This window comes from Falco rusticolus, chromosome 1, assembly GCF_015220075.1.
Source record: "Falco rusticolus isolate bFalRus1 chromosome 1, bFalRus1.pri, whole genome shotgun sequence".
Taxonomy (NCBI): Eukaryota; Metazoa; Chordata; class Aves; order Falconiformes; family Falconidae; genus Falco; species Falco rusticolus.
This window is the reverse complement of record NC_051187.1, coordinates 60,470,985-60,713,619: the sequence shown is the minus strand read 5'-3', so window position 1 is coordinate 60,713,619 and position 242,635 is coordinate 60,470,985. Positions and strand designations below refer to the sequence as shown.

At 42.8% G+C, this 242,635-nt stretch overlaps 7 protein-coding genes and 1 long non-coding RNA gene across 28 annotated transcripts; 4 read left to right on the top strand and 4 right to left on the bottom strand.

Moving 5' to 3' along the window:
• Window positions 1–2,334: 2,334 nt before the first annotated feature.
• Window positions 2,335–50,029, bottom strand: CSGALNACT1 (chondroitin sulfate N-acetylgalactosaminyltransferase 1). 7 transcript variants are annotated; one of them, XM_037381376.1, is made up of 12 exons: window positions 49,873–50,029; window positions 49,342–49,488; window positions 24,561–24,607; window positions 22,941–23,197; window positions 21,378–21,450; window positions 20,373–21,289; window positions 10,243–10,459; window positions 8,942–9,043; window positions 7,969–8,147; window positions 7,459–7,553; window positions 4,279–4,360; window positions 2,335–3,915 (listed from the first exon to the last, which is right to left on the bottom strand). In XM_037381376.1, the coding sequence occupies exons 6-12, from the start codon at window positions 21,004–21,006 to the stop codon at window positions 3,632–3,634; spliced, it is 1,593 nt and encodes a 530-aa protein (XP_037237273.1). In that variant the 5' UTR covers window positions 21,007–21,289; window positions 21,378–21,450; window positions 22,941–23,197; window positions 24,561–24,607; window positions 49,342–49,488; window positions 49,873–50,029; the 3' UTR covers window positions 2,335–3,631. The 7 variants fall into 7 exon arrangements, with proteins under 7 accessions (XP_037237273.1, XP_037237263.1, XP_037237292.1 ...); XM_037381366.1 differs by lacking the exon at window positions 21,378–21,450; XM_037381395.1 differs by lacking the exons at window positions 21,378–21,450; window positions 49,342–49,488; window positions 49,873–50,029 and adding exons at window positions 25,679–27,007; window positions 30,735–30,814.
• A 6,382-nt stretch (window positions 50,030–56,411) lies between these two features.
• INTS10 (integrator complex subunit 10) lies at window positions 56,412–78,105 on the top strand. 9 transcript variants are annotated; one of them, XM_037381295.1, is made up of 18 exons: window positions 56,412–56,583; window positions 57,650–57,717; window positions 57,975–58,078; window positions 58,914–59,053; window positions 60,408–60,489; window positions 60,793–60,933; window positions 61,360–61,531; window positions 61,944–62,110; window positions 65,533–65,666; window positions 66,423–66,576; window positions 67,232–67,314; window positions 68,171–68,323; window positions 69,397–69,505; window positions 69,885–69,964; window positions 70,452–70,614; window positions 71,685–71,778; window positions 75,707–75,784; window positions 77,727–78,102. In XM_037381295.1, the coding sequence occupies exons 1-18, from the start codon at window positions 56,455–56,457 to the stop codon at window positions 77,881–77,883; spliced, it is 2,208 nt and encodes a 735-aa protein (XP_037237192.1). In that variant the 5' UTR covers window positions 56,412–56,454; the 3' UTR covers window positions 77,884–78,102. The 9 variants fall into 9 exon arrangements, with proteins under 9 accessions (XP_037237192.1, XP_037237182.1, XP_037237164.1 ...); XM_037381285.1 differs by having other exon boundaries at window positions 66,420–66,576; XM_037381267.1 differs by having other exon boundaries at window positions 56,413–56,583; window positions 61,941–62,110; window positions 66,420–66,576.
• A 98-nt stretch (window positions 78,106–78,203) lies between these two features.
• HGSNAT (heparan-alpha-glucosaminide N-acetyltransferase) lies at window positions 78,204–90,844 on the bottom strand. Its single transcript, XM_037381342.1, has 17 exons — window positions 90,581–90,844; window positions 90,157–90,296; window positions 89,503–89,636; window positions 88,520–88,589; window positions 87,818–87,887; window positions 86,614–86,720; window positions 86,062–86,138; window positions 85,412–85,442; window positions 84,382–84,542; window positions 83,894–84,009; window positions 83,093–83,214; window positions 82,398–82,524; window positions 82,204–82,290; window positions 80,969–81,046; window positions 80,782–80,852; window positions 80,530–80,642; window positions 78,204–79,502 (listed from the first exon to the last, which is right to left on the bottom strand). Exons 1-17 carry the CDS (start codon window positions 90,821–90,823, stop codon window positions 79,321–79,323), a joined length of 1,929 nt encoding a protein of 642 aa, XP_037237239.1. The 5' UTR covers window positions 90,824–90,844; the 3' UTR covers window positions 78,204–79,320.
• Window positions 90,845–91,189: 345 nt separating this feature from the next.
• POMK (protein O-mannose kinase) lies at window positions 91,190–95,220 on the top strand. Its single transcript, XM_037381355.1, has 2 exons — window positions 91,190–91,503; window positions 92,036–95,220. The coding sequence occupies exons 1-2, from the start codon at window positions 91,216–91,218 to the stop codon at window positions 92,807–92,809; spliced, it is 1,062 nt and encodes a 353-aa protein (XP_037237252.1). The 5' UTR covers window positions 91,190–91,215; the 3' UTR covers window positions 92,810–95,220.
• A 5,690-nt stretch (window positions 95,221–100,910) lies between these two features.
• On the top strand, window positions 100,911–103,355 carry SMIM19 (small integral membrane protein 19). The gene is made up of 3 exons (XM_037381254.1): window positions 100,911–101,118; window positions 101,260–101,384; window positions 102,471–103,355. The coding sequence occupies exons 1-3, from the start codon at window positions 100,955–100,957 to the stop codon at window positions 102,536–102,538; spliced, it is 357 nt and encodes a 118-aa protein (XP_037237151.1). The 5' UTR covers window positions 100,911–100,954; the 3' UTR covers window positions 102,539–103,355.
• Window positions 103,356–103,999: 644 nt separating this feature from the next.
• SLC20A2 (solute carrier family 20 member 2) lies at window positions 104,000–163,051 on the top strand. 6 transcript variants are annotated; one of them, XR_005103306.1, is made up of 14 exons: window positions 104,001–104,107; window positions 104,681–104,754; window positions 122,963–123,106; window positions 129,028–129,578; window positions 134,304–134,444; window positions 135,686–135,771; window positions 137,824–137,920; window positions 139,942–140,058; window positions 140,734–140,937; window positions 142,373–142,961; window positions 154,672–154,857; window positions 155,562–155,646; window positions 156,155–156,239; window positions 161,350–161,457. XR_005103306.1 is itself a non-coding variant. In XM_037381226.1 (13 exons), the coding sequence occupies exons 4-13, from the start codon at window positions 129,290–129,292 to the stop codon at window positions 161,512–161,514; spliced, it is 1,959 nt and encodes a 652-aa protein (XP_037237123.1). In that variant the 5' UTR covers window positions 104,000–104,107; window positions 104,681–104,754; window positions 122,963–123,106; window positions 129,028–129,289; the 3' UTR covers window positions 161,515–163,051. The 6 variants fall into 6 exon arrangements, 5 of the variants coding, with proteins under 5 accessions (XP_037237123.1, XP_037237099.1, XP_037237138.1 ...); XM_037381226.1 differs by lacking the exon at window positions 155,562–155,646 and having other exon boundaries at window positions 104,000–104,107; window positions 161,350–163,051; XM_037381202.1 differs by lacking the exon at window positions 156,155–156,239 and having other exon boundaries at window positions 161,350–163,051.
• Window positions 163,052–164,402: 1,351 nt separating this feature from the next.
• Window positions 164,403–181,003, bottom strand: LOC119145093. Its single transcript, XR_005103293.1, has 3 exons — window positions 180,838–181,003; window positions 176,807–177,026; window positions 164,403–165,459 (listed from the first exon to the last, which is right to left on the bottom strand). It is a non-coding gene; the product is annotated as an uncharacterized LOC119145093 (long non-coding RNA).
• A 5,752-nt stretch (window positions 181,004–186,755) lies between these two features.
• Window positions 186,756–204,927, bottom strand: FAM241A (family with sequence similarity 241 member A). Of its 2 annotated transcripts, XM_037381186.1 has the most exons (3): window positions 204,762–204,927; window positions 190,410–190,553; window positions 186,756–186,998 (listed from the first exon to the last, which is right to left on the bottom strand). In XM_037381186.1, exons 1-3 carry the CDS (start codon window positions 204,855–204,857, stop codon window positions 186,915–186,917), a joined length of 324 nt encoding a protein of 107 aa, XP_037237083.1. In that variant the 5' UTR covers window positions 204,858–204,927; the 3' UTR covers window positions 186,756–186,914. The 2 variants fall into 2 exon arrangements, with proteins under 2 accessions (XP_037237083.1, XP_037237075.1); XM_037381178.1 differs by having other exon boundaries at window positions 186,756–190,553; window positions 204,762–204,922.
• Between the last annotated feature and the right edge of the window lie 37,708 nt (window positions 204,928–242,635).

The window sequence follows — 242,635 nt, the reverse complement described above, 5'->3', positions numbered from 1 at the left end:
GAAAGGTCATTCAGAGATCCTAGAGAAAAGATAGCATCTGTTCTCATGTGAAGAACATGCCATTGCTGCTGTCCTGCTGGAGAGAAATCATGAAGTGTTTTGTACACCTATGGGCTAGTAAAGACAGGGGACACAGTCTCCTTTAAAAAGGCAGTTTCAGAAGCAGGGTGTTTCTGGCATGAACACAGCAGAACTGCATGACAGCAGGACATGATCAGTTTTAGCTCTCAGATCTTAGTAGAACTCCTTGGGGTTTGACCTGGTAACCAGTGGACCACTAGCTTCACATACCTTTATACATACTCATTTCCAAATGTTGGCTTAGTAGAGCCTAGAGAAAGCCACAATCAGTCTTCACAGCTATCACACATTTGAGAATCATGCCTCTTTTTTGAAGTTTTTTAAAGACTCCCAGTTTCACTTGTTTGCTGTGAGGGAAGAAACCTGAAGTTTTATACCACCACATTTAGATTACTGCACTGACTACTAAGACAGCATCCTTGCCAGAACCAACGGCCAGAACAGAACCCTCAAGGTATGCTTAAAAAATCTAGTTACCCTGAAATTCTGTGGAGCAAGGATGACTTGCCATGGTCATTAAGGAAGGGTGCTGGCTTGTCTTTGGGGGTTTCTCTGTAGAATCTTCCTTTCTTCAAGGGATGCTGTGCAAAGATTACAATTTAGTCACATTTGAAAATTGCTTGCTGGAGAGATCATGACACCTGGAAGGATACTGCAATTTTTTTTGCTCAGTGCCTCTGTGCCTTTAACCAAAGCATGCAACAGTCATAAGAAATTAAAGCAAGGAGTCCCTGCATGGCCTCCCCATGTATGCAGAATGAGCTCTATTCCCCCCGCAACTAAGATCCAGGCAGCTGCCATTCTGAGAAAGATCACAAGGTGTTTCTGGGACAAGGAAGTTTGAGAGCTGCCTGGCAAAAGCTATGGTTCTCTTGGCTGCTCTCTTTGGTTTTAATCTTTTTCTAACTGGTCTGAAAGACCTGTTACAGCCCCATTTGGCTCACAGAAACATAGCTAATAGCAGCTTCCCTTTCTCATACTGTTCTTCACCTCTCCTATCAGTGCAGTCTCCACCTTTAAGAGAGCCCTGCCAGACTTCTGCTCTAATTAGATTCTCCTGCACATCACTGAGGTGGGCAATGACTGTGAGCTGGCTTTCTACATCATTGATTCAATCCTACCTCTTGCCAAACTGGCTTCTGCAGCCAAGGAACAGGAACTGCATAGACAGTATTATTCCTGGCAGAAGGAACAGCATCTCTGTGGGAAAGAATGTGCAAGAGTCACAAAGGTGCTATTTAAAAACATAACTTGTGAAATTCTTGACAGGGGCTGAATGACACATTTGCTAAGGTACCCAAAGTAATGAAGTGTTGAATTTACATATGCCCAGCGCTTAGAATCAGAGACTAATACAGGTTTGAAGGAACCTCTGGAGATCACCTGGTCTAGCCCTGCTCTACAAGTGTGTCCAGTCTCAAAGTTACATTAAATTGCCGAGGGCTTAGGGAAACCTAAGGGAAGATAACAAAAAACCATCATGGAAATAGTTAAGGTTGGGCTTGAGGCAGGTTATGATTATGCAACTTCCATAATATACACCACTCAGTTTTAAATTCTGGTTAAGTGGGACTGTAGGAACAACTATTACCTTGGAGCAGCTCAGTTACTGTAGCTCTCATATGCATTCAACGAGCCATGCCTGTCTTCTCCTACTGCATAATATTTGTAAAGTTACTTTATCAAACCAAAGCTCTTTATAAACAATTTATCACGTATTCTGAGAATGAAAAAGTTCTTTGGAGAACCTACTTGAGTTGTTGATGTTTTTACAGTAAGTGATGTATCTGGGGGTTGGATTTTTTAAGCATACAGAGTTTCCATTCTTTTTGTACTTTTGCAGTGGTTTTGGACATTTTCTGATTTGCAAGAGAAGTGCAACGCATATCATTTGCATCCAACAAAAGACAAATATATGTAAATGTGTCAAGGGAAAAGGTACTTACAGTAGCATGGTCTCTGCAGATTCTGCATGCAATGCTTTCAAAAGAATTTCATAAGCACTCTTCCTACTGCACAGTGGCACGACAAATAGCATTTTATTCATTATTCAGTGCTACCTTGCATATTTCTTCCTGCAGCTTTTACAAGCCAAAACCCGAATTAGAGTCTGGTTTCAGACTGCTTTGAATCTGCAGCTATAAAACAAAGAGACCTCCTAGAGAAACAGCATTTAGGCAATCAAATGGGATTTCCAAGCCCATGCAGTTTTTGTTGGCTAGTATATACTAAAATGATAAACAGCAGTCAGCATTAAAATTAAATGCTTTATAAGAGCAGTAACTCCTGCTTTCAACAGTTTAAAAATCTATTAAGAAGGAGATTAATTTTTAGGATGCACCTGTAATTATCATACGAGAATTTGCAGGGTCCTGTAAGCCATCACAAAATTTTATTTTGTTAATTACAAAAAGCTTGCTATGTCCTGGGCAAGATTCTATATTTGGTTTAGAAGGAATACTTTGGTATAAAGTCAGAAAATGTTCATCGATTTTGGTATCTGACATGCAGAGTTTAAAGTCTCCTGCTAAATCAGAACTGCAAGTTGATATGTATTTCCTTTTCTTCAGCATGGTAAAGCTTCTGCCTTTCAGCACCCAGGCTGTGTAGAAAAATCACTTCACTTATCTGAACTCACTTCCCATCCACAGGAGACACAGATCTGCAAAGCATTTTCCAAGTGTTGGAAGGCTTTACTGTTTCCTAGTAAGCCTAGGAGTAGAAAACCTGAAGTATGGCAAAATAATTCCCAAGCAAAATCAACTTCATTCAAAAAGAAATCTTGAGATACTTATAATATTCGGAAGCAGAAATACACCATCTAATTCATGTGATACAGACATGGCTCATTGCTTTTGGTTCACTGTCCACAGAAGAGAACAAACACTACCCCTCTAGTGTTTTTGAAACATCAACACTTGACTGGTAGGGCTTTCTCTTTTTGAATTTTAGAAAGCACTTTCTGAGAAAGCCTCTTGTCTCTGAATGAAGCAGGAATACACTGTTAGTTACTGCTGCTGTCCCCCCACCCCAGCCCCTTAAGGGAAAGATTTTTGGTCACTCCAGCTTAACTATCATTAACAACCAGATGTCCTTCTCAGAGCAGGAAGCTCTGTAGTTATTCAGAAATAGCCCTTTTTACATGTCAGATTAGATGTAAAAAATAACTCATTATTATTGGCCCACCAAAGGGTCAATCCTTTAAATAACTGTACACATCTTACAAACATTTTGTCAGAAGAGCACACCCATTCGTTACTGTGAATACCACACTGTAATGTTCATTGTCTCTGTGACCTTGAATCCCATCAAGTGTTCAAGTCTTCCCGAGAAGCAAGTGCTGAACGGTCAGGCTGAGGGAGTATTTAAAAGCCCAATTAAGGAAAAAAAACAGAAGAAGGGAGGAGAAGCACTTTCCCTCATCTTTCTTTTGCTACCATCCTGCTGGATTCTCCGCCCTCTTTCAGTCTCATCTCGTCTTTTCTTGTTAGCAACTCTTCAAGAAAAAACTACAGTCCAATTCAGAGGCTTTTTGCCTCACTTTCTGGCTTCATGTCTTCTTACTGCTCAGTTTCTGTCTGTGCAGGTGTGTCTCAACCTCTTGTTTGAAAACAAGCATCCCAAGCTGTCCGTGAGAAGCTTCATTCATGGCCTTGGACTGCATGCACATTTTGTACTGCTCTGGGGTTAGCTCATCCAGACATTGCTTTTCATGCCACAGATGGAAGAGACCCCTGACAGGTGTTCGGATCACAATGAGGTTGCTGTGAAGGTATTTGCGGTACAGATGTACATCTTCACCACCCCAGCCTTTAATGTCCAGATCAAAGCCACCTGACATAAACAAAATCCAAAACAGAACTAGAAATATGTACTAGTAAACTCAATGCTATTAATTGCACTACAGCTGTTCTCTGGCTCCGGTCAGCCCTCTAAACCAGCTATGTTTTCTGCCAACATCAAAGTTCTGAAATTTCTTAGTTTCAAATCTTTCACTACTAGGCAAAATTGCTTTATTTGTGCTGAGCAGTGCTTGGATTCTGGTAACCTCTATGGCACCTACAAATAGTCTGAACACCTAACCAGAGCACTGCTGCAAATTAGAGCCACAGACACACTGGCCAAGGAAAGGGAAGCTGATAACAATTTGGTATGTTTCAGTAAAAAGGCAGACATATTGGAGTGTATTTTTCTTACCTATATTGATAAAATCAGATCTGTACTGGCAAGTCATCCCAAAACCAAAGTCTCTCCAAAATCCAGTTTCTTTTTTAATAACCTGCAAGGAGGCAAAGGAATGTTTATATGGGAGCAGAAATGTTTTCAGTGTGAGCAGCACAGAAGTCCCTGAACGTGGTCAGAAATAGGAGCAACTTCCCTCTTATTCTTCCCTATGTAAATCCATGGCTGATCCTGAAACAGTTTTTGTAGATATTCATTGCCTGTTTCTGCCCCCCAAAAACAGCCGCATCATTACCTAGCATGGATAAACTCCCTTGATACAGAACTATCAGGTTTCGTTCCACTCCTGCTGTTGTAAATCAAGTGGAGCAATATCACATCACTCTCTGGAGTTTGCTTCTTCACAGGCAAATCCAAAATTGTTAGTTTCTGCTAACAATCCAATGTAAGAAACATAGTGGTAAACCAGGGAAGCCAGACTCTGCTGTAGAGGAGACGGTGGTATCTGGATTGTGGACCACAAGAGCTCTGGAAGAAAACAGTGGTTCTAACCTGATTGCATAGCCGACAGCTTTTTGATTACCTTAATTTTGACAAAAATTAGGAAAGCGGTAAGACTAGTTCTCCATTACAGAACTGCTAAATCAGCTAAACTTGATGTCCAGAAATGTTAGGTGGAGATATACATCCCATAAAAGCCTTTGTAATAATGAATGTTCAGTCTACATTATTGAGATGGACCATGAAAACATGATGTATTACAGATAGAAAATCAGAGCAGTGAGAAACCATGGCTGTCAATTTCAAAAGCAGATATCCAAGTACAGATCCCTAAGGTCCTAAGCCACGTGAGTGACTTGAGAGTGACCTGGTGAGCCATCCGCGAGTTTCAAGGGACAGGGACAGGTATTTAAATCCTTTAAGCAAGTCAGCAGTACTTCACACTTTTGAAGGTCTGGTTACAAACCTACCCCTTGGCAGCTATTTTGAAAAATTTGGCTTCATTTGTGACAAAGTTACGAAGATGAGGAGACAGAATTTCCGTTTCTAGATTTACAAATCCCAGTGTTACCTTTACCAAAAAATTCTTTTCCAAAATAGTCTCTCCTGATTTCTTGTTCATGCCTTCCCTTTTTGTTCATAACCCTTGACACTCCAATGTCTTTTTTTCATTTTACTGCTCGCATTGCTCTCTCTTTTCTCTTTTCTCATTTCTCATTTCTCCTTTCCTTGAAAAAGCAAAGCCACTGCAAAAACCAATTAAAAGGAAACAAGACTGCATCTTTCAGGTCTGTACTAAGAAATCCCCATGATGATGCCCTTACAGTAAGCTACTTCTATGCATTAGCATTATTATTTCCCATTACTGCAAGTGGCTGCTGCACAAATCAAATTATTTCAAAGATTTCTGAAGGCATTTTTTCTCAGCAGCTTGAGTACCAAGACAGAGACCTAACACTGTCTTGTTTTAATGGCACAGATCTGGCCTCATGCCTGAGAACTAATGTGGGCTGAAAATATAAAAATGTACATAAAAATGAGATTGGCAGTACTAATTTAAACCAAGAAGCTTTTCTGACATAAGCATCATATTTTATGATTCAAATATTAGCTATAACTATTTGCAAAATCCTGATAATATACTTTGTGGAATTTATGCTAGCTTGAGAGCTAAACTCTGTTTCATTTCCTAAGCACAGTGCTTACAAGCCTAAGGATCCCTGATGGGCTCTCATCAGAGAGAGAAGAGCTAATATAAATCCCATGGTATTATCAGAACATGTCTCCTCAAGAGAAAAACAACAACCCACAACAGAAAGGATTTTCCAGACTCTTCAGTAACAGACTTTCTAGTTACCTGTTGGATAACACAGGGAGCGGTAGACAAAAAAATATTTTGAATGGACTTTTCAAACTCTCATTCTTGATTTTTCTAGAGTGACTGCACAAGGTGAGGGTAGAGATGACAGAAGACTGGACTCAGACCCCTAGTGATTTTCTTCAGCTGTGACTGTTGCTGGGCTCACAACACCCCTAATTTTTACCTACTGAGAACAACAATCAAAGCTGGGATGCTCTGGGGACAGTGTACAGCCTGGGACAGGATGAACCCTGACAGGTGCAGTGCCTGGCAGTAAGAGGGGCAGCTGTGGCAGGCTGGGACCTGACCCAGAGGAACTGAATGAAACTGCATAGTTGGCTGATGCTTCAATTTGAAAATTCAGCCACTTAACAGAACTAGCGGGAAGAGACCTGTGACCTGCTGACTCTGGAGAGAAGCGAGTGTGGAGGGTGTGGATAAATGGAAAGCCACCACTTGGATCACTCCTTCAGCTTCAAGACAATGCAATGCCACAGCACAAGAGAATGGAGAATAGCATCTGCAGCAATGCCAAGCAATAGCAATAGCTCTGCCACTAGCACTGATCTGAACCTCTAGTCTGCGTACTCTGCTTCTTCCTCACAACAGCTTCCTCTTCATCAAGGAGATTCACCTGGGTCCAACTAGATTTTTAATCTTATGTCTTATGGTGATGGTTTTACAAATCTTTGTTCTCATATCAAAGATAAGCAGGTGAGATGGAAATCAGTGGAGTTATGCTGTGTTATATCCATGCCAGATTAAAGCCAGAAGGGGCAGCTCCAAAAATGTCATTTGACTCTGAGACAATGTGGTACGCTTCAGAAAGTTTAGTCATGAACTGTGGGATGGGAAAAGCCATTGTAAGTGTTCAAGTGGGGGAATAACTGTGACAGTCCCCAGTATTCTGTTTTCACTGACTTTCTAAGGGTAACTATGCTTTTTACAAATGTCAGCTCTTCAAGATGCAAGCAAAAAAACTATTCAGTGCAAGGAAGACATGAGAGCAAGATCAGGGACTATGATCCCAAGACGGCAAACCATGGAGGAATTGTTTGCTAATTAGAAAACCCCTTCTGGTAGAGAAGCAGACACAGTTTAAATTCTTAGTTTCCATGTATAAAACACCAAACCAGGGTTAAAATAAATGGTACTAAGATACCTCCCTGAGATACTTAACTGCAAGAACTCACAGTAAGGTGACTGCTGTGTGACACTGCCTGTGTGGTAGTCACTGTGCACAAGGAATACGGAAATGCTACTCAAGAGCACAAGTACCTTTAAAAAATACTGTGTCCAAATAAAAGCAGACATTCAGAGAAGCATGTACTTACCAGCTGCTGTTCTAAAGATGGGATGGAATCATGGTGGCCATAAATTATACTGGGGTTATACTGGCTGAAGAGAACAGGATAAAACACCTTCTTCCCTGGAAATGACAATTGGTTATTTTTTTTAAAAACTGTATAGAACACACTTCTCTCTCACACAAGATGCTGTCTAGGCCAGACCAAATCCAGACAAAGTCACACTTGTTTTGGACTGAGCCTATGTTCTTTGCATGAGAATGTGAATATAAGGATATAATTAACAAAAGATCCTGTTTCAGAAAGCACCGGTGCTGAAGGCAAGAAATTCAATCACAGTGGGAGCGGGAGCGTCATAACTTTTCAAAAGCCAACCAGCAATGGAATTTTTATACATGTCTTAATTAGTCCTGTGAGTTTCAAGAATGATCTACAGCAGTTTCGTTACCAACTCAAAGGCGAGAATACTCTGGTGAAGGCTGTTACACAATAGGTAAAAACCTGTTGAAAGATAATACACTTCATGAGTATCAGTACCTGGCTGTGTGTTCAATCTACAGGAGTTCAGGAATTCAGCTGTGAAGTATATGTCCACGTCACAAAAAAAGAGAACAACATTGTTTCCTTTCCAAAATCGAGCACCAACATCTAATCCTTTGCCCCTGGAAAATTCTTCATTCAGCTGGATGAAGGTGAAGTTCTTGAAGTTGGCTGACCTAGAAGAAGGAAAATATTCAGCAACTTACCCTGTCCTTCCAGGTGTTAATAGAAGGGTGGGGCAGGAACCCAATATGAAACAATTCACCTAGAAATCCATAGTCTCACAGAGAGCAGTTTGAGGGAAGACATGTCCTCTTCTAGTCTTGAGATTTCCACTATATCTACATTCAAAGCTGGATTTGTGCACTCCTATGCTAGCATTTCTATCACAGACATTTTTCGGGCACACATCACAAAAATCCCCACAAGGCTTAGATGGACAAAAATATCTTTAGTAGGCAAATATAACATACCTGTGGTTGTACTACTGTATCTATACAAGGGTCTTCTTCCCACGTGGAGATGATAACAAAAGGCTACATTGCCACATGATCTTGACAACACAGCTATGCAAGCAAACACGATAGACCAAACCTGGCCAAAAGCATCTAGTTCCTTGTGCTCTACCAGTCTGCACCTGCCTTTGGAAGTCAACTTTCAGTCCTAACAGTTAAGCCACTTTCAAAAGCACTAAAGAAGTTACCAGTGTGAAAAAAAAAAAAAAAAGAAAGCAAGCTGCACAGAAGCAAATTCAGTAAAATCTCTGCGGTTCTAAAAACCAACATCACAAAACCACAGATATGGGGCTCAGGGTAACACCATTTTTATCTGACACAAAAGAAAGCAAGCTGTTTTCTCCAGTACAGTTTAGAACTTTGTGGCACAACTATGAGTTTGGACAGCTACCTGGTCTCCAATTCATGGTACAATTCCTGTGCATGAACAGCACGTCACCTATTTAGGTACTTACTTGGAGGTATTTTCAAGTATTGATTTGACTTCATTCATTTGTTCTTTCCCGAAGTAAACTACAGTGAGGTGAATTCTCCCATCCTGCTGCATGCCCATTTCCCTAGAGAATAGAGACAAATTTGTGACTTGTCCCAGAAGATAGTTTTCTTCAATAACCTGCACCTACTGGGGAAGGCAGAGTAGGGTGAACCTTGGAAGGCATTCCTGAGGGCACAATTCACTGACAGAGATCCTGGTCCTGATAAAAGGGCTCACTGCCTCTTGTCAGATGGGACAGAAGACTATCTTTCAGGCAGATTAGGAAAAAACTCTCTAAGTAGTGTTTGTTATATTAATAGGAGGACTCTGTTAAAACAGCCCATCCAGCTCAGCAGTAACTCCAGCACTTAGGAGAATATGAGAAGGGGAATTTTAAAGAAGCTATACATACCCTACCTGTTAACCTTCATTTTTTGTAACAGATATTCCAGAGGATCTTTGGCATTCTGCTATGAAACATTTACTAAAATCTGAGTATCAACCAGAGATCAAGCCAGTAGCCTAAGGGTAGGACTAATCTGAACAAATGCTAGACATCATGCCTCACTTCCACAAAGTTTAGTCAGCAAGGGTTCATCTATAATCAGCAGAGAAATCAGCATGACCAGAGGGTAATTTCTCCCATCTTAAACCAAGCGTCTATCAGATGGCTAATTTAGACAAGGAGCCTATTTTTAGGTGGCTGTAATTAGGCAAAACAAATCCAATTGTAAAAGTCAGTATCTGTTGCTAACAGTCTTTTCTGGGCAGCTATTTAAACTACATCTCAATTACATTCTCTCTCCAAACATCATCTCCGTGCTGAAAAATAAAATAAATTTAAAAGCAACTATTTCTGTTGTTCAAATACATTTCCTTCTTGCCTTTTACTGCCTTAATTTTTTCACTAATAGGCCTTGGCAAAGTGTCTGGAAGCACTAATTCCCTTTTTCCTTAGAAATGTTGCTTTACAGCTAATGGCAGTAAATTCTCATGTTGCCACAGTCACATGTGCCCCAACAAAACAGACTGAGACACATAAGCCAGGTACATACAAACCAGAAATCCTGATGACAGGAATATAATTGCTTTTACTGCTAATCACAATGCATTAAGCAGCCAAATGCCTTTCAGTCTCTATAATCTTAAAAATTACTTAGTGGCACAATGAAACGTTATGTGAAAGTAACATGATTTTTACTGAGTGAGGCCTTAATAACTCCTGAAATTGCATCTTTCCAAGCAAGAAAAAGCAAAGGCAGCACTGGAACGGAAACCCACCTGAAATTCTGCATGAATTGCCGAAATTTGCTGGCTCTCTTGGCCAATGGCACGATGACATTAATGAGTGTGTCAGCCATATTGACATTTTCATGTTTCACTTTCATTACAGGACCAAATGGCCGGAATAAAACAATCTTCTTGAACTGATGTTTTGTGTCTCCTTTGAAAGACAGCTCATACAATGTGCCTTTGTCTTTTTCTGTGCGGTAGATCCCTTTGTGAAAACAAAAGAGAAGAGGTTTTGGATTAAAGTTGGGCTTCTGGGGAAAAAAAAGGTGCAGTTATCATGTGTTACACCTAAGCTGAAAAGGCAGAAGAGGCATGAGGTACTTACTTTTAAGCCAGCACACAATGTGCCACCACTTGAAGGAGGCTGTCACTCTGGCAGGGACACAGCCCTGGGTTGCAGGAGCTATTTGGTATTCTTACAGGCACATTCCTAGGCTTGGCTGAGTTGCAAACCCCTGAAGGTTACCAATTGCTCACACTCAGAATAACCCAGCAGACATACTGTCCTTATTTTTCAGACTGCTCCAACTGCACACTGCAGGCATGCATGGTAATGGTGATGAAGAGAGACTGCGAAAGGCAGCCTACCTCTCTGCAATATGAATTATTAGGCCATCTCCCAGAAAAGCAATTTCCTGATGAGCACATTCATTTCCTCCTCTCTGGGAGGTTCTGTGGAAAGTCCCCTAATAAAACTATGTAACCAGGCCCCAGCAGCCATCAACTTCACCCACTGCCAATCAGGAAAAAAACTCTCCTGTTACTCAGTTTTCAAGGGACTTTTATTTCCTTTGTGGCAACGATGCCCAGTCCTGCACAAGGAATGGTCTGCAAGGACGACACTATGGACTTTGTCAGAGGTTAGACCCAGGGCACAATCCTGCATTAGACAGTCTTCAGGGATATTTAATTCATACAAGCATATACTTATTTCCTTTATGGAATAAACTTTTAACATACTTGATGAGTAAAATTGGTCCCATGCTGAGGGCTGGCATGAACTATAAAAGTATTGGTCATGCCCCGCCAAAACACTATTCTGATACCTTAAATGAAATTAAGTTGGCAAAAAGGCTATAGGTTTTACCCCCTCTAAATGACACTTCAGTCCCTACAGTGCATACTGAAATAATCTGTTGGGAATCTGTTATGGGCCACCCACCCAGGATGAAGAGACAGATGAAATATTCCACAAGCAGCTGGGAGAAGTCTCACGATCGCCAGCCCTGCACAGCCAGTCAGGGAGTCAGCCAGGGGGATGCCCCGCGGGACCTGCTGTTTACAAACAGGGAAGGACTCGGGTTCGATGTGGTGGTCAAAGGACATCCTGGGCACAGTGACCATGAGATGACAGAGTTTTTGACTCTCAGAGAAGTAAGGAGGGGGGTCAGCGAAATCCACTTTGGACTTCCAGGGGGGCAACTCTGGCCCGTTTAGGAGCCTGGTTGACTGTCCCTTGGGAGGCAGTCCTGAAGGGCCGAGGGCACCAGGAAGGCTGCACGTTCTCCAAGGAAGTCTTACAGGCACAGCAGCAGGTCGTCCCCATGTGCAGAAGGATGAGCCGGCGGGGAAGACTGGCCTGGCTGAACAGAGAGCTCTGGCTGGAACTCAGGGGAAGAAGGAGAGTCTGGCACCTTTGGCAGAAGGGGCAGGCAGCTCCGGAGGACTGTAAGGATGTCACAAGCTTATGCAGGGCAAAGATCAGAGGTGAAAAGCCAGCTAGAACCTGGGCTGGTTGCTGCCATAAAAGGTAACGAAAAATGTTTTTACAAATACATTAGAAACAAAAGGAGGGCCAAGGATAACGTGCATCCTTTCCTGGATGCTGGGGGTGGGGGGGGAACATTACCACCAGGAAAAGGCTGAGGTACTTAATGCTTTCTTTGCCTCAGTCTTTAACAGCAAGACCAGCAAGTACCCTCTGGGTACTCAGCCCCCTGAGCTGGAAGGCAGAGACGAGGAGCAGAATGAAATCCCCACAGCCCAGGAGGAAACAGTTAGTGACCTGCTGCTTCACTTAGACATGAATAGGTCTATGGAGCCAGATGGGATCCACCCGGGGGTACTGAGGGAGCTGGTGGAGGAGCTCACCAAGCCACTCTCCATCATTTATCAGCAGTCCTGGCTAACTGGGGAGGTCCCAGAAGACTGGAGGTTAGCCAGTGTGACACCCATCTACAAAAAGGGCAGGAAGGAGGATCCAGGGAGCTACAGGCCTGTCAGCCTGGCCTCAGTGCTGGGGAAGGTTATGGAGCAGACCAGCCTGAGTGCCATCATGCAGCACATGCAGGACAACCAGGGGATCAGTCCCAGCCAGCGTGGGGTTATGAAAGGCAGGTCCTGCCTGACAAACCTGATCTCCTTCTATGACAAGATGACCTGCCTAGTGGATGAGGGAAAGGCTGTGGATGTTGTCTACTTAGACCTTAGGAAAGCCTTTGACACCATCTCCCACCGCATTCTCTTGGAGAAACTGGCTGCTCATAGCTTAGATGTACTCTGTGCTGGGTTAAAAGCTGGCTGGGTGGCTGAGCCCAAGGAGTGGTGGTGAATGGAGTTACTTCCAGCTGGTGTCTGGACACAAGCAGCATTCCCCAGGGCTCAGTACTGGGGCCAGTCCTGTTTAACAACTTTATCAACGATCTGGACAGAGGGATCAAGTGCACCATCAGTAAGTTTGTAGATGACACCAAGTTACAGAGGAGTGTTGATCTGCTTGAGGGTAGGAAGGCTCCGCAGAGGTCAGGCTGGACAGCGGGGCCAAGGCCAACTCTATGGAGTTCAACAAGGAGAAGTGCCAGGTCCTGCACTTGGGTCACACCAACCCCACACAGCGCTACAGGCTTGGGGCAGAGCGGCTGGAAAGCTGCCCGGGGGAAAAGGACCTGGAGGTGCTGGCTGACAGCCGGCTGAACATGAGCCAGCAGTGTGTGTGTCCAGTGTGCCCAGGTGGCCAAGGAGGCCAACAGCATCCTGACTTGTATCCAAAACAGTGTGGCCAGCAGGACTAGGGCAGTGGTCGTTCCCCTGTAGTCGGCACTGGTGAGGCCACACTTCAAATACTGTGTTCAGTTTTGGGCCACTGCAAGAGGGACATTTTGATGCTGGAGCGTGTCCAGAGAAGGAAAACGAGGCTGGTGAAGGGTCTAGAGCACAAGTCTTATGAAAGGCAGCTGAAGGAACTGGGGTTGTTTAGTCTGGAGAACAGGAGGCTCAGGGGGGACCTTATTGCTCTCTACAACTGCCTAAAAGGAGGTTGTAGACAGGTGGGGGTTGGTCTCTTCTCCCACATAACAAGCAATAGGACAAGAGGAAATGGCCTCAAGTTGCACCAGGGGAGGTTTAGATTGCATATTAGGAAAACTTTCTTCACTGAAAGGGTGGTGAAGCATTGGAACAGGCTGCCCAGGGAGATTGTGGACTCACCACTCCTAGAAGTGTTTAAAAAACACATAAGATGCAGTGCTTAAGGACATGGTTTAGTGGCGGACTTGGCAGTCCTGGGTTAATGGTTGGACTTGATGATCTTAAAGGTCTTTTTCCAACGTAAAAGATTCTCTGATTCTATAAAGCTTTTTCATAGTTTGATCTGTTAGGTTTAAGAAGGAATAATTAAATGTTAATTCTAACTACTTGTTAAACCACTGTAAATATCCTAACAACTTCATCAGTAGAAGAGTATAGTTGCATTGTCTTCCATTGCTTACAGAAACTCAAGAGACAAGCAAAATATGTCTGGAAAAAAACTCCTACGCTTGACTTGTTTCTTCTTTTTTTCTCTCCCCAACTGGTTTTGAAGGACAGCTTGATGAAAATACTGGTTTTTGGGGTTTTGTTTGTTTTTGTTTTTTTTTTTTAAATTCTTAGTCATTCCTTGATATGTAACATCGCTGTGCATCTAACCCATAGACTGACAGTTCTGCCTATAATTCTTGTGAAGGTCTGGGTCAAAGGTTTCTTTGTACAGCAGCGTAACATAAGCTCTTAATCTTGTATTGTAGCTTTTACATTGGTATGCCCAGAACATCTGAAAGATTAATGAGGTGTGATTTTATCTGGCCAGGTTCTGTGCACTCTCTTATCTTCACTATCACTCCATAAGTGTTTTATTTTTAATGAACACTTCAGTTGGTTAATACTATATGCAGATTTACTGATCTGTTATTCACTTCATGTTTTATTTTTAATATAAGCTGATTCAACAAATACTCCAATCCTGCCTCCAGCATAATGGATTAATCTAGTGAGACAGCAGTTCCATCATTCTTGTACTGCTAGTCTTTTAAAGCCGTGCCCTTGAATTCCCCTAGCTTTTTCGATACAGTCTGCCCAAGGTGCAGACCATGAACTACATCTGTGACTGAACTTGAGCCTGCACTTGAGATCATCTGAATGGTGACCTAATAGTCCCTGCATTTCCTTCTCCTGGTGGCCAGAGAATGGAAATCTGCACCTTTGAATTCTGCTCACCCATTTATTCTTACAGAGAGCCTGCTGATGGTCCAAGTGTGTTGCTGGGAGCGCTCATTTACTCAGGCACTTTTTGAACACAAGTCTTGCCAAGGAAGTTAGTATTGTGGAAGGTTAAGGTAGCCTTTTGACATTAAACTGAACAGAAATCTATATTAAATCTGATTTGCATTTTCTCTAGAGAGAAATACATAGGACTGTTTCACATGTTTGACAGCAAAGTGACATTTTTCATAACAAAGACCCAAATTAAATTAACCAATTTAATAGTATCTGCCATGCAACATCTCAAAGTCTTTGCTTCCACACCCTTTTCTACTCCAGACAAGAAACAATGACTCCACTTCCCCAGAGATATGTAGCCCATTTGTGGAATAAAGGAAGCTTTGCCAAATAAGCAAGAAACACCTTCAGAGCAGAAAGTACATTGTGACCCAAGGTGTCCCTCCTAGTGCTATACACACATCAACAGAGGCTGCTTCTAACTCTGCAGTTTTGTTCTTGTTGAGAACTTCTACTACAGCTAAAAACAAGCAACTTAGGTGAAGGCAAGGTTCCCTTGCACAAAATGGTAATCCAAGAATTTATAATCCTCACATACCATCTTGAAGAGAACTGTATGCAAGTTTAATGCATGTAATTAAATACGGTTATTCTTGACGCACATTTAAACCATTTGTTTTCCTTTTTGAAGTATCTTCTTTCCTTTTTAAAATATCTTCGAAGCAGAGAACAAAGTGATTTGCCCAAGGTTAGGCAGTGAGCCTTGGAAATGAGCCTGAATGTCTTGAGTCAGTCTGGGGACTCGCCCAGCAGAACATCCTGCCTTTCACAAGATTTTTTCATTTCCAAAGGTGCTACTTCACTTGTGCCATCAGGACTTATTATGATACAGAAAGATCATCAAGCAGCCTCATTTCTAAGAGATGAGCTACAAGGAGGGGAAAAAAGTAGTCTCAAAAAAGTAAAACAAAAAACCTTTTCCTGAAAACGTTTTTCCTGAAATGAAAGCCTCGGAAAGGGTAGATGTTCACTATAAAAGAAGGTTAATTGATCATCTATTGCTTCCATTACAGCAGCTGCATTTCAGAATATGCACCATTCCTTTCAGAAACAAGGAGAAAAGTCAAAGCCTTTGGAAACCTAACGTAAAAAAGTGAACAGGAGCTTTGGATCAGCAGAGACACAGGTGCTGAAATGAAGTAAAAGGGCAAGTGAGAAGCAAAACCACATCTGGGCTGAAGGGTTGACTAAAGCGCTGTAAGTGTCCAGTCTTCAGGGCAGCAATTCCCAGGGCTCTCTATACCTGATCTCTATTCAACAAGGCAGGCAAACAAGTTTCAGACACGTGGAACTGATAACTAGCCAACAGCCATGCAACCTTAACAAAACACTGTTGAGTAGATGACAATTTTAGGCCGTTCCACAGAACAGATCATATGTTTCAGGTCTTCCACTATTAACAGAAACACTCCCTGGACCTGTGCTCACTACTTATATTCTATTGGACGTTGTAGGAACCACTATTAGGATCTACCAGCATTCATTGTCCCCATTTTAACTCAATATTATGGTGGTCATCTCACTACACATGCAGTAAAATACAACACCTTATCCTTTAAAGAAGAGCATCACCCTTTCTCCCAATAAGCTTCCAGGGCAAAACTGCATCAGGTAGCCCACCACCAGTAGCTATCAATTTGAGAAAGCAAAGCTATTCCTCTTCATTTGTCTCCAAGACCTTATTTAAAATGCCAGTCACTAGACAGCCACATACTTTAGGTAGGAAAACTTATGATACAGCATATTTGACAGTGCCATGGCAGGGCATTTCTGAAGCAATCGGGGATTTTTTGGAACTGTTCCTGTTGGGAAAGAATATCACCAGACAGTGATTACATTCACTTATGGAACACACTACTCAGGCTTGTCAGTGAAATATTGGAATAAAAATTCCAAATTATCATCTCCATCTTTGAGAAAATGAATTACTTCCCAATCTATTCAGCTTTGCTGCCATTTACATAAATTAATGACCAGAGCTGTTATTCTGCCCACTGAGCAACTGGCTTTCTATTGGAAACAGAAAATTCCTTTGCCTGCTTATAATACACAGAAATTTCTCATCTTTTCCATGCTGTTTCTTACTAACTCCTCGTGGCAGAAAACCACTGAACTTGGTATACAAGTGGAAGGAATAAGGGGGAGAGGGGAGGATTATAGCAGCTGAACAGCTCAAGTGCCTCTGTGAAGAAACAAGCAGAACAGCAGCCAGACGGATACGTTTCGGGCCCCAGGGAGAAGGTGTGGTTCTCCTAGTTTTGAATAAGAAAAAATGGAAAATTCCACCACATGTCTCCTGGAAGGAGAACTGTCTGAGAATTCTATCCAAATTTCATGTAACAGCAAATCTGCTGAGAAGGAGTTTAGCTCAGATGTAAGATACTAGGGTCACAGTCTAATTCCCACGCACAAGTGGTTCTGTCTAGAAACTGCAGAGGATGCAACACTTATTTTAAGAGATCCCAGCCACAGAGACAAAACGATTCTCCCTAAATGTAAGAAATGTTTGAAGAAATATTTTCCCTCTGCAAAGACAAGAATAAAGGCACAAAATGGAAAAGAGGAAGACATCCAGACCCTAATCAAATTTATTGCACTCACCACCACCCTGCCTGTTGGAATGTTAGTAATGAACTAATACTGATAGCAGATACCAGATGTGACCCACAAGAACAGAAAAATCCACAGAAGAGGCCCAAAACAAACAAGAATAACTTGTATCACTCTATATGCTAGTAAGACTCAGGATCAGCAACATGCTTGAGTAAAGCCAGTGTCATAGGCTTTGCTGAGCAGGGCAGCAACAAAGACACAAGTCTCACGTATCAAGGGCAGCCGTTCAGGTTTTGCATTCTGTCTCTGACCCCAATTACCTGATTTTCATTTCAGTACATCCCTCCACCTGCTCAACCTTAAGATGAGGGCAGTAGCCCACCTTTAACATATGAGATGCATACAGCTTTTGCGTGCTGTTACTGCTAAAGCAGCTGGAAGACAAAAAGCTTACAGGATTGAGGGTACTACCCAGTGCAGACCTAAGCCACACCTCCCAGAAAGCTCCAGCTACCCTGGGCAGTTCCAGAAAATGAAAACAGCTGGCTTTGCTGGCTGGTAACACCACTCACAGTTGCTGTGTTGCTGGATTGGTACAAAGCTGCCAGAAGCTGCCATGGAATCCAGCCTGTTACTAACTTGTTGTGTAGGCAGTGGCACCTGCAGAGCACTGTCCCCAAAATAAGTTCTGAGTTCAAACCATACTTGAAATGTACAACTGGAATAGAAAACTCAGTCCTCTCTTCTGCTCAAGTTATACAGAGCAATGATTTGTTTGTGCTTTGATCCACAGTTTTGGATGTTCTCAGAGAATGGAGGATGGGGGAAAGAGACTGAGAAGAGATGACAGAGACTTTCAAAAGAACTCTGCAGGGAAATCTGCCTAGTCAGCTCTTTGTTTACAACCCTGATGCATGGATCCCTGCATTTGCAAACAAATCAGTTTGCACTGCTGAGTAAGAATGAGAATTTCTTACCTTGCCCCTACAGAACCAAAGGCCTGCCCTGCCGGGGAGGACACAAGGAAGGTTTCTTGAGCTGAGACTGAGCTGTACACAGGGCTCCAGTTTCTTGATCTCCAAGTTATGTGCAGGGCTTCCTCCCTCTGGAGTACTTCACCATGTATGTGAAAGCCAGCAAGGCCATTAGTGCATGAATAACCTCCACAGACCAGCACTGCAGTGTGCGTCCCTTCCCCATGCCTTTCCGGACACCAGATTCTGTTTTGTTCCCCAAGGACAGCACTAGTACCCAGACAAAGACCCTTGATTGTGCATGAAGGCAGGCTCTATGCAAAAGGGTAACTTTAATGGAAAATTAAGCAAAGCTGGTAAGAAAACATCTCCTTTCCCCTCACCCTCTCCCCACGAAAGAGCTGGTGCCAAACAGTCATACATGCCTGTTTGGCTTCTACAGTAAACAGTAGAAGCATATTTTGAAATGATACACTGAACAACAAACAGAAAGGAGGAGACTGGAAGCACGTACCTCCACGATGCATTCAAATACTGGCATCCAGCAGCACTTCCCAGTTCCCTGTCTGTGCATCAGTGCCACCTCTGTGCATGAGGAATTTGACTGGTGTGGAGGAAGTGCCTGGACCAGAGGGGAGCCAGGACCTGCCTCAACAAGATCTCCACAGTCTGTCTAAACAATTCATGCCCCTGCTGTGGGAGGCACCTGTCTGACTGTCAGGTATATCCCAGCATGACCTCAAGAACCTACTGTCTCTCGATACCACGACTGCTGGAGAAACATATACAGAAAGTAGAAATTAACAACCGGCCATTGCACAACAGCCATAGTTTGTCCCCACCACACGGAGGATGTATTTTGCTCTGCTCTATTCATAAATATCAGATGAAGAAAACAATCCACAGCAAAATCACTAGTGATGTGAGATAAGCATGGCGGCTTGTGTTCAGCACATTAGAGCAGTCACTCCATAAAAGGTAGGCATCTTACCCACATGCCCTCTAAGTCTGCAGCACAAACACCTGAAGATGAGGAAGACAAGTTCTTCCTCCTATATGAAATTCAGCTAGGTCAGCTGTGGATTAAATCTCACTTATAGACAATACTATTGAACAACAAGAAGGGAACATGCCGGTTCCTAGGAAGTGAAACTAGGACAGCCATATTACAAGTAAAAATGTAGCTCTCTTGTTGAATGAAAAACAGTTATGGGCCCTTGGAAACAAGATCTGTGAAATCTTATGTCACATCATGTTTCTGCCGCACATGTTCCTGCCCTTTTAACTCAGAGCTGCTGTCAGCAGGGGCTAACCTGAACAGATATCAACCACAGAGACATCACAACTCCTGGAACACATCTGGTGCCTGTGGCTGGCTGGGAAAAAGCAGCCCAACTGGAAACAAGCACGTACTTTGGATTTAGTGACAGAAGACATGAAGTAAAAACTGGTTGCTGTTAAAAGTGGCACTTTAAAAACCCACACTTTACTGTCTCAATATTATGTGTGAGAGCAAAGACTGCTCAGCTTATTTTAGAATCCAAGGGCTAAGATGGACCACTCCCAGTATAGGAGACACCCTGTAACGGCTAAGCTTTCCTAGTCATTTGAAGTTACAGGTGATACCAACTGAGTTACTGAGCTCCTCAGCTGCTCTTAAAACCTATCTTGCCACTCTGACAGAGCTGTTCAGGTGGAAGTAAGAGTAATATTAGCGTTTGGATTTAAACTGCAGTTGTCAGTCTTAACACTGGTAACAGATTTGTGATTGCAGCCTGGTCATTCACTTCTTGCTTTGTCAGTTCTGAGGCAAGCGCATGACTAGAGAGCTGTGAGTACACATTGGTGGTCACCACAAGAGACTGGGAGGCTCTGCTGTCACAAAGTTCTGTTCCCCAGGAAAGCTGCCATTCTGCAGTTGTGCCTGCTGGATCATAGCACTAGCACTGTCCCAAACATCTGTGCTCTGAGATAACACCCATCTCCCTCAGCAACAGTCACACCTGAAACCCTCACCAGCACTATGTGGACCTTCCAACCTGCTGTCTGCATACAAACCTTCAACAAAGTCAGAAGCTGTGTACACACGGTGCTTTGCGTTGCTGTCCCCCTCTGGATTGTTCAAACTCCCAACAGCTAACTCGATCACCTCTATCAACTCATCTCGCTTATCCTTCCTTACGGGTTTCTCTTCTGGATGGCGTGTCAGCCCTGTCTCCAGCTGGTACACCTTCTGCAAGGTAAAGCTCTCAAAAGGCACGGCTGCATACTCTGTGGACAGCTTAACGCCGCTGTGCACCTCTGCTTTGTCTATTTGGGAACGGAGAAAAGCCAGCAGGTTAGCCTGGGCCTTCTCTGGGTTACTGTGGTCAAGCCGAATGTCCAAGGGGTCTGGGTACTGCTCCTGCACGTTCTTAAGCTGCTCACTCCTGTGCTGGAGCTCAGCCTTCAGCTGGGCAATTTGTTTCTTCAAGCTGATGATGTAGTTGCGGTGTTGTTCTTCCTGCTCTTGCAGAATGGCTTCATATCCCTCCTTCACAGTTGGACTGTGCGCCCTGGGCAAGGCAAGCTGCTGGTTGTCAACCTTGGGTGTGCAAGCCAACATATAAACAATAGACACTGAGCAACAGGCCACCACCAGCAGGCCTACAAGTCGGGGAAGAAATAGAAAAAATCCTCGTCGGAGCATCATCTCTCAAAAAGCACAGTCTAACCCTACGCATGCAACAATTCTTATGTCCATGCAGTGCCACAGAGGCCCCTGGACTTGGAGTACTCTTACACAGATGCATGTATGTGCAGGAACTGGCTTGTCAGCTCTCTTAAAACATGTGCTCTGCCTCTGTATTGGGCTCTCTCTGATGTTTACCCAGCAGGACCAAAAGACAAGCTGTGAAGTAGACAGGACACCTCCTCATTCTCATGGCAACACCTACGCTGCTGCAATGTGATCAGCTGGTGGTTGATGGAGCCACCTGAAAGACAAATGACAAGGACAGTCATTCAGGCATGTTAGAATTTGGTCACTCAGTCCAGACCATTGAGAGTGTTGTAAGAATTTACCTCATTTCTCAGCTGCTCTGGCGGATCTCAGTTGTGAAGTGTTTGTACTAAAACCCAAAAGGTGCCAAGACTCCTATGGGAGAAATCCTGTATGCATACATTTAATTTTAATAACATGACTTGGCCCATTGCCAGTGAAAAACTAGTCCAGGCCTCAAAGTCTGCCATGCTTTAGAAATATTAGGAAGTCATCATCTGTTACTTTCTGGTCAGATGTTAAGGTGCTCTGTTCATTCGAGCAACAATGGCCCTCCAAGTATTCTCAGCTCTTGGAGAGCTCTAATTTTGAAGGCAGGCAGTCCCACAGCTAGTGCATACATTTCAGCCTCCAGGCATGTTATTCCAAAACACTGTTTGAACATATGAAGCCTGACTTGGAGCAGAAATTTGATAACCAAGAAACCAGAAACTGTTATCATGGCCAATTGATGCAACTAACATTGTTTGACATATCCTACCAGATGCTCCCACAAAACCCAAACAACTAGGGCCAAAATTTTTTCAGAAGCACTCGGACCAAGTCTTAATTTGGATCAAGATCCAAAATCAGGAGAAACTTTGTTTCCATCTAGGAGACAGCCACCATTGCACACTATGTTATTATTTTAAGGCCCTCTTCTGTTTCTGATAACGTTATAAAAAGTCTTGCAACAATGTACAGTACTACTGTCTTTCCCACATAAGCTCTCTGCCCAGGACTGAAGACCACAGAGAAGGTTTAGGGAAAGCTGTCTTAGGTATTTTTAAAATAAGAGAAGTTAAAACTGGGAACATTATTATTTTTAGTAAGACTTCCTCAAGTATACTTAGAAACAGAAAAGAAAAATTAGATGACTGAATAAAAATATTTATCTAGCTGTAAGCTACATTAAAACAATTGCACTGAGAACACTGCCAGTGTGATTTTCAAAATCCCTCAGTTTTGGCCCAAATCCATGCTGATGCAAGGAACTTCATCATTTATTCAGCTGACAGTAGACTTAGGCCAAGGCTGAGTACCATTCTAGATTACACAGTGATGCTGCATTGTTAGACTCAAACACAATCAAATTAACCCCTTGACACCCTCCCCTTGGATGCATGCTGACATCTTGACACTGCTTTTGACAATAGATTCATAGTCCTTTTAATCACGCATCCTTGCCAGCAGACCCTTCAGTAAAAACAGTTTAAGAGTTTCAGAATTTTCAGTTATTTCTAATCTTGAGTCAAAGTCTTCTACAGGACTTTTTATCAATTGCTACATGACTTCCCCCACCCTGTGTCTTGATTATTACTCTACATACAGCAATTATGTAGGGATATTTCTGATTTTTGAACTGTTATCAGTATTTTATCAGTCTGAAGAGCTTCTAGAAAAAAACCCCACACTTTTAGAGTAGGAATTGAGGGGGCTAGAGTAAGCAATAAAAGTACTGCTGTGTTTTTCTCAAAGTAATGCTGAATGGCTATTATTTATAGGACTCTCCAGAGCATGTCAGCATTTTCCAAGGAAGAATTGTTCATGTTGAAGAAAATATTCAAGCAGCAGGAAAAAGGACAGGATGAAGTTGATGTCCTTACCTTTTTGTTGTGATCTTCTCTTTGAAACACCTTGGTCTGCTACAGCTACTTCTCAGCTTGCCACAATCATCTCCTGTTTATCTCCCTTCTTATGCCCTTCCCAGAAAATGCACGTACTATAAAAAGCACTGTCAGCCTCAGAACACCTCTTCATTGCTTTCACATTAGCCAACTGCCTACATCTTCAGTCTGTCTCCTGTGTGGTGAAAGGCTGTAGTGGAGATGCTTCCTATGGATGCACTATAAAAGCTGGCCTCCTGCAATGTAAAGGAGCTTGTCAAAGCAGGGAAAATTAATCTGGGCATTTCTAACTCTACAACAGATACGGCTAGAAGACTGCAAGAAGGTAGTGTGCAGTGAGACAGGGTCAGGAAGTGGTGAGATGTAGTACATAACACACTGCTGTGCTTGTATGCTTCACTTCACACAATTAGTCCATTGACTGAATTGGCAGAAGCTGAACATCACTGAAAGGATTAGTTGTGCTAACATGGTATAAACTGAAATTACATCTCAATGGCTTAGATAAACACACAATTTCACTTCTATAACCTGCAACAGATTCGAGTTTTGGGTAAAGAGCTCTTCAAATGTTGACCTTAAAATATATGTCTGTGTATGTATATAGCTATCTTCACTAAAACATACTGGGTGTCTCTTCAGGGTACTTTTTTTTTTCTCCCTAGTTTTTTGGTTTGTAATCTCACCCATCAAAGATGCATATTTAAACCCACTTCAGGACAGTAAATTAACGGAGCTACTCTGTCATTTGAACCAGCATTGTTATAACAAGAAATTCAGGCCATGGGGATTTCCACCTTCTTCATGATGACTGGAAGCATCCTGACAACAAGCACTCATTACTTGTCTGTTGCTAGATCTTTCTTGTTAAATTGTACTGGTGGCTTTGGTGGCATTGCTTTACAGTGACTGACATTCAAATATACAGCTGTTACTGTAGTACTATCTCATGGGCATGCTTGTGAAAGCAGTCCCAACCCATGTCCGTGCCAAAAAAAGCAGATTATTTTAAGTCAGCACTGAAGGTGGTCACAGCTAAGGCATCTCAGCTGCACAGACAGTACCAGAAAGCCAAGGATGGTAACTCCTCCTAACAACTGTTCTGTTGATTTCATCAGACCTACACAGTTTCACACCAACTGAGAGAGCCTGAGATGAAGGGGACACAAACTGAAATGTCAGTTTTTTTCCTGGAACTGATAAAAACACCTCTGTATTTCACAGCAGTCAGCTGCACCAAGTAGTATTAGTCTATTTGCAAAGAGAAGCTTTAACGAATACACAGTGGTTAGTCTGGTAGCCGAGGAAAAGGACATTAATTCTAAAAAAGCCTCTGTTTGCAAAACCATCTTCAACCTCAGCTCGACCTGTTAGCCCAGCCAGAGGTCAGCCCAGCGCACAGAGGTGCCTTTTACTTGTTTTCGAAGAGCCAGGGCCCAAAAATATTCTAAACACAGAAACAGGTTCTGTCATCACTGTAAGTAAGCACTGTGTAAACAGCTCTGCACAATGGAGGGTGCTGCACCCATAGGGAGTGGCAAAGAAGAAAGTTGGTTGATTTGAAATTTGGCATGGTATGCACCCACCACTGTTACTCACCAGCATCTGGATTTTTAATGGACTGTAGAGATACAGGAAATCTGTCTCTGCACAGAAAAGACAACATATTTCAAGCTTGAATTTTTGACTCCCAAAAACCAAACTGAGAATTTGCACAGAGGAAAGGGACTCAGAACAATATATCTCTGTATATGTGTATATGTATCTCCCCTCTGAGCTCCACATTATCCTTCCTCTTCAAGTTGAAGACAGAAACGAATGGCAAAAGTCACGTTCAAAGCAGCAGTAATCTCTCAGCACATATGGCATGGCCAATGCCAAATAATTCCATATTTTCAATACTTTATGACACAGCTTCCTATTGCAGGTGTAACTCAGACTGGCAACTACCATTTTAGCTCACAAAACTTTTTGAAACTCCTTTTTTTTTTTTTTTTAATAGAGGCAGTGAATGGCAGAAACTGCAATTAGTTTTCGTGTAGGCGTTTGAAACATCTTCACTGAAAAGCGGCACAAGTCATAGTGAGATTTCACTAGAATCATATTAAATCTCCAAAATGAGGAGGAAACAGATGTTTCACCATACAAAAAAAAAAAAAAAAAAAAGACGTTCTGCAGCCACTTGGCATTTGCCTTGAACTTTTTAATTACAAGGACTGTGCATAGCCCTGCAGACAAATCAGTCTGCTGTAAATGTTAGGGACAAGATTTTTTCCCCTTAGCCCCCCAACAGGAATTCAAGCCACTCAGCAGAATGGGACATGTCACAGGGATTAAAATTTAGTCTCACACAAATGTTTAAGGTGCATGTGGAAGAAATGCAAAAAGAAATTACTTCTTTTCAATGCCAAATCATGATTTTCCAATTACTTCTCAGCCCAGTTCATCTGCCCAGGGATGAATTAAACAAAAGGCTGAATCTAGAAAAGAACCTGTCTGATAAACTAACTGGGTGCCACCTTCCTAGCCTTCCTGTATTGTCCCCTGTTAAGAACCACACCACTGCTCCCTCTTGGGTTGACACACATCCCAAACAAACCACTTAAAATCCTAACATCTGTTTTGCAATTGATAGAGCACTCTGAAGATATTGTTAAGAAACAGTGTCCAGAATCAAAATTCTAAATGCCAATATCTGAAGACAGTAGACAACTTACTGTAAAAATCTTCATTTCCTAATCTTTGATTCCAGAGTCATCTTCAGCAGATGATCTTACTTGGATTGCCACATATACTCTCAAAAAGAAAAGGCTCGGCATCCTGCCCACAGAAAGACAACTACACTGCTCCCCTCTATAATTAACAATTACAATGTGATCATCTTGCAAATAGGTTACAATAACTATTAGAAGCATCTAAAACAAACCAAGAAACCCTCAAAACCATTAATGTTCCTGGAAATACTGTTTTCTTCTTGTGAGGGAACTGGGAAGTGGCTGGTTTTACACTCAAGATACAGTTACAGACTTCTCACTGTGAAAGTTACAAAACCAATGCAGAAGCTATAACTTTTCCCTTCATTAGTACTCTAGACCCTGGTGATGCTAATTTAATTGGCTCCCTCTTATCAAGGTAAATCAGTAACTTCACCTAACAGCACCATCTGCCATGCCACTTCAGCTGAGTTCTGAGGTCCATGTGTACTTGCATTGGACCATCCACTTAACACGCGGTCTCAATGCTCGTGAAAGTGACTTTCCCAAAGGCAGTCCAGAACAGAAATCAAGCAGCACTCTGAAAGCCTTCCGCTGTTACATGCAGTAAACATGCCAGAGTTGTTTCAGCTTTTACAGTAGTCATTATTTCTATTACAGTAGAAATTCAGTAATAATAATTTATTTTACAGTATCATTATTTCTATTTTAAAAACCTCTCAAAGGGGTCTCTCTGTCCTCCCAGTGCATTAACTTCATTGTTTATTATAAAAAAGAACTCTTATTTTAAATAACTGTAACAACACTCCCAGAACTGATTTCTCTCCCCCAGAACAAAGTTATCTGTGAAAGACTTGGCAGTTTTCCACAGGTAAATAACCAGGAATTGCAGGAGTCTATATTAGGAAGGTTATTTTTTGTATAAGATACTCAGATTTTCACCTTATAATCACAACACACTACCCCTCTTTCCTAAATACACTGGCTTGCTGTGTATAAACCCATACATCCTCAACAGAATTGTTAGATGGGGGCACTATAGCACACTTTCAAAAGCCTTTACAGAACTTCCCTGGAAATTTCCACCACTGTATTTATCCTCCAGCAGGCAACGTGACAGATGCATGCCTTGTCAAGCTCCAAAAAGAAAGCACAGAGAAGAGATAACAAGGATGCACATCTGCTTCAAAGATGCTGTGACTCTCAAAGACCAAGTCAATGCTGCAGCAGGAAAGAAGCGATGATACTTTTCTCCAAAGGACCATTTCTCATTAGGAAGCTCTGACCTGAAGTTTTAGGAATGCAGCTGCTCCAAAAGTGTTTTGAACTTCACTAAAATGGAAATGAAAATATGCATTTGAGTTGAGCTGGAGTTCAGCCTGCTCTTTTAAGAGCAGATTAACAAACCATCATAGATGCCAGTCCTAAAAATTACTGGTTGGGCTGGACAGCTGAGATGTCCAACTTGGCTGGAAGAGTGGCACATTCTGAACCTGACCTTCAGTTTAATTTCATTTAGGTAAGTGCCATCTCAGTTTTGTAGATGTGTCAAAGAGGAGCATTTTCCTCCAGTCACATGATGATGTAACAGCCCTATGCAATATCAACATAACAGCATGCTAACTGAGAACAGGTTCTTTTTGCAGGAAACTAGCTAACCAAACATGGACAAGCTACAGCCAGGGAACAGCTAAAAGAAACTAATTTACTTCATTTTAAGATCTAATTCAACTACTGCTCTGCATACAGAGGGCTTCCAGAAAGACTAAACTTGGTTTTAACATAACACAAAGCTATACCAGTTCCTGAAATGGGTCAGTCAGTCAGCATAAGATAGATAGAAAGCAAAATCCTTCAGTATTGCCTGATTAAAACAAAGAATAGGATAAATTTTGCTTAGCCATTTAAGTCTGAACCTGGAAAAAAAGCTGTTACTTCATTCTGAAATGTTTACACATGCATACTCACTGTTCTACACAAGCAAGTGAAAACTGACTGCCACCACAGGAATGAATGTCATTCCTTTTGAGAACAAAGATGACCACAACCTTACAAAAGTAGCTCAGGTCAGCAGCAGCAAGGCCTGTAAAAATAAATGGATCTACACCTATGTAGGGACACACCATGAATGTTTGTGGGTTTAGACCCATATCTCTTCATGATTCTGTCACATGATTGTTACTTCAAATATTTTTTGTACGAAGTACATACTGATGTCACTTTATACCAGGAGCCCCATGGATTCTGCCAGATGTACATCACACAGTACTATTGCCAGACTTTCAATGAAAACGAGCCTAGTGCATGCACACAAACCTGTGATGTAGGTCATGAAGTCAGTGAAGGGTTTAGCATGTATCTGATTAAGCAGGAGAGACATTTATCCACTAATCACTAATAAAAATGTGCAAACATGCATGACTAAGTTGTGTTCAGAAACAGGAAAACCGAGCTAGGCTGAGCTGCAGAGTGGAAAGCAGTTTGTGCATGTCACAGTATCTACCTAGGACTGCTTTAGTCAGGGCTATATAAGGGCTCATGTTTCACCACCATACCAGCCTTTTGCCCGCACCTGCAAAGTGCAATGAAAGTCCACTGCTTTGAGAAAAGTTGTTAGGTGATAAAGTACAGTAACAGCGACTTAAGGTCCCTATCCTATCAAAGTCCTTGTAAGGTAGCAATATAAAATTGAGATGTCTGAAAAATTCAGTCTGACCTGGAGATTCCCTCCTCCTCTCCTTGTCAGAAATCCCCTGGTATAGCTAGAATCCCCAGTAACAAGCTAGATGGTGGACTTGAATGTTATTAACTCCATCAGAGTTGACAGCAGAGGAGGTTTCCTCCCTCCTGAGGTCCAGCACGTGGGAACTGAGGTGAGACATCTGGCTCCCACAAGTCTAACGTTATATTCTCATGGTAATGCACAGTCCAAAATTTTGTGCTCCCTGTACTTCAAATGAAATTTGCTGGGTAGCAGTGGTATCAAGACAGTGCTTCAAATAAATAAGAGCAAAGGGGACAAGTGAAAAAACATCTTGGTAGACAAGCTATAAAGGGTTTGGTATGTTATCCAGGCTGAGCAAGAATTATTAGCGTAGTGACTAATATTGCTGACCAAGTACTGTTCAAGAAAATCAAGTTTCAGGTACAAACAGCCAGGAAATTAGAAAATAACCAGCCTGGTTCAGTATTGAGACAGGTTACCCAAGCTCCACACACAGTTCTAAAACATGCAGCATTAACAGCTCTCATAGCTCACATACCAACCCCCAAGCTCTGCTGATCTGCATTTCCCTATCAATCTGGTCTGTACTCATCCACAGGAAGAGGCTAGTCCCCTGACTCAGCCCCCATTTCCTTCCTCCTCCAGGTTAGCGCTTACTACGAAACAACACATGCCACAGTCCCGTTTAGTTCATCACCACTGTTTTGATATGTGGTTTTGGTCAAAAGCCTAGAATTTCCTTGATATATCAGAAAAAATTATCTCTAGATATTTTTGTCTCCTAGCAGTTCTTTGAAAAGCCCAATTAGATATTGTCTCCTAGCAGTTCTTTGAAAAGCCCAAGCTTTTTTAGTTGTTTCAGTACAACAGCCTTTCTCTTTCTAGAGAAAGTTTCCAAATATCTTTTCCATTATTCCATTAGGCTCACAATATTTGAATCTCACTAACTTCACTTTCATCATTAAACTAGCCAATGCTTTATTATGGGAACTTGAAAAGACAAATCACGGCAAAGTCTCTTACAGAAAAGGTCCATGCAGAGGGGAAAACGACAGGAAGGTTTTGTATATTTAATATTATACAGTCTGTCTACTTGACCATGAAATTCTTCTTCCAAAAAGGAATTGAAAAAAGCCCTCCAGACAACAAAAAAGTAAAGCACTATCTTGCTAAGCACAGCTATCGACAAAGTTTCACTTAGGTCTATTCATTTCAACAGAATTAAGATGTTTATCTTTGTAAGATACTCTATCACTTATAAGGATCTGTTTTTAAATAAAATATTTCAATACATGGAGAATGCCTACTTTGTTTTAACTTAAGAAATCACAGTGCTTCAACTTTCCACTTCATGTCAGGTTTTTCTGGGTTTCTTTGAAAATGCCAGAATGCACATAGGCCCACAGAAAACACCACTTTCGGTCAAATGGCTATAAGAAAAAATACGTTTTAAATTTTACTTCAAATGTCATCACATTTCTATATCTTTAAGTAATCCAAGCCACATTGTCAAGTGTTAATGAGACACCTGCTCACAGTTACTTCAGTTTCTAAGATTTCATCTCTGATCTTCAAATCATATTGAAAATAGGATCTATGCTTCCAATTTCTTTATAAAATACCTCAATTCAAACAAGTAGTCTGATATACTGATTTACAGCTGTCTGATATATTAATTTACAGCCATAAAGATAATTTCAGTTCTCATTGGTCATCAAGAAATTTCAGTTCTCTCACCGAACTTGATTAGTATTTGGGATTAAAACTGTAGTTTATTATGGAATTTTAATTGCAGTTATTGCATAGTTGTCAATAGCTCTTAAAAACCAGCCAACCATTCAGCTAGAAATGCGTTAAGTGTTAACAGTTCATACAAGAGGCATCCTGGTTCTCTAACACAGAGCTGATTGATGACATAAGTAAAGCCAGTTTCCCTTGCCAGTAAAAGCTATCTTTTTTTCCCCCTTTTGTTACACAGGAGGAGTACACCCCGCAGTCAGGTCAGCATTTCCTGAAAGGTTCCAAAGAGCCTATCTCTTAAAACAACAACTTCAGGCTTCAATCAGAAGCGAAGCATGTTTCATGCAAAGTTATGAAATAACACACACCGTTAGACTATAACATTTTTTTTTCTTATTGTACAACAATGGGATCTGGCTTGGTTTGATTTAACAAGTCATGTATCAAAGTTGATGTAAACCCAACTTCTTTTTGTTTAATTAGGATAGCTCATCTTTTCTAAAAAAAAAAAAAAAGTTTCCTGATATAAGGTGCATTTATAAAGCTTTTCAGAAAACAGGAATAGAAAAAAAAAGTGTAATTCTCACAACCTACCAGAATATTTGAAGAAAAGGGATTTCCTTATGAGATGAAGCTTCATGCTACTGAGCCTTTTTTTCTGTTCATATGGAAACCTTCCTGCAAATGATAGCATGTTTTATTTTAACAAAGATTGGCTAGAAAGTGTGCTACTCAAGCTAATGAAATAAAGAGAAGAAATTGCTGCTGTGCCTTTACAGATTTTTCCCTTCCCCTCCTTTTTATAGAGTTTTCTGCAGAATATTAAAATCATACAACTTTCAATGAGAACCCATGGCAGTTTAACTCAGAGGAACATATTCCCACCCCCAAGCCAATGTCCTCTAGTCTGCCTGTCTTCTAACCTGTGGAAAAGGAAATGCAGCTGTTTCTGTAGTTTCTTACAAGTGTACATTGTCCCATTAACTTCTCTGAAGGGTTTACTGTAATTAAGCAACACATTCTGGATTACAGGTCTAAGATCTTATAACCGATTACTCCTAGTGATTTAATTGTTAATAAGCTGTAACGCTCAGCTGAATAAATAAAGTTTCTGCAGTCTCAAACATCACAGATGTAAACCCTGTCACACTAATGAAATACCTGAAGGATTCAATATAAACTGGGTGAAACCTATATTTGTTTTATCATTACCCCTCCACCAGCTTCTTTCTGTATGTTGTTCTGTTATCACAGAATTAGTTCAACAAGGGCTACCAGAAACAGGAACAGAATGTCTCACTAGAAGTATTCCAATGGTCCCTAAAAGAATAATCGTTCTCCTGTTGATGGGAAAGCATCTCCTTTCCCTAGCTGCAGTCAATTTAACGGGCAGTTTTCCAGAACTAGCATCTTCAGAACAAATAACAAGAGAATTTAACACTTTCTTGCCTAAAAGAGGAAGGAAAACAACTGTTGGTAGAAAATATTGGTTGGAAAAAAGCAGCTAAAAGATCCTATAGGAAAGAATGACATATAAGCAAATGGTGTCAGCATGTGGACGTTGAACAAGTGAAAAAAGGCAACTCATAACTGAAATAAACAAAACTCCCATAGAAAGGGAATTTTTAAGTGCTAGGTAAGAGCATGCATAGGGGGATTGCGGTGGTTTAATTCTCTCCTCTGGTATGTACCCTTGGCAACAAACTCTGCTTGACTTTGCACTGAAAGCATGACAAACAACTCATCAGTAATGTAGAAGTTGATGAAAATCACTGTGTTTTTAAAGGAAAATATAGGTAAGAGAAGTTCCTTGAAGAGCAGATCAGATCAGCCATCCATTTAATGGTCTACATTTCCTCTCATAAAAGATACCAAGTGCTTCGGAAAGTGTGGAAAAATCTTGTAGAGCAGAGAAATATTTCTAACCTTTGTAATTTTGACGATCAACCTATTCCCTAAGCATAAGTTTGCATTTTATAACAGGCAAGCACAAGAAACAATGTCCTGTTTGGGAAACGTTACATTTCTTCATTACTCCTTTGAATTTTTAACATGGTTTTGACCGTCCACTGCTTCAAATTGGTATTCTACCATCTCCTCCCTTGTCAGAGAAGCCACACAGTTCTAGCTGTTTAGGTACTACTATTAGCTGTTTCTGAAGGGAGACAACCATTTCTAACAGCTGCTCTTCTTGATTAGTACTTCAGTTGGTTCTGTTAAGTTGCAGTCAAAAAGGACAAAGAAAAGCATAGTCCCTCAAAAATAACTGGAAATTTCAAAGAACAATTATCTTACAGATAACCCCACTGGGCCAAGGATACAATCATAGGCAGAACTCTCCCTTGTTTACTGTAAGTGACAGATCTGCTCACATTACCTGAGGTCAGGCTCCTGCACTTAGCTACTGAATTATCTCTCCAACTCCATCTATATACAGCAAGAACCACATTCCTGCTGTGAGCCCAAGGAATTTACCTGCTTGACTTAACCAACTAGCTTGCCAGATGCCTATAGATGGCTGGGAGGCAAATGCTCCCCCAGACCACCTATTGCACATGATTATTTCACTGAAGCGTTCTGCATAAGCATCATTGTACTAAAGCCAACCAACTTATTTTACATAATTACAGCATATTCATTCCTGCAGAAGACCACAGCTCAACAGACGGAACATGCCAGGAAGTGGGAACCCTCCTGATAACTTTGACACACTGACTTGCCTCCTGTAAAACCAATCCAGTGTCCTACTGTTTATTCATTTTATTTCTGACTTCAGCCACTTGTAAGGATTACTGGACATCACACAGCCTGTGCAGTGCAACAGTACAGTACGTCTCCAGTTGAGTCCAACACACCCAAGATGCACTCAGAAAAGGGAAAGAATATAACGAAACCCAGATGTTCTTAACCTCCCTTTTGGTTTTATACACCTGCTTCTGCTTTGTTCCAGATATTCTACCTCAAAATATATAGCTGAATTGAAATATAAGAAATGCAAGAACCAGGCACTAATCTGAGTTAACAAGCTGCTTGCTAACTGAGGAGTCCTGCATACTTCCATTATTACAGGTCTAAAAATAGCAATCCTTTGAGAAGCTGTTAGAACAGCAAAATGTGGCATATGGATATAAAAGTAATCTGTGGATGAAAGAAAAAGATGTTGAGAATCTATTGTAAACGAATGGTTAAATAAAGCCATTTAGTCCCAGCTTCAAGTAGCAAATATTGCCATAATTATCAGTGATGTCAGAGCCAACTGCTCCACATGGGGTCTTGCTATATTCCCTTCAGAACAGCTAGGCTCCCAGGCAGTGGGGTCTGCTCCAGATGAAAGCTAGGCAGATTCCTAGCACTCTCTGACCACTCTTTAGGTCTTATTTCTACCCATTTTGTATCTCTGCATGGTAAACCTCACCAGAACAATGATGTTGCTTACTGTTCAACACTTTGCACAGTGGAAATCAGGTCCAGTTGGGCCCACAGTGGGCCTGTTGTGACAGCAAGGCACCAAATATCAGATAGAGGCCCACGGCTGCTTCATTCTCCCTAACAGATGCACAGGCTGTTTCAGAGGCCCTAGTATTACCAGCCTGCCTGGTCTACTGAAACAACATATTAGGGCTGGCAATCAGCCCAGAAAGTTTAAACATGGTACAAACTATAGCTCCAGCCCAGAGGAAAAAGAGTAAGAAAACAGTAAATACCTTGAAATTAGGACTCCTCCGGAATTTCACCTTAGCCTTCAAAATTAGGAGCCTAAAACTACATACTGTGCACATACTGCACCTACACAGCGAGGTTCCTCAGCTGTTGGCATATCTGGAATTTCACATGAATCTGTCACACGGGGCAGAGAGAAGGAATTTGAGAGGCAGATGTGAGGCAAACACCTTGTCAGGATCTCACAGCATCATTTTGCATTTCTTTCTTTTAAAAAGTGCATGCCCTCAGGATCACTATTTTGATGTGTGTACCTTTTGCTGGGTGGATGCTTTACCCACTCCTTGACTTCCAGAGGAGATGCCCCAAGAATTCACTCCCTCCAAGCACACTCTTCTTTTTAAGTGCAAAACTGATTCAAGGAGTACAGCTACAGAGAAAAACTCCAGGTGCAGTTATAGGATGGGCCCTTCCATCAGCACAGGAAAAAAAGGATTCACAGTCTAAAGGGAGGCAAGAGGAGCAGCTTCATCCAATGCTGAACTGCACATGGAGGTCCCTCCAGATATGGGTCCCTAATATCCAGCCAAAGGGAGGCAAAAGTAGAGACAACTCACTGTAATGGGTAGGAAGACTTGCTTTTAGGCAGCCTCCTTTTCCACAGTAATTAAGAGTCATTTCCTGAGAACATACCCCACTAGAGGCTCATGCAATAGAGCATTTCTTAGCAGCACACTTGATGGCCTGCAAAGATATAAACAAAGTTCAACTGCTCATGCTCCAAAGCACTGGCAAAACCTAGCCCTCCCTCAGCCCAAATCCACATTTTGGCACAATGCTGCAGAACACAGGCTATATTCATTAAACAGGTGGCTTCTCCGGCTTCACTGTAGTCTGCAAAGCTGTCAAAAAAATCATGAATTGACCAGAAAATGCTTCCACAATACCTGCAGAGGACAGCCCAGCTTGTTCAGTTTCAAAACTTTCTACACCAAAAGCCTGTGATTTTTAAAGACACGCCCATTTCCTGGTGTTAAAACCACCTGATCAATCTCAGCTGAGAAACACTGTATCTGCACTGAGAAAGAGGTCTAAAGGACACCACTTTTTTCACCAGTGTAGCAATGGTATAAGTAGATGAGGTTTCTCACACAACTAACACACTGCACAGTCAGCCTGCTTGAAACAAAGGACTTGCTAAAAGGAGATGGTGTAACGTGAAAGCAGAGCTAGAATCTGCATTTCATTAGAGACATGGAAAACATGTAAGGAAAAAAAAGTCATCCCACAAAAAGGATATTACTGGGACGCTCACTGGAAATGTTTTCCTTTGGAAAAGGGAAGTTCACCAAGGGGTTAAGGTAACGATGGCATAATACTTAAGAGAGGAACGTTTGTAATAGGTAGCACTAGCTCTACTGTAACACTTCCATGTGCTGTAGATAAAATACACTGGACAAAGCAACTCTACGCTATTCAAAGAAACAACGTAAAGAATGCCGGCACTACACCTTATTAACACTTGTCAGATAACATGAGGAAGTCACGCAGATGACTTCAGTAATTCCTGATAAATCGAATGAGAAAGAATTTACAAATTATAATTTCCTACTGAAAACAAAGCTAGCTGTAGTGATAGAAAGCAAACCTTTTTGCACCTCAGATTTTATGCCTCCTAAGTAGATTTCAAAGGCACAGCAGACAACATGAAAATTATTTTCAGAGCCTTATACCTGGATACATGTAGTTACCCTTTGCTATTTTTTTCCTGTAAAAATGAACTTTCTCAATAATTTTCCCCATTTATTCTGGAATGCCATCAATCTAATCAGGCATCAGGACGCTTTGGATTCATCTTATTTCCCAAACCACTTGGAAGAAAAAATAAAGAGCGTATCAACGTATGAGTTAAATGGAAAAATTATTACTAATGTCATGATGATTTATTGTGGAAGTTTTAGTTTCATTTTAAAGGAAAAATTTATTGAAGTTGTTTCCAAGGCTTAGAATAGTATTAACTGCCAAATCTCAATCTGTTTTTCAGGCACTGATCATTTGTAAAGTATTGTGTCAGTCCAGTAGTAGTAACTGCTATTAATGAGCATTGCAAGTAGACCATCTGACAAAATGCCACAGCCAGGCACTGTTATTTAGACCAGTCCATGCCCTAACTTCATTGAAAGATACAATAACCTTTTTTTTTCCTCTTTTAATTAATCTATTCAATATCAAAATGTCAAGTTCCTCCGATTAGCTCAACACATACACTGTAACAGGACATCTGAAAGCAGCGTCAAAGAAGACCAACTTGCTTTGTGCCTTTCCATTACATGCACACAGTCATCAAAGAACAGAAACACAAACTTTAAAATTCATTACCAAGCCTATGCCATTTAAGCTCAGGAATTACAAACTTTGTGTATGCAAGAGAGGAGATGGATTGCCTGCTAAGATGACATTTATACTCAAAGTAAACAGGTAGCACAGCCTAGATTTCCTAATGTGGCAGGTTGTTTACAGGCTCTGATTTTCAGGTGCTGAATGCTCTGACCGCATGCATGCAAACCAGCTGCATGCTTGTGAAAACACAAACCACATGCTCCAACCTGAAACCTCTGTTCCAGGAAACAGAAGGGACTTGGTTAAATTGTAGATTGGGCTGTCCTCAAGCATTCCTCCCAGTCTGGCCATTAGCACTGATATATTGGAGTTGGGGACACACAATTCCCTTTGCTTTGCTGAAGGGATGGAAAAAATGTGTTTAAAAGGAAGAAGTGAGAAGTAAACAAGTAGAGAAAAAAGATGAGGGTGTCTGTGGGAACCACTTAGAATCATGTTGTTGCTAAAAAAATCTTGCAATATGAAGAAATTGGCTGTGAGTAGGTTTGCAGCTACGAAGAGATACAAAACCTCAACATGGTTTGAAGCGGTTTTGAAGAGGAGCTGTAGCAGCTGGCTTGGATTCTGAAGTGTGTTTGCAGGGGAAAAAAACAAACAACCCATGTGTTCAAGACATACATATCTGCAGAGAACACTGAGAGAACCTTACAGAGCACCACAGGGCCTGGACCAGAATCATACCTCTTCTCATGAAGGAGTGAGGAGCGGACTGGGAGCCTTACTCAAGTGACTCTCCTATTTTCCCTGTGCGGTCTGTACCAGCAAGGGACTCTCAGCTTTTGCTCTTCCCAAAGGTAGGCTGGGTTAGGAAGCTCTTAGCACCCCTCTTTCCACCAAGTATATTTATCTCAGCAAGTCCCAATGGGCCTGAATCCAGCTACAACAAACTTTCTGGGCACTTGTGACTGTTATGAAATGGAGTGACTCAGCCAAGCTACATCAGAAAATGAACATCTTTTATTTGTTCACAGAAACTTAAGAAGCCAAGGGCAGAAAAAACACAAGTGTCAAAAAAGACACATCCCAACATATCTTCATCTTACAAAGCTTAGCCCTTCTCTCTGACCTTAGTTGCTATCTGGTTTTCTGTATCCCCATACACTTCTGAATGTTCTGCCTCCTTCCCCAGACCCACAGCTTTGTGCTTAAGGGAATCAGCCATCTGTCCAGTGATGCTGTTGAATCAAAGGTATCAGTGTTTATTTACCACCATTTACCAGCATTTCCCCACTTATGTTCTTATTGCCATGGTGAGCAGCGAGAGAGCCTGAAAGATAAGGTCAAAATATAGCCTAGATATCTCCCACAAGCCATCTGGAAGAATCATTTTCTGAGGAATTCTCTGGCATGGATTTGCACTTACTTGGTGACCAAAAGCCAACATCAACTCATCACTCTGGACTCCTAACTGAGCTCCTGGGACATCTGGGAACAAGAACCATCCCTAAAAACATTGAACCCAGATTCCTCTCCAGGAACTGAAGAGGAACCTCCCAGTTCCTTATATATTATCAGTGTTACCTCTCTGGTCTGTGTCAGCCTCATTCTGTTTCCTTCCACAGTGTGGGACTTCAGGTCCCTGCCACATACCTGCTTTGCTGAGCAGCCCACCATCACTTCATAGGAACTGATTATTATTTCCCAACTTTCAGAAACTTTTCAGCCTATCTTTGCACAAATTACAACGGTAACGTATGACAATATATGTTGCATCTGAATATTTGTGCAGATGCAGCAGATCTCTTCCCCAGTTACTATACCGCTGAAAATCAAATGTCAGTCTGCATGTCTTATATTACTCATGGATAATGCAATTAGCATCACAGTACAGTTACGTAAACTGTTAATCAAACATCTAGACAGAGGAAAAAAGAGATGTCAAATGAATCCTGGAAAGAGACACAAAGTACAGGCTGTCAAGACTGCGCATGTTGAAGTGCTGCAGGAAGGATGAAAATTATTGTGGTGCATCATGATTTAGACCTGCTTAAAAGGGAGGCTATCCACTTGGTGAAAATCTGGACCAACGCAGATGTTCAGCATGAGAGATTGTGTCCTGGAGACAGTTATGAGGACACAAAGTATGGAGTACTAAAAAGGCTGACATAATACTGACATACAACCGCCCTCTGTCCTGTCTCAGCAGGAGTCAAACTTCAAACACTGGGACCTAACAGAAAATTGGATTTCAGTAAAAGTTGACATTTCTCAGCATTAAATAGAATTATTCAAGACATGAGAACACAAAGTGCAGTACTGACAATGGTGTCAACATATCACAATGGTGATATCGCAATCCAGCCTGGCATCCTAGACTTAGATGAATTATGCACTGGTCAAGACCAAAGCTTTTCACTCCTGTGTTATCTCCTGTATCAAATGAGCCACGGTCTGGATTAATTTTAAGAGAGCTATTTTGAGACTCTGCTACATTAAAGCAAAAGTAGCTTCATGTCAGTTTTAGCCTGGGAGACTGGCTAAAATCCAGTTCTAACTACAGACTATGTGGAACCAAATGCAGACTCAGGCCTTAATTTTGACTTATGTATCACAACACAGAGACATCAGCTGGTTTTCCCCTGTGAATTGCAAAAAGCCTTCTCTGCTGATGAGTTTTGATGTCCTAGCTGCTTTCTGATCTGAAAAATAACAATGCAGTTTGGAAATTCTTCCCCTCTATCTTGAAACACACTTTTGAATAGCCTAAGTGAAGGGTTCATTTTAATCTGGATCACCAGCAAGATACAATACAACCAAAAAACCAGATCAAAATTAAGAAAAAGACAGTGTACTGAGGAAAACAATTAAAGATTTAACCAGAAAATAGGAATAACTCAAAGGAAACTGCCACAAGTAATGGAGAAAGCATCAGTGAAGAGTTGTGAGTAATTCTTGCCTGCTTTTCTCACTTCAGATAAAAAACACACTTCAATGTTTTCTTGCTTCAGTCCCAAGAGATCTGAAATGCTTGCCTTGAGCTACTATGGACCGTACAAATCAGTTCAATAGAAAAGACCAAAAGTTTATTAGAAAGTGCATACCATAAGCTTAGGAGCAAGACCTGTGTCATTCAGTGAGCATACTACATCCCCTCACACTTGGAACTAAGCTCCATGCAAGTAAACACTAAAGGATATCGTAAGGGAGAGCAAAAGTGCTCTCACTGCATTGAGGTGACTAGCATGCAGCACACCAGAGCTTTCCAAAACACTACTGTACTTTCTAGGTCACCATGTGCAGGTTCCAGTGCCTTTCCCAGGGCAAAAGGGTCTGTAAACTGGTCTGAAAGACAGTGCTGATCAATTTGTAGATGACAGAGATATATACATCATTATGTTACGGGACTGAACACCAGTGTGTGCAAGCAAAGTCTCCTTTCTGATGGCAGTATGATCTTGTGCAAATCATTTTCACTGTCTTGATATTTTCAACTGTAGCAAAGACAATAATGATGATGCACACTGTAATTATGCATTTAGATAAGATATTGAAAGAAATCAGAAGTGGATATGTACTGAAGATTAAATCACTCTCTGTGGCTTCTTCTCTTCACTGACTGTCATGGAAACCCAGTCAAGGAACTTTAACTAAACATTGAACTTAAAGGCATCTGGAATTTGATAATCCAAATCTAACCCTAGCAGTGTAAGAGTTAGCATCGGTATTAATATGCTAAATACCAATTCTCAAAAAATCTCAATGTGAAATACCAGAATCCTCCAGATGGTGGGTTTTTTTTCCTCCCCACGGGGTACATTATCATAGACATTAATTGAAAAAAGCCTATTTACTTCAAACATGAAGGGAGGGAAAAGTGCCAAGACTGGAGTTGTCCATGACAGCTGCAGCGAGAAAACAAAAAACTAAATAGGCCTATAGCAACATGAAAACTTTTAACATGCCACTGTAAAGGTTAAAATGTCAGTTAGATTTCTTCAAGAGTCAGATAATTTTATCATGAATCACCTTAGTGGTGGTGCACACTCAGCTGAGAGGAACTGTGGACACAATTTGGTTCTAATTCACAGATAGAAATATCTATATATTTTAAAAAAAAAAAAACAAAACAACAAAAGACAAAATGGTGAAAACAAAACTCTTAAAAAGAAGCAGCAGGAAAGTCTTATTAAGGAGAACAGTTTTGCAGTGTGACATCAGGTGATGCTCAGTGGACTAAGTGCAATTCCATCTGCATGAAATCACGCTCATCAGCTCACAGTCTGGCCCAGGGACTCCAAAGAAAAATGTAGTCACCTCAAGCTGATGTTCACCTATATAATAATGCTCAGCAGCAAGAAATTAGCACAGCACAGATATTTATCACACCAGGACTCCGTGATCTGTCTCACCTCCACCTTCTCTCCTTTCTTGGTAACTCTGGAAAAGAGTTTACCCTTCCCTTGGACTCCCTTTGATATCAAAGGGCACCCAGTTAGCCCTTCCAGCGGAAGGAGATTCTCATGAACCTAATGTTTCCTAACACCCAAGGCTCACCTACTCTCTCTGGTTGTCTGGAGAAGAGCATATTAGTCAACCAAGACGAAGATTATAATGGATGCAAAGACTCCTTGAAGATTTATTCCTCACAGCCAAATTCTCTCCCTTGCTGTTTTATGAAAGTTGAAATATTTCTGTGGGAATGTACCAATATCTAGCTTCCATTAAAGATTTTTTTAACTCTAGGATGACCCCAAAGGGAAACTAAAGAAATAGACTTAACCTGCTCTGTGAGTAACAGCACTTCTGTAAAACAAGTCAGGCAGTGATTAAGGAACTCACAGGACCCAACGGCTTTGAAACTCAATCTTATACAATATAAATACAGCCCCACCCTCTTTTCTACATCTCCTCTAACTGATTACATTCAAATCATGCATATTAGAAAAAACATCAAGACAGTACCGTTAGCTGCACAAGTTGCAGAAGGACAAAAACGGCATGAAGTGCCTAAGCCTCTTTAATAACGATGCTGCTCTCCACTGCAGATCACCTGGCACACACGGCTCAACTCTGAAAAAATAATGCACACACTCCCAGATTAAATTACTCCTGGAGTGGAAAAGACATTGAGCAGCCTGCCTGTTTCAATTGGCTCTGTAGTGACTGAGCTCAATGAATATGGAAATAGTTGGAAATCCTAGACCAATATAGAGAAGGAGGAGGAATATGTGACCCACATAAAGGCATGCTGGAGTTGCCTGAAAGTAAAATCATAGTGCTATATCAAACGTGTAAAATCCTCAGCATCAAGGATAGGAGGTAAAAAACAAAGACGACATCAGTAAAATGACAGAAGGTCCCAACAGAGATGCAAAGCCTTTCAAAAGCTCTTTACAGGTTGTCATCCTAAGAAAGATGTGAAACTGAGAATTTGTTAAATTTTAATTCCTAACTCTAATCTAGACATTTGTGTCTCTTTTGCTGATGGGGTTTAATAGGTTTACAAGATTACTAAGCAGTTGGCAACCAAGTTTCTTTGACTTGGACTCTGAAGCTATGACATAGCTAAAAAGATTCTAATCTGAACATAAGAAATGGACAACTACCTTACAAAACCCAAAAAGCTTTACCACCAAATGAGCCTGTTTTCACCAACTCAAGCAAATGAACTACAAAGAAGGTAAGAAAATTACAGCCCTGCACTTACTGGAAAAAATCTGCAATGCCTCCCTTAAATCTCTAAAAAAAGCCTACATTTTCCTTGGAAATGGCTTGCTTGCCCACCTGTGCTAAACAAGAATAACTAGCACCTCAGTGTAAGAGGTGCTTCTGCTGAAACAGAAGCAGTCTGCTTCCCACATACTCCCTGCAGCTGGAGTACAGGGCACATTCAGGCATCCCATACAGCTCTGGTTCTCTCAGCACGTGTATCACTCCCTGGAACTGCTGGTAAACGAGGGGTGTTACAGCAACCTTCTTCAGCTGCTTCTACCTAGCTGTCATAGGAAAGGTAGATCCAGAACCAAAGGAGAAAAAGGAAATTTAAACCACATTTGGATAAATGCTAACAAACATGCCCACAGAGTTCCAAACTTTTTTTGGCCACATTCAAAAATTAGGGCTACTGACCCATTACAATACTTTTAAGACGTTCTAAGATGTGCTCTCAAAACACACTTTTGCACGTACTTTACATTGGCAATGATCTAGTTTCTTAGTATAGTTAGTTCCTAAGGATTTTAGAGTAAAGCTTTATTATTCCTTCCTAATGTTAAGAAATTTTCCTTTCATTCCTTTAACATTACATAAGTGCTTTTCATTTCCTGAACGGTTCTCAGGGAAAGCTAGGATATTTGTGGAATAGCTTATTAATTCATTCATAAATACATATATTTGGCTCAATTAACCATGAGAAAACTTTAGCACTGACTTCTATCTCATAGGATCACCTTACACTGTCCTGCAAATTGGAAGGTGAGATGTTCTTTAGGCTGTTTTCTATCCCTGTGGCTCAAACAAATTTCTGCATCAGCTTCTAGGCTAGTAACCACCACTTTCGTCAATGCATCAATCTAAAATATTTCTGTTTCAATTTGCTAGGATTTGAGTCAATATTCTGATGTGTTATATATTCCCCTCTGATAATTTTTTTACTTAATAGCAGTCTGATGAGAAAAAAACGGTGCAGGTAACCTGACTCACAATACCACTACTGGATATTTTGCTAACAGCTTTTTACAACCTTTCCAAAAGTTGATTTAAAACCTCTTCCCTGAAATCAAGGGGCTTCACCTTCTCACAAATTAAATAATAAAAAGCTTCCTGTAAAAAGGATGTTTCAAAACTGTCACCTCTATTTTCAGATTATTCTAACTGATTAAGAATGGTTTCCTTGAATACTGGCTCCACGTTAAAAGTGCATATAGGAAAGACTCTGATGTGCCAGAGTAAAGCCCCTCCTTTCCAAATCAATACAACTCTTAAAGCTTCCCACTATGAAGGATGTCAGTACTTATGTGATCATCCTAAATGTTAATGAAAAAATCAGCTGTAGGATACATGAAGGCAAAGAACACACATATAGACATACTCTGGGCCAGACGAGTTGGTATCTAACAGCCTAATCAGGGGTTCGGTGGCTATAAAAGGTAAAACCCAAAAATATACCCTTCATAACTGGAAGCCCCTTTGTTCCAACACTGAGTGATTACCATTGATCCCTGGCACATGCAACACTACCTACCTAATTCTGTTATAATCACCATGGCCAGTACTTTCATAGCTATCTTCTCTGAAAGAAATACATAGGTAGAAATGCTAAGAAAAATTCTTGAATTATGTAAGGGCTAAAATCCCATTTTTAAGACTGAAATGTTCTGCCTTGTAAGCCCTCCCAGATGTAGTTGAAGTACCACCTTGGTAACAGAAATGGCAGTACAAGTGACAATGTCTCCTTACCTTTCACATCCCAGCAAAAGATGTGAGCAAAACACAAACCTGTAACCCCCAGTGCTGGTCTAAGTAACGTGTGAAAGCATGTGCCTGGGAGCCCTTTGCATATTCAGTCACTTCCGTGGTTTGAATGTTTTACCTCATAATTTTTTATCAACCCAACTTTCAAAAGCAGTGATCACTTAGTAAAACGTGTCCAACCCAGATGGAGTTACAGATGGCTCAACTGTTTTGAAAATTAAGTGATTCTAATTTCTAAATATAACCATACAATAGAATACAATCTAGTAGGCAGAGCTCTGAGCTGAAATGCAGAGGACTTAAGTCTTGCTTCTGGTTCTGCCAATGGCCTACTGGAAAGACTCTGGATGAGTCTTTTCACCATACACAAAACAGGAACAGTAAAAGAATTCCCTCAAAATCTGAGCAACGTTACAAACAGATGATTAATAAGGATATCTGGCTGCAGACTTTTGGCTTTGAAAATCTTGATCCAGTTTCTCATCCTGGAGAGGAAGAGAGGATTAGTCAATTTAAGAACTGTCAACTATTTATAGCCTTAGCTATAAAAAAAAACTTTTGCAGAAATAGCAAGCCAGAAACCCATTGCTGCCTCAACCCTTTCCAGTAGAAACAATTCCCAGGGGTATCTGTGCACTGTTCCAAGGTTGTTGGAGTGCATATTGTTCCATGTCTTCTTGCCAGTAAATTGCAGGACCACTTTCAGTCACACAATGGAGAAGAAACTAGAAAAAAATACTCTTTCCCCAGGAATTCACTTCAGTAGTTTCTACCACTGTTCTGTAATTCTTTTCTTTCTGAATAGGAGGATGATGCCCATGCCCAAGTCACTGTTTTACGTCTCTGTTATTGAGGCAATGCAACATGAAGACATGGCTATTAATGTAAATGGAGGGGTAACCCACTTCATCACGGGCACAGACTTTGAAATGAAATCTATCACCTCTTCTATCTGCGATTGAAGATGAAAGCTTCCTGCACAGTTTTTCCTATTGTTCCCCCCACTCCCCATGATCTTTGCTAGATTTTGCCCAATCTAGCTCACAGACATCACTAGCAAAAATGAACTTACTTGGATGACTGCATTACTTCATGCAATACAGTTATCCAGTTGAACTACACTCATAACACCCCTGCAAGCCTCTTCTCTTGAGCAGGGAGCAGACCACCAATTAAGCTAGTAGAATGGCTATAGGGCTTCAATGGGACAGCAGAACTGCAACTTTGCAGTTTAGGGCAGACTGAGTACTGCAGAGTACTGCATTCAGCTCTGCAGCCACCAACATAAGAAGGACATAGACCTGTTGGAGCAGGTCCAGAGGAGGGCCACAAAAATGATCAGAGGGCTGGAGCAGCTCTCCTATGAAGACGGGCTGAGAGAGTTGGGGCTGTTCAGCCTGGAGAAGAGAAGGCTCCTGGGAGACCGTATAATGGCCTATCAGTACCTGAAAGGGACCTACAGGAAAGCTGGAGAGGGACTTTTTACAAGGGCACATAGTGATAGGACAAGGGGTAAAGGCTTTCAGCTGGAAGATAGTACATTTAGATTAGGTATTAGAAAGAAATATTTTACTGTGAGGGTGGTGAGACAGTTTGCCCAGAGCAGCTGTGGATGCCCCGTTCCTGGAAGTGTTGAAGGCCAGGCTGGATGGGGCTTAGAGCGACCTGGTCTAGCGGAAGGTCTCCCTGGCCGTGGGCAGGGGGCTTGGAACTACATGATCTTTAAGGTCCCTTTCAACCCAAACCATTCTATGATTCTATGAAGATCTCAACGTTTAATGCTAATGTACTCTTTAAGAACACTCCCATTGTCTTTAATAGTGCTTGGCATGGAACAGAGTTAAGCATATTTAGCCTAAAAACTATAAACCTGTTGATGATGAACCAGAAAATAGAATCCAGAATTGTAACTATTCTAAAACTGAGGAAGTAAGCTTGTGCCTTAAAAAAAAAAAAGTTAATGCTTTCAGTATAAGGAAAAGTACTACTTTTGCAGAACTGAATATTGTATTTCTTCAACAGGTTCTAGTAAAGGCAAGAAGCTATGTGGTCTGGGTTGCCTTTGGCAGTCTACAGAGGAGGTGTAAATAATCCACAATCCTCTCTGTTAGCCAGTGCAGTTAAACATAGTTAGAAGTGGTTGCACTGCTGACCCTTCAAAGCATGGACTCAAAATCAGTACTTCTGAGAAAAAGCAAAAGAAATCTGCAAAGCTTCTACAGCTTCATCATTTCTCTGATGCCTTCCAGTCACTAGAAATTTAAAAACAGACATCCATACAAAGAACATCACAGTCAAGAATTCCAAAACAGTTCCTGGAAGATCAGGCTGCTTTGTCTGTTTCCTAACGAAGGTGTGAAACAAGAAGACAGGCTTTCTGTACCCCTCAGCAGTTAGTACCTATAGCTGCAGCCTAAATGAGTAGTTAATGAACTGAAACAAGTGGAAAGCTGCTACTAAGGCCCTAACTTTTAATGTTTTGCTGCAGCTAAGGTAGAACACAGGGAATAAAGTTCTTTCAGCTTAATCAACAGGCTCATGGCATTCCCCAAAGCAGATGTTAACTGCCATTGAGCTGGTCAAGCTCTTTGGAGGCTGTAGGAGACACTCAGTGTGTGGTATTTTTATCCAAGTCTTTATTCTTGAGCCTAAATGCAATCAAGTCGCAATGAAAGGGTCCCTCTCAATTGCATGAATAAGCAAAACCACTGGGGTTCACTCAAGCCCTCCAGCAGCATGGCACTCTGCCAAAGGCCTCTTCAGACCAAGACATGACTTCAGACATGACTCCTTATTAGTAATATTATAACAGTGCTGAGAGGCCCTCACAGAGACTGCAGTCACACAGTCTAAAACACACACAAGATAATCTGGGTAAAATAGTTGCAGTCTGAAGAATTAGAAGCAGAACAATTTGCCAGGTGCACTACGGATCCATTTCTCTTTAGCCCTTGGTCCTTAAACTGTTCAGGTTATGCCCCCCAAGTCTTCTATCCTGTCCCCTTCTTCAGCGGGCCCATGTTTAAAAAGTAACACACAGTGCTCTGCTATCTTCTGTCAACCAATCTTCTGTATTAGTGTCGGGAAAAAGCCAGTGAGAGCTCTGCACACCACTGAATATGTTAATATAGTTATTGGTAGAGAATATGGTTCACTATGATGAATTCTTTCCTGAAAACTAAGTCCCAAAGGGAGGAGATTTACTTCTTTTTTGACTAACCAGTCACGTATAAGAAGGTAACACATACACCAATAAAGATACCTTTCAGTCTCTAATAATGAAATAATTAAGAACAATGACACCTTGTCTGGATGGACACAAACAAAATGGTTTTGGGGACAAAAGACTAACACTGCACTGTCTGAACAATTTTGTAGAAGAGACTGAGTAAGAAATGAGAAGTTCCTCAAGAATCAGAAAATGGTGCTCCCAAAGACATGGTGTGATGGAGTTTTCTCTCATTAGAGGGGTAACTAACCATCAGACACTTGTGAAGAGGCTTTTTTCCCAACAGATGTGACCTGAATGTTAAGCTACATACAAACAAGAAAATCTTGTCAAAAGAGGATCAAATCAGTAGGATGGGGGTAAAAATCTTTCCAATACAAGCCAGGTATAAACAGATTTAGCTTTTGCCTTTTGATTTTTGTCAGTATCTTGCATAAGTGTTTCTGTGTTGCCTATATTAACTGTTACAAATAAAGTTCTTACTGCATTTCCTCTTAACCTGTCTTGAGTTGTGTGTAATTTAGACTAGACAACAGCTAGCCTTTCCTTACCTAAGGGTATGGCAAACCATAGACCAGGTCACTAGGGTAATAAAGCAAGTTAACCCAGTTAACCTGACACTGCTTAAAACATGCGAAGAGAAATACAGCAAGCCACAAGCTCTGCTACATTGGCTAGGTAGAAAGCTGGCACCACAAACATCAGGAGAAATAAATACCTTCCAGTAACCGTTAGTAAGCATGAAGGCTAGATTCCAGTAAGCTATTGCAGCATATGCTTCAACTCCAAAGATCCCAAAGAACACACGAAGGCACCCCCATCATTTTTTCTCCTTCCCCATTCATTCTTTCTGACAAAGTAATGCCAGTAGAAATGTCAACACATCATGGTGTGTTACTCATGAGATTCCCTTTGAGAAGCAGGACTGTCTACCTCACAAACTAGAGATCAGACGGGAAAGAATGTAGCCCAATACACCCTCTGCCAGTGATGATGGATCGGAAGTGGCGTCTAATTTGTTGAGAAAAGTGTTAAGAAAACGTGTTATATAAAGACTGCATTAGTTTACTATACTGCTTAATTTTAAGCTTTTTAAGGCTCATTCAATTTGAGATAACTTCAGCACTAGGGAATAAGCTTTTTTTTTTTTTTTTGACAGCAGAAAACAGGTTGCAGATATCAGTTGTGTATTTGCACTGTGACAGGATATGGATTTATAACTCCCCAAAATAAGATGACAGCAAGTGCTAAGAAGATTTAGTGTGATGTTGATTAAATAAATTTAAGCCTCAATGGGTTTTAAAACCACCTTTGAATGAATTTGAGTATTATAAAGGCTTATAGTAGTAAATATTTCTGCTCTGTAAAATTAAAATTAGTTCACTGTAGCTTCATGACTCTACTCTGTACCATTACCTACCCCATCCCAAGTGAAAAGCCTCTCAAGAAACCATTAAAAGACAGGTTTCTTGAATGGAGGCAACACTATTTTGATTGCAAACAGCAAAGAGTGTCAGAGATTGAGGAGCTAGACAAAACAGATTTAGAGCATTTTTCTAAATTAATAAAGTTTCTGGACCTGCAGTACAGCTTGTCTGCCTTAAAACATGCTTCCACTCTTAAGAGACGTCACAAAAGACTCAGATAGATTTAAATAACAGTAAAATTACAGAAAGCATGTGTCATAATCTGGAATTATAAAAACTGTACCATTGCTACAGAAAAGGGTAAAAGAAAAATTAATCTCCCCTGAATGGCAAGTTCTTAAATTGTTTGAAAAGAAACATAAACAAGAAGTAGTATTTTCTAATTCCCCAGGCACTAATCATAACTCACCAACAGTGGTATTCCATACAAATTCCATTTTCAGTGCAGTTGCATATGGCTAATGTTGCAGTAGGACCTTTAAATTGTGCTGATCCTCATAAATAATGATTCAACCTCTAAAAGCTATGTACTTCCCATAACAGGCAACATTAAGTGAAGAAGGAAATAAACAGTCTGATATGATTTGTTATTTTTCTATTTTATTTTGGAGTGCTGAAAAAAAAATAATACACGAAAAAATGCACTGTATGTGTTTAAAAACAATTCTACTCAAGTTAAACATTACCATAAGTCATCATCTTACAAGGAAAGTGATTCACAGTGGAAACAATTCGTAATTCAGTTTTACAAAGTTAGCATAAGAATTGCCTACCCTGGGCACTCACACACTTGATAATAGAAGAGAAAACCAAAGCAATTACAAAAATTATCTTTCCTTGATCTAGGGTATATAAGCTAATAGAAACATGCAGATACCTAGTAGATACTGCTGAAATAAAAATACAGGATTTTAAATATCACCTAGATAAGGAACAGCTTTGTAACAAATACATTCATATTTTTATCAAGAAGAAAACCAAACAGCAACAGGATAATCTTAGTAACTATAAATCAAAGAAATACTGCATCTACTTTTCTAATTTCAGAGATAAGCAAAGGAGATTGCCTTACCTCAAATACAGCTTGAACAGAGACACTAACAATACGTCTACATCCTTTCTCAGATCCCTTGATAGCAGTGTAAGAAATACAAAATAATAACTATCTTCCCTGCAGACAGAATGTGCCCAGGAGTAACATGCTTCGCAGTAAAGTGTGCTGAAAAGAAGGGAAAAAAAATAATTATAACTCAAAAAGACAATCCTTGCAACAGAAAAAGGCAAAAACTTAGTATTTGAAATTCATAGTAAAGTTTATTGCATTTTGAGGGAGCAGAGACATTCAGGGATTAAATACTACAGACATAACTGTAATGTCACCTCAATTAACAGTAAAATATTAATTTGGTCAATTTGTCTACAAAAGAAAGATTGTAAATTCATCTGTGCAGAACTCAGTCACTGAAGATCCCTATTCCAGTAGTAGGCACACATGGGCTCACACGATACAACCTTGTAAACTTGCTTTTTCCTCCCAAACGACAGTGCTTGCTAAAGCTACACTCAAATGTAAAATTCTTTGGTCAAGAGTTCATACACTGACCTGCAATGAAAGCCTTCTTTTCAGCTCCAACATTTTCTAACAGCAAACAAGAAAAAAACGGTTTCACGGAATGAACTGTTAAAAAAGAAAATCCTCATATAAGCTTTCCCCGAGGGGGAAGAAATATCCACAAGCTTTAAATTGGCCAGGCGGATTTAAGAGGAAGCAAAAAAAAAAAAAAAGGCAGCTCTTTCTGTTGCGTCAAAGAGCCCACTGTGCAATAGGAACAGTGAACAGAGTTGTTAAACTGGCAAGCTTTTGCTGAAGACAGCTTTTCAATATGCTCTCAGCATCGTCTCCCAGGGCTGGCTGGAGACAGTCCCACTCCTCTTATATGAGCTGTGCTCCTTCAAGAGGCAATCGCACTTAAGGACAGTTTTTATAAACATGCTGTTCAACTGGTTTTGCTGCACATGATGAGAGTAATTACACACATATACATACCTGCATTCACCTATCAGAACTGCATGCTCTTAGCAAAAAAACACAGGCATTTTTAAACTAGTGATCATTACTTTGGCTTAAGAGCAGGACGCTATTGATGACTGACTGACTGCTAAATCTCTGTTCTCTGCTTATACCATTCAGTATGCTGTTGGAAAGCCACTTAGAAAGGCACAATACTTACAGAGGAAACCTCTAATGCAATTCCATTGGGACACTGTAGTTCAAGCAGCACTCGCTGATTAAAGGAAATCAGTAGTCACATGCTGCAGGCTAGCTTTGCGTTTAGTGCAGAGAGCTTGGATAGCCACCAGAGACTGTAGCTACAAGGGATGAGTTAACTGTCCCTCCCAGGAATGACCACTACATGGCTGAAGACATCTTCAGAGGCTGAAGAGGCTGAACATCTTTACTGTAAATAGAGCAAGGAAACCAAGAAACCTGGTTAAACGTGAATAAATCCACATTCATTCACCACATACAGGGAATTACTACAAAGATTTGCGCAGCTGACGAGACCACCTTGCATCCCTTTTGCAAGCCATAGAGACCTAGGCAAAGGCATTCAGAGCACAGTTCAACCTACTCCGATCTGTATCCAGTCAGCTGAACTGTCTTCTGGGCTTCACTGCCTACAAAGGGAACCTACAACAGCTTTCTGAAAAGAAGGTTGCAGACAGAAACATCTTTTGAGATGAGCGCTACTCCAAGTGACAAGACAATGCACACCGGTGAGATGTGCGCAGAAAGAACCTGCAAGGAAGACAAATGGGATTGGCAAGAGACACTAATGAAAGAGGAGAAATATAAACTGGAACACACTTTTCAACATGGGGACAAACATATGCGTGTTTGTTAATTTAGAATTTGTTTTCTATTTCTGCATCTTTCAGAGTTGCCACAAGGACATTATGAGCCTGAATATGTGGGAAGGCAGCAGGAGGAGAGGAAGCATGTCCAGCAGATAAATTCTCCCTATCCATGTTTTCTCAACTAAGAAGACTTCTATAGGGAAAAAAATATATATGCAATTGCTTCTCTTCAAATCCTTCCAGGTGAAAATGAATTTCCTCAGAAGTTCTTTCATAAATGCAGAATAAGTTCCTGGATAAAGTACACTCAATTTACAAGTGAAATATGGCATTTTCTAAGCTTTTAGCCCTGCAAACTGAATGCAAGTTCCTATTTGTGCACCAAGCAGTGTGCTGCTCCATTATGCTCTCCCCACACCAGACAATTCACTGTGTTCAAAGCTCCAACTTTGGCCGTATGAGAGTACAGTGGTTAATAATTCTGCCCTTGCTGTGTGGAAGATAATTACAATCTGGTTCAGTTTCCCAGACCTAAAAGCTAGGCAAGTATTTTAACACATCTCATAATAACAATAGCTGCTCATAAGACTACCTAAATCTTTCCCCCTATAAATGCTGACTCCCCACTCCTTATCACTGTCAAATCGCAGACTGAAGGAAACTTACCACATTTGCTCTTTGCTTGAAATGCATTTTTCCATGGAAGAACAGTTATTTGCACTTTGAGCAGGTAGCTGGACCAGATTATCTCCTGAGGTCCCTTTCAACCTAAATTATTTTATGATTTTGTGAATGTGAGGTCAGTTATTAAAAGCTCTCTTAGTCTATTACAGAAATGAAGTGGGCTGTAGCAAACTCTGGTGTTTTGAAGCTAGAATTTGGATTCAGCTGTGAAAACTATAGACAATCCCACAAAGATCTCCATTCTGTCATTTCATGACAAGCTACCAGATCTCCTGAACCACGTGCATTTGTACTGACATTGCCACTTATGTGGTCACCAACAGAAACCACACTATGGATAGGGCTGTGTTGGATCCCACAGATCCCATGCTGTTCCACACTTGGATTCCCAATCTGCTTTTGTTTTTCTTCTGTTCTGTCACCCAGATATTCAGCCTCAATCTACTGTCCTTCGATTCCAAGGGACAAATAAGACACCTGGTCTTAGCCTCAAATTCTTGGTGACTGGCAGCCCAGACAACCCATCTCAGCTGTAGAAATTGCTCTGCACAAAGCCCAAGGGCACAGAACTGGTGAAAAAATCCACAAAACAACAAAACCTTCCACATGATCACTAGGTTTTGTGTACACTGCACCATTAGCTCAGCACAGACTCTCTTCTCTAAGGCTTCACTCATAAGAACCAAGGAGATTGATCCTTTTCAGACCTTTTCAGTATCTATGAAAAGCTTTAGAAAAGAGAGTAGCTTCCTTGTTACCCATGGGAGACAGCAGCTCCTGGTACTCAGGTCTAAGGAATGGCTAGCAAATCAGGTTCACATCACGCAGCACAGCAGTTATCCTAACCTTTGCACCTCCACATTATTGACTGCTTCATCCCATTCCACAAACCTGACTTACTTGCCCCTAACCCTTGCTAATACACCAGTCCTGTGTAAGTGGTAACAGCTTACAAAACCAAGTCAGGAAAGCCAACACAGAATGGATGCTATCTGCTAGGGTTGTACCAATCCAAAAATTTAGAAGGTGGAGACACAGTCAAAGCCCTCTGCCACTGTTCAGTGCCAACCCAATGCCTTCCAAACACTCTGTGTATTGGCTAGTCACTGCTTCTGTAATGGAGCCCCTCAGCTGAAACAATTTGGTGTGCTTCAGTCAAGGTCTGCAATGCCACCTTTGTGCGCATCATGCACCTCTGTCCCTGTGCTGTGTGAACTATACTGCCTGAATCCACCGCACGTATTACCTCCATTACTCAGAGGCCTTCCTCAAAAAATGGGAGGATCTTCCCAGGGAAAAATCAACTTTCACAGCATCAGATGACTAAACTGCCTTGAGGTCAACACTGCCTATTTCCTGCTACAGAAGGTTACAATGCCTCTTCCTGATAAACAAGGCTCATGTAGGCATTTCTGCTGGGTCCTGAATTCCTGCAGGAAGGAGGCTGTGTGCACTTCTAGTTGGCTGGTTGAAATGTTGAGACCTTCAGCATGCCCTGCACTGCGGAAATCAAAACAGCACAAGCTGTGCAAGAACTCGGGAAAGCCACTTCAGGTGCAGAGGAAGCTTCAGACCCTGATGTAACTAGCCCAGCCCCACCACCACCTACAGGCCTGGCTCCTGGAACGGGAGATGAGTACACAGTATCATCAGCACACAAGCAGCTCAGGTTTAGTACAGCAACAGCTCTAAACAGATCACATTGACCTGCTTGGCTAAAACCTACAGTTTGTTCCTAGCACCTTCAAATACTACTATCTCACCTGACGGAGACTCAGTACCAGCATTCTCAAAAACCACAGTGCTCCCCTTCCTCTCATCCACAAATAAAACGTGTGTTACCCACCCTCTCACTGACATCACTTGACCTAATCTAATTAGATTTACCTAATGTAACGCTTCCAAACCTGCTACCTGCTCTGTATCTGTGAGATTATCACAGAGCAAACTATTTTACTTCCTAGACCCAAGGGTTGAGCACCCTTAATGTAAGTACTGTTAGGTCTATCAGCAAACTCTGTCAAGCCTGAACACTCAGGTGGCTCCTGTTTTCATCTCTGTCCCCTTCAGACTTCTTGCCTGGTATTAAGTTACACTGTTTGTACGATGAAAAACTTGGGAGTCTCATCTCCTCCTTGCCTGGAGGGGCTGAGTAGACTGGCAAACAGGTAGCTTTAGGAATAAATGCAGAGGCATGGATTCAACAAACCTCTGTAAGAGACAGTACAGTTCTTCATTTGAAAAAAAAGACTACTCAAAGCTTTAAATGAAATTAAAATATCCAATGTGTCTGGGGGAGGGAGAAAGAGAGAGTTCCCAATTCACTGGAGGTATTCCACTTTGCCTACTGGATTAAATATAGCTACCTCTTCCCTTCAGGACACCTTGTGAAACTGATTCAAATCCATCCATCTCTCTGCCTAGCTGGTGTCTTGGGGTGATCTTGCACCAGAAATTTTGCAGGTGATTCCTCAAATCCATTCCTTTTCAAAACCAACTTATGATAACTCACTGCCATCCATTTCACTCTTGTGGAATCCTGATCCTGGCCTCACAAGCAACATACAGGAAGCAACAACCAGCGCATCAGTCCAGTTTCTGAAGTGATGGAATACATAACTTTGTTACCATATTCAGCCCCACGATGCAAAACTCATACTTTTTTTAAAAAAACAAAACTCAAATTTGGACATATGCATCTGCACAAGTACATAGGGGAAACCTCTGGACAGACCTACACATCAGCCAGTGATTAACAGTGCTGCATTTTCAGGGGACTGCAGGGCTGTGAAGGTATTTTTAAAGACCTGTGCCATACTACAGCAGTTTGTAGATTTGATAGCAGGAGAGAAAGAGGAAGCATCTGCTTTAGGAAGGACAGCTGACTTTCTGCTGGGCTTTGGCACTTCTCTGAATGGCAAATTAAACACATCGTGCTCCTTCAAATTGCAACTGACCAGTGTGTGGCAAGAGCCCTGAGAAAGGGGGCAATGAAAAGTGCATGCAGTCAGCATGCACTGCTGGCTACTGACAGATAGGGTTAACTGTTTTCAGTGAGACACCTGTGCAATAGTTGTTGCTGCCATCATTTGTCACGAATCCCTAAATAGTCTGGACTCAGCCCCCTGCCTCAGAAGGCAGAGCCTTTGCAAGCACACCTCTGTGTCTTATGTCTGCCATACGCTCCAACTCTCCCTCACGCACAGCCTAACAACGCAGCCACAGAGTGAAATCAAAGTAAAATTCCCACCAAGAGAGTGTGGAAAGATCCTTACATAATGCTGCTGGGTTTTGGAATAGGAGGAACTGATAGCAGTATGGAGAAAAGCAACAGAGAAGCCAAGTTCCTAGCCCTCACAAGGACTCCACCACTGAAAATCTGTAGCAGCCTAGCACCATAAGAACGTATTTTCACCTGCATCGGAATTATGGGGCCATCAAAATAATCTGTGGGCCTTGTGCAGTAACTGAGAAAGAACAAGACAAAAATATACCAGTCACCTCAGCAGGAGAACAGGGATGTTGCTCCTCACCTATAACGGTTTAAGAATCTGCTAAAAGTATTTGCTAATCAGATTACTACAGTAACTCCTAGATGTTGAGATTTATGGATTTGATCAATGGAAGTTCCCAAGTACAAAGTCTGTAAGATCTGTTGCTACATCAGAAAGGAACAGCCTACTTGAAAGGAGCAAAGAAAGTGACAAGGGGAAAAAAAAAAAAGATACATTTACATTTTAGTTAAGTAACAAAGGAAAGAGACAGGCTTGTATCAGGCATCTTAATGCTGCAAACTAATGATTACAACCAAATCTTATGTTCAAGCTGTTAAGAGCTAGGTGCATTTCTGTGGTGAAATGTCCTACTTTTCCTTAGCACCTGCTGTTCGTGACCTTGGTACAGGGCTGGAAGAACCTTTGAGAAGTGCATCCCCAGGCAGCAGCGCTACAGTTTAGGACTTTTAAAGTAGGCTTTGGTTTGCAGCAACACCAACTTCAACAAGGCAGTGCTCTACTACTGCAACCAACGTAAGTGACTGTAACTCAGCTTCCTCTAAGCACCATTATACCCCTAACACTACCCACAGCACCAAAAGACAGGTTTTTTTGAGGGTAACTTGACAACTCTACCAGCTATCATACTGGCTCCCAAAGGCTAAAGAGCAGACCCCCTTTACCTTTGCTCCCAACACTCCCACAGGCCAGTCACAAGCTTTGGAAGCACAGGCCGCCACCCTGGCCCACACAAAGTCACTGTAGTCCTCCCTGCCTATACAAGCCCTCCTAACTCCCAACCTCAGCCTACCCCCACGCTCAGTTCTTGTACTCCCTTGCTACTGCAGACTCCTTGCCCCTCACGAGCTCCGGCCCAGCGGCTACCACAGAAAAGACACATCCCGGGACCGAGAGAGCAGCAGAAGGGAGGGAGGGAGGCGGACAGACGACAGCCCGGCAGAGCCTCGCCTCTAGGACGGGGAGCCCGCCAGCGTCGAACCCGGCGAAGTCTCCCGCCCGCTTCCAAAATGGCGGCAGCCGCGCGCCCCCTCAGCCGCGCGCCGCCAGGGCGGGGCGGAGCAGCGGGAGCGGCCGCCCCGGGGCAGCAGGGCGCATGCGCACCGCCCGCCGGCCGGGCCGGGGGCAAGATGTCGGCGCAGGGGGACTGCGAGTTCCTGGTGAAGCGGGCCCGCGAGCTGGTGCCGGGGGACCTGTGGGCGGCCAAGGCCTGGCTCATCACGGCGCGAAGCCTCTACCCCGCCGACTTCAACATACAGGTAGACGCCGCGGCGCAATATAAAGGCGCGGCGCTCCCCCTCACGGCCTGGCTGCGGGCGCTGCGTGACTGACAGGCGCTCCGGCCGCGGGAGGCGGAGGGTTGTCGTGGTGACGGGGACCCGGCAGCGCCGCGGCGGCGCCGGTTCGTCCTGCGCTCACCGCGCTCACCGTGGCTGCTAAGGCGGGCCCTGCCGGGGTGCGCGGAGAGCGGCGGCTCCCCGGGCAGAGGCAGGCCCGGCTCCCCGAGCAGAGGCCAGGCACAGTGCTCTGCAGGCGTCCAGGCCTAGCACCCAGCTAGAGGCCTGGCCCGTCGTCCCCGGAGGGGCCCGACGCAGCACCCATGACAGGGGCCGCCCTCAGCACCCCTGCTTTGCCGCCGAACCCTCCTTTGCAGGCTCTTGGTCGCGTTGCGCTCCCCGCTGAACGCTCCGGGCGGCCGCCGGGGCGCGCAGGGCCGGGTGGCGGCGGTGCTGCAGGTGCCCAGCCTCACGGTGGTGTCCAGTGCTTGAAAATAAATTCATTAGGTTATAACTGCTCGTTGTGTTTCACTGCAATAAAAATCCACTCCTAGGAATGCTTTGTGAAACAGATGACGCTCTCGGGTTTATAATAACTGAGGGGAAGGTCTCTTTCTGCTTCTTGTGTTTGCACATGATGAAATATGTGGGTTTGCTGTTGCAAAAAAAAAAAAAAGCTGTTTTTAATGGAGACTTAAAGTACCTCTCTTGCCTGTGGCTTTTGTAATAGCTTGGGGTTTTGTACTGCATTTGTCTGGACACAAACCCTGTTAAAAGAACTGTGAATTCCCACCAAGTTTTTTATTTGCGTAAAAATAAAGCCAGTATAATAATATTAGAGTACTTATACAGAAGTTTAAGCCTAATTAATGTGTGATTAAATAGTTTAAGGTCAGCTCTTGATATCTACAGCAAACGTTACAATCCTTTCATTTTCTGTTACTCAGGCTGCTGTGGCAAATTTGGGACAGTTTTTTTAGAGTGGAAGGACTAATCTGATTCATAAATGTATCCAAGAAAGCTAATGTGCTGTTCTTCCACTTTGCAGTATGAGATGTACACTATTGAGAGGAATGCTGAAAGGACAGCGTCTGCAGGCAGGCTGCTCTATGACATGTAAGTAATTAGAGCTGGAACTCTACAGTTATACCAGGTGTTCGTTGCCATAAATGTCATAGTTTCCAAAAATATAATGTGAGTGTTCTTGGAAATCCGTGCGGATAAATTAAGCAGAAAAGGTCTTATTAATTAAAAATAAACCATAAAAAGGAAGGTTTTATTTTCCATTTGCCTATGCACATTCATAGGAAGGTTTTGTCTTGGAAACAGATTTTGACTTCACTGTATATTCCTTGCCTCAAACTTTATTACAGGTTTGTGAATTTTCCAGACCAACCTGCTGTATGGCGGGAGATTAGTGTTATTACATCAGCATTAAGGAATGACTCACAGGACAAGCAAACACAATTTTTAAGAGGTAAGGATTCTATTCAGTAAGTGGGGAGAGTCCTGAAGTAATCTAAAGATATGCCCTCTGATTACTTACCTAGTGTGGCAAGTGAATGTCAGTCTTTTTAACTTTGCTTGTGGGCTGCACGTTTTTTCTCTGTTCAGCCTTAGAGACTTCATTCAGTGTGTTAGTCTTAAGAAACGTAAAGGGACATGTGAGAGGCTGATTACCATTGCTTTGACTCTGTTATGAGTAGACAAAGTCTGCCAGAGAAAGAAGCATTTAGAAAAGAGATTGCGTAGGAAATAAGTGGAATGGGGCTTATGAGTCATCATCCCAGTGATTGCAGAGAACAATGAGTGATCAGAAAAATGAGGTGAATTTGTACATGTGAAGTGAGGGTTACAAAAATGAACAGTGACCAGAAGGGCTTGGTGTTCACTGCTGGCAACCACAGGCAGTTTTGAAAGGCTGATTTACACCTGAGAAATTGTAATCTGCTGTTTGAATATGTGCTTCAGAAGCTCTAAGGATAAGCACAAATCAATGACCGTTTTTGAAAAAGCATCTTAAAATGTCAAATATTTAAGTATTAGGATTTTCAGTGTTACACTCATTAGCGGTCTTACTTGTTAATTCAAGTACTGTGCACCCGAATAAACACAGACAAATATTCATATGGTCTTCTCTGAAAGAAACAGCCGGTTTTTTTCCAGGCATAGATATTAAAAGCAAAAAAAATATAAGGAAGTCTCTTTTCACTCTGCATGGCAAGGTGATGTTGACTGTCTTTTACCCTTTGTTAGTCACCTTTACAATTCAGACATAGCAACTCAAACATTTTAATACTATTTTTTTTAAGGATTATTTGAAACCCTTCCTGGTCGAGTCCAGTGTGAAATGTTACTGAAGGCCACAGAGCAGTGTTTTAACACATTAGAAAGAGCAGAAATGCTACTACTACTACTGCGACGTTTTCCAGAGACTGTGGTACAGCATGGGGTAAGAGAAGAGAAGCTTATATTAACTATTCAGGGTATTGGCATTCTGTTTCTTGACATTTTGCTGAAATGTATTTTCCATTGCCTAGTGAGAGAATGAGTCTTTTTATTCATGTTTAATTGTGGTTAATAGCTCAGATTGCTGTATTTTGATGTTACCGCTTGGAAAGAATTGGGCAAAAAACAATTAGAAGCAAATAAAACAATTTTTTGTTTTGTAAATGCAAAGAATATTCCATGCTTATTGAAAAAGCAGAATAGCACAAAAAAAAGTATCGAGGAATATTATAGTCTGAAAAAGACTATTGCTTCAGCTTTTTGTCAGTAAACTCTCATTGAGGGCAGAGTGCTTTGAGGCCGTGCCTAGACTCTAGCAAGCAACATGTTTGCTTTGACTTACAAAACTACAGCAGGAGCTCTTTAAATTACCTACTTTATTTAAGGACAGTTAACAGATAGTTTAAAAAATAGTTTAAAGACTATAAAACCTGTTAGTTCTGACTTACACTAACATCTTTAGCTTTTACCAGCGTCAGGCAGAGTTCAGTCAGTTACTGCAGCTCACGTGACAAGCTGCTGCTTTAAAGCCTGGTACCTCCATTGCTTTCACCTGTCTGTGCATATCTTTACCGATGCAGTTAATGCACATCTTTTCTCATGGTCTAGTTTTGCTATCGTATGGTGTTGCTTTTCACCTGTTACTAAGTAGGGATAGTTTAACTATACACATAGAGAGTAGCTCATGCAGTTACCATGTAGTGAATTGCTACTCATGCATCCACTAATTGTTCAACTCAGCTCGGTGGCCCCCGACATAAGGACATGGACCTGTTGGAGCGGGTCCAGAGGAGGGCCACAAAAATGATCAGAGGGCTGGAGCAGCTCTCCTGTGAAGACGGGCTGAGAGAGTTGAGGCTGTTCAGCCTGGAGAAGAGAAGGCTCCTGGGAGACCGTATAATGGCCTATCAGTACCTGAAAGGGACCTACAGGAAAGCTGGAGAGGGACTTTTTACAAGGGCACATAGTGATAGGACAAGGGGTAAAGGCTTTCAGCTGGAAGATAGTACATTTAGATTAGGTATTAGAAAGAAATATTTTACTGTGAGGGTGGTGAGACAGTTTGCCCAGAGCAGCTGTGGATGCCCCGTTCCTGGAAGTGTTGAAGGCCAGGCTGGATGGGGCTTAGAGCGACCTGGTCTAGCGGAAGGTCTCCCTGGCCGTGGGCAGGGGGCTTGGAACTACATGATCTTTAAGGTCCCTTTCAACCCAAACCATTCTGTGATTCTATGATTTCATTGAATTACAGATTCTAAAACCAGTGTTCCAGTGTTTGATTTTCACCTCTGCTTACACAGGTGGGCCTTGGAGAAACATTATTAGACGCTGAAAGTATTGAAGACCAAGAGTCCCCGGTGAATTGTTTTAGAAAATTATTTGGTAAGAAAATATTAATGTTCTTGTTTTATACAACTTTTTAGTATGGCAAGACTCTGTGTTCCGTAAACTACTTGCAAGACTAAAAAAAACGCTGTAATCAGAAGAGACTCAGGCTGCATTAGGCCAGGCTGACATTGTACAAATTGGTAGTACAGTCATTCATGTGGTGTTCTTTGTGATGTATGGTCAGCCACAGGTGGAGCCTTAAATTGCTGATAGACAAACTGACAAACCTTACTTAGGACAAACAGAACAAACCTCCCACCAAACCTAAAGGAATTTTTGGTTTGTTTTCTATTTTAGTTTGTGACGTTCTTCCTCTAATAATTAATAACCCTGATGTTCGACTTCCTGCCAGCTTGTTATATAAATACCTGAATAAAGCAGCAGAATTTTATATTAACTATGTAACCAGATCTACACAGACAGAAAGCCAGTATCAAGGTAAGTATTTTTACAAAATTAACCTTTCTCAGAATGTATTTTAGTATTACTGAAATGATGTCCATAAATGAAAAATGCATTACTTGTATGTAGTGTATCCTGTAGACAAGGGTTAATAGTAGTATTTGATGTTTCTTAGTTCTTTGATAGCAAAATACCTCATGATGCTTTGACTACTTTGTCGTGATGTTCATGATGCTTCAGCATATATACTGAGAGGTAGGACAGAATTTACAGTATCTCCTTATCCAGCTAATCAGCTCTCTTGTATGAGGAGGCAGAAATGCCTACAACTCCCTGTTAGCCGTCTCAGTAAAGAATGGTTACCCTGAAAGCTCCAATGTAGACTTTGACATGTCTCCTTCTTGAAAATAAGTCAGTTGGTTTGATCTCTTTATGAAGAGAAAAATGTGCTGTTTTTCCTAGGTTCACAAGACTCCTCTGATATTATGTCTCCAAACAAGCGTAGCTCTCAGAAATATGTAATAGATGGTCTCACAGAGAAATCATCCCAGATTACAGATCCTTGGGAGAGGCTATTTAAAATACTGTCTGTGGTGGGAATGAGGTGTGAATGGCAAATGGATAAGGGAAGAAGGTAAGAAATGTGTAGTGTTCCAGGTATTTCTTCTCAAGGAGAATTTGGCTTTTTAATTCTTAAGGAGGTGGTTTGAAGAAGAATTTGAACGTGAGGACCTTTTGTGTAAATTCAGTGCAGCTCTTTCAAGACTGTACAATGTAAAGCAAAAATGTGGATCCAGGGAGCACTTTCAAATTAGGCTCTAAATGAAATTTTGTTGGTGAAAGTCTTGCATAAGAACTGTAGTATTGCGGGCTATCCTTCCCTAGGTGCCTTAGCAAAGAGAAACATGGTGAATGTTTAGTGAAGTTTCACTGGAGTACATTCCCAGCCTCCACTGACTTGCAGCTGGGGGATTTCCTCAGCCAAAACATAAAGTTTTGGAGTCTGTGTAACATCCTTAATTCTTTTTGTCTCTCTTCCTCAGAAGTTTTGGTGATATTTTGCATCGAATGAAAGACCTCTGCAGATACATCAGTAACTTTGATAGTGATGCACACGCGAAATATAAAAACCAAGTAGTGTATTCAACAATGTTGGTCTTCTTTAAAAATGCATTCCAGTATGTCAGCAACATCCAGCCATCGCTCTTCCAAGGTGAGTTTCTAATGTTTCAGCTTCTGTAAAGAGATTTTTGTGATTTCATTGCTAATGTCTGAAATATCTTTTCTCATTATTTTTTTGAAATATACCATCTTACAAAGTGACATGGGTCTTTTTAAAAATTCTCCCAAGCCATTAGTCTTACCAGCAGAAGTAGCTCATGACAACTGGTGTAGTGGATCAGACCAAAGATCAGTGTAACTTCGCATTGTGGTTTCAACCTCTGCCAGCAGCAAGTTTGTTGTCTAGGAAAGAGAAAAGTAACAGACCAGTTGTTATGAGAAATGTCCCTAGGGTTGATTGCTACTTTTCTATCAGCATCATGTTTGTTTCATTTTCTCCTGTTTCATTGAAGCTTCTGGCTTCTTGCAGTCAAAAGATTGTACAAAAAGCTTCCACAAAATAAGGTATTTTTGCATTAGGAACACACAACAAATTTATAATTAATCAAATAAAAAATGAATAGGAAGAGATTTCCTGAAATTCAGAAGCTTCCAACTTGGCTTTTGTTGTATAGTTTAAGGATAATCTTTAAGGTGTGCTTTGCACATTAGTCATAATTTGTAATTTATTTGTAAATTGAACATTTAAAGTATGAATGTTATCTGTGCTTTTTCCTACCCACTCAAATCTGTGTTTGGGGCATATCACATTGCTTGGAACACCTTGAATTGCTTCTTCAGGGATTGACTGGACTTTTCAGGCATGGCCCAGAAGCTGAGGGAAGTTCGTTAACCTCCAGTTTGTTTAGAACTTATTGAAATAAATAGTATCACAAAGAGGAGTTTTCAACTCTTAGTAGTGTGCGTTTCATCACAATTTCCTCTGTGGAGCAAATGAACATTGGAGTAATGAAAATCTCAATAGAAGTGATAGCTTTTAAACAACTTCATAGAAGGCTGGGTAATCAGTGGAACAATGTCAGTAGATTGGTAAGCTCAGAAGACAAATGACATCGCAACTTGCATGCCAAGAGCGTGTAGTCATTTCACAGGAGCTAACTGAGTTTTGTGCTCTCTACAGAGGAAGGGTTTTGGTGGGGCAGTGAGATACTTCAGCCGCGCATATAATTTTAGCTGCTTGATTCTAAGTTGAGGAATAAGGTAAAGCAAAGCACTGGTGAAAAATGTTCCTTTTAAGTTGTACAGTTGTGTATGTTAATGCTCATGTTTTCAGACTGAAACACCAAAAAAACCCGTATACTGAGATACAGAGTGCAGTCTCTTTGGTGCAGCATTTGTGGTACCCTCTGCCATTTGCTGACATCAGGAAAATACCTCCAAGACGTCTTTTACTGATTTCTGCTTTAGCATTAAAATCCAGTAGTATTCAGTGCTTTTCATACCCTTCTTATCATGAGGGGTTTTCCTCCTCCTCTTTGGAGGGCTTACTGTAGAAACGTAGAATCCTGCGTATTTTGGAAGCATAGTGTTGGGGAAGAAAGCTGTCTCCTCCTTAATCCAGTAGCTCTGAGCTTTGATTGTGACTTCCTTCTCATGTGCATGGACTTGCAAGAAACCTCTTGAGAGAAAACTTTTCAATGCATTTCTCTAACATTATTTATATCTGCCTTGCTGGAGACTTGAGAAATGAATGAGGCAATTCACACCTCTCATAACTTGCAGGCTGCCTGCAGGCTTGGCAGGAGTTATTTGGGCTGATGCTTTTAGGGGTTTATTTATAAGACTCTGCTAGAAATCAATTAAAACCTCTGTAAGCTTAGATTCTAGAGCTCAGTCAGACACAAAACCAGAACATTGCTCTTTGTATGGCTGTGTAACTTTCAGTAATGTAAAAGAACATTTGCAAGTTCTCTACCCCAAGTAAAAGGCTAAGGTTAGGTTTGGTTTGGTTTTAGGACTGGAGGTTTTGGAATAAAGGCTGCAGTGCATTTGCCTGCTACTGAGAAGAGAACATTTCTCTGAAAGCAAAGCACTTAACTGGTATTCATTCAAATCAGTGTGAGTAAAAGAAAAACCCACTCTTAGGTGTTAGAAGTAGGCAGCTTTTGAGAGTCTAGTCATAAAACTCTTCCAGCATCCCAGCTGTGGTACTTTCATATCTGTTTCTCATGGATTCTATTTTCTACATTAAGATTTGGCTCTGTTTTCAGTTCACACGGGTTAGATTCCAACACAGTGGAATACATGAAGGTACAGTAGAGGTGATTTCAATGTGTTGTATTGTGTAGAGGACATTTCCGTGGTGATACGTAGTCTGAACCTAGTCAAGGGAGATCACATTACTTCTTAAGTGTGCCAGGGTGATTGTTTCTTGTAACATAAACTGTTGTAGTGGACTCCTTACACATGACTTTTGAGTAGATGGGAAAAGCTAAGTATAGGTTCTTCTATGTCAAGAGATGAAATGGATTGTCCTTATACTAAGCTCTCAAATTAGCTCTTTGCAATTATGAATGAAGCCTTAGCTTCATATCTTTCTGTGATAGAAACAGAAGAAATCACGTACTGAAAGTACTTGTCCACACTGCTGTCTTGTCTACTGGATATTTCAAAAAGAGAAAACAGATTAATGGATTTCCCCTTTCCATTATATTTCTCTTTGTCTGAGCTTTGCACATCTGTATACAGTTTGATTGTGCGAAAGGAGAAAATGTTTTTGGAAGGAGAACTTTCTCAGTAGTGACTATGTACCAGTGGTGTTTGAGATTAAGAAGTGTTGTCCCTATTTTATATCTAATGAAACTTAAGCACTGAGGTTTGAAATAACAGCTACTAGATCCCATAGGACATTCTGTGACACCAGTGGAAGTAGAAATTATGTCTTCTGTGCTTCAAAATCAGGCTTCTCTAGAGGCTTTGGGGAGTGATGATGGGCTCTGGAAGTTCGGTAAAGGTTTAATTCTGTATATAGAAATCAGTGGAGGCAAAGCTGACACAGAGTGATAGTACTAGGGGAATCTCGTGATAACATACAATTACTTCTTTGAGGCATCAGTGCTGTCAGCATATTGCTTTGGTTTATCATGAGAATGTTTTGAGAATATTGCTGTGCTTTGCCGTGTTTGTGGCGGTGTACTTCAGAGCAATGTTCTGTTCACCTTTGAATAGTTGTATTTATATAAAAGCAAATAATGCTTGATGGGAGAACCTACTGCTGGAGTAGATCTTGAGACTGCTATGTAAGAAAAGGATTCAAAGATACTCTGAAGCTCTCAAGCAAACTCTTGTGATGTCTAGTAAATGCATTCTGACCTTTACCATAAGCCTGCTTTGAGAAAACCATAGCTTTACCAGCATAGTTCAAGCTTATGCAACTTAAGTGAATTAATATCAGATTGGTTTCTCTAGCATTGTAATTACTACTCGTGAAGGAAACAAAACCACGTCGATGTGGGCATGAGACCTTTCAGATCAGTTTAGAGTAATCTTGCATTAATTTATCTTTAAATCCAGGTCCAAATGCTCCAAACCAAGCCCCACTGGTTCTCCTCGAGGATGTGACCAATATCTATGGTGATACAGATATTGATCGTAACAAACACATACACAAAAAGAGGAAACTTGCTGAAGGAAGAGAGAAAACAATGGTAACTTTTCTAGACTTTTTCATTTGTAACAAGAATGGCATTGGTACTGGAATTTAGACAATAGTGGTTTTGACACAGATCAAACAGACATATTTTTAGAGCTACCCTGGAATAGCTGTTTATGACCACAATTTGCAAACAGATTTTTTTTTTGCTAAAGCCAGCAAGAATGAACAATTTTTGTAGCAATTGCTGTAGACACGTATGTGCTGATGTGAATGCTTTAGCCTGAAGTTCAACAGAGACTGCAGAAGCTGTTAAAAATGGCAGCTATAGCAGTCAGATGTTCTACAGCTAAACATCCAAATTAATTGCGTTTCATGATGGGAACTGGGAATACATCTATTTCTTTAATAGTAGAAACCCACTGTTTTATAGAATTTCTCTGCTGGTAGAAGTATGCACTTATACAAGAGTTACATTTCCTTTGCATTATGCCACTGCCAAGCATTAGGCTTAAACTGAGTGATAAAGTGTCACGTATGTATGTACTTTAACAGATAATCTGGTTGAAGCTCAGTGGTGGTACACCATGTTTAACAGTGTGAATTCTTTTGGGATATTGTTTACCACACTATACCACTGGGTTTCTGGGTAGCAAACCAGATTGTTCTAATATTAAAACAAGCTAAGCAAAAGGGCCTTAAAGGCACTTAAAACTGGGAGGATCTTGGCATCTCTAGTGCAGAATTGTTTTCTTGTGTTCAGTGTAAGTTAAGAAGTGAATGTTTTTGTTTTATATCAACTCTTAAGCAGAGCTCAGATGATGAGGATCCTTCTGGAAAGGCACGAAGTCGTCATATTACAGTAAACAAGGCAGATCTTGCAAACTCTATAGAAGTATTAGAGAGCTTTAAACTGGCAAGAGAGAGCTGGGAGCTGCTGTATTCTCTGGAATCACTTGACAAAGGTAAGGCTAACTGCAGGCAGAGTTGCATTTAGGCTTCATTGCTGTGCATATTATCATTTTACTATGTTAAAATAGAATTCCTGTGAATCCTTAAATATTGTATTTACTTTGGGTCCTGAATATTTTTTAACTAAGATCTGATAAGAAGCTTTATCAGTTGTTGCACTTCTAAATATTTTGTTCCTGGATTTTGTTTAATTCTTCATGCACCTTTGTTTATTCACCCCCACTTCTCTTGGAAGCTGCTTTTACTGAAGGAGCAGTTAATTAGTAGTAGTGCTGATAATACCAGTGAGGATGTGCTGCTAATGGCTGCTTTTGTTCGTGCTTAAAAAGATATGTCATTACTGTGTCCCTCCCTTTCTGATAATACCTGGTGTGATAATCTTGAAAACAAATTCCTCTTCTAAAAAGCAGACAAATAGTACCACCTAGCTGCTTTTAGATTTATTGGACACAGTAAAATCAAAATACAGTTGTATAAGATGAGAGTATCCTATATTTGAAAGATCTCACACTCTTACTGTTTTGGGTTTTTCATTTTTAAATTCAGCTGCTTTTTTTTTTTTTTCCCCCTAGCTAATTGATCTTTAACCCAAAGGTGTGAAATGCCTCATTTTTTCTTTTACTTTTTCTTCTCTGACCACTTATACAGAGTTCACCAGAATTTGTTTGTCATGGAAGACAGACACCTGGCTTTGGTTAAGAATCTTTCTTACAGACATGATCATCTACCAGGTAGAAAAATAAAGCGAAAAATAGCAAATGACACCATTACGTTTCTCTTCCTTCTAGTAAATAGCTGTTCTGATTAGCTAGTTTGACTGCTCTGTCTACAGATTTTATCCTTTAAAGCATGACCCCTTTGGGGATAGAATCATACCATTCTTACCACAAGCTAGGTACCTCGCTTAGGATATGCCTGTTCCCATAGCTGTTCGTTGAGTGCAGCTAGTTTAGCATATGGAAAAGACCTCTGCATTGCATTTTGGCCAGGGGGGAAAGAGAGACCATTATGGAAGAAAATTGCATTTTCTTCATCTGTCACTGCATTATATCGGAATGCAATCAGAGAGAAGAATTGTAAAACAGTGGAAGTTTTAACATGTCATTTATTTAACATGTCATTAATTTAACAGTTAAAATTTACCATTCTCCTCAGAAATTAGGCTGACTGTACCCATTCCAAATGCCATCTATAGAACACAGCTTGTTCTTTTATATTTTTCCTTGGGGGGTCTTTTATTTTTGACTGTACTTGTACCTGAACAAGAGCTATTTCAAACTTTATTAGTCTAAATAAAGTAATAATTAACTCTGAAGAGCGTGATTGTTTCAGTTATAAATGCAATTTTGTAAATAGGCTTTTTAAAATAGAATTCTGTCTGTCTTCTCACTGCCTTGCAAGTGATCGATCCACACTCCTGTACGCAGCACACCACTGGAGAGTGTTCTGCTAGATTAAAATTTTGAAGCCCGGTTGCTTGGATGTGCTCTGTTTTGAAAGCTTTCTATAAGGGAATTTTTATTCCTGTCTTTCTACCCATTGTATACAGAAGACCCTAACATTGTCTTTGTATATCTTTTTTTTAAGGGGCAGTACAAAAAAGCAATTAGCAGCCTACATCACCTGGCAGCTCTTCAGGGCTCTCATTCTCCACAGCAAATTGCAGGACAAGGATCACTAGAAAATCAGAGAGCGCTAATCCAGTTAGCAACATGCCACTTTGCCCTTGGAGAATATCGCGTACGTACAGCATTCCACACACTGGTTCATCATCTGGTCCTGTGGTTCCTGTTTTTCTTCTTCCTTTGAATTTTCCCGTTAGTCTGTTTTCAACAGGGTATTGAACATAAGCCAGGGTCTACTGAAAAATCCATGCTTCACAGGGAGAACAGTTGCACTTCGTGGCACATTAACTGACTGTCCACTAGCATCTCTCTTACATAGTCTTTTTGGTAGTTACGATTTGGCGGGGGGGGGGGGGTAGTTAAGATTTTCGATAGCTACAAGTGTTTGAGTTGTCTGTAAATGTAACTTTAAATTTGAATTCCGTAGCTTTACTGAAACAGTTTTAAATATTGAGGGATAATTCCTAGCTTTTAGGTTTCATGTGGCAGGGGAAAGAAAAGGTTTATAGAATAGAAACTTCCATGATCATCTTAGAAAAGACCTCTGAACTTGCTTTACCTTTGAAATAACTATTTTGTGGTTTTAGTGTTACAGGAGTGTGTGGTCATCTGAGGTTAGTCAGCGTCAGCACTAATAATAAAGGCTATGTCTTAGGATCCAGTGTCATCCTGGTACTACTGGACAAGTATTTTTTCCCTTCCAGTTTACTACTTTTTCATTGGAAGTGTGATAATATTTCCTCGGACCTCTTACTGTCTCTAGGAAATAGCATTAAAAATTCATTGCATTTCTGTCATGCTGTCAGATTGCCATTTTCCTTTCTATTTTTACCATGAACAAAACAAGCTTTTAAAAACTATTCTAAGAATTCACTTGAAAACTTAATCCTTCAAAATAAAATGGGTTTTGATTGTAGTTGTATTGATCTCCTGAAGTGAAGAATGCCAATACTTTTTTTTCCCCAATTAAAATGACTTATGTAGGATCTCAAAGATTTAGTGACAGCTACATCTTTATGCTCAGCCAAACTGTTCAGCATTAAGTCTGCTCAAGTTCTAGCGGAGAATCTTGTGATTGTTTTTTAGTTTTGCAGTGTCTGAAGGTTTTGATCATTATTAACATACCTGAATTTTAAGAACTTTTAATTTAGACTTAGCATTATCATGTCTTTCCTTTTCTTTCTACAGCAAACATGTGAAAAAGTGCTTGACCTCATGTGTTGTATTTTACTTCCAATACAAGAAGGAGGTAAAGTACAAGAGGAGCAACCTAAAGTAAAGTCTAAGTTCAGGAAAGGTATGAGTTGCTACTACCCTAAACTCAGTGTCAGCTCAATTTTAATTCATGCATTCCAGTTCAGTATGTAATTCTTCTTTTTCTGTATTACAAAAAGGGAGGAAGTTCTTTATACCTTCTTGGTTTTGTGAGTGGTTTTCCTGTTGGTACCTATTGAAGTATATTGGTGACAAAGCCGTACCACAGGAAAACAGAAATGAAGAAAAAATTTTAAAATGTGTAACTTCACGTTTTGAATAATTCATGAGTTACCTTCAGAGTTTTCCTCCCTGCCTGAGATTTGGCAATTGTAGATTTGTTTCACTCTATTCTAATTTCTTTCAAACTTAGGTAATCATGAGACCCATAAAGAAGTGTATCATAAATTGTTTTGTTCCAGGGTCTGATCTGAAGCTTTGGCCATGTACCAGCAGAGCTATCATGCCTTACTGCCTTCATCTATTGTTAGCTTGTTTCAAGGTAAGCTGAAATCAAAGCTTCAAATTCTCTTGTGTCTCCAAGGCCTGGTTTATGTATCCGGGGTCCTGAGACAGAAATGGCCTTATCCCGGTGGTGTGACTAGGTGTGAAGGGCTGTGCCTCAAGTGCTTCTCACCTAAATGGGTTTGTGGCGAGTCTTTTTGTTTTGGGGGGTGGGGAGGGAGTGTTGGTAGAGGAGGGCTGTTCTCTTGTGGGTTTTTTGGCTTCTGTTTGTTTTAGTTTTGGGCAGAGGAGATAGAATTCATCTCAAAATATTTTTGTCTGTATTCAGATTTCTCTTATAGGTCAGTGGAGAGAATTTGATATTTTGGCTGGAAATTTCCAACCTATTTTAAATGTATATATTAGAGCAGAATGAAAGATGCTGCTAAATTCTATCTGCACAGATGTAGGTGAGATGAATCTCATATATTTATAAAAGCAACATGCATTTCCTGATGTCTCAATGTCATTTTTTTCCCCTGAAGCTCAGAGCTTTCACAGACAGCAGAGATGATATGGCGCTGGGCCATGTAGTTGTTCTGCTGCAGCATGAGTGGCCAAGGGGTGAGAACTTGTTCCTGAAAGCCATCAACAAAATCTGCCAACAAGGAAACTTCCAGTATGAGAATTTTTTCAACTATGTCACAAGTATCCTTTCTCTAACCAAGAATGTCTTTCACATCCAAAACTATGTGCTGGGGTGTTGAAAAAGCTGTTAGATAGTTTCAGCAGCAACTCTCTCTGTGAATCACATTCAGTATATTTCCCTACCATGCAAGTTGTAATAGGTGGCAGTGCAAAATGGACTATAAATACACCTCCTGTCACCTGTTCTGGCACTTGAGAGTACCCTTAAGTACATTGCAGTTGCACTTCCATTCAGAAAAAGAGCAGCAACTTAGGCTGCTTATGCAAGTGGTGGCAGTCTTTTCAGTAAGATATATAGGTCATTATACTACAAGGTTGTTAACAGAAATGACAGTGGTACCTATGCTTCAGAGAGTCAGAATTATTTAGGCTATTGTTTATGAAAAGCTTTGTGTGAGTAAGATTTTTGGGTTGAGTAAGATAATGAGCTGTGTCAAAGTTCATGCATGCAAAGCATGTCTGATTTCTGTATTCAGATATCTGATGTACGCTTCGATCAGCATACACACACTGGACATTTTAGTGTTTAGCCTAACCAGACATCCAGCCATGGTACTCAGGAAGCAATGCGTCTAGCTCTTACCTGAGACAACTAAAAAAGTTCTGGTGTTAAAGAAAGGTAAACAAAAACCCCAAAAAACAAAGGCAAGCCAAATAAGGGATCAAAATAGAAGACTAAGAAGGGTGGTATGTGCCACCATGGCAGCATTTCCTTCAGTCCCAGCCTCAGTTTGCACTGCTTTGATAACCTGCAATGCAGGAAAAGAAAGTAAAAACAACTAGGGAATTTGTTTAGAGAGATGAGCTTTCTTTAGTTCTGTTTGGCTGTACATAAGAAATTAAGAAAGAAATTGACGGATGTATTTTGTACTTCAAAAAGCCATTTCTTATGAATTTGTTGAAGATTAGGAATACATGCTGTGATCTTCCTTATCACTTTTAAGAATGAGATACTTCAATAGCTGTTTATTTTGAGTGTCCTTTCAGCAGCGTGGCTTCAGATGTGAGGGGTAAGAAGGAATGTTCTCTTATCATTTTTTCCCTAGTCAAATCTTTAATGTTTTCTTCAGATATTGATATGTTGGAGGAATTTGCTTATTTAAGAACACAGGAAGGAGGGAAGATTCATCTGGAACTGCTGCCAAATCAAGCAATGCTGATCAAGTAAGGATAAAAAAGCATTTGCTGTTTTCTTTGAGGAAAAAAAAAGGGAGTATGTTCTGGTTGTCTTTGCTTTCATGTAATCTTCTGGATAGTAAGATTGTCATGTCTTTGAGCTTAAATTTAAGGAGTTGGCTACAGAGTTCAGACAAGGCCGTGAGTTTCTTTTTCTGACTCTCCTGCTGATCTGTGAATTCTTTTTTGGGGTTCTTCAACTTTAAACTACTTTTACAGAAGTTTATTTTTAAGTGTGGCATTTACTTTAGAACGATTCATATTAAAGTGATTACGGTATTGCTCTTTCAACCAGACACTTGCACTTTGCAGGAATTCATTAAATAATTAGGCATGAGTGCAAGGTGATGTTAATTTTGCTGAACAGTAATGCTGAACAGAAAGCACTGTTTGTTGTAAACAGAGTTATGAAAGACCACCGAATGATGAAAAACTAAGGGTAAAACAAAGTACACTTCAGGTAAACTAATAACCTTTCTGTCAGAACTAGCAGGTCATCTCTTGCTATGTACTGAACAAGCTTATTCTGCTTAGCTTATTACAAGATGCTGAAGGAAATTAATAATTTGGATTAACTTCCTAGGTGTTCTTAGTTTTGAGTCAAGACTGAACAAGTATCTGCTGCAGGGTTTTAGTGGCAGAATGTTTTGGAATAGCCTGGTTATTTATTAGAATTTGTGGTATTTTGCTTTGTAAGAGGGGGACTGCTAAAGTTCGTTGAAATTCCAGTTTGGGTCAGTGTATTCTGGTTATTCGCTAGCTAGAAATGGGCTAAAATTTTCAAAAAACGGGAGCCTAACATTAGACAACTGGATGCAAATTTGGACTAGTAAATAGATTTTCCAGAGTTCTAGGTATTCAACACAAAAATAAGATACTAGGAAAGAAAAGGAAAAGAAATACAAATGCTTGATTATGTGACGGAATTTTCTCATCTAGGCTCTAGATTTTCAAACTCTTAACCTTGCTGTATCTCACTGCTTGTAGCCAACTGTATGAAAACAAGAATCAGGATACGCTGCACTACGTACAATGTTAAGTAATAAGCTTTGTCAGCAAGAGGGCTTAGCACTGAAGACTCCGCCTGGTAACTTCTTAGCTGCTGTCTTTAGTTAGTTGGAATAGTTCCATGCTCTTTCTCTGCATCATGGCTTTTATTTTGATTGGCGTGGTAGCTGTTACTGTTCTGACCCCACCAGTCAGGAAGCAGGTAGTGAGCAGTGTTGCTAGCAAGACAGAAATCTCTCTCTGACCTCCTTTTGACCAGTGTTAGGTTTCCTAATTGATGGAAATGCTTGTAGAGGGGTCCAGTTCTTTGTGCTTATTGAACCACAATGTTCAAATATCCCATCCAGCTGGAAAAGCCATGTACAGTGTCTTTTACGTGGCTGAGATGCGTAGGACAGGAACCACTTCATCAGAGAGCTGATGGGAGGGAGAGTTCAGGGCGTAGTCCACTAATCGGAGATGACGTCTATTCCCCTGGTACCCCAAATATTTTTTCAGCTGGACTGGCTGTGAAGCTCAGGGATGGTGTCACCCAGCACAGCCTCCCCCAGCTAGATGAGTTTTAGATGAAGTGTGCCAGCACAGCCCTGTTTCCTGGGATAGTGGTTGGTAGGCTCAAAACCTGCAGACTGCCTTTCATCTTTCCCAACTATCACCAGTTCTGGTTGTATGAGCTGTTGCACCATCCTCCCAGTAATTAACAGAGGCAGCTCACACACTGTTCAGGCACGCACAAGAAGACTGTAAGTTTGCCGTAGCAGCCCAAAGAAGCAGCAGTTGCTCCTTTGCCCAATCTTTTATTGGCATAAATGTACATAGCGATCCTGCCTCTTACTGGATGGGAAATGTATTACAGATGTTCTGTGGTTTTCGTAAGAACAGCTTTTTGTTTCATGACTTACAGGACATTTTCTCCCCAGGTGAATTCCACATTCTTCTTCCAGGACTTTTCCTCAGTACCTTGTACTTTATAGGAAATTATATTCATTTTTCTGAGCCCAGGAGGGCAAACTGCAGTGTGGTTTTCAAAAGCTGAAGTAAGATCTTGGTAGCGTGCAGTTATAATTGGGTCCTGAATACATACGCAGCTTGTAAGCTTTCCCTTTGCTTGTATCCACTGGGAATATGAAGGTCCATGGTTTTGGTTTTAACTGGTGCTATAGCCAGCTCATTCTGTTTGCAGTGTCTACAAGAATTCTATGATGAACTCTGAACTAAATGCCTAAGTGCGTTTGTCTAGAACTCCATTCTAGGCAAGGCAAGTTTCATAGTTTTACTTAGTATACACATCAGTAGTGGCAGTGTTAGCTAGTGCGGTTAAAGAGGAAAAGAATATGCAAGAAATGACTGATTAATATCGCGTTCCTCTTTTTGATAAACCTTGCTTTGATTAGTCTAATCTTAGCCTACTAGCTGAGTAAACTTGACGTGAAAGCCACTGCGTGTTCTGCCTCTACTCACATTCCCATCACATCTCCCCTTGGGGACATAGGAGGAAAACCTCAGCTGGTTTGAAGTGAAACAAAGTATCTTGAAAGTGGGATTTTTATTCTGATTGTGCACTTGGGTATGTTTAGTTCTGATTGCAGACCTTGCGAGCAGTAATGAAGACACTGTTGTGCAGAGTCCCTTTTTCAAACATCTGCCACAGGGACCAATAACATCTTGCTGTTCCTCTGTATTTTCTGTTCTCTGTGTCCTTTTTTGCAAGTACTGGACTCATTCATGCCAAGAACTCTTGAAAAATTATCTCATTTGATGGAATAATTCTTGTGAATATTTTATTTCAGGTTACTGTAGCTGTATTGTAGAATGTTTCTGTACTAATGTCCCATCTTTATTTGACTTTTATAAGCATAGCTCTCGATCCATATTCATTAATAAATTATAGATGCTAACCAAAATGACCACCTGTGAGATATAAAGGTAGGCACATAACTGGATATTATAGATATGTAAGTGCAAGTCTTCTCTGCTCCCTTGTTAGCATTTATAGGGGTGAATGAGACACTCTGTATTCACATGCCTAATAACATTTAGGTGACATTCTGAGAGACTTGCGTTAAGGAACTAGACCTGCTTTCTATATACCAGATTTCTCATTTCTCCTTAGGTGGGGTGTTGGATTTGCTCTAGGCTGAACATATGAGGTTATCTTATGTTATAGATAGTATACAGAGATAAGGACTTAACTTCACAGAGGAGACAAACTGCCTTTCGGGTGAGACACCTTTGGTGGCTAGTTCATGTGGCCTTGGTCATAAATGGGAGGTTACTCTGAGTGGGCATTTGTGCTCTGACATTGTGCCATCCTCTAACCGTCATTTTTGTATGCAGTTTGACTTTGAAAAGGTGAGAAGGGCCATTTCTGGGCTAATGAAAAGATACTTGGGCAACCTGTGACAAACACTGTCATGCACTCAACTTGGCCGATACCTGCTGTGCATGCACTCGTCTTGGGCTCAGCAGCAAATCCCTTAACTCCAAGTTGTGGGCTGTCCCAGTTTGCTGACGCGCTCTTGCCGGCTGTGCAGGGAAGCTGTGGTATCTGCAGTGCTCCTCTGACTAAATCTTTTGATTGATGCGCTTCCTGGGAAGAGCTATGAATGTTCTTGTAGTACAACTGAATTGATTTTGCACCTACTGCTGTCCTTTCTCCTGGTGTAACGGTCCAAAAATATGCATATATATTTAGACCACAGTTGCAGAACAGCCTTGCAATGAAATCTGGGGATATTTGCATGTTTGATGCTCTTAGGGTCCTGCACCTCTTCAGCTGTTCGGTGTTCATATTGCTATGTGGTCTCACCCTAGCTCTTTGTTGCTCCTTTTTCTGGAGAGTTGTTTTGCACCGGAGGGGGAGTTGGCGTGTGGGTGTTTGAATGCTGCTATTTGCTGTTTTTTAAAGGACTTCTAGCCCTCCCATGGGGTTACTGCAGCAGGAATTCATACCTGTGCTACAGCCCAGCATACAGACTGCTGACAGGTACCAAGTGGAAAAACCCTGCTCATAGTGTGCTGTGTTTTGTCAACGTGTTTTAATGCCCATGGTTTTCAGCAATTTGTTACTCGATATTTATCTTTTTTTTTTCCTCCATTTGTGCCTACATTGCCTGGCAAACCATGTTGTTCTATTATAACATTTATTTTTCTTTTTCCCATAAGTTGCCAGTATCTGTGTCCTTTCAATTCAATAATCACTGCTGAATTTAAACAAAAAAATGTAGAAATCTCCCAAAATTATACTGATGTTCAATCACATATTAGCAAGAGTATAACCCTTTCTTTTCAAGATACTGGTTACTGGATCCGTTTGTAGCTACTTTTCTTCATTTAAGTTGTTCTGAATTCTGTTTTCTGTTTTCCAGCTGTTACATGACACGCATCTTCAGAAGCGCTGCTGGCTTGCTCAGTAGCTGCCAGGTTGCATATTCTCCTTTAGGCTGTAACTGGCCGTAGCACTCAGTGCCAGCAATGTTTAAGACAGTAAAGATGGAAAACGGGGCTTATCCCATAACCCCTGAATATGCTGGAGTATTTTCAGTTGAGTTTTGCTTCACTCAGCCTAGCTTATCGATGAATTGCCCAGTAGGCTCCAGGCTAGTCTCTTCTTTGCGTTTTCCATGTGTTAGAGAGGTCTCTACTGTTTTGATAGAGAAGTCTGTTCTCAAATGCTTGACTTGCTGATTTAAGTGAAGGTGGGGTGATATTGTTGGTGAGGGTTAATTCCCAGACTTTTCCCTTTCTTGTTTCCAGCATCTCTGGACTGGCATAGATGTCCTTACCCTTTATTTTTAACTTCCTTTCTGTCTTACAGTGTGCTGGCTGGGTTCGGTCCAGCTCTTCCCTTCATACCCATGACTCAGTACTTGTCTCAATATTAGCGTTATGCTTTTCTCTCTAATTTATACTGCTCCCTTACTAGCGCTAGGGCTCTCATTTCAGGGCATATCTTTTGCTTCCCTTCCCAAGCAGGGTTTGCAGGTAGATGTTAAAAAGTCTTGGTGTTACTTACCCAGTTCTGGACCAGTGCAAGTAAAGTGTAGTGCTTTGGTGCTGCAGAACATTGTTTATATGACAAGATCTAGGTATCAAGTGCTATAGGCTAGCGTGAGGACAAAGATGTGTTCCTAAAAATGGCCTTTAACCAGACAGTATCCCAAGAGTTTTCCCAGCCAGCCTCACTTTAGCTTCCCGAGTAGCTGGACCTTTGTTCTGTTTGAAAACAAGTCCTGAACTTCTGCTCGGAGTAAATGTAATCCTTGCCTGGCGTGTAGTATCTCCGCAAGAGCTGACTTCGGCTGATGCAGACTCACAGCCTGGCTTGATTTGGGCTTTGTGTTGGCTTGTGATTTTAGTCAGTTATTGGTGCCCACAGGATTATATAGCTCCTTCCTGCACTTTTCCTACTGGTACAAGACAACCTCTGCTCTTCATGGTGACAGCCACCTCTTCCCTTCTTCCAGAGAAAACAGTTTTATCTTTTCACTCTTCTTTCAAGCCCAACCATTTACAGAATTGATTACAAGGAGGAAGTGGCCTGGGCAGCAAAGGTAGAGAGAAAATTCCTTTCCCTAGGCAAGGAGAACTCAATATATGCTGGGTTAAAAAGATCTTCCTGTTAGCCAGAAGAGCAGTATTCCCCTGTGCCCCCTCCCCCAACAGTCATAATTAAAGCAGTGAGAGCATAGACTTTTATGAAACTCACAACTGTTGAAAGACTCCTAAGCTACTAAACACATTACTTTTAAAAAATAGCATAGTGTGGGCTATTTGGCTCTCCTTGTATAAACTTAGGTATGGACAGTAGACAAGTATAATCATAAGTCTAAACACAGTAAGTGACATGCAGTACCTTTTAAATTACTATAGTGCACCAAATAACCATTACTCGATTTTGTCTGTCTCTCTTTCCTTCATGGCTTAAGGCATCATACAGTTACCCGGGGTATAACTAAAGGAGTGAAAGAAGATTTCCGCCTGGCCATGGAGCGCCAGGTCTCACGCTGTGGGGAAAACCTCATGGTGGTCTTGCACAGGTTCTGCATTAATGAGAAAATACTGCTGCTTCAGACTCTTGCTTGAATGGACAGGATCATGATGCAGTGTCTCTTACAGAGAGGGGGGAAGGCTCTTAATTGTGCGACAGCAGCGTGGCAGTGGAAAACCACTTGTCCAGAGAGTCAAAGAGGTTCTCTATGAGTTACAGGTTCTGCAGTACACAAACACTCCTCTGTGTTTGTTCACCACTTAGTTTTCTTATGTGGGTAGATCAAACTTTATAAATAAAACTTTGTTTAAGAAGTCTTCTGTAGTGTCCTATTTGTTTTGGGTGTTTTTCTATAGCATTATACTAAGGTGTGCATCTTGGTTCTTTCTCTCTATAAATACACACAGAGAACATAGCAGGGTATTTCAGGCTTTTTATTAGCACTCTTTTGGAAATCACAGCACAAATGATTTTCTGGAGTTTCCAAAAACTATTATCTTGCATTGAGTTGGTCTGCTGTCTTCCTTTTTGGCTGAATTCTACCGATATTTCTGGTTTTCAGATTCAGGGTCCTTAATGTAAATCCATTTATAAAGAGAACTGCATTGACTGAAGTTTAGTAATATCCAAGTGATTATATAAAGTCAACAGGAACTGGCCTTTCTGCACTCTTAAGAGTGTAGCACATGAAACTTGGACCTCATCTAGGCTAGAGGTATGCAACACAAAGGCCCAGAACATGCACAGATGGGCTGCTATACCTGTAGCAGCAGCATGCTAATTAATAAGCTAACAGAAGAGATCTTGGGCAGCGGGCTTCAGCAGGATCCTAAACTTAAGGTTTTGATCCAAGGCCAGACTGGAAGAACGCAATGAAGAATGAATGATCAGTTGACTCGCTGCTTTCCACAGCATGCTGTAGCGCAAAGGTGCCCCTCAGACCTTCCCAGACAGTCACTGTACCGCCCACCCAAGTGCAGGGCTAAGGATGCTGCGAGCGCTCCCATGGCAAAAAGATGGCTAAGTTAAATGCGTGCCAGTAGTCAGAGTGGTGCAGGCATGGGGCATGTGCCAAGGGTATATACAAACCCCGGACCATGTGAATTAGGGGGCGTCTTGTCAGATGCAATGACTATGCATCTGTTCTGTACAGTCCTGTTCTGATAACCCCTTGCAGTCACCACCCAGATCCCTTGCAGTTCCTTTCACAAGCACCATCAGGCTGTCTTTGACTGCCCAACTGTTGCAGTATGTTCAGTTTCTCTATGTGAAGGAGATCAGTAAAATACATACAAAATACAGAAAACAGAAAGAAAGCAACTGCAGCAGACTAGTAAGTTATTTGCTAAATAGGAAAATACTGTCCCTTAAGTCACATAAAAGTCTTGATGACAACTTCCATTGCACTGTAAACTTGAACTAGTATCCCTTTTTATTAATACAGCCTAGCAAGAGTGGCAGTATTTCAGGCTAATCCACCTTTTGCACTTGCCCCATCAGAACCTAGGCCAGCTACACCCTGGCCATCTCTATTAGATTTTCCAGAATATCCTTCTCCTGTAAAGTAAGTACGATATTATGACCCAAAGAGTTGTTGCAGTGAGATTTTGAGTCAGATGCTCTGCATGGGATTGACTGTCTTGCATCTTCCACTTAAAAGGGAAATAGTTTTCGAACACTTCGTGTCCAACGTAGACCAGGATTGAGTTCATTCCTGAAAGTAAGCACAGGTCATACCATCTGAAAGAGCAGGTATGAGCTTGCTTCAGAGTAAGCAGGCAGAGGCATGCCAGGCTTAGGAAACAGAGTGGCACCAAGACAACAGCAGCTATTCACAACAGAAAATGTTACTTGCCCCAAAGACACTACACGTGTGTGTTTTCAAATATAGTCTGAGAGGTTCTCTCCCCCAAAATGCTTATTGAAAAGAAAGACAACCTATATGCTAAATCGAAAATACAACCAAATCAGTATCCTGCAATTTTACTGACAAGGAGAATAATCACAGTTACCGTCTTCAGGGTGGCCAGGTGCCAACCTATTTGGTCAGATCTATTGCCTTTACAAACAAATGCTGACTACCCTTCAAAGCTCTGGGATTTCTGGTAGGAGATATGATACCATGCTGTCACCCTACCCGTCTTCCTGTCCAGACACCAAAGCTGCTGAAAGGTTCCCTCTGCTGTGGGTTTGCATTTTGTACTCAAATGTTTGTCAAGAGCCCAGTGTGGTTAAAACCACAGTAGGACGCTTTGGGAGACACACTTCTCTAAAAGCACATAGAGACAGAACCTACACAGCTGCCCAGGGGATTTCATCTTCCACATCTTCAGAAGTGGTATTACTCTGTTGACAGACCTTTGAGTTTCCCATTAGGTTACCCAAGGCTCAGCAATCCTTTCCAAAACCAACTACGAACCAGCTGTGGTATTTTGCTTGGTACTAGGCAGCTGTTCCCTGGGACCTTAACTCGAGACCAAACTGAGAACAGCCATTGGGCAATAGTAACTTCCAGCCCTCATTTAAAGGTGACAGTCCCTCTCTCCTAAATATCTGGCCTCAAGTGTCCTAGTTCTATGCAAAGATTTGGCTCAAGTTAATCATTCTGGCATCTTTCAGGTTATCTCATTCTAAACCCCAACTCTTTAAAAAAAGACAAGGGAAGCTCAGAAAACATAAAAGGATAGTATCTGTGCAGCAGGAATTGGAAGGAATATGTTTCCTGCTGTGATTTCACTGACCTGGGTAGAAAAATGGAGCACCTGACCACAGTCTCTTGACATCCACAAGGTAATACATCAGCAGTAAGAGGATGAAGGCAAAGCAGCTCATGGTTGTCACATACGATACTGACCTACACACATTTTCAGTAGAAAGATTATTTCGAGAACTAGGTGATACAGACAGACCTCAATATATGAAAGGTAAAACATTCTCCAAGGTAAAATAGTACTTTAACAAAATCATACTAAAAGTTGTATCTCTTTGCTTACCATAAGTTCTTGTTTATGGGAATAAACCCTTCTTCTTTAGAACATTTTGTCAAGGCAGCAGAAATAATTCCCTGAAATAGAAAGTTGCTAAAGATTATATAACCACTGCAATATGTTTCAGAAATACCAAGTTTGCATTGCATAAAAATGTATGTCTACTAAAGAGCTACAAAACTGACTGTCTTACCATTACTATGCTCCATATGATGAACCGACTCATAATTTGTTTGTGCTGGTCTTTGTAGAACAAGATCACTTTTCCTGCCTAATAGAATACAAAAACTTAATTAATGCCCATAATTGTCACGTTTCAAGAGCCAGATATATTTGCCACCAGCTACCTGTGCTAAGACAGAAAACAGAAATAGGATTTATACCAACTAGGTGGCTGAAAGGCTCAGAATAGGAACTCTGTGAAGAATGGACACAGATGGGGTAAAGTGCACCTTTTCTCTCCTCCCTGCTACGTTAACACGGAGGAAGGGGACAAGCAACTTTTTCAGGTTAACACAATGTGACTCAAGCTCCATCTCCCTCAGCAAAGATTGCACAAAGGCACACCATGATGACTCCCCAACCAGTCCCCACAGCTTCTCCACAACACCGTGTTGCACCCTGGCTGGCTCGGAGCACACACTCCGTTTCATGCACCACTAAGAAATGTGTCCTGATGACTCTTTTCCTCGGTGTCACGCTTCTGGTCCAAGCTCTGCCCCACAGAGATTCCCAATCAATTTTTAACCCAGTGCTAACATGCAGTGACATTCCTTTCCCAGCACAAGAGTTTCAGTTTGGTTAACAGCTGCTGCACAGACAGAAAAGGCGGCAATGACTAACTAGAACTGCATCAAAAAGCATCATGATACCTTATTTTAAACACAGTGGTGAGCTGTGAGCTTTTGATGTTGGTAGCACTAATGCAAACCCCTGCCTCCCCCGTGTCTGGAAAGGTAAGCACACCCATAGCACCTATGTGAGATGGCTAACACTGCATGTCAAGTGGAAAATTAACATGGGGAACATATTCAGCTGCGACCTTTAAAACCGTACGTTTAAAATAAAGCTGTGAAGTCCATGCGTCTCTTGGCCCCATTTTCCAACATGCAGAGCCAGCCTACTCCCAGCATAAGCCCAACCTTAAAACAAGCAAAGAAAGTTTCCGGGTGGATATTTTGCAAACTCCTTGTGTCTATCTCTTAGAAAAACTAAGAAAGAGTTTTGGTTTATCTAATGCAAGCTACTGCCAGGTTAGATTCCAGTTCTGACACTCACCTCAGGCTAAGTCAGCCTGAAAGCATTGCTTTGCAGAAGGTTTTGTTAGAACCAGTCTCAGCCTTAAATAAAGAAACCAAGTTGCCTCCCCATGTCCAAGATATTTTGAATCTTCCCATTATAGTGCACAGCCAGAAAGAAAAGAGGTACCTGCAGTCCCAGAAATGCCATAAAAATGCTATTTATGGTCCCCAGGATCCCTTCAGGATCATATGGCACCGTTGTTTGGTAAATCACCTTAGAGAGAAAACAGCTGTTAGAGGGCACCTGAGCAACCATCATTACCTGACAGCTCTGCTCAGTGCTTGCCTGCGGCTTCGTACTGCAAACCAAAAGCTACTTACGCTTGAAGAGGGATGCTGATACATATGCTTTTCTCCAAGAAGCAAACGATCAATGTAACCAGCTGCTCCTCCGGTGCAGTTGGGATAGCGTCCAAAGTCTCCAATGCCCCCAGGACCAAGATAGCCCCTAGGACAGAAGCAAACAGGTTATGGCACAAAGTGCTGGCACGCTCCACCTGAATAGCAGCTGGTCCAGTGGCCTAGCCCACTAAATGCTCAACGTTTTCCTGGCCAGAGGCACACAGTGAAACACCGGTCCTACATGACACCTGGCTGGTGACCACCCTGTTTTGATCATTGCAATTCTATAAGCAGTTGAGTCCCGAGGGGACAGGCAGTATTGGGAGCCTAAAGCTGCTGCTCCACCTGCCCTGCAGGTGCTGACCCTTTAAAGGGGCAAAGATAGAGACAGGGATGACATTGCAACGATCGTATATTGCTGTACACAGACCCCTACAAGATTTTAATCCTCTTCTTTAGACAGAAGGGAGCAACGATGTCACCTTTCGTAACACCTGGTACTTCAGTACCAAAGTAAAGAAGTTTTTTCACATGATGAATGCTTCCCTTAACCTCGCTGGCCTAAAAGCTCTCCTCTTCGTTCTTTCCTTATGGGTAATAAAATGTATTTTCTACTCACTAGAAGAAAAACAATCTGATGGCCCATAGAAAGCAGTCTGAGTGCACAGTCTTACCTGGGACAACCTGGCACTGGTAACAGAAAGGTCAGGCAGAGCCAAATCACTTCTAACATCAGAATGAAAATCCACTGTGGCCAGTAGGGGAGAATATCCTGCAGAGCAGGACATGGCAACTCCTGCATGAGATGGAGGGAGTGGGGTATTAGCTGGCAAGTGAAAAGCATGCCCCTGGGGACATCCTGTGCTTCCTGGCAGGCAGTCCCCCAGATATGAGAGCTGTTGTCATTACAAAACTGGGTTCTATCAAGAGACCTTTCATCTTCATGAACAATTTCCACACACTTAGTTACTCGGGGGAGGGGGAGAAAGAAACCAAAACAATAGCCCACAATGTTTTTTAGCTTGGAAAATGTCAAAAGGAATTTTGATTCACGAGTAGAACAAAAGCCTTTTGGGAAAACAGACTCCAAAGGCCAAAAAGCAGTATTACTTTCCCCTGCTGTGAAAAAACACTGCCAAAATTAACCAGACAAAATGCAGGCCACAGGATTCAGCACAGCTATGTCTGTCCCTGGGGTCCATTGGTGGTGGAAAGTCATCAAAACTGCCTGGGAATGCCTGCTTTAAGCACCAGCTGAATGGATCAGTGAAATCCTCAAATAGAGCAAAGCTAGATGTGATAAAATGCAGACCTGGACACTGAAGGGTGCATGTTCCCCGCAACTTCTGCCAGGTCACACTGCACTACACATCAAGTAAGATGCTACATGTTTTCTCATAATTTCTCATGCGTTCTTTGTGCTCAGACGAGCAACCCTACTCCAGCATCACTTGTCATCTCCCCACATAACTCACCAAGGTCCCATTCTCAGCCCCAGCTCTGGTAAACAGGAGCTCAAGAGCAGCAACCACCAGGTACGTGAATCCCAGCCTCTGGAGCACCCCAGGAATACGCAGATTATCCCAGGACACTGGAAAACATGAAAGCAATATGGAAGAGGAGCAGACATGGGCTCTTTTGTAAATATGAAAGCTGCCTTTCTCCAGGGAGAGCTGACACGCACTGCACCTGCGGGTACAAGGGACACCTCCACTCTGCCACCCCACTTTCTGTAAATCAAAACCCTGGGAATGTCACCTCTAAGACAATGAACAGTGGTTGGCACAGGGGTCAAACAGAGAGAACTGCATCGGTGTAGAACTGAACAGCGCTCTACAGGACACAACAAACTGCCCCCAAGCAACTGGTCATTAACAGTAAGGCTGACTTTTCTCAACAGCCCAACCAGGGAGGCAGGAACAACAGTTGCAGAAATACAAGACAGACAGCAAGTTCCGCTCACATGGTCCAAGGCAGTAATTGGGATTCACAACTATGATTCCCAGCAAGATTAGCAGAAAACTCCTCCAGAGGATTTTCCCGAGCACCTTCCGCTTGGAACTTCCCAACCTCAGCATGGAGCTTAGTGACAATGATACTGATGTCCCCATGATGAACACAAACCTGGAGAACAGAGCAGATGGGAAATTGAGCTGATAGATTTCTCATCACACGTGTGTGACAGCAAACACTGAAGACTGCAGAGTAGCCTGCACTGGCCCACCAGAAATGCATGCACCGAGTGAAATTGGACAACTTTATTTCCTCTGATTGCTAGGCATTCCCAGACAACCGAGCCCGCACTAAGGGACAGTTCAGAGAAGTAACAGCATTCTGGTCTTTTGCAGCAACACATACGCTACCAAAAAATTCCATTACCCAAAATTAAATTAGCATCTTCAGAGCAGTAAAACACAAGCTGCAAATCTATGACCGAAGTTCAGAACTGTCCCGCTCCTTCCCTCTAGATTAGGTTCACAGTCCAAGGCCAGCTCCCATCTCCAAGAGTAACTACAACCGATGTGTATTTTAGGGAAGCATGCTAGGGACAGGTGGGATAATTGCTTCCCTGTACAACCATTCTCTGGTTACAGACAGATTAGCTTAATCCAAAATTCCCTTGGCTATTTTCTCTCTGGATACCTATCAGTCCAGGTTTTAATCTTGCCAGATTGTCCACTTCCAATACAGCAGCGTGGCAACAAGCTCCTCAGGGATACTGCACTTCCATTAGCAGGGTAACCCCGGGCCTTCCACTGGCATTGTGTGAGGGGAGGAAGGAGGATGTGGGGCAGCCGAAAGCACTTAGCTCTTCTGCTCGTTCATAAGGTTGATGCTGTTATCTGGAGGGGCAGATTCCTACCAACCACTCAACACAAATTTACCCCTCCAAATAGGTTTCCACATGGAGACAAGGTACACACGATGTTCTCCTTGCAACCCTTAACATAAGGAACCACTTGACACAAGAACTATTCTTCAGGAAGACTTACCATGGGAACACCAGATCTGCCACTGTTAATCCTACAGGGAAATACAAAGGAACACATTATTTACCTCGAACCCTCCCTAAATTTTAACCATTATTGTTGAGTTTCCAGAGGAATTGCTGGCTGCTTGCAATTATTTGATGCCCTAAAACCTAAACCACATTATAAACAAAACCTACAAAGAGCCAATCATCTTGCTTCACTGCTTTTACCATTCTTCAAAAATAGGGTCAGAACTGATAGCTGTGTCCTGGGAAAGATTTCAGGGATGGCATCCTTGCTGTTCTCCACTAGGGCAGCATGATGCCTGACCCCTTCACCATCAGCTTGCCAATCAAGGCACTATGTTTGTACAGCATCGAGCACCATCAGCTTGACTGTGGTCATTAAACACCACAGAGAAGTTAGATAGGAACCTGTGTCAAAAATGAAAAGGTTACGCACAGGCAGTGATCTGAAACCACTGCGTGACAAGCAGGACTATACACTGCTTTGCCCATTAACCTAACAAGCCAGATACCCTGCTGAGGCAAACTGGCACAGTGTCCCAGCCCTCAGCTGAGCAACAGCTCGCTGGCAGCAGCTACCGTGCTAACCATATCTAGATACTGCTGCAGTTAAAACCCAGATTAATTGTCTCAATTGTACTTTACCATTCCAACTCTCATGTTTGAAGAACCAGTATTTTCCTCCTCCATAGTTAACAAACACCATAATTATAAGAGACAGCCTAAAAGGACAACAACAAAAACACACACAAAGTATCACGTGTCAATGAAATACATATGTATGTGAACACAAAGTTAATGTTTATGCCCATTAAAACATTTCTAACTGTGAGACCTGGTTTATTTTATTTTTAAGGCAAGATTATGTACAAGGTTTCCAGCTTTGCCAACCAGGAAGCAGCATTTCAAAGATCATGGGTGGCCGTGACCCAAAGTAAGCTCCTTCACATAGCATTTTCGCATGGAACGTATGTTATTCTTTTCCACCCTCTGCCACAACTTTGATGTTTCCTCAAACTAGATTAACTGCAAAGTGTTTCAGAAAATCCAAGAATTAAACCCTTGACTATCTTCCAAGTAAAACAGACCCCTCTGAACTGTCCATCTGCTATATGTTTCTGCACACTGTCAAACAGCCATTGGAAAAATCTCATTGTTCTTGGAAGAGTTGCTTTTTGAGCAAGGTCTTATGCTCACCCTCGGAACGTGTCCAGGGAACGCAGCCGCTGCCGAGAGGCTGTACTCCAAAAACGCGGGGTGGGATCACTGTTAATGGAGTCTGTTGTGTTCGGGGACCCAAGCTCCTTTGGGAACAAACCACACACACGAAGGACAAGTCAGCAGCTGCAGCAGCTGCCTAGGGAACAGAGGTCAGCAAATCGCAAACTTTCACATACTGTGTTTGTCTTTGTTCTCCCCATCTTCCTCTTCTTTTTGTTTCCCTACTTGCTACTTCTAACCCCTTCGTAGCTCCACCATATTGCAATAATATTTGCAGATGCTCCACACTCCACCTTTGACCAGTGTGGAAACAACAATGCAGTGAAAAGAGCCCTGTGTTTGAGACTCATGAAAGTTGAGTCCAGTCGAAATCAGTCAGACTTGCTGTCACTGTGAGTGCTGCTCTACAACAGAGTTGAGCAGATCCAGTTGCTGACTCTTAAAAGAGGATCCATCCCATCCTAAGCCGTCAGCAACTTGTCTGACACCACAGAGAGACTGTTCAGAGAGCTAAACCAGCAGAAAATCAATCCTTTTACATGTGGGTGTGGCTTCTTTCCAGTTGAGTTCCCTAGATCACTCAGTGACAACATACAGAAGCAGGTATTGCTATAACACAGCTATGGAGATGAACAACAAGAACTGCTGCAGATCTCTGCTCCCAAGTCATTTGATTCTAGACTGATTTGGACCTCCTAGATGTGAAGCCCAGACTGTGGTGATCTATCTGTATTCTAGCACAAAACACAGCTCACACAGAAATGCCAGCTCTAGGGCTGCCGGAGAAATCCTGATTTACGCATAGATCCTGCTAAAATTCCTACTGTGCTGGAAACAGAAATGAAAGCTGGCATTTCTTCCCTTCCCTTACGCTGCCTGTGTCAGAAGGGGACAGTATTTTCACTAACACGTTTGCCTCAAGGGAACTAAAGAGGGCACAAAGCTGTATGTTCAAGACTTGCAAGAGCTCTACTGGGAATCCACTAAGCTTGCACAGAAAACCAGCCTAGCACTCTGCATTGACATAAAATTACCTGTCTGACATCAATACAAGATTTGCCAAGGGGAATATACACAAAGGGAATATGATTAGTAATAAACAAGTCCCCAGATGTCCAGATAGTGTGTGTTCCTCAGAGAGGAAAACACTACAGAATGCAAAGATACAGTGGTCACTCACAGAATTAATCAGACGATCAGTTTCTCTGGGGTTCAGTTTCTTGTAAACCCAGTTTCTGACTGGATCAATTCTGAAAACAAGTAACAGTTTAAAACACAAAACAAAACAAGAAGCGCTTCGTAGCCAACTTCATCTTAATATCAACTATTTAGCAGCATAAATGAAAAGTTGGGACAGTCCCTATTTCTGTTTTCCCAGCTCACATAGGTAATACTGAGATTCCGCCAACACCTGGGACCTCAGCTGCATAATTACACTGCTGTGAGCTCAGATTCGGGAGCTTTATTGTCAGGTTGTTCGCAGGCAGGGGTGACTCACGTCATTCAGTACACAGGACGAAAGGCTGCATATGCTACACACACTTAGGTCCCACCGACTTGTATTGCCAGTTCAGGGCTAGACCCAGGAACAAGCCGGGGAGGGTGAGGCAGGGTGTGTGACAGCGGGTGTCAGTTGCTCTCCAGTAACTGTGCTACACACAAACTAACAAGGCTGCAAGATGTCTCTCAAGTGAAGTTGTATCACTTTGTATTTATTATCATATGGACAGCCACCACAGCTTAACTTGTATGTAGCAACCTGATATGATCTGATCTGCAAGCAGGGTTACAGTGGGACTCTGAAGCACTAGAACATTCTAACGTGTTTTAACTGGCAGCTCCACTTCATGTGGGAGGAAGTATTACAATACTGTTCACTTACTTCATAAAAAGGCGCCCGACAATCAGGATAGCAAGGATTCCCATGTAAACCAGGAAAGCAAAGAGAATAGCTACATGAAAAAGAGAAGAACACAACTCTATAAACAATCTGACAACACCACTCAGCTGCCCAGGCTTGACCAAGCACGACACAAACAACAGAAAGCCCAACACACCAATCATCACATCCCTTCTCTGTGCAACACATATCCCCGGCCTGAGCCCCAAAGACAAAAACCACCACCACAATCCAAAACAAAAGCCGACTAGTTTCAAAGTGCAACTCAGTGGCTGCACATCTCAGCAGAAAAAAGGAAAACAGAACTGCACTGCACCACAAGGCAATGATGAGAAAAGAATCAATGTGCTATATACTCTGAAGAAGAAACTAGAGATTCAGGAAGAGCCTCAACATGAAGATGGGGGAGAGGGTAATACGTCAAGTTTGCAAGCATGGAGGGTTTTTCTTTAGAGCTGGAAAACTGGAAGGACTGAAGAATAACCTAACATAAAGGAAAAGAATGGAAGAGACGTAGACAAGAATTTGAAACAGTCCTGGAAAAAGAGATGAACAAGAAAGCAAGACATGAGATTTAAAATCAAAAGCGCAAAAACAACAAAAAAATCTGAACACTATGAATTCTTTCCCATTTTGAGAGAGAAACAAGATAGAGGGAAGAAGCAGGGAAACAGGAACTACGAAAATACCTCCCTCCGGACACATACCCACTGATTTTTCTGGGCTAATCCCTGCTGCCAAAAGGCTGTGCTTATACAGTGTATCACCTGAAGAGGCCTGAACCTGGTCAGGGCCTCGAGACAGATGTATAAAACATAAGAAGGTAAGATGCTGAGAGAAGAGCAGCAAGCCCATGACACATCTTCAGCACAGCACAAGTGGTTGCACAGGCTTTTTAGGAAGTTGGTCCTGCTGGGAGACATGCAAGTTGTGGAATGAAAAGGCAAAAACAGAGGATTACATACGGAGGTAGCTGTTGATAGGGCCTTCATTGATGACTAGGTCACAAGAAACGGTTTCGGTGCTTGTATTTAGGCTTGTACTTAGAGTCTTTACCACAAGGGAATAATTGCCAAACTCTCCAAAATTATACTGAATCCTGCAAAGGATAAAGGAAACAAAACTTGCTGAGCCATCACCGCTACATGCGGGTACCACCGCAGCATTCAGGGGGCTGTAAGCCTTAATGCTTGTAGGAAAGGCAAGCTTGGCCTAACAGCGTGATTTAGCAAGGAGCTGGCTCTGCCTTTGCCAAGCACTACCTTCCCCTAGCCTAACACAGACGCTTTACCACACGTGCACTGCTTACTACATCACCTGTCTTCTTGAGCTACAGACTCTGCAAGAGAAACCAGGCGCTTGCAGATGCTGGCTCGACGCATACCAGTTTGGCTCCTGCCTGCGCCTAGATCCTTTCGGCACAATTACAACGTATGCCACGGTTACAGCAGCAGGGGAAGCCTGAACTCTAGGTCTGAGCAGTCAGGGAAAAGGCGATGAGCAGCTAATAAACAGGTGCACAGCTTCCAAAAAAACCCCCAAAAAACAAAAAACAAAAAAACAAAAACCAAAGTACAGGACAGAGCCATCCAGGTGTTCCCTGGGGCCGGGCCACATACTTGCAGAGCTCTCTGTCACCCACAGAGCCGTTGAGCAGCAGGGTGAGCGGATGCTGGGTATCGACCATCACCGCCGCCGTGCCCGGTTCTCTCAGGCTCCCGTTGCTTGGTGGGACAAATGCCAGGAACTGATACAAGCACTGTGGAAGAAGAGGGTGAAGCGAACGCATCAGCGCCCAAGGACGGCGAAGGGGGGTCTGCCACCGCACCGTGTTGAAGGCAAGGGGAGGCGCCCGGGGGCTGGAGGCGCCCAGGGGGTGCAGGGCTTCTCGGTGTACTGCTGCGAGGCACAACCGGGGCGCAGCTGCCTCGCAAAGCCGCGGGGAAAGGCCCGCAGCCCCGCCGGGGGCCGGCGCAGGGCTGGGAGCGGCGGGGGCCGGCGGGACCCCCGCACGGCGCGGCTCGGCGCCGCTGCCCCGCTCACCTGGTGGCAGGCGCCGGAGAGGGCGGCGAGGCGCAGGCCCTGCGCCGCCAGCTCGTTGCGGACGAGCAGCAGGGCCTGGTCCATCCGCCCCGCGGGGTGCCGCTCCGCCGCCGCCGCCCCGAGGGGCCCGGGCCCGCGCCCCGCCGCCGAGCCCTCCCCGTGCGGCTGGGTGACACCGGGCGCCATCAGCAGGGCGCCCAGCGCCGCCGCCACGGCCGCCACCAGCCCCGCCGCTGCCGCCATGTCGCTGCGCTCCGCCCCGGGGCGGCGCCGCCGCCGCCACCACTGCCCTGCGCGGCCGCGGCGGGGCCGGGAAGCGCGGTCGGTCCTTACCCACCCCGCTGCCGCCGTGTTTGCCGGGTCAGGCGTCTGCGCCCGGGCGGGCCGGCAGGCCGGGCCCCGGTTTACAAGGCGGGAGGGTGAGCAGCGAGGCGGGCGTCGAGCTGACAGCCGGGGGGCCTTGCGGCGCTGCGCTCGGGGCCTGTGCTGGGCCTGCGGGCTCGGGGCTGCGGGTTCGGGGCTGCGGCGCCAGCCGGGCGGGCCTGCGGTGGGACGGCCCCGGACCTTCACCCCCGGGCTGGGCAGAGGGTCCTTGCTCAGCGCCGCCTTTCCCGGAGGATGCAGAGGGCACAGCCATGGAGAAGAAGCCGCGCTTCTCTCGAAGGGAGTTTCCTCCCAGGGAGGTGTCGCCAGTCTCGTTGGCATTACTGTTTGCGGCCATCCTGCTGCTCAATGCCCTGCTCTACCTGTACCTCAGCACGTTCGACGGCGCTTCGGGACGCAGCGAAACAGACCCCGGCCTCTGCCCGTCTGGGTACTTCAGGCTGGGAGCGGTGAAGAACTGTTCCCCGTGGCTCTCCTGCGAAGCCATCAATAGGGAAGTCAGGAAACTCAAGTGTGTTGGTGAAGGTGCTGTGAAAAAGGTGAGTTTGGTTTTCCTTTCTTCTCTGCTGTGGATAACGAGCTTTCACTGTTTGCTGGCTAATTAATGCCCATACCGCTGTTATAATTATCCTTGCAGCAGCTAATTACTGTAGGCATCCTGGGCATATGGCTACTGACAAGGTGCACAGCACAGGTAGGAGAGCGTGACCTGAGCATCTTCCGGACACCAAATGACATCCAGCTATAAAAGCAAAATCACAGAGAGTGGTGAAGCGCTTGTGGAGCATGGCACAGTCACGGTAGAGTAAGACTGGCTGGTTGGGTGGTATGAAATAATTTAATTCAACCGCATTGCCCATTCCAGAGAAAACTTTGGAAATTGTGATGTGATTATACCATTGGTAAGGGCTTGCTGTGGCAGGTACATGGCCCTGCCTAAAGGCTTGACCGTCTCTGGTGACTGTAGTTTGCAGCTGTGACTAAGCAGTGACTCGAAAGTCAGCGGCAGCTGGCAGTGGTTGGTGTGAGAAGGCTCTCCACGTGTCTTACATGTCTCTTGTGTATTCTCAGGTCTTCCTTTCTGAGTGGAAGGAAAACAAAGTGGTCCTTTCAGAGCTCACCAACTCAGACCTGAAGGAGGACTTTCTCCATGGACTGAAGATGCTGAAAGCACTTCAAAGCAAGCACGTTGTCCGGCTGCTTGGCTACTGTGAGCAGCAGTTCACAATCCTCACTGAGTACCATCCTCTAGGCTCCCTGAGGGGCCTGAATGAAACTCTCCACATCCCCAAGTACAAGGGCATGAACACCTGGCATCGCAGGTTGATGCTTGCTATAGACTATGTGAGTGTCATTCAGTACCTGCACAGCAGCCCTCTGGGCACCTTAGTGATGTGTGACTCAAATGACCTGGACAAGGTCCTCTCTCAGTATCTCCTAACAAGTGACTTTCACATCCTGGTGAATGATTTGGACGCTTTGCCTGTTGTGAACAGGAGTGCTGGCAAGCTGGTGAAGTGTGGTCATCGGGAGCTCCGGGGTGAGTTTGTAGCTCCTGAACAGCATTGGCCCTATGGAGAAGAAGTGCCATTCAAGGATGACCTCATGCCTCCGTATGATGAGAAAACAGACATCTGGAAAATCCCAGATGTCTCAAATTTTTTCTTGGGCCATGTTGAAGGAAGTGACGTTGTGCGACTGCATTTGTTTGACATCCATGCAGCATGTAAGAAGCAGGACCCAGCCGAAAGGCCTTCTGCCCAAGAGGTCTTAGACACCTACAGGAAGGTTTTAACTCTGCTTATTCGAGAGGCAGCCATGCCTAGTACTAGGGAAATGTTATAGTGAATCATGAGACAAAGAACATACTGAAGTTAATGTCCTTCCTATTTATTTAGCTTGCCTGAAGGACAGAATCATTGTCCCCAAAACTGAGAAGAAAAGAACAAGTGAAGTTGTACGTTTTGATTTAGAAAAAAAAATAAATCTACCCAGTGCCAGAGCTGTGCAAGTTTCCCATTTACATGTTTAATCTATCATTGGAAGAGGAGGAGGGAAAGAAATTAAGTTGTGTGGGTGTAGGGGGAAAATTTGTTCCTTAAGAAACAATAAATTTTCTTTTGCAACATTTACACAAAAACTCTTTTAAAAAATTACAGGAAAATAGTTAAAGAAAAATATTGGTCCACTTAAACTGGTTGAAGAGGATTCAAGAGCAGAGAACATTGCATGCCCCCCACAAGCTTTGTGCTGATTCCTGTGGCTTTGGCCCACATCTTACCCACAAAGCCCTTGCCCGCTTCTCCATGGAGTAAAAGCAGTGGTCGCTCAGAAAGGAGTACCCTAGTTCACTTCAGATTCTGGTGAACCCCCGATGCCAGAGCCCCAACAGCAGTCTCTCCCTGCTGGATGGGGAGCAGGTTGTTTTTGGAGCTGTGTGGCCATCGGTCTGTGGGCCCTGTATCCCACACCTGCAAGCACGTGGCCACTTTAAGCAAGCAGATGATGCAGTTTCTGAAGAGACTGCTTACAGACATGTGCCCTTGGTTTTCAAGCCTTTGCTCTGTGGTATTCTCAGATGGGCTCTTCAGAGATGAAGCTGTAAAACAGAAGTCTATTGCTCTTTTTTATTCCACAGAAATCCTGAGTGCTTTGGAAAAGAGCTGAAGTGCATCTTTTTTTCATTCACTTGTCCATGCAATCGTGACTCGATGGAACCAGGGAGAACAAGGAACTGAAAGAGAACGTGGCTTCCTTCCACAGCAATAAGCATTAAACATTAGCTTTGGAAAATAACATTCCTATATTCAGAACATGCAACTCTGTTGAGTCTGAATTCAAAGCCCACTAAGCATAAAGGTTGCTTTTTTGTTCAGTGTGTTTAGGAGAAACCTTTTGGTACCTACATGGGTGTTGCAGCCTGGTACCAACAGCTGGAGAGGAGGAGTAATGATGCCTTAATCCAGCAGTTGGCTCTTTTTGGTGGGACTGAGATGTATTTGTTCTCTTGCTGAAAAAACAGGAATAGTCTGAATGAGACATATGGGCCCTACCATTACACACCTGAGGACTTTGTTCTGTGGACTAGGTCTTTGAAGACCTAAAGGCCTGAGACAGCTTTCATGTTTTGACTTGATAAGTGATTTGTAAGCAGAGACTTACATTGTCCTTTCTGCTCAAGTGTCTGGTTCTGTTCTTTGCTGTACTGATATTCCTCTTCACCTAAACAAGCTGTGTTGTGACTGCACTGAGAATATGCAGTCAGTTTGTGTACAAAATGTTCAAAAGCTGCTCCCAGATTTTATTACAAATGGGAAATCTTTCCTGGAAATTACTACATTCATACCTGATTTCATACAATGTCAGCAGGAGCCCTTTAAAGGCTTCTCATTATGGCTTTCCTTTCGCTCTAGTCAGTCGCTTTTCTTAAACTAGCTAATATTTGCCATTTTTCACTTGTGCGGCCCTCCCTAGCAGCTTTCCTGCTCAGGTTGTCAGGAAGCAAAGCTCAGAATTCAGGGCCTCCAACAGAGAACAGTCATTTTGGATGCTTCATGTTTGTTTTGGACTTTGACACAAAACACCTTAAAGAAGCCTGGGGAAGAAGAATGCTCTATCTGTTGTAATTGCATCATCCAGCCCATGAACTATTGAGTTTTTATTATTAGGATTAGAGTTCTGCAGTTCCAGCATGAATCCACGATGTGCAACAATTAGAAAAGCATCCTCTTGCAGCTCCTCAGAACCAGGGATCAAGCTTTGAAGGGCCAAGTGTCAAATCTTTTGCATGTGCCCCCAGCAACAACTCAACAACTTGTTACCTCTTGGTAGCCATCATGTATACTTGAAAGAAAAATCAGTATCCAATGGCTGTGAAGTAAACATACCATGTGTTTTTTATGAGAGTAGCAAGGACAGACAAGAAGAACCTACCAAGCTTTTTATGCTGGTCTCTGTTAAGACAAGCTTCTGCTTGGATTCTTGCTCGGTTGTGTACTGCTGCACCTTGCAAACAGCCATATTAATTTCACAGAGTGAAAAACAAATGAGGACAAATTCTGGTTCAGTCTTGCCATGGAGATGTCTCTCTGTACCTGGTGTTACACATTTTTTTAAGAACAGGTGTCTTCCTAAACATTCACCCTAAGCACTGGGTCCTCTGCATGTCTCTTCCCCATTCCCTCTCCTTTAGCTTGTGTGTTGTCCAGCATTGATTTCAGCAGGAATAAATTACATTTGTTCTGAATACAGCATTACGGAGCTTCCAAGTTTCTTTTTTGAGATGATGTCTCTGTCTATGAGGAAACACTAGATGGCAGCATGAAGGTCACTTTAGCATTAGTTAGTAGCAGTTGCAGTCTCTCATGCCCAAACATAGCCAGGATCTGGCCTTGGAGCCAGTATTTTGCTAGCAAACTTCCATAAACCCCTAAAAGATCTCATTGTGTTTGCATTAGCAAGTCTGTGGTAACAAAACTGACAGATGTAAGGGCTGTCAGAAGAGCCACACATGCCAGTTGCAGGGGCTAACTCTCCTTTAACTTGCTCGTCCTATGTGTGTACTTTACTGTCCCTTTTAATGTTAACCTGGCGCAACCTCAACCAAGTTTGAGTGTCACCTCCTTCCAGTCTTTCAGTAAAAGCAGAGTATGCACCCTCTCCATCTTTCTGTTCTTCCCCACTAACCCCTTCCACAATCTCAAGATTGCATGAATCCCATCCTTCTTACATTTCCAGCTTCTTTTCCCATAAAGGGAAGAGGCAAGGCCTCACAGAGAGTGAAGAAGCAGGACAGCCCTACTATGCAGCTGCCTCCCCTCTTTCCAGTTCTCTCTGCTGGGCATTCCAGTTTTACCACCAATGACAGCCTTGAATAAACATTCAGCGGCTTTGCTGCCTAAGTACAAGCAGCTCTTACATGTCTGGCGGAAAACATCAAAGGATTGATGAGCAGCAAGAAGAGGCCTGTTCACAGCTGGAAGTCTGCATGCCCCTCTCTCCTCATTCACTCTCCAGCCAGCTCTAGATCAGTGGACATGACCTCCCCACCAAAAGCACTGCCACAGGTCTGCCTAACCTCAACAGCAGCTGCTGGGTCTCATCTCAACCTCAAATCAAAAGCCTCACGTTCCCTGTTCTTTCTCACAAAAGATGCTGCTTCTGGGATGGTTATTGCCATGTTTCCTATTGTACCCCTGTTCCTCCATCCCAAAAGTCCAGCCAATGAAGCTGCACAAAGATGCAGGCCACACAAGGAGAAGGGCTGCTACTGGTGATCTCCTTCACAAAAATTCAGAGGAGGTTCCCCAAACCACCCTAGGTGGTCACTGTCAAGGCAGATATGGTCCCAGTGGTCCCAGGGCTTTTGTTTGCTGCCATCACCAAGACAAAGGCCTTGGGTCTGGCCCCTTGCCCAGGGACAGGACCTTCCTTTTGCTGAGGTCAGTGATCTGCACCACCTTGCCCTTCTGTTTTGGGCAATGCCTCCTCTGCCATCCCTGCAGCAGTCCCATAGCACATCCTGCTCTCCACATCCAACCCAAAGAACCAAAGCAAAGACCGTCTCCCAGACTCAAGAAATAGCACCTGGTTCCCAGACTAAACCCTCTGGGACACTGCTGTGCCAGCAGCGGAGGGAGACCTGGGACATGCCAGCCGGGCCTGCTGACAGTCTGGCTGCAGGTGCCAACTGTGTCAGGGCACCTGGACCACACTACTGGTATGGTATGCTCTACCCTTGGTCAGATGCTGTTGCCAAAACAATTTCCCAGTGGATTTCCCAATAAAGTTTAGCCCTTACCAGTTAGGTCTGTACTACAGGACACAGAACAGAAACACCCTCTCTCAGAGCTGAGTCCCACATTCAGTTCAAACCCACTGCTCCTTGTTTTCCTCGGAGTCATCCAAACAATAGCACTGTCAAGGTTATGTTGGTTTACTTTCCAAACTGCCTGCTGGCTGTAGGCTTCTAGGTGGCTCAAGCCTGATGTAGCATGTTTCCCTTTGTGTGCTGTGGGTTTCAGAATGCATCCTAAAAGCGCTCATGCAATGCTAAATCCTGTACAGGTGAGCAGCCTTTATGACAGCTCATCTATATGTTCAACACCAGCAGATGTAAGAAGCATTGCATGCATATCGACACCAGCTGCTATGTAGGTCTGGGTAAATCCTGCAGAAATAAAATAGACACAACCTATTTAATTGAACAGGGTTGTGGGTTGTTTTTTTTTTTTTTTCTTTTCTCAAGGACACTTTTAAAGTCTGTGCTACTCTGTGTTTAATGAGAGTGTTTAAGTATTAAGTGTATCAGAAGTTTAGAATTCCACACAAACTTTCTGAAATTCTATCACAAGCTCTAAACCACTATTTTCCTTTGGTGCCACATAAACAAAACTTCAAATCATTATCTTTGTGAAAGAGAGGCAGTGCTGTTTGCCAAATACAATTTGTGAGATATTTGGCAGAATCTGCAACTGTAAACCGATTCTATCATTATGAATATAATGTCTTACCAACAGTCAAGAGACCCTGGGAACAAGAAAAAAGTGGTTCTCAAGTTCTTCTAGCATGATATAATGCATATATTTGTAAAGTTCATCCAAATAAATTATATGGTAGATGGTACTTTTAAAAAAGAAAAAGGATTCTGTGGGTTTATTTTAATTGAAATACTGTATACTTGAGATGACCACATGATTTCCAATAATTGCCACTCTGTGTTCTGATGTCTATAATCCAGTATTTATCAGGACTAAATGGTGAATATATTTACATTACAGTGATATTTATGTCTCAGCAATTTCTGATTCTGTTTAGCTCTGGGTAACTCAAAATCCATTAAAAATATATCTTTATATAGAGAGAAACACAGATTCTTTGGCTGTAATTTTCAAAAGAACAATCTTACTGTTAGATTGCAGCATTCACATTTTGGGTATGAAGTAACTGGATTTTCAAAACTGATTAATATACAGCAGCTTTCAGTCAAATTTATAGTAGTTTCTGGGTGCTAAGGAATTTTGGAAAGTGAATTCTTTCCTTGCAGAGCTGGAAAACCCTTTTCAGCAATTATTTTGATAAACCTATGGGACTGAAGTGGGTGCTTTTTTTAAGCACACACTAGATTTCTTTGTGAAATGAACAAAGTTCCCACTTTTTTTAAGTGTTGGTTTTTTGGGGGTTTTTTTATTAAATCACAGAGTTATGTGTTTTTCTCCCCAAAATCTGGTTCCTGTGTGGAGTTGTCTGACCCATAGCTGAAACTCCCCAGGCTTATTTGTTAATGTGTAATGTTGAAAATCTAGCCACTAAGCTTGGGTCTCCATTAGCTATGTTTAGCTTAAGCCAATGCCATATATTATTATTATATATTATTTGTTTGATGCCTACATGCTTTGGCACAAGCAAGGATCCTGGAGGTCAGATGCTGTACAGGCACAGCACAAAATGGCAGTCCTTTCCCCCCAAGCAGTTTAGTATAAGAAAATAGAAAACAACTGATGTCCTCATGTATTTAACAGCATACACAAGTGTTGGTCACCCCATCCCACCTCATCCCAGCTACAAATAAATACACAATCTACACAGAAAGGTCACACCATTTCTTGTGCACAATGACAACTGCAAGGCCTGACCTTGCTTTGACCGAATTCTACAGCAGCTTGCATTCCCATTTCTGAAGGTGTTTCAGGAGCCTAAGACTGAAACAAAATCCCAAGCTATAAAAGCAAACAACAGTGTACCAGAAGCTAGCCTAGACTTAGGAGTACACCAACTTTGGTATTTAAACCAGATTCCTCAAGGAAGTCACACAGAAGGCCTAGACCCCTATAACTCTTCTTGCTACAGGCCAGCAAATGGGAGATCACCCCTTTTTCTCAGGTTTGCAAGGTTGTCACACTCACTGCAGCACCGGATGTTGTGTTCCTCAATCTAACCTTGTCCTACCCACTGCTTAACACTTGCTAAATTCAGAGGGGCATGTGGGGGAAGACAATCTCTGTCTTCTGCGTTAGGGGTGGGAGGATTATCTGAGCCTTAAATTGAGCATTTAATTAAATCAAACAAATCGGGCACCTGCAGTGAGAACCCCCACCCCAGAGACCTGAAGTCATGCTTTGTGGACACAAGCCTTGGTTTCCTCCAGATGGGAAGCTGGGTGCGAAGTCCTGGGGCATTCCAGCCCCTTCCTTGGTTGTCCAGAGCAAAGCTGCAGGGTTATTACACAAAGCGCTTTAGACAGAGCTTAAACACATCTTCTCTACAGCCTGCACAAGGAAGCCTGATCTGAACTGAAGTCTAGAGGTAGTATTGAAATATAAAGAGCAGACAAGTTACTTATGTTCATTCTTTCCACTTTTCTTCCACAGACGTGTAATGCTTTCTTATCAGACCTGTTAGCAGAAAAGTTTAACATACTAAAAAAGCAAACATAAAGCCTCAACTTCATGAGAAACTGTTTAGAATCCCTGTGAAACCATGCTTAATTAACTGTCTTGTGTCATGTTGCATAAGTGATAGACTTATTTTTTTTCCCCTCTTAGTGGTTTCCACAGTTCTGTGCATGGGTGCCATCCTGATTTAATGACCTAGAATTATCTCTAATTGCTGTTCTACTCTTCTTTCCCACACCATGTGGGGCAAGGAACTTTTCTCATGATAATAGTGCCTTAGCTTTTTATTTATTTTAATTTCTTTTTCACTCATATCCTTTTATGCCCTTATCTGAAGCTTCTTAAAATCAATCTGTTCCATAGCACGGAAGGAGAATGACTTGGCACATCCTTGCACTGAGGGCTTTCCAAAGAATAGTTTCCCCAGGCCAGTTGGACATTTGCGAAGTGAGTGCCATACAAGTGAGATGCTTACAATCCCTCTACTCAGTAAGGGGTCAGAGCACTCTCCGGGCACAGGAGGACTCGCTCTGAATGTTTGGCATAGGTTAGATAAATCATGCACTAAAAATACTTGGGTTTTCTCCCGTATTGTCGTACAGAGGGTGAAGAAAAATAACTGTAACATAAGCACATACCCCACATATGCGTAAAAGCAAAGGGAGATGAACTGTATCTGTAATGTCTATATTGTAATAGTTCTAGTATCTGAAGGAAGATGTGGTAAAAAGAGGTATCAGGGCCAGAGGTGGATTGAAGGAAGCAGGAGAGGATAAAGCACAGCACACCTAACCTGTGCGTAGCTCAAACATGCCACATCAGGCAGTACAATAAAAGTGTGTATATGTGTTAGAAAACCTGCTGTCTAGTTAATCTGCATGTCATTTAGCAGTTCAGACTTTTCAAGTTTCTAAACTGAAACACTTGCTCTGCTCCACCTTTTCTGCCAAAGTATGATCCTAGATTTGTGCTTTTTGGCCTCAGGAGCATATGGAGCATAGGTGCAAGCTATGTTGCTCCAGCATCTAATATCCAGCAACTCCCATTATGGCACATTAGGGGAAAAAAAAAAAAAAAGGCAGTATTTTTTCAAGAAGTGCTGTTTCTATTTTGACAACCTGAACTGTCAAATTTAGTCCCTGTGTGGAAAGTGAAGGCTTGTAACCATCTGAACCTCTTTTCCTCTCAACACCACGTGCTGCTAAGCTACATCCCACGATTCCACGGCCGCAGAGCCAGCACCAGCCCAGGCGGGCGAAGGTGCTTTTGACCCCGCGGCTGCCAGGCTTTCCGAGCTGCTGCATTCACCCCCCCTGCCCACCCGCCGACGTCCCCTCTGGCGCTGGAAGGCTGTGCCACCCCCCGTGCCCGTGTCGCCACCCGCTTATGTCCTCTCCCGCAGCGACTCGTAGCTAGAGGGGGTACAGATTGCGGGCAGGGCAGGGGGGCTGCAGCCCGAGGCCACTCACCGCCCCCCCCGGGCCTCCCCGTGCCGGCGGCAGGGAGGCCGAGGCGCGGCACCTCACCCCGGCCCCGACGGCCCGCCTGACGTCACTTCCCGCCGCCACGGGGCCGCCCCTAACGGCCGTTCTCCCCCATGGCGGCGGCGGCGGCGGCCGGGGGGATGGGCGGCGGCGGCTCGGCGGCGCTGGGCGACAGCAGCGCCATCGACTACTCGGTGCATGAGGCGTGGAACGAGGCCACCAACGTCTACCTGCTGGTGGTGCTGGCCAGCCTCGCCCTCCTCGTCTACGCGCGGCGGTGAGGGGAGGCCGCGGGGTTGGGGGGGAGGCCGCGGGGGGCGGGGCGAGGGCTCCCGCCGGGAAGCGGCCGCGCCGGCCCCACGTGTAGCCGTGCCGGGCCGGGCCGGGCCAGGCCTCTCACCGCCTTGCCCCCTCGCAGGAACAAGAGGAGGATCATGCGCATCTTCACTCTGCCCCCAGCCGCCGAGACGCCGCCCGAGCCGAACTTCTACGACAGTATGAAGAAGATCCGCCTGCGGCAGCAGCTGGAGATGTACTCCATCGGTGAGTCGGGAAACGAGGGGGCTCGCTGGGCCGGCGGGTTACCGAGGACGGTTCCTGCAGGGGTGGCCTCGAGCCCTGCCCGTTCTCGTGCGGTGGGGACACTAGGGCAGAGCCTCTGTCCTGCAGCACCGTGTAGGGAGCAGGCGTTCTGCAGGAACGTGGGTCGCAGGATTGAGGCGTGAGGAGGTGCGGAGTGAGGGAACAGCCGCGTGATTCTCTTAGAGCTGTCAAAACGAATCCAGTGTTGAAGTTAAAAATACATGGGAATGTCTGAATATTGTCCAAATATGGATGGATTTGTAAAAGTTGAGAGGCCTGGGGAATCACCAGTAATTCAACTTCATAAATTGAGAATAAATGAGAATTTTACTTTGGCAACAACTGTTAACACTCCTATCTTAATGTTGAAGGTCAGGATCTCCATGCCTCTGATACTCCAGAGGTCCAGTTCAGAGAAACACCTGCACTTGCTTCACAGCTGCTGTACATGCAGGCCTAGAAGAAATACTTAATGAGATGAAACCTTTTAAATATAAATGTTCTCAAACCAGGCCACTGCATTCTGTAGGAACAAAAATGTATGTGCTGCCTACCAAGGAATGCCTGCTGGCATTCATTGTCGGTGTTTGTTCCACCGCATACAACTCTTTGATCTTCCTTTGCCTTGCTAACCAGATTAATTTTGAAGTCAGTGTAGTTGTTAGCTTGTGGCTTGTTGTGGAGGAGATGAGTGATGTGGAGATCAGTTGTGTGACTGAGTCGTTCAGGTCATCTCTAATAATACTTCTGAAGCCATAGTCTTTGATATTTTTTTTTAAATGAAAGGACCCAAATGGAATAATAGTTCTCTGCCATTAACTTACTGACATTTTGCTATGACCCTGCTGTTCAGCCTTTCCAAGGCTGTACGCTCCAGGGCTAGTTCCATGCAGTGACTGAAACTTCCCCTTGTGTGGCTAAGTGGTGAAATTACATTCTGTAACCTTAAGTCTGTTTCTTGATTGTTATATGTATACGTGTATACATGCACACACATATATATAATAAACAGTATACTCAGTGTTGATCGGTGTTTCTTTTTTTCAGCAAGGAAGTATGAACAGCAGCAGCAGCCACCAAAACAGACTGAAAGTGTACAGCTCTCAGTGGAATGAAGCCCACAGTTGTAGGAACTCAGGATATGTTTCCAGTGCTGATGATAACAGCCAGTGTGGAGCTATTTTCAACGCCTCTTAATCGATACATAGCTGAAGGCAAGGGGAAAAGGAAGAGATCTCTCCTAAAAACTTTGTTCTCAGTAGCTTTTCTCTGAGCCCCGTGAAGTAAACAGAGTGCCTGCTGAAACATTCAGCGTGAAAGTACCCAACACAGCACAGACGTGCTCAGAGAAACCTCTGAGGGTAGAGAAGCGCAGTTTTAAATTATTTCTTTCTCAGCTAGCACCTTGGAAATAAGCTCCTACCTTCTCTGGTAACAGCACCCTGGAGAAAGCCAAGGCAGTACCTATCTGCTCGGAAACCCTTTTGTTCCTTGATCACGCATTGTTGAATTTGTGGAATGCGTTCGGTAAATGTGAATGAAGATACTGTGGCCTTACTGCCTAGTGAAGGTGAACACCTTTGAGAGCTTGGCTTGTGGCTGGCAGTAGTGCAGAAAGGTTCTGCTCTCTGTTTATATGGGGGTTGTGTATGCAATACTGTGAACCTTTCCTGGAGAAACGAAGAAGTACGCAGTGAACTGCGGGTCTAGAAGACGCTTAAGGCCAGTACTCTATAATGTTCAAAGGTGGTTAGGTTAGTCAGATTGCTTTAAAGAGTGGGATTGCCTATAAAAACTTGTCTAAGGTGATGGCTTATCCAGAAGAGACATCACACACCGGTTACTTTTTTCTTTCTAGGTAAATCACAAAATCAGTGAATTCAAAGAATACTGCAGAAATTTCTTAATAAAAGCACCTGATCATGAAAACTACTCGAAGATGTATCATGCTGTAATTCCTAACGTTACACGACTTTGAGGGGGCGGAATGGTCAACAGAATGCCAACAAACAGCACGGAGAGCTGGGAGCGTGTGGCCAGAAAGAGGGATTTTTTTCTAATTCTGTGCTAAAATACATTAAATCTTGGAGTAAATAGCACTGCAGTTCTATTCAGATAAGAGCAGATGTGGCTTTGTTCACCAAATCTGGTTTATTAGATTGAAATTACCTGTACCTTAGCGTCTGCAGGGACAGTAAAACATGACCGGGGCCGCACGGACCACGGCAGAAGGCGGCTCAGCAGGTTTCCCCCGTGAAAAGGGGCTTGTTCGGGTGAAGCCGGTGGCCCCTGCCGGCGGCTCCCCGCGTGTAACAGAGGAGAAGGGCAACGCGGCGGGGCCGAGGGCTGGTGGGAGGCAGCGCCGCTCCCCCGCTGCGACGGGGAGCAGGGAGCCCTCGGAGCGCGCGGGAGCGCCGGGCCACTGCCTCCCCCGAGGTCTTCCGGGCTCCGCGGCGTCTCCCCGTTACTTAGCGGTACCTAGGCGGGCCAGAGACCCGCCTCCGACCGAGCCCCCGGGGCGCCGCTGCCCGCCCGGCCCTATCCGCTCCGCGGAAGCGGCGCCCTTCCTGCCCCGCGCCGACCTCACTTCCTGCCGCCGCTTCCGCCTCCGGGCCGCGCCGGCTGCTGCTGCTGCCGCCGCCGCCGCCGTTGCTGCTCGGAGGCCGTGGGACAGCCGCCGGGCGGTGAGTGGGACCGTGGTGGGGCACGCGCGCGGGGGCGCCCCGTTCTCGCCGCTCCCCTCGCCCCGTCCGCGCTGAGGGGAGGGGGGCGGCGCGCGGGGGCCGTTGTGAGGCGGGAAGGGGCCGCCTGAGGAGAAAGCGCGGGCGGGGGCGGGGCCGGGGCCGGCTGCGGCCCCGCTGGAGGCCCGTGGGCAGGCTGCGCGCTGCCGGGCCGGGCCGGGCGGGCTGTCCCCGCCGTCCCCCGCGGGAGGGCTCTCTGCGTCCTCTGCCCGCCTGCGCCCCGCGGCCGCCGCAGCGCTGTCCCGGCGCGGCGCCCCTGGCTGTGCCGAGACGCGGCCGCCCTTCCCGCCAGCCCTGCCCCCCGAGCGGGCACGGGGCGCGGGCAGCGCGGGGGCGAAGCCTTTCTAATGGCGCATCCTCTGTGACGCCCGCCGGGGCTGCTGTCCTCCACAGCCATCCGCTGCGGCTCCACACGTGTCAATAAAGCAGCATGTCAGAATGAACCCCATCTTTTCAGTTTACTAAAGCCAGACGTCGTTCTGTCTGTAGCTAATAATTTTACAATTTCCCTCTCAGCTGAGCTAGAAGCACCATGAAGCGCTTAGAAATCTCGAGTGGCTTGCAACTCCGCTTGTATTCGTGGACCTGAGGTAGTGGCACAAGTATCTTACAAACTTACTTGTTGAGATAAAGCATTTTTGATGAGAAACAGCAAAAGCAAAAGATTTTCCAGGGCCTGTACCTTTTTGATTTGCTAGGGTGTTAGAAGAGTGCTGCATGAGCCACGAGCGAAGGGCAGGTGGTGGTTTGCTTTCCTGACTCAAGTGCAGCTATTGAAGTTCTGTCCCAGCAAAACTATGCCATGTTTTGTTAGGGTTTTTATATTTCAGTTTTGCAGTACAAGTATGCTTTGGGATGGGATGGAAGGTGCAGTCAGCTATTTTAATTTTACCTCAGATTTCTGCAGTGATTTTTACCTATTAATTCATGATATTGCATATAGGGAAAAAGTGCTTTCTTTAATTGGTAGTAAAACAGTTGATTCCTAAAAGCAAAGGCAGAGACGATAGGTGTTTGGGGTTTTTTTGTGTCCGTTTGTTGTAGTTGGTCTTGTAGGCGTGCACGGGAATGGATTCTCAAACTCTCATGGAACTTTGTTCATGATGAATTATTAGATGTCTTGGATGGAGAAAGCTTGTTTATGACCTTTAAAAGAATTGTGCCAAAGTTATCTTTAGTTGCATTTATTTTTGAGAATGCTGTACAGAGGCAAATCTCTCTGGTTTACTCAATACTGTTTAAAAAGCTATTATGATATGTAGAATTAGCGGTGTCTGATCACACAAAGCATGTGAGGGGAAGCTTTCAAAGCAGTTAAAACTTTGCATCTATAAGGTGCCACAAAAAAAGCATTAAGAAGTTCCTCTCAACTGTAAGTTGGATGTCTTTTAGAGTCTGACTGCTCTGTTGTGTCCGTGGGAGCTGCTCAACAGTCAGATCTTTGTAAATGCAGTCTTCAGGTGGAGTTACAACCATGGCTCTCTAATCTTATGTGAAAACAATAATCTTCTGTTAAATCGTGGAAAAGTCATCTCTCTCCTCATAACTAATATGTGGCTGGCTAGGTTTTATACTCAGCGCTGCACAGAAGATCAAAGCTTTTTGGGCAGAGCTTTATGAATTCCGTGGCAAGGCTCAAGAGGGTCTTAAATATTTGTAAGCTATGAGTGTGACTGTTTAAAGCTGAAGATGATGTAAACTCTGGGGGCCTTGTAGTGGAAATATCTTCCCCTGTGCCATGAAGATTTTGAGTTTCAGTCAGGTGTTACATGCCTGGATAGTACGAATTGGCATGTGCCAGCTGAGTACAGATGAGAACATAGCCTGTAGCAGCTGCTGTGGTGTCTTTATAGCCATAAGAGTTACGAATTTCAGGAGTGTGATGCTCAGGTGCTGCTAAACTTTCTGTCAAACTTCCCTTCCAAAACTGCCTGATCCATCAAGAAGACCCACAGGGGAAGCCTTTGCAGTACACTTCTACTGCTGACACCAGTAGAAGCGCTGAAAGCGGGGAGAAGATCCCAGTGCCTTCGTCTGAGGGCAGTTTGCAGGGAAGCTTCTTCAGCGCAGTGCAAAATTATTCATTGAGAATATCCTAACCTATGATGAATCTTTCTGTAATTTACATTTTGCATATATGTTTAAGCAAATTGGCTAAAAGCCTGGTGACAGCACAGGGCTCTGGAATGTCTCCTTGTTGCCTGGTAGTTTATTCACGTTAGCTTACTTCCGTGAGCATAATTGCTCCTTTTAAAGTTCTCCTGAACTCAGGAGTGCCGCTGCTATTGAGCAAGCTGAAATTATACACGCTACAGAGAGAAAGGTGGGTATGTTGCAACCTAACCTCTTTTTCCAAGGAATTGAAAAGATTTTGCCCCAGCCCTAATTTCTACATTAAAGAGATTGAAAATTGTTGCTACGTGCCTTCTTCGACGGTGAGGAAGCACCGTGTTATTAACTCTGTGATGTCTTTGGCCTGTGATGCCTAAAGAGCAATAGCATTTGGAGGAGGCTTGCTGACAAAGTGGAGTCTTCAGGCATGGTTGCTCACACTCCAAATCGGAAGTAGTGATCAAAAGGCATTCCCTTTCCCCTCCAAACAATTAAACCATGTTTTAGTCATGGTAAGGAGCCTAGCTGATGTCACCTGATTTATTAACATAGTCACTCAAACAAAAAGGCAGCACTTGATCCTGTCCTTGAGACAGGGCTGCCGCAGAAGAGCAGAAGGTTTCAGTGCCTCAGGCCTCTGAGAATGGAGGTAAGATCCTTTACTTTGCAGCTGTGTTTCTGTTGTGGAATAAGAGTTAAGGGCTAAGAAAAAGTTTCTTGTAGTCTAACAAGCTCCATCTAAAATTGGTGTCGCCTGGATCGGCAGGACTCCCTGCTGGCTAAGGGGCAGATACTGATATGACCAGAGATACTGACCACTTGTAGAACACCCCAAAGCCAGTGCAAATGTCTCGTGAGAAATCTGATGTTGGTGAGTGGAAATTGGTGCTGCTTCTTCTTTAATAGAAGGCAAGAAGGGAGGAGGAAAAAAACCACGTCGTGTTAAGAGCATAAGGCTCAGGATTTTTTTAGGCAAGAGGAATCTTGCCTTAATAATACTTTTTTTCAAATCTCTGATTAAAAAAGGCCAATAAAACTCAGCGCTTACTTGTCTCTGTGAAATCTGTGTTTACAAGGAAAAGGCTAGGAACCTTTTTAAGAATGAAGGTGCTTTGCCTGATTTTTGCAAGGAATGTCTAAGCTTTGGGTGTTACTTTAATAAAAATAATTCCTGATCTTTTTATGGAATAGCTAAACTCTGGGCGTTACTTTAAAAAAAATAACTTCAAACTCCAAGGTTAACAGAATTGCTAAAAGGAGTTAGTTCTCAATGAGAAAAACAATAAACTGAACTTGGAATTTCTGAACCAAGCCCTTGAAGGCAATTTGTGGCAAAACTTCAGAAAAAGATTTTTTTTTTTTTTTTTTTATAAAATAGCCGTATATCTTCTTTCTCAATTACAGCTAGGCAGTGCTTTGAAAAGTGGTTCTCCCCTTGCAGAGGCCTAAGAATGAGATATTTTAGGAGAACTGGGTTTAATTTTAATTTAACAGTCTAATTAATTAAGAATCCTAATAAGGGGCTGCTCACATTAAGGATTTGCTGAAACTGGAGTCTGAGAAAATACTTACATTTGCATATCCAAATAAAAACTTATATTGTGAGTCTGCAAAGGAGTAATCCCCTTCAGTTTATAGAATACAAATTTTCAGATTATAGAAGCATTTGTCTTTTTTGTAATGGAATAGAATGAGTATGGTGAAAAATCTTGGCCAGCAGGAGGGCTGTATTACTTTCCAAAGTATCCTCTGGATCATCCTGAAAACATAGTTTCTAATATGCTCTTGACTGACAGTATAGGGTGTGAAGCATAAATTCCTGAGCAGGGAAGATGTATGTTGGTTGTGCAATGGGAGACTCCATGTGATCTCGTTATTTATGGTGCTTCTCTCAGATGTCTTTCTGGGACTCGAACAGCTGCTGTGAACTTTACCCAGCACAGAGTACTCTATATGTTTGAACAACTCAGTTTTGTCGTGGCTCCCATCATGGTGTATGCTCTGATGAGCAATATTAGAACCAACTTCTGTGACACTGGTTGTAAAAAAAGAACAGAACTTAGGGAACCCTTTTACTGATTGGGGAGGGGTGGGTAATAATACCATCTTCTATAGCTTTGGTTGGTGGACATTAGGGAGTGATAGTTGAAGGCGTCCAAATTCTTTATGCTGTAATATGGAAGGAAGGGTAGACTGACAGATGAGGAAGTCTTGCTTTTTCTTTGCAGAGGGAAGTTCAGAAGGGTAGAGGCAGAGGTGCAGACTCTTTCAATCTTACCTCTTTTCTTCATGACCATCTTGTTGAATGGCAGCAACTGTTGTTTGCAGGAACTTTCCCTCACTTTTGTAAAGAGCTGTGGTTCATCTTGCGTGATATGTGGCATTGCCATTGCTAAATAGGTCCAAATCTACAGTCAGATAAGGGTTGGAATAATTGATGTTCTCAGCTCAACTTAACTAAGTTCACATGATCTGTAAGTGGCCAGAGGATTTTTTCTTAGGCAAAGTATGTACTGCTTGTACATTTATTTAAGGCTATTTTTAGCACAACAGACTGAGAATTCTAGCAGCCAAAAATACCTTTGTTGAGTCCGTTAAAAGATTTCCTTACTCAAATTCCAGGTTTGTGTGTGACAAAACAGAAAATATCCCATCTTTTTGACTTCATCTTCAGTAATGACCCAAAAGCAGAGCAAGCATTGCACTCAAGGCCTCCGAGATTTCTTTTACCGCTGCTGATGGGAGAATTGTTCTATATCATTACTGTCTTCTCTTTCGACCTCAGCAAATTCTGAAATGCCAAAGGCAAACCACTTGATGGCTGATCAGAGGTCCTGGAGATGCTGTTACGGCAGTGCTCTGAAACTTGTGGCTTGGACCACAATTTGGGGGTTGCCTAAGAGCATAGTAGAAGTACTCGGTTCAGTATGTTGTCTTTACACATGTGAGACAGAAGAACAGGAAAGTGTTTATGGCCTCTTAGAAAGTATTAAGATCATCACTCTGGCACAGAGTTTCTAAGACTGCTGCATAACTATTAAATGGCTTGGGGGTTGGTCGTTGAGAAGTATGCAATGGGACAAATTAACTGCCATTATGAGACCTGTGATTTTATTGACTAATCAGTATGTGATGCTCAAATATAGAAAAAAATTGCATGTGGTTGTATTACTTAATGAGCTAATAGTTGGCAAAGCAGTACCTATTACCATGTCTGCTAGTGCTATTTTGATCCATTTGTTTATGGACCATAGGCTGTGACAGGAGTTTTCTCTTGACCGGTTGCTTGCCTGAAGATCTTTCTAAAGAGGGATGATATCGTGTAATTTTGTTTTTGGTTGAGGCAAAGAAGTGTCCTCTTGCCATAATGTACCAGTTCCAAGCCTGTAATCAAAACAGTTGCAATAAAACAGTGATGGCTATGTGGTGTTTCTCACAGATGCTGTAAAAGCTCTGTCATCTCCCTGGGGGGCCACTTTACCATAAGAGATCAGTCAGACGTACTTTTTCTCTCCTAAAAACTATAGGATTAAGGTTCTGTGGCCTGGGGTCCAAAGTTTTAGCTCCAGAGGCTGGGATAAGAAAATGAAGCCCAAATAGTTACTGTAAACAGGACTATGTTTTGGGGAGACAAGAGGATCCAGAACCTCAAGTTTGCTTTAGGAGTCTCCTTTCTTTGTCTGCTGCTTGCATACATCTCCCCCCCCAACATTTGTTGTATGAAGGTGTGGCTATATACCTTGATGCCTCTTGCAAGTGTTGTGTGAGCAGGAACAGCGGTGACTAATCACACTGAAGCTTTAATAAGTACTTGGTATAATAGTCATGATGAAGATGTCATGAACTCATCCATGAGTAACAACACAGGCTAAAGTTACTTCACAGAGGAACCTGAGGCCCACAGGAACGTCAGCCATGAGCAAAATGAGATTGGTTTTGCTTGGTTGGACACTGTTGTTCTTTATTCAGACGTGGAGATGGAAGGGGAATTCTTTGCTCAGAGGGAGAGGTTCCTGTGTGACTTTGAAAAGCCCAGCATGGTATGCTTCTTGTCTGTTCTTTTATAACTAAATTCATCAGCATCTCAAGGGGGTTCAAAGAACACAACACTGGGCAAAACAGTTTGCTTGTAAGGGTAGCAGCTCTGGAGTGGAAAACACCTGAAAAATGAGCTTGCAAGATATGGTAGAGAGGCCTACTGTAATTCTGGTGGAGCTGCCAGCTTCCAGCAGATTCCAGAAGTTTAGTGTATAGAAATGTTGCTGGATAACTGATAGATGTTGCTAGGTTGTTGCCTTAAAGACCCTCAGATTGTGTTCCCACTCTGTAACAGGGCACAGTATGGCATGGGAGCTTACTGTGAAAGCAGTGCTGGAGCCCTCGGAAGGGGAAGAGAGGTGGTTTAATAGCAGTGCTAGTTCCCATAGTGCAAGAAAAAGGACGTTGAAATGAAATTGAAAATCAGTACATTGGAAACCTGGCATAATTATACCACATGATATTACCGAGGCCAAAAGTTTAGTTGAATTCAAAGCAGACCTAGACATTCACATATATATATATATAATGGCAATGTCCAGAGTTGCAGTAAATAGGATTACAAATAAATTAAACATACAAACCTTCATGCTAATTGATGAGGTCAGGAAGGAATTTCCCCTTTGGGTGAATTACATCATTGTTCACTACCCCAGCTGTTCTGCCTTCTGAAGACTCTGGTCCCAATCACAAGAGGCAGGATTCTCAAACAGATGGACCAGCGATCTGACCTGTTGTGGCATTGCTTAGCTTACCTTGCCTGGGTAGGATCTCGTGGAAAGTGTTTCAGAAGCATTTATACTTTTTGTAGGGTTTTCTGAGGCTACCTGTACTGCAGTGTATGTCTGCTTCTCCAGTTTCTCATTGGCAGAAGAGGACAGCTGTTGACAAAGTGCCTTTAATGAATCCTGAGAAGTGCCTGCTAACACGTCAGTAGCAGCCCACGTAAAGACGGATGGGTGTATAAGGCATCGCTGTATTACTGTGTAGGTTAAAAAGTAGCTCTGTGAGCAGCTGAACTAATGAAGATGAGAGTTTCCTGCAGCTTACTCAGTTTTGGTGGCACTGTGGTATCTTAAACATCTTCCCTCCTTTCTTTCCATTACGCAGCAGTACTGTGAGTGTCCCTGATTTTCCCAACACAGTGCCTGAGCAGCCTATCGCTGACCTGTAGTTCTTAAGTATATTTCATCACAACATGATGTCTCCCTGATGTTTGTGAATGAGGCACATTGCTCGGGGCTTCTCAGTTATTTATTCTGCAAACCTGTTGTAGGAATTGAGCACTTGTGAAATCTCTATCCATTTCCATCAGATTAGCTTGACATTTGCCTTATAATTTATGTTTCTGTGCATGGGACAGTTGGTGTGGTTATGTAACTATTGTTTCCTTGGGAAACAAGGAAAAGTATCATTTTTCCAAGCAAGTTGCCATGGAACACTCTCAAAGCAGTGAGGTGCATGAACAGTTACACCAAATAATCGAGGCACGTGTGCCTTTAAAACACGCACTGTTTAATCTTAAGACTTTCCCCAAGGTATAAGGGGAAGGCTTCCTTGCCAGAATACTGTAATTGAGTTAACAGTCTGGAAGGTTTCAGTGCTTTGTTATTGAGCTACAAAATTCTTCTGCTGGTGTTGGCCGTTATGAAGATCAAAGTTAGAAGTACCAGCCTACCAGTAAATTGTCTCTTCAAAAGAAAATTGAAAATTCCTCGGTTGTTTCAGGTGACAGCCAGCGTCAGATCTTTTTGACAATTATTAATCTTTCTTTGCAGCTCTCTTTCTGCCTGCAACAGTGAGCAGCCTGCATGTCTTGTACTCCGTATAGTGTATATGCTGAGTGTAGACACCTGATTAATGAGTGAGGATGTCAATAATAAATTGAGCTACTTGTCTGCAGTTAATTTCTGGTGCTCAGGGAGAATATGGAGTTTTGATGATTATGGAACAGTGAAATTGTGGTTTCTGTTTCTTGTAGACAGTGGTTGTCATGATAAAAGGTTAAGGATCACTGTGGTATAAAAGAATTGGATGGTATCTGGACATGTTCTGGATGTTCTGCTATAGGACATGTGTGGCTGCATCTGCTTTTGTGCTCTGTAAGCTCCTGAAATCTGAGTTGCCTTTCCGGAGTAGGCAGTAGCACGTTTCTCAATAGCAGGTATGATTGCTGAGGCACTGGCTTTTAGGACTGTTTGCCTCCTAAGCACTTCACAGGGTAAGGACTTCTTCAAGAGTTCAGGGTAGAGGGAATATGTGTTTTTCTTTGACATATAATCCCTGCACAGCAAGTAAATGTCCGGTTACTTAACAGCTATTGTTTCTGCAATACCCAGAGCACTGTCACGAGGGTTTCTTGCTTTGACTGTCCGAGGCTTAGTTATCTTCTCTGCTGCAGTGTGCGAGAACCAAAGCCAAGGCTTTTTGTGCTCAGATGGGACTCTGTCCCTACAGCTGTCTTTTGTTGCTAGCATAAGACACAAAGTGACCTGTCGTTTTGCTGGGAGGAGTTGGCGAAGGACTATGCTGTCTTTCTGAGTGAAGTGTACCCTGTGTGTGGAGCATGCTGCTGTGGAGTGCTTTTGCAGAAGAAAGGATATTTCAGATGGGAGGTGGAATTCCGAGAATTTGAGATAGTATTTGATAAGAGGTAGGATCTGCTCTGCCTCTGCTAGGAAGAGATTTTGGTGCTAATGCTTTTTTAAAGATGACCTTAACCCTAAAAGGGAGAGATAAAATTGCTTTCATCCTTCTGTCTTACTGAGAGCTGGCTGGTAGAATGGGTTTGGTGCCTGCTTATCTGTCTTGAAGGCTTCATGGCTGAGGAGGCTGCAGAAATCATTTCTCCTGCACGCCCTTGTTCAGCATTCCAGCAAAATCATGAGACAAAAATGGTTTGGGCTGCTTGTTTGGATGCAAGATGGCTGTGTCTCCATTTTGCGGATGAGTCATCTCTCTGCCACTGTGTTGTTAGACTCCGAACAGTGTTGCTGTTGGCTTTGGGCCCGCTTGATCCCAAGTTTTGGATGGCAAAAACAAATAGGCAAGTCACCTCCACCCAAATGCCAAACTTTATGATATGATTCTGGGGACAAAGACACATTGAAAATACCTTAGGCCTTTGTCACCTTGTAGTTAAACTGCTGTAATGCAGGGGAAGTGTCTCCTCCAGTACCCGATAAATGTGTAAAAATGCAAACTTACTGTGGAAGTTGTGTAGATTAAGGAGCAATGAATGGGGAAAGCAGAGGAGAGGCTTACATCTTAGCTTTTGGTCTCAGTTGTGGACTGGAGCTCTACTTACTTGGACAGATGGGTCCTGGGTAAAGATAACGTGCATTGTTTTTGGTAGCAGATAAGTTAGTAGATGGGTCAGTGACTTCTTTCAGTTAAGCTGGCTGCTGCAGACTACTTCTGCAAGCTTGGCACCTGATGATGTTTTCCACAGTATGTAAGGCTGGCTGGTATGGGATTTCTGCAGCTTGTCATGTCAGGAATGGAGGTGCAAGTTGGGAGACTTCATTAGTTACTGGAATTTTGGCACACACTGTTTACATACCTAGTTTGGCAAAACTTTTCTTTTGTGAAAGGAACTCTTATTTCCTAAAAGGAACTTGAATGAAAGTTGGGATTTTATTAAAGACACAGAGGCATATTATTATTCATCTTTCCTTGCTTCATCCCTGTGATGTTTCCTGTTTTGCTTCTTGAGATACAGGTGTCATGATGAGGAGCTTCTCAGGAACAGAAGTGGATGATGAGTGGAGATGAAGAAATCATACATTTAAGAAGTTGGCTCAAGTTTCCGTTACAGGCATGGAAAGTTTCTGAGACCAAGCCATGTGAGAAGAACATGAGTAAAGAAGAGGGAGATGTAGACCCAGACTTTCTAGAAGGGATTGCAGGATTTGAGAGGACGCTGCACAAACATCACGTAGTTTGCTTGCTTATTCATTTACCTGCACCCCTTGATTGTAATACTTTGTTTGCATATCTGTTTGGAAGTTGAAAAATCCCCTCACATCTGTGTCTTTAATATAATCATGGCTTCAGGCTTGTTTTAGGAAGAGCAGAACGTTGCTGTAGTTTTATTTGTGGATTAGATAGCTGCTGTTTTGTACTTGAAATCAATTTTGTTCTTTTGTAGAAACGTACATTGAATATGGAGAAAATCAGACCATGACCGTTGAGGAAATCAGGGGGTTTGCTTGCATTTTATAAACAGCCTTTGCATCAAAAGTGCGACAGGTGCATAGGCAAAAGAAAAAAAGACAGCGCTAGTCCTCTAATTTAAGTAACCTTGTAATGTATTGTTCTTACGCTGTCCTTAGATGTCAGAATCAAATATTAATCAGCTCAATCTTTTTTACTTGACTGTTGGTCGCAAAAATATTCCAGATAGGTAAGATTTCTTGGCAGGACTGTGGGGTTTTAAGTGCAGATTACTTAGTATTGGGTTAGGGGAGAGCTTTTTAGAAGGGTAGTTTTTTGATAATCTTGGCTGTTACGTGACATATCTCCAAGGATATGCTAGCTATGCAGTCCAGCAACTTAAGATGCTGTGAACAGACTTAATTGTAGTAAGTCTTTGATATGTAGGTACTAAGACTTTGACATATATGTATTTATAATTTTAAAATTAAATGTAATTTCCTATATTGGACAGCATTGCTGGTAGAGGCAAAGAGAATCTTTATTTTTGTTATGAACTCTTATCTGGTCTTTTATCCTTAATAAAAGGCTATGGTTATTTTTGCATACTGACTGAATATTTGGCCTTTAAGAGTATATAATTAGATGGAAGAGTAAAAGCAGTTGTTAAAGAACTGTTTTTCTAATGAATGTAGTTTGAAATCATATAATTTTAGTTTCTTCTGAACAGATGTGATTAGTGTGTTGGAAATAGTTTTACAGTGGATATAAAGGGAACAGTTGAGAGACAGTGGCTGAAAATGTGTCCAGCTATTTTTGTAGCTAACAGCTATTTTTTTTCAGTCTCTTTACTTAGATTTTTCCATATAACTGAACAGCTAAATTACAATTGGATACAAAAACTATTTGCACTTAGTAATATTTATATTTCAAAATAGGTTTTATTGTACTAATTGATAAGTAAATCACAATGACTGTGAGAAAATCCTAGCTTATATTATTGCTTTGATAGAAATTTGCATATGGGATAGTATTGTCTGTATCGTATAAAAATGTTTTCATGGATTTTTAGCTGCTGAAACTGAATTCAATAAACTTTAGTTACTGTTGTTGACTGGAACAAGTAAATTGCACATTTCTGTTTTCTTTGCATTACCTCTGCTGCCTCTATGTTCACCTAGTGTTTCTTCCAGCATTACTCCTTACATGGTATTTGCTTTCTTTAGATTGACCCGTGAGGCACTCTTGGTGTGGGTTTTTGGCATGTTCTTGTGGAAGACTTTCTCGATGGAGAACTGTGCCTCTGAGTTTATGCAATTACTTTATGTTTTCTGAATAAACTGTAGAAAATCCTAGGCAAAATAAAACCCAGGATTAGTATGGTAGCCAGTGGGTCCGTATGTAATTTTTTCATATTTTAAATATATTTGTCAGTAACTGATGAATGTGTTTTAAAGTAGATACAGAAGGATACCTGAATTTCACATTAGGTTAGTGACACTAGTGTATCCCAGATTGAATGTACATTAGTGAACAGTATGATCTACATTCTGGATTACTTTGGAGAATGGAAAATACTTTTTTGCTTGGTTGAGAAAATTTTAAATCTGGAAAGGATTGTGGTTTGTTTTTTTTAAACTCTAGTACTTCAGATCTGAAAGAAACAACCTTGTAATACAGCCCAATCTTATTGTAATCTGTTTAGTAATTTGTGTTAAATGAAGTAATTCAAAGGTGTTCCTGTCTACTGAAGGTTTAAAGAATACAGAATCAAAATGCAGGAGATAATTGGTTAAATGCTTAGAGACAGTGTTGATTGAAACATTGAGACCATTTTGGGAGTACTGTGTTCCACTGTTTCAGAGCAACTGTTGTCTTCATAGTCATTTTGTTAATTTGATTTAATTTAATGTCTGGTTAATTCAAGGCTGAGGAACTGATGGGCAGTTGAAAAAATGGCATAATTAATGTTACCTTTTTAATTTGTGTGTAGAAGTGATGGAAGAGGAAATTACTTCTATGACTTCTGGAAGTCTTGGTGACCAGAAACAACCAGTTGTTTAGGAATTATAGATACCTTGTTTACTTCTTTAAAAGAAAAAATATTTTACATACTTTTTTACTTTTTTCCTGAGTATTCAGTGTTCTTTACATGATGATCCACTTGCTCATTTGTTTTACGCATAACTGAGTGATTTTTCTTCATCAGTATGACAAAGGTAGACTGTGGTCCCTTCCGGATCTTACAAGAAAAGTGCTTCACACATGCTTCCATACTCCAGAGGACTCTTTACACATGGTGCGGTGGTTGTCATACCTGGCTGCTGTAGACATCAGTATTTTTTTTTCTTTTTCCTCCTTTTTTGCCTTTTTTTTTTTTTTTTTTTTTAATCCTGATACTTCAGCTGTCTGGGAATTTGCACCCTGCTTTTGGAGTGGTGTGACTCCTCTCTGTGCTTGTATGGAGTTGAGATGGCTGTGTCAGTGCTGTGCCATTCCCATTGTTGGTTAGGTCACTTTCTGCAAGGGAAATGCATAGGTCTAGAGAAGTCCCTGTTCAAGCCATCATGGACGTAACAGGATCCTGGCATGGCTAGCTCTGGTTCTCACCCTTCTCCAGAAAGGCAGGGAAGAGGGAGGATTCCTTGTGGAATTCCTGACCTCTCAGCAGCATCCATGCTATCTTTCTTCCTCTGGGCAGCCATTGCGGCGCTGTAATGCATCACTCATTAAAACAGCTAAGCTATAAACGCAGTTTTCAGAGAATGAGGCATGCTAGCTACTGATGCTGTTTGCTGGTGCCATGTACTCAAATATCTTCCGCTACCTTAATGAGTTTCTGTTCCCTTTATAGCCTCTGTCAGCAAGCAAAGAAATTCTAGCTGTTTGAGCTCTTGCTGCAGATCAATACACTCATCAGTTCACTGGGGGTGATGTGTGTCCCGTTATCCTGCTCATGCCTTTAGGAAGATGCTTTGTGCTTCACCTGGACGCAGGCGCTGGACTGCTGAAGGACAAATGCTAAGGTTACCAGGGAACCTTGCTCCCAGGAAAAGCCCAGATGAAACACAGCTGTTGCTGCATGAGCAGTAACTCATCTGAGGGAGAGAGTTCTTGAGAACAAGATCCCTGGCCAAGCCGCTACATTGAGCTGGTTTGTAGGTCTACTTTTCCTATGATTTTCAGTGCTAATTCTCGCACGGGAGAAGCATTGGAAAGCAACATTTTCCTTTGCAGAGGATAAAGCTTAGCTTTTCTTGACCTGCTTCACAGAACTGCATGCCCTTAGTAAGTCCTCTTGGAGGTGTTTGCTGAGCCAAGTACCCAACTATGCGACATTCTGTGGCGTGTTGCGTTGGTGATGATTTAATTCCTAGCTGATGTGACAAGTCTGTTGACCATCTGTTTGCTCCAGCAGCATCGTCAACCTATGGTGCAGCACCTGGCACATTAACTCTGCCTTGTTGGTGGAACTCAAATGTTTTAGTTTGACCATCACACTGCTCACGTCTGTAGCAGCAAAGGCTACAGGAGATGGGTGTGGACCATTACATGGATTCTGAAGAACAGAGATCAACAGCTATTAGACTTTGCGGGGAAAACGGGTTTATTAGTTGTCAGGTGCCCTTCTTCACGTGGTGTCCAGACACTATTAGGCATGGTCATCAGCCTCCTGGTATAATATTTGGCTCCTATTCCTGTGAAATGAAGCCAGGGTCACAGCTTTCATTGCTGTGTCCACCTTTATATCTTTATTACTGCAGTGTTTGTGGAAAAATAAGCAGAATTTCCATGGCCACGATGTATTGGTCTCATCTACCACTTACTCCCACAACCCTGGTCAGCAACTCAGAGTGTCGTCATCCCTCCTCTCTTTGGTTATACTCCTGGTCCTTTCCTCCTTTTGGCATTCAGCTAGCTCATTTCGGCAGTGCTTGGTCCTCTGTCCTGCTGGCCGCACTGATTTTGGAGGTTGTCACTGAGAGCCAGCCAGTGTGGTTTGGTGTGTTGATAGTTGCTTGCTCACTCCAGCTTCCTTTGAAGAGAGAGGGTTGCTGGACTCAGGAGAGCCCCAGCCATCTCTTCTGGTGCAACAGGAAAAGACTCCACAGTGGTTATTCTCTGAAACCCAAACCAAAATGGAAACGGCAAGCAATCCGGCGCTGGAGGCGTCAGGTTTCCTTTATCTGAGAAATTTGCATTGTTGACTTTTGGCAACCGCACTCTGGCTTTTTACCAAGGGGATCTTTGCATAAGCCTCTGAATTTGCAAAACGCATATTTTTGGATTGCCACGGGAGTGTTTCATGGGCAGTTTTTATGTTCTGTGTAAAGTCAGTATAGGTCCGTTAGTAGTTCAGGATAACGCTTCTGGATTTGTCAGCAGTAGCCAGGGCTTTTAGAAATACTTTGCCCGTGCTGGTTGCTTTCTTCGGATATGGGGCTGGGGAGGGGAACTGATGGATGAAGCTCAGGGAGTCTCAGAGCAGCAGTTCACCCCTTTCCTGTGGCTTAGTATGGATGTAGTACGCTCGGTCTCTGGAGAATCAGCCAGAGTCATGGGCAGTATGAGTCCGGTTCCCGGCATTAACTGGGGCAGTGCTTGAATCAGCGGTGGCCGAAGCCCTGCTCCTTCCGAATGGGTTTGCTGCCTTTGAACTCCTCCTGGCTCAGCGTGGGCTTGTGCTGTGGCAGGGGTCGGAGCCAGCCTGGCTCTCCCAGGCCACCCAGCACCTGGAGCCTGTGTCATCCTCTGCTCCCGCCTTGGCCTCTGGCAATTCCAGTTGCGGGTTCCTCCTTTTCCTTTTCCCAGGGCTCACTTGCTCAATGGACAAGTGTGATCTCAAGAAGAATCACGCTGTGTAACATGGCAGCCCTCCCTGCATGCCTATGCAAGCACAGCTGGTTCACCTTGACCGTCGGGAGTGCAATTCTCTTAGCAGGCGTGGGATGTCCTTTTTGAGAGCCTGAGGTCTTGCTGGAAGAGGAAGTTTGGGTGACAATGTGACAGGGTTCAGAACCATCACAAAATCCCATCCAAATGGTTTTCTTCCTCAGAGCAGAGGAGTCGCTCTGTCCCTGAATGCCAAATGACTTAATTTTTATGTCTACCACGTTAGACTTTCCAGAGAGTCCCTGAGATGGTTTTTCTTGCAGCAAAACATGGATGCATCTCTTTCAATTTGGAGATTATCCTGATGGGTGACAGAATGTGCTGGAGCTTGCTGCCCAATATGCAAAAGCAGATGTGCTTTTGTTGGTTGGAGCCAGCTCTTTCCAGCTTGAACTGTGTGTCGTAATTTAGAATTTTGTTGGTATTTGTTAGGCACAGTGGAGTTACCAAAGCAGCCAGAAATGGTGCTGTGTTCCACAGAGCTGTGTTAAATCTCCATTAGCCTTGAGGACCTCAGGGCTGATTTCCAGGTAATGATCAGTGTGGTGTTCTGCTTCAAGTCCCCCATGGTGTAGATGGTCACGGGGGCCTTCAAAATGAGAACGAAGGGTATTCCAAGAGCTGGATTTCCTTGAGATACGATGTGATACCTGTGCAGTCATCTGCCACCTGTTTTCATTCCTCTTCGTGACTTTTATTTTCTTTCTTTGTAGATTGAGGGGAAAATAAGGGTTCCCAGGCAGGGTCAGGGACAGAAATACTGGAAAGAGATACAGATAGTCCCCAGTTCCAGCTGCTTATGACTCCCGGTTTTTGAGTACCAGCAGGTATGTGAAAGCCTGAAAGCTCCTTTTGCTGCTCTGTAACCTTGTTTAAGTTGGCACAATGTAACTGGAACAACATCCTGCAGCTTTCGGATGTTTTTATTGTATTTCTGTTTCTGACCAAATGCAGTTTACGGGTATTCAGGTTCCAATTCTTACAGGCTTTTATGTTAGAAAATTATAAACATCCCCATTATTTTGTACTCAAAATGTATGTATTTTAAAATAAGTACAATTGCTGAAATATATAGCCTTCCCATCTGAATGGCAAAAAGGCCAGTTACATTTGAGATAAAAGTTACATAAAGTTGCAAATTGTGTTTTAGTGGTCACTGGTAAATGAGAATCTGGGCATCTTTCAGAAAATAGCTGACGCAGAAATGCAAAACAAAGAGAGTTTCAAATTAATTATTTAAATTGGCATGTCCTTTCACATTATTTAAACCAGAATATAAATCTGCCTAGCGTGGGTTTGTTGAAACGAATCGGGATCTGTCAGTTGTGGATTTACCAGAATAAATTGCAATTAAAAAAAAAATGCTACCTGATGGAGAATGTAATATAGAATATTCATCATTTCTGCAGATACTTGATTTGATGGGAACCAAACTGATGCTGCCATTGCCAAAAGCCGATCCTCATAATTTATTTTGTGGTCATATAAATTTTCCTTTGCCTGCCTCTTTAGTGGTATCCCAAATTGTAACTCTTTCTAATGGTCAACCAGTCTTGGCTTGGATTTTCCCATGCCTGAGGTCTACAGTGCTGATTTAGCAGAACAAAAACTTTGAAGGTATTTCCTTTTCTCTGTGCTGTTTATTATATCCTTTGCCTTGTGTGTAGACCGAGCTCTGAAGCTTAGGTCAACAAGAAACCACCGTTGTGGTCAGGCTGGCTCGTGGGAAGCGGCACTCAAATGGTTCCATGTGGTCTTCTCCCAGGTCTGAGATGATTCCCACAGGTCAGGCTGGCAACTTCTGGCTTTTGAAAATAATGTAGGTAATGTCCTTTTGACGGTCTTGTTACCTGCATTTGCGCGCTGGTGGTGGTTACTCTAGGCTGGGTGAACGGTCCTTTAAGGAGAACTAGGGTGGGTTTAGCGTTTACTTGGACCGTGTGGATTTGAGCTTTTCCAAGGTAGACATCACCAACACATCATCTCTGAAGAGAACATGAAATAATATTTTGTGTTCTTTTTTTTTTTTTTTTTTACTTTATAAAGTTAAATAAGTGCTTCAAGAAAGTTTCTGTGTTTGTTTATTCACCTCCTTAAAACCTTGGAATCCAGACCTATAAATACAGGCTGACCTCATGTTTACAATTATGACCGCTCTCACTTAAATTGATTGATACTACTTGTTTAAAAGAAAACAAAACTCTTTTAAGATATGTTCAGAGCTGAAGGAAAAGATTAATGTTCTTGTTAAAAAATGTTGCTTTTGTCAATGAGGGAAAGCCTGTTTGAAAGTATCAACCTCTTTCACTTTGTTAAAACTAGGAAGCCTATTTGCCAGCTGTTACAGAAGTAAAAGGAGAGACTTTGCAACCAGACTTAGGAGATGTAGCTTTTCACAAAGTTAGCAGCTATATTGCAGGCTTAATAGTAGTTGGGTATTGACCTTAAATAAAAGAGTCAGCATTTCTTACAAAGAATCGTGGCGTGATACTTAGAATTCTTTTTTTTATTGGGGATTTTTAGTGTCATTTCTGCATTGCAGATTTCTAGCTGGAGTTTTGCCCTAATCCTTAGAAGATGATGTAGGCTTACTAATCCATGTGAGTTTTCTTAAGAAATGTAAACCACTTTTCAGGTTTACCAAATTATCCTTGAATATCATCTGCAGCTGAATTTAACCAATTTAGAAATTTTTTGCCTCTTTGTTAAGAAATACCCTTTATTCAAACTTGAAAAAATAGATGAGGTAAGAATTATGTCTCCAAGTCTGTGTTTACAAATCTAAATCGATGATTTGGTTTTCTCAAATGCACAGGACACAGAACATTTACTGATTTAAGTTTATTATGTAGAAATATGATTCCATGTCTTTGAGTGAGTCAGAATGGAGTAAAACTTAACAGTTAAATTTAAAACATCATTTATTTATAAACCAGAATCATGTCCAAATAAATTTGCATCTATCAGATTTTTAAAGCTGTGACAATGCAGTTTTGATTTACATTCCTTTTTGTAGAATAAAATGGCTTAATTGCATTATGTAGCATTGAAGCAAATATTTTATATAAAGCTAAGCTGGGTGCTTTTAAGCAAACATTATTTTTGCCTTGACATACATGCAAAAATGTTTCCCACTTAAAGGAAAGTGGTTGAAGGAATTTGGATTGGGTAATGTAGGTTGAACTGTTGAAAGCGAAGTTGCTTGCTTAGGCATTGATCCAGTCAAAACTCGTGCACATCTCTAACTTTCTGCAGTCTGTGTAGCCTGTGAGACCTCTACTGACATGGATAAAGTAACAAGCATGCAACATCTTTCCCGAATTGGATGTGCGTACCCTACCGTCACATGCACTTGAATTAAGCCTGCATTTAAGCGTGCTTGCAAACAGAAGACCTGGGGCTCCTCAGAAATTACCTGATCGCACCAAAATGCCCAGCTGGCAATCAAAAATGAGATTTCCTTTCTTGTCTATGCCTATGCTTGGGGCGGGGGGGGGGGTGGTGGTGGGGGAAAGGGAACGTTTTGTTGCTTTTAATATGAGCTTCATTGGATTGGTTTGTCTCATAGTGCAGTCGTGACGCAGTGTTGTGTTTTATCAGTGCCCACCCCCAGCAGAATTCTTTGCTTAAGAGGAGGCAGATTTTCACCTACTGAATAAGACTGTGGACTCGCATTGATGCTTCTCGGTGTTGTCTTGTGTGCTCTCCTGTGCCAGAGTGAATTTTATCCTGGGACTGCCTGGTGTAAGTTACAGCCCTCTTTCTACCCTCTGGAAGTTTGCATGTTCAGATGTGACTGTGCTGAATGATAGAATGTCTATTTTAGTCTTCAGCCTGTATTTACAGTCAGGAGGGCAAGTTGCTCAGGAACTTTGCGCCTTTTTCTTTTGAAACAGCTTTTAAACACTGGGTGAGTTTTAAAGATCTCTCTGCATGGTTTTCTTTTATAAAACGTGTTTTCCATAACCATGAACACTTGTTTTCTCTGAATGGATCTTAAAAATCTGTAGTGATGAAGCATAAAAAACACTTGTTTGTTAGAAAGGCTTTTGTTCAGTCACTGAAGGATCAAGTTGTTCTTTAGTTAAAGAAAAAAGATACTTATCAGCAAATGCACAAGGACTTGTTGATACTTTACCTGTCTCACTTGTTTGTAGAATTGCTGTTTAAATATGACTGCTGTCTGTGTTTTTAGCAACAGAATCTCATGCTAAATATTTTATATGCATTTTTGACCTTTCAGTGGTTGGAAGAGAGGTTGATAGGGACTAAGTAAAGGAAGCATCCTCTAGAAGTTTTGGGAGCTGGTGGTGACAGTCACTCGCTGCAGTGTTAAACTGGGTGGGAGTCCTTGGAAAGCTCTCACCTTCAGTCCTGTTTCTATATCGAGTAGCAGCATCAAGTATGCTTAAACACGTTGTGAATGTGTTAAAATAGGAACTGATTGATACAAAAACTGCCTCTGCAGATGCGGTAATTGATTTTTTTTTTGTTGTTTTGTTTTAACTAAGCTAAAGGTGCTTTTTTGTGTGCTGGAGCAGTAAACTTGCCTCGTGCTTGGCCTTGTGACAAGTCCTGTGCATGTAGTTTAAAGCCATATAGGGATGTTCTTAGTCTGGAACCACTTGAATTAATACCACTTTTCATATCATGAGTGTAGTATTAGTAATTTAAGGTAGATAATTTGTGAGTCTTGTGGCCCGAGCATGAACTGGAAACGATAAGGACTATTGATGTGAACAGCTTTAGTAGTTTTGGCTATATATCAGGCTTGGTTTCTATGCAGTGCTGTGTTTAGTACCAATAGACTGGAATGCCAGATCTGGTATGAGTTTATATACGTAGGTGGGAAGCCTGACAAATTGGTTTTATATAAAGAACAAAATACAGAAATGAGAGAGGTATGGAATAACCTCCTAGAAGCTGCTGTCTGGTAAGCATTTTAGACAGACTTTTCAGCCACAGGCAACTAGAAGTGAACCTGCCTGTCAGTGCAAATTCAGTGCCACTGTTTATTGTGAAATGTTTGATGTTTTCAACACTGCAGGGGAAAAGAAATCATCCCCCCTGGTCTGTCTTGTCATAATGCAAAGTGGAGCAGTTGTAAGAGTTATCTTGAGAAATGCTACGCTAGCTGCTGTCTTTCGATTTTTACTTATACTTGGGCAAAAACAAAACAGTTAATCCCGGGACCTGGTGGAGGTCCTGTCCAGGGTAGGAGAAAGTTTTCAGCTGCAGAGTGGGGCAGCTTCTGAGAGCAGAAGAGCTGCATACAGCGTGATTTAGATATGATATGGGCTGCATGTGGGATGATTTATGTACTTTTTAATGCTTCACAAGTGCAGTAGGTTCTTCCCTAATTATGTGTGAGAAAAAGATTAAGGGACATTTATGGGGTCTCTGTTTCCTAATTTATGTCACACAGTTGGATTGCTGGTGGGTAATGCACTCTGATTGTTTCCCTAGACTTTGAACTTTGTCCGGAGCTTTTATTTAACGGTTCATCCGTGTTGTTAGATGTTTCTGTGTTCTCTTTAGCAACAATTTGTTTGGCAAAAAACTTGCAAAACCTGACATCTTTGTTTTTCAAAGTGCGTTGTTTTTTGGGTTTTTTTCCACTAAAAACTTGTCTAGGCTTAGAAGTGTACTGTGAATAGTTTCCAGAAGAACTGTCTCAGTAACTGTATCCATATATATGTCCTAAAGTGATCTTGTGGTTACCAGGAGATCCCAACCTTTTTCTGAGGATTCACTTCTTCATGAATTAAGGTGCTTACTTACCTAGGTTTTGGTTTCATCTTCCCCTTAGGGAGGAAATAGCACTTTGTGTTGACAGAGTTATAACAAGATGTTTAGCTAGCAACAAAATAAAATCCAAGGGGGGTGTCTGGATCATCTGCCAGCGAGGCAGAGGGACGTGCTTAGCATTTCCAAAACTCAGATTTTTCTCACTGAGGTGCAAGTTCTGTAAGTTTCTAAGTCCACTTAAACAGTTAAAAGCTTCTACTTAGATCTCCTAAGTATGATACTCTAATTACAGATCATAAGAAGCCTGTATTAGCTAAAAGTCTCGCCTTCATGCAGAATTAGCTTCTCACAACTTGAAATTTCATCTCCATGTATTTCCCTTCGCTCTAGCAGCCATCAGATGCATGCTTCAGCTTCAGGTCCTGTAGCTCCCCAGTGCTAACACAGCTCTTCTGCCCTGCTGATGCCCAAGGGTGAGTTTGCAGCATGGCCACTGCAGTGCAGGCTGAGTTCAGGGAGAGTTATCCAAAGCATAAATAGGAAAATGAACTTTTCAACCCAGAGTCTGCTGCAGTAGTGTAGTGCACCCAGCTGCAGAGGCCTTGGCGGAGAGGTGGTATCAATCCTGAAGGTAAAGGGGAGGATTTCCTAGTGTCTAGTAGGTCAGGTTGAGTTGCATTTGGTATGCATAGAGGCGTGTTGATGAAATATAAATGAGAGCAGAAGAGAAACAGGCTAGTGGCTTCCAGCTGTCACACAGGGAGCAGAAGATCTGCCATTCCCTACTGTACAGCGTTTTTTCCAGTTTCTTTTTCATCCCAGTAACATGAAATGCCACAGGCTTTTGGGTTAGATTAGGTGATGAGGGGCATGGCTAAGCGTGTCTGAGCATGCCAGATGTATTTTGGGCTCTAGAAAGAAGCATGCTACAAGATTTAGTCTGTATTTAGTCACTGGCCTACTTTGCAGGATATTTTGCATTTCTGAAAACTTTCTCAGCCGATATGTATCTTTTTTTTCCCCCCCTCTTTCTTTCTTTCTGTTTCTTTCTTTAAATGTTTAACATCTCTTACAGTTATTTAAGGTTGAAAGTGGTAACACTTAGCCATTCAAATGCTGTCTACATGTTAATTTTTAAACGTGTTTATTCCCTTTCCTGTTTTCTTTTTGAATTTCATCTTGTTAAAGACAAGGCTTGGCCGTTGCTGTGCTCTGTCACTTGTGCAAATGCAGTAGACATCAAGTCAAGCCTCCCAGATTTTGGAGGAAGCTCTGTTTTGAACTGTCACCTTGCAAAAAATGACAGGGTGGGTGATTTCTTACTTAAGACATCCTTTTCTCCTGAGGCCACATATCCCATTTCATGGGGAGGGAGATTATGTAGCTGCCTGTGCGAGCCCTTTGCCAAGAGCCCTGCCAACAGACTTCGGGAGACTCTTTGGCGTTCACAAAGAGTTTTAGGAGCACACGTACACACACTTGAAGTCTTAATTTCTTTGGGACCATCTGGAGTTCTGTCCCCCCTCTGAGGGAAGCTAATAAAGGCAACCTTGTGATTTAGTGGTTTATTTTAGAAGCTGCAGACTGTGGCCAGAGGAGCCAGATTTGGCAAACATTGTCCCATGAACTGTGTTGCAGTGGGGGAATGTCACAATCCCCCTGCTCTTCCTTATTCCAGAAATTGGGTCACAGTAAATTGGTGGGTTGGTTGATAGTGGAGAAAAGGCAGATCACTGTTGGGAATAAGGGTGTGCTTTCGTCTTGTGAGTCTGAAGGAAACAGGTCTCATATGATCACACCACCTGTGGCTGTATGCATGGATCTCAGTCGGCTTTGTCCATTTTCAGGAGAGGAAACTGGGGCACTGAGGCTAACTTGGCAAAGGTACTGTGTAAATCCATGCAGGATAAGAATTTAATCATTAATCTCCAGGATCAAGGAAGGACCCTAGTCCAGCACTTCATCTCCTAGCAAAAATCTGATACACATAACAGAAGTTTTAACAAATGAATTTAACAAGAGTTTTGTCTTCTTTCACAGGCAAACAAGTGCTAACTCTTAATTTTTTCTTCCAAATATCACTAACCTCTTCTGTCTCTGTGAAGTCCTTTTCCACTCAATGAGCTGAGTGCTCATGAATTATAAAAAGGCAACAAGTCTGCAAACATCAAAAATGCATTGGTCCTTCATTTTCTCATGTTATCTCATAGCATAAAAATCCTTATACAAATGTTTTTAGCCATTAAGACCTTCCAAGATGTTATTTTAGAGTGTGAGGCATTCAAGGATTGATGTCTGCTCCATGTCTGGAAAAGACTGGAGCAACAGTTGTTCAGCCAGTTTGGAGCCTGGAGAAAGAAAGAGGGATATCTTTTCTGCTGAATATGTATATTTAGAAAAAGCATCAATCCTTGACATCAGCTTAAGGGTTTTCTAGGAAACAACATATCGATGTGGTATTTTCCTGTTGGTTGTACTCAAAGAACCAGCATCTCAGGAATATGTGAAATCTCTTTTCATTTTTAATTTTACCATTATTTCAGAGGTTTCTGAGACCCTTCCTCCTTGCTACCACATGACCTACATTGCATTGGGATCATCAAAAGAAATTAAGCATGGTCTTGAAACTGGATGTGGGTGTGTTGTTATGAGACTGAAGTGACAGCGGGGAAACTGAGAGAGAGAGGGAGCTGGGCTCAGGGCTTTTCATCTGGTAGACCCTGCCTGATCTCTTGAAATGCTTCTTGAAACTGTAGATGATGGATATTTGCTGCTAAATTGCTACCTCCAAAATGGCACTTTTCTGCAACCAGACAGCATGGATAGGAAAGCAGAGGGTGGCATGGGACGTGTTCACGGCAGCTGCTAGCGGAAGAGGAGCAGCCCTCTAGAAGAGGCAGATGCTTTGGGCAAATTTGCTTGTAGCTTTTGACCATCCTGACATCAGTGTGGGCCTTACCACTCTGTTTAGCAGTCTTTTGGATGCTGAAGGTTTTATTTTTTAAAGTCCCCTTCTCTCTGTCCGTTTTTTGGTTTGAAAGATAGCACTTTTTTTTCCTTTCAGATTAGACTAATTAAGGACTAATTAAGACGTAATTCAAAAGGCGATCACAAAACTATCAAAAGAAATGCTGAAATATATTTATAACAATGGTTTGAATATAATAACTGTTAGCAATTGGTAACCATCTATAGGAAAGAGCAGAGAGCTCAGCTTTTTAGTTAAAGTTTTTTTTAGGTAAACTTCTCCGGATCGGTAGGGATACATGGGAATATTACAATTATTGTGCTGTTTCAGTGACTGAGAAGCTCTAAAAAAATTTATGCTTACTGCTTGGGATGCAATAACAGCCATAGATGAGGTTAGTGCTATTCAGAGTGGTTTCAGTGGCATCTCCTAGGCAGACATATAGATAAAATCATTTTTTCCAAGGAGTACATCTCTAGCTGCAGCTGATAAAATGTTGAGAACTCTGCTGAGGCTGATGGAGCTAAGTGATGTATGTCAGCTGGTAATCGGGCTGTATGGTAGGGTCTGTATGTTCTGCATGTCTTATATTCGCTGGGTACAAAGAGCCAAGAAGAATCCTCCTTCTAGAAAGAGGGCTTATCACACTGCTCGGTAAATTCAACACAAACAAAACCCCCAACCTTTCTAAATCCTTTTAAATTGCTCAGAAGATTTTCTCAGTCAGTGATATTGCAAGAAACATTGCTTTGGAGGTGACCTAATTTTAACTTTTCTGAATTGCTTTATGATTAGAAGAGTCACATGTCGAGGTAGGACCCCATTAGTGGATTTAAATCATCTGTTTAGTTCTGAAAACACGCATTGTTGTGGGCTCTGCTGAGTATTCCCCCCCCCCCTTTTTTTTTTTTAATTTTCTTTTACTTTTTTTTTTTTTTTTCTGTTGCAGGACAGAACATCGCAGTTGTACCAGTTTGGGAGCAAAATATGGAATGTATTTCACTGCTGACCGAAGGCAGCCAAATGAACAGTATTTATAGTAGTTTGAAAATCAGCAGTTAGCAGTTTCTTCACATTCTAACACTACCCAGCACTTTCCAGAGAGAACTCATTGTTTACAAGAAATCTGCTTTCCAAATCCGTTGCGGTGCCCTCCAGCCTTGACTATTAACTATTTGCAAAGGGGAAGCTAATCTGCGGTTTGGGGAAAGATGGCAATGGATGAGTACCTGTGGATGGTCATTGTGGGTTTTATCATTGCTTTTATTTTAGCCTTTTCAGTTGGTGCAAATGATGTTGCCAATTCTTTCGGAACGGCTGTGGGCTCTGGTGTTGTTACTTTACGCCAGGCTTGCATTTTGGCTTCAGTTTTTGAAACCACTGGCTCGGTATTACTGGGAGCAAAAGTAGGAGAAACAATTCGGAAAGGTATCATTGATGTTAACCTTTACAACAACACTGTCCCACTGCTGATGGCAGGAGAAGTGAGTGCAATGGTTGGTAAGTAATACTTTCCTATTCCAAGTAAATTTCATTGTGTGTTTATCATCCTGTTTGTTGTGAGTGTTGTTAATTAAGTCTTCCCATCTTCTGGACTTGCACGTCTGGTTTTGTGTGAACGTAGGGGCCTGTATTCCTTTTTTAGTCTCCTGTGTTTTTTAAATGCTTCTAATCATTTACATTTTTCAACGGGTCAGACATTTAACTAATAGAAGAAAAAAATGTTTAACATAATGGAACATATATATGCATTCCTAGCATACTGAAAAAATTATTTTGGAGGTTTTTATGATGGTAAATGGAAAACAGGTAAGCATAGCATTTTTGATTTTACAGAAGATCCTACAGAAACAGCAGCTTGTGAATGATTACGAGAAGGAATTACCGAAATTGTTTAAAACAATTACAGAAAATCCAAACATATTTCCTTAAACTGATTGTCTGGTTGAGTGATTGCAATCAGTCATACACTTCACCCTTGCCCATGGCAAAACTAAAGGAGCAGTAAAGATGGTCAGATATTTAAGGTCTTTTTAATTTTTCTGACTCAGACCAACAGCAGTTCAGTGTACCTTGGAGACTGCTCTTTTGTTTGCAGTTAAATTCATCTCATATTAGAACAAATAGCATATTCTAAGGTAAGTAACATTAAGCCACAGTATTTACTCTTTGTTTGTATGCAAGAGGCTTTGTGAGCTTTTGGAGAGCTCCCTCAAGGATCAATAGCAAACCTGCTTTGAAAGGGCAGGAGACAGGAGGAAGGAAACCTTTTCAGTGTGGGAGAGGCAGCCCAGGCAAGGGGCCAGCCTGCTCATCGCCCTACGGCTTCGTCAGTCTGCTGGGTCCATGGGGTCCCACGACAGGGAAATGTGATTTATATGAGCATCGCTCGTATAATGCTACCTGCCTCTGTGTGGAAGGGATGCTCCGCTCAAAGATTCTCTTCCTTAAACCTTACCTAAATATTATTTCCACCTACCCCCTCTAACCTCAGCACAGCTTTCAGGCAGGACCTGCATGTGAGATAAGTGAATCCATGCAGAGGTCTACTGTATGTGGTTATTTTCTCATTTCCCCAAAGAAATTTTGCCCTTTTTTTTTTTTTTTTTTTTTTTTTTTTAATTTTGCTGGGTCAAGATGGATATGGAATGCCAGTTTCTGGACTTGTCTGAGGTGGCTTTGTATGCTTGAGAGCAGGGAGGTGGTTCCTTTGGGCTTTCACTACTACTGAGCCTCCTGAAGGTTGGCCACGTTCCCTGCCCAAGGGGAGGAGGGGTTGGTTAGCGAGAAATCACTGCTGGGACCACAGCCGCTTCCCCAGACAGTCCCTCTGTGAGCTTGCCAGCTTAAACCACATGAAATGCTCTTGGGCACCCCCTATCAGTTCCTCTTTCGTGATGTCTTGTGAGGTCAGCTGCAGAATTCTGGTCTTTCCCTCAAGCTGTAGGGTGGCTTCTTAGTACCACTCCACTTGCATCATTTAGCCTTCTGCTTCCTGAGACAGCTCCATCATTTCCCATGGGCATGTGTCCAGGAGCAGTGTACACCATCTGAAATGTAAGTGACCTGCATCTTCTGACCTTCACATTCTTGATACTCATGGTCCCTGTTGAAGGAAGGGTCCTTTTCCTTTTCTGTATCTATTTCTGGCATCCTGGTCCTGGCTGGGCAAAGTTTTAAGTCTCAGATGCCCCCTGCAGAGGCAACTGGCCAGAAGCTCAAAGAAAACAACTTATTTGCATGCATATTTACATAAGCCTGTGTGAACTTCATGACCAGTTGCATTCCCTTCCTCCAGTAAGGGCATTAAGAAGAAATTCCACATTTTAAATCTCAGAATTAATCACAAGTTACAAACTGCAGATTTCATTTTGTTTTCCCCCCTCAAATCCATCTCCAGCTTTTCTCTGGATGCATGATATTTTTTTCTGTGTTTTCTCTGAGCTTTTGCGGATGTTTTCTTTTTCTCTTTCTGTTTTTGCTCTGCATTTCCCCCCCTGTTCTCTCATGCCTCATGATCATGTTTTTGCAAATGGACTTTGCTTCTGAATTTCAATGAAGCTTAAATGAGTCAACAGTCTGGGAGAGACCAAAAGTCGCTGTATCCTCTTTCCAGATGTTGGTGGAAGATCCTTTGATGCTTGCAGCAAACAGCAGATGGTGATTTTCAGGGCAACTTTCTCTCCTAAAAGAAAAGGAAGTAGGGAGCAGTGGGGTTAAAATTTTAAATTGTAACATTTTGTAATAATTTATAGCATATTTAAATGTTGTTTATTAGGTAGTTGGGAAGTTAAGGACTATTGCTTTCAGAAGTAACTTGTAGTTCTTCCCTAGTATTAGCTAACTGCCAGGACAATAAGTCAGGAATTCCCCAAGTGTTGTTCTAGTGGTCCTGGTGGGAGCTGAAGTCAGCAGCTGGTGCGACCGAGGAGATGCCACTGACAGAGAGGACATCCCAGCCAGGATTAGCAAAGCAAAGCACTAACCCAGTCTTGCAGGTGGTGTGGTACATGATGGGGGCTCACAGCTGGCATGCAGCACCAGAGCCTCGGTAAATGGATGCAGTGCCTTCAGGAGCACAAGGGGAGCTCAGGAGAGCATGAAACCCCCCTGAGCTGAAAGCCAGTGCTGGGCAGTCTGCAGGAAACCCGCTTTCTTTAGGAGACAGCAACCCGGAGGAAAGGGTGTGCGGCCACGGTGTCAGCGGGCATGAAGGGTCTGAATCTGGGACGTCGTGACAGGTCTAGTGAGCCTCCTGCTTCCTAGATTAGTTTTGCAAAGTTAAAAATTGGAAATGTGCATTTTATGTTAAGGAGTTAAAACTTTGGTGTAGGTAGTTAAGGCACTGCAAGCCCCAGAGGAAAGCCCTGCTCTGGCTTGATTTGTATTTTCTTCTGTTCCTTAAAGTGCTTCCTTAAATTTCTTTAGACCACACATTGTCCTTCTCATACTGTCTGCTGCTTTCCCTCTTGCTCTTCTGTTGGTTTTCAAGGTGAAGTTGATTAAAGAAGTAGTAGTGCCATACTCCTTCTATTTCCCCCCCTAACAAAAAACTCAGCCCTCACTACGCATTTGCAGTGCAGCTGTGGCTTGGTTGCATTTTCCCTATTTTTTAGACTATTTTGTAATTACATATCTGTGGCTGACTTAGCTGTTTATTTGGATCTTTACAGATGTTACCATCTGTTTTCTCTTTTACCTCACTTCCACTTGCTGTCTCTTAAGTTCATGTCAAAGGTTGCAAAGTGTATTTTTATTTTAGTACAGGGGAAGAGAAGCCAAAAAATTAAAGAGCAGGTGTTCCTTGTTTGATCTAGAATTTCCAACAGCAATAGGAGTACCAGTTGTTTTGGGATAGCACCCCAGGAGAGATCAGTTTTACAAACTGGGTGACTTCCAAATGTAGCTTTGTATGATGACAGCAAATCACCATTTGCAGATGGCTCCATTTCAAGACCCTCAAACTATCTTCTCCTGTTGGAATTAAGGGTAGAGGCTGAAAATTTAAGTAACAGCATATGTTCAGCGTCCTTGCTTTATCACCTGTGTCTGCTGCAGATCTGTTAAGAGAGGCAACAGAAAATGAACCAGAAAATATGGGATCTGTTTTGGTAGTTTGATGGCTGCCATTGGGGCCTCTTAACACTTGAAGATTTTTTAGCCTTAAGGCCATGAAGTCTTTAGATGAAGAAGAGATCTTTCTAAAAATTCTCTAATGTTAGGCGATATCCACAGAAAGCCTGTGTCACTGCCAGAATGATTTTGGTGTCCAGAAGTTAGCATCACTGCAACAGGAGCAAGGAACCTGGGTCCTTGCCATGTGAAAATGAGTTGGGTCATGGAGCTGCATGCTTGAAGGCATGGTGGCCAACTGTGGTCTTATCTAACTACTGAAAGTTGGGACTAAAAACAAATACAAGGCATCCTGTCTGGTGCTTGGTGTCTTCCCCCATCCCACACTCTTGACAAACATCCTTCCTTGGAACATCTGTTGGCACACAAGACATTGCATTTACTTTATAAACCATTAGCCACCATCCCTTAGTTAAAGGATCTTATTGCCTTATGCCAAGGGTATCTTTGGCTGCTCCATGGACTAAGATACACTTTTTCTGCAGATCTGAATTTCTCCAGCGCTGCAATGAGCTGCAAGTGAAGGCGGTGCGAGGGTCCTTTTACCTCCCTCAATCCATTTTACTTATAGAGGACCCTGGATGGCTGCACGTCACTGACAAGAGGCATAAAAACTGCCCCTCAATTTGAGCCTTTCTCTGGTAGCATCTGAATTTAGGAACATGGATGCTTCACTAGTGAACTGATCATACTGATCACTTGGAGGCTTCCAGGTCCAGCTCTCAAGAATGAGGTTTTCTAAGCTTGATGCAGACTGGAAGCAGTTTATGTGTTTAATCAGACAGGCTGTAAATACTGAAAGTCTAAAAAAAAAAAAAACCCCCCAAAAAAAGCAGAACTCTTGTGCAGTTTAAAGAGCTGTTGGTAATAAAAAGTCATAAGTAAGATGCAGCATTCAAAGCTGCTATCAAACTGTCTTAGTGTCTAGTTTTAGAGACAGAACAAGAACAAAACTCTCTTTAGGAGATCTCTGTTGTGCGTGTGGAGTGTAGGCAGTGCTCATAAAAGAATGCGGGTATGTGGCAAAGAATTTTCTGCGTAACATTATTGTTACTGTTGTTTATGCCATGTGGTTGTGGGTTTTTTTTCTAGGTTCTGCTGTTTGGCAGCTGATTGCATCGTTCTTGAAACTCCCGATATCAGGGACCCATTGCATCGTAGGTGCTACAATTGGATTTTCTCTGGTGGCAATTGGCACGCAGGGAGTCCAGTGGATGCAGCTTGTCAAGATTGGTAAGTGCCGTTTCGTTCTGTGTGTGAGGTTATACGAAATAGTGTGCACTGCCTGCAAAAAACATTCCCAGAAATCTGCTTTGTGCTGATAGCACTCCCTCCTTAAATTATTTCCTGCCCCAGTCCTGTCTTTCAGAAGACGCGCTGATGCCATGTTCATTAAGGGCTGCAGCGTGTTTCCAGTGGAGAAGGGGATAAGATGCAAGTTGTACTTCCCCAACAGTAAGCTGAGGACACATTGTCCCTTAGAGATGTGCTTCAAGGTGGCATTCCTCCTCTTCTAATTCTTTTCGTGGCAGCTCATACCACCCCGTTCTTGCTCTCAACAATGCTAGCCATCATGTGAATGCCCACAGTCATGTTTCTCCACCCACGAGCTTCAGGGAGGCGAAAACTGGGCATACAGCACATGTTTAAGTCACAGCCTCCCACTGCCAAGATCAGCACAGCCAAGCAGGGATGTGAAGGAGTTTTAATTATTGTTTTGGAAGCCTTGTAACCCAAGTCACAGCCTAAACCCTGTATTAAAAGGATTTGGTGCTGAAGGCATGGAAATACAATTGAGCTTTAGAGAAGTTAGAGCAATGCGTATGTTTTTTTAATTCTGTTGAAAGTAGAAGAGGGTTTACAATGACAGCAGAATCAATCTGTTAACCATGCCACAAACAATAAATCACTCTGGATGAGATTGCCAGAGCACTGCCCTAATCTGGTTTTATTGAAATCAGTGGGAGTTTTGCCACCTACTTCAGTTAAATCAGTCCTGGACACTTGCAAATCTGCCCTGTAAAAAATGTACGCACATTATTCCTTACAATTGATGCTTCTATGGCATTTTGGAAATGGAGACTTTTACCCTGTGAGCAGCACAGCATCCTGCTAGATGCAGTTGCTTTCCACTTGCTTGCAACATTCGTGGTCATGGTAATAAAGAAATTACAGGGCTTTATTGGTCCACTCTGCATCAAGCTACAAGACACTTTCCTGATGAATTTGACTACTAAATTTGCAAAGTTATCGGGAAAAGCTTTCACTGATGTTTCTAGTAGTGCCTAGCATTACTTTGACTTTCGTGAGGGTCAGTGGACATTGAGTTGCACCAGTTGTAAGTAAACATACAGAACGTTAATTCCAGTTATACAAGAACTGTTTTAAATTTATTGCTCATTGCTTACTTACTTAAACTATTATGCAAGAATACTGTTTGTTTCATGTTTCATTCTTTCTTTTTTTCAATACAGTTGCCTCTTGGTTTATTTCCCCGCTGTTATCTGGCTTGATGTCTGGAGTCCTCTTTGTGCTGATTAGATTCTTCATTTTAAAAAAGGTAAAGAAATCTCAGTATTATAATGAGTACTCTGTATGAAGGCTGTGTTCTAGCCTCCTATTTGAGTGTTGGCATTTCCAGAGTTGAAAGTTTGTGGCTTGCTTTTTGGACAGGAGACCAGTCATTTCTTTAATAGCTGTTGGAACTGTACTTGCTCTTAGCCGTTCTGAAAGCTTGGAGTAAGTGGTTTAACAAGTATTTAAGGCTACATGGTAATTGATATTGTATACCTTTTTTGATCAAAGGATGGTACATTGAGATTGTGTCTGTAGTAGTACAGACTTGTTAGCATTGACTTAGTTTCACGATAGTCATTCTGACTGTTATTTAAACAGAACAGTCCTCTCTCAGGGGTACTCTGATTGCTATTTTATAGTTGTGAAATTTTAAGCTTTGGTTTTCTAGTGCATCAGACATTAGAAGATAGGCACCTGCAAATTTCCTTTATTCTCAAGAAACCCGAATTATTGGGTTTTGGTGACCTCAGTCAAAAGTGGCAGCTTTGAGGTAACATCAGTCCATATATCTCCTGTGCAGGAGATGATTTGCTGGCCACGCAGCATGAACTGGAAACCAGGGCACTCATCTGCTCTTTCATTTGTCTCGCACCATTCAACTTGCTAAAATGGGGGAGTGCAGCACATGACAATGAACTAAAATAAGGGACACTATATTAGCAGTTATAGAGGGAACTTAAACAGATGAGGGATTAATTCTTTTGCTGTAAATAACACCACCTGTAACATCAGCTTCATCACTCTCTATTTCTGATGTAAATAAATATCAGTGATAAAAGTAGATGATAAATTTGATTGGACTCAGCTTTGAATTTAAAATTACTCAGGTTGCATAAAGGGCAAGGAAGAGTTCCTCTGTTGCATTCAAAATGTAACAACTTAAGAAATTAGTCATCAAAATCACATGAACTCTGGTATAAAAGCCACATATTTAAGCATTCAGGAGGCAGAAAAAGTTCAAGCTAAAGAAATTGTCTTCTGACTGCCATCTGTGCCATTCACAAAGTAGTGAGATCTGTAGAGCTTCTGGCATAAGCAGGTAGTGACTTGCATTGTGTATATGCATAAAAAAAGAGCAGCTTTTTAGCTTGTGAGCCAGTGGCTTGGTGTAGGGGTTCATGCCCTTGTTGGGGGTGTCTGTGGATAGCAGCTGGCCCTGTGGATATAGCCCACGCTGCATCACGCTTTGGGACCGGGGCATAGCGCAGGGTGGCTGCAGCCTTCTCTCAGCTCCCTTTTATAACTCATGGCAGCAAGAAACAAAACCACATTAGCCAGCCGTTAGCTTCGCCAGGCTCTTTGCAAACACGCGGAGCCCCTCAAAAGGCTAAAGCAGTCTCCTGACAAAGGCTTTTTCCGTGGCTTGCATGGTGCGTTTCCGCTGCGCCATCAGCTGAGCCCTTCCTCGTGAGTGCCGAGGGCAGGGGACCGTAGTGGGCAGCAGGCACAGCAGCATGCTAAACATTGCACAGCTTCCTTTATGTTAACTGTTTAACACAGCCAGACACTTAATATTTCAGAGATTTCTGAAGTATGTTAGCTGGTGGAACATGCCAGGCTGTCTCATTCAAAACTGAGAGGTTAAGAGAAAGGTTTTGGAATGGATGCGTTGCAGTGATGCTTGTAGCCCCACGCCAAAAATGTCAAAGCCCTGCCCTGCTTGGCACACTGCAGTCGTGCTGAGGGAAGGGGGCTCCTCATCTTGGAGACAAGGTGGGTAAGAAAATACTTGCAGAAAGAAACCTGCCCCCAGGTCACCCAGCAGGTCTGCAGCCAACTTGAAAGTACAACTTGTCTCTCTGGTTCCCATTAACAGTGTCAAGCTTCCCCAGAATGCTGGTGGTTGTCAGGACCAGCCTTGTGGATCTGGGTATAACCAGGCAGGTCACCATCCTTCCCTCACCGTCTACCAAAAGCCCCACCTGCCTGGCACTAACTCAAGAGCACGTTTTTCCTTGTGGCGGTTCATGCTGACGTTAATCTGGTGAAAAATCCAGCTAATATTTCCTTTTTTTTCCCCACTGTTTCTATGCAGGAAGACCCTGTGCCCAATGGTCTCCGTGCACTTCCAGTGTTTTATGCTGCTACCATAGCTATCAATGTGTTTTCCATCATGTACACAGGGGCACCAGGTGAGTGAGGCATCCGCAGTGGGAGGCATGGGAGGGAGGCATCCCGCGGGGTATTACGGCGTGACACCACACTGGCAGGTGGCTGTTGACACCGCACAGTTACCTCCTATGTTAGGAGTTAACGAGGGCAACAATAAATCATACACCTCCCCACATGCTTCTATTTGCGCGTGTGTTTTTGTGACTCCCTCCTGATCACTCCAGTTAGTGGGGAATGACACAGCTACCAAGAGGATCCCTCTTTAGAGGAAGGGGAAATATTGAGCTGCCGACTTTGGCTTGGTAAATCTGAGCGCGTGTTGAGCTCTCAGAGGTATTCCAGGTACGTGTGTCAAAGTAGGAAGGTTCAGAGCGGGCAGGAAGAGCAGGAAGGCTGTTTGCACTCAGTCTAACACTATAGCTCCATTGAAATCAGCAGAGTCACTGTTCTGGCAGATCTGGCGTGGAGCCTAGTAATTAAATTCACTTCTTTATTTCCCTTCAATGATAAGAAGCCCTGAGCCTGTTCCTGCATTGAATGCATCTTCTTTCTTGGGTGTTGTGTTTTCATTGCAACTCAGTTAAAGGAAATGATACATGCCATTTTCAGGACTTCAGTTATATTTTTATATATTTGCACATTTTTTGTGCATTTGTATGTTGTGTTTATTTATATTAGTGTTTATCTTTGAACTTACATTTATGTTTTTATATTTACGTTTGCTTATGTTCGCATATTTTATGTTTATATATTTGCATTTATATGTTTATATTTAACTTGACTTAAGCAGTGTACATTTAAACATGTACTTGCATCAGAAGAATTTAGAAAAAAGGTGTTCAGTGCTCTCAACGACTTTATTGAAGACTCCGGTCATTAAATGTTATCTTTAGATTATATTATTACCCCAGAGCCATGAATGAACAGGCAGTTGAAGAAAACCTCCTGAATATGCCCCTGAATTAAGAAAGCAGATTTAGAAAGTGACCTCTTTTGAAATAGAAGTTTGTTTTCTCTTAAGACCTGATGTACTAGATAAATGCAGTTGGTAGATTCTACTTCATAGCACAGCATTACTGAAATTAATAAAAAGCTTGAGAAGTTCCCAATTTGAGGGTAACATAACTTAACTATTCCTTTTTCTCAAGTCTAATTGGCTATGTATCCAAGATGTTTCACAGTAAATCAGCTGTATAACTAACATTTCCTCATTAGTCGTACTGCAGAAGTAGGTCAGGCACTCTGCAGTGACTCATTAAGCAAAATAAATGAAATAAGAATCTTAATGTCCCTTCTGGTTCAGCTTAAGAGCCTCAAAAGTGTGTGAATAAGAAGGTGGGACTCTGGTTTTGATACTCAGGAAACACATATTTACCCTCTGAGGCCTCTGTCCTGGCAACATTTACTCACAAGGATGAATTAATTATGTAGGTTTCAAGACAGGCGTGCATATACGGGTATGAAAGATCAGAGTCCAAGTTTTTTCTTCATTAAGGGTCTGATCATTTAATTGAACAAGTACAAGGAGCTCTGCAAGGAAATACTTACGGGAACAGTAATTGACACGATTGCACATTGCAGGACTGAAACCTCAGCTCTGAAGTGCTACGTTAAGCTATTATCATAAGCAAATAATGGCTTAGATTAAGCTGAGCATCAGGCTTTATTGACCAGAGCAAAGGTCAGGTAAATACTTATCCTAATGGGCAACATGATTTAAGATGCATTAGTGTATAAAATCACTGCAAACTTGTTGTAGCAGCCCTGATGTGGGAGTTTTACCCCCGACTACTCTGGAAATAAGGTCACAGTAGGGTAACAGAGAATTGGAGGACTAAACCTGCAAACATTTGCATGTCAACTAGACCTTTAAATGCTGCACTAACTGATATATATGTTAAAAATTATCAGCTCATTCATGTTGGTTTTGAATACGTTGTGAACACAGGCTTTTCTGCAACAGACTGCTTTTCCACTGCCTGAGATAATTAAGTCATGTTAATTTATGGTTTGCTTGGGTTTTATTTCTTTGTCTTCACAGTACTGGGACTGATACTGCCAATGTGGGCCATTGCTCTAATATCTGTTGGTGTATCCTTAGTATTTGCCATCTTAGTCTGGATTTTTGTGTGCCCCTGGATGAAGAGAAAAATAGAAAGTAAGTAGTTGTTTGATGAAAAATGAGTGATGTAAATTCACAGAAAATTTCATTTTAGAGCTGGAAGTGCCCTTGAGAGGTCACCTAGTTCAGTCCCCACCCACAGGCAGGATGTGCTTAAACTATTCCTTATATATTTGTGTAACCTGCCCTTAAAAACCTGCAGTGGTAGAAATTCAAAACCTTCTTAGGCAATCCATTGCAGTGCTCGCTTCTAGAGTCTAGCAGAAACAGGAAAATAAATCCTGGAATGTCATCTATTTTATATTTTGTTAAGGAAATGTTACAGAGGAAATATCTGGCAGAATTACTATCTCTTAAGTGACTTCTTTACAGTAAGTTGGGCTGATCACAGCTTGTAGCTTTACAATGGTTTATTTTGCTACTCTCAACAAATACTGTGTTTAAAACGCAGATAAAAGTTTCAGTTTTCATTAATAAATGAGCAGCTCTGTGTTTTACTTCAGTTACCTACTTCAGTCAATTTTGTAGGATGAAACTAAGATGCTCTAGAATTTTCTCAGATTAAAGTCTTAGAATTAGGTAAAGAACGTGTATGAAACGGAGCCAGGTTATTGTATCCACGTTGATCTATGTTGTTGATGCAAACCATGGAAACGCAAGCAGCAAGATGGATAGACTGGGTTGAAAATTACAGTACTGTTATTTCCTTAGGCCGGTTAAAGAAAGATGCTGCACTGTCAAGAATATCTGATGAAAGTCTTGATAAAATTCAAGACGAAGAAACACCAGTCTTTAAAGAGCTTCCTGGTGCCAAAGCATCTGATGAGAGCACAATTCCCCTTACTGGCTCCGTAGCAGAAGCTGCTGGGGCATCAGATACTATTGCAAATGGAAATCATCCACGTGTACCATACGGTAAGAACTAAGAGGGTTTATCTTCTCCCTGTTTTGATAGGGCTTCTTAACTGCAAGTAGGTCTCTGTTGTAAATGCTAAGTTAGTGTTTGGGATTTCCAGCTCTAATCCATCTTCAGCATTGTTGGGAAAGATGCTTATTTACAAGTAATGTTTTCTAGAGAGGACTTAAAAACAATTACATTTTTGGGGCTGTATTTCAATTTTAGAAACAGCTGGAAACAAAAATTACTTTCTGTTTTGCTTTACTTTGTATCCTTAATGGTGTTTCCATCCTTTTAAGCAGTGGAAAAACACAGAGAACACAAATTGCTGATGTATGAAGGTTAAATTTGGCATAAAGATGATTAGCATACTACCACAGGAGATGAAAAGATTTGGGCTTTAGCAGACAAATGTATGACCGTTTGGAGTGTGTCCCCTAGAAAAATCTCGCACGTTGTTTTCTGAATGTATATTTATAAGAAGTAGGCTTGCATGCATAAAGCTCTTTTTCTTCTCCCATGTGATGGGATCACGCCTCTACACACTTAGAGGTCTGCTGACTTTGATATCACTTCGCTAACATCTACACAGCCCTATAATTTGGTTAATAAATACCTGATATATTCAACTGATTCTTACAAAATCAAGTAAGTAGTGACGTGAAGCCCTTTGAGTGTGTGCTTCCAGTTTAAAAATAGCTAAAAGCAATTCTGAATGTCTCACAGTGGAAATCGAGGAAGTCAGGAAATAAAAAAGAGAGTATCTTCAGAAATATTGCTGTAGCTTTTGCGTGTGTCCTACAGCACATGGTAATGTTAAATGTACACAGTGGGAATAACTATCACCACGTTCATAGAAATAAAATATATAAAATGCTGGAAAAGCTGAGGATTTATTTCTTCAGAACGTGAATTTTTTTGCTTTCCATTTTTTGAGAATTTTTAATTTTTTAAAAAAAGTTATGTGTGTCTCAAAAAATATTTATTTCAATACTTTCAAAAGGTGACCTCATATTCAGTATAAATTACAGTAAAACACCTTTCCAGAAATTCTTATTATGCCTATTCAACAGAGACACAGACAAAACCTCAGAAAAAGTAGAGGTTTTTGTACAAGAAAGGAATTTTATAGAAATTACTTTTTCAAAGAACCTGAGGCATTAGCCTTCAAGTATCACTCTTGAACAGCCGATCCCAAGTGACGTGCTGCAGGTCATACAGCATGTTTGGGGCAGACCCAGCACTGGAACAAAGCTCTTTTTGCGCAGAAGATGAGAGAGCTTATCTGGTGGTGAATGGGATCTTGGCTTATTCACTGCATATATTGCAAACTAATCTTCTTTGTCCTGTACTCTCGTATTGCTGCCCTTTTATTGTCTCACGAAGTGGGAGAGAGAGGGCTTCTGTACTCCATTTCGTAGAAATAAACCGTCTAAGTTTCTGCCTTTTTAGGAAGAGCATTTTCAATGACACACACTTCTGTGAAATCGCCTGTTACCAATGGCACCTTCAGCTTCGATGGCCAGGTGAGGAGCGACGGCCATGTTTATCACACTGTGCACAAGGACTCAGGTTTATACAAAGACTTGCTCCACAAAATACACCTGGACAGGGCCGCCGATGAGAGGCCTGCGCAAGAAAACAACTACAAACTGTTACGACGCAACAACAGTTACACTTGTTACACAGCTGCTATTTGTGGCATGCCCGTGCATTCCTCCTTTAAGGCAGCGGACACATCAACTCCAGAGGACAGTGAGAAGTTAGTGGGAGACACTGTTTCCTACTCCAAGAAGCGGGTTCGCTATGACAGCTACTCCAGCTACTGCAATGCAGTGGCCGAGGCAGAGATCGAGGCGGAAGAAGGTGGCGTGGAAATGAAGTTGGCTTCTGAACTTGCAGATTCTAACCGGCCCCCAGTTGATCCTGTGGAAGAGGATAAGGAAGAGAAAGATACGTCTCAGGTCCATCTACTTTTCCACTTCCTCCAGATCTTAACAGCCTGCTTTGGATCCTTTGCCCATGGAGGTAATGATGTCAGGTAAGAGGATGAGATCTCACAAACCAGCTATTTCATGACTTCAGTGCTTGGACCAAGGTTTGCCAACATGGCCGATTGGAAAGCGTTTTTCTTTCTGCAGGCAGATGATTGTCAGGGCTGTGTTTTGCAAAGCTTTTGACACTGATGTCCCTGGTGCTTTCCAGGAGTTGGGCTGCTCAGTCTATGGTTTATTTGCTTCTCAATGGGAGCATCTTTTTTATTTGCTGCTAAATAATTGTGCAGTAATTAATTTAATTCAGGTTTAATTCTGGCAAGCTTTGAGGCATTGAGAGAACCCCCCCTGTCATGGCAAACAATGTACAAGCGAATAGGACAATCCCAGCCCCACAGATTTTGCGTTCAATTTTAACTGCATGGTTGGAGACCATCAGTAAATGAGAGGTTTAGACAATTTTGTCACTAGATTATCACATTGTGAAAACAGGTGTGCAAAGAACATCATCGTTTTGATTGCTGCAGCCCTTAGAGATTCCCCTTTGCTGAATCTTTTGCTTGGAGTTTTCCAGGGGTCTAGGACCGTGTGAGGCAATGTATTACTAAATAGCCTAGAAAATCTAACAAGCCTTAGCATCAAAGTCCTACTGAAGTTCATAAACTGCACATACAGCTTCTCCAGTTGCCACAGTTCCCTTAACAAATAAAGGGAGCAATGCCCAAGGAGCTCTGGGCATGTTCCTGTACCCCGTGCAGAGAGGGGACATGGCCTAGGGCTCATCTCCTCGCATTCATTTAAGAAGGTCCCCATCTCCTGGCATAGTTCTGGTACACAGTAGTGGTGGGTTGACCTTGGCTGGATGCCAGATGCCCACCAAGCCACTCTATCACTCCCCTTCTCAATAGAGCAGGGTGGGAGAAAATAAGGTGGAAAAAAATCTGACGGGTCAAGCTAAAGGCAGTTTAATGAAGAAACAGCAAAAGTCGCACGTGTGGAAGCAAAGGGAAAAAAGAGGTGTTATTCCCTACTTCCCATCCGCAGGCGATGTTCAGCCACTTCCTGGGAAGCTGGGCTTCGGTATGTGTAGTGATGGCTCCAGAAGATAAATGTCATAAATAATGAGTGCTGTCCATCCGTCCCACCCCACCCCTTCCTCCTTTCTCTTAGCTTTTACATCTGAGCAGACGTCATACGGTATGGAATGTCCCTTTGGTCAGTTTGGGTCAGCTGTCCTGGCGATGTCCCCTCCCAAGATCTTGCCCACCCCCACCCTACTGGAGAGGCGAGGGGCATGTTGGAGAGCCAGCCTTGATGCTGCAGCGCTGCTCAGCAGTGGCCAGAGCACTGGTGCGTTATCACCACCTTTCCAGCTACCAACACCAGCACAGTGCTGGGAGGGCTGCTGTGGGGCTCAGCCAGGCCCAATACAGCAATACTCCTTGGCAGGGATTTTATCCAGAGCTGCTGTCGCTTTTGAGTTGCTCCTTGAGTGTGGAAGAAGCCAGTGGGTTCATCCTTCAGTCATTTGGCTTAAGTGTGTCTGTCCTTAAATCCTGTAACATTAATATCATTTCCCAGGAATAATGGAAAAGGATTGTCCTCCAGGAGTCTTTATCTCATGTTCATATTGACTCGGGCAGCTGACAGAATCTCAGAGTTGGTCTCAGAAATGTTTTTCTGCACCTCTTTGCCCTCCACCATCTGGTCAGACCCCTGTGTGTCTCATAGCATCTCGTCACTCATCTGCCGACCTGTTTCCCTTTGAAAGCTCGGCCCTGCTTTATTCCACCAAGTACAAGACTTTTGACCAAAGGGCGTAGGATGTAGGCTCAGGATGGAACATTTTACACCTTCCTCATCTGCATTCGTATTGCTCACCTGCTTATAACATTGCTTCATCTGCAAGGCCTTGTTGCACCTCACCATCTCAGTGGCATGTCACTGAAGAGCAGTTTGTGTGGTTTTGCTCTGTCCCTGGGAACATTGCACGTTTTTCCTTTAGGATTTGGCTGGACTGCCTCATCCCTAGGCCTGGAGCCATCAGCTTGGTATTCAGTAGGCACTCTTTCCTGTATCGTGATATGGTCCCCTGAGGAATACGCTCAGAAGCTGCTTGTCGAAGCAGCGATCCTTACTTGGGTTGTAGCTGGGGCTGTACTGAGCCCCATTCCTGCTAAGCCCTCGCCCTGTTAGCCATGCCTTGCTGGTGTTGGTTTCAGCATTTGCAGTGGGGCTTTGCAGCGTTCCTAACTTTCCTAGTCCTCCTTAGGCATCCGGGCAAATGCTGCTCCGCTCAGCAAGGAGGACAGTTGTTGTCCCTCACCCTTGTCAGCCACCCAATTTAACTTGCAGCTCATCTTGAAAACACTTAGAAACATGTGTCTTCCCTCCCCATCCATCCAGCATCCTGGGAATTTGGAACAGAGCTTTCTGTCCTCACTCTTGTTCTTACTCCCTTCATATCTGCAGGGATCTAGCTCTGGGAAGGAGTCCAGGGTCCCATCATCCTCAGGATCAGACGGCAGCAGTGCAGCTTTCTTTGCTCTCAGATGGTCTTCATTGATCAGGACCTCTGCTCTGACCACACTGGGCAAGAGCAAAGACAAGTACCTGTGCTCTGCAAGCGGCCAGCAGCAAGTGCCAAGGGGAGCGTAGGAATAAGGACAAACACCACTGGTACTTCTTGTAATGTGCCCTCGGAAACACCATTGCAGAAAGTTCACAGCCCACCCCCGTAGGTGGTGCCTGTACATACTCCTCAAGGACTTACAGTCGCTTGCCTTTTCTGTAGAAGGCAAGGGTAGTAAAGTTTGTTAGAAATGATCTGTAAGGGTGCAGTCAGTTCAGAAATCAGATTCGGTGTTGATAGGAGCTGACCAGGATGAAAGACAAGGTTTAGGCTTCTGTGCAGTATGCTTTGTTGCATCATATAGCATAATTCCTGCAGAATTCTACATTTGGACTGGCTTGTTGCCTTGGCAATATCCTTTCTTGAAAACTAATATTTTTTTAGTGTTTTGCAGATCTATACTTCCGTGAGTGATCCTACCAAATTTGCCAGGAAGCATGCATTTTTGTTAAATGCTGTTTACTCCAATCTCTTGTTAAGCTGAATTAATGTAATTGCAAAACTAAAGGACAAGTTATCTTTGCTTTGTCAAAGCTAGGAGTAGGATTGGATAGGAACCCATCCTTGCAGCTGTACTGAGTTCCAGCTAAGAAATAAAAATTAAAGACCCCTTTGTATGCCAAAAAGGTTGAGTAGATAATAGATAGATATCTGGGAATGCAAATATCTATCCTGTGGATTATGTAGCAGAGACATTTTGCCAGTCTGTCTAGCAGAGCAGAAGACTTCTTACTGGGCTCTTGGCTCCTCCACACGTCACATAAAGATCTGCAGAGCTTGAAAGGCAGTGTGTTGTTTTAAAAATAATGCAGTAGAAACTAGCTAGTAGCGCAGCTTTCTGTCCACACTTCTGTAAGAAAGCAAGCGTTGGCAAACCGTCTTCCACTGAAGGTTGCTATCTTTTCATCTCCCTCCTTCGTTCACATTCCTTCTCTTCATTTTAGGTGCTGCTCTCAAGCTGCTTCTTTATTTTTTTTCTCAGCTTCAAATCCTGTTGTTAAAATCCCACTTTCCCAAAAAAGCATTTGGTTTTAAGCTTCTCACTTAAATATTTAAGGCAGCACCTCCGTTGTCCATATCTTTTTCTTTGCATTGGTCTCCTACATTCTCTTTCCCCGTCCTGGAACTCACCCTTGTCCTACGTTTTCTATTTATTTTCCATCAGGCTTTTTGCTGATATCCCTTGAAGGGACAGGAGCAGGTAAGAGGAGTGAAGAGAGAAAAATTAAAAGCTAGTGTAACAATTAAGAAGTGCAGGTAGATAAAAAGGAGTGAAGAGAGAAAAACTAAGAGCTAGTGTAAAAATTAAGAAGTGCAGGTAGTTAAATGGTTGACCTGTTTTAGAGGATATTTAAGCATGAAGCATGTGGTACGGACTGAACCAGGATGCATCTCAGAAACACTTTATGGAGCAGGAGTGCCCCATAATAGTTTGGATAGCACTTCAGTGGGCAAAAGCTCATACAGAGATCTCCCTTGTTTCATTGCCCAGGCTTTTCCCCAGGACCTAGAAGAGTTAAACGAGTCTTTTGCCTTTGCCTACAGAACAAACTCATTATAAGGGTAGCTAGGCCCCCAGTTTCTTCCAAGGTGATGCTTTTTAGCATCATAGCGATACCGGCCGTCTGTGCTGTAGGAGCTGATGTTTGCAGCAGTCAGGGCTCATGTTTAGGCTGACATCAGCAGGAATCCTGGCTGGGGCAGTTGTGTGTTAAAAGAAACAGGGAGTCATGGTAACTCTTTATTTGGGTGGCTGTTTTGTTCAGACCATCCCCTCCTGCCCCCCTGCCACAGAGTTTATACGCTGTGTCAAGGATGCTGGAGCCCTTCCAGAGCTGGGACTAACTAAGCCGGGCCGAGAGCCTTGTGACACCATCATGCACATGGGCTGAATGAAATCTAAAGAATTTAAAATCCTGACTAAATGTGTTGGGACAGAACCGCTGAAAAAAATGTTGTTGTTGAACTTAATTAGCGGCGCCAAGTGAGCAGGTCCCACTGGCTCAGCACCCGAGCACAAAGGGAGCACGTCAGGTCATTGCAAGGGCAACAGGAGAATAAAAAGGGCAGGATGGAAAAAAAGACCTGGGCCAGGAGCGTGACACAAGGAGCACTGCCAGCTTCCTAATGCTTGTTCAGAGCCAGCTTTCCAGAGAGTCCGAGAGGCTGGGCTTTGTTGGCTGGTGGGGATTATATGCGCCTGTTAGTTGAGTTGGACTGAGCTTATTTTCTGTAAATATAGGTTGGTTCAGCAGGAATTGTGATGACTAGAGCTCAGCGCTGCAGCCGCAGCAGCCTACCTGTATAAATGCAGGTAGCGGGAGAGGTGCTGAAGCTGTGGGGTTTATGCTGCGTTTCAAAGTCTGGAAGAATGTCTGAATTACCTAGCTCCCAAGAATGAGGGCAATTGGGCAGGCTGTTTTGGAAATGGCTAGAGAGGACTGCTAATCCCATAGCTATCTCCTGTGCTCAGCACAACGGTGGCTGTGGCTGCTTTGCTACAGGGTTTGGGAATGAGAAAGCTATGAGCAAATGGTGCACCGGGCCGCAGCCCATCCAAACAAATGAGAAGACGCTTTTGTTGACTCAAGCGGTGGACTCTGGAGCTTGTTAAACGGAAAGATGCTGTAGGTTGATGTGAGGTTTGCTGATTAAAATCTGCTGTTTGTGCTGTGAAAAAGCGTGAGACTTGTGCTCCTGCACACCTGTCTGTGCATGTGCTTAGTTTTTCTCTCGTACAGATTCCTTCTCCTATAAATGGGTAGCCTCTTCTGCCCCTTCCTACCCCTCCCTCTCTGCCTCAGGCCATCATTCCTGCTGTCACAGGAGAAACCCTGGGGATGACAGAAGGAGCCATGTGCCTTGGCCTGTGTGAGCAGGCATCTACACTCAGCTCATGGATTACAGCCATGGAGGAAGGTGGTTTATTATCGTGATGGTGGCAGGAGCCCTGATGCTCACACAGAACAGGGTGACCGCAGACCATGCCACCTGTCCATGTTTGTGCCCACCAAGGTACAGGCAGTACCAAGGTTCAGCTGGTACGTGCTGTAGGGGGGAGAAACCTGCTTGCAGACATTTCGTGGTTGCGTGTGGGATGTCAGTTTTGCTGCATAAATTGTTTGAACGTGGCTGCTCTAATTAAATTTCATGTGGAGGACTTCAGGACTACCCTTGCGTAATCGTACTTCAATATTATAGGAAAAAGGGGTCATTCGTGTTAGAGTCTGTGGGGAAGGCCATATTGATTGATGGCACAAGCTTGATAGAGTGGCTCTTTTATTATCCAAAAGATATAGGCTACATTACTGAAGACAGGATTTAAAACTATTTCATAGCTATAGCAAAAATGTTTAGTGTGTTTTATGTATTTCTACATATTCTCTCAGTTGAACTGCTGCCAGATAGGGAACATTTGCTAAGCAAAGCAACACAAGTGTAACTAGGAAGTACCTGCTTACCCAACATACAGGGAGAGGAAACCTCTTCTTTCACCTGTCTACAGACTTCACTGGAGTTTTGGGTCAGCACACACAAACAGCCGTGGGATTCACCTTTTCCCCTCCTGCTAAAGTAAATGCAATGGGATTAAAGGAGGGAAGGGGCAGAACATTGCCAGTATCTCAGTGCATACTGAGAGCTTAGTGGGATTCAGTCTCCTGGCTAAATAAGGAGTCTAAAGGAGCTGTAAGAAGGCTTGATTACGAAGTGAGTGTTTCTTATGTCCTCCCTGACAGCTGCAGTCAAGATCACTTAGAATATTTAGGAAGCTAATCTGTCCATTATGATCACTGAGAACAGCCTGAAATCTGATTTCTTCCCTTTTTAATAGCAGTCCATCCTGAAAGTGCAGCCCGTGTCCTGAGTAGATATGAATCTTCACTTGTGTCCGTAATTGTGCAGCTACATGGCATCTTGGTTGGGCCACGCAGGCAAGCTGGAGGAGAGCAGCAAGGAGCAGGGGGCTTGGGTGGACACGAGAATCCCTCCCCATCCTGCTGTGAGCAGGGCCCATGACAGGGCTTGCTGGGGGAAGGCTGGTGTTGGTGAGCGAGGGGGGAGGATGAAAGCAACCCTCCAGGGTCCAGGGAGTTGGGGGTTTAGGGCCAGCATTTACAGTACGCAGTGATGCGTTGCAGGAAGAAATACGTCGCCCTCCTGACTCATTAACGCACCCGGAGCTTGCACTTCACTGGGCACAGCTGTGACACACTTTTATTGCACTGTGATATGTGTACTATTTCAAAACTGTCTGATTATTGGAGCTAGGATAAAACTCTGAATAATCTGAGATCTCTGGAGATTAAGACATAATTTTTTTCCTGTTGGTAAATACAGGGCGATCTTTCTTGTGCCCTTACTCAACTGAGTGCTGTCTCCAGGCATAACTGCAGCATACTCAGTAATACCATCCCACTCATTTTCCCCGTGGGAAGTTCATTTGTGAAAAACTGGTTTGGGAAACAGTGAAATGTCTGGGGGTTTTGTAACTGTATTTATAATATTGGAAGCCTAATATAGATTTCTCGGATGGGTGTTGTACTCGTCATTCAGTTTTAATCAGTGATAATGTATGTGTCAAACTTCTGTCACCCAACTAGAAAAAGTGGCTGAAACAATCTGCCTTTTTCAGGTAGCAGAGAATCAAAGCATGGTCATCAAGTAGTCTGTAGTTTATGGATTATAATGGAAAGATTATTCAGAGCTTAGCATTCAAATGCGATTAGATTGTCTTTTTGAGCAACACACTGCTCCCCTCAAATAAGGAGTAGCGAGGTAATAGCAATGTTGCTAGTTTAGGAAATATTATGACAAGTTTGATGGGATTTAGCAATAGAGCATGCAGCTGATGGCATCCTTCCATTACTGAAAAAATCCCTATTTTTTACTAAAAATAAACAAACAAAAAACCCGTAGTCCTTGTTCTTCCAGAGAAGGACCTGGACTTGTGACCCAGAGATACCTAAAAATTTCTGCTTGTGTGTGTGTGCATGGGAAACTGTAATTTCTAAGCCTGTCTCATGCTAGCTGAATGTGGGTTTTTTTAGGTTGGTAATACTATCTGTCTCACAGGGGAGAGGAGAAGCCAACTCTATTTATAGTACAGATTCACTGTCAAATGCTATCTTTCACAACAGCTTTATAAATGGTGCAGGACAGATTCTCAACTGGCACAAGCAAGCAGAAAAAGAGAAGTCATGCCAATTCATGTTAGTCGAGAGAGCTAGCGAAATCATCATGAGGGTCAGGCAGCACTTCAGAAACACTCAGCAGCACTTCGCTGAACCACCATGACACGCGTCTGCAAGTACGAGCGTTACTGTAGATGGCATTTAATCCTGTATCACACCTCCAGCGAAGGCAAACAGCCCCTGCATGCCTCCCCTGCTCCAGCGTCCTGTGCCCTGTAAGTAACCGGGGCTGGTGGAGCCTACTGAAAAATACTGGACATGGAGACTACACTTCACGAGAGGTAGACTCGCGAGTTAGGCTTCTTATGCCATCACATTTTATAAACTCATCCCAAAGTTGACTCATAATGTCCGCTGTCTTGTTTTCAGTGGAAAAAAGATACGAGGTGTACAAAACCAAAGTAATACCATGACAGAAGTAGCTTATCTTGGCCTTTAAACCCAATAGCTAAATAATACAGTAACATCCTCGAAAGCACTTCAGTTACCGAGGAGCATAGTGACAATTTTACACATAGATGGATGCGGTTAGTGGATCAGAGCCCCTGAATGACCACCTCAGGCTTTTTTCTTCTCCCTTTTAACTACCACGAATAAGACTTGGAGCTCCAGCACAAAGGAGAGGTGGTTAAGGCAAGTAAGAGAGCTGCGTGGGAGAGTAAGAGCACTTCTTGAAAATAGACTTGTGAAATGAGTCCTAGCCAAATGCATGGAAGATTTGAGGTCTGCTTTCCTGCTAATCATGTCTTCAGTCAAATGAGATAGAACTGGTGGGAAATACTGTGAAAGCCACATCCCACTCTAGCCAACGTCCTCATGGTTCATCTGCTTAGTCACTCAGCTGTAGGAGACATCTTATAACCACAGAAGGTCTCAAAGCAAAGTCTTTTACCTAACAATGCGGGGTTTCTTTTGATGTGTTGTTTCTCTCTTACTCTCCTGTTGGGACTGGTTGTCTTCTACTGATGAACTCTGCCTAGTCCCAAGGACAGTTGATTGCACATGCTCGTGGTAACGTCTCGAAGCTGATGTGTGCAGTACCAAGATCCTACTCTTTGCAGTTCATGAGTCAGATGCGTTCATTGTGAGCTTTTGGTAGTTTTGTGGTGGCACAGGCCTAGCGGCGGCTTCTAAAGCTGTTCTCCATTGGCATAGGAAGCATTGATACCACAAGCCCCTGGGACTGGACCTACTGAACGAATCCAGAAGCTGAAGGAGCCCTCTGAAGAGCCATGATGGTGGTAGATCAGAGCCACCGGCTGCATGCCACTGCCGGTTTGCTGGCTGCTGGTAGCCACTTGCAGGTATTCAGGCTGGGAGATGCCGTTGTCCCTAGGAGCTGAATGTTGAAGTCATATTGAACGTGGTTTACAGGGAGAGGAGAAATGTCTGCCTGGTATGGATAACCAATGGTGTAGATACCCCCAAATGAAAATGCAGTTAATTACCTTTTTGACTTTCCAAGCATATATGGATCCTGTGCTCCTCTGCTTTCTTTTCCTGCAGGGAAGGTATCAGAAGTGCTGCCTCCTTGGGCATCAGTGTTGTCTCTTCTGATCTGTTGGGCAGCATCAGCCACGCGGATCCTCCAAGGCTGAGCATAAATCAGCAGAGTTTTGCCTTGCCTTCCGTTGCCACAAATAAGAAAATAACCTTTTCTTCAAGGATTAAGCTTAGTTGATTCACAGAGGTGTAGCATTTGCAAATAATTAAAACTGGATTTTGGTACAAAAGAGCATAGTTTGCTGCTGTAGTTTTTGAACCCTTTTCTGTCTTCCCATTTACATTAGGACTGACAAATATCCATCCATAATCTCTTCAGAACAGTCAGGAATCAGAGCCTGAGCTCGCTCCAAATGTACCTGTTACTTTCAACAGGGAGGTTGTCCCTGTGTCGTACAGCACTATAAGAAGGGATGTTCAGTTTTCCCTTTATTCATCTGATCAACGTTTTAGTTGCCTTTAGCCATCCTTCTGCATCCATCAGTTGAAGGTACAGTGAATTACCGTTCCTTTTCTATACACAACAAGGCTTTTAAATGTGCAAGTAATTTAATCCACACCTGAAAACCCTGGCAAAGAAGTTGCAGGATGACTTAAAAATATTAGAAATGCTTCGATCAAGAATCTCTTCTTCCTTGAAGGTAAAATAAATCTTGCATTTAGGCACTAAGGACTTTTCACATAGCATCCTTTCACTCATGCAAAAATGCAATAAATCAAACGCATACTCAAGCACAGTATTGGACCGGAAATTTAAAGTATTTTTGCTAGTGGAAATCACTCTTTACTTAAAGTGTATTTAGTTCTTCATCATACTACCCACTGTCTTCAAACTCACTGGATTTTATTATCCATGTTAGCTCACTAATTTGTTTCCAGCTTCTTTTTCAAAATCCATAAGAATTATTCATTCCTTTTTGTATCGAAGAGCATTTTGAAATATTTTTGTTTGCCTCACAGCTTGAATGTTGGTGTATGTGTGTGTGTTTACAAGGGAAAATTTGTTCCTAGTTACTTTGCTCCAGGACTGCTTCTCAGGGTTTAGAGCTTGATTTCTTAAGGACCAGAAGAAAGAAGGAGGGTCTCGTGTTGCTCAGATGCACCGAGCTTTGCAGTGCTGACGACCCTCATCTCTTGGCGATTAGCACTCAGCCCCTAGCACCTTGTATCTTGTAAAGATGGGATTCAAGTAAATTATTAACTGTTGGTTACGGTGGCTTGGTTTGTACAACATTTGATGTTAAAACTGGCCGTTACTCCATCTGTGTGCTTTGGAGCGAGACCAGGAACTAAATTTAGCTGGTCCTGGCTGCGGGGCAAGCATAGCTGTCGGTCCTGCCTGCAGTGCTTGCTGCGACCCGCGCTCCTTATCGGTTTACAAAGAGGGGAGCTTCCTGATGGTTTTCAGACTTTTTGAATGACATTGGACAGGTTTGCTCTGCTTTCCTCATGATTACTTAGACGTAAGTGCAGTGTTGCGCCTCTTACGCTTTTTTGGTGGTGGATAAATGCTGCTCAGCAGGGCAAGCGGGTACTCCCTTTAGTAAAAGAACTTAAAAAAAAAAAAAAGAAAAAGATAAAAGGATATAGAAGTTCTTACCTGTTTTTTAGTATTTAAGCATCTAAAGTAACTGGATACTAGCTTTCAAGTTTCTCTTCTAACTCTCATGTCTAGAAACTTGACGCCTTTTTAGAATAAACAGAGTCAGAAGTCTCACTCCAGGCACTGGAGACTCCAGCCACCAATATCAAATGACCTGCATTAGGAGTGGGGTCTTCAGTGTTGCTGACTTTTAGTGTTTTTCTAGATAGCAGCAGCAGGGTAGCAAAAAGGGCTTACACTAGCTGTGTATCACCAAGGAGTCCTCTCTGAGCTGGTCCAACTAGCTCTACAATGCATTTGAAGAAGACTAAGTCACCTTCCTGGCTGCATTCGGATCATATCTTCAAACGTTACAGGTTCTCAGACTAGATTATGTTTGTATCTTCTTGTCTATGATGGTAATTTTGTTCATTAATTTCCCTCTTTGACAAAAAGAGCTAATTTAATACTTGAATTTTAAAGATGCAGATCTCTTAAATTGGTAAATTTCGAGGTAATTTCAGCGCAGTACTGAAAAGACTGGGTTTTGTCCCAGAACAGACATAATGAGGTATTACCAACTCTGACATTTCAGGAAACCATTTGTAAGAGAGAAATTCCTTTCAACATTCACTATAGTTATCAGTGATGAGGTGACAAATGAAAAAGCAACATGATAAGAGTCCCCTGCTACAGCCTTTCTGAGCAAGGAAGGGTGTTGCCTGCAGGGTCAAGTCAGAGCAGTGCTGCACACACGATGAAGAAAAATCACACAGAAAGTAAGACACTTCTTTCAAGGCAACTATCTGCATTTTTGTAACTTGGATGATGTTTTCCTGTTTCTCCAGCAATGCAATTGGTCCCCTTGTCGCGCTCTGGCTTATCTATGAGCAAGGTGGTGTAATGCAAGAAGCGTCAACTCCCATCTGGCTGCTGTTCTATGGAGGTGTCGGGATCTGTGTGGGTCTCTGGGTCTGGGGTAGAAGAGTTATCCAGACCATGGGTAAAGACCTCACTCCAATCACGCCATCAAGGTAGGTGCACAGTTGTCATTACAGTTGTGTGTACTTTGTGCGTTAATCAATCTGAGAAATCGCTGCTCCAGGATTTTGTTTGTAACGCTGTCTGCTGGATTTGCTGTGCTTTGATTTTGATGATAACCTGGCTTTGACTTCTCCGTCTTTCTAAAAAACGAAAGAAAAAAATGGAAAAGGAGAGGAAAAAGAAATGAGAAAGAAAGAAAGGAAAAAAGATAACCTTGTAAACTAATACTGAATGCATTGGAGCTGTAGAAGTCTACGTGAACAGAGTGTTGTGCTGATGACCTAATTAGTGTGGCAGAAGGTGCATTTGGAAATGGCAAGATTACAGTGGCTTTCCTAGTGCCCTTCAGACTATTAAAACCATATGTATTTATTACAGTAATTTTCATCCTTAATGCATACTCGACCTCTGCTGGTGCTTAACCGAATTACTAATTAGGCATGATTCACTGCAGCGTAGAGTAGTAAAGGTCCCTGACGCAATGAGCCGTGCAGCTGGGTTACTACAGATGACTAGCCTGTGCCGTTCCCATTATTCAGCCCTTCCTTGTTCTCTTAACTTATTCCTATGCCAAAAATCAGTTGGAGATAAAACAGTCGAAAGAAGAAACGGGTAAGACTTTGGCACGCTGCATGGTATCAGTCCAGACTGATGCAAAGAGTGATTGTGAAGTGTTTTCTTATGCTTCCCGCAGTGGATTCACTATTGAGTTGGCTTCGGCGTTCACAGTTGTGGTAGCTTCCAATGTTGGACTTCCTGTCAGTACTACACACTGCAAGGTATGCCTTTGCCCAGTGACTGCAGTCAAGGCAGTCTGGACTATTCATCTTAAAATCGTGCCGCTCGAGCCAGCGGATAATGGCACAGCGAGGGGAAAACAGCCAGTCACGGAGGACAGCTAGGTGGAGGTGCATCAGCCTGTCTCAGCTGTGCCAGCAACACTGGGAAATAATCAGGCTCCAAAAAAACCGCATTGGAGTTGTCACAGTAAAGTTGCTGAGATCAAGCACAGCGTGAGCCTTGTAGCTGTGGCTAAAGAAAAACAGCACTTGCAAAAACATGACTTCAATTTTAAAGCAAATGATTACAGGGAAGAGCCTGGTTTCCTCCGACGGTGCCATTTGAACCTGGTTGGGTAGCATTTCTCCCTTGTTCAGAGGCTGCGCACCATTCATCATTTATACTTCACTTTCTTGATAAGTGCATGGCATGGGATTTCCTGCATATAACTCTTTTACTACAGGTTTTCCATCTGTCTTTTTTTTTTTTTTTTTTATTTCTTCACAGTGGATTTTGCATTGAAGTAATGTGTGCGCTAACGGTACTTGTAGCCTCAAATGTGGGTATTCCAATAAGCTCCACCCATTGCAAGGTATTGGAGTTTGCAGTGATCACATCAGTAAATCACATCGCTAGGACAAACCATAACAAAATACAAGAGATACTGATCGTTGCAGATTGCCTTCACTATGCGATGTGCCGTGCAGGCAGTGATCGCAAAATAACAAGAACCGCTTTTAAAGCTTGTATGGCTAAGCAAAGTCAGCGTTATAAGTAATTGCACAAAAGTCTGGAACGTCTTTCACCCTTATGTGATCATGTTGAACTAATATAGACCTATTAAAATAATGTAGACTCATGGTTTGTGTGATCCCGGTTACGTGTATTTCAGAGCCACCTGTATGAAAAACACTGCTACATCTTAAGCTAATATTTTAATGTCTCTCTTCTTTTAAACCAACTTGTCCTCACTTTTGTGCATTATAATACAGAATCTGGCCCTTTTAATTTGAACAAGGTTGTTGGTTTGTTTTTTTTTTTTAAAAAGACCAGTTTGAAGTACATACGTAAGCTGGGTAATGAGCAGAATTTGATTGTGTCATATATACGCTGTGTGAGAAGACATTTACATTGTTTGTAGGCAACAGGGAGCATGTGGACATTTACACTGTTGGAATAACATAGTGGGAATTTGGAATTTCGTTCCCCAGGAAATTCCTCAGCCAAATACCCCATCTTTCTTTGCTTCCCCATGGACTCCCAAGCTCTTGGACATGCAGAGCTGTCTGTATCCCTCACCCTCTGGCAGGGCATGGGAAAGCCCCTCTGAAATCAGAGACCGCAGAGCAGCAAAGCCCCTCTGCTTCGGGACATACCACCAAGCCCTACAAGAGCCAGATCCTGTAGGATTCACTGCTGCACCCTGGGGACCTTGGAGCCCTTCCAGCTCTGGCTGGGGCAGGCAGGTTTTCAGGACTAACTGCTCCACAGCATGGCAGGCGGGCTGGCCAGAAGCCAGGCATCCTTGCCTGTGACATTGACCTGGTTTCCAGTGAAAGAGTCAATGAAATCCACACATCGATGCTGCAAAATGCCCCAAGTTGGTTCATTCAGCCTTTTTCTGCTGAAAACCATTTCTTCAGAAAGCCTTCCTCTACTGCAAAATCATCTCTTTCTTCTGGTGTAGAGTTCTTTGAGAAGCAGCCAAGACTGAGCTGCTCTGAAAGGCTGTTCAGATTGCCTGGTGTTGGCCAAACTCTGGTGCCTCTGAATCAAGCAGGGAGGGGAAAAATAATAACAACATGATCCAGTTCTAAAAATGCTAGCCTGAAACCACCTCCCTTTAAGCTGACTGGTATATCAAATGCATGATTAAGAATCTGCCAGAGAGAATAATACAGCTTTGATTATCCCAGTTGCATGCATGAATCACTTCTAGCCACTCATTGTAAAAGAGAAAATACACTTGGGTGCAGACAAATGGGCTGAATTTAAAAAGAAAATGTCTTGGAAGCCATAAGTTAATGAGAGGGCAGCATTAGGAGGTATTCATTGACTCAATGCAGTTAAAAGCTTGGTCTTTTCTAACTGCAGAGCAAACTAATTCTTTTCAAAAAACACTTCCATAAAAGCAGTTGATGTGGTTAGTCCGTATCTGCTCCCCTGTAGTTTGCTGCATCTCATTAGATGGATCATTCTTAATAGGAAGATCCCCATCGCAATAAGGTTAGACCGTTCCAGGATGTCACATTATTATAACCGACTCTGTGTTTCAGCATAATGAGATCATGAGTTGAAAGATTCTAAGCGATCAACACAAGATACAGCAAACACTTGTAACAGATGCATTCCTTGTTTCCTCCAAGGGTCCAGTGAAGGAATAAAAGAACTGTTACGTATCATTTACTCCATGGGAGAATGCCTCTCTGAAAGTGCTGTCGGCCATTGAGGCAGAAACACCACCTTAAAAATCAGCAGAAAAATTATTTTGCCCTTGAAATCAAAAAGAAAACGGATTCAGGGCGAGCCTGGTGCTAAGCCTCTGGCATCAGCGAGTGGGAAGTATTCCTTTCCCCAATATTTGCTCTACAGCAGAATAGCATTTGCTAAAGTGGGAGCCTTACTGAAGGGGTGTCAGTCAACTGAGCGTGCAGCAACTAGATAAACCGATGGCAAAGAAGGAGCAGCGTGAAACATCTTGGGTAGAGGGAGACCTGTTTGAGGTGAAACAATAGACTATAATGAAAAGTGGAGACCAAGTATGAAGGAAAACTCTGAGTGGCAGTTTTCAGGTCTTGGAGCAGATGGGGTGGCAAACTGGAGACTGGTAGCAGGAAGCATTATCTTCTGAGAAAAATCTGTCACACCCTCTCACATCAGGAGTTGCACTGGGTCCTAAATCAGAGGGTTTGGTCTACATGAGGTGGCCACCACCCAACATGCCTGTCCTAAATCTGCAGCCCAGCAGCTTTTCCACGCTCAGTGCCTGCTGAGAGCCTGAACCGCATCATCATCCCCGCCACAAGTCAAAGGGGAGAGGAAAGTTCCCCTGAAAGCCTCCAAGAGGGCCTGAGGGAAAGACCTAACCTTTTGATCCTCCAAAGGGATATGTGAGTCTGAACATGGTAGCCACATCGCTCTGCCTGCACCCTTCCAACCTCCTTTGGGAATTAGCACTGAAAAGCTGGTGTGGTGTGAATGCGTATCTTGCCTTTCTGCTGCCCAGGTAGGCAAATGGTCGTATTGAATCTTACACACACTGCCTGCTATTTATTCTAAGATACAAGATGTAGAAATAAACAGGCATTTCTCGGCTCTAACAGATTGAACGTGCTCGCTTACGGATAAAATCAAAGTGCAGGAGTTAAATGCTTTTTCTGTGCAAAAGCAACTTTGCTGAGGTCATACTTATCAGTTCGGTTTTGCTATTACGATTTTGGGGTTTTGAAAAATATTCTGTGTTGCTGTGACAGAATTATCATGTCCTGTGTGTTATTCTGATGTGCCATTGCACAGGAACAAGAGAGCCAAAAGTATTTCTGTAATGCTTTGAGCAGAGCATACTGAAGGCAAACTGCACTGGTTTCAAACCAATCTCAAAGTAGATACCATCTGAAATTCTTCAGACGGTGTAGTGTCCCTACACCCAAGTTTTAGCTACTCTCCTAACCTGTAGTCCATCAAAATCACTATTAATAAACTAAACTTTAATAATGTTTAAAACAGATTACCAATGCCATCATTGCTGATACCTTTTAAATTTCAGGAAGGACTCAGAGACTGTCATACGTAGGCTGCAGGCTAGCTCAAAAAGCAATGCTTTTTGTTGCAAGCATGACAGGTGGATGCTAAGGATGTGCAAAATGTAAAGCAGAGCCTAACACCTGAGCTGCTGAAAAACAAAGTTTCCTCAGGGTAATGCTTTGATATAGTCAGAATTGTAGGATTCCTCTTAGCTGGGCACCTCCTAAATACACTTACAGCTCCTGAATACAGAATAGTGTATTGCCCACGCTAGGGATATTCAGATTAAGTAGTATCAGATTCCCTTATTGGGTCAAGCTTTAGAGGGAGGACTTTTCAGTCCTAGAGTATCAAGTTTAGCTTTCCCTTGTTCTGTCACAGGTGTTTTTCAGAGTCTTATTTCCCTAGAGTTACGGGGTCTTCCACAAATAACTGTTTCTGCAAAAAGCAGTAGTTAGAAGTTAAATAGGTGTTAATGAAAGATGCAGATTCAATATGCCTGTCCTATCTCTCCCTGCTTCCTTGTCCTCCCAGCATTTATCATTTTCCTGGCACCACACATGGGGAGCAGCCCATCTTCTAATCTACAGGTAGGGACTGATACCCTAATTAAGAAAAGAAGCAGGGAAGAGGAGGCAGGGATGGCATTTCAGGGAGCACAAGCCCAGGTGTGTCTTGGAAGTTTCTTCAAAACAGGGTATTCCATCCACATTTCTAGCTGTTTTACCATATGCTTTGAATAGACTTTCACTGATTTACACATTGTCGTTAACAGCATGGAGGGCCACTTCCAGGGCAGTAAGAATGCAGCGTTTTTGAAGTTTTTGCATCATTTTGTACTGGAAATGTTTTTCTCAGTCCAGTTTCCTTCTTAAAAAAAAATATATATATATCGGCTGGGTTTATAGCCGAGCTCATTAACTGAAAATACATTTGAAGGAAGAAAAGGTTGTAGCTTTGCCCATGCCACAGCGTGTTTGTCTTCAAAAACACTGACCTACCCAGCTGCCCTGGCAGCAGTGCCTTTGAAGGATATTTTGGTGGTTTATCCATTGCCCACCTGAAGCCAGGCTTCTTGATGTCCATGCAGTTTGCATGCCCCATAGCATCAGGCTGATGTCTTTTTCCACAAGGAGGATTTTAGCTCTGGGTGCTTTGCTTGGCTGGGTGGTCCAGAAGGGCTGTTTTTTTTCTCAGAAGGCTTGGGCTGGTGAGTTTGATGTAGGCAGCTGTACTGGATCTAACCTTGCATGGTCTGTCTGCCCCCTGCCAAGTTACCATCACTGTTCCAGGGTGAGCTTAGCTGCTTACATTGCCATTGCTGTTTATAGCCCACAGTATTGAAATACATAGGTGCGGTTTGGAGTCAGCTCCATATGTGAGACTATAAGCTGCAGAAGTTCAGCAGCTGCTTGGGTGAACAGGCAGGACATCCCAAACCAGCAAGAGAACAAACAGGCAAGTGGGACAGGAACCATACTAGCTATCGCAGCTGGCCCCATGCCACACTCTCCAGCAGAGCCTCAAAAACAACTTCCCCAGGGTTTTTATCATTTAGACCAAAGCCTGGCCAGACTCCGTGGATGCTTGCCCTCTTCCCTACAGACTAAGCCAGGTGCCGGGCAGGTGGAGGGCTGCCTCGGTTGCACTCATGGCCGATCTGGGAGCTAGCAGGGCAGGGAAAAACCCACAAACATTTATTCTCCTTTGGCTGCCCCCGAGGCCTGTGGAAAAGCAGGAGATCATTGCAAAATAAAGGTTAAAGCACCCTGGAAGCATCGCCCTCCTGTGACCCCACCAGAACAGAGCCATCAGTATCATCAGGGGATCCTTTATCTCAGAACATTTGTTATCAGCTGGTATCAGCTGACTGGCATTGGTGTGGCCGTGGGCATGTTACTGTTGCTTGGACCTACCCCTCACATCTCGTCTCCCTCTCTCTTCCCCACGCTCCCAAGGTCGGCTCCGTGGTGGCCGTCGGCTGGATCCGCTCCAAGAAAGCTGTCGACTGGCGCCTTTTCCGCAACATCTTCCTGGCATGGTTTGTGACTGTGCCGGTAGCTGGCTTGTTCAGCGCTGGAGTGATGGCACTGCTGATGTACGGGATCCTGCCTTACATCTGAGGAGCCTCCCCCGCTGGGAAAAGGGGAAATGGCCAAGCTACTACCCAGGGGAGAAGCGTTCCCATGAAAGAACCAGTCAGAGAGGATCCATCTTCCATATCTAACTTCTTATCTACTGTACATAACAATGTGTCATATTGGTGACATGGTGATGTGGTGCCATTTCTTATATATTAAAGAAATATATATGCATATAGTAGGTAACAATACCTAAGTTATATTATCAGTGGGGTGAAAATAATTGCCTAGAATTTAATATTAAGTAAAATTTGTACATAGTGTATCATTTTGGTGGCAATTTTTTAATCTTTTGAAGAAGAGTATGGATTAGGAAATGTTTCTTGTCCATTTGATATAAGAAGAAGCGAGGTACAGGACTGCATAACACATGAATTTTTTTAAAGCTATTAAGATACTGGAACAAAATAAAAATGTGCAGAAGTGCTTTTCATAAAATAACTTTGTTCATATCATATTGATCTTTGTGTATCATAGCATGATGGTTATGGCTGTGTAAATACTTACAAACAGTAACTTTTAAATGGTGCATTTCCCTTATATATTTTGGATAAGAAAGTTTAGGAAGTACCAAAGAAGCAGGGGAATAGCTTGCCGATACTATGTCGTTGTCTACACGTGTGAGTGTGTGTTGTGTTTCCCCACCTCTAACTCAATGTTGTTTTCACCAAGCTCCCACCAGCGAGGCTGGGATTAGTACTGTTCATGTCTTATTGTAACTTTAAAAAAAAAAAAAGCACGCACAAAAAAGTTAGTTCTCGTTACTTAGTAGGCAGACCACAGTTCTCCACATTAGCTGATATTAGACTGACTTCATTTTGTGGGTTGAATTTGAAGTACGTCACTGCTCACCTTCTACCTTTCCCCTTCAAGTCTCCGCTCCCGGTTGCCCTGCTATCAATTCCAGCAGGAGAACGGACCGTCAGTCTCCTCGTTTTCTGTCCATCCAGCCACAACCACACACTCTCAGGTACAGGAGCCGGACTGTGGGGTGCGTGGCACCCCCCGGTACAGAACCGAAGGGCAGCAGCGGGTAGGGAACGGGCTTAGCCCTGGTGGTATGGTTGAAGGTGTGGGCGCCCATGGGAGTGCTGACCCGCACAAGGGCTGGCATGTCAGGAGCATGGCAAGGATGCGAGCAGATGCTGGGTCCCGTTGGCGAGTCCCATCCCGCGCCACAGCTCAGCAGCTTCCCGCTGTGCTGCAGGGGTGGGACGGGAGCCTGGCTGTGCATGGATGGCGGTTGCATGGTAACCAGCATTTGGGATGAAATTTTTTCACGGCAGCTCAGGGGGAAATGGCTAGCTACATCCCCTGCACGGCTTTGGAAAGCACATTTGGGTGAAGGTTACTGTTTTGTGGGTGGGGAAGCAAAGGGCAAGGGGTGCCCAGAGGAGGTTGGGAATCTATTACTGTTTAAATGCTGCTAAAATTTTGATAAAATGTTCTTGGTACTCCATTGTGACTTTTCCATTGGTCATTCATACTAAATTTATAATAAAAAGATAAACAGCCCCTATCACTGTTTGCCTCTTGGGTTTTTTGAGCATTACTCAGCCGTGCCAGCCGTAACGGGAAGGCTCCACAGGCAGCTAAAACCTTCTCCTTGGCATCTGCCGCCTTTTGTTCTTTGTCCGCCGAGGTCAGTGAGGATGTAACCGCACTGTGTGCGGTGCTGACAAAACCTCCCTTTTCTGCCTGCCATCCCAGCAGCCCCAGTGCCCAGCCCTTGCTCTGCCCGGGGCTTGGCTCATGGCTGTCACCCTGGTGAAGTCTGGGAGCTCGGGGGCTGCTTTGGATGTATTCACCGGGTGCTCACTGGCTCCAGGTGCTCCCCTAACCCTCCTTTCGAGGGCTCTGTAAATATCCTCATTGCTGCAACACCATGGCACTCAGTTTCCAGCCCCTCTGAAACCCTAGAGCCACGGTACCAATAGCACCGGCAAACAGGTGGGACGATGAGCAGCGGCTGAGTGACCAGAGCAGCCAGTAAAGGCACAAAGACAACTTGGCACCTGTGGAGGAGGCTGGAAGGGCTCACCCTGTCTTAGCGCTTGCATAAACAAGTCCGTGCCTGGTGGCCCAGCAGCTTGCCACCTTGTTTCATCTACAGAGACAAACCAGACTTGTCTTCTCTAGGGCAGGGACCCAGCTGCAGCCCCGCCGGACACAGGCAGCATGCGGGGCGCTGCGCCGGCACCGGGGTGGGGTATGCGGTAATTCTCCAGCACACACAGCTGGGCGCCTGTCGACACACATGTCTAGGAATAAAACTGTTCTGAGGGAAATGGCCAGCAAGGAAGCATCTCCAAAATAGCCCTGCCCCAAATACAACAACCTTTAATCTGGAGAGAGATGGAAAACCCGAAGTGACTTTCTCCATGCGGCAGAGGTGTCCTGCACCCTCAGGGAAGCAGAATTGCCACAGGGGAAGGACAGCTGGTGAAATGCCCTGCAAATATGAGCACGGTTAAAACGTCTTTCGTTCAGGCAGCAACGAAAGTAGGTACAGATCTATTTTCAGGGCCGGGACTGGTGGGGTTTTGCATTTTTGCAGCGGCGTGGTGGCTCAGCGGGGCCTGAGAGCCAAGCCTTGTTTAGCCAAGACCTGTTCAGCAAGCAGATGCTGATGGACCTCAGCAGAGCCCTGCAGGGTTGCTGCTCCCGCCGAGCTCAGCGCTATGGTGAGGGTTTTCCCTCTGCAGCTCCCAGCCGTGCGGCCGCAGCCCGGCGCAGGGCACAGGACCCCAGGGTTGTGGCAGACCTGGCTGTGTGCTGGGGGGGGGGCATGCGGCTGCCGGGGGCTGGGTGCCCACCTTTCGAGAAAGGTGAGGGCAAGAAACAGCTCAGCAGGTAAGAGAGGCAGAAGCTTGATGAAAATATTTATTAAAAGTAAAAATTCTTTGCTAAGGAAATGCAGTCTGAATTTTGGAAACTAGTGTCTACTGTGGCTCATGGATCAGGGGTAAAAGCCTTGCCTCAAACCAGCCTGAGAAGGAGCACCGGCTGGCAGGCTGTGAAGGTGCTAATAGGCTCTAATTGTCCTCATCAGCCTCTCCTGGTGCCTCCACCCCACTTACGTGCCAGACTTCTGAGTTTGCCCTGGAATTTACTTCATCCTTGCATGTTTGTCTATCGGTTACTGTCACTGCGTTGCTGCTGGGACTTGTTACTGCCACCAGTCCTGCTCTGCTGGTGCTGTCCGGCAGTGTGCCCCACGCTGGTGAAGCTGCTGTGGCAGGGTAACCGGTGCATCGTGGTTTGTCCTCCTCTGTGGGGAAAGCAGTCCTGGTCTTCCAGCACCCTGCAGCTGGACCCCGACCTCCGAGGTAAGTGCCCTGTGCACTCGTGACTGGTCAGACTGGCTGAGCATCCCTTGGCCCGTGCCACAAGTACCAAGACTTGTTCTGGTGCTGGTAACTTAATGTGTCTTGCAGGGCTGCGTGCGGTGTAAGAGCCCAGAAAATGCAGCTGGGGAATGTGTGGCGCAGGGCAACGTGGAGGTGCAGGACCCTTTGTTTGTGTGCAGTAGAGAGACTTGGGTTGCTTTCCGAGAGCTCCTAGCCCAAGCTTGGGGGCCTGGGTGCCCCTGGACTGCAAAGTGGCAGAGCAGATGGCAGAGCAATACAAAAAAAAGGCTTGGACAGACACTTATTTGGCGAACAGATAACTGTTGGAATGGGTCTTGTGTAGCCTGTGCTGCTGTTTCTCTAGGTAAGGCAACTGATGAGAAAAGGGTTTTTTTGAAAGGTTTAAGGCTCTGGTTTTGTGCTTTTCCTTTGGTTGAGCTTGCTTTAGTGACACTAATGAGATGGCCCGATGGATCTGATGGAGCATTGATTCCATCTCCTGGTTGCCAGAAGAAAGTCTGAATTTGAGTAAGATTTTACTGCCGCTGTGAAGCTTTGTAAGCCGCCTCCTTTTAAGCTGTAAAGCAGAACAGAGAGGAATTATAAAGAACAAACACGTGAACTGTGCTTTTTCCAGAGTTTAAAGGTGAAGCTGTACAAATATCAGAAACTAATTAAACTGACTGTGTGATATTTGGTTATCTTGGATCCTAGGAGAAAAATTGATTTCTGTTGCAGTGAAATAAATTACATTTTCATACTGATTGACACAAGCAGACTTTGCTTCTACTTGTCTTGCAAAATTAACCATTATCTGACTTTAGTTCTTCAAACTGGGCTGCTGAACTTTTACAGTGATGCTATTTTAGCATGTATTGATGAACAAACACTGTGGGGGTAACACTGGTCTGAAAGATGATCTTGTATGCATATTGCATCACTTTTTCAACTAATTGCAGTTTTCAAAAGGGCATTACTTTTCCTAAATGAAATGGTATTTTTAACTTGTACAGATGCTGTGCTGTACCAGCTTCTAGGTGCAGAAGCTTTTTCTGTGAGGCGATGAATGCAAGGAAGAGAAGTTTGTTTCCTTAACTGCAATTGGCTTTGTTTTAAAAATTTGTGCCTGAAAACTGAGCACAAACATGAGTTGCATAGCTCCTTGCATCTCCCTCAGCTGACACCGAACAGCCAGCTTCAGGCAGATGAGCCTTAATCTCTTAGCTGGACTCAAGTTAGTTGCAAGAAGGCTGCTGAGCTGCAAGGGTCCTAATGGCCAGCAGTGGGGCATGTGTACAGGGAGGGGGGATGGACAAACCTGCTTTAGCCCATTTACTGCCCTGCTTTCCTCTGGAGTCTTTCCTTCCATGACCTCTTTCACTGTAGGCTGGTGCAAGCACGAATTAGACTGCTGTACAAATAGGTGCCTCAAATACTGACTTCTCATCTGATAGAAACCCCAAATTCAAGGGTGTGACATCTGCTACTGCTTGGCAGTGGTGCCACAGTGCAAATATTTACTGTAGATCATTGTTCATTGGTGTGCTTCAGGGGGTGGAAAAGCAGTGGTCGGTGTCCAGCTGGTGGCCTGTCCTCTTCATCACCAAGTCGCAGCCAGCTCCTGCCTGCACAGCAGCACGGCGCGTGCCCGTTCCTGTGCTGAGTGGTTCGTGCAGCTATAGAGCTGGAGCTGCTGCTAAAGAACAGGATCCTCATTCCTGGTCTCTCACTGTAAGGACAGCTGGGGTTCTCGGCCTCTGAAAGCCAGCTCCACCAACAGTCCGTATCCCTCCTCCTCCAGCACAAAAGGAGAGGATACCTGCAGATGGGGTTGCCAGTGTCAGGGAAAAAAAAGACAAGGAGAACATTGTACACTGCTTTCAAGTGAACCAGGAAAGTGGTCCTAACTAAGTGGAAAAGACAATGTTGAGAATCCTCTTGATTCCTGTGGAAAGCAGGCACACCTGGAACTGCCTGGGGTTTCTGGTCTGAATAATTTTCTGCATGCCTGACTCCTTCTGCTTGTTCATGCTTCTGATAGATTCCTGGTGATCTCTGTAATGGAAATTACGTGTGGCATGTCTTTCACACTCATGGGCTTATCAAGGTAAAGCTGACAAGTTCTCTCTTCTCAGCCTCTGACTCTGTGTGACAACCTGTACTAAGTCTTGGCTGCTTCCACACAGATGACAACTTCTGTTTCCCACAAGACCAGAGACGCTTTGTTACACTGATAAAGTGCCTGTCACAGAGTGCTGGGGTTAAGTGCTGCTCAAAATACACCAAAAGCAATGGGGAACTGGCGCAAGAAATGATGTTGAAAGGGAGAAGGAAACGTCAGGCTAGACCCCAGCACTGTGAAGAGCTTGGTCACCTTATGGAGAGAACGGCACAAATCCAACTCAGTGGACAAGCTTTGGATGGTAGACAAAAGTGAATGCATCATTTTCTTAGGTCACAGCCATGTGCCATGTCTGCCTGCTTTCCAGAGCTGTAGATAGTTTTTTGAAGCACCGTGAACAATTTGGATGCTGAAATCTGTGTCCAGCTCTGTCACGTACCTGTGCTGTAGTGAATGTGAATTGCCTGACCAAGGGAGGCAGTGAGAGGCCATGTCCTCATCCCCCCTTCTGCCCTGAGCAGCAGAGATGCTGCACCCATCCAGTCCTGTGCTTCATGGAAGGCCTGATGCATGCAAGGAGGGAAGTAATACTGTCCCCTGCCAAAAATGTTATTAGGGTTAAAACCTCCTGACTTCCCACTGGGGACAGCCTCTGGGCCAGGGGTAGGGACCCTTAACCCAGGCAGGCTACAAGGAAGCGGAGGGGAGAAATCGGTCTGTCTTCCCCCGCACCGGCTGGTGCCCGTGTCCCTGCGGACTGACCTAAATAAACTGTCTCCAGCGGGCTGAGCAGACCCTTCCCTTCAGAAGTCACTATTATTCTGCCGTGCCACTGCTGCCTATCCTCGCAATGCACATGCTGCTGTTTTCCATCAAGGGACTTGCATTGATACGAGTCACCTCAAACTCCGAATGCCAACCCACACACTGTCTTGCAAGCTGCATTCACCTGCAAACAGGTGAATACTCAGAGTTGCAGAAATTACTCTTTTAGTGGCAATGGAAAACATACTAATCTCACCTTCCTTATTTTTTGCATGGCCTTCATTTCATAGGTACTAAAGTGAGAGCATCACTTTGAGGCAGCACTCCTTAAAAGTTACATTATGTGAAGGCTGGCTACGAACCTTTCTACTTATTTGGGTTATTGTCTCTAAGCACTGCAGAAAGAGGTTAAAAGGCTATAACAATTTGCAGGCTGTTCTCTTCCATAAAACCTTGTCCTTCCTGTCCCATCTTTATCCCAGATATCCCAGAGGAAGAGCTCCCCTTTGTGAAGGCTGAAGTAAATGCTCTTAGATATCATTTGGAAAAGATCTCCTGGATTCACTGAGTCTCATGACAGAGACTTGTTTGCTTTGTTCTTTAATGTTGGGTTGTTTAAATCAAATCAGCATAAAGGTACTTCCTTGGTTACTGAAAGTGACTCCAGTTTCCCTTCACACAGGAATGTATAGAGACAAGATTTTCTGCTTCTACAAAAGACTCGAGTTTGTAAGACCAGTTAACAAACACGAGATGTTTGCAGATGATGTTGATAAAAGCTGCAAGTACCTGGATAAGCAGAAAGGGTAGAAATAAATGAGGTAGAAAGGACACGCTAGCAATACCAAAATAGCCTTCAAAGGTCAAGAGGTTGTGGCAGAGACAGGTGAATAAGTGGTGGCAGTACAAGCTGCTGCTGCAGAACCAGAAGGGAAATGATGGCTACAGAGATGACAGTGGCCCTTCCTAAATTCACCAGCCTACATGGCCTCTGTTAAGAGTAGATCCAACCTGCAGTGTTGCTTTTATTCTCATACCACCATTAGATACGGGACAGAGGTGGGCGCTGTAAGAAGGATGGTCAGAGAGCAAAGCGAGCAGAGTTTCTCCTGCCCTAAACTATCCTCCAGCCCACCAGGGTGCTTGCTCTTATTCTGCTCAGACAGTTTCAGTAGTAGTACTCAAGGACTAAATTTCCACTTAATTTAATTGAGAAAGGCTGTAGGGCTTTGCTGCTATCGTTGTTTAGCAGTTATTTTTCCTGAAGCTGCAATTATCGCTGCCAATGCAATTCAGTGGGTAATGGAGGAAGTCAGGACAGTACATGCTTCAAAACCTCTCAGGTGCTGCCTACCCATGACACTTATTTGTGAGGCTTCCACTCTATTCTGCTCCTCCGCTGTTCCAGGCAGAATAAAAAGCACGAGCTCTCCCTGGTTTAAACCTCTAGCCCATCTTTTACCCATGCATTTGAAGGAGCGGGGAAGGAATGTTGGAGAAGCAGGGGAACAAATTCAAAATGTTAAATGTAACTACAGAACAAAGGCAAGAAGTCTGTGCTCACTAACTGGGTCTTCCTTGGGGAGCTGGTGAAGTGTCAAAGCAAGGGATCAGACAGTTCAAGTCATGGGCAGGAAAGATTGTTAGCAACTGCTTTGTGGACCAGGTAAAGTTTGGGGTTTTTTTGAAAAAGACTGTGGGATTTGGGCCTCGGTAAATCCAAGGATCCAATGGCACTCCCATCATGTGTACAGAGATGCTTCCAGTCTTCCCCTTGAGGTTCTCATTCAGAACTTGGATCCCAGCTCTTGAACAGAAGATGCTCCTGTATCAGCCAGCCACCCTCTGAAGATTCCACTCCAGTCCCTGCAACATTTTAACTTCAGATCCTGGTCAGTTCCATTTGCCAGTGTAAGAGCTAATAATTTTTAATACATTCTTTATGAAGTCATAAAAGCCAACAGGCCAGCAAGTTGTTTCTACCTGTGGCCTGTAACCATCCGGAGCTCTTGCTGCTGTATTTATAAACATCTAGAGATAAGTGGCATGTGATAACATACATTCATTTGTTAACCTCATATAGCCCACTGGAGAATGTTCCTTTGATATGAAGTTGGATCATCAATTCTTTTTCTCAGAGGTCATCAATGAATACCCATTTACTGTCTAGCCAAACAGAAGGTATCATTGTTTAGCTTCGGTAGCAATTCATTGCTGCTATTGAACCAAAAGGACAGAAGAAAACCCTGAGCCATGCATGGACACATGCAATGAACAAACCTGCTACAAACCTGATAGACAAAGGAGAAAATACCGGGCAAGAAAAATCTGCCACCCTTAGAAGAAAAGGCTCAGTAAGACAAAGGCAAATTTCTTACCAAACTTACTGGAAGAATGAGAAAGTAATTAATTATCCAGACAATATCTGGGACCAAAATTGAAAAATACAGGGCTTTCTTGCTGTAATTGTTTTGTATGCCCTGCTTACTCCTGCTCAATACTACAGTGTTAGGTTCCTTTAATCAATTAAACAGGTACATTCATGATGCAAAACAAATTAAGTGGAACAATTTTGGACAGGATTTGCTTGTTGATTTGTCCTGCCTTCAGCCTGCTGTGTGCTAATGCAAGTCTGCCATCAAGCGGCACAGCCAGAAAGAGCCTGGCGAAGCACTGATCCTCTAGCTTAAGCCTATTAAACACAGGAGACTTGGTGTCCCCTGAAATGCCACCTCTTTATCCATAAATAGCAAGTGACAGACATGCCACCGCAACACTAGGTGGGAAAGAGCTTAGTGTCTGGGGTTACTGAGCACATAACTATAGGGGAAAATGTCTGTTAAAGCAGTATAAAAACCTCCCCTTTTCAAAGTCTGCCAAAGGCCCTAATGGTCCTACAGCAGGGGGTGTGTCCCGCATAACAGAACAACGCAGCTCTTGAATGACCCTTCCGAGGAGCTGATGAGCAGCTTGACCTGTTCAGACAGATGATGCTGGTTTCAATGTAGCTCAATCCAGCCCTAAGGGAAACTGCCACTGTCATCCAGGACCTGCTGGTAGTGCCTCGGTGGTGAAAGACCTGGACACCTGCATGGGAACGCCAGGACATCCTCTGTTTTCCTCCTTGCATTGCTTCCACCCATGCTGGAGCTGATGAGTTTGGTACAGAAGTGTCTGACTGGGGTCAGGGATAAGAAGGGATTAATTTAGGTACATGAAGAATCCTTGTTGGGGATTTCTCAGAGACCTACACCCCTTCCATCCGCAAACTATCTCAGTATCTCAAACCTCAATGCATCAATCCCTATGTTACTAATGAGGACATGTTTTACTGCCTTTATATATATCCTGGTAACTTGAGCGCATACAAGTGAAAGGTCATACTTCAAGAGCTGCTAAGGCACCCATACTCAGTAAAATCACTGGAAGTTAACTGTCCCTAAATACCTTTACAAATACGGTGTTAGGCAATATGCCTCAGAGCATACAAGCATGTACATTGTACAAACCCACTCTTTCCCTAGCCCAAACTGTGGTGGATGGCAAAACCAAGAGCATCACAAAGCGGATCTGTGAGGTTTCAGACTAGCTTGGCATGTTTGCTTTTATCTCACATAGCCCTTATGAGTTACCGTTGCATTTTCCATTCTGGTGGAGCTGAGCAGCAGCTATTGCCCTTTGCAGAACTACTTCTGGCAATTGCACTTGTTCCAGACTTTCAACATTTGTTTGATGCATCTGAGATGAATGCAGTGCAATTTCATTAATTTCTTTTTTTTTTTCTCCATCTTAATTATAACTTTCCAGTATTTGCTGAATAGAACAGGAAAAACTGCAGAAGAGTAAGCGCTCGGCATTTTAATACTGCCCTGTACCATGAATAACAATAATAGTCTGCCTGGCTAACATTCAGATTAGGTAAAGATTCTTTAAAATTATTGAGACTAAGTTACCTTCCAAAAACACAAAAACAGGCTGAATTTCTTTTGTGGTGACCCTGAACTTCACTCTCAAACAAATTTTCCCTTGGATGTTGCCTGACGCCAAAGACCTCTCAACACTGCCTGCTTCCTCTGACAAAAAAAGGTAACAGTGGTGTTAGAGTGCAACTCCGTTCAGACAAATAGTGTGTGGTTAGCGGGTAGTCACAGCCATGTTGAAGCAGACATTTGAAATAACAGAACAGGAAAATGTCAAGGAAAAAGAACAATGCGAGCAATAGCTGAAAGATCCTTTGGAGAGCATCAGTAATTTGTGGTTAGTAACACAGAGATGCTTGAATCAGAACCACAATCATTTACTTCCTAAAAGCTAACAAAACAAACCTCTGTTCCAAAGCAGCTCATTCTCACTGTCAAAAGCACTAGAAAACATCCAGCTTTCCTCTTTTTTTTTTTTTCCCTTCACTAATTGTGACCAGTTTTCCACGGTCAGCTGAGCTGGGATAGCTGCCTGTATTTGTGTTCTCACCCACAGCCAACCTCCCCAGCAAAAAAGTCACAGGAGCATAAGGAGGGGCCTCATTTACTCTGGGGAGTATCTGTAATACTGGCATGCCGAAATATTCAAGTGTGGTATTCTCTTTACTGTCAATATTTACATGGAGCTGGAGACAGGGAAGCAGAGGAAGAGAGGAAGTGGCAATACACCATATATCAAATAGAGGAACGTTGCTTCCAACAGTTTAAATGGCTAGAGGAAAAAATCAGATTTTGCAAAGATTTTAAAGTGACTGTATTTGCACACTATGTAATCTTTAGTCCAGGAAAACTAAAAAAAAAAAAAAAGGGGGGGGGGAGCGGAATTTCATTGTTAGTATCATAAACCAAACAGAAAAACATATTGCATACTGGCAGACTTTTTAAACTCCAAGAAAGTGTGAGCGACTGGGAAAAGGTCATCAGAAGACAATGGCAAAGAATGAAAGGTTATTTAGCAGGAGATGTGTACCCAATTACCTGAGAAAACAAGGAAAGGAGGGAGGAACAAGGCATTCACTAAAAATAAACGCACATCTGAAAGTGTTCATTATAAAAATTGCAGTTATTCTCTCCTCACTTCAAATGCTGTTGGAGAAGTAAACCTACTGGTGCGTGAAGGCATGGCTAAGGCATGGGAGGCTCGGACAGTACCATGTGGGAAGTAGAGGCTGTGCTTTAAGGTAGTCAAAGACAGTGAACATCAGAACTTCCCAGCCTCTTCCAAAACGCTGCCTGCATCCCTACCGCAGCGCACAGGCCTGTCTCTTGTCATGCTCCGGTGACTGCAACGCTGGTTCAGGGTAAGGGCAATTCACCCTCTACTCTTCAGCTGTAACGTCCTGACTTTTCTTTCCTCTTTAGAAAGCAAACCTTAAACGAGCTTTTCTGTTCCCCTCAATGCGGATAATGTGATGCCCAGTCCCACACACCCAGATTGGCCCAGGCGCCTACTTTCTGTAGAAGTTGGCCTGACGTTTGCTGCTAATGTATCTGTATCAAGGCAGGGTTCTCAAAGCTGAAGGCAGTTTTAGAGGCAGCATCGCATATGTACTCATGGTCTAGCCATATTTGCTATAAGCCCTGTGCTGAGCCTGCAAAAAAATGAATGAAAAGGCTGCAATTCATAGAAAGCTACTTCCCAATAATTTATTATTAAACAGAGAAGCTTTCAAGCATCTCTGTGTTTATGTATGTAAAACCTTCCTTGGGGAAAATGGGCCCAGGGATCAGTGAGACTAATGGCCTCCGCGTAATAGGTTGAGTTACCATGCAAAGGTTCAGAGGATCAGAGCTAATGGTGTTAGAAATCTAAATGGCAGAGTAGTAACTCGCAGCAGTAGAATGGAAATCGCCCACCTCCCTTCGCTGTCTTAAAAGTTATGAAGCTGACTTAGATGAGGTTTTAATTGAATTTATATTTTCCTTTCATCTGCTCTTCAGTCTTCGTATTGCAACACGTAAGGCTTCTACAATTTCCAAACTGACCAGATTTAGAGCCCAGAAAAAGAGAGTAAGTCCTGCATTTAGGGGGCTTGAAAAACAGAGACTAAGTCCTGTGTTTGGGGGGTTTGAAGCCAGGCTTGTTTAGGCAGTTTAAGGTCTTGAAAACAGAGACTTAACTCCTGTGGTGTACTGCTTGAAAAACAGAGCCCAAGTCCTGCATTGCTGGGGCTTGGAACCGGGATCATTTGGGCAGTTTTAGGGTTTGGAAACGGACACCAAGTCCTGCATCCTTGGAGTTTGAAACCAGGCTCAGGTGGCCAATTTTGAAGCTTTGAAATGAAGTCCTGTGTCTGGGTGCTTGAAACCAGACCCATTCAGGCAATTTTTGGACTCAGATAATTGAGTCCTGCATTTTTGGGGTCAGTTTCAGGGACTGAAATAGACAAAGTCCTGTGTTGCGGGAGCTTGAAACCAGGCTCGCTTGGCCAGTTTGGGGGCTTGGAAACAGAGACCGAGTCCTGCGCTTTGGGGCTTGGAACCGGGCAGGGCCTCCCGTGTTTGTGTGGGATGGGAGGGGCAAAGGCGCTCTGAGAGCCGAGACGCCCCTTCCCGGGCCGGTCGCCGGTCGGTGCTCAGGGGCTCGGTGCCGCGGTGCGGGCGGTTCTCAGCCCCCGCTCGGTGGCTGTGCGGAGCCGCCGGTTCCGTGGCACCGGCCCCCCGCTGCCCCCCGCCCCCGGGGGGACCGTGCCCGGCGCCCCGCGCAGGCGGCAGCGCGGCACGTCGGCCCCGGGGCCCGGCCCTGGAGCGCGGCTCCTGCCCGCGGCGCCGCGGCAGAGGGCGAGGGCGGGCTGGGGACGCTCGGGGGAGCCCGGCCCCGGCGCCGCGCCGGGCAGCGGAGCCGTCGGGCTCCGCCCGCCCGGGGAGAGACGGACACCGGGGCCGAGACTCCCCCGGGGCTGCGGCACCGCATCCCGGGCCGTGGATCCGCCCGGCGCCCCGGTACCGGCGCCCGCCCCGCTTGGGGCGGCCGGAGCGGGGGGGCGGGGCCCAGGCGGTTCGGGCCGCGGCGGCCGCCGGTTCCCCCCGCCCCTCCTCGGCTCCGCGGGGCGGCAGCGGCCGGGCCCGGCTTCCCCGGCGGGGCCAGTGCGGGGGCGGGCGGGTGCCGGTTGCCGGGCGGCCGCGCTGCCAGGGGCTCCGCGGGGCTCGGGGCGCCGGGGACTAAAGCGGCCGCGCTGCGGGTCGCCCCCGCCGGTGCCAAGCGCCGCCCGGGGCTGCCGGGCACCCGCCAGGGCTTCGGGGCTCGGGGCCGGCGCTGGGGCTCCGCAGCGCGGGCCGGGTCGGGCCTGTCCCGGGCCTGAACACGGGGCCCAAGGGCCGCGCTGCCGGGGTTCGAAACGGGCTCCTGGGCCGCAGCGGAGACCGGGCCCTGCGCGGGTGGGCTCAGAAGCGGGGATCGAGTCGGCTGTTTCGGGGGTCAGACCCAGGGGCCAGACGGGCCGCTGGTGCAGGGGCTGGGAGGGTTTTGTGTCGTCCCCTGCCAGAGGTGGGGGGGCTGGTTACGTTGGTCCCCGAAGTTTGGGAGCTGCCTGTGAGCTGGAACTGAAACCTGCTGGAGCCACAAACAAACCAGAGCCCTCCATGAGCTGGAGCAGAAACAAAACAAATTGGGCAGCAGCAACGGAGCTGGAGCTGCGCAGTGCCTGGGTGAGCAGAGCCGGGTGGGTGCAGGCAGCGCTGGCCCCAGCCTTGTGCAGGGCAGGTGGCAGCACCGGCCCCAGAGCAGGCAGCCCAGCTTCTTCCTGGGGGATCCACACCTCGTGGGTCACTCCAGCTGGAGCGATTCCTGGCATGGCTGGGGCTCCATCCCTCTCTCCCCACACAGGGAAAGGTGTGGGACAGTCAGAGCTCCCAGTGGCATGGCATGGGCCAAAAAGCCCCTAGAGCTGCTGCCCCTGCAAACCTCTCAGGCATGGGCAGCTCTTCCTGGCCCCTTGCCAGCGTTTTTGGCAGTGGCTCCCTGGTGCTGTGCATCTGCAATGGGAGGGGAAGGAGAAATGGGAGAGAGACGCCAGAAACATCCCATTTCTCCCTGGGAGAGTGGGTGAGAGCCGGGATCTGTGTGCAAACCTGCCCCATGCAGCAGCAGCAGTGGTGGCATAGACCTATGACCAGCAGCCCTGGGGCTGGGGACAGGGCTGGACCCCGGCAGTGTCTGCTGCCTCTGTGAGTGCCCGGTGCAGCTGTGACCCTGCCAAATGTGCAGCCAGAACTTTCCTCACTTGAAGGCTTCTTTCTCATCCTTCCTAGGGCTGACTACCTTGCTTAGAAGCCCTTTCATTCCTAACAACTTAGAGAGTGGGTCAGCTTGACCTAACTTAGTGAACACTAAATCAGAATTGAGTAATTCGGGTGTTTAGACAACCTTTCTCCCCCTTGGGACTTACATCAGTCCAGGACTAGTCCATTTCCTTCACATTTAGGTTGAGCTTGAGTGACTCTAGTCGTACGTATCGTTACTGATTGGTATCACATGCCCAGCGAGGTGTAGTAGTACCTTGGAGGTGGGTAGCTTTGGGGTGGAGGTGTGCTTTGGTATTACAATGAGATTATTTTATCTGAGGAAGGTCATTTTGCCACAGTGGTTGGCTCAGCAGCGGACATCCCATAGATCCTTCATGTGACAACTGCTGTGCAGCTTATCAGCTGTGTGGTGCCATCAAGTTCCTGTTCCTGCAGGGAGCACGGCAGAGCCTGGCCATGGGGTTACCCCTATCAGCATATGCTGAGACGGCAGGGTGCCTTGCTTAGGGAGCTGTGGTAAAGTAGACTCCGTGCATACCAACCATCCTGAAAGCAATAGCTGTATTTTACCCTAAAAAGCTTTCTGTAATACTACGCTTCTGTTAGGTCCCGGTTTTCTCCAGTTCCCCCTCCCCAAAGTAATTTTGCTGCAAATGAGATAAAAATTTTCCAGTAGAGCAAGAAATACTTATTATAACACCTTTTCCAGTTAGTAAATAGCAAACACTAAGAAAATAAGTACTGTTAGAAACGGCTTGGCAATGTGTCTCATTTCAAAACAGTCAGAGAAATGCAAATTGATCCTGTCATACCTGATTGAAGACAAAGAAATCCTCCCAGCTCCCAGCTTAGGATGTTGTCTCTCTTGTAGCAGTCACTGAGAGGCAGCACTGTATCTTTGAATGATGGCAGATATGATTAGATTCACAAAGATGGTGTCAATTACTTTCATGTTTATATGAACAAACCATCAAATTAGGTGAAGTCCTCAAGCTCCTGGAAAGCTATTTCCATCACAGCGTCTGGACTCCCCTGAAATGACAGCAGAACACAGCTTATGGTGCTGCAGCCACAGTTGTGATGACTTTAACAAAGCACTAAGCTGTAAGAAATGAACCCCTGCTGTATTTCATCAGGTAGTAAAGATTACCTGGTTCTTCAGTCTGCTGTGGCAGACTTCTTTTTACTTCTTATCACACCCTCTGGCACTATTTCTCCCATTTATTTTTGTCAAATCCCACTGGCTGATACGCTGAGGGTTTGTAGCTTTACCTAATAGTAGATCTTGAAATTCAAGCTTGTTTTTTGAGCAAGAACTGTAACTTTGAATGAGGCTCCCATGTGCAAGGTAATGATTTTTCCGTTAGTGCACTAAAACTCTTGAATATCATTTCTAGGGATTCCCACTGGAAGACTTGAACCAGCCAGCTGCATGGGATGTAACTGCTGTTGGATGCTAGCATTATCCCTTCTGCAGCGCTCCCGATGCCCTGCCTGGCAGACAGAGTTCAGGCTGTGCATACCCAGCAGGTTCAGCAGCTGAATGGGTGTTTTCTAAAGGGATAGTCGGGGAATACTCACGCCAGTAGAAACATTTATTCTTCTTACTGGAACTGAGATCGGTAACTTGTTACTGAGCTGAGTTCAGACTGGTTATCTACGGTTTCACAGATTCTGACAGGTGCTCCTGAGTCGTGGGCCTCCAGCAGAAGTGTGAGCAGGAAGCTAACATGGTGAAGTGCTAGACTGGGTCTCCAGAGGGTGATGGTCAGTTCCAAGCTATTCCATAGACTGCTCTGATCTCAGGCAAGTCTCAGCTCCCGACTGTGACCACTCCGTATCTTCCCCCCAAAGTAACTTTCAGCTCTCTGCCTTTTCTCGTTTCTTTAGATATAAACCTTTAGAAACAGCACTTTACAGCATCAGATGCATAGAGGTTTGCAGGCACTAATGGAAGGTAAATAATAACATAGGCTGGCTTCATGAACAGCCTTTGTGCTAGCGGACTCTGCCACATGGGAGATCAGTGATCACTCTGCAATAACATAGCCTGTGTTGATGTAGTATCACAAGTCTACTAGGTTATTTTGAAGTGAATTCTTAAATGACATATTTTCAATGTCTTCGCAGCCACAAAAAAAGTACATACATGTTTTTTAAAGACAGCACGCATACATGTTTTAACCACGCCTACCAACAAGCATGGAGTACAGGTCTGCATTGCTGTTGTATGTTTTCCAGAGAACTCGACATCGCAGAGGTGGAAAACTTTTATATGCAGGTTGAAGCAGCATAAACCCACTGGTCTCAGAATGTTATCCCACTCAGCTTTGACCTATTTTGACCTTAAATGACCTACTTTATATATGGTCCTCTTTCTTCCACCTCCACAAAAGAGGAGGTAAAAGTCAAGCCTTTCTCCTTCAACAGAGATAAGGAGGAATTAATCAAAAGTTCTGGTCTTTGGGCTACCCCTCCTTTAAAGCTGAATTCAGACTCCATGTTTTCCTATGCCCGTACTTTTTGGCTCACTGGAGTACATCAAATAATGCCACCTGTGACAGCTGCTTTGTGGATTATGAATTACTGACTAGGAACTGGGTTTGAGTCATTTAGTCCAGCTGCAGAAGCCCTGCAGTAAACCCTGAGGTGATAGCAGTTGTGGAAAGTACCAGGAAAACCTGGTGACTTAGATTAGATCTGGATTGTTAGCTAGAGTTGAAAATGTTTCCCTTATGCCATGGCTCTCATGAAAATGCTGTTTCTGTCCAGGCATCTGTGTGTTGCTGAACTGCCTGTGGAAGGGGAGGAAGGTGCTGTAACTGTTGAGCAATTTCTGTTAAATTGAAAAGGGAAGTGTTGCGCACATCATTGGCCACGAGATTATCAGCTTTTATGGTCACAAGTAATTGAATGTCCAACCCAGGATGCTAGGGGCACATTGCTACAATATACAGTTTATTGAGCAAACCAAAAGCAAGCAAGCAGAATTTAGCAATAACTTAAGAGCCTAATCATTTAACTACTTTCTTTCCACTGCAGCGATGCTAACGCAGATCATATCAGCTTGGTTGTTCAATAGCAAATAATACCACTTCTGCCTCCAAGCTGGAGAAACCAGGTATTTGGAAGCAGAGAACAGTATTAAGCAAATTATGAACTGTTATCTCAAAAATGAATCTTTCAGTTAAACCAGCCAAAGTCAGCGCAAAGATGAGGTTAGATAATCTCTTTGCATGATACACAGTACTGCAATATGTTGACAACCAGCACAGAGGAAACTACCAAAAAGGCAATCTCTGCAGACTACTTAACATGCCCCCCCCTGCAGTGACATCTCTGAAAGAGCTCAAGTGAAACTCACCTCTGCTTTTAGCTGTAGCTGTGCTAAAGAACTGGAGGAAATCTCCTTCAGAGCCAGAGTCCAGTCTTCCCCTCTTGCAGGCAACTATCCCATAGCATCTCTTTTGGAAACAATCAAGCTTTACCCTAAAAGCTGTTTCCAGTTCTTGTCGTCACTGATGCTACTCCTTCAGAATCTTACTTGAATGAGGGTTTGAAATTTTTCTTAATATCTGGACTAAAGTTACTAACAGTTTTTACCTAATTGTCTTTCAGCCAACATCACCCTTTCACTTAGTTTTCCTCCCTATTCTTTGCCCGACTTCATTTCCTTTACAAACAAGCCAGATTCAGTAAGATCTTAATTTTCATGAAATCATTTCTGTACAGATTCGAGTTTGTTATTTATATATATATATTCTATATATATATCTGTGTAAAGAAAGATTAACAAAATTCAGTGCGATGCTTGCACTTATTACATGTCTACAGTAAGAATATATTGTCCAAAACATCTAGGATTATATTTTCTGACAGCCACATCTTATTCTTCGCTTCTGTTTATCCTGTGGTTCTTCTAAAACTCCAGCTATCCTCCTTTGTCACTTTCATCAGATAAGCTATTTGAGTGCCTTCCTATGATTTCAAAACTGTATGATCTTGCACATCATACTATGAAATGTACTCCCCACTCCCCCTTTTTTTTTAACTCCAGGGCTTAACTCCAAGGCATTCTTGCATAATCCTTCCTATTGCTTCTGTAAGTTTATTACATGCCTAATTCTTGTGCTGCCATCACTACTGCAAATATAAACAAGATAGGTGTACAGACCCCACTCCAAGTGGAGCCTCATCTATGAACCAGAGTCTCTTCAGGGGTACACCTGCTGCAGCACAGACACAGCCACGGCTACAGACACTTTGGGGCGTCCTGCTCCCACGTGGACTCATCCACAGGTCACAGTCCCTTCAGCTCGAGCTCACACTGGAGCTCCAGCCTGTCCAGTCCGGCAGCACAGGAACAGCAGCGGTGCCCTGGCCACCTGCCAGCCCAGGCACATCGCCATCGCTGTTATCAGAGTGTTCCCGGGCACAGCGCAGTAAGATAAGCAGCACAGCAAGCAGCGAGAGCAAAAAGCAGCCACTAACGAGCACTGGACTCTAATGCACAGCAAGGCAAGCAAGCCCCATGGCCAGCACAGAAACCTGTCCTTTAATAGCTAAACAGCAATAACAGCTAGAAATTCCAACTAGCACATTCCAATCAAATCTGTCATTATCTTGAACTCTCCGAGCCCCATGTTGGGCACCAAAAAAGACTGTCATGGTTTAACCCCCGCTGGTGACCAAGCACCATGTAGCTGCTGGCTCACTCGCCCCACAGTGGGATGGCGGAGGGAACTGCAAGGGTAAAAGGGAGAAAACTCATGGCTTGAGATAAAGACAGTTTAAAAGGAAAAGCAAAAGCAAGCAAGCAAAGCAAAACAAGGAATTTGCTCACCCCTCTCTTCCCACGGGCAGGCAGGTGCTCAGCCATCCCCAGGGAAGCAGGGCTCCATCACGTGTAACAGTTACTCAGAAAGACAAATGCCATTACTCCCAATGTCCCCCCTTCCTTCTTCTTTCCCCAGTTTATATACTCAGCATGACACCGTATGGTATGGAATATCCCTTTGGCTAGTTTGGGTCAGCTGTCCTGGCTGTGTCCCCTCCCAATTCCCCGTGCCCCTCCAGCCCTCTCCCTGGCAGGGCCTGAGAAACTGGAAAGTCCTTGTCTTAGTATAAACATCACCCAGCAACAACTGAAACATCAGTGTGCTATCAGCATTGTTCTCACACCAAATCCAAACCACAGCACTGCCCCAGCTACTAAGAAGAAAATTAACTCTATCCCAGCTGAAACCTGGACAACTGTAATAATGGTATGGACTCTTGTGCCTATGTACACCTTTGATGCAGTAAGCTCCATTTCTCCCGCTCAAAATAAAATGCTTTTCAGAATTCAGCAATGAAACAATGTTGATTCAGAAACATATGGAAGACACCCACACACATTCGGTGGGCATCACATGCTAGCTGCTGAAACACAGCCACCGCTGGGAAACTGGCCATAGCACAGTTCTGCTATGGCCATATGGAAACCCCAGGATGGTCCAGGAGGTGGAACAAGAAGCATTATTTAAAGACTCATTGTGATTTGAATTTTACAAAAGAATAGTTCAAATGCTACTTCTTTATTTGAGAAAGAAACTGTTCTATGTATTCCTCATAAAAGCCCCAAATGAGAAAGGCAGAAGCCTACACTTAATTTGTTTTTTAAGTTCAGACTCTGTTCTATTTTAGTCCATACAACTATGCTCTTGGCAAAGGATTCCTCCTAAACCCTCGGTCAGAAATCTAGCCAAAGGCTTTACAATCCCATAAAGAGCCAATATTATCCTTGTCAATGCATTGGTACTGGGACAGAGGAGAGGCAGCTTTGAACTCCTGTTTAAGATCACTGTAGCTGCAAGTTACTTCTGTCAACGAAACACATTAGCCTTCAAAACAGCACTCTCATGGAACAGTCCTGACAGCTTTTTCCTTGAATGCAAAAAAGCCAGGATGCAGGTTTGCTTCAAACCTGCCACAGTGTAAGCTTTGCTGGAAATACACCTTAGATCTCAGGCTGCCAAAGAGGCAACACAAGGACATTTTTCTGTGCAGGACCAGAAAGGGCAGGACTGCTGTTCCCCATAACCTGTCAACAGCAGCATCTCACCAGCTTTCAGCAGGAGTGACAAAAACGGCACAAAAATGTCAAGATGGAAAATGTCATAGCTCAACACTACGCACGAGATAAAAAGTAACTCTAGTATTCATTGAACACAAACATGAAAAAAAACCCACGAGGTATGCAGCAAATAAATCTTTAACAGTGCTGAAAGCGGAGGGAATGAAAGATTTCACTACTTCAGTGCTTTACAGGAAACTCTGAAAAACCTTTGCTTCTTCTCAGACCCCATGACAATTAAACATTCTGGCACGCTTCATGACTTTGAGTTACAGGGAAAGTTATTACAGGTTGAAACCCCCCTTTGAATCTTCACAGTGAATTTGCAGAGAGAGAGTTCTGCACGGACTCTTAAAGGAGAATAAGGGGACAAGGCCAGTTAGAGCAGGACCAAGAGCTGTGCCAGGGGGTGGAATATGTTCCTCCCATTACAATTTGAATTTGGCCCTGGGGACTTGTCTGAAAGCAATACAAGCAGGTATGCAGGATGAATCCTTCCTTCAAGGGTTCCTACAGTGGGGGTTATTTAGGACGCAGCAGCAGGCCCAAATAAGCTCAGTCAGAAACCCGCTTTTAAATGTTACTCATCAAAACAAGAAAAAAGAAACAACATATATAATGATACAGAAGCAGAGCTGATTCTGAGTTGAAAGGTTTCAGAGTTTCCCCAGGAGACCTCTGAAACACTTGGAAAGAAAAAAGCAGCCCGCACTACCACTACGCTAGAAGTGAGTGCCTTCCCTCTGGGAACAGCGACAGTTTTTTTCCTCTACTGTCTATTACACAGGGATTTGGAAAGGAAAAAATAAAGGTCGCAATCAGGAAGCTTTCAGAAGGGATGGTAGAAGGGTAGTATCAAAAAGGATCTGTGCTACCAGTCTCCAGCTGTAAGTGGAGGATTTAAAAATGCATTGATTCCCCTTTCACCCACCCACCCCCCAACAAAGGAAGAACAGAGCATTAATGGCAGAGCAGTTACTTATGAAGACCTGAATTATTTTTACAGTGTCTTTAGTTTATTTGCTTGAGTTCCTTGCAAAACACTGCCATTACAACACGTGGTTTAGTCTCCTGGGAAACTGCAGCGTAGCCACCACTGCACAAGTAAATTCTGTTGATCTCAAGCCTTAACTAGACTTTACCACCTACCTGCTTTTTAGCAGAGAAATCACCCAGCTAGTAAAGCCTAGCTGACAAGACAGGCAGGTCTCAACAATGACAAAACCCATGCTGAGTGCAGCGTCAAAACGCTGAATTGTCCAACAGTCCCATCTCCATTGAGGTATATGCATTGCAAGGAACAGACTTCCCCAAAACACGTGTTTAAACACACACACACACCCCGCCCCCCAACTAGGCTAATGCATTAGAACAAGAAAAAATAAAGACTGAAGAAGAGCTAAAAAATACAGCTATTTGTACGTGCCTGTTGAAGACCATGGGCTAAGAATTTGTTAACTGAGAGCAAAGTTAACTCCTTTGCTAGCAGAGCTGTGCCAAATACTTTCTTATCTCTAATTACAGATGGAAGGAAGAAAGTAGGAATAAAAATGAAAAAAATTTTTGTTCAAACACTCGCATGCCTTTGGTTCTCTTATCTACTAAGCATCAAAAATGGGCAATAGATTTAAGAGTCTTACTTTTTTTTCCCTCTCTGCAACAGGAAAATTCACAGAGACTTACTGAAGTAAGCTTAAAGGCATAGAAATGTTTGTTCTCTCAGGAAAACTGCATCATCATGCTTTTCCTAATTTTACTAGGATGAGGAGGGCATGACCACAGTGTGCTGGAGTATATTTCCACTCTTAACAAGAAGTGAAGGACAGTCACGTGGGTGCCCAGCCATGCGGAGACAGGCAGAGACTGTTCAGTGGAATAAAGTCCCAAGCTCAGAGGACTGAAATGCCCAAGGAAATCAGGTACCTGGGTAATGTCAGCTCTTGCCAAGCACCTAACGAGATGCACGAATACAGAAAGCGACAGCAAAGTAAGTTCTGGGGACCTGCTTTAAGGCTTTGTGACACCAGCCAGGTAGCACTAAAGACGTGCCAGTCTCTCCCTGTGAGTTGCCATCCTGCATGCACAAACTATCTGCAGCCCTACTGGTAACAGCTATTGACAGAGGAGCAGCTTTCAAGAATTTTGGACATGAACGAAAGAATGATTTAGAAGGATAACTAGGCAAAATGTTCAAGATAAGGAATTAACACACCAAAGCACCGAAGAACTCAAATCTCATTCAGGTCAAGAAGAGATTTCTCCATGTCTGATACTTTGCAGAACAGGATTTTGGTTGCCAAAGGATCCTCCTTACCTAATAATTAATCTCCGTGCTACAGACTTCTTGTACCTGGGAATTGTGTTCCAGTTAGCTTGAGGAAGATCACTACATTAGAAAACAGGTTATTTATTTGTGAATCGGGACAGAAAAATGGTCTTTCCATAACACATTCTAGACAGCATGCAAACCCATGTCTCTTGTACCTTCATCACCCACACATCAATTAGCAGCTTCTTCCTCTACAAGGAAGCCTTCAACAGTCTGCCAGGGACTAATTTGTCTGCCTTCTCACATGTATTAATTAAACCCTCATCCAAATGAGGACTGGAAGATGAGCCCTTTCCCCTTGTAATGCTTTAAAATGCAATTAACAGTAAATGGTACATCTAAAATATGCCTAGACAGGCACAGATGGGTTCCAGAAGCAGAAACACTTGCTGCAAGCAACTTTCATTCTGGACACAAGGTGATGTGCCAGGGCAAGCCAAGAAACAATCAGGCTTAATTAACTTACATTTAGTGAACATAAAACCTAGACACCATACTCCGTAACAGCTCTGTTTCAAACACTGTCCAGTCAAATGCAGGGGCTGGGCAAGATGCTTTCCCCAGCACTCTGGTAGCCTGCTGTACCCTGGGAAGGAGCCAGTTCACCTAACCCTGCACCAAGAGCAGCTCCTGTCAGCAGAAAAGCCTTTATCCAGTCACCCCGCTCCTGCCACCCTGGGGGAGGCGTGGAGTTGTTTTCAATAAATTCTTTGGGAAAAAGCATATCTTACCCCATCTGCTTCACTTCCGTATTAATTGGAAAAATACATATAGGCTGGGGTTGATAGAAAGACTTCTGACAACTGCATACAAGACACGCAATCATCATCTGGATAGTGCAAGATTAAAATTTGAAAAGACCACAAGATTGCACACAAGTTAAAAACACTATTGTAAGTCCAGTTCCCCTTTCCCATTATCATTGCCTTTCAGTTCCTCCTTGTACAACAAGGCTGATGAAGGCTCAGTTTCTTCAGAGTGAGTGCAGAAGGAATATTGGTGATTTTATATGCATTTGGAGACAATCTCAGGAGAAACTGAGGTGCTGGCAGGAGTTAACTGGAGTTAGCTGTCTATCTGCCCGTATAAGCTTGAAACAACCTTAAGCTACATGCTGCTTGACCTATCTATTGTCAAAATCCTGGTGCCAATCTACCAAGAGTTCTTTACCCTACATGTCTGCAACACTCTCTTGGATCTCTGCAAATCACAAGTTGGTAACCATCATCTAAAAACAACAGAGGAGCACCGTAAAAGAGAAATGACTACCCAACTTATGCATATTTTTTAAAAACCTCTCTCTAATTTCCTGTCCTCTGGTTTTAAGCAGGCACACAGTAAAACAAATAAAATATCCAATTGAAAATAGATTTTCTGTCTAGGTAGGTTTTTAAGAAGGCTGAATGATGAAAAAGCCTAAAACCTTGGTACAGAGAAAGCCTGTTCTAAGTGAACAGCCCTAGAGAAGGCAACACTACAGAATGAAAGGAGGAAAGTAAAAAGGGGATGAGACTGTCAGTTCTGACAGCGGGGAGAGGCTAAGAAATAAACTACCAAAACCTACAGGAAAGCCCAGGATGGAAAGAATCAGAGTCAAAGCCAGGTTGTTCTTGAATTTGCATGCATTCTATATAAAAGGCATGACCAAGATACTTCATTGGAAATAAAATCTGAAGGCTTGAATTTATTTAAGCAGCGAGCCTTATTTTGTGCATAACCACCAATATGAGTTTGAAGGACCAACATTCAACTTTGCTGCTTTTAGAAAACATTTATGGCTTAACTCACTGTGCATCCTGAGCAACACGGATACATCTGTCTGTTGGATCTAGAAGAACGAACACCCTTCTGACCTGCAGAAAAAAAAGAATGAACAGTTTGAAGTGGATTTGTCTTGAAGCGTATGTTCTATGAATATTTAAAAACCAAACAAAAACTCCCAAACCTTTCTGTAGCACAGCAATTGTCACTTTGAAGGATGTTTCACACCCCTGACCACATCTGGGGTTCCTTCAGAGGCTGCTCTGGATACAAAATCAATAAGCTGTGAAATAAAAGCTACTTTACACCACACTTGCCATTATTTGTTAACATTTAGATCTACTACTTTCTTTTTCTTTAATTCAGTGTAACTGCTGCACACTCAACCACAGAGACCTGATCCAGTTTATTCAGGTCTTGTACTGCAGTTGTTTTTTGACTAGCTGCAAGTTAACTGACCTCAGTGGATATCTGAATGATGCCCCATTCCATCTGGGCCATGAAATTTTGAAAGGAGTCAAGTAACCTTGAACAAAGGACCACAAAGAATTCACAGTTCTCATTGATGGCAATTCTTTTTATTAGAAAGAATAACAAAGTGCTTTCCATAGGATTCATTTAATACAGAGTTGTTAAGAAATATTATTTTTCCTTTTCATATGGACAGGTTTGATGTGATGATTTTTCAGTGCAAACAGCATTCTCCAAGATTCTCCTACTTGTAGAGTTTCTTCTCTGTACACAGTAGTTCAAACATTTGTGCATTTGGTGGGTGTGAAACAGTACTGAAGAGTCCATCCTTTAAAAAACAAAGGTTATGTAAAAAGCTTTCGATACGTTACACTGACCAACAGGAATTATGTAATTTGTTTTTTAACACAGATTTAAGGGCCATAATTCCTTCATACAGCCCTACACACAGAAGCATAAAAGCACTTTCAGTTCTATCAAGAATAACGATCCTATATACCAATATAAATAACATTGCTAAAAACGTATCAATTTTTACCATATAGACAACAGTGAAATTGTCTTTTTTTTTTTTTTTTTTTTAATTAACCTTCTGCTTTTTAGCTAGGGACACCCTTTGAATGCTTGGTGCTTCTTCTGCCTTAGAACTATGTCTGGATGGAAGAAAGAACACAATACAAGGACTGTTTACCTATTCTCCCCCTTCACTTTTGGTACACATTTACAATCAGATTTTACACATATATGCACCATTTCACTGCATTCCATTTTCCACTCTCCACATCTGATTCTATCCTCCTTTTTTCCTTAACTCTGCTTTCCTGCAAATGACAGGGAGATACTATAGCAATAGCACAAAATTAGACAGATGATTTGGTGCAAATTCTTATCTATGTATGAAACCAAACAGGTGAGGGTTATCTTCCATACAACACATTATTTTTCTTTTTTCACTTTCAGTCAACCTAACTCCATTAGCAGGGATATTTTTTCAGGTTTTTTAAAATAAAAAAACTTCTACGAAGGACAAGATGTAATAAGTTACCCTTAAGAGAAACCATATAAAACATTCACTGTACACAATCTAAAAGAAGTCCAAAAGCTACCTTTCCCTAAAGTACATGTATACAAACATGAACATCAAAAGAACAACTGAAATGACTTCATGAATGAAACATAGTTATGCACATACTAAAAGGTTACAAGTATATAAACAGTGCCCTCACTGAACTTGTCGGTCACACCGTCGGTTCATTCCTTATGCACAGAGCAAAATCACCACTTCAGGGAAGTACTACATGCCATCTCACAGCACAGTGTCTTTACACAAGAGTACTAGTGCAACATGGATATCACAGAGACACTTTTTCCTACAGGATGAAAGGATGAGGACCTCTGAACAGTAATTTGATTGTGGGAAGAAAGGAAGGATTTTTATTTTTTTTTTAATGACAAGATGCTTTGTAGTACAGCCCTTATACAGGAGAAGAATACACATAAACCCACCGTTATATCTATACAAATATGCAAAGGTGTAAACAGGTGTTCTGCTGTCTAAGGGACTTGAAACAAAACCAAAGTTTACCCCTAGGCACTTGGGAGTACAGAGCTCCTGCCTCTTTGAGTTCAGCCTGTACTTGCTGTTTGCTTTGGGACTTGCAGTTGTGAACAACAAACCCCTGCATCCAGGATCACCTTCTGTTGTCAAATGTTTCCCTGCCACCAGCGTTAACTATTTAACTAGGCGCCAATCACCACAGGTGCCATCTAAACACACAGGGGACCTCAGTCCCACCCCCCTGCCAGTTCAGCCGTGCCCCTTGGATCCACCAAAGTTGTATGAAGATCTGGAGAGGAGATCTGCTCAGCAGGTAACTGTGCATTCATTAGAAAAGCACAGACGTGTCCACAGATGGCATTTATGCACATAAAGACTTTAAAGGAGCTGGGCCTTCATGTTCACTGCCCTAAATAACAATTATTTCACTAATAGGAAAGTCTGTAAGGACTGGGGCCCAGGTCTGTAAGGAAATAGAGCCCAGCAACCAACACGATCCATGTAGGCATAAAATTGGCCTTGAGAATGCAGTTGCAGGACTGGGACCATAGAAACGCTCCCCTTATCCCCTTATCCAGAAAGTCTCTGGATAAAACAGCATTTTCAACTAATCTGCTGCTGGTCTCTGCTAGTATAAAAATTTTTAGGAAAAAAGTCACTGCAAAATGTGTAAGTAGTTTTCTGTAAATGTCACATTACATTTCTTTAAGTAAATGTATAATTTCATTTTACCACAGATGGAGTCAATTTTGCAATTTTCTTACGAAAAGTAATGTACAGCAAATATTAAATTGGTAGCCTATTTAGTAAAGATTATGTCTCATTTTACCGTTTTTCTTTAAATGAGCATTTTCAACTTGGAAATATTCGATACACCCGTGGTGTGACTCCTGGGGAGCCAAAGTGAATTTTGCACTTACTCTTGAACGGATATATCCTATTCTCAGATTTGTGTTGCCCATGACATGCACCTATACATACACATTTTTGTTGCCTAGCATGGAAATGTATCAGTTAAGACTACTAAATAAAATGACCACCGGATTTCAGCTCCATTCTTGCCTTTCAGGGGGAAACAGGTCTGATTTGCTTACATACGCAAAGCCTCCAGCTTGTGTTGGGTCCACACTGCAGCAAATTAGGGAAGCGTTAAGAGAGCTGGTCTGATACCTATCTGGTTGTTCAGACACTTCACACGCAAGCCAGAGGAAGCAGACAATATTCTAGCATTGCCGTCTGGAATGGCAACTCTCCAACACTGCAGCTGTAACTACCTACAAAGTCCATGAATTATACAAATATTTATCTTCAGAAGGAGGGCTGGGGGAAAGAGCAAGTATTAAAAAAAAAGAAAAATAGCAGTAGGAGCAGAGTACATTTCCAAAAACAAGGCAGAGTTACATTAGACCATTTGGCCAGTACAGGAGTGTGATTCCTTCTAAACAACAGCTGAAGCCTTGTGTGAATTCACTGATATTAGTATAAAAGCATTTTGCTGGCATAGCTTGTTTCCTAGGGGAAAGCTTGCTAAAACTGTACTAATCAAAGATGCTTTTGTGCTGGGAAGTTGTATTCACCTTATGAACATTTAACATTGTAGGTTTGTTAGCAAACCTCTCTCATGCAGATTTAGCTTTTCAGCAAGAAGCCAGCAAATTATGCAGATTCAGGGAACAAACAGCACACAAACCCCACCCAACAGTGAAACAGGACACTCGCATCAAGTGTCCTCTTAAAACCAGACAGGAAATTTTCATGATACAAAGCAAGAACACTGGAGGAGCGGGGAGGAACAAAAAGCCAGTCCTTGGACTAAGGCCCCAAGAATGCAGAAAACAGTATATTGGACACCATTGTATTACAAACACCTCCTTTTTTGCCCTTCGAAGATGTAGTAGGGCACTGCTGACTTTGCTTACAATGCGTAATTTTAGTCCCCCTCACCCCAAATGTTGGAAGTTCAGTGAAATGCAATTTGAAGCATCGCAGCTTTTGATATGCCACCCATTTACTTAAACATAAATCCACTGACATAGTGACAGAGTTGAGAGAGATAATCTAAACAGCATCTATAAAACTTTACTGTTGTACATAAATAATGACAAGGCACAGAACAGCAACCAGTCCAAGAGCTTGTAGGCCAAGAAACCAGAGCATAACCCAGAAGAATATAATTATTACAGGTTCTACTATCCGTTCTCCAAAGTACATCCTTGTGAAGCCTATTCTGATAAGGCTTTTGTTTAGTTCACCAAAGAGAGTTCCCATCTTTTTGTAGTCATCTATTACAGGTTCTGCTGTGTGGTTTCTTTGTGCTTGCTGGACCTGTGGACAGAAGACAATTATTAGGAAATAGGTTGTACAATCAGTTCTTCTTACTGTGATTCTGAACAAGTCTCAGCTGTTTCTATTTGAACGTGTAAAACTAAGATATACATGCAATAAAGCTATCCCTTAAATCAAGAAATTGACAGTGTTACATAGCTTGTGACTTTGGTACAATGTTAAGAATGACATCCACTTGTCCAAACCTGGGACATGTCAAGTGATACTACAAACATATGACAGACACCCTGCTTCTCCTCCAGATGTCACGCTAGAGGGGTAAAGCCCTCCTGTAGCGTCATACATCTCACCTGTCTGTGCAACAGGGATGTCAGGGCAAACAAAATGGAATTAGTTGCCTGTAATTCAGGGAGGGGATCTGACCGAAGTAGCCTTGTTCTAAATTATTTTCAGAATATCTTCAGAACCACAAGAATGATACAAAACTATTAAGCATGAACTATAAAATATTTCACACCAAAGCACAGGGAACTGAAGGGGTACTATCACCACTGAAAAAGGGCACTGGATTTGACCAGGAAGAAGGCAAACATCTATCTCAATGTCAGCACAGAAAGGTGTGACGGCAATGCAGAGGAAGACAGACTCAAGGATGGCACAGATGCAAAGTGATGGTACAAAATAGCAAAGGGGAGAGGAAACAAGTTCTGCAGTTTTCCCAAAAAGAAAAGTGGTGGGGCAGATGCATAGGAAGGCAGAAGCACATCTTTAAATGAAGATGCAATGCTTAAATATCACTGCAGAAAACACGTGTCTGTTTCAACATGTAAATTGCAATTAGATTAGAGTTTGAAATCTCGTCTCTCCTTCCCCAGTGTCCAGAGATCCTTTGCACAAAACCTTATTGCCTTGTGTTTGGGTATGACAGGGCGAACATGCTTTCAAGATGATGGGTGTGAGTTTTCTAACCCTTCCATTAGGCAGCAATGAAAACACATGCAGCAGGTACTCATCAATGTTTCAGTCAGCTGATCAACAAGTCCAACAAATTGCCCACAAACAATATGTGCAATTAGTCTACTCCTGGATTCAAAGCAAACATGTATCTTCAGTTCCATCTTCAAGGACGAAAGCTATTCTGTGTCCCTGGCTGCATGGTATGGTCTTCGTGGAGAAACAGAAATTCCCTCCCATAGCAGTGCCTGGCTCTCCATTAGAGAGCAAGGAATAAAGTAAATTCCCATTCCCACAGAAAACCATCCAGCAAAGGCCAAAGGAAGCCAGTATTTTTTTCTAGGCCAGACTTTAGGCCATGATGCATAACCTTCTGACTGAATAAAGATTGGGTAAAGCACCACAGCTGCTACTGACCACCCCCCCACCCCCAACAAAACCCCGACAGTCCCTCAGCTGTGTGCACTTGGGTATTTTATTTGCTTATTCATAAAGACTTTGGTTTAAGCTTCAGTCCTGAATCCCAGAGAGGGAGGGGTGCAGGCAAGCTAAAAACTAATGAATACTGTGTTCAATTTTTCTGCAGCTCTACAGAAGAGCCTGAACATAGAGAACACAGTATTTGAGGTTATGTACTGACACCCAAAGCCTTGTCTCTTTCCAGCTCACTTCTCAGGCCCAGGTTGTTTTCTCCCTCCCGCTGGATATGAAAACCCCAGTTCTCAGCATTTTGGCTTTATCGACTCCTCATTAATTCCAACATTTCAAGATTAGTCTTTTCAAGAATGGCAGTGCAGGGGGCTTGCCAACCCAGGAACACAATGTTATTACAGGAACTCTCATGTCTCTATTCTCAAAGAGCACAGGGAGACAAACTATTAGTCTACATGGTACATTGATCAAAACAATTAGGGAAAAGAGAAAGGACGTGCTGGGAAGATGTCTGGGTTTCAGCTGGGATAGAGTTAATTTTCTTCTTAGTAGCTGGGGCAGTGCTGTGTTTTGGATTTGGTGTAAGAACAATGGTTGTTGCTGGGTGATGTTTATACTGTGTCAAGGACTTTCCAGTTTCTCTGGCCCTGTCAGCCAGAGGACTGGAGGGGCACGGGGAACTGGGAGGGGACACAGCCAGGACAGCTGACCCAAACTAGCCAAAGGGATATTCCATACCATATGGTGTCACGCTGAGCACATATAAGCTGGGGGAAGAAGGAGGAAGGGGGGACATTTGGAGTAATGGCATTTGTCTTCCTGAGTAACCATTACACGTGATGGAGCCCTGCTTCCCTGGGGATGGCTGAGCACCTGCCTGCCCGTGGGAAGCAAGCGCTGAATGAATTCCTTGTTTTGCTTTGCTTCTGTGCGTGGCTTTTGCTTTACCTATTAAACTGTCTTTATCTCAACCTACGGGTTTTCTCACTTTCACTCTTCTGGTTCCCTCCGCCATCCCACTGTGGGGCGAGTGAGCGAGCGGCTGCACAGTGCCTGGTTGCCAGTGGGCGTTAAGCCACCACAGAAGGGAAAATATTATTTGCTTCCTGCATGCAGAGACCACAGGGAACATGGGCCTATGGGGCAATGACGGAGATCAGAGCGCAGCTCCCATCAAGTGGTGCAGAGACGGCTTCAGAGCGAAACAGTTAATGTGTGCAGAAGTCACTACATTCTCTAGCAAAGTAGCTTAGGCTTTGAGCCAGTGGCCAGTGCAAAGAGAAGCGGAAAACAAATGAATCACTTTTTTGCCTCTGGATTATTAATGGCACTCAGCAACGTCCTGAAGCCTTTGCACAGAGCAAGTAGAGTACAGCGCTGGCAAGGAAGCCACCAGCAGGCACATGTCCACAAGCTCTGTCTCACCAGCTAGGCACAGGTAACTGCACATACCCACACTGACAGCCTCTCTCCTGGTACGAGGCAGCTGTAGGACACGGGACTCCCCTAGAGCCCCGTGTTCTGCTTTGATAAGCTAACAGCCAGAAGTTGCACACAGCCTCTTAAGCAGGGTACAGAGTACATTCCACCTTACTTAGGCTGTCCAGGTCTTTTTTTAATTTTTTTTAAGCAAGACTTTCTCTCACCCTCCTTTTCACAAACAAGGGTAGATTCATGAATTCCTACAGTGATTACACAAAGCAAGCTTCTAGGCAGGGAGACTGACAAGTGTGTATTTAATTACAAAACGTGTCAAGTTATTTTTCCAAATATTTTCAAAAGCTTACAAAACCTTTCAGAATGATCATGGAAATTCTCAAAACTTCAAAGTCTCCTTCAGTTAATTCAGGCTGAGTGTATCTTGCTTCAGGCAACCCAGCAAAAAACAAGTGAAGCTGAAAACAGATGATCAGCTGTACAACACAGATGGCATATTTTTCTTTACTATTGCATAATATTTCACATGCTGGACAAATACGTTTCTTCAGAGGTGTAGCTAAAATGTAAATATTAGGGCAAACACCAGTAATGTTACTATACTCCAAATTGCTAAAAAATATTAAATAAGTTTAACATAGCAGCAGAAGTTCTCTTACTAATTTTCAGAGTGAGAGTAAAACAGCATACAGTCCCACATATGCGCCAATAGCTCTCAAACCACATCCTTGGAACAATTTTTTATTTTTTTTTCCCCCAAAGCACTTTTCTAAACATTTTTAGGAATTGGCTGTCTTCAGCAAGCACACAGTTCCCAGCTGACTCGGAATTTCCATAGGGTTATTTTCATACTGAATCTTGCTGAATCAGCCTCAAGCTAGACAGACACTACCGCTAACAGAGAAACACAGAAAGAGAAATGCACCCATTATGAGCAGCGCACTCCACCCCCCCAACAAAACTGAGCTACATCCAAAAGCAAAAGAAGTTTCTGTTTCAAAGTTGCTGATTTTAAGAACCAACAACCCAGCCTTGGCTTCGTAACCTTTGAGAATATTTTGTGTATCACAGGGGAGTGGAGGATTTTCTTTACCTGCACCAGCCCCAGAGAAAGCATGCTCTCAAGGCCTTTACAGCAGCTCTGCTCCTCATAGCTAACACATAGTATGCAGGGGGCACCCCCAGACATCATTTGCCACAATGCAGGAGGGAATGTAAGAGGTCTACTCCACCTGCAGTGATTTGTTTCCCTTTCCTCACTCTTAGAAAGACAGGAGCAATGAAGAAATGCAGAGGCACCAGGGGAACAGAAGTGCAGCCAGGGATCTAGCATGGATATAGATGGATGCATGCCCAAAATGCCTCCCAAAAAGAGAGGCACAACAGTATTGTCTCCCCAACTTCTCTCCCCTCCTTCCTCCAACTGGCTGAAAGACACTCACCAAATACACACATATGGGATTATTCCTGAAGGGGAAAGGAGAATAGGGCTTTCCCATGTGAATGAAGCTAAAACAAAAAAAATACTAGAAATGCCGATTGCATTTGTTTCCTAACCTAATGTTTCTTATCAAATTGCTATAATGAATTGCTCCTTACTCTAACTTAAATTAATTTTACAGCTAAGTGACTTTATTTTAGACATACTGGGATCATCAACATCCTTAAAGTAAACTACACTAGCAGATTCCTTTACACAAATATACAACCACTGTGTATTGCTTCATTGCCTCAAACTCCTTTTCATTTTATATTCCTTAAATGCTTTCATACAGGTTTTGTTGGGTTGGTTTTGGTTTTTTTTTCATTTGAAAAATATTTCATATAATCATAGTATAGTTTGGTTTGGAAAGGACCTTTGAAGCCCATCTAGTCCACTGCCCCTGCAATAAGAAGGGACATCTTCAACTAGATCAGGTTGTTCAGAGCCCTGTCCAGCCTGACTCTGAATGTTTCCAGGGATGGGGCATCTACCACCTCCCTGGGCAACATGTTCCAGTGTTTCATGACCCTTATCGTAAAAAATTTTCTTCCTTATATCTACCTGTCTGAATCTACCCTCTTTAAGCTTAAAACCATTACCCCTTGTTCTACTGCATCAGGCCCTACTAAGAAGTTTGTCCCCAGCTTTGTTATAAGCCCCCTTTAAGTACTGGAAGGCTGCTGTAAGGTCCCCCCGGAGCCTTCTCTTCTCCAGGCTGAACAGCCCCAACCCTCTCAGCCTGTGGTCATAGGAGAGGCGCTCCAGCCCCCGATCATTTTTGTGGCCCTCCTCTGGACCCACTCCAACAGGTCCATGTCTTCCCTGTGCTGAGGACTCCAGAGCTGGTTGCAGCACATATTCATACTCCATTTCATATTTGGTTTCTATTTTTTACTTTAAATTATTTTAAATCAGAAATAGAGTTATCATATGGAACAGAAGGGAAAGTGTCTGTCCTGTTGCTCAGCATGTAAGGCACAAACAATGTTTTTCACAAGTCTACTGCAGTACCTGAAGGTTCCCATCAAGCACCCAGTTTTCTCTTGTCTTTTCAGATGTTTGGTGTTACAAAATTTCCCTCCCTAGCCAAAATGGCCTATTTTCATCCCCAAAGCTGTTGTTAGTCTGCTGTCTCCTGCCACTTACTGGCAGGAAGTCTGAATTTGGAGATCCAAACTGTGAAAAACTTTACTATGGACACTTTGTAACCAGATTTACCCAGCTGTTAGGGCCAAACGGCTTAGGGGCTGGGAGGCTGTAAGGAGAACCATGACGTGCCCTCTCAGTTGCAGAATGCCATGAAAGGAACTTTTTTCAAAATTAAAGCCTCTGAGGAGGTCGCAGAGGAGGTACTAAGCACAAGTTCTGTCTACTTCCAGCACAGCTGGTGCTCCTACATCCCTGAAGTGCTTCTGAAAAAAAAAATATCTCCCATGTAATTGAACGTTTTCCTGGACTAGCTTTAAAACAACAGAGAAAGTAAAAACAACCTACTGAACCTACCGAATAACCAGCTGTGGCTTTACCAGTTACATTTGTCATCAACATAACACACAAAATTACACGTGTTCTGATCACTAACTACCCTGGCTTATGGCAAACTTCCACCACACTCATCAAACTCACTGCTGCCTAAATTCAGGAAAGCACACTTAAGTCAGAAGCAGAGGCCACTACACACCAGTCTGACAGCAGGAACTTTTTCTCCCTTACTCCCTTCCCATCAAGGGTGTTTTGACCACACAGAGAAACACGAGATCCCATCAGAACACACCCCCTCAAAGAAACCATCTTTGCAATTATTCATATGCTCACCAGGAGAGACGGATAAAGTTAGCAGTCATTTAAGGCTGATCTCTGTCTGCACCTCACAGGTATAATGCAGCCAGTTCAAGGTCTTTTCCCCTCAAATGGCTGGAAGCACACAGTTCCTGCCCCTCCCCATTTGCAGATCACACCGAATAACCACCAAGCTCTTGGAGGATACAGAATACAAATGGATCCAAATGGGACACAAACCTACCCAACACACTTGGGAGGTCATTTTCCTGTGGCTAATCAAAGAGAGCATGGAAACACAGATTCAGCATTTCTTTTTTCTGCTATCAGTGATGTTAGCTCACTGAAGGACAGTATCAATGATGTCCTTGTACAGCACCACCAACAAGCTCTGCCTGGAAGTCCCTGCAGCTTCTCCCAAGGATCACCACTGCAGCACTTTCCTCAGCAAGTGATGGAGCCCAGTGCCCATGCTCAGGGCACCCCACACTTGCTGGATGTGGCAGATTTGCTGGCCATGTGTAGATCACATGTGACAAACTACTTCAACATCTGTGTGCTCAGGGCTGCCACCCCTGCCAGAACAAACTGGGTCTTCGAGGGCTCGTCCCTGGAAAGAAGGAAGTGGTCTGAAAGAGATACCCAAGCTGCTCCAGTGGCTGCAGCTGGTGCCTTCTGCCAGCCTCCTGGAAGAAAGACAGCCCTGCTTCATCACACACCCCTCTGCCACAAGGCTAGTGTGATGGGTGAGGTGGTACGGGGCCACCAGGAAAGGCAGCATTGGGTTGGATGAATTGTCTGAGGGGATCACAAACTGAATGGCTCTAAAGTGACCGCAATGATTCTCAGTCATGTAACCTCACCACTGCACTTGCTGAGAGGAGAACAGGTGTAGTTACAGTCTTGCCTTCCAGGTATTTCATCTGCTGAAGCAGCAGCTTGGTCCAGCATTTTCCACTCATAGCCTAAGGATCTTGAGATCTTTAGTTTGGGAATTTTTTGTGTGTGTGGAAAAAAAATCTGACTTGAATGAAATAATTGGATGAAGTTCAACAGCCTTCGTTCTGTGGGAGGAGGGAATGGATGAACATAAGGAACCTGCTCCACCTAAAGATTCCAGATGTTTTGTTAAAAAATAAACCAAACAAATTCCATTCAACTACTCTGAAGATACAAGATCTTTCAAAACAAACCAAATAACATCCCTCTTCCTATTTTTCATGAGTAATGAACTGAAGAAACCCCAATAGTCTTCTGTTGCTCAAACAACTTGAAAAATTCCTGCCCTGCACTCAACAACAGCACCAGGCTGCGTATAAGTCTATCAGTTTCTCTTTTATTGCATCAGCTGCCCAAAAGGGTATTACATAAATGTGAACTCCAGCAATGATTCCAATCCAATGAAAGTCCAATGACTGGGAAAATAATTGCTTTCCCTGTAAAAACTTGTGATTTTACAGTTGAAAATATGCTGCTAGGCAAAGGCAACAAAGAGAGAGGGGAGTAGGAAAAAGGTATCCACAAAGTTAATCTCAAGCAGCAGCATCTCCAAATAGTTTGTAACATGCCTCTGATCACAATCAGTCACATTTACAGTTATAAAAGAAAGATAAAAAGATAGCATATTTAAGAGAATTATTTCCATATTAGATGGAAAAAAAACCCCTTTTGAGATAAGCAGCAAAGACATGTTTAACAACACGTGAATGAGATGTTAAAAAAAGTGTAATAAGGAAATGCAGGGATATCATGTTTACATACCCACCTGCATGTTCCTTTTTTTCAAGTAACAGGTTTCCTCTGCAGTATGTAACTGCTCACAATCTATTTTACTCCAGTCATGGTTATTTTTACTCCAGGGAACCAGTGGTGTGTCTAACAGCTGAAGCCCATAGACACTTGAATGTCCAAAAAAGCCACTGAGATGTGACTTTAGGGATATGCTTAGTTATTGAAAAATACTCCTGTATTTTTGAAAGCTGGAACATGAATGTTTGTTCAGAAGACATCTGAACTCACAAAGTCATCTCTTTCTAGAGCATGCCAAAACTGAAAATACTTCAAGCTCAATCTTACCGAAAAACATGAGAAGAAAGTAAGCAGCTAACAGAGACTGGGATGGAAGAAACCACAGGCTCCCTCCCCTCCAAAGCAAGAGACCAGCTTCCGCTGGGTGCAGGCGGGTACACATGCCAGCCAACACCCAGCTACAGATACCGGGTAGTTAGGTAGCCAGCAATGTTAAGTCCCGGACGAATGAATTACCCAGTCTTGCCGGTACTCAGCCATCTGACCGCCCGGTGTGTTGCCCCGGACAGGCTTCGGAGGTTTGCAGAAAATGGCAAGTTCCCAGGTTGTGGCCTCCTCTTCCTCCCAACCACAGCCTCCCCCCACTGCCGGGCACCAGCATGAAACCCTACGATGCACGGGTCTGCCAGGCGCAGGCTTGCTGCCGCCTCCTCCTCCACACAGGCAGACTAGGCAGTTTCGTTACTAGTAACACCTGGCACGTGACCAGGGTTTCACCCTCCTTTCTCATCCTTAAAAAGATTTCTTCTGTTTAGTTAAAGGAAGTAAAATTTGCCCAAGATGGGCAAATAATTTTAGTGGAAATGTTTCTGATTTTCTTCCTCTTCTACTGTAGCAGGAAGAGAATGGTATCCCTTTGCATCCCTTGCTAGCATGAAACTAACAATTAGTATTTGACCTTGTAAATGTAAGCAGTAATAAGATCTTGATACTTGACCAACAGACTATTAAGACAACAAATTAAGACAACAAAATTAATTTTAACTTTCTGGGAGGAAAAAAAAAATTGATTTCTCTAGGCTAATTTTAATCTGATATTTAAATATGAAAAGATTAATAGATTAGGAAATGAGAGAAAAAAAATCATACCTCACTTCCAGATGAAAAACAAGACAAATGAAAATTAAGTTTAACTTGTTCCTCTGGGGAAAAAAGCGCAAATGCATGAAAACTAGAAAAATCCTGAATACCAAAAGTACTTTACAACAGCTACCAACAAAAGTGACATACTTAGAGGGAGTTTAAATAAAAAATTGTTAAACAAAGATTGGGTTAACCTTCATTGAACAGCAAGAATCTAGACACCATTTATAAAATAGAAAGACGTTTCTATAGAAACAAGCAATAACATACAAAAAGCGAGTGCACAGATTCCTTTTAGTCAACTTTTATGGCAACAAGTTTAGGATCAACAGCTGCTGGAACAAACTATGAAATACCAGGAGTGGGTTTGCGTTAAGGAGGTGAAAAGGCTTTTCCAGATACTAAACTTGTGCATGTGCAAAGCAGAGAAGGCTTCAGGAGCAATAGAAGCTTCCCTCGATAAATCGTGTTTGTAGTCCCATAATTTCAGGAGTAAATTTCCCCACTGATACAGCACCAGATGAGAAAGTGTCACAGACAGGAACCCAGCATGGCAGGGTCTGAGGGAGAGGAAACCTGCCTGCCCCCATGTTAAGATCTGCTGCCTCTCTCCCCCATTTTAGGCTGCTGTTTACACTCATACTTAGGCTCCTACTACTGTCCCTGTAACTTGATCCCATCCATGCTGCAATTTTACACAGAGACTCGATCAAAAGCAATTTTTAATCCATCTCTTCCTTACACCTGCAACACTTAATTTCCACAGGATTTTGTTTATCAAGGTTCCCCCACTAAAATTTGTCAGCTTGACCCAGCAAAAGGCTTGCAAACCAATGCACATCCAGTGGTATCAATGCCCTGGCTTGCTGAAAAGCACAGCTGTTAATTTTGCCTTTTAAGGAGAAGAAATTTCTATTCACTTCTATCTCCAGAATACTTTTTTTTTTCCCTTAAGAAAACTGGATCTTCACATTATTCAAGCAGAGCATGCTATCTTATCTATTTTAGGTGCTACAGTTATATCTGAAGGATTTTCTGTTAGTTTGTTTTTCTTCAAATGCTGTCAAGCCTCAGAAAACCCACTAATGCTTTTTAGAAAGTTATTATCACGTATTATTTTGTAGCTATGAACCTCTGCAGCAGAGTTAAATTACTTGTAGAGCCAGAACAAATTTGGGATTAAGCTCTCCTTGTCAGGTATTACTATTTTGAGTTCGGAAGCAAATTCCAACAACTGCAAGCAGGAGAAACCTACAATTTTCATATTATCTCAGTGTGGAATAAATTAGAAATAGATGTCTAGCCTTAGGCACCACAGTTTCCACACACACACATTTACTTTAAAACATTCTTGGCCTCTACTGACTTACGATTGCAATGATACCCTTCCAGGCAACGCAGCACACATCCATCCTAGTCAAATGAACAATGAAATTTACATGAGGGATATCACAAGACTGTTGATATTATCCTCTAGTTTTGTTTCTGCTCATTCTTTCCATGCTGAGGAAATACTAGAGATATTGGGAACTTACTCAAAAAGTTCAAGACTTGAACTTAGTTAAGACACTCATGCCTCTTCAACATAATTCTCAATGGGAAGCACCAAAACCCTTTTGTAATAGCTCCTCTAAATGTGAACCCATGTATTAGACTATAAAATACTCCACTTATAGAGATAAAACACTGTTCACAATAATAATTAAACATCCCGAAGTGTTACAAAATCAGGTTAATGAAGAGGTGATTGTCTAAACTAATTTACCTACTTGCGAATGCGTGTATTGTGTATTAACTCTGCATTTAGACATTTTCTATGAGAAGCGTTGGTTTTAGCTTAGCTGTGGGACAGCACTTTGGATTCTGCGTATCGTAAACCAGCACGACGTGGAGATCCTGGCCTCACTGAAGCAACTGGGAATTTTGCCACTGCCTTCGACTTAGATTACAAGAGACTAAAACTCATTATTGCCCAGACAGACAATCTTCGGTACAGAAGACAGCCACATGCCACAGCTTTCAGGAACTGTCCACTGTAACACAGCTTGGCTTCCAAGTCCCTATGGATGGGCCGAGTGTTGTGACTCTTGCTAATACTACTGTAATTGTAAAACATGCCCTACTGTAACGCAGCACTTTTGCCTCACCTTTTATTATCACACACTCGCATGCATTCCACCTTTCTATTCTTATTTCATGGTTTAATTTATAGGTGTTGATGAGATTTAGGCTCTAGTAATATAACAAAGGCTAACCTATTTTAGAAAGTGGGTTAAGGAAAGAGATTTGAGGTCCTTAACTCTAGCAATGTTGAAAAAACGTGACAACTTGTGTGTCTGACCAATAACTATCAACAGTTAGGGAAAAAAATGTTAACTCACAGGGTGAAGCAGCAACCCCCTCCCATGGCTTCAGGAGCAGCTGAATCTTTTGGTGCCTTCATATACCACTTCTGACCACCAGCAACGCAATGCAGGAGAGGCGGAAGAAACTACCCAAGTTCTGCAGTGCTTTGAAGACTAAAGTAAGTGTAATTATTCTCACCTTTGCATGCAAACCTACAAAGGATATTAATCACATTAATATCCAGTTCAGCTTTTAAATCTAATCACTGAACTAAGTAATTCTACAGTCTATTGCAATAATGAATTCCAAAGGCTATATATTTATTAACATATCCTTCTCCTAAAAATGTACCTGTCAGTAATTTCATTATGCATGTCCTTGCTGACATAATAATAAGCTTCAATATAAAATTAAAGCCGGAGGGTTTGGAATTAAATAAATAGATTTCCTACAGAGTACTTGCTTAAAAAAAATAATTAAAGAGTGCATACATTATTATTGAGGTCCTACTTGTTAGGAAGGTATTCTTTTAGCATTATATTACTAGGTATGATCTTACACAAACCGAGTTTATTTTGGAGGAAAGGGGGAAAAAGCAAATCACACCCAGGCTACCAGCCCCAGACCCTCACCTGAAAAAAACTCAAAAAAGGCCAAAGTATTTGCTCTCACACAGGCTTTACTTTACCCAAGTTGAGAGAAGTGAGAATTTACACCATTGTTCCCTTAACAGTGCAAACACCCTCAGCAAACACAGCAACGACAACGAGGCCTCCATTGAGGGACTCCAGGTAAGGACCCAGCATGGAAACAAGATCCCTGCCTGCTGGAATAGCAGCGTTCACTAACAGCCTCTCCATGAGAGCAGAAAGGGTAGGGGGAACCAATTATTTTCAGACAAATCCGGACACATTCATGAAAACAAAAAAGTGACAGCACATGACTAGGCTTGATGGCCCAGGAGCCCCTCCAAATCAAGCCACATGTTTGTGCTTCTCTTGACCAAGAGAACCTGGGACTTTCTGTCAAAGTTTGCAGCAAGCGTACATACCACTAACTCCTCACCTAGCTTTAGTCCTCCCTACATGTAAAAATAGAATACTCCTATTTATTTATCAAATTGTAATTATTTTTACTGTTATTTTATACAATGTTCACATTCTCTACATAATTAAAGGCAACTGATGTTCCTTATTTCCAAATCTAGTTTATTATTTGTCCAGATGCTGGCACCTCGGTATGCAGAAAAAATACTCCACATAACAGCAGTGAAACATTTCCAGCAAACAGGAAATATTTTCTCTTTCTTCCTCACCACCTATTTAAAAATTCTGCCTTGCTATCCTAATGTTATGCCCCAGCTTGTCAGAAAGGGCCACAATCACTACCTGTGCTTGAGAAAAGTGGGAAGAGTTTCTCAGCCAAGTGTGCCTGTGGCTACCCAAGCAATACCTGTAGCAACTTCATTTTGAAATGCGTTTAGGCAAGATTGGAAAGCTGGTATGTTAGTGGTTACAGGTTAGGTAGTTACAGCACACCCCACACCCCGAAACCACACCGCCAGGCTCCTCACCCAGCCGGCAGCGGCAATCTGGGGGGTGCTCCCTCCTTAGCAAGGAGTTACAACCAGTTCTAGAGCAGTAACATCCGAGGTGGTCTGATGCAAGTTTTTAACCTCTCTTTTCAGAGTAGACAGCTGTCAGAACCAGCAAATGTTTCTGATTCTCCTCCTGCAATAACCTGCAGGAGGGCTTGTGGATGCACCAAGGGGAACTGCGGTGCCTCTCGGCACATCTGGCCTTACCCTACATTCACGCACCTGCCCTGCTCTGCTCCATTTTTCTAGAGAAAGGGACAAGGAAGATGCACTGACTTACATAAACGGTCACTGAGCGAATTCTCAAGTACCAGGCACCTCTCAGCAGTGGCCTGCTTTTAGCTGCAACATCAGGGAAGTACTACCAGACGCTTTCAAACACTAAACTCTTCTGGCTATGAAAGGGCACCCTTATGGTTAAGCGAAGTCAGGACCATCTTACAAGAATTTTCAACAGAAATGATTAACAAATGAAGCTGGAAAGTACTTCGGGATGTACTCCAGCAGCTGTTTGCCCCCCTGCAATTATCAGCGCTAGTGCAATTCTCCTACTTAACCACCCAAGGCATTCAGAGCAGATGATTACATTAAAGTATTGAATATGAAAAGGTTGTGTTCTTTTGGTCTTTAAATGAGACATCAATAAAGGTGCATTTAAGAACACTGCCTTTGTCTAAGCACCGGGACAATACCGTCTGCAAAACAAAGAGTGCGTGGAAAGCCATTTTACAACTAACAATAGGGAAACCTTTCATTTCCTAAACGAAAAGCCCACTTCCATCCAACATGCCATAAAAATGCATGCCCTGAAGAAAGCAGACAAGTCAAAAAATGAGTCGATATTCTTCGCCAATTACAACACGTTCTGTTTCGTAAGTAACAGAGAGATGGAAGGCTTGAAACATTTAAGTGAACAAATCTTTAACAGAAAGACTGAGAAGTGAAGTACTGGGGAATTCCGGGGATGGCAGCAGCACCCCAATCCTCTCCAGCGAGATGCTCGCACGTGGGTGCCGTGCGGGGACCACCCCTGCACATCTGCTCCCACCCTCTGCCACGCGGACTACGCGGCTCGAAGGGAGACAGACCGGGGGACACCGAGGCCGGGGACACCCCGCCCCCCGCGGGGCAGCCCCACGCAGCCCGGCTGGGTTGCGTAAGCCCCACCGCAGCGGAGCGGCTCGCCCCGCCGCCGGGCTGTAAGGGCTGTAACGGCGGTGCACGGGGGACGAACCGAAAGGCGCTTACGGTTTCCCCTCGCCTGACGCCGGGGGCAGCCCCGAAGCCGCGGCCCGCCCTCCCGGACCTCTTACCCGCTGGCACCCACCTGCTCCTCAGGGCGCCGCCGGTGCCGGGCGGCCGCCGCCCCCGCTTCCCGCTCGGATTCGCCGAGCGGCGGCAGCAGCTCCGCCGCCGAGCCCATGGCCGCTCCGCGCCGAGCGGAGCCCCACGCTCCCCGCCGCTGCCGCCGGGCGGGGCGGGACCGTCACGGGGTGCGGGGGAGCGGCGGGAGGGCGGCGCCGCGGGGAGCGAGGGGCGGCCCCTGGCACCGGCCCGGCGGCGGGGTGCGGGAAGGGGCCGCCCGCTGCTGGGTCGCGCCTCGGGCGGCAGCGGCCGCGGGCCTTCGGGAGCGGGGTCGCTCGCTGCGCGCTGAGGCGGAATAAAAACCAACCCCCACAGCCCCGCTTCCATTTCCCAAGCTTGTATTAAACCCGGGTGTCCGTAAAGCGTTAATTTTAGCAGCGCTGCTTGTTGGCGTGTCTCCGGGGAGGAATGCCCGAGCGGCTGCCTCCTGGCAGCGGGCGGCGGCACTAGCCGCCCTCCCCCAGAGGAAAGCGCTGGCCTTGCTCTTCCGAGGCGCCTGAATCCGGCCCTTCCTCTCTGAGGCGAGCTAACACAGTGAGGGAGAAGGAAAGCAACGGCAAGGCCAGAAGATAAGCCTTGGTGCCCAGCAAAGCTCGGGCGGGTACGGAGCACTGAGGACGTGCCGCCGCCCGGGCGTGCCGTGCTCCCGACACCGGCCGCGCCGCTGCCCGCCCGCCCCCCTGCAACGCCGCGGGGGCCGGCGGCCTGGAAGTGCCCCTGGATCTCGACAAGTGGCGTTCCCGAGCTGCGGTGGCACCGCTGGTGGCATCTGCGTTCACCTTTTCTCCTCATGGGGAGGCCAGTTCGTGTATCAGTTGTGGCAGTTCTGCTGGGCTCGGCTTTGTTTCCACGGGTGGCACCAACAGGTTGCATGGCTGTAGGGTTTTGTGGAAATCAGACATGCAGGTGAATCTGCGACGGCTTTCTGGTGGTCGGGTGTGGGAACCACCGTTATCTGAAGGGAATTCCACCTGCTTTATGCTTTTTCCTGACAGTGTTTGGCAACGAACAGCAATAGCTGTAGCAAACCTAAAACCATCACAAAGAAACAGTGTATTGTGGTACAGTCACACCTCCAGCCTGCGAGCGAGTATTTAAAAATGTGGAACAAGCCACAGCGTCAGGCCCCTGGGTTTGGCTGCAGGGGCTGAGGGCCAGCAGGGACGGGGCACTTGTCAAAGGGGCCACTGCTCTGCCCGCCTTGCTGTGCTGGCTGCGGCTCCTCCACCTGATGGAGCAGCTGGGGCCTGCTGCTCCCCGAGGTGCAGGGTGCCCAAAAGCAGTTTGCTCTGATGACTTGACTAAGACTAGATTTCTGGTCCATGACACATTTGTTAGCAGTGTTTCTTGGAGGAGTATCAAGCTGTTGAAAGAGTGCCCGTAAACCATTGCAGTCCTGCTGACATAGGGAAATACTGGACACCAGGAAAAACCCTATGAACCTCACCACCAAAGGCCCTGGTGATATATTTCTGTGCAGGATGTGACTGCTCAGTAGCAGCTCTGTAAAACATCCCTGAGGTTCTCTGCTCCTCACGTGATTTGTGAAGAAAGGAGGTGTCACATACAGTACTGACATTCAGTAAACTCTCTCTGGGAAAAAGATCTTGAATAAAGCATTGATTAGGTGTTCCTTTCAGTGAGCTTTTTGGTACACTTAGATCCATAAACCTTTGCTGGTTTGTGGATCACAAAAACATGTATTAGAAATCTTTTTTAGAAGTTGTTGATGCTGAGGCCACCGTTCTCCATTTTTTACAGCACAGGCTCTGATCCCCGCTGCCTCTCCGGGAGCAGCGATCGTTGTGCCAGTCCAGTAACGTGTGCTGGCTGGCTCGGTGCTATGGTTTCCCCCTCACCTATCTGCAGTCCTACAGGTCTGAAGTCAATCTCCCCGTAAAGGAAGGTTCTTGCATAGCTTCTGCAGTGAAGGAAAGCTCATGGTATTTCAAAAAAAGCTGCATGCCTCCCTGCTGCAGCTGTCAGCCTTTCACTGCTTCTTCACACCCTGAACAGCCAGATGCTCAATGCACAGGAACTGCCTCTGGCTCCCTGGTGTTCCCCATGTGGGAAAGCACCTCAGGGAGCAATAGTCCCAGTTCCAGGGGAAGAACAGGGACTCAGAAGCCCCCACTGAGATTTCTTAGGATGCAGTCACCATTACAGCCTGTGCAGCTTCAGTCACCTCAGAGCAAATTGTTCCCCTTCATAGCAAACGCTCACAGTAAAGGCAATGCCACAATCACATCGCAGTCTTTAGCTCTTATAACCAGCTTTCCTAGGTTTCATGTGCTCTGAGCGCTGGTGCCTGTGTCTGTGAATGTAGCTGAGCTGCTGCAAAACTGCTCTGAGTGACCGATGTTTTGACTTCTGTTTGTTTTACTGAAATTGGGATTCTTTCCAAATATTCATGGGCATGTGGTAGATCCTTCATAAGGATCTAATCACAAGAATAAACTGAAGGATCTATGTCACCAAAAGAGATCCCCACTGCTCTGAGTGATCGATGTTTTGACTTTCATGTGTTTTACTGAAATCGGGATTCTTTCCAGATATTCACGGGCATGTGGTAGATCCTTCATAAGGATCTAATCACAAGAATAAACTGAAGGTTCTATGTCACCAAAAGAGATCCCCACAACTTAGCAACTTGCCTTTCGAGATCACTGTCTGAGACAAGTTTCCCAACCCCAAGCCCTCTGGATATGGCTGACCTTCTGCTGATGGTGCCCTCTCCCAGTAATCTCAGAAAATGCCAGGATGACTTAATGGTAGGCAAAAAAAACATGTGCCAAAAGAAACTGCAGAGATACAAGTTAGAGGGCAGATTCTGCAAAATAATTGTTTTGCATGGGACAACTTGTGGTTGACTTGTAATACATTACAGAAAAAATATCTCCCAAGAGGTAAAGAGAGGTCCTCGTGCATGACTGCCATTTGGGGGTCACTAAGCGGAGTCAGAACCTTATGATAAAAATCTGTAAGTAAAGGGTTTTCTGGAAAAACAGGTGCTTGCGGCATGAGGAAGGCTGACTGCTACAGCTTTGCTCAGAACTAGGACAGGTTGAACGCACTGGCTTTTCTGAAACACCACTCCAGACCACAAAACAGAAACCGCTGCAGTGAGTGAGTCTAAAATTCCCTCTAGATGGGTATCTGCTGTCTAACTGTAGCCAACAGTAGGTGCTGCGGAAAAGAGTAGTAGATGCTTTCCTTCTTGAAAGGACTTCTTGAGCAACACTCAGGAGAAGCAACACTTCTTGAGAGTATTCTTTTCGCTTCCAGTCATTTGAGGTTCAAAGGCTTCCCGAGCCTAGTTGCCAAGTTGGATAGTAAGGGCTGTATGTCAGCGGTGGGATCAAAGGCAGCAGAGGGAAGGCATGCTACCACAGGCATCACATGCGGCCAAGTCATACAGAGTGCTTATATTGGTCTTGTCACTCAGGCAAATATATCCCTTTCATCCTGCACTTTTTTTCTCCCATTTGTTCCTGACATTTGCTAGTGCCTCCTTAGTCTGGTGTCATGGCTGGGGCAGTGACCCCCTCTCCAGGGATGTCGGCTCCTGCCCTCAGGACTTCCCCATCCCTCAGGGCATGAAGGTAAAGATGAAGCCTGCCAGACTGCAGGCAGTGGTTTTATAATATGATAAAACCAGTTTTAGGCCATTTAATTCCAGATTAAAAAGACCATAGCCATGTAACACAGGGGCACCTTGCTGGTTCAAACAGGTCAAAAATTTTTGATTGGTTAGCACTGTGTTTACAGGTCTTATGCCAGAGCAGGTACTGTGTGTCCTCTCTCTCAGCTGGCAGAAAGCTGGCATGAACATCTACCATGAGCCTAAAATCCGGACTCGTATGCCAGCCGATTCAGCAGATGCATGACTGTGTGCCTACATCTGCTCCAGACCAAACTGGGCCTTTGCGGTTACTCTCTACGCAAAACTTACCCTTGTGGGGACTCAGAAAGGACAGGAACAAGATACAATGGATGTGCTGAGCTCTCATCTGCTCGCTACTTTCCATTTCCTGTCATTGGCAACTCAGCTGGCTTCCTCTAAGAAGTATGTGGCTAAGGAGTTCAGAAAAAAAAACAACCAACAACTGTTTTTTTTCCACTTTATATGCATCTAACGGGTGTAACTGGCTTCAATATGAGATTCCTTCAGATTGCTGAGTGCACAGTTTAATCCCTTATCTTTCCAAACTCCAGAGTTCATCTAGATATTAGAAGGCTTGGAAAAAAAAGAGGTTCTTTAAACCTCTGGTAATGGAAACTTTTGTCATAACTGGGAAGAGGTCAGTGTGGTTTTATACAGTATAATGGATTTACTGATGAATGGAACATTGCAAACTCTCTGATGGGTTTCATCTACTTTATATTCCACATGTTAATATAAGTAAATTCTCTAAACTCTAAGACAATTTGTCCAGTATGACCATGCAGCTTATGGTGGTCACTGGAGCTCTTAGATGGGTTTTTGAAGTAAAGCTGTTAAATTCTGTAATTTCCTTAGATCCTTCAAGCATATTAAGAAATACAAGAAATGGCTTTTCCAACACTGGATACAAAGTGAACTGGGAGAAATTGGAATTCAAAACATGAAAATATATTAGAGTATACTGAATAAAAATGAAATGAAACAATTAATTTGGTTCCTTTTTCTTCCATGTATAATGACAAAAGGACATTGAAGATCAGCTCCCATTAGCAATCCCTATTCTCCAATAGTTGATACATATCCTGCAATCTCATTTAAGGGCCAAAGTAAAATATACCTGGGCTCACATATACAGGCTTAGAAAGAGAGAAACAAAACAGTAATGGAGAAGTTCTATTACGAAAGGTCACCTGGAGCACTCCCACACATTGGAGGGTAGTTTTCTGCAGTACCTTTTCTAATGCATTTGCCAGTCTAATTTTTTTTTTTAATGTCTCAAGTGAATTCTGCCATTTCCCTTGGATATTATTTCACAGTATATAAAAAAAAAATGACAAAGGCTTCTCCCCAGCTATGAAGTCTAAATTTTCCCTTTTTTATTTCATTCTCTTATTAGGTTAGGTTAATTTATCACCCTTGATGAAAGCCTGATTTTTTGCACAGCCTGCTTGCATAATCAATATTTATCTCTAACCCTGTTATGATTAGTAAGTTTGCAAAGCAGAACCTTAATTTTGCTTACTTCAATCTCTCTAATCTTTCTTAATTTATGACCTTTCTTCTTGGCTACCATTTGAGAAGAGAGTTTTGATTTTTTTTCTTGCCATGAGCCTTTTATAATCATTTACTCTACTGCAGTATAAACTCAAAGCAGGCAAAAAAAATGCTTTGAAAATGTAAAAACAGTCCAAATTCACAGCAGTGTATTTATTTATTTAATACTGCAGGACACTGGAAGTGTGGGCTCAATTTGCTGCTTGTTGCCACTCACAAAGCTCTTGTGCTTCCAGCAGTTCTCCATAGCAATACAGCCTTTTCTTTTTGCAGTCCTCTTTGCCATATTCAATAGCAGTAAAATTGCCCTCTCAGTTAATCTGTAAGTTGAAATACGTCTGATGGGCTACTAATATGATGCTTCACCTTTACTATGCAAGCCCATTTGTGTGCCATACCAGTTTCACAAGTCCCTCCGTGCCTCTCTCCCTTCCTCACCCACCTGGTGGCCCACTGCCCTCCCACAGCTGTTGCTGCAGGCTGCATAGAGGTCCATGCTGTGGGCCTGGAGATAAATATATTGGCCAGCTACTATGAAGGGTTTGTGATCGATAGGAACAGAAACAAATGGCTTGAGCCACGAGAAAGAGAAGAGAGATGGAAACTCCTTAATAAGACAGTGGTGCTGAACACTTTACATCACGGATCTGTGACCTCATCTCCAACATTTATGTTTCTTCTTCTCCATCAAGAATCTCTTTGTGTTTACATGAAAAAAAAAATTTTTTTTTCTTTTTGATTTTTTCATTTTGAGGACAAGGATATTTAGGCTATGGGCACTTTAACAACTATGGATTCGTAACGTAAAATTTGTGAAGCTAAAATAAAACTCAGGCTTTCCTTAATGTTGTGCCTTGTGCTGTCATTTGTCCAAGTGCAAGTAAGGACAGGCCAGAACAGTAGGGTCTTGTATGGGAGGTTTATGTGTGTGTGTGCATGTGTTAAATCTCATGTGGACTAATGAATTATGGTTTTAAGTGATTCTGAGTATATAAAACTTAACTATAGAACAAACAAAGGGGATGTTAGATATGTGGCAGCAGCAAAGGTCTTTTTGTTAAAACCAGGAAAGATTATATTAACTCCTGATTAAAATCCTGAGCATCCAGACAAGCAAAAAGGATTGTGGTAACCTGATAACTCTCAAAGATACAGCAATGAATTTATGCAAGCATGAGGTAGCCAGGATGAAACGAAGAGGAATGGCCTTACTCAAAGTGCTTCATTGAGAAGGGCTCCTGGCACCCTGGAGTGGGCAGATGAGCAGACTTTTGGAGAAAGACTGACAAAAAATCCACACAATTCATGTTTTGTTTTTAGCCTGGCTGGATTTTTTTTTCTTTTTTTTGCCTGCAGTAGAGACAGTGTTTTATTTCCTGACAAGAGCGGCCTGTGAGAGAGCCCTGTGTGTGCGCGCAGGGCTGGCGCTAGGCCTGAGGAGCCAGTGCTGGGCTTGCTGGTCAATTCAGTGTATTTGGCCTCAGCTTCATTTTCTGTAACTAATTTATATAAAGTTCATCCAAATGAGTTATTAGACTCAGAGAGGCCTAAATGATATGCTTTAAACTTTTTTTTCCCTTTTTTTCCACAAAGCCTAGTTATCTGAAGCTGTCACATACTCTTGTGCTTCAGGGAAGGGAGTAATAAATTAAGATCTTTATCTGGCACTAATTCAAGGGTTTTTGTAAAATCATGTGAATAATTCGTAATGGATAATTTATCTGATGAACTTTACCTTTCTTCTTTGCTAATTGTCCCCAAGCAGAGCAAGTTTTCCTCAAATGTGTTTGTTATTAAAAATTGTTTGTTAAGTCTTTCCTTTAAATAAAGTTCTGGGTCTGCAGCTCATCCATGAATAAATCTGTGAATATCTGACAGCCTTGTTGTAAGACAGGAGGTAGAGCAGGATGTTTTCCTGGCTGGGGGTCTCTTGTTTGCTGAGTGCCCAAGTTCCTCTGGTAGGGACCTGGTCAAAGTTCTTCAGGGGTCTCTTCTGGCTCCTGCACCCGCCTTCCCTTCCCAGAGGAATCAGACGTGGGGAGGAAAAACGTAAAGTGTTAAAACGCTCATCTTCTCAGTCTGAGGATGTACCTGGGAAGTGACCTGTATCCCAGCTGCACCATTGACTATTTGGATAAAATTTCCTTTATGAAAGGTAAAGACTGTGAATTCATTGGCTGTTTCTGGGGTACATGCCAAAACAGCTGCCTAAAATTTGCCTTGCTTAACACTGCAGCATCCTTGGAAAAAGGATGCAAGAATTAAGAACGTGGTCAAAGAATGTTTAGACACCTAAGGATGCAGATAATGCTATACTGAGATTTTTAAAAGTTTCTGAAGGCCTGAGATGTTCGTGAAAATCCCGGGGAACCCCTTCTTGTACCTTTGGGCACCTAAATACTATTTGAATCTGGTTAAAGGTAATATGAACCACCATCCTTTGAAATATTCCTGCTGTTTCTTCAAGCCCTAGCTATCTACATTTCAGTATGAGTGAATGAGGCACTTCCAAAGGGCTAAATTAAAACACTTAGTTCTTGGACAAGAAGAAACAATTACAGATCGAGTCTCTAATAATTTAAACTACAGAGCATGCTAAAATCTCTGAATTCTCTACTGGATTGAATAAACAATACCAAGCAATGCAGCAGAGACCTGTTGTGACGACAAGCTGTATTTTTAACTAAATGGCAAGACTTAATTAATACTGCCCTAGCCTGGGTTCAGAGTAAAATAAAGTCTACTATATGATTAAATTCTCTGTGCTTTAGTAAGAGAAAGGGAGATTGCTAATGGAAGCATCTGGCGCCTTTCAGAATTTAATTAAAGGAATGCAAAGAAGCTGCTATTGCTACTATAATTTCTCCTTGGGGCAAGAAAAGACAAACATAGTAAGTGGGAAAGGATAAACTCAGAAATAGGAAAGAAACCCCTTCAAACAAATCACAAATAATTGAGTTTTTCATGGCTATCAAGCCATGTCCTCATGTCCTGAACAAATTGGCTTGAATATTATCTATTAAGATACTGTGAATGCTGAATGAGTTCTGCTTTGGAATGAGTATTGTTTTTTTGTAACTTTGTTTTTCCTTCCAGATCAGTGTTGGAGAGTTAGTACAAAAGATTATTATGAACTACATTAGGAAAACAGCTATCAAGTCTGTAAAGCCACTCAGGGATTGTGATTCAGCTTCAGTGGAGATTGTATTTAGACACAATGAAAAGACTTGCCATGTCTAGATGACTTATCATCTAATTGTGGAGAGCTGGTATAGTTCATAAAAAAACTAAATGAAGCCTTTTAGCTTTTAAAATACGCTAGGATCTTTTGCCTTTTCAGATTATTTTTGTACTTCACATTCAGGGGAAACATCCAAACAGAATGGAGCAAATTTATCACCACTAAAGAAATGTAAGTCTGTTCCAATGCTGCACGTATGTTTTGCTTGTTAAAGAAAGAAAATGACTAATTCCAAGGGGAAAAACAGTGAAAAAGAAAGTTACAGAAAAACGTTTCTAAAAGCTAAGTTTTATGTTCTTGTTTGTGTCCTCATTCCTCCCTTCTTAATTACTAAAACTACATAGGTCTTTAAAGAAACATCAAAACATAATAGTACTGGAATAAAGCTATTATTTTTTATTTATTTATTTCTGATGGGGTTTCCACTCTGGACAGCTATCCTGGAACGTTCATAGTAGGACAGCTTATTCCAGTCCAATCCCATGGACACCAGCCCATCAGACCAGCTTTGCTAATCTAACAGATACTAAAATAGCCATTAAATTTAGATAAACTCAGGGCAACGATTTTAAGAGAGTGATGCTCAGTAAATTAAGACCGAGTCAAGAAGGAGGCAAGCTGTTGAACCCATGCCTGTTGTTAATCCAAATTTTATTTAAACTATGTGATGACCTTCTTGGACACATTTAGCACTCTGTAGCCTTTCCTTGTAAGCATGGTTCCAGTGTGACCTGAAAGCCAGCTGCCAGGAAGAAATGGGCTGCTCATGCTCAATGTGGTGACAGCAACAGCAATCAGAGGAATAGTAAGCAACAGCACAATATTTTGAGGCTTGAAGGAAAAGTCTGGTTCATGTTTGTTGGAGAGGAGAACTAACTGATACTAAAAGCTACAGATGACACACAAGTCTAAAGTGACTTTACAGCGCCTTTGACACTGCAACTGATCATTTGAAAAGTGCTACTTTACCTGCCATACTACATATGGATCCTCAATTCACTGACTATAGAAATTCCCCTTCAGTTTCACCGCTGTATAAGTGAGGATATGGCTAAGCAAAAAAATAATGAGAACTTGTGTTGCTCCAAAGCAGCAAAGCCTGACCATGCGAAACAAAAATTCCTTTATTTTGGAAGTATATTTGTGAGGAGAAAATGTCAGAAATTGTAAGAAATTGTTATTTCTTACATGCTCCTAAATATGTAATCTAATAAAGTTTCTGATCTTTACATTTGGAAAGGCAAGGCAAATGCTGTGAAATTAAACTAAACCCCATTTAAATTCAAGTTACTTGCTCAATTCAATGCCTTTCCTGCTTCTTTTTTTTTCATTTTGAATTTCTTATCAAGTTACACGATCCTTAGTTTTTCAATTAGAATTCCCTGTCCTCCCTATCTGATTGGCATGATACAGAGACGCTTCTGCAAACCACAGTATAAACTCAGGAGGCTGCATGCTAAAAAACTGCACTGTGGTTTTCATTGTTTTATGCAATTGTTTAGTAATGGCTACTATATACGTGTGATTCTATGAAACATCACTGAATCCTTTAAAATAGCAATCAAATACTGCATATCACTATAAGTAAACTCTTAATGATCAAAGCAGCCAAAAATATAGACATTATGAGATTTACTGGTGTGTCGAGTTCATAAATGCACAATATTGATACATCTCTAGTCTTGTAAAAAAATGTGTGCAAGCTTAAACTTTGCATTTAGTCCTTACCTTGGCATGGAGAATGTGAAAAAATACATTGTCATTTGCAGCTCCAGGACTGAAGGTGGAACCAAGTGTTCACTGGTATCTTTCCTTTCCAAGAGAGGTCTGGAAGGAACTATATGTGCCTGGAACAATGTAGCAAGGAAACTGGTCTATGACTCCTTAGTATTGTTCCTCTGAGATCTTCAGTCAAAAGTCTGGGCCTGGGTGACATAAGGAGGAGTCCCAAAACATTAAGAGGACTGCCTGCTTCTCGTTAACTTAAAATGTTTCTGTATGTCCATGTCTTAGCCTCATCCCTACTCTCCTTTGTCACCTACCCCTCCTTACTCAGTAGTACATTCTTATCCTTCCCGTTTTTCTTTCCTCTTTGAAGATACAATCATAAAACACTCAAACATTTAATATCTTTTCTTTTTTATGGCTCAGCGATTTTTTTTGTGTGTTCTGCAGTTAATCAGACTGCTGTCCAGGGACCAAGTTCTTTAGCATATCAACAGCACAGGCTGAAAAATGAAAAAAAAAAAAGGTTACTGCCCTAGTTTTGATCACCATGGCAACAATGATAAAGTATAGGCTTATTCTTAATTTGAGAGTACCGTTCCTGTAGTACTTTTTGGACTGAATTTGGTAAAGGTAAGACATTTCCCCCTTTAATCCTTTCTATGAAGCATTCCAATATTAATTCTGGGTTGAGGGAGAGGTAGAAGTAGGGTGGAACTAGCAGGGTGGGAGATATGAAGGGAGGTGGACATGACAGCAAGGAGAAGAGTAGAAATTGTTCCTTTGCAGAAAGGTTTTACATCAGGTGTTCTTCTAAGATGTATAATGAAGATCTGTGCAGAGGTCCTTAAACATTTTCAGTATGGCTGGATAATTAGAACAATACAACTACATCCTGAGGATCTAAAGCATAGCAGATAGAGAAAATTTTAAGAGAAGTAGCCTACCTCTGTAGGCAAGACACACGTGTTAGTTTTCATTTCAGTATTTGTTTTTAACAACTCAGCTAAAACTCATCACGAGAACACCAGCAAAATGTTCCCAATCAGAAATAGCAACAGCTGTTATGTGTCTCGGTATCACTTATTACTTGAACTGTTTTTTTCTACAACTGTAAACTATTTGGACCTATTATGTCCAGTTCAGCATCTGCTTCCAGTGTTGGTAAGGGGTCTGGCAGATCCCTACTGCATAGTGTAGATTAGCACACAATTGCACTTTGTAGAAAAGCCGATTCAAGCAAATGCCCTGAAAACAGTTCTCCTTAGCAGAAGAAAATTTGTAAGAGTAAATGAGGCTTTTATGCCAGTTTTGTGCGCTGAAAAGAGGAAGCCTTTTATTGTTTCTAAGAAAGAGAACTGGATACCTTAGATACTGTTTTCTTGTAGGTGCTGTAACAATCACTGCTAGTCCACTTGAAGCCTTTTTCCAGCTCACTTACAATCTGTTGATATTAAAACCTGCTTTTCCAGCAGAACACCACTAGCCAGGGTTCAGAAAGTGTTCAATAATTGTACATACATACATACATACATTGCACTAAGGAGACAGAAACTTCCATTATTTTAACAAGAAGTAATGTATACAGAGATGCTTTCAGCAGCCTCTGAGAAGCCTGGAAGGTAAATGGAGTATCAAAGCACAAAACAAAGTATCAAAGTTCTAAATCACACGTGATGGAAATGAACAGAAATGTAAGGCCAAACTGTGGACTGGCTAGTCAGGAAATGAAAGCTCTTCTCCACTTCCATGTCATCAATACAATGTTCCCTAATCACCAGCTGAGACAGTGTCAGAGACCTGTCCTAGCACAAGGCCTTGGCAGATCTTCTCTGTGATTTTACCGTGTTGCTTCTGGGAAAGCCATTACTGTCAGAGAGCTGCTACCAAGAGAGGAAAGGATTGAAAGGGTCTGAAGGTAAGGCTTGAAGTTGTCTTTCCAGGAGTGTCTCGGTTGGGGGTACTGGGGTGCACTGGCTGCTGCCATATGAGGTGGATCTGTTCCACTGAGAGAAGAGTTTCAGCTTCCATCAGTGTATTGCACATCACCGGCACCTTACATTCCTACATTTACCTAAACATACTCATACATAATCATGCAAACTGCAAAGAATAGAATACAACATTTTAAAACAAGATTAAACTATGGGTTTTGCACAGATGACTGTTACAAGGATGGTTTCCAAACTCAAACTTTGCTGCCCCCACCAGAGATATTTTTTTCCCTCATTTACGCTGCACAAATGCCTTTACATTATAATAATGTATGCAGCCTAACTTCCAGCTGGTATGGAGGAAAAGGAACAGCAGACAATGTGTGTATTGGACTAAAACGGCATCAAAAAAAAGGTTTATGAGTTCTATACTAGGATGTTTTCCAACAGTGCAGGAAGCTCTTGCAGAATGAATTGTACTGCCTGTTGGGCTTATTCATCGTCCAAAATTCTGAGTTTGTGCCACTCAGTGACTGTCCCCTTTTCCATTTCCCTTCTTTGTTGCATTAGATATAAATCACTCACCATCACTTATATAGTGTTTCTATCAAATCAAAGAGAAGAAAAACAGCCTTTCCTGCACCCTGCAAATAGATTTTTTTCCCCCTAACACTTCTACCTAATTGGTGTTTTTTCTTTTAAGACAATGACAGAAATCCCATTCCCTTCATTAAGATCAAAGTCGCCACCCCAGAAGAGATCTGGGTAAATTACATTTGCAGAAACAGACAGATCCTTGCTCAATAATACTTGACACTCCATATGATCATAACCTGAAGTTCGTGTTGCTTCAGGTGATTTTTTAAACATAGAAGCCCCATGGTGAAATGCCACCTGGTGGACAAAACGACATGGTTTTTTTCCTGTTCCACACCTAACTTTTTGCACACTAAAATATCTCCTTCCAGCAAGACCTGAGCTACAGAAGCCTCTAGGAAAGAGACTTAAATCAATTAACTCTAAATTTCTCTATCCATATCTAGCTCTACATATAGATATGTTAGTTTAAAAAAAAAATTTTAGACATAGTCAAGGTGCGCATCCATTGCTCCTTGCTACCATAACTCCTGCATAACAAAGAGTGCTGACAGTTGAGTGCGGTGGCAGGGATACAAAATGCCAAGAATTAAAAGTCATGTAGTTGTGAGCTTAGCCAGGTGCAGGAACTACAACAATGAATGGGAAATAGATGTGTGAGGGCTTACTGGATCTGGATCCGTTATGCCGAGCACAATAAACTCTAATCACCACAGAGTTCTCCTGGAGAAACTGGCTGCTCATGGCTTAGATGGGTGTAGTCTTTGCTGGGTAAAAAACTGGCTGGATGGCCGAGCCCAAAAAGTGGTGGTGAACCGAATTAAAACTAGTTGGTAGCCAGTCACAAGTGGTGTTCCCAGGGCCAGTTCTGTTTGACTGCATCCTCACTAAGTTTGCAGACAACACCAAATTGGAGGGGGGTGTTGATCTGCTGGATGGCAGGAAGGCTCTGCAGAGGGATCTGGTCAGGCTGGACCCATGGGCCGAGGCCAACTGTATGAGGTTCAACCAGGAGAAGTGCCAGGTCCTGCACTTGGGTCACAACAACCCCACACAGCGCTACAGGCTTGGGGCAGAGCGGCTGGAAAGCTGCCTGGGGGAAAAGGACCTGGGGGTGCTGGCTGACAGCCGGCTGAACATGAGCCAGCCGTGTGCCCAGGTGGCCAAGGAGGCCAACGGCATCCTGGCTTGTATCCAAAACAGCATGGCCAGCAGTGATTGTCCCCCTGGGCTCTGCACTGGTGAGGCCGCACCTTGAATCCTGTGTTCAGTTTTGGGCCCCTCACTGCACAAGGCAGTGTCCAAAGAGGTGCTGGAGTGTGTCCAAAGACAGGCAACAAAGCTGGGTCTAGAGGACAAGTCTCATGAGGAACGGCTGAGGGAACTGCAGTTGTTTAGCCTGGAGAAAAGGCGGCTGAGGGGAGACCTTACTGCTCTCTGTAGCGACCTGAAAGGAGGCTGTAGTGAGGTGAGTGTTGGTCTCCCACATAACAAGCGATAGGACAAGAAGAAACAGCCTCAAATTGTGCCAGGGGAGGTTTAGACTGCATCTTAGGGAAAATTTCTTCATGGAAAGGATGGTGAAGCACTGGAACAGGCTGCCCAGGGAGGTGGTTGGGTCACCATCCCGGTATCTGTGGTGCTTAGGGACATGGTTTGTTGGTGGACTTGGCAGTGCTAGGTTAACGGTTGGACTCAATTGTCTTAAAGGTCTTTTACAACCTAAAGTATTCTATGATTCTATGATGTTTGAGTCACAAGAGCTTTGTAGGAAGATGCAAAAAAATCCTCACTGGACATTTATAACACAATCTGCTCCAAGAATGTTTCTTTCTAACAATGCTACCTGATAACTCAAACATGATGGCTGAAGTCCTTCACTACCGCTCATTTTTAAAGTAATTCTATCTCAAACCGTAACTATATTGGAGATCCTGTTGGCAGTAAGACTGCATTCAATAAATAGTAATGCTCAACATGAATGTTAGTGTCCTTGAACATGGAAATTTCTCTGGTCTTCACTGTATTTGGCAACACTGTTACTGCGTGACATATAATATACATAATATGGTTTTAAAAAATGAATGAAAATAATTTTATAACATACAGAACTATTATATATCTGTATCCACATATAAAATGCAGTCAAGCTATACAGCAGCTCATTTAGATCTTAGCCACTAGGCGGTAGTATAAGATTAAGTTATGTAAAAACTAATCGTTTCGTATTCGTTTTATAGAAGACTTCAAAACACATGCAAGCTCCATAAGAATTTTGTAAAACAATTTTATGCTTCTTTATCAAATCAGCAAGACATTTTGAACAAAAATATGTCTTTCAAGATTCCACAATAGGTTAAGTGCATTATTTGAAGCTGATTAGCCAGAAGGACAAAGGTTCCATAAAACCCCGTCTTTTCCCCTTACCTTATCTGTTTGAGATTAGTAAGGTTCAAAAAATGCACTTTAGCCATTATGGAATCTTATTTAGATTAAAGAACTACAATATGATCAACTTCCTCATATGGCGTCATCAGTGTTACACTGGAACTGAACTATATGGACTAGCTATAGGATAATTTCCTCTTTTCACAGAATCACAGAATGGCTGTGGGTTGGAAGACACCTCTGGAGATCATCTAGTCCATGCCCACCTGCTCAAGTACAGCCACCTAGAGCAGGTTGCCCATGACCACGTCCAGCTGGGGTTTGAGGATCTCCAAGGATGGAGACTCCACACCCTCTCTGGGCAACCTATGCCAGTGTTTGATCACCCTCAGAGTAAAAAAGGTTTTTCTCATGCTCAGATTTCATGTTTTTTAATCTGTGCCTATTGCTTCTGTCAGTGAGCATGACTGAAAAGAGCCTGGCTCCCTCTTTATTCGTTCTTATCCAGTATTTATACACATTGATATAATTTAATTTCATTTTTGCTAGTGTTTCAGATTAATAGGGAAATTTCAGTTTGTGTCCAATATGACAAATTAATTTTATAGGGTTAGAATCATAGAAAGGAAGATTATATTACTACAGGGTACAATACTGAGTGCATTTTGGGAAGCTTCCAGCTGTAATAGGGTAAGTCAGTCTGGTTCACTGCCTCTGCTGTGTTTGACTTCAGCATGCTCCTGTGATAATGTGGTTGATTGCCTTCACTGACTGCTAAAAAGGTTATGCCATAGTGAATGTGGGTAAGTAACAAAAAAGCTAGTATGCAGCATTTTGGCTCCTTTTCATGCAAATGAGACAATCAGATCTTTCTGCAGTATCACCTGGGAGACATGAATTCATATTTTTTTGAGATCCTCACCTAATGTTCTTTTGTTCTAACAGGTACATATAGTTCCTCCTAAAATACCTGGGAGTACTGTTTATTGTAGCACTGTACTACAGTATCTCTCTTGGATTTATTTTTTATTGATGGGGGAATGCAGGTAGATCACCAGGAAGAAAGTCTTTTTTAGATTTTCATAATTGAAGAAGATTTTCTCTGGTGGGAAGGGGAACGCAGTACATTATTAGGAAGACTAAAAATTTTTCCTCAATTTATCCTTATTTTGCTAAGAATTTTTTTTTTTTTGCTAACTTTCCTTGGCAATATATTTTTCAAAAGTTGGTGTTTTAAAAATGGTTGCTAATATCCTTATCAATGTATATTTTGTAGAGTGCTGTGTGGATTCAGACTATGGTAAAATGAGTTTTAAACCAAGACTGGACACAAGCCGTAAAGTCCAAAGTGAAACAGTTAAGGTGTTTTAATCTCAGGGTTTGTTTTATCCTGCTACACGGAGAGTAGCCAAAAACTACATGAGATTGTGGGCTCACCCTTTCTGAAGAATAAATTCTATAAATGTTCTCAATTGACTGAAGTTCTACCCTTTAAATACAAACAAATTCATGAAAGTTCATGCTCTCTAATTCCGAAGTCTATATATTGGTATGCATAACCTAGTGAGCATGAAGAGTGTAATTATACTCTGACTAAAACTACCTCAGTCTTACAAAACCTTTCCCACAGATACTAATTTCTACTAGCTTATTTTTGACCTAAATTTGAACCATCCTTGATGAATGTTTGCAAAACCAACCAGGGTTCTGTCCATTTTTATTTTAGCACAATATTTTTTAATTGTGGGACCTGATCCCTCAAGGAAAATGGAAAGACTCCCAGCACCTCTAATAGTGCAGGATGAGATCATACAGGCTAATACGGAAAAAGACTCTTTTCCATCTCCTTTCGTTCATTTTAAGACTGATGTAAGTTACGCATCTTCAAGACCCATTTCCTTTTTCTTTTCTATTGTTGCCTAAACTCCCAAATTACTGAACTCTGATTTAGTTAAACAAGAACTTGCACAAAGTTTAGATCAAGCAGACCCACCCTCTCAAGTCGTCAAAATTGATGAATGAAAGGACTTATAGTCAAGGGAGTCCAGTCTTTGGAAACAAAGAACAGGTAATGATAAGAACAGAGTTATGTAAATTACGCAGCAGGAAGTCTCCAAGTGAAAAAGTTCTGGCTGCAAGAGGAGACAAGCTATAAGCTGTTGCAACCCTCAGAAAATTAGTTGAAAGTAGGAGAAAGGTAATTGCAATGGGAGATCATGACCTCCAACGCAAATAGCACCCTGGAAAGAGGGCAGACCCCTGCTTGGGGAGCACGGGTAGGTGGTAAAGAACTTCAGCAGTGCTACCTGAGGATGTGCGCTGATTTGCATTAGAAATGAGAAACTTGTAACCAATCCTGTTCGTGAATGGAAACAAATATGTAATGTTCTATGAATACACAAGTACTCTACTGTATGTAATGTGTACCTTCGGGTAGCTTGGTGCGCATGTTAGGAGGAAAGATCCCCCATGCACCCAGCGCTGCAATAAAACAATGTTGGCTTTCTACACTGTCATTTGGTTTGGAGAGTTTTCCTGCTTATGATTTTAATAACAATATTATTTTTGGAGGAGCTTCATCCCATCTACTCCTCTCTCTCTGTTGAGCTGTAAGATGAAGATAGATACTGTGCTAAGTACTGTGGGGGAGGGGAAACCTAAAAAAAAAAAAAGCTGTCCTTTGCTTTTCTGTTTTTCTCATGAAGAAATTTCAATTAGCATAGGTCATGGTGTGAACAACAAATATGTGATGCTGCAGTTCCCTTTGCCTTGCAATAGTATAGCTATTTCCTGGTTTTGTAGGTATTGATATATTACATAAAAAGGCTTGTGGTTCTTTCCACAAAATAATAACATTAAACCCCTGCATCTTAATATATTACCCTGACAACTCAGAGTTAATAGTTATTTTGGGAGGATATCCAAAAGTTAACCAGATAAATATAAAAATTCAGTCATAAATAATCTAAACAATGACCAGCCGTAGAAACAGATGGTGCTTCTGGAAGGGCCCAAACCACTTCCACCTTTAATTCAATGTAAACCTCCTGTTTGGAGCTCTGCAGTCGAGGTCTTTTGTGCCTGCCCTAAAATACATTATTTCTTCAAAGGTGAGATTTGTGACACGACGTGTGAAGCTTCTTTAACCAGAAACAATGCTAAGGCCCTGCGTGCATGATTGATTTGGATAGTTCTCCTGAAATCAGAGAGACTGTTTATGGAACTACAGTTGCATAAACTGCAACTGAAAATAAACCCAGTCAGCCTTAGTTTCTACCTTCTTCTGCTTACGCTTCGTAGCACTGATCAGTACCTGGTAATGGCATTGAATTGTCTTAGTTTAACTTGTTATTACAAATTACTCCATGACTGAAACCAATACATTGTGATATCCACTTTTGATCTTTCCATAGGTTTTTTTCTCTAGTACAAGTTCATTTACTTTGGTTACTTTGTCAGAATTGGATGCTTCATGCTTGAAAGGTACCAAGTTACTGAGGCGAGTGCTCTGCCAGCAGTCACAGACTGCCTGAGTCTGAGGTGACACAGTCACCTGGGTGAAATAACCTTACACAACTCTGCTGGGGTTTGTTTCTTAGGCAGCAGACAGGTTACCTGAATGATGATGAATTCAATAAAGGTGCTTGCAGATCAGGTAGTGGTTGTGTCCTCCAGCAGAACTACTCCCAGTTACAAGGTTTGGTTTTGGGTTTTTTTTTTTTTTTTCCTTCCCCCAGTTTCTGTCAGGAGGAAAAAAAAAAAGTGGGTGTAGACTTAATGCTAGGATGTGTTCACTGGGCAAGTTGTTGCCAAAACCCTCTTTATGGAACAAAACAAAAATCATTACATCATTATAATTTTAAAGAATTATTTGAAATAAGTGCAGGATATGCTCACTCCATGTAATTTATTAATTCCTGTGCTTCATCAATCTTTCAGTCTCTTCCACAACAGCTTATTTTTTACTTCCATGGTACCGAGGTCTACCATTCCAAAAGGAGGTAAAGTTATCTGAAGTGGGAAAAAATGTCTGGGAATTTATGAACTAGATACATGGAGACATAAAAACTCATAGAAAGATTAAATCCTAAGAAGTGGTGCAATAATTACAGCTCTGGGGCAGCATAAGGTAGGAATTAAAAGCACTTCATCCTCTTTTAAAAACATATTGGAACAAAATTTTAAGAGTGAATTGCATATGCTTACTCTTGCTCTAAAGTGGTTGATTATGGCTGTCTTTGATCTCATTCAAGAGCCAGAAATGAGCTGTATTTATTTATTTGATTGGCTTGTACCCATTCAGGATATTTATAACCATTAGTAAAATATGCAAGTTAGTGGATAGAGGCATTTCATACAGAGTAGTGCCTAATGAGTCACTGAAAAGGTAGGCAAAATCTTTTTTGTAACCTCTTTTAGAGTTAGGGTAACAGCAAAATTTGCAGCTCTAAAGACTAGGTAATGTTTAATTCATGTATCTGTGGAGTTTTGGGACCATCTCTTGAATAAGTTGAAAAGTGAATACCTTTCAGGACAAGGAAGTTAATATGTTTTACAGAACATGAGCAGAGGGAGGAACAGAGAGAGAGAAAGAAAGCATATGTGAAGAGGGTAAATCTGTCTAGACCCCTGGAGTACTCCAGAGGAGATAAGTTTTAAAAGCTTGCATAAGAACAGCTTCCAAATATTTGTGTAAAAGGCCTCTTGTCACTAAGGCATCTGAACTTTAAAACAATACTAAATAAGTATACCTTGACAATATTTTGTAAATTGTCAGTAATTTGTACAGGGACAGTAAAAGCCCAATTTCCCTTTCCCTTCAAGTAAGTTTATACCATTACAGAGCCATGGACGTGACAGAAAGCGTTTCATGTTTGCAGCAAAATGAGTGGGAGATGTGAGTAGCCCCCAGCTGTGTGCCTGGCCCTAGTTCTCTTGAGGGGGCAGCTGAGAGTGCCAGAAGCAAGACCCAGCATTGTGTACATGGAAACCAGTGTGCCCCTCAAAGCCTGAGGTGCCGAGCAATGCTTCTGTTAGCTCACACATCCTTACCAGCTTATCCATTGCTATCGTGGTTCTTGTCACTTATAGCACTGTTCATTATTACCTTTTTATGAGTTATAGTGATGCAGAATTACATTCCAGCATACAGCATGAAATACTTGCTGTCCTTTTGATGCAACATCTCTAGCCGAAAACCAAACTGATCTGGTGGCTGTGTGGACAATGAGTTCCTCTGAGAATTGAATGAGGTGGATTTTCTCTACAAGAATTATTAACTCCCAAATGCTTCAGGGCAAAATGTGATTACTATGTCTTACTGCACATGTCAGAGCTTAACAGGGCATTTGGTGTTCAGAGGATGAGTAATTTCCGTTACAGGAGTGGCTTTGCTGAGGGCTCTCTAAATTGATGTGAGCTTTCCTAGGCAGTTGGTATGCTATTACCAAGTTTGCTTTAGTGCCTTGCACAGTAGCGCTTTATCTCTAGTTGTGCTCCTATGCACTACTGTAATATAAATATTTCCTAACAATGTAGTGGCAGGTCAGGATGATTCAGAGCACTGGTGGTGTCCTGAGGCAGGCCCAGGCACTCCAGGAATTTCTCTGCCTGTATCCTGGGAACTGGTCCTGGGAGAGCACATGGCCTGGTTTGCCCAAGCTGCCTTCACACAGCCTGTTAATTGTCCTGTGCTCTGGGGTTCTCTTGTTCCTGATGGGTACTCAGCCCAGTTGATCTGGAGAAGTGAGTTTTAGTTACTGATGATCATTTTCTTTTGCAAGTTTGCTTATGCAGAGATATATTTACACATAAATTTAAATACATATATATATTTATAAAAATATGTAAATGTACATATATAGAAATATAAATTGATATCTTGCCTCTCCAATGGCCAAAGGAAAAGGAGACAGAATAGGAAGAAGAACAAAAATGTCAAAGAATGATGAAAGATAGGTTTCTGGTTTACTGAAGGTCAAGTTCATCTTGTTGACAGTGAAGACTTTGCAGTAGCAGGAAACATCAGGCTTTTGTTTCATTGAATGAATTCAGAAAATTTTAAATAGCACATTTTCCTGGACACTTTTCCAACACCATGGTAAGCCTGACAAAGAAGCCAGTAAGAGGAGTGCTAGCATTTCTATGCAGGAACCGTGTGTGACTTTGAAACTTAGCTTTCCAAGCAGAAGCAGCTTAGAGAGTTTCCAGCATCAGCAGCACATCAGTCCTGCATCTCCCTAGCTGTTAGTACTACTGAAAATAATACTAAATACTGTTGCTTCCACAGAAGATGTGAAAATTACTGTTCTTTTCATTAAAAATGGAAAAAACTGAACAAAGACCAAACAGGGACAGTTTCTGCCAAGTAGGATAGCTTAAAATACCTTAAGCAGACTTGTTTGCAAAAAATTATTCCAGCTTTAATCCCAAACTAGTTTCAGTGATGTTTTTCACCAACAGTTGTGCCAGCATTCTCACACACAGTCCTATTTTCTGACAAGTAATGACCACAGGACTGTCTCAAAGGTATTCTGAGTTCTCCTGCTTACAAATATTTCTACCACCCAAACAATGAATGCGTGATGTGATAGAGGTGTCAAGTTAGCATGAGCATTTACAGATGCAACCACATTAAGCCAACTCACAATTATGTTTGGTTAAAAAAATAGAAGAAAGACCCAGCTGAAAATTAGACCAGAAAAGAATTTTCTTCTAGTGTAGCTTCATTAATTCAATGGAATTACATTGAAATTACTAAGTTCAGCCCAATCATCATACAGTTAGAACAAAAATCACACTTTCCACAGATCTGCTGGTGTCAGTTACAGCTGGAAAAATTACTGCATGAGATGATTTTTAAGTTCCACGAAAGCTGTGCTTACTGATTCAGCACTACATTTTAAGTTTACAAATCCAGTGTCAGAAATCAATGGCATAATGTTCTTATACTAATCTAGGGAAAAGCCTTTTCTAAACCTAATGTACATCGTATTTATTCCTAAAATCTCATCAGCTAATCCCTTAGAAATAAACTGTTGTGCTATAAATGTCATGTATTTTCCTGCCTGTGTTTTCAATTCAAATGAATGCTTCCTTCTGAATCCTCCCACAAAGTATCTTTTAACTCTTTGGAGCCAAAGAAAAAGTGTTAATCTTCCAGGAAGATGGAAGACTCCTGTGCAGAGTTTATAATAAACAGTGTGTAGGCATGTATTACACACCTTCAGCTGGGTACACGTTGTGCACAGGTCACGTAAAGTGTTGTCAACAGACTTGTGCTGGGGAGCCAGTCTGCTATGGAAAGTCCAGGTGTGTATGATGTTCGCAAGCAACCCTAAATCGTATAAAATTAATCTGGCATGGATTCTATTTGTATAGTTCAATGGAGTTTGGATTTGTTTATACAAGATTCAACAGAAACCCTAAATTAAAAAATAGATATATCTTCTTCACTGCATTGTTCCTGTGAAGACAATGGGTAAGTAACTTTATCCATTTGGATAAGTAACTTTAACTTTAGTATCATTTTACCCAAATCACTAACAATATCTTATATGTACACAAGCTTTGTATTGCAAACACTTGCCACTTCTCTTTTGTGCTGAAGATTGCTGCAATTTGTTAGCACAAGGGACCTGTTTTTTCCCTACTGCAACTACATCTCAGTCACCTGTTTATTTCATGGATTGGTCTGGGACAATTAAAATTGCTGAACTCAGACAAGGAACCGGTTTACACATGGCTGGCTACACTTCCACAAAAATGATACGAAGGTAATTTTGAAAAAATATATATGTTCAAACACACACACAGAGTCATGCAAACTTTTTCATTTTTGGACTCTGCAAGGAAACTCCCAGCAGTCCTCTGGGATGAAGCCATTTGTGCACCTTGCCTCCCAGTGCCCAAGCAGTAACTGGCCCTCCAGCTGGTCCTTTGGTAGTGCAAGCGCTCACCCTAGCTCTTAGCTACCATGGCTTTAGGGAAGGCAGGTCCTACCACAACATACCACATGATTTTTCCACCAAGGCTGGTACTTTGCACTTGCAAGTAGAAAATATTCAATGTCCCAGAGAAAAGCAGAAAATCCCATCAGACTAATGTAGTGTAGAAATGGAAGAACATAGCAGGCTGACGCTGAAATCTGACTACCTTTTGTAAGCATGATAAACTCTGAGATCACAAGCAGTTGGACTGGTCAAATCTTTTGAAAATTTAGTTATACAGCTTAGCCCATGGACTCCCCATGAGAACAATCTCACTGAGATTTTCTCACAAATGGCAAAGTTGATCTACCATTCCATTTATCAACTATCAACTGCAGAATCAAGCTCAGATTCAGTGCTAAAACTTCATTCCTTGATTTATGCTCATTCAAATCCAGAATTTTGGTTTGGGCACATCTCTAAATGGAAAAGTTAGTCAACTAGTACCCCTCTGAAGAGTCATCAGTGTTGAGTAACAGTGCTTCACAGAGCTGCTTCATTGTCCACCATCAGCTGTGAGACCCTGCCTTTAAAAATGACTTTGCATGACTGATACAAAACCCTACAGGAACCAATGGGAATTGAAGAATTAGCGCAAGAAATCTTATTCTTTGTTGTTTGACAGTGAAAGGGCACTTGGCTCTAGTAATTTTCCTAATGGCTTAACTTGTCAGTTGTAGTGTGTCACAAAACTAAACTACCCAGAGAGTGATTGCCAAAATTAACAAACTATGAGATCACTCACTTTTGAAAGAGAGAAATGAAACTCTGCTTGCAGTAGAAGTTCAGACAATTAAAATGTGCATTCCAGACAGGACCACAATATTAGCATCACTTCTTTGTGCTAGCTTAGAAGCCTATCTTTTAAAATAAGTTATGTATTCGTAAGAGGAGTCAGTTCTGAACCTTGTTCCATTTTTAAATTCCTCTCTATCAGGTGGCTCAGAAACCTGAATGCTCTCATTTCAGATTTGGCCAAAAATAATGAAAATACAATAGATAAAATAAAGCTTAGTGGTATATGAGAGTATAAAATGGCCTCATATAAAATGAGGTCAGCTTGGTTTATGTTATACTCAGAGCATAAGTGAACATGCTGAACTTTTTTAGTTGTTCTTTTTGCATGCTGTTCTTCATATAGTATGAAAGGCATTTATGATATATATTGTCATTTCAAGTATTCCTGCCAAGCAGTTTCTTAGCCTTTTCATAAATTTAAAGGAACTACATAACAGTTCAGCACATTCAATAAACACACTTTATATGGAAATAACTTTCTGGATAGTAGAAAGATAGAGTTTATCTTAGAAAGTTCTGCTTTAGCTTTGCAAAAGCAAGCTAACCATAATCTGATTTAAGACCTTATGCTAATGATAACTTAAACGCAAATGCAAGCATAAATTATCTGCACTGCTAGTCCCTTACTGCACTTTAAAGACTGCAGATAAATCTGGAATGTGCTCAGACACAAAGTTTTAGTGAGAACTGAGAAAAAAATCTAGGTTTGTAACAGGGATGGTCTAAAAGTGTACTATGCAGCCATGGGACACAGAATATAAGATGATTTAGACAAAGAACTGAAATATGGCATGCAGCGCAGTAGGGGAAGAAGTATAGTCACTTCAGTTCTCAGCTTGCAACAGATCTCTTGTGCACTCTTTGGTGAAAAGTAATGTGTCTATTTGACACAGAATTTCATGGAAATTAAATTCATCCAGTTTGCAGTGGGTGAGATAGCTTAGCTAAAATGCAAGAAGGCCTGACAGAGTGAGCAGCAGTGGCATGGTCTTGCATCACACTGGCCGTCTTCTCAAAGCCCCTTGCAGCAATCCTCAGGCAGGGAATGCTTTTCCAGCATTGCCGATCCTACAGCAAGATTGAAGCTCTCACCCAGCAACTGCTGTGACCTTGGACCTGCCTCCTCGTAGGATGCTTTCTGAAGGGGATCATTCACAAAACAGGATAGAAGCTACGAAATGACAGCAGAAGGAGCAAAGCTGCATATTCCAGACTGATTGTTGCTAGGAAAGGATCAGAGAACTTGCAGCTCTCCTTTTCTTTATCAATAAATACAACCATTACTTAATGATTTAAATGATGGCTCAAAGTATACTGGGCATTGCACCCTGGAGGTACCACATTCTTATGTCTTCTTTTAATCTGCTGCAATTTATTTTGAAGTGTCATGCTCAAGTACTACTGTATGTTTTGCTTTCTGCCTCATTGCATTTCCAAGGCTTGATTAAGCGAGTTATAATCCTTTAGAAGATATCTACTGAAGGCTTAGTGAATGCCACATCTCGCTTTTTCACGTACTCATGCAATGCTTGCAGATTTCTAATATTTATTTTGTAACCCCCAGCAAAAAAGTATTAAGTACTTTTTCTGGGTCAATCTTCCTCTCACTCCTTCTGTCCTAGACCTTCTGTGAAAATGTCTTTAGAAGCGGGTACTGGGCATTCATCCAGGCTTAGCTATACTTTTTTCTGAACTTCATAAAAGGGAAGTGAGGGCTTTACAGTATTCACCACTGCAAAACATTCTGCAGTGTGATTTTGATACTCCTTAATTGAATAATACTCTTGGTTACAAATCAAGCAAGATCTAACAGTTACTCAGAATAGTTCTACAGCGATTTGCATCCTACCGCAAGGAGGAAATTACCTTGCTCAATTTTTACAAAAATCTCCCACCAGATGTCCCCCTTTCCCCACCGAAATGGTGACAAAACGACTAACTGGCACTTTAAACACCTCTATTCAGTAGTAATTCAGTTCTTCATTATGCCTATATATCCTGTAAAATTAGTTACCATACTTGCACTTTGACACAGAGTAGCTGCTTTTCTGCATGATGTAGTAATAGCCTCAGCCTGTAGGCAGAGTATGTAGTTTTAAAGTGCAATTTACATCTAGAGAGCTTGAGCCAGGCAGAGCAAATACCTCCCTGCCCGTTGCACAGTCCATGGGAAACGATGGGGTCCTTCAGGTGCCTGTTTTACAGCACTGGCGATTACATGCAAACTGACTGGGATTGATTTCAGTCAAATATTTTTAGGGAAGTGAAAGAAAGGTGAAGGGTACATTTACGTGTTTTGGCCTACTTGTTAGGAAGTTTTGAATTTTTCCCACAGAAAAGCGCAAAAAGTGGGCTGAGCTCATGCATCTTTGCATAGTTTTAAAAAGCTGAATTAGAAATAACAAATGAAATCTCAGGGGCAGAACTATCATCTCTGATACTTCACATGATATTGTGAAATACTTGGAATATTTATTCTGATTTGCCATTGTCGTTTGTTAGGATGCCAGTTAATCAAAGGGCATGTTTCAGCATTTACTGTTGTGCTGAATATGACAAGGTAATTGCTGTTCCCACTTATCCCTTTGCTAGCATAAAGTGGGCTTTCTGATCTTAAAAAAAATGCTTTCTGACCACTGAAGGTCAATGCAGAAATAAGAGGATATAGACTGAGGACAGATGTGCAAAGTCTGACCCCACAAAGCCAAAATATTTCAGAGAGTCTTCAAGAAGTAATAATGTGCAACTGAAGCGAGCATTTCCATGAAGGGAGATTTTTTAAAATGCCCTGTTATTAGCATGCTTGCTGGCACATATGTCACTAGCTATGATGGGCACAAATGATCTGAAGAATTTTGGTTGCATTTCTCAGCGAGATTTAATTTCATCCATGGCTGCGACAATCAAAATCACTCTTTCAGATATAGCCATCTTTCTTTCCGTGCATACACCTGTTTCCACTCATTCTGACAGTTTAGTACTTAATGTGGAAAGGGCAGCAGGGCCTGACCATAAGATCATGCTTACATTCCACAGAGTCTGAGACGAACAGGAGAAATGAGCCCATGACACCCATTTCATAACGCACACAGAATAATGGGATATTTCTGGTGCTGGGGACCTAGACACTGACAATTAAATGTGAACTTTCATAAGAAGAAGTGTGCTTATTTGACATCTTGCCATCTAAGCTGTAAGGCAAGATGCAGTGAATTTATTTTTCTGGCACTGCTAGTCACAATGTGAGCCAAACCCAGAATGTCAGTATCACATGGGGTAAATTGGTTTAAGGGAGTTGAGAGCCCATGATGAATCTAGCCAGTTTTTAGACATGGCTGGGAATAGAATAATATGTGCAAGCCACACATGGTGGATTAACCTATTTTTCCTAGTACCTTATAAGCTGGAACCTCTGTGTTCCAGGTGGGATCAGCATTGTAAATACATTCCCAACTCCCTGTTCTGCACCCCTCCTCCCCAAAAAAGCGCAACCACAACAACCCCCCAAAAATCTACCAACAACCAAACATCACTCCAAGCCAATCCCCTCCCCCCCTAAAAAAAAAATATTCAACCCCCAAAATTTGGGGGCATGAAGACAGTGAAGTATCTTTACTTTCTCTGTATCCCAGCTGTTTATGTATATAGCAGCATTAAGCATATTTCTTTCATCCCACCTTTTTTCACATTTATACTGTCCTTGTACATCCCTTAAACACAAAGGAGGTCTCCATCTGATAAACACATTGGATAGTTTGAGTAAGAGTAATAACAAACAGTGGGGACAGCTTGACTGACATAATCTATTTACAGACTCAGGGTGTAAGGAGCAACCTTGGAGGGTGCTTGTCTGCCAAATCAATGGCCAACGGTACCAGGCATGGATAGTATTTCATAGGCTTAACCTCGTAGTTCCCTTCACACTTTCCTCATGCAGAACTCGGTTGTGTAAAATCTGACTGAACTCAAAAGGCTACATGAGGAATAAAAATGGGAAATCTGGTTCATAAAGGGATTTACTTCGGCTATTAAAAATAAATAAATTCCCAACTCTCCACTGCAATTGAAATGGACATTTCAAATATTCTAAGATAGACAAGTACTAAGCTGTAGCTCTAATGATTATGATATGAGCTTACGATTTGTATAAAAAGTGGCATAATTACTGTGAATATCCTACTGGATTTTGCAATAAGAAAAGAAGGAATTTTCATGCTTTCTAGGTTAAGGATAAACATAATTGATTTATGATTAACATGAAGGTCTAGGCTTACTTTCCAAATGTATTAAGTTCTATTGAAACGGGGTATTTGCAAGGCAGAGCAGCTAGGAGCAATACTGGGGAGAGTCCCTACTAAACGAAGACTTGACAACGTCTGTCCTAGGTTCAAGTCCATCTGTTGTATGGCCAAAGAAAGATGCAATAGGAGGTCAAAAGTCTAAAGAATAACATGAACAAGGTTTTTAAAGGACATATTTATAAAGTAACACAATTAAGAGAAAACAGGTCTATATCTTTCTGTCAGTTCACTACAAATTAATTAAGCAACACCGATCACTAGGCATTTCTTGGGAACTAATGGGAGTCAGAGGTTAACAGTGCAAGCTGGTTCCCTAGACCACCAGATCTTTTCAATTTTGCATGTCCCTGAAGTGCCCCAGACCAAGGCTCTCATTGGAGTTTAGGTTAAAAAAACCAAAGGGTGCAAATATATTCTAAATTGGAGAAAGCTGTATTGATCATGGGGCAATAGTTATTCCTAAAGGGATGTAGGTCTGATTCTGAGAAACATCAAGATCCACCAATTCCCATTAATCCCTCTGGAACTCTGTTCCTCAGCAGCTGACAGAGGCTCTGGCAAGCCTCACTTTGCCGCACCCTCAATTTCATTACTTTGGTAGTCCAAGTCAGCTAATTACACAGAAGATGACTACATCTCCAGGTGTTACAGGCATCCTCAGCCACGATGAACAGCGCAGTTAAATCACAGCAGTGGGTCAAATTTGACACTCTGCACTCATCTCCAGAAACCCTTGTGTTACATGCAACCCTCTCAAAAAAGGTCTCTTGCAAGACCATGCAAAATCTGACTGCTTCAGAGAAAGTAAGGAAAACGTTCCAGAGACCTGGTGAGTGTTGGAAAAGGCTTGTCCCCTCATCAAACCTGGTGGCTTATATTTTAAACATCTCTCTGGATTATTGAACGATTTTGCAGCATCCTGTCTTGTTCAGCAGCAAGGACGACTCCTTGCAGGCATAAGATGGATGAAAAAATAGCGTGAATCCACTGTAGAGAAGGATAAATATGATTCTGAACTTTCCATGTAACAGGATGAAAAAGCAACTAGTTGTAATCTTTGTGTACATCTGCTCCCTTGCTCTTCCCCCCAAAGGTTAGACATGTCATCCACAGCAGGATAGCCACTCCATGTCTGTATGGCTGGCTGAAGTGCCAGTCAGCTACAGAGCTCCCTGGCATTAACCATTTGTGTTCAGGAGTGTCCAAATTCCGGCCACTGGTTTAACCCTGACTAAACTGTCAGTCTGACTCTCATTGGCATTGATGCAGCATTGGCTATGGCTCATTTCTTCTTCAAGACTTCCTCTGAAGCCTCCCTGCTCCCCTGATATCCTGGGATGATTCCCAGCAGTGTATAGAAACAAGCAATTTCATGAAGTTGTTTTAAACACTAGTCCTTATATCTAAAATATCTCTCCTGTTAGCTTTGCTAAAACACCCACTCAAGTCCTTGGTGCTTTCTAAATAGCTATCAATGGACTCTGCACTTACAGGGCAAATGTAAAAAGAACAACCCGGACACATATATCATATACCTTTTAGGGCTGAGACATTAAAAAGCAGAAGCCTAATCTTTGGAATTTTTCAGTGTAAATAACTGAGCCTGTTTATTCAACTCCTGAAAATGTCTTCCACATTTTAAATGATATTTTCTTTAGCTTGTACTGCTAGGAAAAAAACTTCTCAGCTTTCCACGCTATCATTTTCCTTTTTTCAATTCATCAAAAGTAAATGTAGCCTATTAAAAGAAGTTATTTCCATGTATTGCTCTGTTTTAAAACACAAGGAGAAATAGAAGACACAGTGAGAGACCATTCTGCTTTCTTGAAAAATTAATTCTTTGATACTATTCATCTTGTCCATATTGCTTTTATTAAGAAAGACCTTCCTGACTTGGCCAGTTTGACATAAAAAAATCAAGATGGTAGCCACAAAATACCACAGAGATGGTGGCAGCCTGCTGTCTCTGTTCCTTATGTCCAGAAGAATTAAAATTATGGCCACTGAATAAGGGTAAAAAGCCATGTGTAATTCCCTTTACTGAATGTTGATCTCTGCATATTTTTCAGATGTCACTAGACGGTACTTGCACAGTGTTTTAGGAGAGCAAAGTATGGTTTGAAAGGTTGATAATATTTATTAAGTGCTAAGACCTTCTCTAGGCTAGTATACAATGAAATGGAGAAACTCTTTAGAAGAGTTGTATATGTACTCAATTTTAAGAGCAGAGTAGACACTCTAAAATACATGTGATTATTTAAACATTTCTAGCTAATGATGCTGCCCTACAGAATAACAAGAAAGGAGACTTTATAAACTGCAGGCTACAGCCAGTCAACTGCACGTACTCTGCAGTTTACAGCCTCTCTCTTTATTGATTAATGACACGTAGGACTTAACCTACATTCTTACTTAAGCCAAGCTCCATGGCATACTGCTTGAATAAACACTGCAAGGTTGCGTCCCAAACACAGAACACTTGGGCGCTGCTCCTGCTGCTGCTGCAGGTGGCCTTGCTGACCATCAGTGGTGTAACTCAGCCAGGTTGGGCTGGCTGTGCTTGCAGAAAAATTCCAAAATGCCTCTGAAGATAAACCTAAATGTTCTTTAACTTTGCAGATGTCGTGGAATTTTCTGAGCAAAGGGGATGCGTCCCTTGAGTTGGCAACTCAATAAAAGGGATGTGACCCTAGCCACTCCAAACACTCACAGCCAGCCTCAAATGAGCCTGGAGAGAGCCAAGTGAGCTGGCTTTTGTGAATGTCTCTCACACCACAGAATCAAGTGTGAAAAATGTCAGGGAGTTGTACTCCCAGCTGAAGTGAGCTTTACGCAACTGTGATTTCTGAAGTATTGAATATTTCATTATGGAGTATGAATTTATTAGTAAAATTTGGTAGAAAGAGAATAAAACCTCTCGAAATATCAAAATGGAATTGGTCAGATTTGGGTTTCTCTCTTACTTCTGTGGTTAATATAAGCTAAATGGTAATGTTACGGTTTTCAGCTTAATAAATGCATTCACATGCAAAGTCTGTACAAGATGAAAGTGTTACATGTTCTCATATGCAGAGGGGTGAATATTCTTTCTGCTGGTACCTACTCTATGATTTTGCTCTGAGGAAAAAGATGTGAGGTAGCAAGATAAATAAGGGATGATTTTGGGCTTGTAAGAATCCGTTAAATTCTAACATCAGTGGCTGTTGTGCTTTTCTTTCCTGTTCATACTCCCCAAAAACCTCTTTGCTATTCAAAATATTGTCCCACGGTTTAGCATGAATGATAGATTTATTACTCATTGCTCATTTTGACTTTTTTTTGGATGGAATTCCAATTCTTCCCTTATTATTAGAAAGTGCGGCCAGAAACCTGAAGAAGGACTGGTGCTCAGGAAGTGAATTAGAATTAGGATTCTGTGCCTGTGACTTCTTTCCTCTTCTATCTATGCCTTTAGGGAAATCTCTACTTTACTTTCCCTGTGCATAAATGCCTACATATTGCAAATTTCAATTAGATGGAGTACACCACCTTCAGGATTGTTAAGTGCCAAGCATTATTATAATCTATGACCTTCAGCTAATGAAGGAGTGTCCTGCTTTCACATAAAGCGTGTCAGGTATTAGATCGTAATATTGTTCGAATGCTCCGTCCTCCTGACACAAGCTGTGCATGACCTAGTATGTTGGTAAACCCTTGCTTACACACATATGCAACACTGCTGAAGTTTGTCAAGATACAGTGTTTGGTGCAAGTCAAGGGTGTGCATGTTGTAATGTTTATGTTCAGCTTATGCAAAATCAAAGACTTTTACAAGAAGCCCCGTGACAGATTTCAAAGTAAAGGAATACGATAACCTCTAATTTAACATATCTCAAATTACAAGATCAAATGCGGATTCAGACATGTTGGAAGAGAAGTTCTGCGCTGCTGATGATAGCTAAACCAAACCTGAATAATGTGCTATGATATGGCCTTGGGACCTCTTACAATTTCCATGGAGAGTAACTAATTTTTCTTTATTTCTGTCACTTTTTCATAGTTAAAAGATTTTTTCCATCTCACCTAAAGCTCATAATGTGGCAAAGAAGCTGTTGGGAACAGTTAAATCAGTGTATAAATCCCCATGAGAAAGAGTTCATCACACATTTTGCATATCCTCAGGGGTTCAAGGACAGTGGGCAGGAATCTGATCTGTGTTACAATCATTTAAAACCCAACTAATTTCAGTGAACTCACTGGTGCTCCTCCAGATGTCAGTTAGAATAGCAGAGAGCAGACTGTGGCTCAGGAAGTGAAAAATAAAACAGAAGACCTGTGTCTTTCACCACTGATGCTGTAACCTGTGACAGAAACCTTCTCTGAAGCAGCGATGTGCCGGTGTTCCAGCCATGCTGAATTCATTTACTTTGGCAGTTTCCTGATTGTTCCACTGTCTATTTATTTGAAATGGGAAACCAAGTCCTGTCACCCGCTCCTTCTCCCAGCATATGATTACAGAATAGATCTTCCATTTTTGCAATCAATCACTCCCAGTGCTATTTCCCCATTGTGTACCACAGTACCTGGCTTTTAGAGAGGTTTCCAGCTGAATGTGAGTGTAAAGGAAAAACTCAAAAATGAGAGAAAGGGTCATAGCATTTGCAATGTGTGAAGAATGTCTACGTTGTTCCATGCATTTGCTTGGTCATTTACTGACAGCTGATTTGGAACATATGCTTCTCAGACATTCAGTGTGCTTCTCAGTTTTGGGTGTCAAAGCCAGAGATTTTAGTGTCAGATAAGCAAACCTTGTTTTTCAGAAAGAGTCAGGACCTGTCATTATTACAGACATCTCCTAGTTAGTTGGCTAGGCACAACCCCTGTAATGTGGCTGTTCAATATCAGAGGCAGATGAACCAAATGTTTGGTATTCTCTGGCTTCTATTCAAATTGTTCTGCAGTCAAATAAAGTAAAAACTAAAATAAGGTAGATGAGAGAAGTCACATATAATTAATTATATGCAACACTTGATAAAATGCATTTCAAATGGAAAGGAAATGCATTAGAAGAATGTTATTTTAAAAAAGGTAATTTAATCTAACTAAAATATTTTTTCCTCTCCTAAATTCGGAGCCCCCATATATTGGTTGATAGAGCATCCTTAGACAGGTTATTTTATGTTATTGTACAGTAGAAACTGAGGTATGTAGATTGAAAAAATGCCCAAGATCAACCAGGAGGCCAGTGGAAAAGCAAGGAATAAAGTTTAAGAGACAGGAATAAAACTGAATACATGCCACATTTGAAATCAAAAAAGGTCTCAGATGGTGAAACTGTGTTGCAGGTGGCTACTGGCTTCATTCAAATGCTGACGAAGTTCCCTTCCCTGCTGAGGCACACCTATGTCTGCCAGCGTCTAAGGAAGGGCACAGATTCTGTCAGCAACTGATTTACCTTACGCTAGTGCTTCATCCATCTATAGAAAAGCTGCAGTAAAGCTACCTAATTGATCAATTAATCACTCAGAAAAAGTGCTTCTGTCACCAAGAGTCTGTAATTCTCAAAGAGTTGGGATTTCCCCTCTTATTCCACTAAATCTCTCTTCTCTGTCTCTTAGATGGCTGGTGTTTCTCCTGACTGGCCATGCTGACCTTTTGGTCCTTTCATGACACAAAATCTATTGGTGTCCCTTCCCTGTCACCTGCTTGTGCCTCTTTGCTGTCCAGACTCGCACCACTGACTCAAGCTGCTGTTACTGTCTCCTCTTTCTTGACCAGCATCATATGCTTGTTCTCTGCATTTTACTTGATCCCTCTGTACCTCCACTCATGTTGCTGATAAAGAACTGATGCTCGAAGGGAGGAGCACTGCCTGACCTCAGAGCTCTTGGGGACTGCCATAGTATGGAGGCACTGTTTAGTGCCTCAGACAGAGGCAAAGGGAGGCTTCTTGCATCATTCACCTCTGCGTACAGTGGCCACAACCTGGTCTCTGGCTACAGAGTCATCAACCTGTAAGTGCTGCAATTGCAAATTACTGAAAAGCTAATTTTTCTAAAGCTGGGCCCACACCCAACAGCTGTCTTATTTGACAGTTACAGTTGCAGGCATTGTACATGCACACATACTCCAACCACGGGCGTAAAAGGCACCTCAGACAGAACAGTGAGATCATTTTCCTGGAGACTACAAATCCTACAGACTTGAACGGAGGAACCTGGCAGATGCCTGACACACGCACAGGGCTCACTGGGCTTAGAATAAAAGGTTTGCAGTTTTGTTGTCTGACTTCCTGAAAATGAAGGGACAGAGCCTGGGCAAATGTAACTTGGGCCAGTGTTGTTGCGATGGTGAGAGCTATATTACCACGCTTCCCAGAGGACCTAGTTTTACGTCTTTCACTGCAGTGTTAAACCAGGTGAGCAAGTCAAATGAATAAAATGAGCACTTTAAAACTAAACAGCCAAGAGGAAGAATTATTTTAAAATGTGTTTGTAGTTAATCCCTTTTATGTTATTATCAGGGAAGACTGCCACAGCTGCAGGGTATGTACATCTCAACCCACTTGACACGCTTAACTGGACGTGAAAAAGCAAGGGGTGAACTGGAATATAAACTGCACCTTATTAAACAGAAAGGTAACATGCAGAGCATATGAGTTGGGACTTGGTTTTTTCAGCATCTGAACATTCATTTGTAAAACTGGTTCTCTTTTATTGTGTCAGAATGAGAGATTCCCAGTGGGGTGGTTGACACGTTAGACAAAGAGTCCTGTTCAGTAATAAAATAGTTATGCAGCTGTTCTCCAGTTTTCCCTCCCGCATTTGCATAGAGCTCAGGCCTGTGCTCAGGCCTGATACACTCTTGCCTTATCTAGGAATTGATAATTATTGCTGTGGAAGTGGAGAAGAAGAGATGTTTGGACTAGCAATAGAATATGTGAAAGAAAATACGAGGGTCAGTAATATTTTGCTTCTCAGGAAGGCTGGTGACACATTCACTGCATCCATTTCTTGCATTAAATACTGGTAATGTTTTCTGCATTAAACAATGACTTCAGAGATACAGTCTATTAGAAAGTTCATAATTTTTCTTGAGAAACATATGACCATCACGTGCCATAGGTACAGGCCGAACTAAACTAGGGATGGCATGGAGGCAAGTGCAGACCATCTACATCCAAAGCTGTTGCCTTTTATGTCCTCCTCTTACTTGATCAGTGTTGTTTGTAGCCATATTTTCTTTCACATAGTTACAAGCCACACCTAGCACAGACAAGAATTTGGCTTACTTAAGGCAAGTTGCAGTTGAAGTTGCAGGGTCCCTCAGATGGGCTTTAGAAATAACCATTTCTTGGGATAAGCATTCAGCTGAAGATGTTCTAAAAACCCCAGACATTCTAAAAAGCCTCTTATTAAAAAAATTAAGGGTTCCCTGATGTGTAAATTTCATCAGTTCTTGGGTTCTTTGAGAGTACTGTGCAGTTACAGCAAATTATTCAAAGCCATTCTCTTGTCAAAGCAATGTAGAAGAGGAATAACTTGACTGACATGGATGCTCCATGGATTATCCAGGAGCAAAACAGGCATACAAGAAGTGGACCAGTTGGTGGTGACATGGAACAAATTACATTTAAAAGCAACCTCAGCTTGAAGAAAATACTGAACAAGGTCCTGAGTAACTTGAGTTACTCTGTTCTGCTTTGAATAGTGGATTTGATGAGGTGACTCTAGAGGTCCCTGCGACCTAAATTATTCTACGATTCTGTGAAAAGTATGCCATTTGTCAGAGACAGAAGATGTTGCTGTTCTTCACTGATACAATACAAAGCTGAATCTATTATCCTGCTTCACAGACACCTTTGGAACTATAAACAAGTTACTAAATACAATTTTATTTTTTTTTATCAGTAGTATCTTGTGCTTATTAGCCATTTATTCAGTAAACAATAGCTGCTAAATCCAGTTAGTCTGCACATATACACAGCCAAAGCACTATGCCTTTCCAGCAAGGAAACGCCTTATGAAGTGTCACCCATTCTCGTGTCTAGCTTTGTGTGGTGCAACCCAAGTATAAGTTCACACTCTGTGGTTATTTGGAAGGCAACTGGGAGAGTTAATAAAGACGGAAAGTACATTTTTTATCAAATTGTTGGTGTGATCTCATAGAAATACTTTTGGGAAGGGAGAAGCTTCTTAGCCTCCTCTGCTTTCATCCAAATGCTTCTTTTTAAATATTATCAAATAGTTCATTATTTTCTCCTCACCTTGCAGAGTTGATGACTATACATGTCTTACAGACTTAGGATGATTCCTCCTTTCCTCTGTCTCACTTCCTCTTACCCCTAGCTCTCCATGGCCCTAAAATTTAGCCATTAATACTCAGCCAAGCAAGGCCTACACTAACTACCAACACCACTGCAAAACCAGTCAAAGCAAATAATCACAATGTAGTGACCAGGCATTAAAAACTGCAAGCATTTTAGCTTCTGCAGTGGTCTGTCCTCACCAGTCCAGGATATGGGAAAAAGCCTGGCCACATGACTTTGGTTCAGACCTGCGGTACAGACCATTGCCACAGAAAGCAGACAAATTCACTGGAAAGACCTTTGTCTTTGTATCTCATGTGTTCTGAATTTTGTTGCTTTTGGTGTTTGTCACTGGTGAAGAAGCAGTTCTGTAAGAAGGGAATGTCTACTCACACACCAAGAGGATAGGTGGCCTACCAGTAATACAGTAAATACCAAAAGGTGACCTTGTAACTATGTTATATTCCTCTGAGAAATGTAGAATATGATGCTTTTGCAGGCACTCTTGGATTATGACACTACCCATCTTACCTGATACCATTTTCTCATAGAGACAGCTACAACCAAATGATATATCATTTGTGTCTGAAAAATAAATTTGGTGTTTGCTGTGCAAAAATTACCAGCAATGGGACAGATATTCTCACATACAATTTGAAATGGAAAAGGGAAGAAACTGCTCATTCATGCTTTCAAAACCTATATTTATATTGCATTTATATTTGCAACCTTATCAGCTCAGGTAGCAAGAAACATAACTCTCCCTGAATATCTGCAGGGGAATATTTATCTGTATTTGATGATCGCAGGACTGGGAATGCCAACACTTACTTTCTCAAATGCCAAGAACCTTTAACTGCCAGCAAATAAAATAAAATAAATTATTCATGTGTACTGGAAGAGTGGTGTGTAAGGGAGAACTGGATATAGTGATCATAGTTCACACTGGAAACAACGGTAAATCTGGATGGATGACTAACAGAATTTGTTAAAACATTTCTAAAGTAATCTTCTTTGTTAGACTTTTCCCCCAGCATACAAGGCCAGATAGCCAAAAGGAAAAATGGGGACTCAATACACAGTGTAGAAGAGACAGGAAAGTATCTTGATATAGTGATGGAGAACTTACGGTGCTCCAACTAACCCAAGTGAGGCCAGACCTGCGTCTGAGATAAATGGCAAAGATTGGGAACTATGTAACCAGCAGCTGGGAGAAGACCAACATATAGTGACAATTCCAGGAGAACAAAGACATTTGTTAGGCATTAATGGGATTGCTATAATTTAGCAGGCAGTAATAAAAGTTCAGACAGAAGGTACAAATGCCCAGGGGAGGAGCAGCTGATCAAGTATTACAGT

Coding starts and splice junctions, on each gene's coding strand:
- CSGALNACT1 (XM_037381376.1), bottom strand. CDS start 21,006: ATGATGCTCCGACGAGGATTTTTTCTATTTCTTCCCCGACTTGTAGGC. Junction 8,148..8,941: donor ATACTTGAAAATACCTCCAA/GTAAGTACCTAA, acceptor TCCTTCTTCTAG/GTCAGCCAACTTCAAGAACT. Junction 3,916..4,278: donor ATCTGATTTTATCAATATAG/GTAAGAAAAATA, acceptor TGTTTATGTCAG/GTGGCTTTGATCTGGACATT.
- INTS10 (XM_037381267.1), top strand. CDS start 56,455: ATGTCGGCGCAGGGGGACTGCGAGTTCCTGGTGAAGCGGGCCCGCGAG. Junction 61,532..61,940: donor CAAATGGATAAGGGAAGAAG/GTAAGAAATGTG, acceptor TCTCTTCCTCAG/AAGTTTTGGTGATATTTTGC. Junction 66,577..67,231: donor TCTGGAATCACTTGACAAAG/GTAAGGCTAACT, acceptor CCACTTATACAG/AGTTCACCAGAATTTGTTTG.
- HGSNAT (XM_037381342.1), bottom strand. CDS start 90,823: ATGGCGGCAGCGGCGGGGCTGGTGGCGGCCGTGGCGGCGGCGCTGGGC. Junction 87,888..88,519: donor GTCGGGCGCCTTTTTATGAA/GTAAGTGAACAG, acceptor ACTTGTTTTCAG/AATTGATCCAGTCAGAAACT. Junction 83,215..83,893: donor GGGCTGAGAATGGGACCTTG/GTGAGTTATGTG, acceptor CATCTCATGCAG/GAGTTGCCATGTCCTGCTCT.
- POMK (XM_037381355.1), top strand. CDS start 91,216: ATGGAGAAGAAGCCGCGCTTCTCTCGAAGGGAGTTTCCTCCCAGGGAG. Junction 91,504..92,035: donor GTGAAGGTGCTGTGAAAAAG/GTGAGTTTGGTT, acceptor GTGTATTCTCAG/GTCTTCCTTTCTGAGTGGAA.
- SMIM19 (XM_037381254.1), top strand. CDS start 100,955: ATGGCGGCGGCGGCGGCGGCCGGGGGGATGGGCGGCGGCGGCTCGGCG. Junction 101,119..101,259: donor CTCCTCGTCTACGCGCGGCG/GTGAGGGGAGGC, acceptor GCCCCCTCGCAG/GAACAAGAGGAGGATCATGC. Junction 101,385..102,470: donor GCTGGAGATGTACTCCATCG/GTGAGTCGGGAA, acceptor TCTTTTTTTCAG/CAAGGAAGTATGAACAGCAG.
- SLC20A2 (XM_037381226.1), top strand. CDS start 129,290: ATGGCAATGGATGAGTACCTGTGGATGGTCATTGTGGGTTTTATCATT. Junction 134,445..135,685: donor GATGCAGCTTGTCAAGATTG/GTAAGTGCCGTT, acceptor TTTTCAATACAG/TTGCCTCTTGGTTTATTTCC. Junction 154,858..156,154: donor ACTCCAATCACGCCATCAAG/GTAGGTGCACAG, acceptor ATTTCTTCACAG/TGGATTTTGCATTGAAGTAA.
- FAM241A (XM_037381178.1), bottom strand. CDS start 204,857: ATGGGCTCGGCGGCGGAGCTGCTGCCGCCGCTCGGCGAATCCGAGCGG. Junction 190,554..204,761: donor GGCGGCGCCCTGAGGAGCAG/GTGGGTGCCAGC, acceptor TTCTGTCCACAG/GTCCAGCAAGCACAAAGAAA.